The 288358-nt window shown below is 40.6% G+C and overlaps 2 protein-coding genes across 6 annotated transcripts in view; both read right to left on the bottom strand.

The window, feature by feature from the left end:
• POC1B (POC1 centriolar protein B) overlaps window positions 1-101136 on the bottom strand; it is a 121166-nt gene extending 20030 nt beyond the window's left edge. Inside the window, exons 1-10 of the mRNA XM_063447114.1 lie at window positions 101038-101136; window positions 95906-95990; window positions 91564-91735; window positions 84272-84451; window positions 75585-75692; window positions 74086-74201; window positions 69957-70090; window positions 69372-69440; window positions 68482-68634; window positions 60600-60686 (exon numbers count right to left, since the gene is read on the bottom strand). Of these exons, the coding sequence (XP_063303184.1) occupies window positions 60600-60686; window positions 68482-68634; window positions 69372-69440; window positions 69957-70090; window positions 74086-74201; window positions 75585-75692; window positions 84272-84451; window positions 91564-91735; window positions 95906-95990; window positions 101038-101052 (1119 nt within the window). The 5' untranslated portion in view covers window positions 101053-101136. The remainder of the gene's footprint in view (window positions 1-60599; window positions 60687-68481; window positions 68635-69371; window positions 69441-69956; window positions 70091-74085; window positions 74202-75584; window positions 75693-84271; window positions 84452-91563; window positions 91736-95905; window positions 95991-101037) is intronic.
• A 6452-nt stretch (window positions 101137-107588) lies between these two features.
• Window positions 107589-243012, bottom strand: ATP2B1 (ATPase plasma membrane Ca2+ transporting 1). 5 transcript variants are annotated; one of them, XM_063447108.1, is made up of 22 exons: window positions 242839-243010; window positions 192642-193079; window positions 166579-166776; window positions 163393-163647; window positions 163167-163292; window positions 162038-162169; window positions 158997-159035; window positions 158620-158775; window positions 151772-151986; window positions 150240-150482; window positions 149433-149674; window positions 134832-135069; window positions 134290-134469; window positions 134093-134180; window positions 133096-133202; window positions 126901-127092; window positions 122039-122252; window positions 121181-121392; window positions 120356-120463; window positions 119449-119631; window positions 119028-119186; window positions 107589-109055 (listed from the first exon to the last, which is right to left on the bottom strand). In XM_063447108.1, exons 2-22 carry the CDS (start codon window positions 192838-192840, stop codon window positions 108744-108746), a joined length of 3798 nt encoding a protein of 1265 aa, XP_063303178.1. In that variant the 5' UTR covers window positions 192841-193079; window positions 242839-243010; the 3' UTR covers window positions 107589-108743. The 5 variants fall into 5 exon arrangements, with proteins under 5 accessions (XP_063303178.1, XP_063303179.1, XP_063303181.1 ...); XM_063447109.1 differs by having other exon boundaries at window positions 119028-119114; window positions 242839-243008; XM_063447112.1 differs by having other exon boundaries at window positions 108929-109055; window positions 118961-119186; window positions 242839-243012.
• Between the last annotated feature and the right edge of the window lie 45346 nt (window positions 243013-288358).

Below are 288358 nucleotides of genomic sequence, written 5' to 3'. Positions count from 1 at the left end.
GTAATCTTATAATACGGTTGAGCATATAAATAGGGGTTCTGTAACCAAAGGTACCATCCTCAGCCCACGTGGCTGGCCCATAATAATCTATGATACGCTGGGGAGGCCATTCATCATCTTCCCAGGCGCCTATCTCTATGGGTCCCCTTTTCTTCCTATGATTCACATCATACACTTTAACACCTAAAGTCTCACCTGTTTCAATCGGTAACAAGAAGAAGGATGGTTTGAGCATACCCAACACACATGCCCCTTCCCAGTCCTGTGGCAACTCCGAATAGGCTTTCTTACCACAGATCCAGTACAAATTTGCTGGGGCTCTCCAGGTAGATGTGATGGATAAATCAAACCACACATCCTTTAAATTGGCGTATCTAGCAAACGGGTTAGATGGTTCTGAGACATTTGAAGCCGACCACCAAGTTGTATTCTTTGTATCATCATCATAAGCTTTTTGCCCTAGACAAGTTAATTCTCCTACAGAAGTATTATACATTATTCCTTTCCTTGCTATGCAAACATAACCTATGATGGAGGTCTTTAATCTCCACTCAGATTTACCTCTAACACTCATATGATAATCGGCTTGTGTAGATATTAATTGGTCAACTGCCTCAGAACCGGACATTACCTCCTTTGCTTCCCAAGGCCATTGGTCTCCCATGTTAGTACCTCCACACACATAGCAGTTGGTAACATTAAGACTACCAGCAATACTTTTGGCTAAATCAATAAACAGGTTTTTAGCATTATGGGGGATCTTATTATCTATACTCATCTCTTCATAAAAGGAATGGTATACTTGATGAGTTTGGGAGGATACCGTATCAGTCTCTATCCCTATAAACAATACTGTCCCAGGATCTAAACCCGTCCCGTATATCTGAAACCCAAATAAATTGCCATATTTGTCTAAGAACTTATCGGGGTTATTTATAAGTATATGGATGGGATTACATTCCATAGACTTACAATATGGGCTGGTAGGCAACTTAGTCACTATCATGTCTTTGTCTACTGTCTGTCCCCAAGTCGCCCACCCCACACAAGACCAATATGGGCAAAAGTTATAGTCTTTATTTGGGCATCTAGGACTCACATATTTATTTTTACTACTGGGACAAATATATTTATCATTAGACCCATACGTCCTCTCCCATCTAAGATCCCCACATACATTCCACGGCTTTCTACCACTTGATATCGCCTTACACGCATCAAATAGCAGAACACCCGAAGAATGTACGGATTCTAACACCGTCTTATTAATTAGGGTCCCCTGAGGATCTCCATTCCTGAGAGTCAACCAAATTGTACGGGGTTGATACTCCGGACTGAAGCACTTAGGTTCTCCTACTCCTAAATGGCACACACTATAATCTATATTTAAGTATCTACATCTCGATACATCTCCTTTACACTCGTATTGTGAATGCCAAATTAGGGTTTGGGAAATATGGTTACCTGTTCTCGTAGTCTTAATGCATACCTCACAGCTAGGAGTGTCGGTACCTCTACCTTCCTGAATATAAAAACACACATAAATAAACACTATCAAAAACACATCTTTCGCCGTCATCCTCAGTCTTCGTCCGTGCGAAGGCACCTCAGCTTCCAGGATGTAAGGGCTGCAAGGAATGGAGTTCTGCTCGTCTTCACAGGAGTCCCTTCGAGACTTTCCCTGGCTTATAAACTATATGTCGGTAAGCGGACAGGCTTTATTATGGCCGTCTAAAAACACTCACTTCACCAAATCCCTGTAACAACAAAATTTGTAATCCACAATAGTTCCTCGTTACTCCGACTGAGTAGTGCGTTTTAACCGGATCTTGCAGGGATTCTCTGGATCTGCTGTAACTTGCCAAGAATCGACTGCTGCTGGTTTAACCCTGGAGTGATGTATCCACGGAGTCACTTCGGCTACTTTTATCGCTGTAGGGGTAGACAAAAGAACAACATAAGGACCTCTCCACTTGGGCCCTAATGGTACATTATTCCACTCTTTAATCCACACTTGATCTCCTGGATGATAACTATGAACAGGGGGATAAATATTCACAGGTAATCTATCTTGTACCCATTTCTGTACCTCCTCCATAGTCTTACCCAACTCTACAACCTGCTGCCGGGTAATTCCTTCTCCCAACTGACTCAAATCCCCCCTTAAGTTACCAAGTACGGGAGGTGGTCGCCCATACATGATTTCAAAAGGAGAGAGGCCCATCCTTCTGGTAGGGGTACTGCGGATTCGCAATAGAGCTATGGGTAAGAGAACGTTCCACTTAAGTTGGGTTTCCTGACACATTTTAGCCAACTGGTTCTTAATAGTTCTATTCATTCTCTCTACCTTACCAGAGCTCTGGGGTCTATATGCAGTATGAAGCCTCCACTTTATACCAAGAATATGAGTCAGTTGTTGTAGGCACTGATGAACAAAAGCTGGACCATTGTCCGATCCTATAGAACAGGGTAGTCCATATCGGGGTATTATTTCTCGTAGCAGGAATCTCACAACTTCTCCTGCTTTCTCTGTACGAGTAGGACATGCTTCTACCCAGCCTGAATAGGTGCACACAATTACCAGCAGGTAACGATGTCCACCCGATTTAGGCATCACTGTAAAGTCTATTTGTAGATCGGACATGGGGAGTCCCCCCATAAACTGGACTCCTGGTGGCTTTACTGGTCCTTGTCTTGCATTATTTTTAGCACACGTTACACATCTTCGTACAATGGCCTGAGTCAAGTTGGACAATCTTGGTATGTAGAAATGTTTCCTGAGAGATTCCTCTGTACTGTCTCTCCCAGAATGTGTCCCGTTATGATAATTTTGGACAATTTCTACCGCTAGTGATGCTGGTATGACTATTCTTCCATCTTCTAGCTGATACCACTTGTTCTCCAAATACTTTCCCGGTTCAGTCTTTAACCACTCCTCTTCTTGAGCTGTATAAACTGGAGTCCATTGAGACAGTGGAGTTGGTATAAGAGCAGCTATATGCCCCACATACTCCTGTCTTCCTGATTCAGCAGCACGCTTAGCTGCACTATCTGCCATCCGATTTCCCTTGGTTACATCACCATCTCCTCTCAGATGCGCTCGACAATGTATGATACCGACTTCTTTCGGCTCCCACACTGCTTCCAATAGTTGTAGGATTTCAGCTGCGTATTTGATTTCTTTGCCTTCTGAATTCAGTAGTCCTCTTTCTTTATACAAAGCTCCGTGGGCATGAGTGGTTAAAAACGCATATTTGGAGTCCGTGTAGATGTTCACTCTTAAACCTTCAGCCAATTGTAACGCTCGTGTCAGTGCTATCAATTCTGCCTTTTGTGCTGATGTTCCTTTCGCCAGTGGCCGAGCTTCTATCACCTTGTCTATTGTTGTTACTGCATATCCTGCATAGCGGATCCCTTCTTTCACATAACTACTGCCGTCGGTATAATATTGAACATCGGGGTTCTGGATGGGAAAATCACAAAGATCTGGTCTACTTGAGAATACTTCATCCATTACTTCCAAACAATCATGTTGACTTTCAGTAGGTTGTGGCAAAAGGGTAGCTGGATTTAAGGTATTTACAGTCTCTAAATGCACTCTGGGGTTTTCACACAACATTGCTTGATACTTGGTCATACGGCTGTTACTAAACCAATGATTTCCTTTGTAATCCAACAACGTCTGTACTGCATGTGGGACTCGTACATAAAGTTCTTGACCCAGAGTGAGTTTATCGGCTTCAGCTACTAGCAGGGCGGCTGCAGCTACGGCTCTTAGACAAGGTGGAAGTCCGCTGGCCACTGCATCCAATTGCTTAGACATGTAGGCAACAGGTCTTTGCCATGATCCCAAGTACTGTGTCAATACTCCCACAGCCATTCTTCTTTGCTCGTGTACATATAAGTAGAATGGTCGTGTGTGATCAGGTAGACCTAATGCTGGGGCACTCATCAAAGCCTTCTTCACATCTTCAAATGCCGTTTGCTGTTCTTGAGTCCATAAGAAGGGGTCGTGCTCTGTACCTTTGATAGCTGCATACAGAGGTTTTGCCAGTATCGCGTAGCTGGGAATCCATATCCTACAGAAGCCTGCTGCCCCCAAGAATTCTCGCACTTGTCTTCTATTCTTGGGTATTGGTATTTGGCAGACAGCTTCTTTTCTCTCTGGCCCCATAATTCTTTGACCTTCAGAGATATGGAATCCCAGATATTTGACAGTTGGCAAACACAACTGAGCCTTCTTTCTAGACACCTTGTATCCTGCCTTCCAGAGAATGTGTAGTAGATCGTGCGTTGCTTGCTGACAGATTTCTTTTGTAACTGCTGCTATCAACAAGTCATCTACATATTGTAACAATACACACTCTCCTGGGATGGACTCGAAATCCAGTAGATCTTGACTTAGGGCTGAACCAAATAGGGTAGGTGAATTTTTAAACCCTTGGGGCAGTCTTGTCCAAGTCATTTGGCGTTTTGAGCCCGTTACAGCGTTCTCCCATTGGAAAGCGAAAATACATTGACTTTCTGCGGCAATTCGGAGGCAAAAGAAGGCATCTTTGAGGTCTAAGACTGTAAAGTAAGTAGCCCCGCCCGGAATTAAAGCAAGCAGGTTATATGGATTGGGTACAACTGGATGTATACTAACAACCGCATCATTGACTGCTCTCAAGTCCTGCACAGGTCGATACTAATCTGTACCGGGCTTTTGAACAGGCAGCAATGGGGTGTTCCAGGGGGAAGTACAGAATTTTAGGATACCATACCGTATGAACTTATCCAGATAGGATTGGATGTTCTTCTTAGCCTTCTGCGGGATGTAGTATTGTCTTAGGCTCACTGAATAAACCCCAAGTTTTAGTTCAATTTTTATAGGTGGAATATTGCGGGCCAGTCCTGGTGGGTTGTTCTCTGCCCAAACTCCTGGTATGTTAAATAATGTCTCATCACTCCTAGGGTTTTGGCTAGTCAACGCTGTATAAAGTCGCCACTCTTCTTCCTTTGGTACGGATAATGTCATGATACCTGAAGGTCCATTAAACTTTAAGGATGTTGTTCCATTTGGTAGGAACGTAATCTGCGCTTGTAATTTTGATAGCATATCACGTCCCAGCAATTGGACTGGACATTCAGGCATATAAAGGAATTGATGTTTTACTACGTGGCCTCCCAATGTACAGAGTCGACTTTTAAGAACCGGTTTTTCAGCACTTCTTCCAGTTGCTCCTATCACAGTAATAGTCCTTCCAGATGGAGGAGCAACTAGATTAGTCACCACTGAATGTTCAGCACCAGTGTCGATCATGAACGCACTCCTTTTTCCCCCTATTGATACATCGACCATAGGCTCCGCTCGACCAAGGGGGATGGAGCCCGGTCGGTATCAATAGTCCTCCATGACCGTGTCAGCCAATCCCACAAAGTCCCTACCTTCTCTATCGCGGGACCTTTGCGCTGCTGGAAAATACCTGTCTTCCCTAACACTTCCTCTGTTCCCATTACTCCCTCTATTACCATTACTCCCTCCGGGGCCTCCTCTACCTCTCGCTCTGCCTCTAAAGTTTCCATAACCTATCCTAGGTCTGTCTTTCTCACACTGTTCTCTTCGAGGACACTCATTTCTCCAATGCCCTTCTTCCCTACAGTATGCACACTGATTTCTACTTAGAGGTTCCTCATTCCATCTACTATCGCCTCTATCTGGGCCCCGTCTATCTACGCCTGCGATCGCTACCGCTAGCATGTCTGCCTTTCTACGCATCTTGCGCTCTTCCTCTTTCTTACTTTCTGTTTCCCTATTCATGTATACCTTATTCGCTACCTCCATTAGTTGGGTGATGGACATACCTGCAAACCCTTCTAACTTTTGTAGCTTGCGCTTAATATCTCCGTAAGCTTGGCTGACAAAGGCGGAGTTCACCATTCGGGAATTGTCTGCGTCTTCCGGATTAAAGGGGGTATACAAGCGGTATGCCTCCAATAATCGGTCATAAAAGACACTGGGCGCTTCATCACTTTTCTGAATCACCTCAACTGTCTTCGACATGTTAATGGCTTTCTTTCCTCCGGCTTTCATGCCAGCAATTATAGCGTCTCTATAGGCTCTGAGTTGAACCATATCAGCACCATTTACATTCCAATCGGGATCGGTGTTGGGATAATGTGTTGCGGCCCATGCTGATGGATTGGCTTGGTTTAAAGTACGGGCTTTATCCTCTAGTGCTTTAATGGCCGCTTGATTAATTCTTGTCCTTTCCTCATTGTTGAATAAAGTCATTAATAACTGCTGGCAATCAGCCCATGTCGGGTTATGTGTCTGTACTATTGAGGTGAACAGATCAGTCATAGCTTGTGGTTTCTCAGTATACGAGGAATTGTGGGTCTTCCAATTTAAGAGATCGGTTGTCGTGAATGGGACATATACAAAGACTGGGTCAGCATGTGCCATTTGGCCTGCGGCATCGATATAGGCTGGCCCAGGATTCAGACCAAGAGGCATCTGATAGTGTTTTAATTGTTGGGCACCGGTCAACTGTCGGGTCTGTATGGGGCTACGTGGAGGGGCGTCAGTCATAGGTTCCAGTCGGGGAGAAATAGGGTATGGGGATGTGGGAGCTTGGTTTTGGGAAAAGGTTGTAAATAAAACACTTCGAGCCGAGCTAGATGAAGCTTGACCGGAAGTCTGAAGTGGCGCCAAATCAGGATATTCGTTTTTAATGGGGGTTGGTTCTGATTCCGGAAGGGGAGATTTAGTACGAGGGGGGGTGGATCCTGTACTGGAGGAGGAAGCGGAAGTGGATGAGGGCAATGAGGGGAGGGGTGCAGGACTTCCTGCATTTGCGTCACTTCCTCTTTTAACGGAAAGTAAGGGGGCGGCAAAGGGATCTCGGACTCAGGGGGCGTGTCCAAAATGGGCCTAACACCAGTCCTAGTGGACAAACAAGTCCTAGCTACCATGAGGCGACACTGCTCCTCGTGGCATGTCTGGAGCCATTTTGGCGAGTCATTTACGGCCTGTCTCCAACAATCAATATAAGGAAACTGGCCGTAAAGTTCAGGCCTACCCGATACAGCCACGTGTAAGCGCTGTACCAGAGTTGGATCCAAACTGCCACGTGGCGGCCATGCCGCAACCAAAGTAGGCCACTCCCTAGTACACAAAGTGACCAAACGTACAGGAGACATTTTAACCCCAAAATCACAAGTTTTGAATCCCTTTTTAAAATTCTTCACCATACAACCTAAGGGATCCGGAATCGTTGACTGCGACGCACCCATACTTAACAATGGAACGTCGTCGACAACGAATACTATACACACGTACTATTCAACAGTCACACCCGTTTCCTCTGGCAACAGCACCACGTGGTACGGTTACCAAGTGAAACGTACACAATAACAATAAACACTCAGGGAATTCCCGTACACACACAGCTGTTACACCAGTCACTAAATAATCAATATTATGCCCTTTGGCGTAACTATACAGTCACCCACGCTATAATTCTCTATATACGAATTACCCGTCTATAACACACCCCAGTAACATCGTCTTTTACAAATAGCGGTTACAGTACGGTTAGCATAGGTCAAAGCACAAGTTAAGGTCACAATACAATTATTAGTGGTTATGGTGTTAAACATGCAATGGACGACAATGATTAGTACTTATATACAGTGTCAGTAAATATACAGGGTTATGGTACCGTGCACTATGATACAGCAACACACTATTAACACTCTCGCTAGACGGCTGAGCTCGCGCTATCTAACAAGATATACACTTTACTAAACAATCTTTATCACATTTACAATTCCCAACTAAACTATTGGCCAGTACCTTGAATGGACTACCTAAAAACAATCTACATACGTTTTGGTTAGCCACACTGCCCAATCACCATATATAGCGTGCTAGAGGACCGAATTTACACAGACGCCTCTATCAAAAGTCTAGTGGGTTCCAAATTTACACGCCTTCCCACTTAGCCCAGATAGGTTGAGAGCTAGCGAACCGAATTTACACAGACGCCGCTTAGTCTCCCGGTCCCTCCGACCTAGCGAACAAAATATACACCCTAGAACGCTAGTCTAGACAAGACACCGGTGTCCGGCTAGGGCTATTTACACCAGAGCCCCGCCTGACTAACAGAATCAAACGGTCTGACTAAAGAGCGTTCGATCGAGCGGTGCGCCTTCGCTCCTTCCCTCCGACAGAGGGGGCAGATACACAGATTCAAACCCCTTTGGGCCTACCGCACAATCGGTATACCCCTAGTGGGTTCTGCCGTCTAAAACAGCAGTTGTCTTACCTCCTCGTTCCTAAACCTGAGTTCACACTCATCGACGGGGACACCCCAGCACTTCTCACGTAGAGGCCGATGATCTCCTGGACAACAGACCAGTGGCGCCGAGACGAAGGGAGGTCCACGCAGAAGTTCAGGGGTGCAGCCGTAGAGAACGTGGGCAAAGATAGACCGTCTCACGCCTCTGCCTCTCAGCTACCGTTGAACGATGAGCTTCCCGGCCAATGCACCAAATGATACCGGAGAAACTGACGGAAGCGAAGCACAGAGAGATGGACACAGGTTTCTTCAGGAAGGAAGAGATTCTTTATTGGATCACCGATCGGGACTCAGAGGGACTAGCGTCACCAAAATACAGCAAGTTCTGAGCCCCGGACAATAGTGCAGGCTCCTTATATAGGCACATAACTCCTCCCATATTAAGCTCCACCCGCACATTCTCTTGACCAATCAATACAAATAAGAATTAACTTCCTGCTTGACCGCATGGCCTGTCCAGCACAATGGAGGAGGGGGAATACTACATCCTGTATTCTTGCACATGCTCCGTACACTACTGATCGTATCTTGCCTCGTGCAACCAACTGATCGATACGTCAGCATATGCACGTACACATGCCACGTGGTAATCTCGGCCTACTAAATTTATTTTTACCGAGATTCCACCACAGTAGTGATGTCCTGTTTTTTTATAAAACGAATAGTAACGAATTAGCAACTGACATCAGAATCTAGTTCAGTCCAGGCACAGCCAAGGCACTCCACTTACTATGTTCCTCCCTGGCCTCTCACTATCTACAGCTCCACAAAGACAAATGTGGACCAAAATGACAACATGCATGTCATGTGAAAAGCATTTAATGTAAAACTGTCCATGTGGGGAACACCACTAAAACCAACAAAAGACTGTATCACTCCCTTGGCCCACTGTTCCTCCTCCCTTCCATAGGAGTCCAGCAGATGCCTGTTCGCAAACTATTCCCTAAGCCGGGAATAGCGAGACTTATCCATGTTCGCCCCGGAGCTATGGACTTGTAGCGGTTATCTTGCCTCTTAGTGCTTACCCCTTTTCCAATAACCAAGGAGAGGGCTCTTTGGAAGGGAGTTACAATACCTATGAAGGATCAATTGCTACCTATGAGCCAGGGGAGCCCCCTTCCACAATTGTCCAGAGATCTCGTTTAAGTCCCGGCAAATAACTATCCGCCTGGAACTAATTTCAGAAGCAGACCACGCTGGCGGTTGGTCTAAACTTTAACAGGCTGGCATTTCTTCACACCTCCACAGATCAGAGAGGTATTTGCCAAATTGGGTACTCCACCGAGAGCTATCCAGCGATATTAGACTTGTGGGGATTCATAACCATTTTTTATGTGATTTCGTGCTTTTTAAAAAAAAATTATTCAGTTCTCTGTATCTGGGAGATAATTAAAGGATCACTATAGGGTCAGGAACACAAACATGTATTCCTGACCCTATAGGGTTAAAACCACCATCTAGCCTCCCTGGGCCCCTCATGCCTCCATAAATATAGCAAAATCTTACTGTATTCAAGCCAGAAGCGGTAACTCTGCATGCTGTTTGCCTAAAAAAAACCAAAAAACAAGCAGTCTGCTGACATTATCAGAAATGGTAGCCTGATCCAATCACAATGCTTCCCCAAAGGATTGGCTGAGACTGACAAAGAGGCAGATCAGGGGCAGAGCCAGCATGATTCCAACACAGCCCTGGCCAATCAGCATCTCCTCATAGAGGTGAATTGAATCAATGAATCTCTATGAGGAAAGGTCAGTGTCTGCATGCAGAGGGAGGAGATACTGAATATTTGGATGCACTTTCTCTGAAAATACAGTGTTTACAGCAAAAAGCCTGAAGGTAATGATTCTACTCACCAGAACAAATACAATAAGCTTATCTCCCGGACACAGAGGTGCCTGGGCAGGATCTGTGTGTAAAGAATGGAGACCCCATGCTGGGGGTATGTGCATTAAAGGCTGCATTCTGAGCAATAAAATGAGATTACTCCAAGAACTCTCTCTCATCTGGTTGCTGCAGGGAACAGAGCTATATTTACCAATTATTATCGCCACCATTTATATAGCGCCAACATATTCTGTAGCGCTTTACAATATTATAAGAGGGGGGATTTAACTAAAAATAGGACAATTACAAGAAAACTTACAGAAATGGTTCAAGAGAACCCTGCTCAAATGAGCTTACAGTCTATAGATGGTTCCAGTATGGCTAAGAGGAGAGTTTAGCGGAGGTAACCAGTTCGGTTACCGGTGGTCCACGTATATCATACCAGTTAAGTATGTTAACATTTTATCTCCCCTGGAATACTGATGATTTAAAGCTCCCATGTGTCCCTATTTAGGAGGTAAAAAACTGAATAAGGGTTGCACTCGAAAAACGAAAAAACAGGGTGCTCACTGAGTTAGGGTCAGCACTCCCCACATGCATATAATATGAAGAAAAAATGCTCATGCACTCACAGTTTTAAGTTTCAAGTAGATTTTAATGGAACATTCAGGTGCACAGCAATGTTTCGACCTGTACACAGGTATTTGTCAAGCTAGATTTAGGAGGGCCCAATTCCCTCGGTCTTTCTTATTCTATCCTAGTCTCCATCTATTCTAAGAGCTCCATATTGTTGGTGGGTCTGAGTGCATAACAGAGCTCCACAGCAATATTACTCACAGTAATGTTTCTATGATAATGTTAAAGGACCACTCTAGTGCCAGGAAAACATACTCGTTTTCCTGGCACTAGAGTGCCCTGAGGGTGCCCCCACCCTCAGGGACCCCCTCCCGCCCGGCTCTGGAAAGGGGAAAGGGGTAAAAACGTACCTTTTTCCAGCGGTGGGCGGAGAGCTCTCCTCCTCCGATCCTCCTCTTCTCCTCCCCGTCGGCTGAATGCGCACGCGCGGCAAGAGCTGCGCGCGCATTCAGCCGGTCACATAGGAAAGCATTCATAATGCTTTCCTATGGACGCTTGCGTGCTCTCACTGTGATTTTCACAGTGAGAATCACGCAAGCGCCTCTAGCGGCTGTCAGTGAGACAGCCACTAGAGGAAATAGGGGAAGGCTTAACCCATTCACAAACATAGCAGTTTCTCTGAAACTGCTATGTTTATGAAAAAATGGGTTAACCCTAGAAGGACCTGGCACCCAGACCACTTCATTAAGCTGAAGTGGTCTGGGTGCCTAGAGTGGTCCTTTAAACCACAATAAATGTGTTTAGAAATCAGTCTGTGTAAATAAGATACATTGATCTTGTTCTAAATTAAAATTTAGCTGCATAAATTGTCATAAATTAGTCACCTTAAATTTCTCGGAACAGCCCCACCCCTGACCACACCCAAACTCACTCTCATAAAATTAAAGTGTCCCTCTTTGTCCATTAGAAATGTTGAGTGGTAGGAGGGCATAACCTTTCAAAACCAGCACACCAAATAAATTAATTATATGTGATTTATACAAGATTGACAGAGAACAGATATCGACTAATAATATAACAGTTGCTTCAGCTAAATCTGAAGTCGTCTTGAGTGTTAACATATCGTGCCTTGAGAAGTGGTCATAACAAAAGATCTGCTTTACAGTAACACCTTGAAAAATAGGCTTTCAGTTCTTATTTGCAACCACAATACTGCATCTGTTTTAACAGGAAATGCTTTAGGAACATGATGACACCGAAGATGATTAGCGACCATCTCAATGATGCTTACATTAAACATGTTTCACTTATTACAAAAGAGCAGAACTGAAAGGAAAAGCAATTCAACCAAACTGCTGATATTAATGAAGGTATTCTTTATTTCTCTAAACTACTGTGTATGCGGCAGCATAGGTTAGAAGCTACTGGGCAAGCATCAAAGGAACAGGGACAGAAAGGTGTATTAACGGTCCCGAGAGGCTGTTTTTAACATAATGTCTCCATGGAGAACAAAATAGAATGTTCTGTAAAGAAGCTGTTGTAGTGCAGTAAAGTCAACAAGGTCTCTATGAACCATAAAAGGTCCACAAATAGAAGATTGACCGAGTTTGTACCAGCATGAATGTGTTAGAGTTAACTGGTCCATTTGTAAGCATTTCTCACCATCTCCTACAAGAGATATGTTCCTGGTCATGAATCCTGGACTTGTTCCACTGGATCTCCATACTTGTCCTCTTTAATTAAGTAAATACAAGTGTGAGGAGGCACACGTGATTCACGCACACCAGTTCACTACAACCTTTCTGAGCTTGCCAAGATTTACCAACGAAGATGCACTCCATCATTCGTGTAGGCGTTCTATATCAAACGCCTACACGCTACATGCTCCAGGTAGTAGCTGTCTGGTGCTGTGGTCATCCTTCTATATGTCATACTGACCAATTCAGTCCCTTGCCAGCATAGGACAACAATTACTGTTATACAGTTTTTCTTTAATGATAGCAGGGCATTTAGCTTTGTTCCGGAGTAAGTTCGGATATGGATCAAATACCAAAAAGCGTATTAAAATAAAAAATAAATTAAAAAAAGGGGGAGAACAGATAAAGCTATATAGGTTTCTGTAGATGCTATTATATATGCTAATACTGAAGTATTAATAAATCTATTTAAAAAATTGTTACTTTGTTAAGGATTAATTTTTTACTTAAAATGTCTCAGGGCTAACTATTAGCTATGTAGGCTCCAGGACACTTCACACAAGGTAAACTTGTAGACGGACTATTTAGCCAATTACCTACACACACACACACACACACATACATATATATATATATATATATATATATGTATATATATATATATATATATATATATATATATATATAAAAATTGCAATACATTTAGAATGATCTTGCTAAATAGGCACCAAAATACTTCTATTCACTGTTATGTGAAAAGAAAAATCACACAGTGATGGTAATCAGATCAGTTACTCACACATGCCATCTCCCTTAGCTGCTTCCAGGGGTCAAATGGAAGCTATTATAAGTAAGATTAGCTATAAGAACAATAACGGCTATTGTATCACCAAAAATATATCAAAACAATATATAGAAACATAAAATGTGACGGCAGATAAGAACCATTCGGCCCATCTAGTCTGCCCAATTTTCTAAATACTTTCATTAGTCCCTGGCCTTATAGTTAAAATAGCCTTATGCCTACGCCACGCATGTTAACCTCTACCACTTCAGCTGGAAGGCTATTCCATGCATCCACTCCCCCCTCTCAGTAAAGTAATACTTCCGGATATTATTTTTAAACATTTGCCCCTCTTATTTAACACTGTCCTCTTGTTGTGGTAGTTTTTCTTCTTTTAAATATAGTCTCCTCCTTTACTGTGTTGATTCCCTTTATGTATTTAAATGTGACTATCAAATATTCTGTACTCTGCCCTTGGGTTTTTATGTCCAAAATGCATTATCTTGCACTTATCCACATTAAATGTCAGTTGCCACAACTCTTACCATATTTCTAGTTTACCTAAATCATTTGCCATTTGTCTTATCCCTCCTGGAACATCAACCCTGTTACATATCTTAGTATCATCAGCAAAAATACATACCTTACCATCAAGACCTTCTGCAATATCACTAATAAAATATTAAAGAGAATGGGTCCAAGTACAGATCCCTGAGGTACCCCACTGGTGACAAGCCCATGCTTTGAATATACTCCATTGACTACAACCCTCAGTTGCCTGCCACTGAGCCACTGCTTTACCCATTCAACAATATTGGAATCCAAACTTAAAGATTGCAGTTTATTGATAAGCCTTCTATGTGCAACAGTGTCAAAAGCCTTACTGAAATCTAGGTAAGCAATGTCTACTGCACCACCCTAAACGATTATTTTAGTTACCCTACTCTTCACCTACTGTTCCAATATGTCAAACATGTTTTGTTTATAAACCCATACAAATTCAAGCTGGTATTCATCACAGACTTTCCTCACGCTTTCTGTGTTGCCAAAAATATTTTCATTTCATTTCAAGTTAGCTGTTTCTTTGACATATTCTGCTATGTTATATATTGCCTTGGGGTAGACAGAAAGAGTTGGGTAGGGTCGGTATAGTATTCGGTTACTCGTTAATCTCTGTTGTATCTCAAGTTTGAGTTACCGGACATGTCTGGGTCACCTAGCTCCGAGATCCCTTATCACAGAGGTTACATGACCAGTTCAAATATGGGTCACAGGTTACATAGTCAAAGCTTCTTTTCCCACACATTATGTGTTTATTTTAGATACGGGTTAAAAGCCGTTTGGCCCCGAGCTTTTTTTTATCGCTATAGAGGTCACGTGCTCAGTTCAGTAATTGATCATGAGCCATTTAGCCCCCACTATTTTTTTTTTTTTTTTTAATTCTTTATTTTATTTGTGCATAAAATAACAGTAAGCAGGCAGAGCCACGACAGCTGCTGCAAGCGTTTTCATAGCATTACACGGTATGGCAGGTTAAACAGCACATTTTTTTTTTTTTTTAAAACATGAAAATAACATGAAATTTACAGACTAGGAAAGCATTTCCAGAGACAGTATATTGTTGTATGTAATCAGGTCTGCACTTTTTAAACATTCATGCTTACTACACTATCCCTATTAACAGATTAAGACCGTTAGATTATACCGTGGTATTCATGCTAGGTCTACTTGGTTAGTTAGTCACATGTAGGCTACAGCAGTACAATAGGTAAGGCAGATGAGAACACATTAAACGCTTACAGATTAGCAAGAACAGGCTGATATCGATGCTTATAGAAGTTACTGTTTGCCTTTGAGCTGTTTAAACTAAGATTGGGACCCACCCTGTGATCCCCTGTGCAAGTCTGCTTGGCAACATAAACTAAGGATGAAAAATTAAGTCATCTGATTAAGTGGTTGCGGGGAGTTCATGTAAGGCATGTTGAGAGCGGGTAACAGTGCACACCTTGCCTGGCATGAGGTAGCCCAACCCGACAGGCGAACCGGTGGGGCGAAAGGCCCGGAGAAATGCAAGCATCAAGACGGCGAACAAGGCACGGCCGCAGCCTACGGCAGGCGAACCCAGCGCAACAAGCAGCATGGCAAGCACTTCACTCACCGACCGCTAGACCGCCGCAAGACACAAGAGCTCAGGGTCCATACTCACACGGGAGAAGGCACCGGCTGCGAGAAAGCATCCAGCCCAGACAAGGCATTGGCTGACACTATAGCCCCCACTATTTTATACGGAACATGCTCAATTTAAATTGGTCTTATATCAACCAACACCAAACTTCCTCTATTGCAGAGGTTACGCACTCAATTCAAAATGTATCCTTTGTTCATTCTACCCCAATATTACACCATTGGAATGTTATTAAGAACTATGTTATTAAGAAAGTTTTCTATTTAACACGCATCTTTTTATATATACTTATAATTACGCTGCCGACGCACTATTTTTAAATTTTCTGTTGTTTTTTTGCTAGTATACTGGACAACAGGCCTGATCCAACTTAAATCAAATTCATGGGGATTTCATCTCCGATTAGGACATATGCATGGGGAAAATGTATTTATAAAATATTTTACTAGGAAGGATACATTGAGATTTCTCTCGTTTTCAAGTATGTCCTGGGCCCACTAACACTGCACCGCAACAAAAGGGTAAAATATAATATTACAAATACAAAATAATATTGATACACAAGATATATAAATTTAACAAAGAACTGGTAAGAAATATAATCAACCATGATTAGTGGTGCATTCTATTTTGAGATATGTAGAGCGGAATCTCTTAAAGGATTTTAAATTGTGGGTATATTTGAAAAGGTCCATTGTATCCTCAAATATAGTTATGAGGTTTGTCTAAATTAGGAAACTGTCCAAAAAAGTAGCAGTATACACAATGAATTATATGGTTTCACGTATCAAGACAATCATCTGTTCATTAGCAGGTCTAAATATAAGGTAAATACAACCTCATGACTTTATCAGTCTCTTACATCGTTTTGGAGGAATTACTGCCCACTCTTCTTTACTACGTTGCTTCAGTTAATTGAGGTTTGCTGGCATTTGTTTATGCACAGCTTTCTTAGGGTCCCACCACAGCATTTCAATGTGAAAGAACTCACAATCACTGGACTTCAAGGTCTGGACTTTGACTGGGCAATTGCAACACCTTGATTCTTTTATTTTTCTGTTGTATATTTGCTGGTGTGCATGGGATCATTGTCCTGTTGCATGACCCAATTTCAGCTAAGCTTTAGCCGTCTGACAGATTGCCTCGCATGTGGCTCTACAATACATTGGTATACAGAGGGGTTAATGGTTGACTCAACGAATTCCAGGACCTGTTGCTGCAAAACGAGAATAACTATACCTCAACCCACCGCGCTTGACAGTCGGTATGAGGTGTTTGCACTGATATGCTGTGTTTGATTTTTGACAAATGTGGCGCTGTGCATTATGGCCAAACATCTCGACTGATCTCATCTGTGTACAGGACATTGTTCCAGAAGTCTTGTGGTTTGTTCAGATGCAACTTTGCAAACCTATGATGTGCTGCCATGTTCTTTTTAGAAAGAAGAGACATTCTCCTGGCAACCTTTCCTAACAAACCGTACTTGTTCAGTCATTTTCTAATTGTACCATCATGAACTTTAACATGCATGAGTCTTAGATGTAACATTTGGGGTTTTGGCAATTTCTCTGAGCATTGCAAGGTCTTACCTTGGGGTGAATTTGCTATTCATCCACTCCTGGGAAGATTGGCAGCGGATCTTGAATGTTTTCTATTTTTGAATAATCTTTCTCACTGTAGAATGATGGACTTTGTTTGGAAATGGCCTTATAACCCTCCCTAGTTTGGTGGGCAGCAACAATTGCTTTTCTAAAATCATTACTGATGTATTTCCTCCTTGGCATTGTTTTAACACACACATGAATGCTCCAGACCAGCTAACTGCTAAAACTTTTGCTTTTATAGAGGTGGTCACACTTGTTGGTGATCAATTAATCAAGGGCATTTGATTATCAACACTTGTCTGCTACTTAGCCTCTTAACCCCTTCAGGACGGAGTCAATAGTACACGTTCTGATCAAAACAAAACGTAAACAAAAACTGGAATTTGCGCTATATGTCTGTTCACCCGTAGTTCCCCTCTTTCATATTAAATGCACCCAGGGCCGGCGCTACCTGTAAGGCGGACTAGGCAGCCGCCTAGGGCGCCCCTTGGGAAGGGGCGCCGCCAGGAGCGCCGGCCCCCCTAATGCTGCAGCCGCCCGAGCTCAGCGCTTCCTCCTGTCACTCCCTCTCTGTAGCGTGACCGAGCGCAGTATAGTCCGCCGGTACAGGGAGCATCTGTCTCCTGTACTCGGACGGACTAACAGGAAGTGAACACTGGTGTTCACTTCCTGTTAGTCCGCCGGGTACAGGAAACAAAAGCTCCCTGTACCCGCGGACCATGATACAGAGCTCGGCCACGCTACTATAGAGGTAGGGGAGGGTGGGGGGAATAAATAGAGAGGGGGGGGGGAGATAAATACATGGAGAGGGAGGGGAGGAGGAGAAATCAATGAAGAGGGGGGGGGGGAGAAATAAATGGAGAGGGGGGGAGGAGAAATAAATGGAGAGGGAGGGGAGGAGGAGAAATCAATGAAGGGGGGGGGGAGAAATAAATGGACAGGGAGGGGAGGAGGAGAAATCAATGAAGAGGGAGGGGGGGGGAGAAATAAATGGACAGGGAGGGGGGAGAAATAAATGGACAGGGAGGGGGGGGGATAAATGGACAGGGAGGGGGGGAAATAAATGGACAGGGGGGATAAATGGACAGGGAGGGGGGAGGACAGGGAGGGGGAATAAATGGACAGGCAGGGTGGGGGGAATAAATGGACAGACAGGGAGGGGGGAATAAATGGACAGACAGGGAAGGGGGAATAAATGGACAGGGGGGGATAAATGGACAGGGAGGGGGGGGAAATAAATGGACAGGGAGGGGGTAAATAAATGGACAGGGAGGGGGAGGGAATAAATGGACAGGAGGGGGAGGGAATAAATGGACAGGGAGGGGGAGGGAATAAATGGACAGGGAGGGGGGGGGATAAATGGACGGGGGGGGAAATGGACAGGCAGGGTGGGGGAATAAATGGACAGGCAGGGTGGAGGGAATAAATTGAAAGGGGGGGGGATAAATTGACAGGGAGGGGAATTGACGGGATTAGGAGGGGGAATGAGAGTGGGGAGGGGAGAAGAGAGTGACAACGGGGGAGACGAGAGTGACAAGGGAGGGGGAGAAGAGAGGGACACGCAGGGGAGAAGAGAGTGACAAGAGGGGGGAGAAGAGAGGGACATGGGGGGGAGAAGAGAGGGACAAGGGGGGTTGAGAAGAGAGTGACGAGGGAGGGAGAGGGGGAGAAGAGAGTGACAAGGGAGGGGGGAGAGATTGACATCCATCACACACACACAATGCACCCCTTGCACACAGAAAAACACACAATGCATTACACACAGACACACACACACACAAGCAATTCAACCCTTACACACAATGCATCCCTTACACACACAGAAACACACAATGCATTCCTTACACACACAGAAACACACAATGCATTCCTTACACACACTCAATGCACCCCTTACAGACGCACACACTGCATCCCGTACATACACAGAAACACTCATTGCAACCCTTACACATACAAACACAGATTCACACAATACATTCCTTACACACATATCAGGACATCCCCTACTCCTGTGAACAAACTAATTGGTGGAACATGAAGGTGGACCCTGGGGCCCAGACCTTGAGCTGTGCAAAGGGCCTTAAAAAAAATGGAGCCTTCTTCCTGTTCTCCCAGAACACAAACAGCCTCCAGAGAGCCTGTTCTACACCAGACCAGTGGAGCCAGACTGCAGGTAGAGCCCATCACCATCCTCATCTGATTGTAAGTAGGCAATCTAGTATATTATTCGTGGCACTAATCTCTAATTTACCTCACATTAAAGGGACACTTTAGTCCCCAGAACCACTGCAGCTTAATGTAGTGGTTCTGGTGTCTATAGCCTGTCCCTGCAGGCCTTTTAATGTAAACACGGTGGCACTGCAGCACTTGCGTTAGTTAACATGGGGCATTGTGATGTCATATCGGGGGGGGGATGGGGGGCGGCAAACTTTACTTTTGCCTAGGGCGGCAAAAATCCTTGCACCGGCCCTGAATGCACCCACACTTATTATATATCATTTTGTTCAGGAGAAACAGGGCTTTCATTTCATATAAAATATTTGTATTTGAAACAATTTATTATGAATAAAATTAAAAAAAACTGTGAGAAATTTGAATTTTTTTTTTAAATTTGTAGTTCCGCCTCACATTTTAGCTGTAAATGTCATAATACTGTTAGGTTTTACGGCAACAAAATGCACATATTTGTAATCAGCGATGTCTCACGAGTACAACAGTACCCCCCATTAACAGGTTTTATGGTGTTTTGGAAAGTTACAGGGTCAAATATAGAACGTTCCATTTTCAAATTGAAATTTGCCAGATTAGTAATGTTACCTTTGAGACGGTGTGGTAGCCCAGGAATGAGAATTACCCCCATAATGGCATACCATTTGAAAAAGTAGACAACCCAAGGTATTGAACGTGGGGTATGTTTAGTTTTTTTTAGTAGCCACTTAGTCACAAACACTGGCCAAAGTTAGCGTTCATATTTGTTTTTGTGTGAAAAAAGCAAAAAACTAATATTTGGCCAGTGTTTGTGACTAAGTGGCTACTAAAAATGACTGGACATACCCCATTTGCAATACCTTGGGTTGTCTACTTTTGCAAATGGTATGCCATCATGGGGGTAATTCTTATTCCTGGGCTACCATACGGTCTCAAAGGCAACATAACTAATCTGGCAAATTTCAATGTCAAAAAAATGAAATGCAAGCCTTATATGTGACTCTCTAACTTTCCAAAACACCATAAAACCTGTACATGTGGGGTACTGTTATTCTCGGGAGATTTCACTAAACACAAATATTAGTGTTTTAAAACAGTAAAACATATTACAACAATAATATAGTCCATAAAAGTGCCGTTTGTTTGTAAAAAATGCAAAAAACGTCACTTTTACTTAAAATATCATCGTTGTAATACAATTTACCAGTTTTAAACACTAATATTTGAGTTCAGCGAAGTCTCCCGAGTAAAACAGTACCCCCTATGTACAGGTTTTATGGTGTCTTGGAGAGTTACAGGGTCTAATATAGTGCATGCAAATTAAATTCTCTGCACTTTCTCCCTGTGTTGTCAGGCATGTCAATCAAATTTTAATTAATCAAATGACATAATTATGTTAAAAAATTACTTAAATATACACGTAGAATTTTAATATATATGCATTTATAGGTATATAAATTCTACGTGTATACTAATGTAATCTTTTATGTAATTATATGTATTTATCTCTCTATATATATTTGCGGTTATTTGTATTTTATATATAGATAGATATATATAGAATGTCATTCTAAGTGTATTCTGTTTCCAATATATATATATATTAATAACAAAATACAGTTAGAATGAAATTACATATGAATATATAATTTATTTTATATTTTGTTTCAATATTTTATTTATTTATTTAATTATTTTATTTATTTATTATTGTAATTATGCGTATATATATATAATATATATATGTAGATCTATTATATATATAATATATATACATATTATATATATGTAACGTCATTCTAAGTGTATTTTAATATTAATATATATACTAATATTAATATTAAAATACATTACGTATGACGTTACATATATATAATATGTATATATATTATATATATAATATATATACATATTATATATATATAAAAAGGCATTTAATTTATTTTATAACATTTTAATATTTATTTTTTTACACTACCTACCAGCAGGGGGACTGTCTAATATTTTAAACAGTCCCCCTGCTGGCAGATCCATAGCCAGCTATAGGGGGCCATGTGATCGCTCTTTGAGAGCGATCACATGGCCCCCGGGGGCCTCATTTGCCGGAGGGGGGCTGCCTGGGCTCTCAGACAGCCCCCCAGAAGAGGATCGCGGCGGAGGTGAGTACACCTCTGCTCCTGGGGCTGCAAGCCGTTACGGCGTTCTATGCCGCCGCAACGGCTTTAAAGCCCTTTAAAGCCGCGACGGCATAGAACGCCGTAACGGCGTTAAGGGGTTAATTACTATGCAAGCAGTAAAGGTGTATATAGCTTTTCCCACATGGATTCTCCATTTTGGCTTTATTTTTGTTAAATAAATCATGACACTGTGTAATATGTCATGTGTGGTTCATCTTAGGTTGTATTTACCTCATTTAAAGACCAGCTAAGGGACATATTATTGTTAGTATGTCCTGATATGTAAAACCAAAGAATTCAAAGAGGGTATACTTTATTTTGCCCATGACTGTATTTTCTAAGATTACGGCTAAAATTCCTGAAGCAGCTGTATTTGCACAGGTAGGACAACCCTCTTTGGTGCCAGTCTTATAGAAAGAAACCACTAAAACAGCCATACATTCCAAGTGTCTTGTATTTGGTGGAGATGGTGCTGGAGTTACACTTGCAGGATCCATTTTAAGCTTACAAACCCCATTTAAATTTATCTCTTCCATCCCTCAACCCAGTCTAACTTTTACTGATCACAAACTCTGAATCCTCTCTCATCAAGACTTGTCTAATCCTATTCTTCCCTTCTTACTAACAGGCAGAATCTGTCTCCTGCTATCACTTTTGAAAATATATATTCATACAAAATAGCATCTTTTTATTAAAGGAGAACTATAGGGTAAGGAACACAAACATGTATTCCTGACCCTATAGGGTTAAAACCACCATCTAGCCACCCTGTCACCCTCATGCCTCCCAAAAAATAGTAAAATCTTACTTGTATGCAAGCCTGAAGCTGTAACTCTGCATGCTGGTTGCCCCAGAAAAACAAGCTGTTTGCTGACATCATCAGAAGTGGCAGCCTGATCCAATCACAGTGCTTCCCCATATGATTGGCTGAGAGTGACAAAGAGGCAGATCAGGGGCAGGCAGAGCCAGCACAATTCAAACACAGCCCTGGCCAATCAGCATCTCCTCATAGAGATGAATTGAATCAATGAATCTCTATGAGGAAGGTTCAGTGTCTGCATGCAGAGGGAGGAGATACTGAATGTTTGGATGCATTTTAGGCAGCCATGACCCAGGAAGGATCTCTAACAGCCATCTGAGGAGTGGCCAGTGAAGTTATCGCTAGGCTGTAATGTAAACACTGCATTTTCTCTGAAAAGACAGTGTTTACAGCAAAAAGCCTGAAGGTAATGATTCTGCTCACCAGAACAAATTCAATAAGCTGTAGTTGTTCTGGTGACTATAGTGTCCCTTTAAAGATACAGAAGCTGCAGATTTGCAGAAACATACAAACAAGTGCCGTAATTTAGTTTTTTCATTCAAACTTTAACCCCTTAAGGGCACATGACATGTGTGACAAGTCATGATTCCCTTTTATTCAAAAAGTTTGGTCCTTAAGGGGTTAAATGCATACATTTCATAAAATGCATACATAGAATATGGGTCAGCTCCAACCTGGAACACCCTTTTTATAAAAAGGGTTAAAGCAGTACTCTTTAAAGGAACATTATAAGGTCAGGAACACAAACATGTATTCCTGACCCTATAGTGTTTAACCCACCATTTAGGTGGCGTGCCACCCCCCCTCCCCTCCCCCCCATAAAAGTTTAAAACCTTATTTCCAGCGCCGCGCGGGTCCGCCGGGACTGGCTCTGGTCCCGATGTGACATCAAAATGGCAGAGTTTAGGCCAATCCAATGCTTGCATTGGATTGGCTAAAATCAGCACGGGGCGGGACCAAATGCAGTGCAATCAGGACCTCCTCATAGAGATGTATTGAATCAATGCATCTCTATGAGGAAAGTTCAGTGTCTCCATGCAGAGCGTGGGGACGCTGAACGGCTGGGCTGCTTACTGTGCAGCCCTGAGTCAGGAAGCCCCTCCAGTGGCCATCTAAAGAGTGCCCACTTGGAGGTGTCCCTAGGGGCAATGTAAACACTCCCTTTTCTCTGAAAAGGCAGTGTTTGCATGAAAATGCCTGAAGGGAGCTATTATACTCACCAGAACAACTACATTAAGCTGTAGTTGTTCTGGTAACTATAGTGTCCCTTTAACAATCTCTTCAAATCAAATTGTAATCTTTTTATTAAATGGTTAAAATGGACACAGTAGGCACTATAACTGCTTCACCTCATTGAACTGGTTATAGCACGATGAAGTCCCCTGGCACTGCTCTTTCATTCATTATTAAACCATTTTTAATGTTTTTCTGCTAAGCATTAAACCTAATGCTTGACCTATTGAGGAAGCATTAGCCTGAGCAACAATGGGCAGATGTAACAGGCTAAAAATGTATCCACTGCTGGTATGAATCGGTACGGCTAGAAGGAAGTGTATAATCTCTATCTTAGCCATACCTCAATGGGGCGGGGCTATGGAAAGCCAGGCATACATATTCAGTGTTAAACTGCTTGAATATGGTTTGACACTAAATAGAGAGACAGTGCAAGGGTCTCCAGACATAATAACCAGTTATTTTATTATTTATATAGCGCCTTCCGATTCCATAGCGCTGTACAATGGGTGGACTAACAGACATGTACTTGTAACCAGACAACTGGACGTACAGGAACAGAGAGGTGGAGGGCCCTGCTCAATAAGATGAAATGGTTTTAGTGCATACAGTGTCCCTTTAACATCTGCAATGCAATGCATGCATTTATTTGTCTCTTGTGTTGTTTTAGGAAAATTGAATGATGGCAGACATTACGATTTCTGAGATGGTTGTCTATGTATCAAATGTATTAAGAGATGAACTAATCAGGGTGGATCAATATGACTACAAAAGGTTAACAGGACATAATGTGCAAATGTCAGTTGCAGCCAATTTGAGTCTTCCTGGAGGTAATTTCCATGTGAATGAAGATATAATAGGAGACATTGCTACAGAACACAATACAAAAACAGTGTGGCGTGTTTGAAATGCACTGGTAACAAAGAAGTTATTTATGAGTGAACATGGGAACATCATTACACAACACCACATCCTGGATGTGCAAAAGTGTCATCCCCAACCACATCCTCTTAAAAGGGGTTAGCTAAACCACAGTGATAACACTGTGCTTCCTCGGTGCAAAATACAAACCATGAACTACCGTTATGTAAAAACACAGAGCAAACATGTAAATATAATGTGTAGCATCCTCAAAATGACAAATAGTCTGACACTCAAGCATTTAGCCCTTTTTAATGCCGGAGGGGCTTGTACACACTTCTTAATTAGGTAGAAACATGTTCATGGAACAGAGATTCTCACAATATGCATGTATAATCTGGGTAATCTGAGTTAATAATGTGCTTCTGCAGATATATATCTTATTTAGGATGACGGTTAACAGAATTTTTATTTATCCCTTAATATCCGTATGTTTAGCCATCACTTTGCAGATGATATGAGAGTGAGCTTCATAAAAAAAAAAAAAAAAAATGCAAAAACACAAAATCTGGTGTATTCACAGATTATTCACAAACCTGTCTGAATATAAAAAAAATAAAATAAAAAAAAGACAGGCAAAACCCAAAAACTTTTAACATGTATTTTGCAACACAGGATATGGTTTTATAAATCTTAGCCCGTGAGCCGCGTTGTCTGAGTAACTCGCCGTTGCTATTGTTATTAGTTTTAAGTAGTTTGTAAAGTAAAAACATATTTCTCCAAGTCAATATAAATAATTGTGAAGAACAAATTGAAACTCACTATAATTAAAATAAGAGAAAGACCCATTAGAGGTTATAATTAACATATATGCAAACGACAATACATACAGGTACATTATGACAGGTGTGGGTTAGCCAAACCTGGTAAAGTAGAAAGAAAGAAAAAACAAACAAACAAACACACAATAAACTATGCATACAAATTGTAAAAAGCAGATGACGACTAGAGTTGAGAAGGGAAACTTCCTAATCCAAAAAAACAAACACACCAAGCTCAATATTAATGTAAAGGTATGGAGGGACAATCGCTCCAAGCCCCTGAAATCTTTCTTCATGTAGAATAAAGATTATCCCAATGCCAGTCTTGCAAATTGCGATGCTCCAGGCCTCTCACTGTACATACACATGCAGATACTTAAAAACACACAATGACAGTCAATCATAGACACACACAATGACAGTCAATCATAGACACACACAGATGCGCCCTAACAGTCCTACACTAACATGCATACACACTACGTCATGTAGTGTACGCAGTACGCAGTACTGGAGACCGTATCTTCAGAAGGATATTGATACCTTAAAGAGAGTTCAGAGAAGGGCTACTAAACTGGTTTATGGATTGCAGGATAAAACTTACCAGGAAAGGTTAAAGGATCTTAACATGTATAGCTTGGAGGAAAGATGAGACAGGGGGGATATGATAGAAACATTTAAATACATAAAGGGAATCAACACAGTAAAGGAGGAGACTATATTTAAAAGAAGAAAAACTGCCACAACAAGAGGACATAGTCTTAAATTAGAGGGACAAAGGTTTAAAAATAATATCAGGAAGTATTACTTTACTGAGAGGGTAGTGGATGCATGGAATAGCCTTCCAGCTGCAGTGGTAGAGGTTAACACAGTAAAGGAGTTTAAGCATGTGTGGGATAGGCATAAGGCTATCCTAACTATAAGATAAGGCCAGAGACTAATGAAAGTATTAAGAAAATTGGGCAGACTAGATGGGCCGAATGGTTCTTATCTGCCGTCACATTCTGTGTTTCTATGTTTCTATATTATCCCTCTCTCCCCTGCTGTTCACTAGCTGCCATGGGAGAAGGGAGGAGAGGGGCTCCGGACTGCTCTACCTGGTAATCAATACAGGTGACCCTCCTGCTCCTCTTCAGTGACTGCATGTCTGGAATCGGAGGGATATGGCAACACATCCTTCAATTTGTAGGTGCCATGACTCACATCTTGGCTCTCTGGATATCGTATGAAAGCTGCACAACTGTGCAGGGCCACCACCAATAACAAAGGGACAGGGCCCCAATAGATTAGGCCTTCTAATTGATCAGCTATATAATTGGCCCCTGCATTTCACCACTTACCTATTTTGGAAACGTGTGAAAAGCCACAAATTTTATACAATTAAGAAAGAGGTTTCACAATTAATTGGGTACCAAAACAGTGAGTGGGATAACATTGTCAAGAATACAACTCTTTAGTGTTCCTTTAATAATAAACAAATGGCCCTCAGTATTCTAGAGCAGGGGGGAGTATAATAATAATAATAACAATAATACGTATAAAGAGGGCCCGAATAAAGTTTGCACTGAATAAGAGCTTGAAAAAAACCTGAGAAGAAAATGTTTTTTTTTTTTTTTTTTTTTTCTTGAAGAGTGACTCCAAGCACCATGATCAGTGATTTACAGTGGTCATCGTGCCAGGAGTTTACTGCCTCTCTCAGCCAAGAATAGCCAGCTCTCTAAAATTCAAATGTTGTCTGGTTGCCTGTTTTCAGCCAACAGGAGAGAACCATCTGCATCCAATGTGACCCAGGTAAGAGGACAAACTGTTGCAAAACAGTTTGCTCTATTGCTAGGGAATGGAGCCAGGGGTACTTGGTGTATCCCTTTAAATTAAAATTAAAACCCTATATTGCCAGGGATGAATGGACTATAGGGACACACAAAGTACCATAACTACAATGTGGGGCAACTAGCTTCCCTGATTTCATCTTTTTAAGAATGTCAAGTAGTTTCATTCGTGGCTTTGCATGAATGAAACTACATATAGGTGCTGCGCTACAAATCCAATGGAGTCATTCTGAGCAAATGTTTGTGGGTTAATGAGCAGGTTACCTACTAAAAAAAAAAATAATAATTGGGAGGAAGGTGTTGCACTTTAATGTATTAAAAGTGGGGGTTTAACCTTGCCTTGGGATATCTTTTTTATTGTACTATAGCTTTTATCAATTTAGTGAGCTGAACTCAGTGCAGCTATCTACGCATCAAATTCCGCCACTCCGCTCCCTCTACTCATGGGAGCTGTTGGTGTGGTATGCAGGCTCTGCATGCAAAACTAAAAGGGCTGTAGCATTTTTTTTATTTTATTTTTTTTACTAATTGTTTCAGTTTTAACCTGCTCTTTGTGTACAATTAAGCAAATTAAAAAAATAGTATTCCCTGCTATTAAAACTGCCATTTAGCTTCGAATAAATCACACCACACATGAATTGAAAACTTTCTCTGGAGATCTACTTCTTTTAAGCGCTATTGAAATAATATTTGACTTTCCGGACGACTGATAACAGTACAGCAATAATTTACCATAAAGGATAAGAATGACAAGGAAAACAAGCAGTGGAAAAACTGTAACTACATATGCATGATGAATAAGGACAGTAAGCTAAACGATTTGCTTACATTTTTATAACCTTGGACGTGTATGGCCTTGCCACAAAGTAAACGAGTGACAAACAAAACAACACCTTATGTTATTATAGATAATCTTCCGCTGTCATCCATTGCACTTAATATTTTTCATGCACAAACTGATTCGATTTTCTTTCATAAGTATATTACTATAGAGTAAAGCCATTTGAGCTGGGTGAAGTAATTGAAAGCCTGCAGATCTCTAAAAGGTGAGAAATTCCCTAACAGACAGCCAAGTCTAAATTTAACAACCCAGGAAGGATAACAGTCCAACACTTACATATATTACAGAAATACTGAAGCACACACTAGGTGCTAAAAATAACAAAGTGAGGAGTGTGGAACTAAGTAGCGAAGCAATGCAAAGGAGACAGATCTTTAAATTATCTCCTAACAGAAGCAGCAGGAAGCTCATAAAAAGGACAAATAGCACGGCGACAGCAGCAAATATCATAAAATGAGAAAATAATACAATTAATAGGACCTCCTACAAATATTCACTAAAGAGGATCAAAGCTCATACATATGGATGTCCCCTAAAACAAGCAGAGTTCAACACACAATAGTATCTCCAATGCAGTAGCACGCGGCACACTGCACATATAACTGAAGTCTCCATTTTATATATATATATATATATATATATATATATATATATATATATATATATATATATATATAAACAGAGGGCTGCTCTCTGCTTAACATGCATATATGGGGTGCTGCTGGGGTCAATTCATACAATACACAAGATCCATCGCTCTCACTCCCACTAAACAGCAACTTCAAAGCTCACAGATTTTTTATAATCAAGCCAAAAATAATGGAGGCTTAGTTACAGTATACGATCATACATTGCATAAGCCTGCCACAACATCAATGTACCCCATTCTTGGTAGGTCCTACTCTAACCTAATGTGTGCTAATGAACAAAGAGAAACGCAGAGTGTTTGAGGGGGCACAAAGAGGGTCTGGGAGGAAGAGACACACAGAGGGCTGAGGGGGCACATAAGACACACAGAGTGGCTAAGGGGGTGCAAAGAGACACAGAGGGGCTAAGGGGGTGCAAAGAGACACAGAGGGGCTAAGGGGGGCACAAAGAGACAAACACAGGGGCTGAAAGGGCACAAAGACACAGAGGGGCCGGGGGAAGAGACACACAGAGGGTCTGAGGGGGCACAAAAAGACACAGAGGGGCGGAGAGGGCAAAAAAAACACACAGAGGGCCTGAGTGGGCACAAAGAGACAAACAGGTGGGCTAAAGGGACACAGAAAGCCTGGAGTGGACAAAGATACACAGAAGAGCTTGGGGTTGACAAAGACACACAGAAGGGCTAGGGGGGACAAAGACACACAGAAGGGCTAAGGGGACAAAGACACACAGAAGGGCTAAGGGGACAAAGACACACAGAAGGGCTAAGGGGACAAAGACACACAGAAGGGCTAAGGGGACAAAGACACACAGAAGGGCTAAGGGGGAAGAGACACGCAATTGGGAAAAAAGAGACATGCGGAGGGGAAGTGGATAAAGATACGCACAAAGGAGCGGGTGGAAGAAAGAGGTACCTTTTTCCAGCATCAAGGTTTTCTTGGCGCTGCTCACCTCTGTGCCTCCCACAACGTCATTGAGAAGGCATGGCCTCATCCTTGATGGCCCAATCCAATGCTCCTCACAGAATAGTGCATGTAGAAAAATAATAGTTTTTCAAACAGCACTGTGTTAAAATTGGATTTAGTAATTTTATACTTAATAACTCTTGCACATGTAATATATGCATGCTCTTAAATTTATTGATCCAGTTTTTGCTCTGTTTAGCCCAGCCTTTCAGACAGCACACAAGTCTGAACAGTTAGCTCCTAGTATCCAGTTCGGAAAGGGAGTTGAAGCAAGATAAGAGTAGTTAAGAATTATTCTCCCAATGTTTATTGTCTAAATCCACTGATTGTATCTGTTTCCACCAATGTCTAGCACAGGGGTAGGCAACCTTTCAGTAGTACTGTGCCAACTGCAGATTTTGAAGTCCCTTGGCGTGCCGGCACTAGATTTTTTTTAAATCGAAGTGTGTATGTTGCTGTATTCTGCCTGTGTTATTTGTGGGTGCTGCAGTTGCTTTGTAGCGTTGGTATGGTTGTGTTGCTTTGTATGGTTATATATGATACTTATCAATGAGGACTGTGTATGGGGGCTGCTTGTGGAATAGTGTGTGGTTGATATGTCACATTGTGTTTTTGTGTGTATATGTGTAATTGTGCATGCATGTGGATAGTCTGTAGTGTTGGGTTTGTGGGAACTGTGTGTTTGCTAGCCAGGTGCAGGTCAAGGGCAGAAGCTGCAATAGCTGCTGGAAGTTCCTCTACTCCAGTGGGGGGGCTCTCTAGTTGTCTTGAGTGCCGTACAAAGACACCCTGAGTGCCACGCATGGTACGCGTGGAGTTCGTTGCTGACCCCTGATTTAGTGCATGTTCACAACCATGGCAGATCTGTAATGCTAAGTGCAGCCATACCATGGGAATAAGACTATATTGCTACTTGCAAAAACCAAATTATGTAAAAGTTCTTCACTCATGATGCCTAAAAGACCAGGTTCCCTTACACATTCCTGAACAAATTCAAGAATAATGTAAAAATGCTTCCTTTATGATGAACCCATATTCCTGAATGACCAGGTTCCCCTTACACATTGCTGAACAAATTTAAGAACACCATGAGGAAGTCAAACAGGCCAGCTTACTTTGAACCCCCAGGGAGCCGTTTCCATTATGCTGATAGAATGGAAAAGATTGGTAAAGTTTCCAGGAATAATGGCGTATAAGCACAGGATTGCACTTTATACACAGAGGCATAATTCCTTCCAGGCTGCAGCATGTTACTATGGGAAAAGTTTGTTTTCAAGATAAATGGTATAAATTCAGCTACAATTCAACAACTGCTTTCCTATCGATTTCAGCTTTGCTTTGCAAGATAGTTTAAAATTTAATAAGTATGGATTTTAATGCAACAACAATTCTTACATGAGGATTAGACACTGTGGGTATCTATCTATAAAGCACTAAACTAAAAAGCTTAGCTTTAAAACCGCTTGTGATTGTTAAAAGATGAATAACAGCAAACAATATTTCATATTTACTTTAATGATCCTTACTTTGATTATGATCTTTCTAAGCTGAATAAATGCAAAGGTGAAAATGGGCAGTTCCACAGCATACATTGTGCCCACATCATTAGCTATGTATTGCATTTATGTGAACCTTTCAAATGGACTAAGAGGAACACATGTGACTATAGAGGTGTCTACAATGGGGTTATTTTAGAACACTTCAACTGATCATAATCTACTTAGGGCAAATTATGCAGGTAAATAAATAATTTAGAACAAAAACGAAACAAAAATATCTTTGTTACACAACAACAGTTAAGACTTACTTTAATTTAAATGCGAAAAATCCAAGTATCACTGTGGTGCCTATGGTGCCAGGAATGCACATTGCAAGATATCAAACTGTTGTAGTATGGGTTAGACAACTTACTTGGGTCCCACCAGGTTTTTTTGTCTCAGCAGGAGAAGCCGGATTGCTCTACAGAGCAAAGCAGGTCATGCAGGACATTGACAGTGTAAGCTGACCTCAGCAGGACCCAAGTAAATTATCAAACCATACTAGAAAGATTTTATATATCACTGCGAGATGGCTCTAGGACACTCCTGACACCATAACCACTACAGAGCGATGAAGTGGATAAGTCCTTTAAAGTGGATTTATCATCTACATAATGTATAAACAACAAAGTCACCTTTCAAAAGATACACATTTAGTCTATCTACTGTGCTGGTAAGTGCTTTGAATAAAATACCTCCTCTTAGTCCAAGTTTGTCACTAGAAATGGACAAAATGGCTACACTCTTGGAAATAATCCTCCAATCCTAAGCAAGAAACTAAAACTAAACACCTGGAATTGTGAGATGCCAAGGAGGTAAATAATTGGTAATAACATAAATATATATTTGTTAGTAACTTGGCTATCACAACTACTAAAATTAAAGGGAAACTATTGTGCCAGGAAAACAAACTTGTTTTCCTGGCACTATAGCTTCCCCCTCTGTCAAGCCCCTCCCCCCCCCCATGGTGCAGAAGGGTTTAATAACCCCTTCTGTCACTTACCCAGGTCCAGCACCAATGTCCCTCTGGGATGGCTCGGCACCGCCCACACTCCTTCCCCAACAACGTCAGTCGGCGGGGGAGACTTAATGCGCATGCAATGGCTGCACTCGCATTAGTACTTCCTCATAGGAAAGCATTATTCAATGGTACACAGTCACTAGAGGAGGAGTTAACCCTTGCAGGTAATTATTGCAGTTTATAAAAACAGCAATAATTACATGCTCAAGGTTAAGGCGATGGGACATTGAACCCAGTCCACTACAATGAGCTGAATTTACCTCTCTGGCGACCACCAGATGGCAATAAAAGAACTTTCAACAATGGAATGAAATGGAACACACGGCCATATTTACTTTAAAGAAGAGGTGGAACGCACGGAAGTGCGTCATAGAAAGAAGACGCCCATCCACACATGAAGCATGTCATCAAAGACGGACGCCTGAAAAACGCTGCGAAAAAAACGGAACAACAACTAGAACAGCTGAGACAACTGATGGAGGTAATTTACCGATGGACAAGGAGTCCAATAGAAGAGGAATATGAGAGCACGCCCACTACACCACCAATGGACTTCCAGCACTTATTGTATTTAAAGGGAGGGAAGCAACAGGCTTACAGATACACATGTTAGCATTTGTAGTGTATGAATTATATGTATTTTAATTTTGGTCCCTGAGGAAGTTTCCTAAAGGGAACGAAACGCGTAGGACCATTTTTTAATTTATTTATTTTATTATATGCCAATAAATCAACTGCTTTCTACATTCAACCATTGGGAGAGTGTGAACTTCTTGGTCTCCAGATTGGCGTTACTCCAACCAGTAGGATATACCCCCCTATTCACAAGGGTGGCAACCTGAAGGCTCATTATGTACAACAAATCTGTGAGTGTAACCTTAAACTATTGGGCAAGCAATAAGACTGCAACAATATTACGCAATGTTGTATTTTTTATTTGTGTTTTAGTGATACAACCTGGATCCCTATTCTATATGTACCATACAATGAGCTGAATTTGTCTAGGTGCCTACAGTGTCCCTTTAATGTAACTGCCTTAAAGGTAGCACCAGATTTTTTTTAATTTTAAATAACTGGTTCATTATTGTTAATTGTGTTTCTATAGTTCTTGGTCATACAAAAATTCAGAGCTCATAGAAAGTAAGGGTCATTATTATAAAAGCAAAGTACAGAGTGACATTTGGAAGGTATGTTGTTGGTAAATCAGCCAATGTGGCATCTGTAGGTTTTGTATGTGGCCGTGGTCATGTTTGTAGTCAGCAAACAGCTTTTAATTGACATGGTATACAGTGAAGGGGCTGTATGTCAGGATTACTGTTTGATCCAGCACGTAGAACTGTATAGCACGGATGACAAATAAGTAACGTATTACCGGTCCTTAGAATGGCCGGATTTAACGTACATAGAATAGTCAAAATACTAGCCGAGGTCAGGGAACACAGAAAGGGACGCAGCAATGAGGAAAGCCAGGAGTCAGGATACCAGAATATAGAGAAGTCAATAAACAAAGCCAAAGTCAAAAAACAGGTAGAAAACTAATAACAGGAATGCGCTCTCGGACAACCACAAGGGAAACCACAACAGGGCACTGAGCAGGATGAGAACTGGGCCTAAATACCCCTCCTTTAGTTCTGATTGGCTGTAACCGGCCTTTGACCCCAAAGTCAGTTACCAGGTTTCATTTGCATAATTGCTGCTCAGCATTAACCCTTCTGTGGATTAGGTTGCTGCTCGGCACAACTTTTCATGTGTGGACAGTAAATGTAATTAACCACATTTCTATAAGCGGATGAATACGTGACACTGTATCAGTGAGCAATCACCATGACAATTAATTAATCCACTTATCACATAGGAAATTAAGAAATAAGGTGCATAATCATCACGCATTATTGGCCTGTAGCAACAACCATGTTTTTGCTTTGCACCAGTCATAAAAACAGGACAGACAAAATGCAGACATGATTCAAATGCTGTCTTATGTCTTATGGCTCATTGTGAATCAATTGAGGTATACGTGTGTGTGAGCCTGACCTACATAATACTGACACAAAAAATAAAAAAATAAACCACTTCCAGTATTTTTTCAGCCATTCTTGTAAACGAGACCAGCCTTGTAAGACTTAGTCCCTTTGCTCAACTGATTACTGTCAGCAGACCTCCTTTTTACCAAAATTATTTCACAACACAGCCCAAGTGCATTGAGTAATCAGTTAAAAGGTTCAGAAACAAGAATAAAAAAAAAAAAAAAAAGAAAAAGATTTTGGGTGAGAGTACTTGTAATAAAATAAATGATCAAATCACCTTTGGATCTTTTTCTTGCATGATCTGAATACAAATGAATAAATAATTTGCTAATAATAGAACACACAGAACAGGCTGGCATAACTCTCACAGATGTGTGAAAATGGTAAAAAGCCACAGTGGAAGAATGGATAGAAAAGGGGTGTGTCAGGTTGGTGGGAAGCTCTGCAAAGGCAGCCAATCAGGCTAATAATATATAACAGTGCAGTTGTTAGGAACTGGATGTGCCTATGGATAATACTCAATGCTGTATTCTTGCGCATGCATTAGATTACAGCAGTGACGTTGGCTCCTGTTGAAGCAGAGCAGATAGAGATGGGGGATTGGCCATTGGACCCGCAGTTTTCGGCAAGTTCGGCAAAGTCCCCAGATGGTGACATTGTCATTTTACCATGGCCGGCTGTTACTATAGGCGACTTAGGCAGGAATGCCGGCCCCCTCATGCTGCAGCCGCCTGAGCGCCTCAGGCAGCTGCAGCACTGCCCGGCGCGTCCATGAGGGCGCACCGGCTCGGGGGCGCAAGATATGAGGGATCAGCAGGAGGGAAGCACACAGCGCTCCCTCCTGCCAGTCCCTCAGTGTAGTGTGGCCGAGCTCCGGTCCGCGGTACAGGGGGGAGAGACCACTGAGGGAGGGCGAGTGACCACCATAGAAGGAGGAGGGGGGAGGGGGGGTGGTGGTGGAGAAAAGACCTCTATGGGAGGGAGTGAGGAGATACCACAATGGAGGGGGGGAGAATTTTTCTTTTGCCTAGGGTGGCAAAAATCATTGCACCGGCCCTGCATTTTACGCAAACTATTCTAATAATGCATAGACCATATGTTAGACCATGGTAGCACATACATGTATACAGTATTACCATAATTTCCTAAATGAATACAACCACGTCACATTAAACAGAAACTAAAGCAGGGTATATGCAGAATATCCGTGAATCATAAATCCAATCGATACAATGTACAGTGGGGCATAATGTAAGGAAATATGACTTTGAAGAATGTCTTCCAGTGAAAAGTAAAACTTCTAACAGTGTAAGGGATTACAAGAATGCTTGGTATGCAAATAATGAACAGAACAAATAATCCAAATCAGTCTGAGATTTAGATGGGCAGACTACATAAACTAAGTTATACTCACAAAACTACGTAACTAAATTGTGGTCTATGACAAAATAAGTAAAATATGGATCATGATTTTTGTGGGTTCAATCTACATCGATTATGCATACAGATGTTTTCAGGTGGCACATTCTTATACAAAACCGATAAAACTACATTTAGTGCCAAATATTTATACTTGGACTGAAAAGTGTCGTAACGAGAGAGTGAAGAGAATTGCTGCTAATGCAGATTTATAAGTTGGACAAACTTTAAGTAATGTATGATAGGATCCATGCATGGTCTAGTTCTCTGGTGCCTTCCCCAATTTAAATAGTCAAACCATAGTAAAGGTTGTGTCTCTTTACCTGGTTTCTGCCAAGGGTTGCTCCTTGCCTCCAATGCAGCTTCCTGGCCAGTTGGAAGCTCTTGGTCTATAAGAGGCTGACTTTCAGCAAATGAGCTTGCCCTGCACTGGAGAGCTTTGTTCAGGAGCGATACATGAAGCTTGTAGGAGCTATCCTGGTAGCTGAGAGGAGCTGGGGAGAGGATCCAGTGGACCCCGAGTAAAAAGTGAAACCGTTCTAAAATGTAGGTGGCTTAAGTTACCAAAAATTTAAGACAAAAGTATTATACAATTACACACATACAGTTCCCTCATAATTATCAGGAATGTACAAAAAGAAAGGAGTATTTATCTAAAAAGGAGGAAAAAAGTTATATGCATAGTTATAACATCTTTGAAATGCTGACATAAGAAATGCTAATTTACTTTGAATAATTGCTTTAAACATTAAATCCACCTGCCAAATCCATCTCCTCTTGTGCTGCCAAAACAACTCAATTGCATCGAGGCATGGACTCCACAAGATCTCTGAACGTGTCCTGTGGTATCTGGTACCAAGACATTAGCAAGTTACACAGTGTCCTGCAAGTTGCATGGTGGGGCCTTCAAGGATCGAATTTGTTGTTCCAGCACATCCCACAGAAGCTCAAGCGGATTGAGATCTGAGCAATTTAAAGGTCAAGGCAACACCTTGAACTCTATGTCGTGTTCTTCAAACTAGTCCTGAACATTTTTTTCATTGTGTCAGAGTGAATTATCCTGCTGAAAGAGGCCACTGCCATCAGAGAACACCGTTGTCATGAAGGGGTGTACATGGCCTGCAACAATCTCTAAGTAGATGGTGTGTGTCAAAGTAACATCCACATGAATGCCAGGACCCAAGGTTTCCCAGAAGAACAATGCCCATAGCATAACACTGCCCACACCAGCCTGTCTCTTCCCCAAGTAAACAACATACATGCACCCGGCCAACCATATGGTCTAAAAGTAAACGTGATTCATCAGACCAGGCAGCCTTCTTCCATTGCGCCATGGTCCGCTTCTGATGCTCACATCCCCATTGGAGGTGCTTTCATAGAAACATAGAATGTGACGGCAGATAAGAACCGTTTGGTCCATTTAGTCTGCCCAATGTTCTAAATACTTTCATTGGTCCCTGGCCTACATATGCTTAAACTCCTTCACTGTGTTAACCTCTACCACTTTAATTGTAAGGCTATTCCATGCATCCACTACCCTCTCTGTAAAGTAATACTTCCTGAAATTATTTTTAAATCTTTATCCCTCTAATTTAAGACTATGTCCTCGTGTTGTTCACCTTTGTGATGTGTACAGTGGTCATTATGGGCACTCTGACCAGTCTGCGACTATGCAGCCCCATGCACTTCATAGCCGTGATGCACTGTGTGTTCTGATACCTTTCTATTATGGCCAGCATTACGTTTTTCAGTAATTTGAGCTAATGAAGCTCTTCTGTGTGTTTGGACCAGACGGGTTAGCCTCTGCTCCCCAGGTGCATCAATGAGCCTTGGGCTCCCAAGACCCTGATGCCAGTTCACCGGTAATCCGTCCTTGCACCACATTTGGTAGGTACTGACCAATGCATATAGGGTACACCTTACAAGAGTTGCCGGTTTGGAGATACTTTGACCTAGACGACAAGCCATCACTATTTGGCCTTTGACAAAGTCACTCGGATATTTTTACTTGCCCATTTTTCTTACTTCTAACACATGAAATCCAAGAGCTGACTGTTCACTAGATGCCTTATATATCCCACCCGGTGATAATGTTATTCACGACAGATGTCAGTGGTTATAAATGTTGTAGCGGATCAGTGAATATAGAAAAGACATTTATATAAAATAAAATAAAAAAACAACAACAAAAACAAATTACGTTTGCTTTAGCTCACACCAATTAAGTAAAATGATGTGTTTTAACAAAGTTAGTTTGAGCAGGGTCATCGTCGCCTATTCTTCTATGCCTTAAATGGTGATTTATTAAAAACACAACACCATATACTTTACTTAAATTGGTCATTCCATACACCATAACTACAACTTACTGCAAAAAGTCCTTAAATCTTTCAGCATCATTAAAGTAACATAAGGAGCTTGTGTCCATTCAGTTAAGCAGAAGGGTTAGAATCTATTACTATGATTTGTGTGTGTCTGGATGTGGGTGTTTGAAATCGTGTTTATAAAACATTCCTTAACAAAGACAGTCTCCATTAAACATAGCTAATGTCTGAAGATTAACAAGCATACAGTAATGTTCAGCATTAAAGAGGGAGGAAACAAGTACAGTTCTTTCTCCAGTTACACTGACAGCGATGGGTGTTAATTTGTTAAATCTACAAGATCTGTTTTTATCTTCACAGAAAGAAAGGCCCACAATGTGGATCTTGGTCTTTGCCAAGCATAGATGATGCTGAAATAAGTATTTACGTGAAAGTGTAGTGCACTGCACCTAGTCGACCTTCCCCGCATGTTCTAAGGAGTGTCTATTAATCAAATGACCGTTTAGGAAGTGTAATATTAAGTGTAAATAACATGTGGTTGCTAAACTTACCATAAACAAACTGCCTATAGCTGCAGTCTGTTAAAAGCATGTGTTTGGTGTTCTATCTATACTATAGCAACATTCTATGTGAGAATACATGGAGGAAGTATGTGTGACCCACAACACTGTGGGGGGAAAAAAAAAATCGAAAAAGTTCTACCAAGCTCAAATTACATTGGTGACTGGAAGTAATCTAATTCTAGCAAAGATATTCCAATAAAGGTTAAATATGTCATGACAACATAAATGTTAAAGTATGGAATATTTAGTTGGCAATACAATTAAATAAATTCTTTAAAAACAAAAACAAAAAAGGATGACAGGTAGATGGAATTACATTACAGCACAATGGACATGGGTAATATTGTAAAACATGAAGAATGCTCAGAGTGTAAAGTGATAGTTGAGACTTTTTTTTTTTTAAATTGTAAATAATTAAAACAGTCTTAAAAACTACTTTTACCGAAGAAAAAAAATAAACAAGGGATTAAAAAAGGGCACACAGCCTACTTTCTATGCAGTGTTTTTATTCTTTTAAGTAAAGTTTGCCCTTGTCTGGACTATTTTGAGCTGTATTATGGAAATGCATAGAGAAAGATTTTTGCGAAAGATGCGTGTAATACCAGTTTTATTCTCGTTTGCTATATTGAAATACTTATACCATTTTGTATGTTAACACGGCTAGTTATATGTTCTTTTATTTACTGTAACCAAACACCTCTTTTAGCAAATATCCACTATTCACATAAATGTACTAAAGCTCGCCTTAACTGACCTCTCTCTCTATATTGTTCGTTTTTAAGTTTATTGACAGCAAATGATTACTACTGTGTAGTATAGATCCAGGAAGCTCAGTTGTTGAACAATATAGCATATAATCTGTGCAAATATACTGGCCGATTTACAAAACACATACATGTACACCACTAAATAAATAAATAAAATGTAGTATTTTTGAATAAAAAAAATTATTGCCGTTCTGAGTTTAGAAAGGAGGAAATTCCATTCAGAGGAGATGGGGGGATTAAAAGTGAGAACTGAGAATGCAAAATGAAACTATAAGCATTGCTGACTTGGAGAATTTTTACAGATTGGCTACTCTGAGCTCAAAATGAAAATTTACTTTGAATCCCCGACAATTCACTTTAATGAATTATCCTGCTGGTACAGTCAATGGCAAAACTGACAGAGGGGTGTGAGACGGGGAGGGGGAGAGGGAATGTATCTGGAGGCATGATATCATTCTAATTATCGTTTATATAGCACCAACATATTCCACAGTGCTTTATGTTGATTCGAAAAGGTTCACGAAAGGTCAAGCTGATCTGAAAGTTGTAAGGGGGTTTGAGAGGGATCTTGTTGCTGGAAGAGAGTTTGCATTTTTCTTTATACTGTGTTATAAGCACTAAACACATCTTGCATGAACGGTGCTAACTAAAGAAACATTTTAACCCCTTAAGGACCAAACTTCTGGAATAAAAGGGAATCATGACATGTCACACGCCATGTGTCCTTAAGGGGTTAAAATGATATTGACAGACCATCCGGCAGAATCTCCAGGTTCTCAATGGACTTGTTTCCAAAAAAGACATATCTAGTATTTATTTTACATAATGATCACATGAACTCTTTCGCCTATGTAATTCTTTTATTCACTAAAATGAGAATTGTCGGGAGTTCTAAATTAATTTCAAAATTAAGGCCAAAGGAGCTAAACTGGAAGCAAAGCGAACTTTGAAGAAGATTCCAGTTTGGATCTTTTGGCCTCAAATTTTAATTTCTCTTTAAATTTCCAACAATCCTGTTTAAATTCTTACATACGCTGCGTGTTCTTCAAGTTTTGTAATTAGGGAACCTGATGCTGGTGGTTTAATGTTTAACTATTGGGTACTGGATGTACGATATTGGAACAGGGTTTTATGGTACCATCTGTTGTTTCTATTAGAAACTATATATAGTGGCTGACCTTGCCTATATAACAGGATTTAGTACCCGTGACAAGAAAGGGTGCACATTCTATTTCATTCCTAAACTAGCCATCACAGAGATTGCACAGGGATGCAATATCATGTGCTCTACTGAAATGTTCCTTTTGTAAACAAGTTTGATTAAAGTTTTATTGCGATGTTCGCTCTCGTAGGCTGTTCATTATATACACATAATGCATACATGTCGGACGTGGAATATCATTGTAAGCGTATAATGTATTTCACAGCTGAGCTTTTTGTATCTGAATAATTCAGGCATCAGCTGACTAAAATCATTAAAAACTTAACTGCTTTTACCAGCACAAACAACTGGCAGAAGTTACACAACAGACTGGTTACATATTTACGAAAGCACTGACAACAAACTCTGGTATTTTCCGTGGCACTTTAACCGTCAGGCTCCTCCATGTTGTGGGTCAGCAGCAAGCTCATTAAGGGCTGACAGTCCTTGCTACAGAAGCACTTTTGAGCAAGTGGCACATGAATAATTTCCTGTGTGAAAACCCTCCTGTTACAGCTGCATTCCTCAGGGTAGATTTCGCTCTAAAGAGGATGTTAGTCTTCCACAGGAAGAGAGGAAGGAACCAGTTGTTGCTAGATGTGTGGGTTGATAGCTGTCGGGCATATTTTGCATGCCTCAGTATCAGCTGTGAGAATGATGGCTTGCGCTCAAATTCCCAGTCCAGTGAAGGGGGGAATAAAACGAGGGCTTGTAAAGCCATGGGTCACGGTTTACAAGTACAGTGATCTCAGGAAGCTAACAGACAGAAATAACACCTGGAACATCTAAACCTTGCAACCGCCAGGAAATTGCTCATTTAATCTAAGACTTAGCAAAGAGAAATAAATCATGCTGACACAGATATTACTTAAGCCCTTTACAGACTTTGAATGCTTTGTTGCTTTGCTACCCACGTTAAATAAGAAAATAACAGCCATTCAATAGGAGTACAGGGCGTCTGTGCATATACCTAGTAATTTACACATCCCTAGCATGTTGCTGGCTATATAAAGCAACACAAGGCCTGATGACAATAGCTAATGTGAGTGACCTTTCGACATCTATTTATTGATGGCTATTAACCCTTGAAATGCCTGAGGGATGTGCACGGCTTGTTCACCCTGGAATGAGAATTAAGAGCAATATACTATACAATATAAAAATTAACTTAATCATGTAAACTATGGGACATCTGCCCGGCAATTCACAAGGTCACACGTATGCATAGATACGTGTTAAGAATGGTATCAGTTAGTGTATTTTTAATTTGTTGGGGTGATAAATGCACCACGCTCACCTCTGTGTGTTGCGGCTTGTGGTTTTAATTAGGCACTGGCCGTTATTGAAATAATGGAGGAATGCACAGTTATCAAGTTTGCAAAGTGAAGCTTATTTGTAATTGAAATGAGAATAAATGCTCCTACAGCAGCAAGGTTAATCATTTCCAGTATTAGCAAGATGCCTCAATAATACGTTAACAGGTCTTTAAAAGGCAATCGCAGCAGAATTTAGTTTCATAGTCACTTTGGGGTATAAAAATAAATGTTGTGGGCACACTCTCTTCCTACACATTGCTTAAATGTCACAATTCTCACTTTTCAATACACCATATTTTTGAGTAAAAGATAAACTTAAAAATAGATCCCCTAATCTTTACAATGCATAAAAAAAAATAGAATATGACAACCATTTGGAATAATGGATGAAATAGATATATAGTGTATAAGATCCATAGGAAACAAAAACTAAATGATGGTGGTTTGCTAAAGCACACCTGTTATGGGTACAACAACGTGGACCACTTTCATCTAGACAATATGGCAGTAAAATTGTGAATTATAAAAAGCACATCTTGTTAGTGAACATTTCACATTTTGTGTCACTGCAAACTGACATTACTGTTTAATTTCTTTTTAGAATTCCTGATTTATAAAGCATGTCACACTTTCCTGGATGCTTTGTCTGGTAGAGAGGCACAATCGTGCTCTTGAAAACATGTAATATATATTACCTGTAATATAGGAGTTTCCATCTAACAAGAAGTTCTTACACACAATTTATGCAAGTATAGATATATTAAAGTGGTCTACATGTGTTCATTTTTAAAAGCCTGAAGAAAAGGTAATCCTTTCTTAATCTTACAACAGACCCTTCACAAAAAATAAAATATAGATTATGCTGAAAAATAGTCACTTTTAGACAACATAAATGTATTTGTTATTTAATCTATATAATTAGATGTGTATATACACCAGCAGTATAGAAACATTGCAAATATTTGACCTACATATGCTAAATGTTCTTTTAATAGGACTGTGAATTCCTGTGGTCCAGTGAATTTTTTTTAATTATCTGACTGCGAATAAACATTGGCTGAAGTTTTTAGAAAAGTGTTTTGAGATATTTTTAGTGGAGAAAGGCCCAGGCTCGTTCAGGAACGTTCTAATAGAATCTCATTCTGGATGCTCACGGTTTACTCGCCAAGACATTTGTTGCTTAATCAGCAATGCAAGATGTTCTTGGGTTTAGTTTTGCTAATGTGCCCCCCCTCCCCCCCCGCTACATTGCAAGCAGATTCCCTTTCCCCAGTGACTTGACAGGGGAAATGCCAAAACAGGCTAAAAGTTCACAGACTTGCAAAGCAAGTACTTCAATATTTTACTTTCAATATCACAAGCAATTTCCAAAGATCTGTACAAAAGGAAGTAGAAACAAAAAAGTGGGAAATGATCATATATATATAATGTAAGTCCAAAGATATTTACGGATTACAATTATTATTATTATTTATATAGCGCCAACAAATTCCAAAGCGATGTACAATCTGGGAAAAAAGGTGAACAAATGGCAGATCCCCACCTGTTGGAAAAGTGTGCCTAGAATTGATCTCCTGGTTGGTCTGGAGTGATTAAACAACTTGTTTGCTTGCTTCTGTTTTCAGTAGTGGTCATGGAGAGTTTAAAAAGTGTGATACCAATTCAAGATGGCCACCTGCCTAACATAATACTTACAGATATTCAAGTGGTATTTCATGGTAAACGTACTATAACTTGATAAGATAAACAAAATATTTATCTTACCAAGATCTTGTGTATTGTTTATTGTATAATATGGCCCCCAGCAGCACCCCATTTAAACATGTTCAGGTGAGTGCAACCATCCCCCATGTTTCATATAAACAAAATATTAGCCTGTTTGCATTATATTTTTAAACCGATTAATTGAAATATATTTTTGGTGACAGTGCTGTTTTAAGGTTAAGGTCCTAACTTCTAAAGGAATCTGTGAAGACCTGATATACCATACATGCAGCCTTCGACAAACTCCTTTTTTTGTTATCCTTGACTATGAAAATTTAGACACCGCTTGTCAAGGAGGAAATACATAAAGGACAGGAAATCGATATTACATACAAAAGAAATTGTTCACACCAAGCAAAAGCCAATATGTCTTTGTAAAATGGTCAATTACCACTCAAAGATCATTAACCCCTTAAGGACACAACTTCTGGAATAAAAGGGAATCATGACTGAATATTTCCGTCATGTGTCCTTAAAGGACCACTCTAGTGCCAGGAAAACATACTTGTTTTCCTGGCACTAGAGTGGCCTGAGGGTGCCCCCACCCTCAGGGTCCCCCTCCCGCCCGGCTCTGGAAAGGGGAAAAGGGGTAAAACTTACCTTTTTCCAGTGCTGAGCGGGGAGATCTCTGCCTCCGATCCTCCTCCGTTCCGCCCCGTCGGCTGAATGCACACGCCCGGCAAGAGCTGCGCGCGCATTCAGCCGGTCGCATTTACAATGCTTTCCTATGGACGCTTGCGTGCTCTCACTGCGATTTTCACAGTGAGAATCACGCAAGCGCCTCTAGCGGCTGTCAATGAGACAGCCACTAGAGGATTTGGGGGAAGGCTTAACCCATTAAAAAAACATAGCAGTTTCTCTGAAACTGCTATGTTTATAAAAAAAAATGGGTTAACCCTAGCTGGACCTGGCACCCAGACCACTTCATTAAGCTGAAGTGGTCTGGGTGCCTAGAGTGGTCCTTTAAGGGGTTTTAAAGGGCAGTGCCCCAATTAAAGATTTTTGTTACCAACCAAGATTTCAAAACTACTATGGAATCTACTTAAGAATGTGTATACACACGTCTCTCTGTATCTACTTCGATATATAATATAAGATATACATATTTAAACATGCATTTAAGGCAAGGTTTCATGGGCAATACATGGGTTTCTCATACAAATCCAGATATTACAATTAAAAGAAGAATATTACAAATTAGGTGTGTTGACCCTAACTTGAGGAACTGCATCCCTACGAATGCCTTCCTTGGGGTACAAATAGTATCCGGAATATACTTGAATGAGTTTATGGTATCTAGCCAGGGATTAATATTTCACAAGAGCATTCTTGCGGATGTTGTAATTGGATTAAATGCCTAAATGCAAAAGGATATCAAGTCATCATCAAATAAATCTACAGCTCAGGGTCAGCAACACAGATTTCTAAATGTTCACATGAGGATTAATCTGATATCCAAGCGCATTCTAATAGTCACCTATTAAAAGAAAACAAAAAAACGTTCTGCTCAGGTGAATCAAACATCCGATAAGGCTAATTTGCAAGTCACACAAATACACAATGTTGGAAAGTTGTAATACAACAGGAAATGGTTTATTGATTAATAGTATCAAAGAGATACAAGGGTTTATTTAGGAGCAATTAAAGTGCAAAGTTTAGCAAGTTGAGCAATGACAATGTAAGCCAAAGTTGCTGAACGTTTAGAACTTTGCCCAAGAAAAAAAAATGGCAGAAATGCCAAGGCACTGGCTCTGCAATGTCTTGTTTGTAATGATAGCCACAAAGAGTTTTAGTAACTAGCAAAAAATAAATAAATAAAAAATAACCAAAAACCAACATATAACACACAAGTATTTATATTTGTGTCTGTGTTTTCACAACATTTCAATAGCACTTGAACAGAACACTTGGGCCTGCAAGATGAGGGGCAAAATCTTATTAATAGAAATAGTTTTAGTGACATCATATATAACTTTTATAATTGCTATACCTTACAATAACATATAAATAACAATAATAAAAGTATTTCCACAAGAAAGATACATTTAGCATTTATTCTTTTGCAAGGACAATGTGTGATATCATACCTCCCAACTGTCACTATTTAGAGTCCAAGTCCCTCTTTTCTATAAGCTCCATATTGTCTAAGTGTATAACAGAGTTCCATGCAATACAGCTCTCAGTAATGTCTTTACACTACAATAAATGTGTTTACAAAACAGTCTGTGTAAATAAGATACACTGTTCTTGATCGAAGTTACATTTCAGTTCCATAAATGTTACGAGCAAGTCGCCTAAAAGGTCTCAGAAGAGCCTGCCCCTGGCCACATCAGCACATCCCCAGTCACACCACTAAAATTAAAGTGTCCCTCTTTGTCTATTTAACTTGTTGGGAGGTATGTGACATGGAGCCATATTCTTCCCAGAATTCTGTGCCAGCATTCTTAGAGTGACGTGTAGGTAGATATGAATGATTATTTCATGACATTATCGCTGCCACGTATGTGGTGGGAATACGACTCCTTATCTGCTACTGATGCACTAAAAATAGGAACTCTTCTAGAGCACTATTTTAGATATAAGAAAAGGATTGTTTGTTTAAAAAAACAAACAAAAAAACAACAGTTAAACTAATGCTGAAGAAGGAAATGTGTTTCTTGTTTGCATGTTAAAAGAAACACGTCAGCGGACCTTAGATGGAGCCATTTCTTTTTAATACATGTTTACACACACCAGGTCAGCAGACTTGAGATCTACCAAGGGTTCAACTGATTGTAGGATGCTGTTACATACAGCAGCTAATAAGATTTAGCATCCACTGCCCTAGATTGCACACAGCACAACAGATGGGCTGAAGAGTGAAACTGGGATTTGTTATGTGAAAAGGCTGTTGAGCTAAACACAAGAGCTAGAGCTATTTCTCTGCTACTGCATTTTGTATTTGATTCCCCTCTTATTTGTATTATATAGCTCATGCAAAAGAAAAAAAAAAAAAAAGATCCATAACTATAAAATTGACTTTGATGACCAGCAGAGGTTTAGGTAATACATAGACTATACCTAAAAGCAGTTCCATACATCACATAAGGGAACAATTCTGAAAAACTGATAACAATCATGGTTCACCCATACACTGACTCAATGTTTATTTTAAAGGTACACTATAGTCACCAAAACAACAACAGCTTATTGAATTTGTTCTGGTGAGTAGAATCATTACCTTCAGGCTTTTTGCTGTAAACACTGTCTTTTCAGAGAAAATGCAGTGTTTACATTACAGCCTAGTGATAACTTCACTGGCCACTCCTCATATGGCTTAGATATCCTTCTTGGGTCATGGCTGCCTAAAATGCATCCAAACATTCAGTATCTCCTCCCTCTGCATGCAGACACTGAACTTTCCTCATAGAGATCCATTGATTCAATTCATCTCTATGAGGAGATGCTGATTGGCCAGGGCTGTGTTTGAATCATGCTGGCTCTGCCCCTGATCTGCCTCTTTGTCAGTCTCAGCCAATCCTACGGGGAAGCATTGTGATTGGATCATGCTACCACTTCTGATGATGTCAGCAGACTGCTTGTTTTTCTGAGTCTAACAGCATGCAGAGTTACAGCTCCTGGCTTGAATACAGTAAGATTTTTACTATATTTATGGAGGCATGAGGGGCCCAGGGAGACTAGATGGTGGTTTTAAGACTATAGGACAGCAATACATGTTTGTGTTCCTGACCCTATAGTGATCCTTTAACCAACCTATGCTCAGTCTACAGCTTCCTGAGCGACAGGAGCAGGAGGTGGAGTTACACTCTAGTAAAAGGCTATAAGTATCTTGGAACTTCTGAATATTTCTGACAGAAATATGGCACAAATCAGGTTATTTAGACCAGCACGCTGAATTGGTGATGGTACTTAGAGTAACTCTTTAAAGGATGTCATATTATTTTGATATCTATTCTGTGCAATACAATGTTTTCAAGAAACCTATACGTAAACACACAAACACAAGTTTATCTTATGGGAAAAAGAGGTAGTAATAGTCCTGGTTAAGAGCTTTAAATCTAAAGGATCCTTCACCTTTCCATTTTTCTGATAAAGTGTCCAACCACAGCTGCACATATGCATAGCGTCTAATAGCTCAGAGAGACTTGATTGCGGAGGCTTTTTCCTGGTGTTAGAGTTGGTGCAGAGTATTAGCAAAAGCTACAGTAGTTTGAACTAACATTTTATTTTTATTTTTTAATAAAATTAATTTTAGTTGCACCTATATAGTGCATTAAAAAAATTATAGTCATGTTAAGGCTAAAGTGGCAGTTCATCAGTATAAAAACACCACTCTATGTGTGTGCACAAACTAGCACAAAATCGGCCAATGAGAGAAACAAATCTACACTATCTATAGCTAAATTTAAAAATAATATTTTTTCTTTAGTGAGACCAGAAGTTATTTTACAATGGAGGTTTTTATGGACTGTTAAATTCTTTTTTGTTGAACTAACAAAAAAAAAAAAAAAAACACTTTAGAATGGACAGTCCCTATTGTTGGCCCCAAACAAAACCACATCATGTCCAAATCTTTTGTTTAATACAGGACTTCAGAGCTTAGAAATAAAACAAGTAAATAAAAATAAATGTATGACCGACAACGTGTCAAAGGATTTATCTGTACATAAACCTATAATATTTTTATAGTCCTAATCAACTCATGAAAATGCATCTAAGTGTACCACAGCTATCTGCACAACCGTAATAAAATAAATAAATAAATGGACAAAACTGTAACCAAGACAGTAATTCTTCCTGGAGTACCTTTTGAACAAATTGATCCTCAGTTGAACAGGACACTCCACTGCCCAAATACCAAGTAAATAAAATCCCTGTGTAGTAGATTTAATTATGCATTTAATAATTATTTTTTTTTTATTGGAGTTAGATCTATAAACAACTTGCAAAACCTGCAGATCTCTTGTCTGTTGCCTTTGCAAGTCCTCCTCTTCTAACCCCGCTCAGACTTTTTCTGTTCAATCACAGACTTCCAATGCAGCTCAATGAGGAGTCTTTGCAAGGCAGGTGCTCTGAGCAATCGCTGCCTCTTGAGTTAAGTGCAAATAAGCTAACCAAACCAGGAAGTAACAGGACCTGTTGTCTACTTGAAAAGTCAGGGGGTGTAACCAGTATAATTTATCAAACTGTCAATTTCTATTCAAATCTGCACTATTTCCAAAATGAAAAAAAAAAGAGGACACACTCTTCACAGTGCTTTAGGGGTCTGGATGTTTCTTTCAAATTAAGACTAGGAACTCTGAATTTGGTAAAAATATGCAGAAAGTACCAGTTAGAAGACTATGCAGATCAGGCAGAGCAAGGTTAGTCATCAATACTATACTCCCATAGCTCTCAAGGAATGAGCCTGAAGTCAGGCTCTACACATATTCTTTAAAGAGATATTAATAAATAAATATGTTTTTTATCAGTGAAGACAACAGACATAGTAATAGCTTTATGAACAGTAAAACTTCAAAATTACATCAACCCATCTAAGCACAATGGAAATCTTCAGAAATACTCAGAGTGGACATCATGTCAAACTCTGCCCTCCAGATGTTGCTGAACTACAACATGACTCTGGCCATCTACTGCAGTCAAACAGTTCTGGGAGTTGCAAGCCATTTACATCTGTGGGTATAGTTTGAGATCTTTATGCAACAAATGCATAATCTTTAAGCAACAAATACACTAAAACCTCAGAAGAGAACCTAGAAACATCTGAAATTGAATTCTCTGCTCTCAGATGCCTGGGCAAAATCCAAAGTCATTGTATTACAGACTCATTCTGATCTGGTTTAGGAGAGACATTATGGGACAACATGATAAACTTAGCAAATTTACTCAATCAGCTAGATCTGAACCAAAGCAAAATTTGATTAAACTAATTACTCCAGGTCACCTCTCTGGTGAAGGTGCAGAACATGTCACAACACAACAGGTGAGTCTCATCTACCGACTCCAGTATATGAAAGTGCCAAACTATAGATAATACATTAGACGACTTGATGGCAGGGGGAATTAGAAGTAAAAAAAAATAAAAGAAATTTAAAATAAAACCATCACAACAATATGCTAACTAAACGTATGTAGCTAGGCTACTTTTAGTCATCAAGATTTGTGTAAATGAATATGGTCAGGTCCCTAAACTAATGACAGATAATACAAATAATAATGCTACAATATATTGTCATGAATTGAAAAACCTGCCTTACACGAACTGCGCAAAGCCATACTTAATTATATAGCATTCCATTCAGAGGGTATAGACCAGGATTAATATATTACTACAGCAGGTTGTCAAACACATCTGGGATTTGAACTGCGCCAGCCGAACTATTTTTCCAGAAATACACTCTCTAAATTAATCTCTAAAAGACAAGCCTTCACCATGACAGTTTCCCATGAGAGAAATGTCTTGCTTCTGATGACAGTAACGATGTCACTTTGAACAGAGCTATTTTGGGCCTGAGATAACTAGTGGGGAATAACTGTAAGAAAACCAATACTAGCGTCGCGGCTATTAATAACAGCACTGCAGTGTAGGGTATTATACATCTTTCATACAGGGCTGGAACATGCAAGAACCACGCAGGCACAAGACGGTCTGATAATCCTTTTTAACGCTTTATGAGTTGGGTGGGTACGCAACAACTATTCATATAAAAATAAAAAATAAATAGACTGCATGTATTCTAAATCATTCTTTTCTTTTTCTGTTTTACAAAAAAATATTTAAAATTGCAATAAAAATCTTATACCGACCGGTTTTGCAATAAGTGATTTAGCGTGGACACTGACCTGGATTAGAGCAGATAATATGTTTTGAGTGTAAATAGTGAAATATAAACATTGCGTGTGTGTGTGTAAGTAGGTCTTTCCAAATGTCTGCTTGTGTAAACAGCAGACTTTTTCTGATGCCCGGGCTGAGCCAGTCAGAAACCGTACTGTTATGGCATAAAGCATGTGAATGGTTACACAATATATAATAGAAAGAAGTGCTGAAGTTTTTGAAATAAATTATCGGAACCAATGGTCAAGAATAGTTGTGCCCACGAGACCTGGCAATCTAGTGTCATAATTGACATTTGTAGATTATGCATACAGAATGTGGGTATTCAATCAGTTATCGATTATTTGCTAAACCTTGTCTTCGAGTCAGTTTTAATTCCAGTTTGGTTATCTTGGCATTAAACTTACAATTCATTGGTTAATGGAACACTCCAAGCACCATAACCAATATCTCTGTGATGGTTATGGTGGGGGGGGGGGGGGGGGTTAAACCGTTTTAGAACAATTTGACTTCTTACCTGGGATCTACCCTATTCTGCTTCCACTACTAAGCACGGAGATTCTGTTCGCTCTCTTCAGTGAAGCCAAGGCAATCCTGGCACCATATCCACCGCAGCGTGTTATAGTAGTTATAGTGCGTGGATGCTCCTTTATTTCCTGACAACTCACAGTTTAGCGCATAAGCTGGATTGTCATATACACACTTTTGGTGTGGATGAGGATGGGTGAAAAACCCTTCACGTGAAAAGTTATTTTGCACAAATCGTTATTCACCAAGTCAATTTTCCACAATTACTAATTAAATGAATGACCCTATTAATCTGTTGCAAGCCAGCTGTAGTGGTGATGGTGCCAGGCGGGCCTTGCGCTGTCCCAGTGTAATCTGTCAAACATTTTTAGCACAATTTGACACTTACCGTGCCTCTACAGTGCACCTGTGCTGCTTACGGTCTACTCTAGGGGAGAAGCTGGATGCCAATATAGTTATTAATTAATTGGCCAATGAACAAGTCGTAAGTTGTTGTATTGAACATACTGGCATCTAGCTGCCCTAGCTCTGAGAAGATGGAGGTTTTCCAGGCGGAACTTAAGTAAGTGTCAAACCATGTAAACCAAACCGCACCAGGGCACTCCTGGCACCATAACAACTACAATGGAGAATAGTGGTTATGGCACTTGGAGTGTTCCTTTAAATCAGGCATCTCAAAAGCCAGCACTTCTGGGAATTGCAGGCCATCAACATCTGTGTTGCCAGAGTTAGAGATCCCTGCTTTAAATTCAAGATGGATGCCTGGAGCTAAAGATCATTAAAAGCAGCCATTTTGTTTTTGTAGCTTACCATACTGGAGTAGCTTGAGTGGGAATAGTGTAATCTGATTGGCACATGGGCTAATGCAAGGGATAGACAATCCAGGCTATAAAGGACAGTTTTTTTTTTCTGGACTGTTTTTTGATTTGCGTTTAAAGGTTAATATTAGAACAGTGGCAACATGGCTATATGTGGTATTTAAATAGGCTTCTTCATAGTTATTGGGGGAACAAATTAATTTCTCCATTGCACAACAAAGCATAACTACATCCACTAGATATTAACCTCACATGGTGCTATTCTAGTCGGTCAGTAACCTTAATAATTAAGGGGTACTGAGTCTTTTTTTTTACCTCTCTGCTTGCTAGATTTAATTCCTAAGCTGTTCAACTAGGAAACGTTTTGGCAGAACTTGCCTTATTTATTTTCTATTTGGCTTCAGGTGTCCGATAAACCGAAGGCAGCAAATTCAGCTTTAGTTAACAATAACTGCAAATTACTACCTTTGTATGTGCCACCTCTCTACATAATTCACCTAGGGGTGTGTGGAGACAGTCGTTGACTGGCAACATGAAGCAATGCTAAAAACCTCTCCTTGTTAGAACTAGTTTAGTTTTTACAACTCATCTTATTATGGAGACGTATTACTTTTTCCAATACCTACATTTAATGATCCCATAACACATTTATGTCTCACCTGTGCAGTATTTCCTTTTGTTTTACCTGTGCTGTTACACACCTCTTTACATTAATGCTACCATCAAACTTGGGCAAGCTCTGACAAACATCAGCACGCCATACTTATGAATAAGGGACCTGATGTCTGACGTGTTATGCAATATCTTTTTTCCCTTTCCTTCCATGAACTGTGTCTGAGAAGACTATTCACGATGAATTGTAATGTATGTGTATTACATGCTTTTATGCATTCATCTTTACACCCTTATTAACCAACAACAAAATATTCAGTGTTACAATTTTGGCAAACTGCCTCCTCTACTTCACAGTTCTAAGACAATAAATTAAAGGAACACTATAGGGACAGGAACACAAACATGTATTCCTGACCCTATAGTGTTTAACCCACCATTTAGGTGGCTTGCCCCCTCTTAGACCCCCTATAAAAGTTTAAAACTCACCTTTATTTGCAGTGTCGCGCGGGTCTGCCGGCGCTGGCTCTGCCCCCTCTGTGACATCAAAATGGCAGATTTTTTTAACCAGTCAAATGCTTTTCCACAGGGAAAGCATTGGATTGGCTAAAATCAGCACGGGGGTGGGGCCAAATGCCGTTTTGGGCAATCAGGCCCTCCTCATAAAGATGCATTGAATCAATGCATCTCTATAAGGAAAATTCAGCGTCTCCATGGAGAGCGTGGGGACGCTGAACGTCAGGCCTGCTTTTTCAGCAGCACTGACCCAGGAAGCACCTCCAGTGGCCATCTAAGGAGTGGCCACTTGGAAATGTCCCCAGAGGCAATGTAAACACTGCCTTTTCTCTGAAACTATTATACTCACCAGAACAACTTTTTAAGCTGTAGTTGTTCTGGTGACTATAGTGTCCCTTTAAGGAGAAAAAAAAGACTGACAAGGCTGAATATGTGCTTAAATAAGTATGCGTATGTTCTCCTTCAGAGAGATCTAGTTTCAGAAAGTGGAGAACCCTTTAGTTACGTATGAAGAAAGAAAAAAAAAAAAAAAAAAAAAAACCATGACATGATCACAATGGAATGGAGAGATTAAAGGAAAGGGATTCCTTTGGGTTATCAGTATACCAGTGGCCCTGGAATCGGAATGATGTTATTAGGCAGCCATGACAAAAGAGGACACAGGAAGTAGCATGGGTGACAGGGGCGTACAGTGGGGTTCGCCAGACCAGCTCCCGCCGGGGTCGCACAAATCACTTGTCAGACTGACAAGTGATTTTGTGCCCCCTCGGCGTGCGGCTCCATAAGGCACTGTATACTGGGAGGGGTAGGAGCGCCGAGTGTCACGTGACTACCAAGCGCTCAGTGTAACTCAGCGCACCGCCGCCAGTGTCCAGGATCAAGAGGCCCCCCTCCTGCTATGACAGGTAAAATGGCAGGGAGGGGGGGCTAACAATGTGTAGGGGGGCAGAGCCGGCGCTACCATCATCTCAGGTGGTGACTTTGTGGGAAAACCAGATGCCTGCTTGAGCAGGAGGAGGGAGCTAAGAATGGAAGGTGTAGGAGGGAGCTCAAAATGGAAGGGATGGAAAGGGGGGGGGTCTCAGAATGGAAGGGGTGGGGGAGTTCAAAATGGAAGGAATAGGAGGGAGCTTAGAATGGAAGGGTGACTCAGAAAGGAAGGGGTTGGGGCGGTGCTCAGAATGGAAGGGATGGAAAGGGGGGACTCAGGATGGAAGGGGTGAGGAGAGTTTAAAATGGAAGGAGGGCTCAGAATGGAAGGGGTAGGTAAATAAATTATATACCCCACTGGACAACCAGGGATTAATAAACCCCTGGATAACCTAAGATTTAGAATTTCTGCTGGACCACCAGGAATCCTAGCCCCCTCCCTGCAAAAAAACCCAAAATTTTTACATTTATTTGCATTTATTTTCAGAAATGCAAAATGAAATGGAGAGGCTGGAGTCTCAACATACAAACACAATCACCTCACCAATATCTCACGGAAACCACACTCCGGAATCACACACAGCTGTCACACACAGCACACACGAATCACACACACACTACACTCAAGAATCACACACACCACATACCCACATACATATTACACTCAGGAATAAAACAAAACACATGCAGCGACCACACATATTACACTCGGAAAACACACACATTTAACCACACACAGCACACTCAGACACCGCACACCCACATACATACACCCTGTTCCAAATTATTATGCAAATTCTATTTAAGTGTCACAAAGATTAAATATTTAGTTTTTCAGTTTAACTCATGGATGGCATTGTGTCTCAGGGCTCTTTTGATCACTGAAAACAATCTCGGACACCTGTGATAATTAGATTGCCAGGTGAGCCCAATTTTAAGGAAAAAACTACTAAAGGAGATGTGTTCCACATTATTAAGCAGAGCACCATTTTCATGCAATATGGGGGGAAAAAGGATCTCTCTGCTGCCGAAAAGAGTGAAATAGTTCAGTGCCTTGGACGAGGTATGAAAACATTAGATATTTCACGAAAACATAAGCGTGATCATCGCACGATGAAGAGATTTGTGGCTAATTCAGAGCACAGACGGGTTTGTGCAGATAAAGGCACATTGAGGAAGATTTCTGCCAGACCCATGCATCGGATCAAGAGAGCAGCTGCTAAAATACCACTACATAGGAGCAAACAGATATTTGAAGCTGCTGGTGCCTCTGGAGTCCCACAGACATCAAGGTATAGAGTCCTCCAGAGTCTTGCAACTGTGCATTAACCTTCTATTCGGCCACCACTAACCAATGCTAACAAGCAGAAAAATACATGAAGACTAATTTTCAAACAGTCTTGTTCACTGATGAGTGCCGTGCAACCCTGGATGGTCCAGATGGATGGAGTAGTGGATGGTTGGTGGACGGCCACCCTGTTCCAACTAGGCTGCGACGTCAGTCATGTTTTGGGCTGGAATCATGGGAAGAGAGCTGGTTTCTGACTGACCACTTTCTTCCCTGGTACAGAAGGAAGAACTATGCTTTCCGTAATAAAATCATCTTCATGCATGACAATGCACCATCTCATGCTGCAAAGAATACCGCTGCATCAATGGCTGCTATGGGGATAAAAGGAGAGAAAGTCATGGTGGGGCCTCCATCCTCCCCTGACCTCAATCCTATTGAGAACCTTTGGAGAATCCTCAAGGAAAAGCTCTATGAGGGTGGGAGGCAGTTTACATCCAAACAGCAGCTCTGGGAGGCTATTCTGACATCTTGCAAACAAATTCAAGCAGAAACTGTCCAAAAACTCACAAGTTCAATGGATGCAAGACCTGTGAAGCTGCTATCAAATAAGGGGTCCTATGTTAAAATGTAATGTGACCTGTTAAAATGTTTAAAAAGTTAAAATGTTGTTATAAGTTTGATTGAAATAGCTTTTGATTTCAGTAAATATGCTGCAAACACAACAAATGACAATTTTCAGTTCTTTACAACCTATAAAGTGTTTTGAAACTTACTGTGTGTAATAATTTGGAACAGTGCATTGTAAGTTTTTTATGTTTAAAAAAAAAATACGGTTATCATTAGGAGGTTTGTTCAATAAAGTTTGAATTGTACTCTTAATAGTTGATAACATGAGAATTATGCTGACTGTTATTTACATCAATTATTTAGGTAAATGAGAAAAATATAATTTGCATAATAATTTGGAACAGGGTGTATAACACTCCAGAATCACAGAGCTCCCACACAACACACACATGGCCTTACGGTCATTATGGGAAAAGTCAATCCATAAAAAATTACAATGGTCATACATTTAACGTAAAAGTATAGACATTTTGTGGTGTTTTGTTTTTGTTAGCTATTCCACCTGCTGTAAATGCACATTTTCCTTTAAATAAGTTATTTGTGGATCTGTAATTTGTAATAGAATCATTGTGCACATTCCTTTAAGTTGTTTTGCTGCAGTAACTGAGCTATGTGTAACATAGTTTGAGTTTTAATGCAATGAGGCCAGTAATCTACTCACACCCACCAGACATTACTGTGGAGCTATAATACATTCATCTACTATACACATTACTGTAAGTCTCATTGCTGTGGATCTCTGTTATAAAAATGTATACACACTGCACATTATTTTATTACTGTAGAGCTCTGTGGTACACTGCACATTACTGTGAGCTTTAGTGTGGTGGAGCTCTGTGATATACTCATACACACTGTGCATTTTAGTGTGGTGAAGAGGTGCTTCCTGGGTCATTGCCTCCACGCTCTGCATCGAGACCTCTGAATTGAGGTTGAGAACACAGATTATCATTGGCATATTGGGATAGCATTTTATACGGAGCTTTGCTATTCCATGTGCACTAGCAGATGGAAGGATTTGTAGGAGTTCTCCTTGCAATGATTTCAATAGGGGGAGGGGGGATGGGAGGGTGTGTGTGCTTTGGATGACTGACAGGACTGTTCATAGGAAACCTCAGGAACGTATAATTCCTTTTTATTTTTTATGGGACAGGGAGAATTAAGAAACAAAATATAATGCTAGATCCGTTTACACGGTGGAGGACTTATACAAAAAAGTAAACATTTCTGATGGAACTCCTTTTCCTTTTTATAGGTGCCGTTGAACCTTAAGGGCGCTAGAGACCCTCGGTACGCCTCTCATGGGTGAAGGGTTGCCAGAAAAGAAGATGGCGAAAGAGTAATTGATTAAGTAAGAAACAGGACAAAATAGTGTTGAAATTGAGGTTATGATGTGTGAGAGGATATAATTGTGCTACAGCATCCAAAAAAGTAGTAAGGTCAAACTTGGACAGCAGTGATGTCTGTATTTAGAGCTAAATCATAGGATATGTTTATGTAAGGACCAATACCAGGGAACAACCCGTAAACTGTTTCTTAGAAGCATTTTTCCAGGCTAGCCAATGAAGCCCCAATGACACTGCCAGAGGTGGAATCATATTAATGGGACACTATAGTCACCTGAACAACTTTAGCTTAATGAAGCAGTTTTGATGTATAGAACATGCCCCTGCAGCCTCACTGCTCAATCCTCTGCCATTTAGGAGTTAAATCCCTTTGTTTATGAACCCTAGTCACACCTCCCTGCATGTGACTTGCACAGCCTTCCATAAACACTTCCTGTAAAGAGAGCCCTATTTAGGCTTTCTTTATTGCAAGTTCTGTTTAATTAAGATTTTCTTATCCCCTATGTTAATAGCTTGCTAGACCCTACAAGAGCCTCCTGTATGTGATTAAAGTTCAATTTAGAGATTGAGATACAATTATTTAAGGTAAATTACATCTGTTTGAAAGTGAAACCAGTTTTTTTCCCATGCAGGCTCTGTCAATCATAGCCAGGGGAGGAGTGGCTAGGGCTGCATAAGCAGAAACAAAGTGATTTAACTCCTAAATGACAGTGAACTGAGCAGTGAAATTGCAGGGAAAAGATCTATACACTAAAACTGCTTTATTTAGCTAAAGTAATTTAGGTGACTATAGTGTTCCTTTAAAAATCTATGAGAGAGCGAAAAGAAAGGCAGGATCGGAGGTAGATCATTTCTCATATCTCTCGACCTAAACCTTCGAAGTACAGAAGCAACCCATAGAAAAATAGTAGAATAAAGTAAAATAAAACATAACCTTTAATTAACAACTATTATTTAAAAATATATTGTGGCTACCAGTGCTATATGCAAGTGGAGGGGAGGGGTAATTGGCTAGAAAGTACAAAAATATATAGTACCTGGGAACACGGAGGGGAATACACTAGTAATCTGAAAAGATGCAAGAATCCAAAGAGGTGCCTGCAAGTGCATCCTCACATAGTGATATCCAAATCCCCAAAAAGTCTCCAATCCCCAACTCCCAATACCGAAAACTAAAGGAGTCAGACCCCTCCCCCTCGCCTAAATAGCTAGCCGTTACCAACTAATAGCTGGATATCACTGACCGATACCAGCTAGAAGAGCAATATCACTGGATTAGTATCACTTAGTTAAAAACATAGCGTGGTGGCTAATCATAGAGATGTATATTGAAGCTGCAGCATCATCCCTTATCTAACAATGCCACCCACTGCTCTAAACTGTCCCGACGCGCGTTTTGCCGAATACTGGCTCTTCCAGGGGAACCGAGTCTAAGTATAACGGTAGTTTAAATATCATACCCTCAGCACAAATTGGATAATGGTTCCACCAACAGGACTGGAGGGCAAAATGACATAAATCATGACTATTAACCATTTACAATAAGGGTAATCATGAAAGAAAACAGATAATTATATTAAGTCCTGTTAATTCAATAGAAGGAAATAACAAAAAGCAAAGAAAATAAGCTAGATAATATTTAGCCAGAGACCGAATGTAAAGTAAATGTATATATTTCTCTTAAGGAATATCAGTGTACACTGGGCACCATTTCCTATATATCTCAACTTACGATAAGAAATCATATGTCAATTTCGTAGAATTGAAACGCCACTTGCAACATAAATTACTATGGGGCTATTTGTACATAACATATGCCGTTGTCTATAGCTAACTGTGTGTACTGGGACATTGCAACAGATTTGTATCTAAAAGCCTCTTAATATCAGTGATGAGGCTACCCTGCAGTGGGGGAAGGTTATATACACATGGCTTGAAATAGCCTTGGCCAGAGTGGTATTGTCCTATTTACTGTGTTAGTGGGGATCAATTTGTACAGGTACTAGTTCCTACCATCAAATCAGAGTCACTGAAAACAAATGCACTAAAATAAAAAAATAAAAATAGACCTACCGTTGTCAAACTGAGTGGTCATATTAATTATAGATGTAATAAATTAATGAAAAAATAATAATGAGTAATAAATGTATATACATGTTATTGTATTGTATACACATATTTTATTATTGGAAGTTGCCTTCATGAAAAAAACCTGAGAAAGACCACAATCACTGAAAACAAATAAACTAAGATAGACAAACCATTGTCAAGCTGAGTGGTCTAATTCATACAGTAATCAGATGCTATAATGAAGGGAAGACAGTCTGTGGGCAGTTCTAGTCTGGTCCCCCCAAAAAACCTAAATGAGCTAGCCATATTCCGTCTCATAGAATGACATTTAAAAAAAATATATGTATGTGTACTAGTGATGGTAATAACACGCCTGCACACACAGACTCAAAACACCATGACCAACTGAAATCACAGCAGTAGTCATGGTGCTTGGAAAAAGATAATAGCATAAAGAGAAGAGGAGGATTACCTAGATGATGAAGAGAACACAGACGCCAGTAACTTAGAAAGAGTGCAGATTAGGGGTGACTAGAGGGAGGAAAAAAAGGGGTGAGCATAGCTTTAGTATGAAGATGGTGTTAAATGTATGAAAGGATCACAAGACAAGGTAAATGGAAAAAAGATTGCCTGTCATTAGATAGGTCCAAGAAGCATTAGTGTAGCATAAACTTAACGTACAATTCAGATGTAAAGCAAGATTTCCACTAGCTAAGTCCAGCTGCCCTGAATCAAGATGGGAGGTAGGGTCAGTTGTGTGTTGGATTGGAATTTTGTCTGCAGATAGAAGCTATTTTTTGAGCTTCCGGAGATCTTTCTGTCTCTCTATACATACAGAAAGTAACTATACAAACATAATAAACAAATGAATGCATTTAGTTCCCACTGGTTCATATTTTTCACCATTGTTCTCCATCTGCTAAGAGTACAGATATGGCTTTATAAGCTTCTGCATCAGTCTGGCATTTGAGTCTTGCAATATCTATTAGTTCATGTAATTATCCCCGCAGAATTTCTTGGAAGTGTAGATAGAAATTCTAATAATTCTTGCATGAAGCCAAGTCTTGTACTTTCATGGCGATCCCACTCTTTGCGAATAGGACAAAAGACAGTGGAACTATAAGTAATAAAGATCGCCTGCAACAAGTTGGCGTACTGGTTGCCTAGTAGCTAGGAACTGTAGCAAACTCACAGTTGTACAGGAAACTAACAGACAGAACTGAGGACGAGAGTCATGCGACAGCATTAGATCTGCTTAGTTATTAACCTGGACAAATCATTTTACCAAGATGGCACATGTAGTGAGAGGAATAAGAGAATTGATGGCCCATTCTATATTTCATTTAACCCTTTATTTAGGATGGTGTGCAAAGCAAGGGTTAATCAATTTGCAATTCCCATTACCTGCAGCCAAACTAGAAGGGTATAAAGATGGCAGTTTTATTCTAATGCTAAGTGCGCTCTGTCCTTCACTATCGCAAACTATTAAAGGCACAAATGAGAATTGCAATTTGTATTTAATTTATAATGTGTGTATATATATTTGCAAATAACTGTATAGCATTATGCAGATTTTAACACATTGCGTACTTCTCTACACTGGAGATGGTTTATGTTGGGACATGGAGTTTTGCTATTTCACCACAGTGAGGGGATATATTAATTTACCTTTCTGGTGGAAGAAACGTCAGATTCAACGTCTATAACAGCTGGGTCAAAGGTCTGTGTATCCGCAACTTCAAACATAGGATTAATCTGCAAAGCAAAATTGTAGCAGACATTAAAATACAATCTGGGCACATGGATTCTACAGAACAGACACAAGAAAAGGTTCTGCTCCATGTGCTCATTGGATAATTTTTTTTTTTTTTTTTTTTAAACAGCACGTATTGTTTTATATGACTAATTTAACTGTCTGCTTTTCAACTCAGTTTTACTTGTCTCTTCTTATGGTTCTGTTTAATCCCCATCCTTTTTTCCCCCCAGCTGTTGTGTCCCATAGATAAACTTACTGTGAAATTTAGATATCCCCACCTGGTCAACAGGAGGGTGACTTCATAATTTTACATTTTTTTATTATTTCTAAATTACAAATCTGTATTCCTATCACTATAGTCCCAGTCCCTAGTCAAGTGCCCCCCACCATAAAATTATAGGGATACTATAATGTCAGGAAATATAGTTGTAAAATTGCTGTTTAGGTACCCCCCCCCCCCCCCCAATACTCCTGTTAAAAACTTGATATCACTCTCTTTCTCTCCAATACCATGCCGGTCATGCACAGCTGGTCCCTCCCCACTCTGCCTACTTGACGGAGATCATCAATCAATTTCAGCCAACCTACCACTTTCCCACAGAAAAGCATTGGGAGGCTACTGAACATGCATGGCAAAATGCAGCATTGCGCCAATCAGCAACTATAGTCCCAGTCCCTAGTTAAGTGCCCCCCCCCCCCCCCCCTAAAATTATAGGGATACTATAATGTCAGGAAATATAGTTGTAAAATTGCTGTTTAGGTTCAATGAATATCCAGACAAGATGCTTTTTTTAGAATAGTCATTTTAATAGCCCACAGGATGGGGATGACATAACGTCCAATGAGAGCGGAGTGAAAAGCTGGATATTTTATCTAATATCACAGCATTGCTCTGTCCCCATTATTATAAAAAGCTAACAAACTTTATTAACACATGAACAAATACGTTTTAAGAATGGCAGATGCTGTAAAGGGTGACAGTTTTACAAAATCTTACTATATTAGCATAGCGAATTATTGTTTTCAGATTCGTCGAAAAACTATTTTAAATAAATAAAATATATACAGATAAGCACTGCATTACAAGTTTCAAATGGCAAATGAGGATAACTAAAAAAACACATATGTTCACGGAAAAGCAATAGTACCACCTAGTGTTTAGAAACTAATATAGCAAGAGACAGTGAATGAACCTGCTTCATAAAGTGTCAGTTTTCCTGGTTAGAAAAAAGGGGGGATGGGGGGAGGGGAGAGGGGAGAGGGAAGGGGGGAGAAAGCACTCCACATAACCTCAATCTGCCCAAGGAAGTGTTAAATCAGACCTATGTTTCTTGCTCAGTGATATTATGATTCAATGTCTAGTTAGTTCAGGTTGCTTTAAACAGTTTTTGCCAATTTAATTATTGTCCATTTCTAGCCTCATTGTCATTTCTAGCCCCTTGGTTATTGAATCGCCCTGGCTTGCCTTGCCATGAGTTAAGCGGTTGCCCTGCAGCCTTAGATTGTGTGGGACTAAAGTAGCCAGTATGGTTACTATATGGACTACCCTCTCGGATCTTCCTTCTGCTCCTCCGTTGGGATCTGCCTCTGGTTCCCATTCCTGCCTGCCTCCTCGGATCAACCCTTTAAGCCAACTACTCTTCAGGACTCAGACCTCGTCATACCTACTGCTAATCGCTCTGGTTATCCCTGTGCCATGTTTCACCCCCGATACAAGACGTCAGAGTACCATCCAAAATCACTCACTTGGATCATCCTTTCAGCCACTGTATTCCTGTTAAACACATCTCTGCCAAGTAAGATTGTAAGACACCATTGTTCTGATATTCTCACTCATTTCAAAAAACTCAGTTGCCAAGCCATTGCTAATCTATTAAAATAGATTCTATATTATTGTGCAAACATCTCAATTGCCTAATGAGGTTATATCATTGTATAAATTGTAAGCATCTGCCACTATTTTTCTGTTTATCATTGTTGTTACTAAGTTAACTCCGTTGTGAATGGGCTCAAGTGTCACAATATATGCCAACATGCATGCTTAAACTTTTTTCTGCTCCAATTATTCCTCAATATTTCACTAACATTACCAGGAATCGTAAGACTAACATAAAAACTTTACACAAAATGTGTCCGTGTGTTGACTGTCCCTTTAAGCACTCTTCAGTATTTAGTAAACAAAGCCCCTAGTCTTTGTAACAAATTGCAGCATGGCTTTATTAGATGAATATGCATCTTGATTGATACATATGGACAATTTACAATAAATATAACTGAAAAGACCAAACATACATATTTTTCATTTTTGGTTTTATTTCTTAAAAAATTCCACCGAATGTTGAAGGAAGAGGCACTGTAGTATTTTCGTAGTTTTCCATACATCACCGTCTGGCACAGGTTAAAAAAAAAAAAAGGAAATTCAGTCTCTGCAGCAATTCCACTCGAAACGAACTAGCAGGGCCGGACTGGGGATACAAAGCAGCCCTGGGAAAAAAAATCTATGCCAGCCCCATAAGTCATTGCGCCATATATTGTCGCATGTAATATGTAAGGCTATGTCTTGCCACCCCAGATGATTGAGTAATTATATATATATATATATATATATATATATATATATATATATATATATATATATATATATATATATATATATATATATATATATATATATATATAGCTTTTTCTAATATAATATATTGGTCCTTTCAGAGTAAAACATTTAATTATACAGTAAGCATACTCACATGCAGACACAGACAATCTCACTGACACACACAAGCTCATTGATACACAGCCTCATAGACAAACAATTTCACTAATATACATAAGCTCATTGACATAAAAATACAAGCTCACTCACTAGCAGACACACACACACATGCAAGCAAGCGAACTCACTAGCAGGCGCACACACACACACAGGGCCGGCCTTAGGGGTGTGCGAGCTGTGCGGCCGCACAGGGCGCCATGTAGCAGGGGGCGCCGTGCGGCCGCACAGCCGTTTAAAAAAAAAAAAAAAAAAAATTATTATTATTTTTTTTTTAAATTTGCAGCGGGGGCGGAGCTTACCGTGCGGCGGGGGCGGAGCTAAAAGCGCCGGAAAACTGCTGCAGGGGAAGCAGGAAGGATTCCCTGCTTCCCCACCAAACAGTCACCAGGAGCTGCACTGCCTCCACAATGAACTCCACAGGTAACTGTGTGATTGTCAGGTGAGTGTGACTCTCTGCCTATGTGTATGTTACTGTCTGTGTGTGTGTGTGTGTGTGTATGACTGTCTGCCTCTGTGTGTCTGTGTGTATGACTGTCTGCCTCTGTGTGTGTCTGTGTGTATGACTGTCTGCCTCTGTGTGTATGACTGTCTGCCTCTGTGTGTGACTATCTGCCTGTGTGTGTGTGTGTATGACTGTCTGCGTGTGTGTGTGTGTGTGTGTGTGTGTGTGTATATGACTGTCTGCCACTGTGTGTCTGTGTGTATTACTGTCTGCCTCTGTGTGTTTGTCTGTGTGTATTACTGTCTGCCTCTGTGTGTTTGTCTGTGTATTACTGTCTGCCTCTGTGTGTGTGACTGTGTATGACTGCCTCTGTGTGTGTGACTATCTGCCTGTGTGTTTGTCTGTGTGTGTATGACTGTCTGCGTGTGTGTGTATGACTGTCTGCGTGCGTGTGTGTGTGTGTGTGTATGACTGCGTGTGTGTGTGTGTGTATATGACTGTCTGCCACGGTGTGTCTGTGTGTATTACTGTCTGCCTCTGTGTGTTTGTCTGTGTATTACTGTCTGCCTCTGTGTGTGACTGTGTATGACTGCCTCTGTGTGTGTGACTATCTGCCTGTGTGTTTGTCTGTGTGTGTGTGTGTGTGTATATGACTGTCTGCGGGTGTGTATATGACTGTCTGCGGGTGTGTGTATGACTGTCTGCGTGTGTGTGTATGACTGTCTGCGTGCGTGTGTGTGTGTGTGTATGACTGCGTGTGTGTGTGTGTGTGTATATGACTGTCTGCCACGGTGTGTCTGTGTGTATTACTGTCTGCCTCTGTGTGTTTGTCTGTGTGTATTACTGTCTGCCTCTGTGTGTGTGACTGTGTATGACTGCCTCTGTGTGTATGACTGTCTGCCTCTGTGTGTATGACTGTCTGCCTCTGTGTGTATGACTGTCTGCCTCTGTGTGTATGACTGTCTGCCTCTGTGTGTATGACTGTCTGCCTCTGTGTGTATGACTGTCTGCCTCTGTGTGTATGACTGTCTGCCTCTGTGTGTATGACGGTCTGCCTCTGTGTGTCTGTGTGTATGACTGTCTGCCTGTGTGTGTGTGTGTGTGTGTGTGACTGTCTGCCTCTGTGTGTATGACTGTGTGTGTGTCTGTGTGTATTACTGTCTGCCTCTGTGTGTGTCTGTGTGTATTACTGTCTGTGTGTATGACTGTCTGCCTGTGTTTGTCTGTGTGTGTCTGTGTGTATGACTGTCTGCCTTTGTGTGTCTGTGTGTGTGTGTATGACTGTCTGCCTGTGTGTGTGTGTATGACTGTCTGCTTGTGTGTGTGTGGATGTCTTCCTGTGTGTGTATGGCCGTCTGACTCTGTGTGTGTGTGTGTCACATACAACCAATACACGCATATCACACACTGTTAATATACCCATTACAAATATCACACATAGCATACATATCACACACAGTCATCACACGTACTATTACATACACAGACAACACAAACATAACAGCATACATGGATGACGGGGGGGGGGGGGGCGCTGTGAAGATTTTTCGCACAGGGCGTCTAAATGCCTAAGGCCGGCCCTGCACACACACAGCTTAATGTAGTGGTTCTGGTGTCTATAGCCTGTCCCTGCAGGCTTTTGAATGTAAACACTGACTTTTCAGAGAAAAGGCAGTGTTTACATTGCTTCCTAGTGACACCTCTAGTGACAGACACTCAGACGGTCACTAGAGGTGCTTCCTGTGTCAGTGCGGATTGGCTGAGATCATCAAGCTTGATGATCTCAGTCATAGAGGCAGAGACCAGCATGACGTTGGAAAAAAAAAAGTGAGTAAAACACTATTTTTACAAACACACACAGACACTACGACTGACACACACACACCATGACAGACATACACACACCATGACACAGACAGACACACACACACACCATGATACAGACACACACACACACACAGCATGACACACACAGCATGACACAGACACACACACAGCATGACACAGACACAGCATGACACAGACACAGCATGACACACACACACACACACAGCATGACACAGAAACACACACAGCGTGACACAGACAGACACACACACAGCATGACACAGAAACACACACAGCGTGACACAGACAGACACACACACAGCATGACACAGACACAGCATTACACACACACACACACAGCATGACACAGAAACACACAGCATGACACAGACAGACACACTCCCACTGACATACATACTTGTTGCTACCTGTGTGGGTGGGTGGGCAGACTGATAGGTGCCCCCCTCCCCTTTTGTGCCCTCTTTTGCCCCCTGTGTGCTTTTTAGCCCCTTCCCCTCCTGTGCCCTTATGTAGCACCCTCCCTTCCTGTGCCCTCTTTAGCCCCCTCCCGTGCCCTCTTTAGCCACCTCCCTTCCTGTGCCCTCTTTAGCCCCATCCCGTGCCCTCTTTAGCCCCCCTTCCAAATTGTACCCTCTTCAGCCCCTTTTGTGCTCATCTTTTGGCCCCTCTCCCCTTCCTGTGACCTCTTAGCCCCCTCCCCTCCTGTGCCCTTTGTTACCCCCCCTCCCCTCCTGTGACCTCTTAGCCCCCTCCCCTCCTGTGCCCTTTGTTACCCCCTCCCCTCCTGTGACCTCTTAGCCCCCTCCCCTCCTGTGCCCTTTGTTACCCCCCCTCCCCTTCCTGTGACCTCTTAGCCCCCTCCCCTCCTGTGCCCTTTGTTACCCCCCCTCCCCTCCTGTGCCCTTTGTTACCCCCCACCCTCCCCTTCCTGTGACCTCTTAGCCCCCTCCCCTCCTGTGCCCTTTGTTACCCCCCCTCCCCTCCTGTGCCCTTTGTTACCCCCTCCCCTCCTGTGCCCTTTGTTACCCCCCCTCCCCTCCTGTGCCCTTTGTTACCCCCCCCACCCTCCCCTTCCTGTGACCTCTTAGCCCCCTCCCCTCCTGTGCCATTTGTTACCCCCCCTCCCCTCCTGTGCCATTTGTTACCCCCCCTCCCCTCCTGTGCCATTTGTTACCCCCCCACCCCTCATGTGCCCTTTGTTACCCCCCCTCCCCTCCTGTGCTCTTTGTTACCCCCCCTCCCCTCCTGTGCTCTTTGTTACCCCCCCTCCCCTCCTGTGCTCTTTGTTACCCCCCACCCTCCCCTTCCTGTGACCTTTGTTACTTCCCCCCCCCCCACCCTTCCTGTGCTCACCTTCCAGCCCAGCCAGCCTTCCTGAAGCTCTTCTTGCGGCCGCAGGGGAAGCTCTTCTGGCGGCCGCTGGGGGAGCAGGCTGTTCTGTCTCTGCTCCCCCTCCCTCGCGCGCAGCTTAATGAGACCGGGGCCGGAATATGACGTCATATTCCGGCGCCGGTCTCTTTCTAGCGCGCGAGGGAGGGGGAGCAGAGACAGAACAGCCTGCTCCCCCAGCGGCCGCCAGAAGAGCTTCCCCTGCGGCCGCCATCCAAGCTCTCCATGCGGCCGCAGGACATCCACATGTCTCCCCGGCCCCAGGTGCCGACGGCCCACCGGGAAATTTCCCGGTATCCCGGTGGGCCAGTCCGGCCCTGCGAACTAGTAAATAAACTGATAGCGGCCAAACCACAACTGCAAAAATCTTATTGACAGCCCCATTCTTTTTTTGTGAAAACGGTTGTGCAGAACATTATATTATTAAAATAATTCATAAGGGAAAAGGCGCGAATAGTATAATTGTAGACACACTTGGAAAATGGCTGCTACCACAAATGTATGCTTCACACCTCTGATTAAGTGTTACAAACAATAGTGAATAAAACATTACAAACCAGAGAGCTGGGTTATAAAAAGGTTACAACTAAGTGCTCCACTGTGGTTTGTAGAGTTTTATTCACTATTTGCTATGTTGTTTGTGTAGAAAATTAGCCAACTGAGCATACGCAGGAAATACAAATATTTCAGGTAGATAAGGGCTGGTCCTATAACTGGAAAAATAAAAAGGAAATAGATGTGTATAAAAATACTAATCTACGTAAATAGTGTCCTAGAAATAGAAAATAGTTTATAGGCAGCAAAAAATAGTTTGTGTACCGTACAAACACTAGAGAACAAATGAGGGGAAAAAAAAACAGATGAAATACAGAAGCACCTGGTGTATCTGGATATTGATGCCACAAAGGGGGAAGGAATAAAAATAAAAAAAACCTACAGATATTTTCTTTACAGTCCTTGTATCAGTATTGCAGATACCTACAGTTCTCGTGTGATGTCATATAATAAGCAATACTGCACATTGAATGTTTTTCTGTTGTATGCATCTGTGTGGGATATACTTCATCTGATACTTGGAAAAATGTTTCTCAACCAGTTTTGTGATATGGAGAGCTACTTACAAGCTGACAACATCATTCCAATAAATTTGCTATGTTGCCGACAGTGTTCCTTTAAGTATTGACAAATCACTAAAACAAAAAAGTTTTTCTATAATGTTTCTTCTCCCTCTTTGTGAAGTCAAAATCCAGAAACATTTGGCGCTCTTGTATTTCACGTTCTCTCGTGTTGTTTTTTTTTTTTTTAAATCTTTGTGATCTGACACAGCAAAAGTGGATTGTACCTCAATGGAGGGTCCCCTGCTTGTGTGGAGATGAGGAGAGCGTGGATAGATGTCATTTACATGAGGTGGTGCTTCAGGGTGTGCTCTCTTAAGTTGAAGCTTCACAACTTCCGTACTGGTAAATTTGTCAAAATTCGTCTTCCATACCAACACCTAAATTAAGATTGGTGTGAAATTTAAAAAAAATCATAATCATGTTATACTACAAATAAAAGAAGGGGGAAAAAAGTGTCCAATACATCTGACATACGGGAGCAGTGGATAAAGAGGGAAAACATGCTTACGATCTAAAAGATGAGGGGAAAATACACAAAAGGGAAGTGATTGAATCAAGTGATCTGGATATACCTGAAAGGATGGGCGAGTTTGAGAGGAGAGAGTGCATTAGTTGAGAGACAACAGAGGAAGCTTGTAAGGAATGAGGAGTTATGGGGCGAGCTGATAGGCCTCTCTAAAGAATTGTTTTTAAAGATGTTTTTTTGAAGGACTGCAGAGATGGGGAGAGTCGAATGTGGCGAGGGAAGGGATTCCATATTGAGAGTTCCTGCAGGTGAGACTATGGGGTCATATTACAAGAAAGAGATAGTAACATGTCGTTCGTTGAAACATTTCTTCTAATGAAGGACATATAAGCAGGGGAAGTTACGGAGAGCTCTGCAGGAAAGTTCTGAACTGAATCCTAAATGAAACAGGAAGCCTATGTAGAGAGGGGTAAAGATTTAGAGTTGCAAGACATATTTAAATTGAATATTTAAATAATTTTTGTGGATGTCCAAGGGCAAATGGATGGCTGGTTGAGATAAGGGTGCCTAGATTGGATTGGGGTCATGAACTCACTGTGTGGGAAGTTACAAGTTGCAGACATAAAAATATCTAACAATTTTACAAACCTGGGCATCAGTACCTCCTGTTGCAAACTGCTCTCCATGCCTGGAAAAAGCCACAGAAAGGACAGGACCCTGGGGTGAAACAAAAACATGCCTTCCATTCAAAACAATAATAGTTTAAACAATGATGAGGTAAGTTGTCATAATAAGCAGTGATCTTTAACTTACATTACTACTTAAACCTGTACTTTACCATTGAGGAGAGTACATATACATATATACTGTAAGTACACAGACATATTATAAATTATATATACATTGTATCTACACACATATTACATCCTCCTCTTGATCAAATCACTTTTTTCCTGTGATAATGTTAACATTTGACATAAAGAGCCTTACTAAAAAGTATCGGAAGCCAATAAAATGCTTGAAGGTAAACGTGCAGATTGTAGAAATTTACTGAAAGTGAAAATGGAGAAAACTGCACATACATAAATGAATCCCACTTTATACAAGTTATAAATATTTTTCTATCAAATGTACCCATAATGTTTTGGGCTCAAGCCCCAGGTTTTTCTGGACGCTAGTAACGACTCTGCAATCTAGTGCTTCCCTTTCCAGATGCAGTAATACAGGACCTACCTCGTGGCCATGAAGAGTGTAGAGAAGTCTTCCCTCAAGAAGGTCTAGCACTTTAACCGTACCATCACTAGATGCAGTAATGAGGTAGTTTCCCGATGGGTGGAATGACAAACAATTAACTCCAGCACTGTGAACTAGAGTAAAGAAAATGAATATTTAGCTTTTCAGATTGTGATAAAAAATAGAAAATGTGGTGAGCACTGAAAAACAGTCAAACATGGGTGAGGTAAATGAGCACCTACATAAATTGTAATTTATTATATTAAAATAAGTGTATCTTCAGACACGTTGAGTTATTGGTGGTATGTATGTGAATATTGTTTTTATTCTTATTTTTCAAACATTCAGAGACACAGTGAAATCACAGTGGAAGTCCGGAAAAAAAAAAACCTCTAGCAGCATTCCAAGCATTTTAGTCAGTCTGAATATAATCTATTGATTGTTTAAAAGGGACACTGCACTGCCCAAATAAAAAATAAACAAATCAAAGCAATTTAGCAGATAAGCAAGCCATCTAATAACAGCTTGCAAAAGATGCAGACCTCTGGTCTGAAGCATTTGCAAGCCACCCCCTTCTAACTCAGACTTTCTGAGACTGACCAATTACAGACTTTTCAATACAGCTCCATGAAGATCCTTTGCAAGACAGGTGCTCTGGAAAACTAATGTGAGCTAAGCAATGAGGAAGTAACAGGACCAATTGTCTGATAGATAGCCATGAGGGTGTAACAAGGCTAATTTATTAAAAGGGTCAGTTTCTGTTGAAATCTGCACTGTTTGTACAGTAAAAAAAATAATAATAATAAAAAAAAAGACATTTCTACACACATAGCAAGCTAAAGTGCTTTAGGGGTCTGGAGTTTCCCTTTAAGTAAATATTTGAAATCAGGGATTTTTATCCTTTAAAAGTAATATATAATTAGGAGTTCGGCCCTACGCCAGTCACTTAACACCCCTCCTTGTCACAGGTACCTCATTCCAGGTCCCATTTACGGTAACCTTGCCCTGCAGAGAGTTCAAGGAGGAAGGATTAATCTCATAAGAGCAGGCTAGGATAGGACCTGCCTTGAATGGAGTTGTGGTAGAGTTATGCATTGCATAATTACATACTGTAACTAAATCCTTATTATTTTTGCCCATTAAGTAAGGTGTTAAAAAAAAAAAACAATTTAATTCGTTGAGGTTGGGGTTTAGTGAGTGTATTGGATCTTGTTTGTTATATATACACATCCAGGGGAGGGGGAACCGGGGCAATTTCCCCTCCCGAGAAAATAGTGCAGCTGCCATAGGTGGAACTACCTCATCAGGAACCCGGTCGGATGATGCAGCCGTTTCGCAGACTGGGCCGCTTTAATGTTGCAGAGAGTGCTTGGAGGTAGTGATTGTTACTTCCTTCTAGCATACAGACCGCGTGACACAGGATGCAACTAAGAGATCAGGAGGAAGAGTTCGGCAGCTTCAGACTCCCATCAAGATCAACCAGCCCCAGGAAGTCACCTCCCTGCAACCAAAAGGTATGGAAGCAGGGGGGTGGTTAACATTATGATAACTGCAATTTGTATGTGTGCCAGTGTGTATGTTTAGGCAAGTGTTGTCATAGATAAAGGTAAATAAAGAGTTACATTTGCCCTAGTTAAGTCCTTCCACGTCTGACGGGGTTAAAAGTTGAATTCTTCACTCCTGCTTCTGTCAACATTTTCTGCAGCACATTCATGAAATGTTACTTTTTGTTTGGTATTCTAACATAGCTTATATAAGACGTTCTCAAGTAAGCAACTGTCCCTTGTTTTCACGCACAAATGCGCAGTAAAACTTAATTGTTGCTTCTTTTTATGTACACATGCGCAGTAGACCAATGCCATTTTATATATGCAATGCTCTCCCAATTAAAAGATGAGATGATATCTGAACTACAACGAAGTCTGTGGTTTTATTATCGGTTCTCCCGAACGCTCGTACATCCAATTAGGAGCCTCTTGTTATCTCTTGGATGATTTAACCATCGTAAATTTCTATATCATTGTCAGTGTGTATCTGTGATTATGTGTGTGTATCTGATTGTGTCAGTGAGTATCTGTATGTATGTGTGTGCCAGTGTGTATCTGTGTGTGTATATCTGTGAGTGTCAGTGTTTACCTGTGTGTAGGTATGTGTATCTGAGTTTCAGGGGCTCAAATGTCATTGGACAATTCAACACAGTCATAATAAAATGTTATTTTTTAATACTTTGTCGAGAATCCTTTGCAGGCAACTGAAGTCTGGAACACATGGACAATCCCAAACGGGTGGGTCTCCTCCTTTGTGATGTTTTACCAGGCCTTTACTGAAGCGATCTTCAATTGTGGTTTGTCGTGGGTCTTATTGTCTTAAGCACAATGCTCGATCTGGTTGAGATCAGGTGATTGACCTGGCCATTGCAGAAGATTAAAAACTCCTGGGTTGTTTTCATAGTATTTTTGGTTAATTGTCTATCTTTAACCCCTTAAGGACCAAACTTCTGAAATAAAAGGGAATCATGACATGTCACACATGTCATGTGTCCTTAAGGGGTTAAAGGGAAGCGCCATCCAATCAACTTCGCTGAATTAGGCTGAATTTGAGCAGACAATATATCCCTGTACACTTCAGAATTCATCTGGTTACTTCTGTCTTCTTTCACATCATCAATAAAAAACTAGTGACTCAGTGCCATTGGAAAACATGAATGCCCATGCCATCACACTGCCTCCACCATGTTTTACAGGTGATGTGGAATACGCCAGATCATGAGCCGTTCCAAGCCTTCTCCATACTTTTTTTTTCCATCATTCTAGTACAGATTTCATCTGTCCAAAAACTGCCCATATGGGTGGGACCAGACTGATATGCTTCAGATATGTTCTCTCTGTAATGGCACAAGTTGAGCTAAAACCAGCTTCAGATCTGAGCAGGGACCCACCAAAGGGCAGGCTAATTGAGCTATTGTGCGTTCTCACCTCTCTTGCTACTTATTTTTCTCTCCAAAGAATGCGGTTCCAGAAATGGATAGTTTTTTTCGATGCGTTTTGGCAAAGTCTAATCTGACTTTCTATTCTTGAGCTATGAATGTTTGGCACCTTATGGTGAACCCTCTGTGCTGGTACCATAAAGTCTTCTCTTTTTGGTAGACTTCGATAAGGACATGCCTACCTCCTGGAGAGTGTACTTCCCTTGACTGGATGTTGTGAAGGGGTTTCTCTTTACCATGGAAAGGATTCCATGATCATCCACCACTGTTGTCTTCCGTGGACGTCCATTCCTTTTTGTGGTGCAGAGCTCACCAATGTTTTTTTTTCATCAGAATGTACCAATCTGTTGATTTGGCCACTCCTGATGTTGCTATTATCTCACTGATGGATTTTTATGCGGCCTAAGGATGGCCTGTTACAAATGCATTGAGAGCTCTTTAGACCGCATGTTGTGAGCTCACTGCAAAAGCTTCCAAATGTGAATGCTACACTTGGAATCAATTCCAGACCTGTTACGTGCATAACTGATGAAGATATACCGAAGGAATAGCCCACACCTGTCCATGAAACAGCTTTTGAGTCAATTGTCCCATTACATTTTGTCCATTGAAAAAAAAAAAAAGGTGGCTACATATTAAAGAGCTGCAATTCCTAACCCCTTCTCCAGTTTGGATGTGAATACCCTCAAATTAAAGTTGAGAGACTGCACTTTAAGCCCATATTCATTATTTAACTGTACCTTGTAACTTTTATTGTGTGATCTTAAATGTGATACTCCAAGAGCTTGCTGTAGTGGTTATAGTGTCAAGTGTGCCTTGGTGCCCTCCCCATTGTAAGGAGTTTGATCTCTTACCTGGTGACTGTCGCTTACAGCTCCCTGTCTCCACTACCATTTCCCAAAAGCCGAAAGTTCCCCAGCATCAAAGCCCTCAAAAACTACTACATTCCTTACAATGGCTGTGGGGGCAGTGCCAGTGCACCAGGTCACACCTGGCACCTAACTTGGAGTACTCCTACTCTAATCTGAGTCTGATGAAGAGTTAATAAAGCTGTTCATGTGGAACATGAAAACTTTGACAAAGCCTAAAAATAACTAAAAGTTCACAAAACAGAGTCAACTAGATCCAATGTTTGATTCTTACCTTGATAGTGTTGCAGCAGTTTGTTCATTCGAATATCCCAGACTTTGACCGTACTGTCAGAGCCAGCAGATGCTACACATGTTCCTGTGGGGTTAAAACCTACATAGTTGGAATGCCTGAAAGAAATAAGTCACTGATGAAATCTAAGCTTACTGCAAGAGAATAAAAGTTAGGACTTAGAAGGCTTACTAGAGCCATGTTGACAATTGACAAGCAAAATGTAAACTAAAAACAGTGCAGAGTTTGCCATTTTAAGCAGGGGGGAACAATAACGACAACAAACAAACTTTGAAGTAAACGATCAGAAGAATGATGAAAGATAGGTAGATTCATGCATATAGAGGTATTAGGATGGAAGCTAAAGCATATCTGTAGATCCAGGGCCTTGCCTTTCTTCTGTCTAGGGAGCTAAATAGGTATGTGCATGCCTCTATGTATGTTGGTGAAGGATTAGGGTAATGATGTGACAGTATCCAGATAGTGGTTATGGTATGAGGTTCTTAATTTCCTTGTTGCATACAGGTTTACTAACAGGAACTGAGCCCCAAATATCGACAAAAATGGAGATTCAATGTTAAATCTATTATAAGCAAATCCCTGGAAATGCTGTATAGTCAGAGCTGTCCACATAATTAAACATAGGCTGAGTAGAAATATGTAACACATGTACTTCAGTCCGGGTACTGAGCAGCATTTTGCAGTCTCCACGAGGCCATGCGTTTAGACTGGAAGAAAGAAGATTTCGTCTAAGGCAAAGGAAAGGTTTTTTTACTGTAAGAACAATCAGGATGTGGAATTCTCTGCCTGAAGAAGTGGTTTTATCAGAGTCCATACAGATGTTCAAACAGCTACTAGATGCATACTTGCAAAGACAGAATATTCAAGGATATAATCTTTCAATGTAGGGTAATAACTGCTTGATTCAAGGATAAATCTGACTGCCATTCTGGGGTCAAGAAGGAATTTTTTGTCCTAGCTTGTTGCAAAATTGTGCTTCAAACTGGGTTTTTTTTGTTTTTTGTTTTTTTTTGCCTTTTGGATCAACAGCAAAAAACAGGTGTGAGGAAGGCTGAACTTGATGGACGCAAGTCTCTTTTCAGCTATCTAACTATGTAACTATGTAACTATGTACAACTTTGGAGGTGCACAACAAGGTTGGAATTTACTGAAATCCTGTTGAAAGCTTGTGAAAACATAAGACCAAGGAGCAGGTCTGTCACAAAGAGTAGGCCAAGGTTGGAGTTTTCAATCTCATTGAATAGAATAACTTTGTGGAGTTTTCAGAGTCCAGTATGTCATTGTTTAGTAAGTGTGTAAAAGGTAACTGAAACATCATCAAGGCGCACATAAAAGTGTGATAATTCAGTGAAGAGAAAACAACAACAACAAAAAAACACGTAAAAAAAAAAAAGAAAATTTAGGTACACATGAGCATAACTCTTACAAGGAAGATAACACAAACGTAATTTAGTGACGATAAATCCATAATAAGAAATTACCCTTTGTAGTCCATGAATGTATTAATGCAAAGTCTATTGGTCGAGTCCCAGATTCTGACAGTTTTATCATCACTGCAAGAAGTGATCAAGCGACCATCGGGGGAAAATCTGGGTAAAAAAAATAAATCAAGATTTCAAAGCCATGGAGAAAACTAAATACGTTAATTCAAACACCTGGAGAGTAAAAGTAATATGTGAATTCCAAAACACACTCATGTACATAGAAGGAGGTAAGAAATGGTTTTCGTGAAAGACGGAGAGATTTCCTTTGATAGAGTCTATTTACCTGCTTAAAATCGACAGGGCTGAACACTAAACCAAAACATTCTTATTCATGGTGTTAACAACAGAAAATGTAATTTCTGTCAGTCAACCTTTAACCACGGATAATACAAAACATACAGAAAAAAAATATTGGGGTTTAGAAACCGCGTTTTAAAGATACAATGGTTCTGTTTCCAAAAGAAAAACTGGAAGAGTTTAACAGTCGCCGCAGACCATAAAATAAAAACATGATAACAAGAAAATGAGTTGAACAAATAAATGAACACTCTAAACAGTATCTCGAGAAATGTAAATGATAACTGTCCTAGACCTCGATTTAATAATCCTTGCAAATGATTCAATACTATTTGAAAAAAGTTCAAACTACAAAAATTCTTATAGACTTTAACGGTGACTGCTGTAGACATATCACTTGAAAACATTTCTAACAATATTAAAGCATTTTGGAAAACGTATTAAAATCGAGGCCACGATGTCTTGAAACCTAAACAAAAAATGTAAAACATTACACATCTGTTTACCTCCATTTCTCTCTATCATTAGCCTATAGAGGTCGCCATATTTCTAAATTGCACAGTTGGAATATAGCAAACTAAAAGAGCAAGAACAACCATCTACAGGTGCCAACTGCTGGACACCGACATCCAACGCACATGTGCACTTTGTTGATCCTCTTGTGCTAATGTTGCTCCATCTATACAATCACACAAATGGATCAAATTATTTGGGGAATAAATAAAAGTGACATTTGCAGTCAGAGGCATAGCTAGTGTCATCTGCGCCAGGGGACATGACACAAAGTCTGCGCCCCTTCTCGGACCGACAGCGTCTGGGGGCTCAGTTTGAGCCCCTAAGAAAATTTTGAAATTTTACGGTTTATATGGTTCATTTTCGAAGCATCTGGTATTTTAATGAAATAGAATACAGACTAATAATTCTCTATACGATTGTAAACAATGTATTTGAAAAAAAATATATATACTCTACTAATTATACATGACTGGAATAGACATATAGACACAATAGACAAATTGATCCTCCTTGATTTGACTGTCGCAAACTCGTCAATCACGTTGTCAAAATTAATATTCTCAAGTGTTTCTCTTTCGATGCTAAGGAGTGCAAGATCACTCAGACGATCTTGTCCCATTGAGCACGTAAATAAGACAAAATAAGCTTCAATTTGCTGAAGGACCGCTCACAGCTTGCAATTGAAACAGCAATTGTTAGAAGTATTTGCAGTGAAATGCGCAGATTCGGAAATACGTCATCTCCATATGAAACAATAAAACCAAGAAGATCCAAAGGAGTTTCCGGTAGAACTTCAGTCCGGGTACTGAGCAGCATTTTGCAGTCTCCAATTTCTGTGCACAATTCGTGACCATTGACGTCAGTGTCGTAGAAATTTCCAAAATCTAAGCAATTTTGACGAAGTGTATCGACATTTGTCTCAGCAAGAAGAGTTTTGACATCTAGTAAAAATCCAAATTTGGTGTTTAGCTTTTTTAGACGTAAAAAACATATTGATATCTCCTGTTGGAGTCTATCAATTACGCTGTTCATAACACGTGCAATTTCTTCTTCTGCAGAAAGTCCTGCATCTCTTGCTAATTCTCCAGGCATCCTCCGATGTCGTCTAATCCTTCTGTCAACCTCGATTCCCCAAGTTGTGCATCTTGTTTTTCCATTGTCTACCGCAACCTGGCTCAAATTATCACGAATGTTGACAAGTTCTTGCTCCAGCGATTCAAGATCAGATGCTGCTTCCTTGAAATTCATAGTAGGATCCTGCAACCGTTTCTGGACACGATCAATTTTCCCAAGTATGATGTTCCAGAAATGTAACAAAACTAGGAAGTTAAAGTTTAATATACCTGCCAGCAAAGTTTCTGCATCACTTCTGGTGTCAGGCGTCATAGTTGCATCTTCTGATAATTTTTCCAACAGCCCTACTAGTTCATCTAGTCCTTCATAAATAGCTGTCACGTTTACATAGATTGAGATGGAGCACAACTGCAGATTTCTTAGGATTTAAATTGATGATTAGAAAATTAGAGAATAAAATAGGAATTGTCTATTCAATATAGGAAAATACAGGTACTGTATCTTTAAATACTCCGCTGTTGGTAAGCAGCTTCCTATATACATGCAATCTAGCACATTTGGTGTTTGCAAGTTTTAGGTTAATGAAGAAAGCTATAATGAAGTTGTAACAGCAGAGATTCGTTTTAGGTTTAAAGTTAGCAGGTTAGGGAGCAGCTGGTGCCTGAATGCTTAACGGGCTTGAGAGCAGGCTGTAGCAGAAATGATTGGAGAACTTGAGAGCAGACTATGGAAGGAATGCTCAGCAGTCTTGAGAGAAAGAAGTTCGTATCACAGATGAAACGATTAACTTAGCTTCCAGAGGGTGGAATTCAGGTTCCGGAGTTCTCCTCCGGGGAGGTTCTTTATGAGACAGGATGAGAGAAGTCCAGATACTAGCCGTGGTCGAGGAGAGGAGAAGGAGGTTAGTTTGAGTTCCAGTCCGGTTCGGTACACAGGTAGGTTTGCAGAGAAAACTTTCAGCCGGGTTGATATCGCGGTAACGCTGTTCATTAATCCAGCGTCTTGTATCTGGCACGGTCGCATTATGTAGCGTGGAGAGACCGCGTCAGAGAGGGGGTGTGGCTAAACTCCGTCAACCCGGAAGAGACAGGGAATTACCGGTAGCTGGGGCATGACAATAGCTTTGACAGCTTCTGATCGTGCACTCCAGCGTGTTTCAGACTCCCTCTTCACTGTGATTGGCACAACTCTTTTTAATTCTTCCCAACGAGTTGTTGAACAAGTGAAAAACAAATATATACTTTCAACTGTTCCAAAAAATGTGATAACAACTGGATCCTGTTTAGCTGAGCGTACTCCTGCCAAGTTTAAGCTGTGGTTGTCACAGTTGACGAACAATGCTCTGTGATTTCTGGCACATATTCGCTGTTGAAGGCCGGATATATGCCCAGTCATTACAGCAGCATTGTCATAACATTGTGACCGACAGTCGGCTAGAGGTATGTTATCAGATTCCAGTTTCTCTACGATAACTCTTTCAAGGCTTGCTGCGTCTTTGGAATGTACCTGAACAAATCCTAAAAATGATTCTTTGATGGTTACTTTTTTAGTTTGAAAATCCACATCCACAAATCTGATGACTTGAGAAAGCTGTTCCCGGTGTCCTAGATCGGGTGTTGAGTCAAGTAAGATACCGTAGTACTTGGTATAGGCAATTGAATAACATAGTTGGGTATGCATAAGCTTATAATAATGTATGTGGGTTACTTGTTGATGTACATTAGAGTAAATGAGCTTTTAGTGCTTTGACAGGCTGATCTAATAAGAAAGTAAGATTATAGTGTGATACAGTATGCTTTTGAGTTCACTGCAGGATGAAATTAAATAAATACCAATAACAAATAATGAGTTATGCAACAACAAAATGAATAATCAGTGTACTGATTACAGACTGGCAAGGCATATACTGGAAAACTGCAGTATTGAGGCAGAAATGGGGAAAAGCACATCGATAGGGAGAAACAGATCAATAAATGAAAATGAATGTAATGAATGCAAACTGAGCTCAGCTGCAGTTATCATAGTCCTTGCTGCTGCAAACCTTCACCCGATGCCACTGACATGCTGGAACAAATAGTTCATTCTTTGGCCAGGTATGGTGTCCCTTTGTACCCTCTTGCTGGGCTGCGGCAGGTTCCGGTCCTCGCAAGGTTCAGGCTTGGTCCGATGTAATATCTCCTGACGGTGAGGCGAACTGTGGCTGTCTGGGATCTGGGCAGGTGATCGTGTTCCTCGCTCAATCAGACCTTTGGTGTCGGGGAGCCTTCGATATTTAGCTTCCGCCGCTCTCGGCTTGGGCAGGCGGCGTGCACTAGGTCTCATAGCTGTATGTGTCGGGGGGCGAGTGGGTGTACCCCTCTGTGTGATTCTGGCAGCAGGCACCCTCACTTGTCGTTGCCAGGCTTCCCTCTCCCCTTGCTTGTTGGCAACGGTGGTGGTGGAGAGTCTGTGCTGCAGTTTCAGCCAGAACTTCCTGGAGGGAAAGACCCTGCCGGCACGCTGCCTGGGTGGGCTAAGTTTGTACGGCTTAAGTGCTCGTGAGTGAACACGCCCGGCTGGGCCTCTTGCACCCCAACTCGTGTGTGCCTCCGATTGCCCCTCTGACTCCCTTCCTTTCCATTAGCACGTACCTCCAGCTTCTGCCATAGCTTGGCAAAGAACTCGTCCAGGTGCTGTAGCATGAGGTCTACCGTTGCGCACCCGTCTCGTTCGCCGCATGGGAGAGTGCGTCCGCCATTTTGAGGGATGGAGTTACTCCTCTGCCTTGTGCGGTATCAGCAGCCGGTTGTCAGCAGGGTGAGTTAGGCAGCTATATGTGGACCCTGGGGGGGGGGGGGGGGTGTCACCGGGGTCCCAGTCTTTGCTGATGTGCCTGGAGAGCGGCCGTCTCTCCGTGGCTGAATCTAAGGTAGGCCGCAAGCCTCGGTGGGTCCGGGCAGTTGCATAGAGGCTCGAGAGAGGCACCGGACGACGCAGCAGCTTTTCCCGGTTACCGGTATTGTGGTCTGCGGCTTGTGGGTGTCTATGGCTGGGTGTGATACCCCGTTTTTAGTGCCCAGACGTGGGAGCTCGCGCTGGACACGTCTGGGCTGCTCGGCTGCTTGGCTCCGCCCCCCAGTACTTGTTTTTTCTGATTTCACTCAATAGCTGATTCCTTACTGCCTCTATGCTGAAAGGGTATAGATCCGAGAGTTATCAATTCATCACGAAGAGGCTGTGGTATTATCGATAGCTTTGTTAGGTACACACAAATTATTAGGTACAACGGTAATCTTTAATTACATAATTGTTGTAGAATTATTGGGCCTCATATAAAAATTGTCTTTAGGCCTCATAAAAATTGTCTTAAAGAATGCTGTGTCAGGAGGAAGAGTGCGTCAGTTGAACAATGAGTTTCTGTTTAATGAAACATTGTTCCAACTGAGCTACATTTTGGTCCTAATAAAATATGTGTCAGCTGAATCATAAAATGTATGTTTACTAAAAGAACCTTGAAAACTAACTTTGAAACTAATAATGCCAACTACTCAAAATTGCTGCCAAAGCCCCCCCCCCCCCCCCCCATCAAGGGACACCTCGTGCTAACGGGATGACACTTACACCTTGTGTCCACTCTCGTGACAAGGATGTCACCACCTCTTGATGGGAGGGCATTTAACTAACCACTTAACACCTAAACCAATTAATAATATTGTAAAGCGCTACGGAATCTGTTGGCGCTATATAAATGGCAATAATAAATAAATAAATAATAATGCATAAATCAATGTTATCTCTGACAATGCTTATGATGTAATTGTGCTTTATAAGGGTCTGCGCACCCACTTTTTAACAGATGCCATTACATTTTCTCGAAGTTCTTTCATTTAACCTGAACCTCGTGTCTCAGTGTGAATTTACTTCAGCGTGCACGCAACTTTATTATTTTTAATTTGGACAGGAACAGATAGTCATTCAAACTTATTGGTTTGCATAAAATAATCTACTACATAATTAACAATGAACATAATTGTGAAGATAATTATTGACAATTTTTTATAGACATTATGAGAACAGTTAAATATATCAGGCGAGTTTTCAATTTTATTTAGTGCATTTAAGCTTAAAGATATCCTGAATTGTACGCCGAGTTCGTTTTATTAAAAGGTAAGGATAGAAAATCACTCTAATAAAGTAGGATGGAACTCTTATATTGAATTGTTTTAATTGATCAGAGCAATCGATTTTGTTATTAAATAATTTCCAGGCAAAATTTATGTCAAGAAAAATCCAAATTATATATAATTACAAATTGTACAATATTAGCGAAATTGCATATAGCTGACATATAGTTATATTACTCAAGTTTAAAAATTATCAATTTATTTATCATAAAAATATCATAACAAACCTTTTCTTTTCTTGTTGTTGTTCAACTAAAAAATATTTCAGAATTGGTACCTTGGACACTGGACTGTCAGTTTTGGTATTCCCCACACTTGTAGCATCAATACACGTGCTGTGCATTCTGTCTGTTAGAAGACACTCACTAAAGCAACCTCATACCGAGATTTTACGCATGCGTTAAATTTGAAGGTAATGCAGTCGCTTTTGCGGTAAAAAATTTTAACGAGTACGTAAATAAAATACATGAATTAAAATACATTATTTATTGAACTTCAAATATATTAAATAAAAAACTGTCCCCTGTCTTTGTTTCACTAAGTTCCACTAACATCGAATATAGCGTCTGAGAAAAGGATGGGAGATACTGTTTTATTCTGGTGGAAGTGAGAGAAAGCTACAGATTATATTCAACGAGACGAATACTTGTTATCTATCTTTCTCTTTTCAACTAATGTGAAGTATTATTCTATCTTCCTTGCACTCACGTAAAATCCTATATTCGACTCGAAATTATCCAACCTGTATAATTGTTAAAACCAGATGCCAGTGCCACTTTCAGTATATGAAGAATAATATTTGAACCCAAACTGATCTTTGTTTTAAAAAAAAAACACCATCGGCAATCCTACATTGTGGATGTCTGTGTCATTTGTTTATGAGTAGAATGGCGCCCCTTAATGCTCAATGGGGGCGCCAACATCATGCTTGCCAACTGGTTTGTAATGAAGATATTTGTGGAGCTCCAAAATTCAATCTTGCCAACGTATTTGGGATACATTAGTTTACATCAAAATAAAATAATTCGTTTTAATACTCATTTTGGCGCCCCCTAACGTGGCGCCCGGGGACATATGTCCCCCCCTACCCCTCCCTAGCTACGCCACAGTTTGCAGTTGAGGCTGAAGCTCAATTTCAGAATATGCGCTTAGTACTCTCCGTGATCGTGCAGGTTTTGTAATCTGCCCCATATGGAAAACATTCACAGGGTTATTAAAGGATCACTTTAGGGTCAGGAACACAAACATGTATTCCTGACAAGTGGTGTATCCTGGTTTTGTGGTAGACGAACCTTGTGTAATATTTACATTAATTTGGTGATACACCACACTAGGCAGGACAAAACTCAGGCGCCCCCCCCCCCCCTCCCCCCGCGCCACCCCCACCCAACCTTTCCCCCCGCCCCGCATTCTAAATACACACACACACACACACACACACAGATTCACTGACAGATACGCATACACTAGCTAACAGAAACACACACTCGCTAACACACTAACAGACACACACTAACAGACACACACTAACAGACACACACTAACAGACACACACTAACAGACACACACTAACAGACACACACTAACAGACACACACTAACAGACACACACTAACAGACACACACTAACAGACACACACTAACAGACACACACTAACAGACACACACTAACAGACACACACTAACAGACACACTCACTCACTAGCAGACACAAACTAGCAGACACACACACTCACTAACATACACACACACACACAGTCAGACACACACAGTCAGACACACACAGTCAGACACACACAGTCAGACACACACAGTCAGACACACACAGTCAGACACACACACACACTAACAGACACACACTCACTCACTAGCAGACACAAACTAGCAGACACACACACTCACTAACATACACACACACACACAGTCAGACACACACAGTCAGACACACACACACAGACACAGACAGAAACCCTAACAGACACACACACTAACAGACACACACACACACTAACAGGCACACACACACACTAACAGGCACACACACACCCACCCACATTAACACATTTTTTTAAAATTTATTTTTAACACTTTTTTTAATTTATTTTTAACACTTTTTTTTTATTTTTTTTTTTAAACACATTTTTTTTTAATTTAACACCCCTGCCCCCCCAGCCCCCAAGTATTACTTAATAAAGTGAGAATTCAAAGTGAATTACACAATTACGGCCAGAGTATCCAAACTGGAAGCATAGCTGACTTGGAGATGTTTTTTCCATTTTGACATTAAATTTGACATTAACTTTGAATTCTCACTTCAGAAAATACATTTGTGAATTTCATATTTTTGGCAAAAACAGACAAACTAGGCAAATTCTCCAAGTAAGCTATGTTTTTAGATTGGCCACTTTGACCTAAAGTTAGAAATATTTTTAAATTCTAATCAATTCCCACTTTAGTTATTAACCCTTAGGAACATAACATCATTGAGAAGTTCTATGGAAAATCAGATGGATCTATATGTATATATTCCACACCGGCATACATGACAACGAACAAAAATCAGTGGAGAGAGAGAGAAAGCACATGTATTAAAATATATACAAAACCTTTCCATGTTGGATTCAAACTCACTGACCTTACGCATCGTACCCAGTTTGTGTGCTGTGTGAGAGAATAGAGGAAGCGCTGTCTATGCACACTCCACGCTTTGATTGATTTATCATCAGATGCAGTAAGAAGGGACTGGCCGTCGCTTGAGAAGTCAACACTCCGAACAGCAGCATTGTGGGCTTTAAATAACGTGGACTCCCCTCTACTGTACAAGACAAAACAAAATAAATAAAAGTATATTGGTAGAGATTATCCTAAGAGCTGCTCCTGGTGCTTTGCAGTGTTTGAAAGCAATGTGATAGCTTTATTTATGGCTTGTCATGAATGTATATTACATATCTCAAACCCATTCTGGAAAGTTATTTGTAGGCTACGCATAGAGCTCCACTGAATGTTATTAGGAAGATAAGGACATGTTAAAATGGAGATATTTGTGTTCTCCACAAAAGCTGCATATTTGGAGCAGAGCATTCAGTGCTTAATGTATAGATTTTTTTCCAATTTACTTTTTTGTTTCAGTTTGCAAACATGCCATTTTTAAATAAAAGTAAAAACAAATAAATGAAACTATTATAATTATACTATATATGTACCTTTTCATTCCTTTTTGTGAAAGGGGATACTGATACTCAGAAGAGCAATTGGAGGTGTGTGGAGTTTTACCTCCTACTTCATCCACTAGAACCGGTAACCCCTTCCCAAGAGAAGTGTACGTGTCTGCATTTGGTTTATTGCCAGTGCACCATAGATTTAGCATGCAGTGGCCAAGCATATCAGCTTGCTCTATGGTTTCCCAATGTGACGTGGCACTGAAAATTCCTCTTTCCTGATTTGCTACTGCATCATATGTATCCCCAGAGTCTTCCCATGCCAGAGGGATTCTATTCCAGGGGTTAAATAACGTTGAGATTATAAATTGCATAAATCATTATAAGTTGCATTTCTTTTTTAATTACCACCATAGCAACGCACAATCGAGACAACGACCACACTCAGCGTATACAACGCGGGGATGGGCCCAAATTTAAGCTGAGGCCTGCTCGGACGGCGCACGGAAGGCGGTCGCTCCCTCCACCGGCAGCGATGCCTCTCACTGAAGGTTCCCCTGATGACACATGTCCTCCTCCCCCCCGCCGGTGAGGGATATCCCGGCAACAAAAGCCTGCAACCCTGAACTAAGATGCCAAACTCAACATGCGGACACAATTGAAATGGCGGATGCCTCGTGTTCACGGGGCCAGCAACTCGACTTGGAGTCCAGACTGGACAGACTCTTCACGGCATTCTGGGCCAAGCTGACCAACAGAATGCAGACCACCACGCTGGAACTGCCTACCGCAACGGTGTCTCACCGCCCACAACCTCCGGCGGCAACACGAAAGAACCTGCCAATGAGGCCCAGAAAAGGCCCAAAGCGGAACCGGAGACCCGGGCAAAACACCAAGATCCCCATTACCATGCGGTATTCCAAGAAATGCAGGTCTGGGTCCGATCATCGGCCTGACAACGCCGGCCACATCTCCACCCACACACACGGCACATCGAGTCAACCCGGGACTTACCCGTACAGACCAACCCAAATGGAGACAAGGTGCTGGAGAGTGCTGGCGTACCATCACGACCGGAGACATATGGGACCCAGGATGCCGTGCTGGACTATGCATTCCCCCTGCAAGGGGTATTGTGACTATACACTATAAACTCTCAGACGGGCACCAGCTTCTAATGTATGCCCCATGTACCCGTAAGAGACTTGTGGATCCTCTGTGGCACGTATACTACACCACACTCCTCGTCTTACCCATCGCTCTACTTTATCTATGCATGTTAGTTAATTAATCTATCACCAACTGAGGCAACTGCTATCTGTTTTGTATCTGATGGCTAGGTAACCCAGAATAGCCTGCAACACTAGCTTAAAGTACTATTTACAATTGTGACCTAGGGCAGTTTACCTAGCTTGATGAGACCGCCTGTTGAAAATGGTGATAATCAATCATATGCATCTCAGGGAGCAAAGTGTTTATTTAACTTGTGAGCAGCTTACTGTCTACCCATGTGTTACCAAATGTCTGACTATAATAATTTAGCATGTTACCAACCGGATCTTATGATCCATAGCTTGTATTTTCAAACTAAAGTTTAACAACAAAAATTTTAAAAATGAGGCATCGCAATTCTGTAACTTAATCTTGCTGATTGGTGTATCAACCCTATACTGTAAATCACTCGTACATTTCCCCCAATTTCTCTTCTGTACCTCATCTTATATGCCTTAAATAAAAGAAAGATTGACAAAAAAAAATTAAAAATTAAAAAACATCAATTTCGATTGCCTGGTAGCCCACACCACCCCAACACTCAAATTCTTTTAACTAACTAAGTCACCCCCAGAATAAGCAAGGATGGTGTGACGGGTTGGTATTACAACAAGGTAGTAGTATCTTAAGCTCAATCCCTGCATCAGAATTTAATGAAACATATCTTAACCTTGCCTAATATGACATAAAATAAAAGATATGCCGGGAAAAAAATAGAAATAAACACTAGAGCCCCACAGAGTGCAAAGCCTCAAGACACCATGCGACCCAGCATATGATTGCAGAGAGCTTGTGATTATATGAATGCCCCTCATCTCCCTCCAACTTCCAGCAAGTCTGTTTTGACTAATGGCAAAGTCCCAGCATGTCAACGAGCACGCTTCTTTCACCCTTGGATCCGGTCCTTTAGTGAGTCGTAGTCGATTTTCCCGAATTGGCTTAGTGGCGTTCCCGTTGTCGGCGGATAACCCTCCTGAGTGTAGAAAACAGGAAGAATAGGCGCTCACTATATGGTGAAACAGGCTGCGGTATACAATACAAGGACTCCCAAAACCTTGTGTGGTGGAATAGACAAGATAAAAAAATAGCGTATACTGCGCCTTAAAATTTATACATACATAAACCTTCGATGCAAAGTAATAGACCTCAGGGAAAAAAAGGGAAAAAACAAATAATAGTGCAATACAATTAGATACAGTAGTAATACAATAAATAATATAGGAAAACCACTCACATACGCTAGAGCTTAATAGAGCTCTGCTGTATAACGCGTGGACGGTACAATCCCCGTCTAAGGATGTGTGGTGGTCAGAATGGTGGTTGGAATGTTCATAGTCCTCCGAATCTCGGTAGAAAAAACAGAGAGGGGACTCCAATGGTGCAGTAAATACTGGTATATATTAGTAAATAAGTAGAAAGGAATGTACTTACATTTCCCAGAGCAGAACCTGCTCTAGTTAAAACAGCATGGGTGGTATAATCCCCACCTCGGGATATAGATGGTATCAGGAATCAAGCCGAAAAAAGGAATGAGTAAATAGTACTAAAAAGTAACTATTTATTGAAAAAGGGGGAAAATATTAACAAACAAGATTAAAATCTCAATAAAAGTCCCACTTGTAAATGTCCCACTTGACGCGTTTCGCCCGTTCAGAGGGCTTTTTCAAAAGTGTGGGGGACGTCATCTTCATGTTCCTTCTTTATAGGGCTGGCTTGATCTGAAAAATCTTCCGGGTTTACTTCGTTTCCGGTTTGCCGGGTCGCGCCGGAAATGACACGGTCGATCAGCGTCTGTGAATTAACTTGTGTGCCACTGTGGAACGCACGCGTCACACTAGGAAGTGACGCAGCGCAATTGGATTGTTAGTGGCTGCAATGTATCGTGGGATATCTGTATGGAACGCACGTCACGCTAAAAAAATGGCGTGCGTGCGTTCCAAAAAACGATTGTATATACTCTACAGTATATTAAAATATATAAATAAGATATTTGTAAGACTATAAGATAAGGAACTTAGTCCAAAGGGTTATATTGGCAAACCATGGATACAGAATAAAAGGGTAAAAAATTAATGGTTGGTAGTGGAATGATTAATATATATATATATATATATATATATATGTTGGAATAATAAAAAAATAATTAAAAAAAATTGGATATTATGTATCATAAACAATCGATAATAAAAAGCAAAAAATAGAATATATATAATAGGATAAATATTAGAGGTAGATGCTATAAACATGCAGACATATATATATATATATATATATATATATATATATATATATATATATATATATATATATATATATATATATATATATATATATACACAAAACCAAAAAAGGACCAGCACTCACAGGATTTGCAAAAAATAGAAAAATATTACTTTACTCCGTAGTCAACGTTTCAGCACCACTTGTGTGCTTTCATCAGGACAGCATACAAAATATAAATGAAAATACATTGCTTAAATAAGAACATCAATTAGATTGGGACTCACCATTCAGGTCTGACGCCAGCTAATTCGTAATGGGTTTCAGCCTCTAGCTGCCAAAACGCCGGGAAACATCTCCTTCCGGCTAATGCTTGCACTGTCACATGATCCGAATGACCACGTGACCGATCACTATGGGGATCAAGACGCTGTTTGCGTCTAATGATCCACCCTCCAGTTACTTCCTGGTAGATCGTGTGTCCCATCACTATGGGAACGTACTGCGCATGCGCACTAGGTCTGCCATTCCGAAATCCGGATGCATTCTCGTAATAAATACGAGTAGCTAACTGTTAAGGTATTAGGCTTTAAACATAGGCAAAGCCAAGAGAATATATACAAAGGGGTGCATATGGACTTCTAGCTACCCCAATAGAATCAAAAGATAGACATATCCTCCCGTGACAATAAAAATATTTAAAGATATAGTGGGCTCTAAAGACACTATATACAGGTCTTCTATAGAGCAGTGCTCAAATCATATAAAGGTATAGTGGATTTAAAGACATTTCGTACAAGTCTTCTATAAAGCATCACTCAATGCTATTACTATGTGATAAGCTATCCCAATTGCGATGGACAAAGTTATTAAAGGGCAATATCACCCCCCATCTTGAGGGTATTACCTAAGTGTCATAATAAACAAGATAAAGTGATACCTGCTATTTAAACGTGTATGATAAACATCATGATAGATGTAATCTCTATATATAGTGATATCAATTGCTAATATGCAACATTGCTGTTATATGTGAGTGCTAATTTACGCATAAGGTGCATAATGCTGCAATATAAATAAAAATACAAACGTGGACTGAAAAACCAATTCAAATAAAAACTAAAAAAATACTTAAACAAGTATTTACACTGCAGTGAGCAGCAGAAAAAATAACCTTCCATCCTTCCTAAAGAGTGAATAAGGGTAGTCCCACACTCCCAAGCGAGAGGGCTAACTCCTCCCATGCGAATACCTATATTGAGACCAATGTGAAGAAAGTTATAATTTGGCAGCCAGATACCCAAATGGGGTTTCCCAATCCAAGAGATAAAGTGAGCATAATATTAAACATTAAATCATAATTAATATGAATTAAAAATAGAGGAAAACTTAAACTCATCATAAGGGGGGGTCCTTACACAGCTGGATACCAAACCCCATTCCATAGATTACCATAACGTGGTTTCTAAGGCCCTTACTCTTGTAAATATTATTACAAGAAGGCTATAAATGACAATTTTTCATTTAGTCCATGTGGGGCTAATGTTCCCAACTTTTTGATCCACCAATTTATTGGGGATAACCTTTGTGTAATTTTTTGTGATATGCATCTTTAAATTAGGTGCACCTCTAAAGATTATTCTTGGTTTGTCAGGTATGAGCTTCCCTAGTATATCATCCTCTATTAGAAGGTGCCAATTTTTGTTAAGGATACTTCTAAGTTGTTTATTTTTATTATTAAAATCTATCACAATAGGCAATGTAAAGTCTTGTTTGTGTTCTATTTTGGTTTTCTTTATTAGATCCTTTCTGTTCAGCGTTAAGGTTTGTTTGATAGTATTTTCTACATTTGTAGTCTTATATCCTTTTTGAATAAATCTATTTTTTAACTCTTGTGTCTGTTTTTTGAAAATTGGGGTTTCAGAGCAATTTCTTCTTAATCGTAACATTTGGCTCTTTGGTATGCTCTCCAGCCATACTTTATTATGGCAACTGTCAGTATTAATGTAGTTATTTACATGCACGTCCTTGAAGTGTGTTCTAGTGTGTATTTTTCCATCTTTAATGTATATATCTAAATCTAAGTAAGTTACCATTGTGGCACTAGCATTTGCTGTTAGAACTATTCCTTCATTATTGTTGTTTAGAAAAGATATAAAATCTTGTGAAGAGGAGATAGGGCCTTTCCATATAAACAAGAGGTCGTCAATATAGCGGACATAGGACACCAGGCTTCCCACCCAGTCATGTCCCCTCCAGACCGCATGATCCTCCCAATCGGCCATGTAGAGGTTGGCATAACTGGGTGCGAACCTGGTGCCCATAGCTGTACCTGTGTTTTGAATATAGAAGCTATCCTTGAACCAGAAGAAATTATTGTTTAAAATTAGATATATCCCCTCTATGATGAAGTCTATCTGTTCCTGAGTGTAGGGCTGCTGAGAAATTTCTCTCTGCAGGGCTCGATGTCTGGGTAAGCAGCTGCGAGGCCAATCTCGGATGCTGGGTGGCAGGTGATCCCTTCACGTTACGGCCATCCTGCAGGCTGAACATTGTTGCTGGACCTGGAGGAGCCTCTGCGGCAGTCATCTTAGGTTTGGGTCGCTGGTGCACTCACAGCAGGCCGAGTATCGGTTGCTGGACTGACTCTGGGCCATCAAGTGGTGACCGGGATAACCCACACTGGTCCAAAGGAGGGAGGGGGAACGGGACCAGCAAGATGGTAGAAGCCGATATGCAGCAGGAAGGCAGATGAGTAAAGCAGCGGCCGTCCACTTCCCTCCCTGCCCCTGTAGGCCGCAGTCTCGATTCCCCCTTGGGGGCCATAAAACTCCCGATCTTGGGCCGTAAAGCAGCCCCAGTAGCTGCCTACATCATAGACTTCAGAATTCCGGCTCAAGGTAAATGGAGCATTGGGATAGTTGTCGAGTAGAAGCCAGAACCTTCAGGAGCACTTCTGACATGCGGCCATCAGTCTTGGCGGCCTGGCTCTGCCCTTATAAGTTGCATTTTAAGTTGAATTTTGGAGAAAACAATTCGTAGTGCTGAGCTATTTCAATTGCTTGTGTTTGATTTGTTCAATGCAAACAGCTGAAAGTCTATACATTTTGAGAATAAACCTTATTTTTGATACGATTGAATAATTTTATTACAACTGTATATATTTATTTATTTTAATATACACACATACACCCATTCACATACAAACAGAAGGGGGCAAACAAAAACAAATGAGCACCATTAACGGCCACATTTGCCAAAGATGTGAAATACTCACATATTTGGGACCCAAAGTCTAACTGTTCTGTCTCTAGAAGATGAAGCCACCAGCTGTCCATTAGGAGAAAACTGCACACATGTGACAGCTTCTTTGTGTCCAAGGAACCTGTAGGCACGTGACTGAGCTTTTAAGTTCCATATCATGACACATGCATCTGTTGAAGATGAGGCTGAAAAATTAAACACACACATATTAACTAACATACCAAGGAATAAAAGCATGAATATATCAATTACTCAAATGGCAAGAACATGGTCAAATTTACCTATAGACTAGTAGCCAGCTAACCAAAGACACCTACTTACAATATGTATGTTTCTCATTTTTAAATATATTTCCCAATACTTTTTCATTTGGCACTTCTTTTTTGGGTGATGAGAGAGTCTTAACACCTCTTACTGATATATCGTGTTTTTTTTTTTTGTTTTGTTTTTTTGGTAGAGAGATTGGAGCGCCTTTGCCCCAGACAAAGGCGCAATTTTGGCACCAAAACACGTGTCGGGCTCTTTTGCCCACTAGATTGGTTGCTGATGGGGTAACTCCTTGGGAAAAAATTAAGGGAGGTTGGAGAGTCATCCCGATTAATAATCACACTGTCCCAGAGAGAAAGGGTGAATGGAACTTGCTGGGCAGACTAACTAAACAACTTTCTGGTCACTCTTACTTATCCTCATATCTGGAGTATTCGTTAATCAAATATCGTTGTAGCAGATTCTCAAAATGGTCTTTTTAGTGTTATGCCTAATAATTGATTTCTGGACATCTAGTCTTATATCAGGCAGGATTTATTTTAAACAATTTTGGGGACATATCTAAATGTCTGTTGGGGCCTGGTTTCCATCTCCTTAGTGGAGAATCGGCTCTTCTAAATATCATATTGGTTATAAATTGCACACAAGTGGGTTGTTGTTCTATATATATTTTTTCACTCCACCATTTTCACCTTGTATATCACCAGAAGAGTAGTCTCTAGTGGTAGTTTTTTCAAATAAGTTTAAAATCCATTTTTGGGAGACCTTTTGTCTAGCTCTGTGTGGTATCAGGGGATATCCTTGTCTAAGACCCTGGTGAATTGCTCCTTCTTTGAAATGGTTGGTTTATATGTACCTTTTTAAATGTAAACCTAGTGTTTAACCCCCATCATGCACCACTGCCCCGTGGCTTTTTAATGTGTCTCTTACTCTAATTTTTCTAATTGTTGCATATTCTAATAAAGTTGTTCTACCATTACTTTAGTTATAGGAGTGATCTCCATCTTTGGACTCATATGCTCTTTTTGGGCCTATTTGTCTATTTTGTAATCTAAATACAAAAAGAAAAGTCCTGCGCTCACTCCCATCACTCCTGGGAGGCAGCAATGACTACAGTACACATCAGCTAATACATATAGTACAAACCAATAAAAAAAAAAAAAAAAAAAAAAAAAAAAAAAAAAAAGTTACCTGCGCTCTCTCCTTAATCCCTATGTATATTTAAACAAATGTGATCTAATTGAATTATTGTGGGTTACCCCCACTTGGAGCCTCTCAGGCACGATTATTTGGTTCTCTAGTGGCACCTTTTTGTTATTTTCTTATCATTTCTCTCTCAATCTCAGGCGGAGAATGAAACTGGAAAATGTGACTTTTTTTTTTAGAACCTCATTTGAGGCTCCAGCCCGGGTCAACCTCACTAATAACATCCCTGCCATTCACCATTGTTTTACTTTTAACTGTGCATATAGAAGCAGAGCTTATTTACTGTATGAGACAGATAGGCAGAGAAATTAAGGGAGACAGACAAGTGTCACTGTACTATTCATGTGTAGCTTTTATCTAGTTACTGGCATACTACATCACCACTCTAATCATGTCTGTTTAAGTATCTGTCAAACTACTGATGCATGACTGATCAAGCTTTTGGACTTCTCATTGTTACATTTTATCTGGATTATCCTTTAGGAACCCTTTTGCTTTTTTTCAGACATTCAATTATCATTCAGAGTTTAAAATGCACACAGAAGTTGTCAGGTTGGACAAGAAGATGTGTACACTGTGTCACTTCCATTTTCTTTATGGCTCTTTATATTACAAAACAAAAAGCATCTGAGAACATTGTGTCACCAAACGAAAACCTCTATGTCTGATGTACCCGTAAGGACTGCCAGTAAACCCATTATCTGCTGAGATAGCAGTGCAAGGCACTTCATTATCTAATATTCTAAATGCATGGAGGTACAAACATCCTTACAGGAGAACTGCTGACATGAAAAGCCAATTAGTAGAAACAATTTATAAAACGTATCAAGATTTTCATTTTCTCTAAGAAAATATATAGAGTTTAGCAAATAAAGGCAACAAAAAAAGGACACCGCGTATTAAACCTTAAAGAGACATTACAGGCATAAGAACCACTGAAGCTTAATGTAGCAGTTCTGGGGCAAAGAGCCCTCTGAGAAAAGGCAGTGTTAACAATGCGGTCTAAAGCCCCCCTCTTGTGGCTGTCACTCAGCCACTAGAGGGCCTTCCTGGTCGAGGTCCTGCAAAGTTCAGCTTCACCACACTCTGCATAAAGATGACGATTGCTCCCCAGATGCAATGAGTCAATGTATCTCTATGAGGAGATGCCGATTGGCAGACTGCAGCGATTTGCTGAGCATGCATACTAGCCTCCCAATGCTTACAGAAAGCATTGGATTGGCTAAAATCATCAGTACTGATGATCTAAGCCAGCAAAGGCAGGGAAATTAGATCAATGCGTCACAACAAGTGCAGCTAAAAAACAAATAAGATGAGTAATGTTATAATTATTTGGGGGCAGAGGAGCAATAATCTAACTAGTTAAAAAACAGCCCCGTGTTGGGAATACATTTCAAAGTCGTAATCTCCATAAACCATATTTTGCAAAGATTTTGCATTAAAATCATAATTTACACCTTGTACTTTAGCTGCATTTGTTTTGGAGAAATTATTAAACGTTAAAGTAAGAACATTTTTGTTCCATTTTATTCATATTTAATGTTGTGCTGGGTGTACATTTAAGGTATTCAAAGAAAGCCCTCTCTCTAAAAAAAATGTATATAATATGTATGGGTGTACTTAACCAGAATTGGTAATATTGTGGTAGAATAAGCACAAAAGTGCAAAAAAAAAAAAAAAAAAAAAAGAAAAAAGCCCTTAGTCACCAATGTACATCTCAAATAAGCCCTGGTCCTTCAGGAGTTAAACAGTAAGTTTTGCCGGCGGCTTGTATTGGGATACTTTGACAGTAGCGATGGACTTGAACATGTTTTGGCCAATTGCTGTGACTAAATCCCCATATTTATTTGCTGAAACAAGTCATTTTAACTAGACATGTAAGAGGAAAAAAAAAAAAAAAGTATATACACGTATATATATTTTTTTTATTATTGGAGATTAAAGGACCACTATAGTGCCAGGAAAACCCTTGTTTTCCTGGCACTATAGTGCCCTGAGGGTGCCCCCACCCTCAGGTTCCCCCTCCCGCCGGGCTCTAGGGGGTGGAAGGGGTTAAACTTACCTCTTTCTCCTGCGCCGGGCGGGGAACTCTCCTCCTCCTCGGCTGAATGCGCATGCGCGGCAAGAGCCGCGCGCGCATTCAGCCAGTCATTCACAATGCTTTCCTATGGACGCTGGCGTTTTCTCACTGTAAAAATCACAGTGAGAAGTGCGGAAGTGCTGTCAATGAGACAGCCACTAGAGGCTGGATTAAACCTATTCTAAACATAGCAGTTTCTCTGCACATACATACACATATATATATATATCTGGTTGAGCTTATACTGTAGTGGCACCCATTCATTAATCTCCAAGATATTACTGTATACATTTTCTTGAAGAATCTATGTATTTCAACATATTCCAATGCACAAATTTAGGCCTCTGTGCTAATTCGACGAGATTCAGAGAGGAAGAAAAAAAGAAAAAAACCTGCACTAATAGTGACGTTGCAAACCACTGTGAACTACATGATTTTTTTTTTTTAAACCTTGTTTGTATAGTCCATAGCAAAGATCGGGACAGTTGGTGTTTTTTAAATCTGTTTATTGTCAGAAGGTGATAGCACTTGGTGGAAAACAAAGGCTATTAGATATACTTATCTACACAAAGAATGAGATTAGGGATGCTTTGCTGAGAATCTATGACTAGATGGAATTTCTTGTTCAACAACTGCCTTTATCTTTCCTAAGATTACTGTGTGATATATTCTGTGTGAATTCGGCAAGATACAAATACTGGATATTAAAGCAGTAGATCTGTAAACCAGGATCGATATACAGTCATCTAGCAGTATAGAGAAGTTACTGTGTCTATGTGAATATATAGATATGTGTACTCACCAATTTGTTTATTGTCTGGACTGAAGTCAACACATGAGACAGCATCTTTGTGTCCTCTGAAATGACGCTGCAAAGCAGGATCCTCCTGTGGAAAGAATATGTTCAGTCAAGAGAATTTATCAACAGAAACAAAACATTCCAATAAAAGCACTTTAGCTTCTGAAAAGATTTATGTGTGAAGAGTGTGTCCTATTTTTTACCTTTCATTTTGCAAATTGACAAATAGAAATGTACACATTTATATTTTGTTTGTGTACACTTTTATAAATTAACCTGGTTACACCCTCCTGGCTTTCAAGCAGAGAACTCCCAACGCTCATTCAGTGTCTCCTTTTCTAATGATACCTCCTCCCCTCGCCCTGTCTCGGTTGGAGTCCCCCAAGGCTCCGTCCTTGGTCCCCTTCTATTTTCTCTTTACACTGCCTCTCTTGGCAAACTTATTACCTCTTTTGGATTCCACTACCACCTGTACGCTGATGACACCTAGCTATATTTCTCCTCCCCGGACCTCTCCCCTGCCGTCCTGCAACGTGTCACTGCTTGCCTTTCTTCCATCTCTGACTGGATGTCCTCCTGCTTTCTGAAACTCAATCTCTCAAAAACTGAGCTCCTTGTCTATCCTCCTATTTCGCTCTACCTTCAAGTTTGTGGTACCAACATCAGTCCATCCTTGCAAGCGCGCTGTCTTGGCGTCATACTTGACTCTGGTCTCACCTTTGAGCCTCACATCCAGCATGTTGCCAAATCCTGTAGATTCCATCTTAAAAACATATCCCGCATCCGCCCCTTTCTTGCACCAGATACTACCAAGGAGCTTGTCCATGCTCTAGTAATTTCCCGCATGGATTATTGTAACCCTCTCCTGATTGGTCTTCCCAATAGCCGTACTGCACCCCTACAGTCCGTAATGAACGCTGCTGCTAGATTGATTTTCCTCTCTAGTCGTTTCTCTCACACCTCACCCCTCTGCCAGTCCTTACATTGGCTTCCTGTATGCTATAGGAGTCAATTCAAGGTACTAACTCACACCTATAAAGCACTGAACAACTCTAGCCCCTCTTATATCTCCTCACAGATCCATAGGTATGTCCCTTCTCTGTCTCTCCGCTCTGCCCGTGACCGCCTCCTGTCCGTTGTCCGCACTCGTACGGCCAACTCGCGCTTGCAGGACTTCTCGCGGGCGGCTCCCTTCCTATGGAATAGCCTGCCTACCGCCATCAGACTCTCCCCTAGTCTTGCATCTTTTAAGAAGTGCCTTAAAACCCATCTCTTTAGGAAAGCTTATGGCCTCCAAGACTAACCCCTACCTCACATACCTGTCTCTTGCCCTCTCCTAAAGGGCAGCCCAACTTATTTGATTGCAAATTCCTGTCCTATTGTGTTTTACACCCCACCTCCTATAGAATGTAAGCTCGATTGAGCAGGGTCCTCTTTAACCTATTGTTCCTGTAAGTTTATTTGTAATTGTCCTATTTATAGTTAAATCCCCTCTCCTAATATTGTAAAGCGCTACAGAATCTGTTGGCGCTATATAAATGGCAATAATAATAATAATAATAACAGGTCCTGATTTGTTTAGCTCAGTGGAGTTTAACTCCAGAGACAAGCAACTGCCCAGAGCTCCTGTCTTGCAAAAGCATGTCATTGAGCTGTTATGGGAAGTCTGTGATTGGACAGCCACAGAAAGTCTTGGCGGGGTTAGAAGGGGAGAGTTTGCAAAGGCTTCAGAGAAGAGAACTGCAGCTTTTGCAAACTGTTTTTAGATTTGCCACCAATGGAAAACAATGCATAATGAAATGCATGCAAGTTTTCTTGTAATGTATATCTAAACAGTGATTCTTATTTATTTTAAATTTAGGTAGTGGAGTATTACTTTTCAGTAATACTTCAAGCACAGCAAATACTGTAGTTATTGTAGTGTCAGGGGGGCCTGGAGCCATCCTTCCATAATCTGTTCAACTGTTTTAGCACAATCTGACACTTACCTAAATATCTGTGCTGCTGCCTTGACAGTATCTGCTGGACGCTGCCAGTCAATGAATGAATTCCTGTTTTCAACAAATTGACATATGACTTCTCCAGCGCAAGGCGATCGGAAGCATCGTTGATGAGCGGTGGGCCCAGGTAAGAGTCAAACTGTGCTATATCAATTTGACATAAAGCACTGGGACAGCACCAATGCACTCTTGGCACTGTAACCGCTACAGTTGGCTGGAGTGGTTATGGTGCTTAGGCTGTTAAATTAAGTAACAGTAACTAGTCTAAACAAGGTGTATGGATCCATCATCCACAAATAGGTGCTTCCAAAAAGGAAAAAAAAGTAACTGCAAAAATGGCAGCAAATACATACTGAATGTTACACTTATATTGTGTGTGTCAGAAAAGGCAATGTTGGGCCTGGAGAGAAGTTTTGGGCTCTGTATTTACAATATCTGTAAGCCATTCATCCAGCAAAATGTATTGACCATATCTTTTTGCAGGTTAAGAAGGGGCTTGGACAAGGAGGATATATATGAGAGAGAAACATTATGTATCTTTCCAGTAAAAGTTTAAGAAGAGAAAAAAATAAATATCATGCTGCTTCCGTTCACACAGTTTCCTTTCTTTAGCTTTATATTTTCTAGCAATTTGGCACTATGCTGTTGTCGACCATGTTAAATTCAAAAGCACAAAAAATGTACAAATGTATTTATTCATCTTGCACAACTGTCAATTTCTTCAAAAGATATATTTAATGCGGTCTTCCATTGAATGGAGGAGCTGAATGTTCCCCATAGAGATGCATTGTTTCGATGAGGAGATGCTGGCTGGTTGGTGCAGCGCGGCATTTAGCCGCACATGCTCATTAGCCTTCCAATACTTTCCTATGGGGAAGCATTGGATTGGCTGAGCATTTTCCCATTGTGAAGCATTAGATTGTCAATTCTGATGATCTCACCCAAGGGGGTGGAGCTAGCGACAGCAGACCTGAGCTTTATACCTTTTTAAGGGGGCGGGGGGCATTTTTTTGCTTTACATATCCCCCCCCACTTCTTATAGATTTAAATAAGGTAGATTGTTTATTAGAAGCCATGTGGAATTTTTGGTTTGAGATGTAGTGTGAAGGCACACAAGTATGTTTTGTGGACTTTATAGCCTTCAATAGACAGATTATCTACTTTAATAGGTTGTTATACACAAAGTTTAGTCTCATTTTACTCAATCATTTAGCAGGTGTCTTTTTGAATATTATAGTGCCATCTAGTGGTGTCTTTGGTTATTTCTCTACTTCAATAATATCAAAAAGTTTTCTCAGTACAAACTGTCGTACATCTTTATAAACATGAATTCAGGATTCTAAAGGACTGCAAAAAATGATAACTTGAGAGGACACGTTTCAGCCTATGTAACAAGCACGACTTAAGTGTAAGCTGAAACACTGAATTTCTGTAGAATTCTGAAACAATAATTGTGTCGCATTCATTCTTGAATTTACTTATGACCCTTAGAGGATTGGAGATTTAAAAAGGCAATCTACGCAACATAACCACTACAACCACTGAATGACTGAGAGCACTGGGCTAACCCAACCGAATCATTCTCAGCCAATCACTGTCATCCAGGTATGGACATTGATAATGAAAAAGTGTTAAGTTTGCATTACCAATGCAGCCGAGGGGAGGACAGCGTCAGCGAGCAGTAGGAGGTATTTGCTTAGAGTGACCCTCTGCAAAGTTGAATAAAATGCATGTCCACTATGATATCATCAATGCAAAGAATTAACGGATTTGCCCACCTCTGCTACAAGTGAAACTTTGTGTTTAGATTTGTATTGGGGTTTGGTATCTGACTCGGGCTTAGAGCAGCAGATCACTTACATAACTGGAAACTGTCCAGACCGCTGTACATTTAAAAAGGCTAACTCACAATGGTGCATGCGTTTAAAAAGATGAAAACAGCTGAAAGCACTGTTTGTAAGTGCACTCTCTCAATACGGGGCTGCTGGCACAATACTAAATTAACAAGTTAACTTCAACCTTCTGCACTCCAGATGTTGTGTACAATATTTCCCCTCCAGCATTATGGCTGTAAAAGCATTGAAAGGATTCTATAGTGTTAGGAATCCCCCCCAGTGACACAAAGGGTTAAAAACCTTTAATTTACTCACCCGATTCCAGCACCGATGTCTCCAGGCACTGGGTCGTCACATTATCCCATCCGGATAGGAAAGCATTGACTCAATGCTTTCCTAAGGGGATTTCATGGACACTGGATGTCCTCATGCAGAGTGTGAGGATCTCCAGCGTCATTTAGGGGGACCCAGAGTCTGGTAAAACTCCCGGAAGTGCCTCTAGTGTCTCTTTTAGTTTTTGGAAAACTGCAGTGTTTGACGTTGCAGGACTAAGAGGTGACAGGAACATTGCGCGCAGACCACTTCAATGACCTGAAGTGATCTGGGTGCCTATAAGCAGGGATAAGCAAACTCCGGCACTCCAGATGTTGTGGACTACATCCCCCATAATGCTCTTACACATATAATGCTGGTAAAGCGTCATGGGAGGTGTAGTCAAAAACATATGGGGTGCCGAAGGTTGCCTACGCCTGGCCTATAGTGTCCCTTTAAGCGAGATGCAATAACATCTGGATCGACAAAAGGTTGCCTACCTGCGGGATTAGGGAATAACCCTAAATGAGGCCTAGTACCACCTATATCAAGGGGAAAAAAAAGATTTGTCTAGTGTAATATAAATGTAATAAGATAAAACACATTAATAAGAGGGTTATTCTCTAGGCTAGAGCGATAATTCAAAGTGAATTTCAAACTTCAGATCAATGTAGCCAAATCTGGAAGCCACGGTGACTTAATGTTTACATTTGAAATTCCCTTTAAATTCTCACTTTTTCAAAATTTAATTTTTAATATATATATTAGCTCTGTAAGTCTACAAACTCATTGTGACTAGAATTAATGGGTCTAAAATAGAAAGTTCTCTCTGATTTTAGGACCTAAACCAGGAGGGGGACACTGACTAAATAGTAATAATAATTAACATTAAAATAAAAGGCCACAGACAATCATTAGGTTCCTTTAAAACAAAGCCTCCAGCTGCAGGTGAAGCTATTGCTCCCCATTTACATTAACACCCTCTCACCAGCACAGAAGCCATGGCCGAATGACGTCACCAAGCTGACTGACAAGCCAGGGATCCCCAGCAGTTGAGCGCGAATGATTCGTCCTGTGTTCTTCCGCCTTAATCAGGATCACTTGGGGGTGGGCGGGGCCTCATTTAAAAAAAAAAGCTGAAAACCAATCCGCCTTCCTCAACTGCAGAGCTGTAAACACGGGACTCAAAGCTCGCTCACCTCGGCTTCACTGGCGACGTAAACTCTTTTATTTGAACTCCGTGTTTAGAACTCTAAGTGTAACGTCATCAAATCGCGCACAAACCGGGCGGCAGAACAGCGTGATAAGCTAGAATGCATGGTTTCCATTTTTGTTTTGGGCAACGTTTATATCTATACAGTGGGCACTTGGCCACCAAATCGGTTTTCAGTGGCCAAATATCATTAGTAGAGATGGGTTTTGATTTCTGTGTACACACTGAGAAATAGTCCCTGACTTCTTTATAGGAGCCATCATTGTTATTTGGATATCTCCCAAGTAACTTTATTTACAACACTGTGTGTGAGAGGGTATAAAAGAGGTCAACAGCAATAATCCTCACAGTCATGTGGCTTTAAACTACAATAAATGTGTATAATTTACACAGATTGTTTTTTTAGATACATTGTTATTGTTCTAAATTACATCTAAATTGGATAATTTGATTACAGTAAATCACTTGAAATTACTCATAATGGCCAAACCGTCCCTCTTTGCCCATTTGAATTGTTGTGAGATATATATTTGGTACTATATTCCGCAGCACTTAGCAACACAGGGAATACAGACAAATAATGAAAACGTATTGATACAAAAGAAGGGTGACCAGATTTTGAAAAACAAAAACCGGGACACCCAAAATAAAAATAATAAAAACTCAGAGAAATACGTACACATTGGTATCTCCAACAAATATAACACATACACACAGAGACTGCTAAACACACACACACACACACACACACACACACAGACAGACTGTTGAATACACAACCACACATACTGCTAAAAAACATACACACAGACTGCAGTGAGGGGTGCAGTGTGTGTATGGTGTGAGTATGGAGGGGGTGCTGTGTGTATGTGTGTAATGTGAGTAAGGGTTCAATGAGTGTGTGGAAGGGGTGCTGTGTGCGTAGGGGGTGAAGAGTGTGTGTGTGTGTAGGGGTTCAGTGTGTGAGGGGGGTGTAGTGTGGGTAGGGGTTCAGTGTGTGTGGTGGGGGGATACTGGAGCAAAGTCAGTAGAGGCTGGATTAACCCTGCAGTGTAAACATATCAGTTTCTCTAAATCTGCTAGGTTTTCAGCTGCAGGGTTAAAACTAGGGGGACCTGGCACCCAGACCACTTCTGACCATTGAGCTGAAATGGTCCTGGTGCCTATAGTGGTCCTTTAAGGTGTTCTAACGATTAGTTTCCCTTTAATGGTCATATCTACCTTATGATATTGGTTAATTCAATTACTGAAGACCAAAAAGTAAATAAGCAGTCCATTCTATCCACATATAACACTTCCCATGTGGCAAGGGGATACAGGGGGGTTTGTTCTGCTGGGCTCATCCTGGTTAAATGAGGTCCTGGAGACTTTCCATTAATTGTTTCCTCTGGTCATCTCTCTCCCTGTTCTTGTTTAGATCCTCGTAGTGGGGAGGGGGGTTGTTTTACTCTTACACATGAAGCAGGAGGACAAGGGGGGCTATGGAGATGGACAGCCATGCTTGTGAAAGAACATTACCCACAATACTGAGTCAGGAGCTAGATAATTGGCTCTGGTTTATGTAGAGGAAAGCATTTTGCTAGAACAAAAATTAAATCCGCATATATACAAAGAAACACTTCACAAATTCTGTGTAAAATACGGTGGAAGACACTCTAATAAAGGGCACTCAGGGGGGAAGGTGCCATCATTTCTGAGTCACAAAAAGGTATAACATCTGACCCAGATTACCTGGAATTTTATAGAGAAATAACTCAAGTCTGAAGTTGCTCTTGTTGAATGCAAGGCTGACAAAAAAAATCCCTTATTAACAAAAAAATCCAATGAAGAGAATCCAAAAGAGGGACTATTAAATATACACATAAGTCAATTTAAATCTCGGGGGGGGGGGGGGGGGGGGTGGAGGGGAAAGATCTCAGTGGGGTCCTAAAAACACTTAGAAAAACACAAAGCAAAACACCCACACAAGAGCAAAAAACGTTGGATTCTCAGTGATTAGGTCATAGGCTGTTTTGAATATCGATAGTACTGAAAAAAAAACAGACACTATATTCTATATCTTACGTACATTAGAACAACAGATTAAATACTTTGTATTTATATAGCACTAACTTATTCTGCAATAATTTACAATACTATAAAGGAGGAATTTAACAAATGAGACAAACTATTTCAAATTGTGACAGTTACAATAGGTTGATGAGGACCCTGCTCAAACTATCTAGACTACAATCTAGATGAAAACATGCATTGATAAAGAATCAGAAAACCAATTATTCTCTAAACATTGGCACTGAAGAGTCCAACTGGCAAAACCAATGTTGGAAAGTTGAGTCATTGATGTACCGGTAATAGATTTTTTAAATTGCTAGCTGCAAAGGATGGTCTGCAGCCATAACCACAGGGTTCTAAATAGCAGTTACAAGAACTCAGAAAAAGGTAAAATGTTTGACAGATAAAACTTCCATATCAAAATCAAGAAATGTACAAATTGGGCCGGTGTCCTGGTTCCTAGGATGTGGTACAGCCGAGAAGCCAGGCAGATGCTGAACTGTTCACCTCCTTCTGATGAGGCATAAATATTTTTTCCTAAAGAAATCACGTTCTCCACCATGAATATAATCAAGATCTTCTGTCATTTTCTCCCACTGAAAAATCAATGATGCTCCTTAAGACCTTGGGGTACAATCTCTCCATGCGGCTCTTGTAAAAGATATCCTTGGTGTTAAGGATCTAGACATCACCCTACAGTCAATCGTATACAGTCCTTGAGACATATTGGTTTCCAGCAGTGGATATTCTTCTCCCCCCCCCTTTGCATTTTTATAATCGTTGATTTGATATTACTGAACAAATATTTTTCTTACTGGGCTTTCATTTAAATATAAATGGGGGATATAATGGTTTAAATTAATCACTCCTATTGGTTCGTTAGATTGATTTTTTACCAAGATTGTGCAATGGGCAAAACCAATAAGAAAATATTAGGCCTACCTCAAAAATGCTAGTTGATGCCTCTTTGAATTGTTCATCTTGTATTAAAACCAATAAATGAAATAGTTGATGCAAGAGAATCAACTTTTTAAATAAAACACTACAGTGAGATGGGGTGTAAAACACAATAGGACCAAAAATAGCAATCAAATAAGGTGGGAGTGAATCAGAGCTGGAGAGAGTAGAAGGCTGCCCTTTAGGAGAGAGCAAGAGACAGGTATGTGAGTTAGAGGTTACTCTGGGAGGCCTTAAGCTTTTCTAAAGAGATGGGTTTTAAGGCACTTCTTAAATAATTGAAGACTAGGGGAGAGTCTGATGGCGGTAGGCAGGCTATTCCAAAGGAAGAGAACCGTCCACGAGAAGTCCTGCAAGCAGCAGACAGGAGGTGGTCACGGGCAGAGCGGAGAGACCGGGAAGGGGCATACCTATGGATCTGTGAAGAGACATAAGAGGGGCTAGAATTGGTAAATGCTTTATAGGTATGGGTTAGCACTTTGAATGACGCCTATAGGATACAGGAGCCAATGTAAGGATTGACAGAGGGGTGAGGTGTGAGAGGACTGACTAGAGAGGACAATCAGTCTGGCGGCAGCAATCATTACAGACTGTAGCGGGGCAGTACGGTTTTTGGGAAGACCAGTTAGGAAAGGGTTACAATAATCCATGCAGGAAATTACTACAGCATAGACAAGCTTCTTCGTAGCATCTTGCGTAAGAAAGGGGTGGATGCAGGCTATGTTTTTAAGATGGAATCTACAGCACTTGGTAACATGCTGGATGTGAGAATCAAGTATGACACCAAGACAGCGCACTTGCAAGGATGGACTGATGTGGATACTACTAACTTGAAGGTGGAGCGAAATAGGAGGATCAGTAGTAGGAGGAGGAAAGACAAGGAGCTCAGTTTTAGAGAGATTTCGTTTCAGAAAGCGGGAGGACACCCAGTCAGAGATAGAAGAAAGGCAAGCCGTGACACACGTTGAAGAATGGCAGGGGAGAGGTCTGGGGAGGAGAGATATATCTGGGTGTCATCAGCGTACAGGTGGTAGTGGAATCCAAATGAGATAATAAGTTTGCCAAGAGAGGCAGTATAAAGAGAAAATAGAATAGGTATCATTAGAAAAGGAGACACTGAATGAGCGTTGGGAGAGGTAAGAGGAAAACCACGAGAGGACAGAGTAACAGAGACCGAATGGTTGAAGAGTTTGAAGTAGAGCATGGTCAATGGTGTCAAAGGCAGCAGAGGTCAAGAAGAATTAGTATGGAGTAGTGGCCTTTGGATTTAGCTGCGATTAGGTCGTTCGTAACTTTGATAAGAGCAGTCTCAGTAGCGTGGAGAGGGCGGAAGTCAGATTGAAGAGGGTCAAAGAGATTTGGAATTGAGAATGCGAGACATATGGGTAAAAACAAGCCTTTCCAGAAGCTTTGAGGAAAAAGGGAGCAGGGATATGGGACAATAGTTAGAGGGAGAGGACAGGTCGAGAGATGTTTTTTTTTTTAGGATAGGTACTGCAGTCGCATGTTTAAGGTCAGCAGGGACAATGCCAGAAGAGAGAGAGAGCAGTTGAAGATGTGTGTTAAGGAAGGCACAAGACGAGGGGAGAGAGATCTGATAAGGTGAGATGGGACAGAATCAAGCTTATGACAAATTTATGGGTGCAGTCTACCAGGATATTGTTCAATTTTGTTATCTTCAGGTTCTTCTAAGACTTTGCTACTATTTGTCGGCTTTAGCAGTTGATTAACAAAATGAAACTTTGAGAATTACTAAAAAACATATCCAAATAATTTTTTGTTAGAATACATGCGACAATAGTTTAGGTAGGTATGATGGATGCTTGCTAGAAGAATAAGAGAACGACCAGAAAAGAACATTTATTTAAAATACTTTTATAATTGTGTATATAACAGGCTGAGGAATTAATGCATTCCTCTGCTGACCATTTCTATACATTTGAAGCAAAAAAAAAATGCTAGTTAAAAGCTGGACTATAGAAACGATAACTTTAGCACTGAAGTTTGCCTTCAAACCCTGCCATTTAATTCAGAAGAAGACACTCTCCCCAAATTTTTTTTAAAAAAATCGTATTGAGTTCAACTTTAAAATGTATTGAAAAACATGAAAATAAAGTTTAAAACAATAATGGGTTCCGTGGTAGTATTTACATAATATAATTTCACTGTAGATAAATCCTCACATGGTGGACACTTTAGTACGATTGTGAACAGCTTAAACAGGACAGTCTTGCATTAAAGGGAAGTAATTATTTGCAGATAGATTATCTATTCCTCAGTTTAATAGGACGGACTTGTGTTAAATGGAAGCACTTATGTGCACATAGATTATCTACTCTTCCTCCAAGAAACTGAAAACTGTCACATCTTTATATTTAATGTATTATATAGTGTGTATTTATCCCAGAAAAGTTTGATTGATGTGTACGGCCTGCATGTATGTAAATAGCAACTTACCTCTGCTTATAGTATCTGGTTGTGTTCTTACAATTAAAAACAAAAACAAACAAAAAAAAAAAAAGCTATAAATGTTTTTGTTACAAAAATACTTTTCCCCGTAAGCCTTCAGTTCTTGAAAGTTATGCCAGTGTGAGAAGAGGAACCCAATATCGCTGCAAGAAGTACTTCAAAACGAAGATACACGCATTCCAGCCTCTTTGTGTATACTAGCTTACATTTGCTTTATGCAATCTGCCATTATCGAGTCTGATTTGGTAGGAAGCAAGGATGACCATTGAGGTAACGGGACACTTCAAACCTGCTCATGGCTTCGGCTACTGAAAATGAACATGCCCCTTGTTTGTAGAGGCCACTTAGATAGTGACCGAAGAGGACGGTTATCACAGAACAAGTCAGAAGATGCGCTCAAAATATATAATTTATTTACGTGTAGATATGCTTATATTACAAAATCATACACAAAAAGTCTATACTACATTTCTGAAAATAAATAAATAAAATGTATAATTTATATATATATATAAATATCCAGAAAATATGATTACATGTAGTATACACTTTTTGTATATGTGTATTTTGAACATTCAGGTGGAAACTAAAGTTATATTGAAGAAACAAAAAAATTGCTACTTTTCTGGAATCAAAAACACTGCTTTCAAATCTACCCGATTCACATTACATATAAATTTTGTTTGTCTGACTACACTGCAGCCACCTTTTATTATTTTACACTGATAATCAACACAAAATTTCACGGGGCTGTTACCATCTTGAAACGTACAAATAGTTTAGTTCTTCAGTTTCTACTGTATTTTACGCCAAATAATTTATCTTTTTTGCAAAGAAACATTACTGCATTTTTTTTAATAAAAGGGCATGTTTATTGTGTTTACAAACAAGTTTCAAAAACAAAAAAGGAAAACATGTATAACTACTACTTTCTCGTAGTAACTTTTTTTTTTCAAAATGCCAACAGCCCTCATGCTGTATGAAGGTCACCTAAAGATTTATTAGAAAAAATCAACACTGTTCCACTCACAGTTCACCAAGACAGTTCTAAAACTAACATGTTTAGACAAACATAAAAAAAAGAAGAAAAAAAAAAAAAGACTAATTTTTGATGTATTTTGATTTTATATATTTTTGACGGAGAAAGCAAAAGTATTTCAAGCAAGATCCGTCACACATTGATGTCCTGCATTATACAATATTCCTTTGAGCTTTAGATCAAAGTTCTTTTAACATTTCTTTAGACATTGGAAAAAAAAAAAAATGAAAACCATTAAGTAGTAAATGTTTTTTTCTTTTTTTTTTTAAAGAAACTAAGGACAGAGGCCATCATTTTTTCGTTCGAACACTGCTGCTTGATTTTTTTTTTAAATTTTTTTTACAAAGCATTAGTGTTTACTATTTGGCTATTAGTCTTAGCAATTTATCTACAATATTAAACAAGTAAATTGCAGGCAAAAAAAAAAAAAAAAGTAGTTCTGGTTCAATAGAAACACCCCTTTTTTTGTGAAAGTACAGCAGTGTTTTAAAGGGCTTTTTTTGTTTATCAGGAAGCTTCCCTTCTATTAACCGGAACAAAAATATCTAGAAACCTTGTAAACAGATCTGTATCATTTATAACATAAATAATGAAATCAACGACCCAGGGCCCAATAGGGAAAAAAATGAGGATCAATATAAACTAGAGCATTGCTAACACATTGTCCAGGTCAATCAACTTTTAGTATAACAGATGTTCTGCAGGTCACTTTTGAGGAGTTTATTGTTCTGTCAAGAGTTCATCTCACAAAGTCCACCCCATCCCTTTTCCTTCCCAAGAAAAGCACCCTCAGGCTGGCAGAAAGCTTTTTTTAAAAAAATAAATCTACATTCATACAAGTGTGTCTTCATTAGAAGTCCAAAGGCAGGACCAATTCTCCTGCCCACCACAATGTGTGAAAGGACCCAGTTTCATATTTGTTTCTTCTTGCAAATCAGCTAGTACGTTAACATTCATCTTACAATCAGAGTGACGTTTCCAGACTATGTAGCGGACTGCCTGGGGACGAAGAGGTAGCTGATTTGTTCGGTTCTATTGTAAGATGTATTCCACTATCAACGGCATTGTTATTTTTGTTGGGAGAGGGTGGTGGAGTAGAATGACGCTTTGTTGGGGCTTCATCTTCCGCATCTGTGTCATCAATGAGCGGAATATGAGGTTCAGAGTCTTCTATTCTAAACTCTGGGTGTGTCATGAAATTGTGGATGGAACTTCTGGACTCTGGCTTTTCTAAACCTTCATATAAGGAACTACGAAATGCATTCACCACTCGGATCTGTATGGATCAGAAAGAATAGAGGAAAAAGAAAAGAAAACAAAAAACATTTTTGAGTGGGTGGAATAAGAGAACAATGAAAATGGTAAATGACTGAAATCACAAATACTAAAACAATGAATTAAAATTGTGCAGTGCAATTGCAGTAAACTGTAAACTAAAAATAAAATAAAAAAAATAAAACAACATTATAGTTAAACAATGTACTTTGCAAGTTCCATTTTTATTTAAGTGGATAAAGGATATTAAGTTATCACACTAGTTACCAAGATATATTTTACAAAAAAACAAAAACTAAACAAAAACAAAAAAAAAAAACACTTTGATTAAATAAAAACATGTTAGCCAATATTTTCATGAATATTTATTTTTAAATATATAATTCATAAAAAAACATAACAGGTAAACCAATTCACATGCCAGGAATTAGGATACCACTTACTATGAAGCCAAGCATATTTAAGCTGGATGACACAATGAACTGAGATCTGCAGAAAGCCATGCACACAAAAATGTCCTATGTCTCATAACTGTAAATATTCGAGTATATACCAAAATATTGGCCGAACAAAAGAAAAAATAAATTGTATATGTCACAGCACATTTAACAAATACTTTGAAGGCTGGTAGAAAGTTTCTTTCAAAAAGGTGGAAATCAATGCATATGAGAAATGACAATAGCCATGCCCTTCGCAAACCTTAATCAATAGGTTAGATATTTATTGCAGTATAAAAATGCTTCAAAGTATCCAATGCATTGAGACCAGAAAGAAATAAGTCTTAACCTGTTCAAAAAACGTGTTGAGCAATCTTTACTGCTACTATTAATCGTACTTTTTACTAGGGAACACAAAATCCCCCCCACCCCAAATTTTTATCTACCCATTTTTGGAAGTAAACCCCCACCGCGCGTCCCCCCCCCCAAAAAAATAAAAAAAATTAAAAACATGTCCAAGTGGGCAACCGCATCATCGTCATTTAGTGCAAACACAAAATGCAGTTAGGTAATCCACAGAAAAAGAATATATTTTACTGAAATATAAAGTCATTAAATATTGGCTATTACATTTAACTTTTTACAAAATAGCCAAATATTGTAAACACATAATTCTTTAGTGAACAGGTACTTTAAATAGATCTACATGTCTTGAAGGTATATACTATTTCACAATTCTCAAAAACGCATTTATGGAAGGCTGAATGCTGGTTTGCAAAAAATAGATTTTATAACAAGACACGGAGGCTCATATTGCATATCCCTTTCTTTACTGTTGACAAATAGCAGCAAAGGAAACATACAGAATGAAAAAAGAATGAACATGTGATAACGTAGGCCCCTCCCCCTCAGGTCCCAGTATAACAGGCAGCACTTCCCTTCCATTTCCCTCTTTCTTTGCTGCTCTGACACAAAGATAAGTACATGCCATATTTTCTCTTTTATACTATTCATTGATAATTTAATGGATTTTTTATTTAATTTGTATTTATTTAGTCTTTATTTCGAAGGTTAGTAATTGTGTCGTTATACACTAGCCTCAGGGCCCAGACCTCTGCGCACTTCTTCTTGTTTCATTATTCCTCCGCGTAGCTTGCGGGTGCCGCGAATCCCGCGAGATTCCCGGCGGCCATTTTCTGTCATTCTGTCCCTACCTCTTAGTGTGTCGCTGGTCTGGGCCCTGGTGAGAGCGTTTTTCCTTTGCTTAGATTGTTTGGGTGACTAACCCATACGTCCTTGATCATGCCTAAACCCAGACTATCTACTGGGTCCGCTCACTCTGGGGAGTCGGATTCCCCAGCAATCAGAACTGAGGCCCCTGTCACCTCAGATATTTCGCCTTCTATGGCGGATGGGACTACCCAACCCGATGGACCACAGTTTCTGGCGCTACAGCGCTCGGTGACAGACGCCATTATGGCTGCTATGGGGTCTATGTCCTCCACCCTCTCCCACACCATTTCACAAGCCCTCTTGCCCCGTCCTTCAGACGAGCAACTCTCGGGCACCTCGACACCCCAGGGAGAGGTATCTAAAGGGGACTTCAAAAAGGCTGCCCGTAAATCTAAACACTCCTCTGCCTCCAGAAACACCATGACTGGCGTACCTTCGGTCGCCCCAGAAAGCGTGTCCCATCCACGCAAAAGAGCCTTTCCGCGCCAGGCAGAACGGGCGCGGCTTTGGAAATGTGCTAGAGCACAGATTGAGAGCGGCACCGACTCAGAAATCGGGTCAAATGAGGAGGCTATGAACGAGTCAGATTCCGACTCTGATGCGGATTCCGCCGATGGCGCTCTCGACCTCCTTTCCTCTGCTCAGGCAGAGATGCCCGGAGGCGAGACGGGGACCAGGAACCCTGCGGCTGCGGGGCCATCCCTCGTGGATCCTTCGGGGGTCCCACTCTTCGACCCGGATGACCTGCATCATCCGAGGTCGGCGGAGTGGCTCCCAGCCGACCACGTTGCCACATATCTGGAAAATTGGGTCAGAAAACCCTTAAGCAAGGCGGCCCGCAACAAATTGAGGGCGGAGTGTCCTAGGCCTCTGGTGCCTAACAAGGTGTGTGACACCCCAGAGGTTGATCCAAAAATGACCCAGTTCCTCACTAAACTGGGCTGGAACCCCCGTAAAGGACTAGAGTCCGCTTTGAAGTCCTGCCAGGACAAGCACCTGGACATATTCGGGCCTTTGGCCAAATTATTTGACTTGGCGGAAGACGCCAGAGCGGAGAACCGCATGGTCGACCCTGAAGACCTTAGAGGTTGGGTCCAGAGAGCAATTTGTATTGCTGGGAGCGTAAATACCTCCCTGTCTATTGAAAGGCGTAAAGCCATATTGTTCAAAATTGAGCCAAAACTAGCCAACCTCGCCCTTACGGAGGCGGGCAAAGACGCCCAAGGACTCCTCTTCGGAGACTCCTTCATCAAAGACTTGGGGCGTTTTGTGGGGGCATTCACGGCTCTAGACAAGGCCCAGGCCTCCATGAGGCGAGTATTCCAGGGGCGGGTCTCTACCAGGGCCGGCAGAAGCAGGAGCCGTCTGTCCGGCCGCAACTATCCCCAATCCCGTGGCACGGGAAGAGGCTCCTTTCAACAGTATCACCAATACCAGGAGACCTCCCGCCCCATGTTTTTTCCATCCCGTGGACGTCAATGGCGATCCAGAGGCCTTCGGAGTAACCCAAACTCCAGACGACCATACGGTGAGTTGCCTTCTACCACACATTTCTTCTCCGGGTTACATAGGGGGCAGACTCCAAAATTTTTTCCCAGCCTGGTCACAAATCACTTCAGATCCATGGGTACTGGCCACTATTCAGGGCTTCCATATAGAACTCACCTGCCGCCCTACACACATTCCCCCTCCTCGACCGATCCGCTTTTCCATCCAGGATCGCGGTCGGATCGACGAAGAACTTTCATCCCTCCAGTTCAAAGGGGCTATCGAACTAGCACCCCCCAGCCCTGCGGGCGTAATAAGCAATATCTTCCTAGTGGAAAAGAAAGGCGGCCAATCGAGGCCAGTCATAAATTTGCGCCCCCTCAATGCCGTAGTCAGGTACCGCCATTTCAAGATGGAGGGTATTCACCTGCTAAGGGATCTCCTCCTCCACGGAGACTGGCTAGCGAAACTAGACCTAAAGGACGCGTACCTGACAGTGCCAATAGCGGAGGCCTCTCGGGACCTCCTACGCTTTTACTGGCGACACGAAATATGGCGATTCACCTGTCTGCCCTTTGGCCTATCCTCAGCCCCGTGGTGTTTCACAAAACTTCTACGGCCCGTTATGGCCTGGCTACGCAGTCGAGGAGTTCGACTAATCGTCTACCTAGACGATATTCTACTCATGGCTCAGGAGCGCTCCACCCTCCTCTCACACCTACGACTAGCCATAAACCTCCTGTCACGCTTAGGTTTCATAATCAACTGGGAGAAGTCATGCCTGACCCCCGCCACCCGCTTGGAATTCCTAGGTTTCCAAGTGGATTCGGGGGCAGCGACGCTGAGTCTCCCGATATCCAAGATTCGTTCCATCCGCAAAGAATTGCGCAGGGCCCTTATCCGACCCCAGCTCACCTTACGCCAATTGGCACGCCTCATAGGCCTACTGGCCTCTTCAATCCAGGCCGTGTTCCCAGGCCCACTCCACTACCGAGCGCTACAGCGCCTAAAAATCGCTCACCTAAGAGCCGGGGCATCCTACGCAGACCTAGTCTCCCTGGACAACGAGACGAAAGACGAGTTGCGATGGTGGATTCTCAACCTGTCTGCGTGGAATGGCAAAGCCATCTTCGGCTTAACGCCGGAATTCACGATCGACTCGGATGCGAGTCTACACGGTTGGGGAGCCCACTGCGAGGGCATCTCAACTGGGGGCCGGTGGTCGGAGTCCGAAACCCGACTACATATCAATGCCCTGGAGCTTCTGGCAGGCTCCTTCGCCATCCGCAGCTTCGCCAAGGACCGTGCCCTATCATGTATTCGGCTCCGCATGGACAATGTTTCGGCGGTGAGATATGTCAACCACCTGGGTGGTACACAGTCGGCGGTCCTGGCCAGGTTGGCGAAAGATTTTTGGGAATTCTGCCTGGAACGGAACCTGATGGTCTACGCAGAGTACTTACCTGGCCTGCACAACGTCCAAGCGGACTGGGGTTCACGTTATCTTTCAGACACCAGCGACTGGAGATTAGCCAGGAAGGTGTTCTCCAACATATCATCTCTTTGGGGGCCATTTACCATAGACCTTTTCGCCTCCCGGCTCAATACTCAACTCCCACGCTTCTTCAGCTGGAGGCCGGACCCAATGGCGGAGGCAGTGGATGCCTTCCTACAAGAGTGGAAGGGAGGCCTCCTCTATGCCTTTCCCCCATTTTCCATGATCCCTCGCTCACTCCTGCAGACCCGCAAACACCGGGCGGAGCTAGTCATGGTCACCCCATTCTGGGAGACGCAGTCTTGGTTTCCCCAAATGCTCGAGATGACGTTGGACTACCCTCGACTCCTGCCGGATCGCCACGACCTGCTACAAGACCCGACGGGTCGCTATCATCCCCTCCGGCTGGAGGGCTCTCTCCCACTTCTGGCGTGGCGAATCTCCGGGGACCCTGGGAAATCCAAGGAGTTTCGGACGCAACTAGACTCTTATTGGCGGCAGCATGGGCTCCCGGCACTAGACGGGCATATGGGTCAGCTTGGCGAGCTTGGGCTAGCTGGTGCATGGCTCGGAACGAGGATCCCGTTTCGGCCCCTGTAACAACGATCCTGCAGTTCCTGACGTCTCTCTTCGAAGCCGGTAAGGCTTACAGGACCATTAACCTTTACCGTTCCGCTATCTCGGCGATTCACCAAGGCTTCGAGGGCCGCCCCGCGGGACAACACCCTCTAGTGTGCCGACTCGTCAAGGGCTCTAGATTTTCAAGGCCACCCAGGCCCCGCTACTCCACGACCTGGGATGTTTCAGTTGTATTGACTTTCCTCTCATCCTGGCCCGCTAACGCAGGACTCTCCCTCAAACAGCTGTCGGCCAAATTGGTGTGCCTGCTCTGTCTCATCTCATGCAAGAGAGTCTCGGATGTCAGTGCACTGGATGTCGATGCCAAGTCATACACCCCGGACGGGGTAACTTTTAACATCAGCAGACGCACTAAGACTTCCATCAAGGCGGTATCCTACCCTAGTTTCCCTGCCTCTCCTTCGCTATGCCCAGTGACCTGCCTTCGTGAATACGAATCTCGCACCGAACCACACCGATCTACTGCCTCCCGTCAGTTGTTCTTATCTTTCCGCCCCCCTTTTCACCCAGTTTCCAGCACTACCTTATCACGCTGGGTGAAATGGCTGCTGGCCCAAGCGGGCATTGACACTACAGTGTTCGGCGCCCACTCAGTACGAGGGGCTTCGGCCTCTTCTATGATGTCTGCGGGCGCCCGCCTAGAAGACATTATGAGAACAGCTGATTGGTCTAGGGAATCTACCTTCCGAGAATTCTACTTTCGGCCGGCCCCACACACATTCGCTGTAATAATGGATCAGCTTTAAACTTGCAATATGAGCCTCCGTGTCTTGTTATAAAATTGCATGATTTTGCTATTACATGACGAAAAGTCATGATTTTATTAAAGACACGGAGGCGAGTATTGCCCCACCCTTTTGTTACTCTCACGCTGGTAAGTATATATCTCCCCACCCATATTACTCATACCACGATACACCACAGGTTATAGTTTGGGACGGTAAGTGGGGCCGTCCTTATACTTGTTGTTTTCAATATTACTGGATATGTTAACATTGATTGTTTTGTGGGATTGTATATACAAGGGTCTTTGTTCTCACTGGCGTAACCTTGTACTAGTTACAAGTATCGACTTTAACCTGTTGGCTCCTGTCCTTTATATCTTCACAGCTTAATCCGGCAAGACGTCTAGCAATGGTCCGGTTTATTGGTCTCCTCCCGCTGTCCTCCATCGGTCCTATGAATTCTACGGCCACACTTCCCAGTTTGTGATGTTATACCTCCTCGGTTTTTTCTGTTATTACCTTGGGACTTTATTCTCGCATTACTCTAGTTATGGACATTGTTCTTTGGTCGCATCTGCAGAAAGAGGGAAATGGAAGGGAAGTGCTGCCTGTTATACTGGGACCTGAGGGGGAGGGGCCTACGTTATCACATGTTCATTCTTTTTTCATTCTGTATGTTTCCTTTGCTGCTATTTGTCAACAGTAAAGAAAGGGATATGCAATACTCGCCTCCGTGTCTTTAATAAAATCATGACTTTTCGTCATGTAATAGCAAAATCATGCAATTTATAGCTAAAGGAATGTAAAGCTAATTTGCTCCAAATGATTATAGTGTGCAATTTTAATTCCACATTCTATAAAAATGACTAAAGTAATGCTATAGAGTCCCTGTCCCCGTGCCATAAAAAATAAATAAAATAAAAACCGCGCATGGCCTCCTCCGCAATGGTCCAAATCCAATGTGCTACTGATAGAGAAGCATTGGGGACCTGATGTGCATGTACAGCAAGTGATGCGTGCATTCAAGCTTCCCCACAGAAAAGCATTGTATTCAATGCTTTCCCAAGGGCTTCCGTGTCATGTGACAGTTTTACACAGTCAGTGAGAAGTGCCTCTTGCGGCTGACAGCCACTAGACTTGGATTCTACCCTGGTTTACATTGCAGGGTTAAAAAGGCAGAGCAACAGCACCCACACCACTTCACTGAGATGAAGTGGTCTAGGTGATTTTAATACCCCTTTATATCACTGTCTTCACTTGTTCCTCACAAAGCAATCATTAAGGCAAAGTAATAATTTTATGAGTAAGCTGCCTTAAAGGAAAATTGCCATATTGTTTTTAAAATGTGTGTATAATAGCATTTGAATTGATGGATTTATAATGCATACACACAATCTCCTGGTTTACTCTTGCCTCATAGGGTAGCCATCTTTGAATCTTTTTTGGTCAGATGCAATACTTATAGGACCACGGAATATGCAAGTAGCACAGCGCTAATGTGAGAGTACAAATCCTAATGCCATATCCAAACACCAGGCAACTCAACAATGTATTCTAAACTAGTTCTGGCCATTCAACTCACATAAAGTCTATGTACAATAAGATATATTGGTGCTTCTGACCAAAGCGTTTTTTAAAATTGCATTTTAGATTTAAATGACAATCAAAATAGGCATTTACTTATATGTAGGTTTACCATATCCAGCATGTCTTCAGAGACAGATAATGTTGTCATATTTATGAAAAATCAATGAAAATGGTTGCCCTGCAGTATGTATAATGCATATTCTGCAGGATTCATCATTTTACATACTACAGGGCTACCCTTTTCATGTGCTGCCCATCAATATGTATACGTGTCCCTGAACACATGGTGGATCTGGTAACCACACTTATATGCATGCATAATAAGTAGAGGCTATAATTTGGAGGACAAGGCAACACGTTGAACTCTTTGTCAAGTTTCTCAAGCTATTCCTGAACAATTTTTATAGTGTGACCGGGTAATTTATCCGGGTGAAAGAGGCCACTGCCATCAGGGAACACCACTGAGATTAACCGGTGTACGTGGTCTGCAATAAACAATAATAAAGTAGGTGGCACTTGTCAAAGTAACATCCATATGAATGCCAGGACCCAAGGTTTCGCAGCAGAATATTGCCAAGAGCATAACACTGCATTGCATCCTGCTGCCATCTATTCCCCAGGTAAACCGCACATACGCACCCAGCCATCAACCTGATCTAAAAGAAAACGTGACACATCAGACAATGCCATCTTCCATTGCTCTATGGTCTAGTTCTGATGCTCATGTCCCCACTGCAGTCACTTTCGGAGGTAGACAAAGGTCATCATGGGAACTCTGACCTGTCTGTACTACGCAGCACCATACACAACAAACCGCAATGTGCAGTGTGTTCTGACACCTTTCTATGATGGCCAGAATTAAGTGTGATAAGACCATACGGTCTAGCCTTTGCTTCCCACGGGCATCAATAAGCCTTGGGCACTCATGACACTGATGCAGGTTTGACTTTTCCTTTCAGGCCCCACTTTTGTTAGGTACTATCCACGGCATACAGGGAACAGGAAATTTCGAGAACGGACTGTTCACTTACGGTCTAATATATTCCACCCCTTAACAGATACTATTGTAACAATATAATCAATGTTAATTCACTTCACCAGTCAGTGGTTTTAATGTTGTGACTGATCAGTGTAGTTTGCAAGCTATTCTAGATATTTCAGGTCCAGGAAATGAGAGATCCAGTTCTAGAGGCAGTAATGTGATCTATTACTTGATACACTTTTCCCTCTATGACCCAGCTGTGATGTTAGGATGTCAAACGTGATGATTGGAAAACCGCCAAAAAAAGATGAAATAGGAAATTTAAAAGGATCTGCTATTTCAACAGCAAATTCCTAAAAAAAAAAAAAAAAAAAACACCCCACTACTAAGCATTTATGGTGGGGGAGTACACACACATACCACTGCAGCACTTCCAGGTTCTGCTACGAATATGTCCCCGTGATGCATATGGCACACACGTGCACTTTGGTGTCTGCTTACAAAATTATATAAAAAAAAAGTTTTTTAAAAGATGCACATGTGTGCCTTACATTGCCCACAGGCAATGCACAAGTGGTGGAGGGGGCAAGGTAATTTGCATTGAATGCCCAGGCTGTGCCTTGACAAACAGCTTGGAATATGATACAAGCTGGAAGAAAACATATAGCACCTTTAACTAATGTTTACTTAGCTAAGTTGGGACACATCTTTACATGACAGGTTCTAAATAAACATGAAATTAAAAATAAACAGTTTTGAAAAACTAAGTTATTACACAGTTTTACAAGTGACCTTTCCTCTTACGAAGGTTTTACATTTAATAATAAAAAGACAACTGCCAAAGGTTATCATGATACCATGATATCTACATAATATTACACTTAAATAATACAAACTCCTAGAACATTTCAAGAATTTCCTAGCCCAACTATTTTTAAAAATGCATGTGACACCAGGCATATACTCGAAAGTTTACAATTGATTTTTCATTTTCCATTAAAAAAAAACAAAAAAAAAACGACATCTTAAAAAAATATATATATATAAAAAAAACAGAAAAATTACGTGCAGGGTTGCAGCTGTTATTTAAAAAAAAAAAAAAAAAATATAGCATTTGCGCTCATTCCAACATTCCATCCAGTTTATTAGCCCTCAAAACAAAATAAAACCAAATACAAAACACACGTGTATTATCCTTGTGAAGGGAAAGCATTATGAGCAGCCTGAACAATGATATTGATTACTGAGGAGAAAATGAGTAACGTTAGGTGTGTGTGAATTTGGATGTGTTAATTCATGCACTTAGAAACACACACTCACACCCCACAGTAGTAGAAGCGGTAGAGGAGGAAAACACTACATGTGTAGGGGTAGAAATATTTGTTACATCATGATGCTGGCTGGCGATGGAGGGTTGCCGCCTTAAAGCCCCCTGAATGGAACTTCCACTTTGGAAAGCATTCACTACATCCATCTGCAAGGAATCAGAGATTGTGACAGCTTGCTCAGCAAGAGAGAGAGAGAACAAGAGAAAGGACCATCCCATCTACAACAAATAAAAAGCAAAGAGAAAAGGCACTTTTATAGAGCAGCTAACAAAAGGGAATCAAAGAAAGATAAGGAAGACTGTGCGGAACTTTAGAAAGAAAAAAAAATCCTTTCAAGCGTATTGAGGGTAATACAGGCACTGTAGAATCTTCACACACGCACGCACCAATCACATCAGCTTCTATGTAGTACTGAATGAGCAGCGGGCCTTAAATGTACCCTTGTCCCCTTCATGGTTTTAGTGCCTTTCAAGACCATACCTGAGTTTGTATTCTGTTCAGTCCCCTAAACCATAAGATCTGACCACGACGCAATTCTCGCTCTGCATGATCTATTTCTTCAGCATCTTCGTTGAGCTCTTCTTCAGGATATTCATCTTTTTGTGTTCCATGGCCTGCTTCTTTAAGGAACTTCAAACGACTGGTTGGTATTGATGTTACAAGCTAAATATAAACAAGAATACACAAAAAAACGTTGTTAAGCCTGTCTACTATAGACAAGTGGTATTAGCCAAATATTAAAACATTTTGTCACTAAATTGGGAGAACTCATTCATTATACAGAGTTTGTCCTTGTCCTACCATTTGTAGTTTTTCTTATTTTGTAAGTGTTGATAACCCTTAAGTGCATGACATTCGAAGTCGCTAGCACCACCCTACTAAACTAAAATTTAAATAGCACTACCATTTTTAGGGTTCTAAATATTAAAAAAATTATTTGATATCTAAAAATATATTAACGTTTATACATCCGAGTGCAATGCACATTTCATTAAATATACTTTGTATGGCATTTAAGATACATACATTATTTACTGGTCTCTCATTGTATATTAACGCATTTGCAAATTGCCTACTTTGTTTTTATAAGTCTGTGGACTTGGAAGGCCAACATATTTCCAGCAATATGCAATAAGCTCAAATAACTATAAGAACATTTCTGTACGTTTGCAGTACATATGAGTGTAACTCTAAATATATTAGGATCGTCATATACAGAATTTCAGGAATGTCGCTTACAAAAAATAAATATATATATATATATATATCCATCTATATATCTATATCACTGCATCGAGTTTGTCTTTATTTGCAAAAACATTTTTATATTTTGCAATACATTTGATAAATTGTAAATATAAATACTTTTGTATAGATTTAAAATTACCTGGCCCCAAAGTAATGTTCCCATACCAAGGAAAACAGACCACAACCACTGATCTACAGTCAGTTCAGTGCAACTAAAAGGCTTTCCACCAAACTGTACAATAACAATCTAGGAAAGAAATTCAAATATGCAATTAGCCAAATAAAAACTGACAACTAGTTTGAAAAAGATAAAAAAAACAAAACAAAAAAAAAACATTAAAAATAATACATCAATTTAAAAATAAACAAAAAATGCAAAATATCAGTCTTTAAATTCTTTAGAGAATGACTTTTTTAAAAAAAAGTGCCTCAAATCAAAAAAAAAAAAAAGCTATAAAAAGGAAAAAAAAAAAAAAGGAAAATATCAACTGAAAACTGAATAAGTTCCTGGATGCTTTCATCTGGTAAGGAAATGACCATGGCTACGTTACCTGCTTCTACACATTTTTGTAGTGTTATAACTGAAGAGAAAATTCTTCTGTAATCAGACAAAGAAAGTAGAAAGCTACCGTAATGCTTAATAGGAAGATGGGAGTCTAGAAAAGACTACGCAAGTCACTTTGGAAAGATGTAGCAGCAGGCATTTACGTACGAAAGCTAATGCAAGGGTTCTATAAGTGCTGTGCAGAAAGGTTTCAACAAAACCACCTGGTGTGACCGAAATGTCACAGTCATTTAATGCCATGACTACTAATGGTGAGATCAGTTTTGATGGAGGAATGACGATTTCTCACATCTTGGAGAGATGTAAAAATACCTAACTTCAGCTATTCGGTTCTTTTTCCAAGGGTCTGGAGGAAGACTACAGAGGCGAACAAATGGTCACACACAAGCATCTACTTACCTGTATTATAAAAGTACCCAATACAATGCTGCAGAAGATTACATTGTTAAATATCCCTTCAAAAACATTTCTTTCTCCATGGATCTTCCTTGCATTAATCTCATTAAACAGCTGCATCATCACAAATGTATTAAAGACAATAGTGTAATGTTGAGAAGGAGGGGCGTTAAGAGGGGCATTTCGCCCACTATCAATATCAAAAAGTTTTTCACCTGTGGAAGACATAAAAAAAAAACAATTTAAAGCCAGCTATTTAAAATGCAAATTTTGTGCAATTTATTATTTTTTTTAATTAATTATGGGGACAATTCATGTAAAAATATACAAATTACATAGCAGAATAAGAAAACACTCACCTCTGAGCTTCAGTCTGTTCAGAGGTCTCCGCTAATCTAGGTTCACCCAGTAGTCTTAATTAATAGCACTATGTATTTGCCATAAACGCCAACCAAATAGCGGTTTATGCACTATGTAGTTCAGTAGTCCCATGAAGAAAAGAGATTAACAAACAATTCGGCAAGCTAATTGATGATGCATTGCGGTTTCAACCAGCTTGTCGAATAACTACATTCACTTTTTTTTTGTAAATTAAACTATTGGATGATCGCATGTTCTTCTGAAATACTTTACATCATCAAATTATTCAAATGCTATCAAATAACCCATTAAAAATTACAATAAATTTTTCATAATTATTCCAACAGCAAAGTGAATTTTAGCAACAGCTTAATCGAACTGTATTTAGGTTTCCTACAGTTATCTAGGTATTCTTCCTTGGGAGTATACTCTGGAAATTAATTGTTTTTGAAAAGATTATGCAACACAAGCTTAAAATTATAAATGTATAAAAACACTTACCAACAAACAAAAGTGTAAAGACTACAACAAGCTGGTAGACTGCGTGACCTAAAATGTTCTTCATCATTGTGCGCGATATGAGAGGTTTGTTTCTACCATAGGGTTTCCTTAACAAAAGTGACTCCGTTGGTGGCTCAGTTGCCAACGCAAGTGAAGCAAACGTGTCCATTATAAGATTTACCCACAACATTTGAACAGCTTTAAGTGGAGAGTCCTGTTACATTGAAAAACACAAATCAAATGCCAGTTAGGTTAGCACATCACAAATAAGCGAACAAAGACATTAGATGCGTGTATTAGGCGCCATTGCATAAAGATAATTGGCACTTGAACACTTGAATTTACAACCCCCACAAAAACTCTTTTGCATCTGTGATTTGAGTGTGAAAAAGTAAAATCAATATATAACCAGGATAATCCTTAACAATGTTTGTAATGTTCACGGTGGAAGTGTTTAGCATGGCTACAGCAACTTTGAAGAAAAAGAACTTACATTATTTAGAAGACCCTTATGCAAAGTGGTTAATGCATATTTTTTCGACTACTGCATCGTATGCAGAATGAAAAAACAAAGTGTAGTGGGTGGGACAGCCATGATAGCCAGACGCCATCGTGAGCAGCTTCGGTGTAATGACAGAGTTTTGGGCAAATAACCGGAATCTCGCTAACCGTTATTGCCAGAGTGAATAAGTCTCCAGAAGGTTTTAGCTGCCGATTGATTTTTTTTTGTACCAACCAACTGACCAGCAGAAACTCAAGAGGAGAGGGACCTATGGTGGCCTGTAGCCACAGGCAGGACAAACCTCACTTGTTAAGTTTTTCTCCCAACTTACCCGACACTGATAGGGCTTGGCAACTCGCCTGAATAACAGTCATGACTTCCTGGTTCACCGATCAGGCACCACCTATGTTTCTGATGTCATCAATCCAGTGTTAAAAGAAAGCAGCAGGTGATCTCAGGTGCTCAATCAATTTGCCACTTTGATACTTGCTACTTTGTTGCTAACTGCTGAGAGAGCTCCTTCTATTGATCACCCGTGTACCAGACCTCTTTTTCCGGATCCTGACTTCCCCACTCCCAGACTCTGAACAGACTTTACTATGAATTTCTCTATTCCTCCATATACTACAGGGAACCATAATCCGCACTATTCTGTAAAGGACTTCAATGGTAATACACCTGCCTGCCCTCTTAAATTCAGCTACTCTTCAGCTAATTATACTTTCCTAATTTAATTCAGTTTCTGCCAGAATCTAAAAGACTTACCGTATATACTCGAGTATAAGCCGACCCGAATATAAGCCGAGGCCCCTAATTTTATCCCAAAAAACTGGGAAAACTTATTGACTCGAGTATAAGACTAGGGTGGGAAATGCAGCAGCTACTGGTAAATTTCTAAATAAAATTAGATCCTAAAAAAAATATATTAATTGAATATTTATTTACATAGTGGTCCATATACCCCCCCCCTCCCTCCCATAATGGTCCTTATACCCCCCCTCCCTCCCATAGTGGTCCTTATCCCACCCCCTCCCATAGTGGTCCTTATACCCCCCCTCCCTCCCATAGTGGTCCTTATACCCCCCCTCCCTCCCATAGTGGTCCTTATACCCCCCCTCCCTCCCATAGTGGTCCTTATACCCCCCTCCCTCCAATAGTGGTCCTTATCCCCCCTCCCTCCCTCCCACAGTGGTCCTTATACCCCCCTCCCTCCCATAGTGGTCCTTATACCCCCCCTCCCTCCCATAGTGGTCCTTATACCCCCCCTCCCTCCCATAGTGGTCCTTATACCCCCCTCCCTCCCATAGTGGTCCTTATACCCCCCCTCCCTCCCATAGTGGTCCTTATACCCCCCTCCCTCCCATAGTGGTCCTTATACCCCCCTCCCTCCCATAGTGGTCCTTATACCCCCCCCTCCCTCCCATAGTTGTCCTTACCCCCCCCCCTCTCCCATAGTGGTCCTTATACCCCCCCTCCCTCCCATAGCGGTCCTTATACCCCCCTCCCTCCCATAGTGGTCCTTATACCCCCCCCTCCCTCCCATAGTTGTCCTTACCCCCCCCCCCTCTCCCATAGTGGTCCTTAACCCACCCCCTCCCTCCCATAGTGGTCCTTATACCCCCCCCCCCCCTCCCATAGTGGTCCTTATACCCCTTTTTTTTTTATTATTAATTTTTTTTTTTATTATTTTATTTCTTCTTTTTTTTTTTTTTCGTCCCCCCTCCCTGCTTGATATATGGCAGGGAGGGGGGCTCTCCTTCCCTGGTGGTCCAGTGGCAGTTCAGTGGGGGGGAGAGGGGGGCTGGCAGAGCTGTACTTACCTTTCCTGCAGCTCCTGTCAGCTCTCTCCTCCTCTGCGCCGTCCGTTCTGCTCTTCTGTCAGCTCACAGTGTAAGTCTCGCGAGAGCCGCGGCTCTCGCGAGATTTACACTGGGAGCTGACCGAGGTGCTGAACGGACCGGCAGAGGAGGAGAGAGCTGACAGGAGCTGCAGGAAACGTAAGTACAGCTCTGCCAGACCCCCTCTCCCCCCAGTCTGTATTATGGCAATGCAAATTGCCATAATACAGACTCTGACTCGAGTATAAGCCGAGTTGGGGTTTTTCAGCCCAAAAAATGGGCTGAAAAACTCGGCTTATACTCGAGTATATACGGTATATTTTTCTAAAGAAGAATTGCCTTTCTCCAATTCCTTAATTGAAGTCTAATGGACTGTGTCACAATTTCTAATTAAGGAGTTACCTTGTTTATTTAGGTCTTCTGAATGCTCTCTCTGTTAAAGCAATTCCAAGCAGGCTTTAACTTTGCTTAATTTTAAAAATCACATTGTTACAGAAGATTACTGAAGTTAAAATATGTTATTTTAATAAATTAGATTTTCTTAAAGTGACAGTATCAAATTCATTCACCTGCGGTTGAATTACAAATTAAGTTTTCCCCTAAAGTATTACACACACCGATCATGGTTTGGCACTCACAGAAAACTGTGGCAGGTTCTCATGCAGACTTCTGAGATAATGGGACTTTATTGCAATGTCAACCACTGCCAAAACAGCCTATGCCCTCTGCAGAGTGATTATATATCTCATCCTCTGAGGAAAGCTTACTAGATACACTGTATACAGTACCTACTACCCTGGCAGACATCCAAAACAAGCACTCTGAAATAAAGTCTCTAATGGAAGAGGATGCACCAATGCTGGATCAAGAAATTGCCAATCTTCACGAATCACAATCCCAACTTCTTACACAGCAACAAGAGCTGGCCTTTTGTTTGGACTCTAGTTGACAAAGGCATACGATGTCCCATCAACTCTCCTTTTTTAATGATCTCGCCAGGTCCACTTTGCAATGGTGGAAATCCATGACCACAGCTACTCTACAACTCCGTAATGTTAGACTGCCTTACCGTTTGTCAGCTCCAAGAGCATTGACTAAACAAAAATGGGATATTCAACAAGTTCACTTCTGTAGCCAAACCAGTGTTTTTTGCCATGTTGACCAGCGCTGAGATGCCTCTATCCTCTGCAGGACCATCCGGTTTCTGGGACCCCCAAAATGAGGTTCCCTGCGTCCCAAGGTAGGGTCAAGACATTGGCTTAAGGCTTTCTTTACCTACAGGCCTATTCAATATTTGTTCCTTTATAGTTTGTTTTTTTGCTTTTTTTTTTACATTTACTAGTTATTAAAGTTTATTTTAACAAGTTAGTATAATGCTCCTAGGCAATATCTAGGTTCTCATGGCCTCTTATAGGCCATTTGGTAAGGGGCTCTCTTGACTAATTGAGCCTAAATCCTATGTGGGTTTTTCCATTATGTCACCTACTAGGTCATAGAAACTTCACATTAGGCTCACCTCAACTTTGTCACTCTGCATGTATTCCTTTAATATTTTAATTTTCTATAATGCACAACCTCATAATATTATACACCATGCAGTTTGACTACTACCCTCATTTGCAGATCAACTCTGCACTACTTTTAAGTGATATAAAAAGAGAAAATAATTGTATGACAGATATTAAATTGTCCCATTGAATGGTACTCAGGATTGCAGTTTCACATTTATGATTTCTTCTATGTACCTACTTTTCAATATTATAATGGGGCATTTGCACACAAAGCCGACCTTTTATTACATTACCAGTATACACGAGAAGTATTGTTCAACTTACTCTGTTCCACAATGTACATGACAAGATCTACTGGAAAAGACTACAATATATAAGAATAGACTGTACACAACGCCAGGCCATTATGCATCTTAGTCGGTAAAAAAGAAAAGCAAAAAAAAAAAAATTATATAAACATATGAAATAAAAATAGACACAAAACGTACCTTTACCGCCGAACTTAAGTCTGTACTAACATTAGAATATGCAAAATACAAGCGGCATGGGAATTAAAAAGCTATGGGTGCAATGGCCATGTCATTTTAACCCTGCAATGTAAAACATCGCAGTTTAAAAAAAAATTAAATAAAAAAATAAACTATAGCAATGTTTACATTGCAGGGTTAAATCCTCCTCTGATAGCAGCATTAAATTGGAGGAGCGTGGTATTTTGACGTGCATATCTAGTTTCAATCAATTGCATCTCTGTGAGACATCGCCGAAAGAGGAGCTGGAGGCTGTAGTGGAGGAATCTCAATGCAGGAAGCAAGACGAGTAATCTTTATTAAACTTACAATTTTTTTTTTCCAATAATTTAGCAAAAGGGGCAGACCAAATGATAGTGGACAGATGGGAACCTAAAGTCCCAAAATAACTATTGTTATTTTCAGGACTATAGTTTACCTTTAAGAGCTCTTATATACAATCCTAGATTTATCGCGGTACACAAACCAGGGATAAAGAACTTACTTGTGTGATGCATGCTCCTGTAAAAGCTACAATGACAGCTACTACATTGACAGTGAGCTGAAACTGAAGAAATTTTGAGATGCTGTCGTAGACGTTCCTTCCCCACATCACAGCTTTAACAATGCTAGAGAAGTTGTCATCGGTAAGGATAATATCAGATGCTTCCTTTGCTACATCTGTTCCAGCAATACCCTAGGAGAAGAAAGGAAAGTTTAAATAGGACACATGCAATCTTCAAAGCAACATTGCGGATGGTGATAAAAATGTGTTTTTTTTAATTTTTTTATTCTGAAAGTAATTTACGGTTTTCCAGAATATTTTCGCATTTGAGGTTCCTTGTCTTTGATGGTATGAGATTGTCCAGCAGTCTACAGCAAACTCGGAGATCTTAACTTATCATTAGTAACATGAAAAACTTGGGCTCCAAATGAAATGGACACTCCAGGCTGGAGAACAAATCAGTGAGATAATTTGGCTACTGACAGCAGTGTCCCTTAAAAGCAGGGGTGAGAAACATTCGGCCCTCCAGATGTTTTGGACTACATTTCCCATAATGCTCTTACAGCCATATTGCTTGAAAAGCATCAAGGGAGATGTAGTCCAAAACATCTGGAGGGCCGAAGGTTCCCCAGTCCTGCTTTAAAGACTTATCAATTGCCAAAAATAGATGTGGAATAATAAAGACTTTTAAATTCCTCCTTCTGACAGGGCATCAAAGGAGGAAGGGAAATATCCAAACTACATCTGTGCTACGTGTACTGCATGCATATGTTTCAGCAAGGCACAAAACTGTTTTAAATGTTATGGGGACACAATACTCACCAGAACAACTACAGCTTATTGAATTTGTTCAGGTGTGTAGAATCATTACCTTCAGGCTTTTTGCTGTAAACACTGTCTCTTCAGAGAAAATGCAGTGTTTACATTACAGCCTAGTGATAACTTCACTGGCCACTCCTCAGATAGCTGTTAGAGATCCTTCCTGGGTCAGGGCTGCCTAAAATGCATCACAACATTCAGTATCTACTCCCTCTGAATGCAGACACTGGACTTTCCTCATAGAGATTCATTGAATCAATTCATCTCTATGAGGAGATGCTGATTGGCCAGGGCTGTGTTTGAATCATGCTGGCTCTGCCCCTGATCTGCCTCTTGGTCAGTATCAGCCAATCCTATGGGGAAGCATTGTGATTGGATCAGGCCACCCCTCTGATGATGTCAGCAGACTGTTTTTCTGAGTCTAACAGCACGCAGAGTTACAGCTTCAGGCTTGAATACAGTAAGATTTTTTACTATATTTATGGAGGTATGAGGGGCCCAGAGGGGCTAGATGGTGGTTTTAAAACTATAGGGTCAGGAATACATGTTTGTGTTCCTGACCCTATAGTGATCCTTTTAAGCATCAACCACTTAGGCAAATTAATCACAGTTTCCATTGGAATCTCACAATAACCTGCAACCTATTGGAAAACTGAAATTTGAAAAAAAAAAAGCCCAAAACTATGTGAACAAGTGATCTTTGCATAAAAAAATTGCATATAATACTTACATAATATATAATAATTTTAAGACAGTAAATTCAAGAAAACAGGAAAGCTCACTTTCTTAAACTCACACTAGGTGGCAGACTTTTTCATCATCAGTCAACTGAAAACAACTGAGCAAAGCCTGACGACAATAACCTGTACTTTCAACTATGGCAAAGTCTCAGTATTAACTGTAAGAGAAACATTAAATACGTAACATAGCATATTATCCATGGAACCACTAAAATAAGTATTAATAGATTTTGCAAAAAGGTAATGCATGTGTTAATTACTTAGCTCTTAAAGCAAACCTACAGAGCGGGGCACAAGCATTTAAACAGTTTTAATGAATGCCGTTTTACTGGTCACACAGGCATGTAGCTAAGCAGAAACAAATGCACGAGATAGCGAAGCACCAGATCTAGTTTGACAACTGCTAATTTACCTCCTTAAGAACCAGATCAATTATGGCATTGATGCATTTGCTCAGAACTAATGTACATAATTTCTTGCATCTAGGCAGTTTACATATTGTGCTGTAAAAAGGCCAAATGGGGTTTGTTTTTGAGATGCTAAAACCTACTTAAAAGCCATCTGACCTAGATGGATGTATTGTCCTCTTGGCAGCTGCCCACAGAACAGTGTTATGGCATCGAGAAAAAGATAATTTTGAAGGGCAATATGCAATTAACATCAGCTTTTAAAATGGTTTAATTTTATTCTGCAACAACATAATTTTAGCGTCCGTTTCAGGCTTCCCTGTTCTCATTAAGGATTTTTATCTTGTTACGGAGTAAAGAGGAGAGTTATAATTGGTTGAAATTTTTTTTTTAAAAAGAATGCTACAGGTTGGATTTATGTTCTTTTTTGACATACAGGGAAAAAAAATAAAAAAATCTAGCATACCAATGTCAAAGGACAAATGAGGAGTAAGCCGACTTGCCTTCAGAACGGTTTCAATCCTCGGAAAGCTATAGTACAAGTCAATTGTGTGCAGAAGTATATTGCAGTTTGCCAAAATGAAAAATGTGCAGTTCTAAAACGGAACTCCCCACACCCTTGTATATTATCCCATAAAGGTTAACTGAAGATTAGATCCGTTAATTGCAGAGGCCACGGAAGGACAATTCTTTTCTTCATTTGTGAGACTATTCTTATATTAGTTTAAAGCCGCTCCGTCACCAAACAACTATGCGCATTTCATAAAAATAAAACTCTTGATTGTGGTGGAATTTCAATTAAACAGAGGCAGGGCTTTAATGTTTTAAAGCTGTAAAGTTTTTTCACTAGTGACGGTTGTGGGAATCGGACACTACCTTGCTCATCACAAGACTTTTTATTGAAGTAATGCTTTACTACGGGGAGGGCCTAAGGTGCTCGCGACGCAGGTGCATTAGCCCCCCACCCGTGGGATGATGTTGAAGGAGTGCCAATTCATCGGTGCTGGAATCGGGTAAGGGGCTAAAGGTTTTTTAACCCATTAGCTACCAGGGATAAGGAGGGACCAGAGGGCACTATAGTGTTAGGAATGCAAATCTGTATTAGAATCCCTTTAATTTATATCAAAGAAACACTTGACAAATAGATCTCATTCTCAGCTAACACTCTCAGCCAGGAAGCAGGGGTAAGCTCAGGGGAGCATTTACTAGGGTACCCCTGCTACCCCCTAAGCGACTGTACCCCAAGTTTATGTGATCATTGGGGACTTTTCAAAATAGGGGACTGCTATTTATGTCCCTCTCTGGTGGAAGGGGAAAGTGAGAGATAAGCTTTGTATCTGAAAAGAGAAATGCGTGAGGCAAAAAGCTGTATAAAAAAAAACTGCAGTTAAATATATACAAAACCCCCTCCATGCAAATGTCAAATGCAACAATAAAATGTTTGAACCCCAAAAAAGAATAGACATCTCACATTCTGAACAACCAGTTTACTGAAATGCCCAAAAATACAGTGACTGTAAAGCAACTGCCTGTACAATTACATAGTTTATGTTAATACAGCTCATCTCAAAGAAGTGTCTGCTGTAAAAAGAAATGTGTGTGGGTGTTAAATGCTTAAAACAATAGTTTATATATACATTGTACACTACAAAACTACAAAAGGTTTGAAATCAGGATATCATTGAGTAGTGGACACAATGACTCTTGCCATGCAAAGATCTCCTTGAAAGCGATACTGTGCAACACAATTCTGAGGCTGAAATGACATCTCTTGTGTGATAACGGCACCATGTGAATATCCATGTGAAATGCACGCATGTTTAACCCCTTAAGGACACATGACATGTGTGACACGTCATGATTCCCTTTTATTCCAGAAGTTTGGTCCTTAAGGGGTTAAAGTGATCTCGGTGAACATTGCATAGATACAAATTAAACCTTGCCCTTATTTAAAACATGAAACAGACGTAAAGTAATTAGTACTTGCATAGTTACCGTATTTATCGGCGTATAACACGCACCTCATTTTAAGAAGGAAATTCCCCCCCCCTTGCCATAGTATTCTCTCCCCCCCTCCCATAGTGTTCCCCCCCTCATCCCATAGTGTCCCCCCCCTCCCCTTGTCCCATAATTACTTACCTGTCTTGAAGCGTGGGCCGGCTTCACAGCGCGCACCGCGGTACAGGAACTTACATTTCAGGTTCCGGTTTCCGGCGGGACTGAAAGGAAGTGTGCACACTGAGTGCGCACTTCCTTTCAGTCCCGCCGGAAACCGGAACCTGAAATTGAAGTTCCAGTACCGCGGTGCGCGCTGAACACCGGCCCACGCTTCAAGACAGGTAAGTAAACCTACACATTCGCTCCATAAGACGCACAGACATTTCCCCTCACTTTTGAGGGGGAAAAAAGTGCGTCTTATGGAGCACACATCATTTGCCCCCTATTTTCAGGGAGAAAAAGTGCGTGTTATACGCCAATAAATACGGTATTTCTTGTATAAAAACTGCTTTACCCTGTATGAACCAAGTATTAAAAGATCACTGTGCAGGTGTGCAGCAGGTACACATTAGCTAACGTTTTCTAATTTTTTTATTATGGATTTCAGTGTAGCAAGACATACCACTTTGAAGTTACCACTGTATGCACTGCAGAACTTTTATTGGCCCATGCTTATTTTTGTTCTTGTACAGTAGGGTCTGGAAAGTAAAAAGACCCCAAATTTCTTGTTTTCAAGCATAAGAAGCCTGTTTTACTAAAGGCATCAGGTAGGGCTTAAAGGGACGCTCCAGACCCCTAAAGCACTTTAGTTTGCTGAAAAACTTTGTGTGTGAATGACATGCCATCCCATTTCTGCATTTTGGAAAAATGTTCAGATTACACCCCCCTGGTGTTTTAAGCAGACAACATGTCCTGTTACTTCCTGGTTTGCTTAGCTTATTTTCGCTGAACTCAAGAGGGAGCAATTGCCCAGAGTACCTTTCTTGCAAAGACTTCTCATTGAGTTGCATTGGGAAGACTGTGATTGGACAGCCACATAAAATCTGGGTAGGGTTAGAAGAGGAGGACTTGCAAAGGCAGCAGACAAGAGCTCTGCAGTTTTTGCAAGCCGTTTTTAAATATAACTCCAATAAAAAAATCATAATTAAATGCATGCAAGTTTTCATTTTGAGTATATCGGTTAAACAGCGAATTCTAATTATTTTGTATTTGAGCAGTGGAGTGTCCCTTTAATATTCAGCATCCACTCAGCATAAAACAGTCAGCAACAGAGCAAAGAAAAGGTTCAATAGGGAAAGGGTCACAAGAGATACTGAGCGATCCAAGATTATTATTCTTTTAATTCGGAAAAAAGACAAATTACAACTAGATACAAGTTTGAATATTTTCTGGCAACTTTAAATAGAAAAATTTTACTGCCCATCATTTTTAATATCATTTTTACATATCCCTACTTTTAACAAATGTTATTTTAAGGGATGAAGCAGTCAGCATTGTAAATGCATACAGGGAGGCGCTAGGTTGAAGTGACTTCCTTTCAGTCCGGCCGGGTACAGGAAACATAAGTTCCTATACCGCGGTGCGCACTGCTCCGCTCGGCCACGCTACAATAAAGGTGGGTGGGGAGATAGGTGCACTAAGGGATGGGGGGATGGTAATGAAAACTATGGCATGGAGAGGAGGGTGGGGGAAAGAACACTATGGGACAGGGGATGATGGGGGAAGGAACGCTACGAGGGAGGGGGAAAGAACACTATGGGGAGGGAACACTAAAATAGAGGGAGGGGAGAGGAACATTAAGGGGGAGGTACAAAGGTACAGAAGAGGGAAGGGAAAAGGATCACTAAAAGAGAAGGGAGAGGAACATTAAGGGAAATGGGGGGGCACTAAGAGACAGATAAGGGGGGGAGAAGAGGAACACTAACTGACATAGAGGGGAGAGTGGCACACGGGGGCCTGAGTTATGATATAATTTACTAAATTTAAAAGAAAACAGTATTTCACAAAAAGCTTAACACAAGTTATAGGAGATATTCTATACTTAATACAATGGTGTAAATTCCAGAGAAGTAGAGAAAGTTCTCCTTTAACCCCTTAAGGACACATGACATGTGTGACATGTCAGGATTCCCTTTTATTCCAGAAGTTTGGTCCTTAAGGGGTTAAAGATGATAATTAAGGATTTGGAAATCAGGATTATCTATACATCTACATTTCAATGAGTAACTTACCATAGCAAAACCAACATCAGCTTTCTTCAACGCAGGGCCATCATTTGTCCCGTCACCTGTCACCGCAACAACTTGCCTTTGCTCACAGACTGTGCTATCAATGATACCTGAAGTGGGGGAGACAATTTACAGCTCAGCATACACAATACACTGATGGAAGACTGCTTTCCAGTAAATGTTGATACACGCACCTAGAATTAATCTACATACCCATTTGTTGGGGATGGATTTGGAACCAACATATCTTATCATCCAAACCCCCACATTCTAAATGATTTGTACTCCTAACCTACAGGGTAGATGTGGAATGACCTAGAGAGTTTCAGTGCCTGCTGATATTCCAGAAATTCACATCTGATAGGAAGTATTTATATTAGGAGAGCATGTTAAATAAAATGTTGATAGTTTAGGTACTTTGCAAAAGAATTGCTGGGAGTATATTTATTTAAAAAAAAAAAAAAAAAAAGGGGATGGAGGGATATAGCAGTGTTTCTGGTTTGTTTTCATACCAAGTCTAAATATCTGCAACCCTTGTACAATGTTAAGGCAAATTTTTCACAAAGCTTGCCCTCAACCAAGTATCCCCAAAAAACTGCTCATTTAATAATGACACCAGATATTAACTTTTCACATCAAAAAATGTCAATAGTCAAACTGAGTTCACATACCCATCGATTGAAAATAAATTGCCAGGCTTTTAACTTTTATAAATTAAATCCGACTTCCAATTGTGTATTGAACTGCATAGTGCTATCACACAAAAAGGAAAAATAAACTGATTTTTTTTTATGTACTATTAAAGCATTTTTGAGATTTGGTAAAAAATTTAAAAAAAATAAAATACATGTAAAGATACCCGAATCTAAAAGTTCCTTTTTTTACCAAAATCTGTTCCTACTACAGACATGAAATAAACAAATTATCAACCAATGATAGCCCTTTTACAAAACTGTTAGGGAGTTCTGTACTAGCTCACACAAGACATCCAAAGTCTTACCTTTAACTAACGTATGTTTATCTGTTGGAGATGATCTTGCAAGAACACGGAGCTTAGGCCAAAGTTTGTCTATCCTTTCTTGCTCAATCTGAAACCAAACAAAATCAAATTTGAAAAAAACCAAACAAAAGCAAATTTGAAAAATTTAAATAAAACCATTTAACATTTTTGCATAACGCATATATCAGTATCCATACCTCTCCCTTTTCATTCCTAATGCGTCTATTGAATTCTTTGCCTTCCACACAAATAAAGTCTTCCCCTGGGTGAAGAATGCCACACTTCGTGGCAATAGCTCGTGCCGTACTTATGTTGTCACCTGTGACCATTCGTACGGTAATACCTGCACGCTGACATTTTCTAATTGCATCAGGTACCTTGATGGATATGGGAGAAGGAGACAATGTTGTACAAAATGTAATGAATAAATGAACAATCTTAAAATAAAACTTCAGTGAATCACACAGTTATTCACGACTTCCGTCAGTAAAGGCTTTTAGCATTATTTCAGTCAATGCAGATACAACTAGTATTTATTTAAAAACTAGCTTTGACACTAGTACATTGAAATAAAAGGGGAATAAAAAGCACTTAAAAATGATTTGTTTTATAGCTACCAAAAAGAGCTACAGTGCTGAAGTTCCGTTTAATTTTGAAAGATAGATTACAGATGCAACTTTGCTGCCAGTTTATCATAAAAAAAACAATGTACTTTTCATTTCCTTTAAAACTTGCTGACCTCTGGTCTGACCGGATCTTCAATTCCTACAACAGCAATACAGGTTAGCCTGCTGAGTATCTCATTTTCATTTTCCCAGTCAGGCTCCTCCTCTCCAGCAGGAAAGTCTCTGTAAGCCAGACATATTGTCCGCAGCCCTTCAGAAGCCATGGGCTCAATCACACGCTTGATCATGTCCTCTCGATCACTTGGTCGGAATATTTGTGCTTCACCATTTACACGAAGGATTTTGTAGCACCTAATTGTATGAAGTGAGAAAACACAATGAAACACTAAAACACAATTTCATTAGCAGATTCCTTAAACTAAGTTTTAAACACAATATATATCTCTATCTCTATCTATCTGGTATGGAGGTAATATATTGGTGATTAAAGGGATTCTATAGTGCCAGGAAAAAAAAAAAAAAAAAAAACTTGTTTTCCGGGCACTATAGATTTCCCCTTTGTCAAGGCCCTCTCCCGTGGTACAGAAGTGGTTAATAAACCTTTTAGTCACTTAAATGGGTCCAGTGCCAGTGTCCCTCGGCGCTGGCTCAGCTCCGCCCACGCTTCTCCCCCGCTGACCTCCAAAGCCAACATAAGGATGGAAGAAGGCAAGATATTGAAGTTTCTCATCTTGAGCAAACTTGTCAAGCTTTGAATGTTTGTCATGGAAGATTTGTGAGCCGTTGAACCCAACTTGCCATATAATAAGTAACTGTATGAAGGAGGTTATGAGTGTTTATTTGTTCATGCTTCTGGACAAGCATATTCTTGTTCTTAGTGCTTATGTAATTTAAGAAGTATAACCAAAATCTAAAAAAAACAATGCTATGGTGAAATGGATCCCATGGTAACTACATGGGACTTTTAAATCTAAAGGCAGATTTTAAGGGCCACCCATATGCTGCTTGCGAAAGTAATTTCTTTATATAATAAAAATAAAAAAAATGATATAAGCATATATAGTTGGGACGTTATAATTTTGATGTCTTAAGGTAACCCATCCACACACCCGTTAGTCGATATCAAAGGCCTTGGAATCCTTAAGAGCAGTGATTCATATAATGAAAGAGTTACTGCTCTCCATACTACACCGGAATAGTATTGTCCACCAAGGGTTTTCCTTCTGGAAATTAAAACTTGTATTCCCATGTGGAATGCTGCAATCCCACCGGTGTTCTTTCTCCAAGAGGTGTGGAGCCGGACAATAGTGGTCTTGTTAGAGGTCCTTCCTACTGCTCACAGAGACAGGAGACGTATTTGTAATATTGGTAAGCGAGCAAAGCAGGAAGGGGAGTTGGATGTACTTGTCCATCTAGGGACAAATGACTTGGCTTGCAATGCGGTTTCAGAGGTAAAGGAAGTTTGTGTTTTTGCCAATGATATACGGCAGGTTGCTTCCACACTGTCACTCTCTGAAGTTCTGCCTGTGCATAACACTTAAAACATCAGGCGCATTCGTATTAAAGCCTTTAACTTGTGGCTTGGTGAATGGTGTCGGGAGCAAGGATTTGGCTTCATTTCTCATGGTAGCTCTGTTTGGAATGGAAATATACTGTACAAAAAAAGATGGTTTGCATCTTTCTCAAAGGGGAACAAATGTTCTCAGTGAGCAGTTCAGAGGTTTTGCTAGGATGTATTTAAACTAGGAGGGAGGAGGGGGGCAAAAGGGTGATAAAACATCAATCCATTATCCCCCCCAAACAAGGACAGAAGGTGCCTGTAGCAAGTCTGTTAAAAAATAATAAGCTTAGTCATGTCTGCAAATGCTCGCAATTTAGGGGATAAGATCCATGAACTAAATGTAGATTTAGTCGCTGTTACTGAGACATGGTATAATGCAGGGCCAGACTGGGGATACGAAGCAGCCCTGGAACAAAATCTATGCCAGCCCCATAAGTCATTGTGCTTTGTAAGGCGTATATATATATAGGCAATTCAAATAGTTGGCTGCACTCTCGGATTTCCTTAAAACGTAACTTTTATTGAAATATTTAAGAGAAGATCAACGTTTAATCCCCTCTGTGGACTTTCATCAGGATCATGATGAAAGTCCACAAGAGGGACTGAAACGTTGATCTTCTCTTAAATATTTCAATAAAAGTTTTGTTTTAAGGAAATTTGAGAGTGCAGTCAACTGTTTCAATTGCCTGGATACTGGAGACCTGGTGATGCACCCGGTCACACAACTTTGAAACCTGAGTGCAAGGTACAACAGCTTTTAATATTAATATTAATATATATATATATATATATATATATATATATATATATATATATTGATACATTTCTTCTTCTAATTCCAAATATTAGTTCTTTCAGGGTAATTAAATTATACAGTAAAGCATACGCACATGCAGACACAGACAATCTTACTGATGCACACAAATAGGCTCATTGACAGACACTCTCAATGACACACACAGACAAGGTTACTGGCACACACACAAATTTAGTACAGACAAACTCTGATACACACACACTCTCCCTACAGACAAGCCCATTGACACACACATGCTCCCTACAGACAAGCTCACTGACACACAAACTCACTAGCAGGCGCGCACACACACACACACACACACACACACACACACACACAGAGGCTCCCTCACTAGCAGATGCACGCGCGCACACACACAGATGCTCGCTCACTCACTAGCAGATACACACACACACACACAAAGGCAGACAGTCACTGACACCGAGGCAAACATCCACACATACAGAGACAGACAGACAGTCACTGACACCGAGGCAAACATCCACACATACAGAGACAGACAGACAGTCACTGACACCGAGGCAAACATCCACACATACAGAGACAGACAGACAGTCACTGACACCGAGGCAAACATCCACACATACAGAGACAGACAGACAGTCACTGACACCGAGGCAAACATCCACACATACAGAGACAGACAGACAGTCACTGACACCGAGGCAAACATCCACACACACAGGCAGACAGTCACACACACGCAGGCAGTCAGTCGCAGGCAGGCAGTCACACACACGCAGGCAGACAGTCGCAGGCAGGCAGGCAGTCACACACACGCAGGCAGACAGTCGCAGGCAGGCAGGCAGTCACACACACGCAGGCAGACAGTCGCAGGCAGGCAGGCAGTCACACACACGCAGGCAGACAGTCGCAGGCAGGCAGGCAGTCACACACACGCAGGCAGACAGTCGCAGGCAGGCAGGCAGTCACACACACGCAGGCAGACAGTCGCAGGCAGGCAGGCAGTCACACACACGCAGGCAGACAGTCGCAGGCAGACAGTCGCAGGCAGGCAGTCGCAGGCAGGCAGTCACACACGCAGGCAGGCAGTCACACACACGCAGGCAGACAGTCACACACGCAGGCAGACAGTCACACACGCAGGCAGACAGTCACACACGCAGGCAGACAGTCACACACGCAGGCAGACAGTCACACACGCAGGCAGACAGTCACACACGCAGGCAGACAGTCACACACGCAGGCAGACAGTCACACACGCAGTAAGTACAATACTTTTATTCCAATATTCTGGTTTATAGTACTTACTACACTATCAGAGTGCTTCTCTCTTTTATTTACATTTGCATCTGGAGGACCAATACCACCCCTACCATCCTGTATCCATAGACTGGGATTATACCGTCCACGCTGAACAAAGCAGAGCTCTTATATAGCTCTACTCTATGTGAGTGGTTTTCCTACACACAGACACACAGAACAAAGCAGAGCTCTTATATAGCTCTACTCTATGTGAGTGGTTTTCCTACAGTTATCCAGCACAAATTTTGCACTTTAATATACTGTATTGCACTATTATTGTTTTTTTCTGTTTTATTACTTTGAGGTACCTACCAACTCTCCCTCCCTGAGGTGTATGTACGTATTACCTTTGGGTATATTTTTTTTCTCTGTTTAAGGAAAACCAAAATAGCTGCTTGTGCCAGGAGCGCACATATTCTAAACTCCCTACTGGGATTGTCTCTAAAACAAGTAGTTGAGGAGCAAACTCGTAAAGAGGCCATACTAGATTTAGTGTTAACAAATGGAGATTTGGTATCAGATATTACTGTAAGTGAAAGTTTAGGATCCAGTGATTATCAGTCAGTGTGGTTTAATATAAGAACAGTGACACCACACAAAAACAAAAAGTTTTAGACATTTATAAAAATCAGACTTTTCTAAAATTAGAATATGTGTAAAGAAGTCATTATCAGACTGGAACAATTTAAATGGAGTCCAAGAGAAATGGGATTATTTAAAAGTTGCACTGCTGAAGGCAACAGAAAATTGCATTAGGCTGATCAGTAAAAGAAAAAAAAAATTCAAGAAACCACTGTGGTACTCCACAGATGTGGCAAAAATAGTAAAAAACAAAAAGTTAGCATTAAATAATTATATTATATATATATATATATATATATATATATATATATATATATATATATATATTTATTTATTTAAAAAAAAAACAGAGTGAGGAAGATAGACAGATCTATAAGATTAGGCAGAAAGAGGCTAATCAAGTTATAAGAGCTTCCAAATCACACAGAGAAGAGAAAATAGCACAGTCAATGAAAAAAAAGGGTGGGGGGGGGGGGGGAGAACAAAACATTTTTAGATACATAAATGAGAAAAGGAAAGTAAAACAAGGATTAGTTAGATTAAAAACAAAAGGAGGAAGGTATGTAGAAGAGGATAAAGGTCTAGCTGACTGCCTCAGTGAATATTTCTGTTCAGTATTTACAGATGAAAATGAAAGAAAGGAGCCTCAGTTAGGAAAAAGGACAAAATTAGTCATTTGTTACCTGTGCGTTTACAGAGGAAGAGGTTCTATTTCAACTGCCAAAAGTAAAGACAAAAGTCAATGGGACCTGATGGAATACACTCAAAGCTATTAAAAGAGCTTAGTGGTGTACTAGCAAAACCATTAACAGATTTATTTAACCAATCATTGTTAACAGGAGTAGTCCCAGAAGATTGAAAGTTAGCGAATGTTGTGCCCATTCACAAGAAAGGTAGTAGGGAGGAGTCGGGCAACTATAGGCCATGTGGGGGGAAAGTGATGGAAACCATGTTAAAGGATAGGATTGTTGAACATCTAAAATCACATGGATTTCAAGATCAGAGACAACATGGGTTTACTTCAGGGAGATCATGCCAAAAAGTAATCTTACTTTTGATTGGGTAACTAAAATAATAGATCACAGTGGTGCAGTAAACATTGCTTACCTAGATTTCAGTAAGGCTTTTTGACACTGTTGCACATAGAAGGCTAATCAATAAACTGCAGTCTTTAAGTTTGGATTCCAATATTGTTGAACGGGTAAGGCAGTGGCTGAGTGACAGGCAACAGAGGGTTGTAGTCAATGGAGTATATTCGAAGCATGGGCTTGTCATCAGTGGGGGACCTCAAGGATCTGTACTTTAATATTTTTATTAGTGATATTGCAGAAGGTCTCGATGGTAAGGTATGTCTTTTTGCGGATGATACAAAGCTATGTAACAGGGTTGATGCTCCAGGAGGGATAAGCCAAATGGCAAATGATTTAGGTAAACTAGAAAAGTGGTCAGAGTTGTGGCAACTGACATTTAATGTGAATAAGTGCAAGATAATGCATCTTGAATGTAAAAACCCAAGGGCAGAGTACAGGATATTTGATAGAGACCTAACCTCAACATCTGAGGAAAGGGATTTAGGGGTAATTATTTCTGATGACTTAAAGGTAGGCAGACAATGTAATAGAGCAGCAGGAAATGCTAGCAGAATGCTTGGTTGTATAGGGAGGGGTATTAGCAGTAGAAAGAGGGAAGTGCTCATGCCATTGTACAGAACACCCGTGAGAACTCATCTGGACTATTGTACACAGTACTGGAGACTGTATCTCCAGAAGGATATTGATACTTTAGAGAGAATTAAGAGAAAGGCTATTAAACTGGTTCACGGATTGCAGGATAAAACTTACCAGGAAAGGTTAAAGGATCTTAACATGTATAGCTTGGAGGAAAGACGAGACAGGGGGAATATGATAGAAACATTTAAATACATAAAGGGAATCAACACAGTAAAGGAGACTATATTTAAGAGAAGAAAAACTACCACAACAAGAGGACAGTCTTAAATTAGAGGGGCAGAGGTTTAAAAATAATATCAGGAAGTATTACTTTACTGAGAGGGTAGTGGATGCATGGAATTGCCTTCCAGCTGGTAGAGGTTAACACAGTGAAGGATTTTAGGCATGCGTGGGATAGGCAGAAGGCTATCCTAACTATAAGATAAGGCCAGGGACTAATGAAAGTATTTATAAAATTGGGCAGACTAGATGGACCGAATGGTTCTTATCTGCCGTCACATTCTATGTAATCCAATCTCCAACACAAGCTTGGATACACCTCACTGTCTGTACTTGAGATAGGTTTGATAGTTTTCACTGTGCCTATAGTACACATTTTGAAAATACTATCATACAATGTATGGGAAGTTAAAAATCTCAAACCAGACATTATGTGCGTACAGGAAACACATTTTTCACGATCTCAAAAGAACCAGATGCAGCAAATAGAGTACCCTTACCAATATAACTCAAGAGCAGAGAATAAGTCAAGGGGTGTATCAATCTTCCTTAGTAGACATATTACTTTCGCACTTGACTCTAGAATGTCAGATTCCAATGGCTGATTCTTGTTCCTAATCTGTAAAATTAGTGTTGCGCTTTATACGTTGGTTAACACTTATGCTCCAAATATAGACCAGTCTACTTTTTGATATGATCTTGACAAAGTTGATGCAGATTCAACTGCCATCACTTATCACGTGTGGAGATCTTAAATTTTATTTTGGACTCCCAATTAGAATGGTCCTGCCCACCATGCAGCATACATACACTTACACACAGTAAATTTGCCGTGTAAACACTTAACTTGTCCATAAGCTTACATGAGGTGTGGAGAACGCTCTATCCACAAACTTAAGACTATTCTTACCTCTCACCACCTCATAATACACTTCGGCATTTGACTGCCTACATTGGAGTTTCTTGGAGACTGCCATGAGTAAGCATGGGTTCCTTTCCTAGCAGTCAATCACTATACAATGGTCCAACAGCTTGCATCTGGTCATCAGGTTTTTTTGTCAAACCCCTAGGACACCCAATGGTACTAGTCAGGGATACCCACCCTCCTCTTTACTATATGTTCTGGCATTAGAACTTTGCACTGATCCCAACATACACGGTATGAACACAAAATCAATTTGTTTGCCTAATATCTCTACCAAACCTTTGTGCAATTATTACTGAATACAGAAATTATTCATACTACAAACTAAACATATGGAAAAACCTAGGTTTTCTTGTTGAATCTGGATAAATATACGGTAACAATTATAAAGACTAGATTCTCCTTTGATTGGCGAAAAACATATTGAAATCAACATTTCCAAGAATCCCAAGCATTTGTTTAAACTAAACTACCAAAAACCTGGAAAGGAAATTTGTAGTGCAATCTATGCATGGAAAGACAAACACATCTCCTGGCTGGGGAGAATAGCAGCTGTGAAAATGCTACTTCCCAGATTTCAATATCTGTTTAGAGTTCTACCAAACCGAGTGCCCAAATTTTTTTGGGGGATAAAATGCAATCAGCTACTGAAAGATTTATAAGAAAGGGAATAAGAGTTGGAGTATGTAGGGCAGTAATCACAGATAAGGTAATGGAGGGAGGACTGGGGATCCCCATTATAAAACATTACTACTACGCAGCCAACATATGCCAAATCATTAACTGGGCTAAAAAAAGTGGAACCCCGGTTTGAATACAAATCGAATTTGATTAGGCAATGCCAGAGGTTTTATACATAGAACTCTGGGTACCAAAACACAAACGACCAGCAGCAGTGCGACTATTACCTACATCTGTTCTCACAATAGTGATTTGGAATGAATATAGACAAACTATGTAACTTGCATCCGCTTTCACAATCCACCATTCCCAAAACGGTACAGCTCCTAATTGACAAAAAAAAAAAAAAAGACCTGGGAAACAATTCAAAACGTGTGAATTATGGGAATGTTATTTGAATGCTAATTGCTAGAACAGCGAGATCTTGTGCAACCAAAGAGAGTAGTTACAAAAGAGGGAAGATATTGGATAATTTAGAAACATGCATGCTCCAAATAAGACTACCCTGGGTTTGTCGATTTTGTTTAAAATGTGTTTATGTGATTATTTATCAAATACTGATTTAGTCTTATATAGTTGTAGTAGATAAATGTCAAGATTATTGGAACAAGGCTCTGTTACCAGTACAGCCAATGTATCTACATGTAACACGATAAATTAGGCTACACTAACTAATGTTAATTAAATAGTAACATGATCAACAACATTTATTGACGGCCAAAAATGTACGGTAAGTTGGCAAAATTACAATGACTGAATATACGGCAAACAAAGCCACAATCCAACGCACAGAATCTTGGCAAAGTCACAGCCATGGGTTAAATTGTTTTTTTTTTTTTCACTACTTCAAGTTAAACTGTGCCTCAAGGGAGTGCAGATCTATAAACTGAAAATAAAGCCCTTGTTCATTACAAATATGTACCCTGTAGTGGGAAATTAAACAATATTAGTATTTTAACTTCAAGAAATACTGTGATATTCCTCATTAGAAAGATTCTATTTTCTGCAGAGTAGACAGGATATGTCCTGAATGCAGAATATATGTTATAGTCTATGTTCTATGGACTTTAAATAATCATGTGATATCCTGCACTGTCCACAAGGACATTATTTACTAGCCTTACACTGTTGCAAGAAAGGAAACTATGTCACTGATAAGAATGCTTTAAAAGTTCGTCAGTGTGTTGGATGATGTGTAATTAGGCCAGGGCTCTCACAAAACCATACTTTTAAAGCATAGAAAGGAAGAGAGAGTTGCATATTGTTACAAACACGTGGCAGAATCAAAGTACACATACAGACAAGTTTGTAGGTTTCACTTGCATATTAATATCTCTTTAATGACTAACCCTTTAATTAACATAAAAGATTATGGGAGAGAATAGACTTGTTATAAAGAACTGATTTTATTTGTATCAAAAAGCAGCATTGCATGTTCAGAAAAACCCAGAGTTCCACATACATTTTTTCTCATTTCTCTTTAAAGACTCAACCACATCCCTGCAAATATAACCTCAAGTTGATGTCTAACTTCCTGTTTTCCGATGTGTTTCGCCTAAGATTTGCATTCACTTACATTCTTAGTTTACAATGTGTTTATCCGCTTAACAGTGAATTGCAAAGAGGAGAATCAGCTTCTAAAATATAGACTATATTGGAACTTATCGCAGAGAACCTAAAGTGCTTTTTGCACCCACTGGTGCAACAACGCACCCAATTTGTAAATTTAGATTAATGTGAATATAAAACAATTAGGATTTTATGCCAAAACAATTTTTAACGTAATGTGCTATAGAAAGCTTAGATCTGGAAGTGGTGCTAGAAACTTCTGATACAATGCAATCCGTGTACACAAGGAGCAACAAATCTTACTATATGTTACATAAACACTTGAAATGCACAGATCGCTAATAACGCACATTGCTAAGATTCACAGACTATATTTTAGTTAGAGCAGAATTACATTGCAGAAAATCATTGTCACATTTTTGTTTATTCTTGGTTATGTGACAAAACACACATTGCGGTTCACCTACTTTATACATTCTTGCCTCTCCTGCTCACCAAGCGCTGGCCCTGATTTTACACTGTATTTAGTGGGGCACACACTGTAGTGGTTATGGTGCCAGTATCCACCTAGTACTTTCTTCTACTTACACATCCACATTAGCAATATCAATTAAGTTCATAGAAGGTAGGAAACAACCGAATATCAGTTGGCCGATATTTAGCATTATGGCAAATATCGGTATCGGCCTATAATGATACCAATAATGCCAATAATGCGGGCGGCATAAGCCTAGCGCTTGCCATCTTCAGCTCTTCTTTCCAGAGTAGGAGAGAGGACGGAAGCAGAAGATAGCGTGCTCTGGCTCATAGCAGCCCCCAATTCAATGTGAAACCCCTGGCACCCTCCACAAAGCCATTGGACTACCAGGGAGAATAATATCCCCCTCCTTGGCCACAGGTAAGAGGGGGGAAAATATTAGTGCCAGTTATCATCCTAAAAGGTCACAGATTACTGGTATCGGCCCTAAAAATTAATATTGGTCGATCCCTAATACATGGACATCATTCACTGGATGAATGCATCAGAGGAAATGCTCAGTGAATGCATGCCATCTACGTTTGGGCAAAATTGAACAGTAATTTGGAAATGTAACTTTCACATAAACAATACAGACCGCTGCACTAAACTGTAGTGATGATGGCAGAGTGTCTTTTCAGGTAGGTATAACTATTCTAAGCAAATATACAGTAAAAGTCTCAATTAAAAATTATACCCCAGTTTGGATAGTACAATATATAGATGAAATTTTATTCACCATTAAGTGACACCAATCAAGTTCACAATCACAGACAGTTTAAAGACTACCACTTAGGAACACACATAAGTTCAGTTCTGCATAAGTTCCTGGTTTTACTGTATACTGCTCAATCAGCAACCAATTAATGTCTTTGACTTTCAGCACCTTATTTAACCTGACCGTGTTTAGAGATTCTAACTTGCCACCTGTCTATTGTTCTGTGTCAGTGATTGTCTTTACTTGCTGACTGCCTGCTTTCTGAAGCTCATTCTTCTCAAAACCAAACCTCTTTACACTTCCAAGCAGTAACACGATTTGTCCTTCCTTCAGGTCAACAATGCTCTACTATATACTACCCTACAACATTGCAATCTCTCCATCCTTTTTGGCTCCAATCGCCCTCCGATAAATTTATAAACCACGCTAATATAATCTTTGAACAACTCACACTCAGCCCAATATAAACAATGGGCTTGTCTTTACATGCTCAAAACTAATATTGCTGAAAATATTAGGTCATACTCCCACGTTACCCCACTCACAGTCTATAACAAACACAGCTGACAGGTTAATTCGCCATGAGCACTGTCCAACAACTCAGTCTATCCTTATACTGGTTTGCAGTGTACTTTAAAATTGTAAAACAGTTGTGGAATATTTTGAATTAAACATGAATTTGAAATTATTATGCATTGAACTCACTTGATCAGGAGGAAGAGAATTTGTTTACGTAAACAGTAGGGTGCAGTGGGTAGATAAACCTCTAAGGATGTTCCGTTCATACCAACATGGACTTTACCAATTTGTAGCGTTCCTTCAGAAACATAAATACTCCATTCTTCTGGGCTGGTTAAATCTTTTCCCTACAATAATGTTCTTTGGCCTCACCTCACAAAACTAGCCCTCTCAAAAGCTTATCCTAATCCCTTTTGTATTCTGATACAATACAGCAACGGTGTCCCACATAATGTTTAAAACAAATTTTGTATAATTTTATTACTTCTACTTCCAGATAGCTTCTATTCATTATATAAATATACCTAAAGGCAATCATTGGTTAAATCAGGAAAAAGGCAGTTCAAACCATACAGACCTCCCAAAAGACAGAACCAATTAGGCATAGAAAAAGGTTTTGGATAGTTTTAATTTTCCATCATTCAAACAATTCAAGCTAAATTACTTTTAACTATGAAATAAACAATTCTCAAACTCTAGCTTCCAGTTAACATCAAAGGGGAAAACACAAAAGTGAACACAGTTTCAAGAGCACATTTTGTAACATTGTATCTATGTAGACCATCAATCTGCTAAATAGCACAAGTGGACAAGGACATTCTAAAGGGGATAAAAGTTTAAACAGAAAGTACCTATTTTCAGCCAAGAGTCATAAGAATACCCTTTGCCAGTGAAACAAAGACCTAATCTGTCTTCAGTACAGAAGGTTGGTGCAGTTGTAGCAGGCTTGAAACTGATCACCTTGAAACCTTCTGTGAGTTCATACTGAAACCAGAGATGAGTAGACGGACTTCATGCCAAGAGCTTTAGTTCTGAACACTACTCCTAGACACATCTATGCAGACACTGTAAATATCTAACGTTTTCTTAAAACTTTCATGGTAGGCAGTGGCACAATACCGTACCAATAAACGGTAAACTAGAGGACAACATCACTGAATTATAAATTTAGTACTGTGCAGTTTCACTTACATAGTTCTGTCATATGATCAAGCAGGGTGGATAAAAAATATGATAAAATATATGTATAAAAATAATCATCCCCCTCCACTCCCCTGAAACTAAAGATTTTTTTCCATTTAAAATATATTCTAGTCCAAAGGTTAGTCAGCATGCAATATTACACTATAATGTAGCATGGGGCTGTATATTCATGCAATATTTACATTATTGGTTAAGGAATTCTATTAATACAAGTAAATGCACTTTTTTTTCAGCACAGATCTTATAAAATAAACATGCAATGTAGGGAAAAATACATTAGTCCCATTGTTACTTTGTAATTGTTCTCAATTCATGAATGAATAAAAGTTTACTCCAAGCACCATAACCAATTCAGTGTTTTGAAGCGCTCATGGTGTTTGCAGCTCTGCAGATGAACATTACTTAAAAGGACAAAAGACTGAGCCTTAAGGGCCCAGGTAAGAGCTGGCCTTTGCAAAACAGTTTGCCCCATTACTGGGGAACGACGCCAGGGTACTAACTCACATCATAACCACAACTACAAGCAAGCTGTACTGACCTGGAGTAGCCTATTAACATATTTTACTGGAGATAGTTCACCTTGCAACAATTTCAACATTATCTACGTGTGGTATTTGACAAAATCACTTTTGTCAAAGTGAGCTGAAATGTTATTCTAAATATGAAATCTTCATTTGGTTGCAAATATTAACCAGCAAGCAGGAGTGTCTACATTTTTTACATCATGATTTAAAATAGACTTGACTTAAGTCTATTTCACCCTGTGGTCAACTTACTCCCCTCCCCCCCCCCCCCCATGAAACGTCACATTTGTATTGTACCTGTATTTATTTTTGGGTGTTAATGGAGGACAATAAATGCCCTTATATAATGTGCTGCAAACCTGAAATGCAGCCGGTATTTATTTCCTTTCCTTAATTATGATAAATATATTTAGCTCTATGACCTTGAAAAGCCACATCTCGGACTAATTCTTTAGCAAGTAGTTCAATAAAAGTTGTCAATTTAAAAGTAAACTTGTTTTCTTGGCAAAGCAGAGCAGATATTCAAAAGCAGAGTTAAATTCTGAGCAATTTTTATATTTTATGCCTGGCTGTAAACTTAATTGAACAAAGTTCAGTCTGCCAATCTTTGGTTAGGCGCACACTTTGCTTACTATAAGATCTGATAAAATAAGTGTCATGCACAATCCATGTACAGGAAGAAAAAAATGACAATGTGGTTCACATGCTATATGCACAGTTTGTAAGGATCTTGGGTGGCAAAGAAGGAAGTAGGGAAGGAAGAAGTGTGTGATTTTGCCATCTGAGGCACACGGTATGAGACAATGGCAATGGAACTCTTTCCACCTTAACATCTGAATGAAAATTATACAAAACATGTTAAATAATGTGCTCTCCTTTGGACAAAAGGTTTCCGGAGTCTAAAATATTTATGTTTTATTTTACAACTAAAATATGTTTTACATATGTTTCTGCAGAATTAAAAAGTGATTTTGCTATAGTGCCTGCCTACAGAAATGGTATTTAATGCCAGTGTCGATGCTGGCAGACATTTTACATAATTTTCTCTCAAATATTCTTGGCACCCTAGATATATTTAGGAATCCATGTGAATATACAGCACAGACATGGAAGGCAGTGTAACATTTTGATATCTAAGAAAGCTTGGTCACGTACAGTAGTCTAGTAAAAAAGAAATCTTTAAAGGACCACTATAGACTCCCAGACCACTTCAGCTCAATGAAGTGGTCTGGGTGCCAGGTCCATCTAGGGTTAACCCTGCAGCTGGAAACATAGCAGTTTCAGAGAAACTGCTATGTTTACAATAGGGTTAATCCAGCCTCTAGTGGCTGTCTCAATGACAGCCGCTAGAAGCGCTTCCGTGCTTCTCACTGTGATTTTCACAGTGAGAAGACGCAAGCGTCCATAGGAAAGCAGTGAGAAAAAGCTTTCCTATAGACTGACTAAATGCACGCGCGGCTCTTGCCGCGCATGCGCATTTGGCGTAAGAGGGAGGAGAGTCCCCAGCGCCGAGGGAGCCTGGCGCTGGAGAAAGGTAAGCCTTTAACCCCTTCCTCCCCCTAGAGTCTGGTGGAAGGGACCTATTAACACTATAGTGCCAGGAAAACAAGTTTGTTTTCCTGGCACTATAGTGGTTCTTTAACCAGGTACTAAAAAAAATTAAAATAAAAAAAAACAATGGGTCTATCACTAGTTCGTGGAGTAAAATGATCAAGTGGTCATTTAATAATATATCTAAAAGATTGTATGCTACACAAAATCTGGAGAAAAAAAAAACAATTCAATGAAGTTAAAGGAATATAATCTAATGTCTTATGTAACTTTGCAAAACTAAATAAGGAAACAAAAAAAGTATCATGTAGCTACAACTTGGTACTTACTTTTTAAGGACTATCTCGGAAGCACCCTTGCTGAACATTCGGTAACTGCCATCATTATTTTTCAGCACTGTGCTCATGGACTTTCTGACAGAATTAAAGGTGTACACTTTGAATAAGGTTTCTTCAGGGATCTCATTCCTTACGTCTTGGTAATCTCTTTTTAGATCCAGAAGAAAACCCAGCAAGGCACATTCAGTTTTGTTACCAACATGGCGCGGTAGCCCACCTTCCTTTTCAGGAGGCTGAAAGTCAGAGAAACAGAGAAGCTTGAAATATGCCCTCAATGGGATCTAGATTTCTGAATAGTGTTCTACAAATCAAACAGTGGAAAGCAAATATAAAAAAATAACTATATCCTCTACGTAATAGGAAGTGTTTTTAACCAAAGTTCACTTGAATATTCAACAAACAACAGCCCAAGAACGACCGCTATGGGGTAATTAGGGAATAGTAAATTGTGGCAAACTGATTTTCAAACTGCAATATCAAGGCAAAAAAACAGAACATGTGAAAACGGGGACACAATTTTTTAGTTTTATTGACAATTCATACATTCATTTACTTTCCAAAAATCTGAATGAATCCCTGAGTGTTTAAATGTGTACAAAACTTCTAATTTTAAAATATATTGCAGATCCTAGGATTAATGTAAACTTTTACACAACTAATGCACCATTTTAATACATATACTTAAAATATCTTTATATATCTATCTAAAAATGATCTGTGCTAAAATTCTGTGGAGGAGAGAACAAGATACTTTAAAGGCTACAATGTGTGCATTTATTAATGAATTCACGATCATACCAAAATTTTTGATGTATAAGCACAGTTCACCGAAATACCCGACACAAGGAGATCCAAAACGTTCTCAGGCAGAGACTCGGCATCAGGAATCTTCCGATAGTGTTTTTCAGCAAGAAACGCCTGGACAACAGTCATCCTGTTCATGGTCAAAGTTCCGGTTTTATCAGAACAGATTGCAGTGGCATTACCCATGGTTTCACAGGCATCTAAATGCCTTACTAAATTGTTATCTTTCATCATTTTCTAAAAAGAGAAACAGAAAATTAGTCAGTAAAATAAGTGATTTTCATTTAATTCTGTACATTCATTCATAATCAAAAAATAAACAAAATTAAACTATTCTATAGACTTGTACATTTAGTTTTGTCTGAACTGCAATTCACTTGAATTTTGGGCGATCAGCCGATTGTGCAATATCCATATCTCCAAAGTGCCATAGGGACGTATAATAAAGCAAACTGCTCACGCAATGGACAAGCATGTTTGTTGGCTTCAGGATTTGGAGCTCCAAAAATGATGGTTGATGGTTAGGAGACAGCCAGTAAATGATTCTATTTACAGATCAAGTGAAAAGTGAGTAAGGAAGGGGGGGGAAATGAGGATCAAGAAACCCCCCCCCCACCCCCCAAATTTTACTGCTTCGCCTCTTTCTCCCTCCCCCCCACTATTGGTTACTTTTTCTCAATTGATCTGTGAACCAAATGGTGCGCAAATGCGCCTATCCGCATACTGCAAAATATATTCATACTATTTATATTATGTATATATTTTGCAGCACATGGAATGGCCCATTTTTGCACCATTTTAATTTGTCCTAATTATTTTCTTGAATATTTTGATATTCGGATGAGCCGAACAGTCGTATGAACTAGTATTGGAGGTCCCAAATTAGATTTTAAGTTCGGGCGAATAAAATAGCCAATAGAATTTCGAAAATTAAATGATATTTTCTTTTAAATTAGAACATGCACATTTTGTTTGCTGGTGGTTTCCAAGATTATCCTGTGGTTTAGATGTTTTTTCACAATTTCAAAATTGGTACTTACATCACTTCCTTTGAACCAAACCTGTGGTTCTGAAGCGCATGGCCTGTCTACTGAGCCATCAAAATATCATCGTCATAATTTACCAATAATAAAATTATAATTTATTCTATTGGGGGAGGGGAATACCTCTACAAAGCATGTACTCAGAATTACAAAATTTCAGATGCATACTTTTTTTTATATTTAAAACAGGAAAACAAATTCACCTGCAGAATGCAAAATATAAGGCTAAATGATTTTAAGTCACAAAATTTGCACAAACAGGCATTTTTTGTACTTTATTTACTGAAGTAGACAGTGGCTTCTGGTTCATAAAGCTGCCAAGACCATTAACAAGGACATAAGGATGTATTATGTAAGTCAATGTTGATGTCTGTACATTGTGTAATCAAACAGAATAGCTTTAATAGACCGTCCAAGTTTCAGAGTAGTAATAAACGAGGATAAAAAATTGGAAGAATAATTTGTGACTAAATTAATGCCTACCTTTACTGAGTAAGCCAGGGAAATGGTAACTGCAAGTGGAAGACCTTCTGGAACCGCTACAACCAAAACTGTAACTCCAATGATGAAAAACTTGACAAAATACTGAACATAAATTGGTGTACATTCAGCGAGCCAGGGACGCTGCTGAATCCAGAAGGTATTGATGACAAAATACAGCACGAGAATTATGACTGTAATCGCAGACATCACCAAACCTTTAAAAGAACAAAAGTAAGAGAAATGCAGAATTTTGATCAAGCTGTCATTTTACACCAACATCTTATTAGATTTCTCAATGGATATTAATAAAGTTTACACATTTTCGAATTAGTACTAGAACATTCAATTTCAATCTGCTGGCAATTTGATGAGAGGAGAGCAATACAACTTCATGTTCACACAGAGATTGAAAACTGGAACTTTAAAAGGTCCACTTGAAGATTACCCGAGACAGACTATTGAACTAGCTCTAAATTTCCCCCGCTGAGGGAACCTATGAAGTGACTGGCTATGCCCATGAGCCTTCACCCAACTTATCAGGCTAAAGGAAAACTTTTCCAGTTTTCTTTACTTTGCTAGTTTTAAGTAGTCGACTGCCAAGATATTTGTAGAATTAAATCAGTATCTGAATAAAGCCAGCAAAAAGTACATGCCTAGCCTGTGGTGGGGCATATGCTAGGCATATGTACCTTTTGCTGGATTTTTTCAGCATATTACATCTTAGGTCAGTAGGGGAGGGGAATCAAAGGTAGGGTTAAGGTATTTAGTTCTCTAACATTTTGTTAGTATGCACCTGTTCAGCAGTGGGGATGGATGAGCCAGGTACAGAAGCTGTGCATTTGAAAAATAAATAAAGTAACACAAACTATACAGCGCACTGAAGTCAGATTGCTGCACCAAACCTGTTCAGGAAAGTTAAAATTTTACTTACCGTACATTTCAACCAGGAAAGGTGGAGTAGAGGCCAAGGCCTGAAGTTCCCTTAGACATTTTGCAGAAGTTATTGCAACCAAGAACATTGATTTTAAAGATAGAATCTTCAGACTTGACGGAATCCAAGGGTTCAAAAGGAGGTTCACACAAAGCAGACAAGACAATATTTAAATCCTAAGTAGAAACTAGTTTCCGGATGGTAGGAAGTAGCCTTGAAACTGCTCTAAAGAACCTGGATATGAGGGCATCTGAAGCAAAGTCTCTAATACTAAAAAAACTAAGAGAGATTTGGAGTTTAAGAGTAGCCGGATGGAGGCCTTTAGCAAACCCTAGCTGAAGGAACTTCCAAACCTGAGGAACTGAGGCAGAAAGAGGATCAACCTTCATACCCAGACACCAGGAGCAGATTTTTTTTCCAGATTTTGGAGTAAACCGCAGAAATGGATTCATTCTTCGCCACCAATAGGATATCGATAATTTCAGGACTCCGTCCTCTTGAACTCAGGATCTGGCGTTCAGATACCAGGCTGTTCGTTGGCACATCTGAAGGGTTTTTAGAGGGACCAGATTGTGCTCCAGAATGTGTTCTGACATAGGCAGTTTCCAAATAACATTTTTGGAGAGGTTCAACAGGATGGAAAACCAACTTCTCGGCCAGAAGGGGAGAATTGCAATAACCCTTGCTCTGTCCCTGAAGATCTTTTGAAGAATACGAGGGACGAAGATAACTGGAGGGAAGATGTATGCCAGAGAAAATTCCCACTGAATTGACAAAGCATCCAGGAAGTCGGGATCGTCTGCTGAACTGATGGATGCAAAACTGTCCATCTTTTTGTTCATTCCTGGGCCATTACATCTATCACTGGCTTTCCAAATCTTTTTACCACTTTCTGAAAAATTAGAGCAGAAAGAGACCAATCTCCCTGTTTCAGATGGTTTCTGCTGAGTGCATCTGCCAGAACATTCTTTAGTCCCTTGATGTGGACCGCAGAAATAGACAACAGGTGGAGTTCCGACTACCTCATGATGTTGGTGCATAGGTGTTCCAGAGGAATTGAACGTCTCCCTCCTTGACTGTTTACATTGGAGCTTGTTTTCGCTCTCTCTTTGGAGCTTGTTTTCAGGATGAAGTAGGTATATGTGAAAAAAGCAAAATAGGAAATCCAATGGTATTGCTGGAGGAAACTATCCTACTTACGTCACCTAGAGCAATGTCCTGCTCTGGTATGAAGAACTTGAGGTAATCCCCACCTAGAGATAGATGCTGGAACTGGAAGGATGATGAGGGCTGTATGAAGGATGTATTCCACAGGTGATCATGTATAAAATAGTAGGTTTATTAAATGAAAAGCTGGAAACAGCTATACAAGTAAATACAAATAAACTGTGGATAAAATAAGTGCTCACTTAACGCGTTTCCCCAAAGGCTTTCTCAAAAGGCTTTTTTCACATATACCTACTTCATCCTGAAAACAAGCTCCAAAGACCCTCAACTTATATCCATAGACTGGGATTAGTCCGTCCAGGCCTTCATAATAGAGCTGAGACAGCTCTAAAAAGTGTGAGTGTGCACTTTTGCCCATTTGTACTCCCTTCACAAACATCTACTGTACCATAATCTGTTTCTTGCTTTGTACTTATAGATCCATATACTAAGAACACCATCTGTATCGTATGTGTATATAATTTTAAGCGCTGATCACCTCCTGTCTGCCTATCTTTAGCTACTGAGGTGCCTGAAGTATCTGCTCTTCTATCCATTGCATCGTGGAGACCGCTCGAATCTCCAATAGGAAGAGTGTTTTTTTTTTTCCCCAGTTGGGCAATAGGAACATCCACCTTAGGTAAAACCTCTAGTTGTGCCTTAGGGTCTTCTTTAACCGTAAAAATGGATTTTAAATGCTTTTAGATGAATGCCTTTTTTGCAGGAAATTTCCATTCCCTTAACATAAGCTGGTGAATGGAAGGATGGATCGGAAAGGATTTAAGTTTACGATTTTCCTGTTTTTTGGAAGAAGATTCTTCCAAATCCATAAGGCAGCAAACTTCTCTAATGAGTTTAGGCAGATACTGCTCCTGAAAGCAACTATCCTCGTCAGAGGAATCGCTAGCTTCTTCGGAAGAACAGGAATTAGAAGAGGATTCAGAACTCATATGTGGAACCTCCAAACGGACACTCCTACTTTTATAAGGGAATAGAACTAGGTTGAACTGAAGACTGAGCTGATAGCAGCGCAGCCTCCCTTAAATCCACAAAGGTCTGTTTGTAAACTGCTCTGGAACCAAGTCATAAATGACGAGACTTCCCCTTTTTTTGGCTTTGACCAAAGCTTCTTTGGCACACACACCACAGGTTCTCTTTTTATACCTGTCTGGTAAAGGTTGTGAACAGGAGGAACACATCAAATGCCTTGTCTTCACAATGCATTTTTCTCCAGGCTTATCTGTCTGCTCAAGGTTAGAGATATTAGAGGAAGATATGAGAAGAGAAAAAATAAAAAATGTAATCTTCTTGCTGGAGAAAAAGGTTTTGAATTAAGGAAGAGACCATTAAGGTATCAACTAAAAGTCTTACCTTAATGGCCTCAATGTACTGGAGGGCCGGTGAGAGCACACTACAACAGATACTGCAGGCACCTGGCATGCAGGAAGTTGCTGTTGGGTTAAAAATAGTGTTCCCAGGTCCTAGTTTGCGAACAGGAACAGAGAAAAAAAATGGCTCAGGAACAAGTAGTAAATCCAATAGAGTAGAAGGCACAATCAGCAATATAATCCAAGAATATCCCATCACCTTTCCCAATAACTGGACGACACACAGTATCAGGAGCAGAACGGATCTTTAATCACACAACCCCTGCTTTTATGCAATCCTCCCATGCAAGGGAGACACCCACAATAATTAGTACAGTAACCAATTAGGTATAAGGTACAACCCACACATCTCCTCCCCTCAGATTATCAGTTAACATAATTAAAAGGTACACAATTTCCCCCACATTCTGGATGTACCCCAAATACCTAGGGTACACCAGGGGTTCAGGAGTTATGGAGGGATAGAGTTTTGACCGACCGCACAGGCAACAGTAGCCGAAAACAGTTCCATAAGTTTTGGCCTTGCGGTCGGTCTCTGTTCGCGCTTTAAAAGACCCAAACTAAATGCCACCCAGAGCTGGGCGGGCATTCGGATGAATCCCTGTGTTCATGGGATTCATCCTACCGAACGGTGGGCCGTTCGGAGGTTTCTATCAGTCTTTTAAGTAGCTCTGGAGATCTCAGCGGTGTTTGCTTAGTCGAGTGTCCTATTTGGGTTCCAGACACTCGACGATCAAACACCGCTGTTCGGGAGTTTAAGATGGCCGCCGCCACGTGTTCGGCTCCCAAAATGGCGGCCACCCAGGGACTGCAACAAAGCGTTCTTGAGTTTTAAGTGAGATGAAATAGCACGAACAGGGAGTTAGATTGAAGCCACACTTCGCATCAGGTGGTCCGGTGATTCGGTAGTTTTAGATTGTATGCCGAATGGAGTGGTTCAACACAGTCTATGGGGAATAATTAGACGAATGCTTTAAATCCACACAAACATTTCTGGTGTCACCTAACAAATAAACAGTGAATATGCTGGACAGCCAGAGAGTCTCTGCTACAACCGATAATACATGACAAGTGCAAACATAGTCCTAAACTGTGCAAAATGACAAAAAATAAATAATATGATAAGAGTGTCAGTCTGCTACACGTACACAATACAACCCAGGGGGGAAAGTGTGGAACGGTCAGCTGTATCCTACTTGCCTTTGATCTAATCAGGCTGGGTACAGTCAGATAAGAATGTGTCTTGTATCTTGAAAAAGTACATGTGGAATTCATAACATTTTTGGGACATCTCAGAATATCTATTGCTTCCATAATAAAAAAAACGTTATTTTATGGTTCAAAGGTCAATTGGTTCTTTGAGTTTCAAACTTAAGTACAACAGGAAATACTATGAAAATAACGAATTTGGAAACCTCAACTAATTGCTTAATAAAAAAAAAAAAAAAGAAATGAGTAGCAGGTATCCTTGAAAGAGATTATAACATTGCATGCCTCAGATTCAGCTGTAATCCTGTCAGCACAGCTATATTGCTAATATTTAGCACATTTTAATAAAACAACTTCAAAAGGAAGTCTAGGTTTCAACAAAGGGTAATTTAGAAATCCGGCTTTTCAACAGCAACAAGCAAAGTGGAAAAAAAAACAAATAAAGGGTAAATGAGAAGCAAAATGTTAAACTACTTTTCACTTAAACTCCCCCCCCCCCCCCCCCCCCCTCTCATATATTGGTCAAAGGTTGAAAATATTAAAAGATTAGGATTTAGAATGCAAAGATAGGAGTTTGAGATTAAAATAAGCACTCTTATTAAGGGTCTTCTCCTATGGCTACTAAAGCTTACTGCAGTGGTTACAGTGTACCACAACCAGTACCCAAAGGCTACCACTGCCATAAATCACAGCCTGTCATCACAGACCAAGTTGCATTATAGCCTCTGTGACTGATTGATAAATCGATGGGTGCTAGAAGAGCCCCTTCTATTTGTCAAAGTGCTAAAGATTAAAAAAAACAAAAAAAACAGAATGGCACCCAAAGACACCCCTTGCATCATATCCACTACAATTAACTGTAGTAGATGTGCTTACATTGTCCCCACAAATGCCCCCCACACAAAAACAAAAAAACACACATTAGGGGTTTATTCATTAATCTGTGAATTGTTGGAAATTTGAAGCGGATGTAAAGCCAATTTCCAAACTTAGCCCAAAACACAAATTCAAAATATACTCTAAGTAAGCTACGTTTTCAGTTTAGCTACAAGGGTCTAAAATAAAAAAAATTCTCTCTGCAAATTTTAGGGACTCCTCTTGTAAATAACACAGATAATGGAAAATAATGCTCTCAATTCATACTTCCTAAACAATCCAGAAAAAAATAATTGCAGAGTTCTATTTATGATTTAGACGAGGTAATCTGTAAATAAAAGTCTGCCCTGAAACTATACCATATATCTCATTACATTAAAAAAAATGCCAATTTTAAGGAAAAAAATGACTTCATGGTGTAGGTTTTCAAAATTCTGTCCTCTTTTTTTTTTTTTTTTTTTTACTGCAGTAGCACTACCTTCCCCAGCACAGACACTTTAGACTTTGAGATTAGCCTAATCAAGTGTTTTTGCATAGTTTACAATTACATCATATAACAATTAAAGAATGGGTTCATGGAGTTAATTTTACAATTGAATAATATGCTGCCAAGACAATGCTATGCATACATTTTAGAACAGTTTGACATCTTACATGGAGTCTGCAGAGCACCAATCCCTCACTACAGCCAACACAGGACTTCGCTCATTAGTTCTTAATCAGTGACACAGTCTTCAGGAAAGAATAGGAGCTCCTAAGCAGGAGCTTCAAGTTCTCGGTCGGCTGTAGTGAATGTGGGTAGGTGCATCCAATGTAACCCAGGTAAGAAGTTAAACTATTCTAAAAATGATTGGACTTCTTACGATAGATAAGGGAAGGGACCAAGTACTCCCAACACCATAACCACTATAGCGTGGTTGCAGTTTTCTTTAAAATAGCCAACCACTGTGTAATAGTACAATCCTAGTTCAGAGAGTAGAACAGAAAAGTGCAAACAAAACAATTGGACGTGTTTAAAATATTGTAAAAAAAACACTTAACTTTACTTTTAATTTAAAACTAATAATTTTAGCACAAAATAACAGGAAAAATTATAAACTAATGGAAGCTTACATACTTTTTTTTTTCCCCTAAAACAAACAAACAATCTAAAAATAAATAAATACATTTTTAAAAATGCATCGACATTAAGTGCCTTTGAACAGTTTTAATGTGCTTGCAAGTTGCACCGATCGTACCTGCTTTGCCAATCTGAACTGCCAGTTTAGTAAGTTTTCCCTGCAGGACAGATTTTTCCTTTTTCGTTACATTTGATTTCTTTTTATCCTCTCCATCGATCCCTTCTTCACTCTTCAATGGCTGCATTTCCATTGCTGCACCATCTTGTGCTTTTGCTTTCGGAAGAGGAAAAAATAAATAAAAATACATTTCATAAATTGATAATGAACTACTACATAAATGTTTGAAGTTGTGCGGTAATATTAACAAACTACTCTGTGCTAAATTATTACACAAAACACCACTGCTTTGATTAAATGATGCTAACCACTCAATTCTATATATAATTTTTTTCAATCAAAATAGCAAATTTAATATAGAATGTCAAAGTCTATACCTTTGTTTCGATTTTCAATAGTTCCGTCTTGCTTTTTGCCTGTAAACAAAAAGTATATATTCAATAAACTAGTTCAAGGATATTCTTTATGCAAAAACTACTGTGTAAACATTAAATGAATTGTGAGCGTCTGGATTCAATGGTATTCTAAACTACAGAAAAAAAATAAAATAAAAAAAAATGACAGACAAGATACTGATCTCTAATTTTCACTCTTAATGAACACTAATCATGATGAATGTTGAAAACAAGCATCAACATTTTACAGGGGAAAATAAGAGTCAATGAAGTGCCAGCAGGACTTGACAACATGATCATGCAGCTACTCAACGACACCTGTAATTCAAAGAACATGCTTGATTCAGCACACCAGGACCACTTCTATCAAAGCTGCGAAAAGGGTTGAACTTGAAAATACTGCTTTAATATCTCCAGACTGCAAATTAAAAGGTAATTATAAAAGCAGTTATTTTAACATGAAATAAAAGAATGATAAGCCACTGGAATCCTTCTACTAGCCAAGGCTAATTGTATGGCCCCTCTCACGTTTATTGCCTTACATACCTTACAAATTAACCCCCCCTATACTGCAAGCTATGCCCAATATGAATCACACATGAAGCCAAATATGTTACAAAAACCAATAGTATAAATGCTATACGTCTGTCATTAATCCCTCACAATGCCGTATTATCCTTGCACCCAAATCACTAACCCCAAAATAGTGGTAAAACACAACACATATTTTATCACTTGTGTTCTTTCTAGTGGTTTATTGTGGCCCACTAGGGTGATTGTAGCACCAGAGTGCAGATTATTTTTTCACCGTATACTTTTGTATTTTATAACCCCAAAATAGTAGCTACTGGGAGGATTAGATTTAAATAATTATAAATCGGCATTTTTGGTGACGCAATGGCGCATTCTTGCTGGGGGTTATATTTAATAGTTCACTTTGATCATGATCATTTCATCATTTCCTATCCAATTCTACAGGTACATGGCAAAATCAGTTCTGACTGAACTGTTTAACTAATCTGAAAACATTCTAAATACGAAAGCTTCATCTGGTTGCAAATATCTCCAGTTTAATAGACAAGTCACTAAGAGTTTGGAGACCAACTTATAACAATGGGATAAAACCTTTTTTGTTCCCCATGTTTATTTTATATTGTTTTTGAAAAATAGTATGCCATCTCTGCAGACACAAGTTAAAGCTGCACTGTAAAATCCTCCCATCCGTAATAGGAGTATTTCATAAATATAAAATCTTTATCAAATACTCATATTCAATGTGCTGGAATATCACTGAAATTTAAATCCAGTCAAAAGATATACTGACAGACAAAGTAGGGAATACTTTGTTTCGGTAATTTTCCTATGCCTGAGACTTCTAGACACCGGTAGCTCCACCCAGTGTCTAGAAGTGTCAATTCACCAGCCAACAACAGTGGATTGGCTCGACCTTATCTCAATGCTGTACTTTTACACATCAAGAGGCTCAGCTGAAAGAAGATGGTGGCGTGCGCAAGTGACAGGTTTAGGAATTTATTTTGGATTTCTGTTTTGTTGCCCTACATGTGTAATATAAGAAAAAACTATTAACACATTTTTGTATTTTATTTTTTTAACTATATTTTAAGGGGTGTCAAAAGAAGGCCCCTACCACTTACAAAAATAATAAAATGTGGGAAATACTGAAGGGTTAACAACACAAACACAAAAATAAAAAATAAAAAAACATTCTCCATGGATTAGAAATTCAGCACACAAATACTACATTAGATGCTTGAAAATGATAATGGAATTAATTTAATTGCCTCAAAAACAAGTTCACCATTTTAATAAACAAAAAACAATATTTGAAATGTTATACAATGCAGAACATAGAGAAAAAAAAATGTTTTTATTGCTCGCAGGGACTTTGTTGTAGAGACATTTGAGATTTTTCACATAAGTACACTAGCACACAATTTTTTCTTAACGTGATCTGTAGATTCAGGAACATAATGCAGTGCAAGCATCTGTCATCTGATGCTCTCAATTTTAAGTCACTTATCACCATAGCAACATTCCACTGCCAAAAGGACACTCTGTATGACTTGAAATTGAATGTCAACCTTCCTTGTATGCTGTTGACAGGAGACCTTTCATGGGAAAATTGCTCCAAAAACAGGCAATCCATGCAGATGAGCCTGGCACTTGGAAACTGCTGTCTGGCAGACATCTGCTTAGCTCTCTTGTTTTGATGTGTATATTTTCAATTCTAAATAGCCATTTACATATTGTACGGAAGCCATAAACGGCATTTTGCACTGTAGGAATCACTCTACAGTCCTATATCAGACTCTTTACACAATTAATGTAAATATAACTGGCAGATTAAAGCATTGTGATTAACGTCAATAAATTAACTAAAAAAACAATTCTGCTCCGTTTAACAGAAAATAAAATGGGGTGGGATTATTGGCTACCAATACACCACAGTTAGCGCAATATTTGTGGGTTCTACGCCAATTTTAACGTGGAAGACAATCGTGCTAGGTCATGTGATTTTAAGGAACTTGTAAGATGTAAAAAAATGTATTTGTGTTTGCACTGGTCCTTAATCTGTATTTTGTGTTTTGGACTCTACGGCAGCACCATTGCTTTAATTTTTTTTTTTTTTAAATGCATGTTCCAAGTGTGCCCCAAATTCTCTTTTGTCAAACCTCGCAGAATTAAACATTGAGCAATGCAAAATGTTTTGTGTGCTTAAGTGTTTCTATTGCTTTGCTAGAGAGTAGGAGAACTGCCTGTAGGCGCTCCCCTGTCATTCTGTGGATGTGGTCCAAGATAGCAGGAGATCTTGGATGGCAGCTAAACAGACACTGGGATTTTTTTTTAGCATGGGTGTTATAAAATATGATTAAAGTAAAACTGCCACTCCTCTGATAAAATACGTAAAGGTGTTGGAGAGCCATCTTATGATTGAGATCCAGTAAATTGTCATAGAACACTCACAAATCTAAATTAAACACTTTTACCCATTTATTACTTACTTTTTTTGTCCTTTTTTTCTTTTTCTTCCTCATTTTCTCCAGCTCCAAGTAAAGTGAATATAATTCCAGTTTGTGAATTTATACCTATAGCAGTAACAACCATTTTCCCTGACCCTTCCATAACGTGAGTCCCTATAACACAAAAGGTAAAGTTGTAGAGTGAGGGAGAGGCACAAAGGGGAGAAAGAAATTAAAAACCAAACAAAAAAAGATAGCTCATTGATTCTTAAATCTTTATTTAAATGGGCCCCAAATCTAGGACACAACATTAGCCTGGTGATCTGTTCTTTAATAGAAAAGTAAGAATGCATCACACCACCACATTTTGCAACACCATCTTACAGGAACACTGCAATCACCATAACCAGGACAGTCCCCTGAATTGCCTTGGCACCATCTCACAGTAAGGATGGCACAGTTTTAAGCAGTGTGCCTACTTAACTGGTTCACACCAGGCAACGCCACCACATCTAGTCTACTTAAGCAGGAAACGCAAGATATCTCCACAGAACAAAGCACAGTGATGCAGGACCACACTCATTAGTTGAGAGAGCACTCACCTGACTTATGTCAATGAACATGGCCCTGCTATGTTCTATAGGAGCAATCCAGCTTGTCTTGCTGGAGAAGACCAGGTGGAGTGTTCCTTTAATTACACCGGAGAAAGCAATATCTTGTGGCCATGGATTACAATTTGACTGTTCCTACCAATGGGACCCAACAAAGTACAGCTTGCCCATGGTATATTAGGTTATGATTTTTTTTTTCCAGATATATAGTTAGGGTCTTACAATTAACTATATTACAATTTCCATAAAAATTTTGTAATCTAAAAGAAATGTTTTTTAACTTCTATTGAAAAAGGAAATTGAGGCATTTTGATGGTTAAATGCAAAATTACATTCTAGATTATTAAAATTAAATACCAACCAAACATGCAGAAATTAATTACACTATGGTGCTAAACACCTTGCAGCTACAGTGCATTTCGAAGTCTTTCAGATCTTGCCCAAAAGCTTATCAGCACCATTTATCTCGCCACACGAACATATGACATTATCAGCCATGCCCCATTCGCATTAGTCATTTTATGATGATGAAATACAAGGAACGTGACAAGAATACAAACCAGAAAGCAGCAAAGGATCCTTCTCCAGTGTTTTTTTAACATGATCAGATTCTCCAGTTAACGAGCTTTCATCAATTTTAAGATCGTTTCCTTGTATAAGTACTCCATCAGCAGGTAACAAATCACCTAAAAACACACCAAAAATGTTTTTATTATTTTTTTTTAAACTAGTCGGACCACAGTGGATGCAAACATAAAAAAGGTACTTTTAAGACTAAATAATTACCATATTTAATTTGAGCAATGTCCCCAACAACAATGTCGGCCACAGGTATTTGAATGACTTGGCTTCCTCGAACAACTGTAAATTTCTGTTCTTGTTCGATCCGATTCTGCAAGCCCCTAAACTGTTTTTCTTTACTCCAGTCATTGAAAGCCGTTACTAACACCACACATACAACAGATACAAGGATAGCGCCCCCTTCAATCCAGCCTGCTTCACTTTCCTCCTCCTCGGCAGCACCACTGACTTCTCCACACACTAAACGTAAAAAATACACACACAAAAGTATATGTAATTGTTGCCAAAAATGTCCCTGTTTTATACCATTTTAATTAATACGATATTAGCCATACAGGATAGTACAATAACACCACAATTGTAAAATTGATACATAAACACATAGTTTAGGTGCCATTATCTTTACAAAATACTTAACATGCAATTTTATTCCCAAAAAGAAATAAAAAATACATACTTGGATTGCTTCTAACAAGCAATAATAGCATTTGAGATTGCTATGTAGGACAGAAAATGAGAATTCAGTAACTAGAAGCAGGGAGTACAAAACCTTTGTACAGAAGTAGGTTTCCTATAACGTGTATTTCAAAAAAATAATATAAAAATAAAAAAATAAACAATCTAGGCCAGTGAAGATTTAACATACCACAGCTGTGGTATTAATCTAGAGCAGTGGTTCTAAACCAATTATCAAGGCATACCAGCATTCCAGGTTGTGTCAGTATCTTACTCATTCATTGGAAGTGACCAAATTATAAACTGCTAGGGCACCTGGGCTGGAGACTATTGGCCTATAGTATTACTACACAAATGCATACGAGGGATAGAAGAAAATTAAATTAATGGAATTTGTTGCTGCAACAATGCAACATATTTATACGTATTTAATAGAATACTGACAGTTAGGTCAGCACTCCGACTTCTGTTGGCACCAAAAATCAATGAATTAAAAAAAATAAAAACAAACAAACACAACTACAGATAGCCAGCTGTACTCCATACAATAAAAAGTGCAATGCAGTGAGAAACAACAACCAAATCACAAGTGGATCTCAATCAGAGCAGAAGTACATGCTTTAGTCTTGCATTTACACAGAAGCAAAACGTTGCTATTTCTGAATGCATGCAATAAAGTTCAAAATTAATTTTGAGAAGCAGTTGTGCATTGGATTGTTAATATTTCTTAAATACAAAACAAATTTTTTTTCACACAAACACTTTATACATTTTACATTAGAAGACCCACTTGAAGTTAAAGATATACGGCCATACTCATCAAAAACGGGGAGCAATTTAATATGTAGAAATGGTTCTATTGGTTCCTGTGGCAATTACTACTTATTTAGAACTTTGCCCCATATTTGCTCTCTAAAGGGTATAGTTAAAGAAATGCCGGTGTAAATCTGGAATCTGAGGGCAAAGTGTTAGCTTTGATGCACTCAGAAGAGACACTGCAAAGCTCATAATTTAAAGTTAATCCGAGAATTTTAAGCAATGTCTGCATAGGGCACATTGATTGCATGCAATGACCCCTGCTTTAAAAATATATTTTTTTTTAATATATATATTTCTGTTAAAACTAGATTCTAGACAGATCTCAGAGAAGCAATGTTAAAGGGAAACTCCAGTGCCAGGAAAACAATCTGTTTTCCTGGCACTGCAGGTCCCCTCTCCCTCCCACCTCCCATCCCCGGTCGCTGAAGGGGTGAAAACCCCTTTAGTCACTTACCAGAGGCAGCGACATGTCCCTCGTCGCTGCTTCTTGGTCTGCCGCCGCTCCTCCCCTTCACGTCAACCGGCGGGGGAGACTGATCACGCCCGCCGGCTGGAGAGACCTAATGTGCATGCGTGGCAATGCCGCGCACACGCATTAGACCTCTCCATAGGAAAGCATTGAAAATGCTTTTCAATGCTTTCCTATGGGGATTTTTGCAACGCTGGTGGTCCTCACACAGCGCGAGGACGTCCAGCGACACTATAGCACAGAAAACCTGTGTTTTGGACCCAGAAGTGCCCTCTAGTAGCTGTCTAGTAGACAGCCACTAGAGGAGGAGTTAACCCTACAAGGTTATTATTGCAGTTTATGAACTGGGTAGTGGGAGTTGGCACCCAGACCACTCCAATGGGCAGAAGTGGTCTGGGTGCCTGGAGTGTCCCTTTAAGTGTTTCAGTGCTAGTACTATGTATTATTTCATTCTTATCTTTTTCAACAAGGTAAAAGACAGATAATGTGGTGGGCCAGTTAGAAGAATTACCTTTTAGAGCAGTCAATATATATATATATATATATATATATATATATATATATATATATATATATATATACATAGCATGACAAACAAATTAAGTGGTGATGTGCTCCTTACAGCAAACAGATTGTTTACGTATCATGCAAATATTGGTCAACTGTGCTCTCACAATGTACATATTTATAAAAAAAAAAACACAAAATATAACGGTTTTAAACTTACTAGCATCACCTCTATTGTGGAACCAGCCAAGCTGTTACTCTAAGAATTATTTGAATGTGAGGTTTGCTAAATGTTGCTGGGGCTTAAAGGGAAATGGAAAAGTCCAAGCACAATAACCTCTACAGCTAAATGTCGAGGATATGGTGTCAGGAATGCCCTGACATTTTAGTATAGGTTGATAACTTACTCTGGTTCCCCAGCTACCCGCGCCACATGCAGTCTACTCCTGCAGTGGTAACCAGATTTTTCTGTAGGGCAAAACGTAGCTATGTTCACTGGCCAAAAGTGCTCAGCTGATACAATAAGATGAGTACAGTCTTCCATGACCCAGTTTTGCTCTATAAAGCAATCCATATTCTCCTGTGGGAGGGGAGCATATATAGAGTACATGGCTGGGGCACGAGGTTGGACCCAGATAAACTGTCAAACCGTACTACTAAATGGTTTGACTGCTAACCGTGGGAAAGTGCCGGTGCAGTACTGTCATCATAACCACCACAGCAGGCTGAAGAAGTCACAGTGCTTGGAATGATCCTTTGAAACCCGATTTGTGAGGAATACTGATCGCTTACAGATTATTATACATGTTTACATTATTCTCCCGTCACTGTCCATAAAACTTTTCTAAATGAGGTTAGTATTAAGAGAGGGAATAAACATTAGATTAAATAAAATGCTCTCAAAGATCCTTATTACTTACATTCATTATGACCACCTGGAGGTCGATAAAAAGAAAGGCCTAAAGAAATTATGGCTGCTACTTCTAATATAATTAATGTTACATCCTGTAGTGCTTCCCATACTAACTGAAGAAATGTTTTTGGCTTTTTAGGAGGTATAAGATTCTTCCCGAATACTTCTTGCCTCCTCTCCAGATCTGCCGGATTTCCACTTAAACCTGAAATATGGAGAGAAAAAAAAAATATATATATATTTAAAGAATGCATACATCTCATTTAGTTGATAATATCAGGAGAGAGTAAAAATCTGGGAAGTACAAAAATAAATAGAATTACACATTTTATACAATTCACAGTGAAGGGGGAGAGGCAGACGTGCACTAGCCCAACACCTCCGTTATCTCTGCTGAGCCAACGAAAGTAAGTAAATCATTCGTGCTTTCGAAGCAAGAGCCAAAAGGGTGTTTCTGCACAAGTTATAAACGGGACAATCCCGTTAAAGTACCTTTAAAAACTGCTCGAAAAAATGACAGTCTCTGGGTACACAATGCACTTCTGCAAGTTGAAGGGCTTTATGACCTGAACTGATCCTTCAAAAACATTTTTTTAAATTACATTTTGGGAACAGCAGGGAAATATCACAAATTGTGTTCCACTCATATAGAATTACAATGGTTTATTCACTAAATTGAGAATTGCAGAAACTAAAAAAAGAAATAGCAAACACTTGGACAAGGCACCTTTTTGCTGTTCCCCTCTTCCCACGCTAAAATGCTCTGCAAGTTCGAGCCAACGACTCTCAAATTGCAGAATGTAGTGAGGGGCAGCCCCCTTATTAATGGCAGTGCTGGGAGGAAGTGACATCAGATCACTTCTCCCCGCGCTCGTGAAGCTGAAAATGCAACCAGCAGTAACAGGTGCAGTCTTAGCCCTCTACTTCACCTGCTTGGTCCCATAGAAGTCACCCTCCTGCACATAAATGGTAAGCAAAAGGATGGTGACTAAAATAATGTCAATGTCTATGTTTGCACAGCAATAGATGTGTCTAGTAGTATGTGTGCGTGCCTACCATTTTATATGTTATATGTAGCGGTATGTGCCTGACCGTATGCATTATTGCACTGTGTCCGAAAGTGTAAATGTGGGTGTGTGAATCCAATGAGTGTGCCTGAAATGCATATGTGTGTGTGTCTTTGGTGTCCATCTAGAAGCACGTGTGAGACATACACACATACAGCTTCACAGAGAAGCCTCACAGATACAACAAAACTGCCCACATGAAAATACACACACACACACACACACACAACCCCTAAAAAAAAGCAGCCCTCCATACATACATACATGCATGCATACTAACATACAGCCCTATTTTCACCTGTATAATGAAGCTGCAAGGAATGCAAAGAGTTACCAATTGTGAAACACAAAATGAAACATTGTAACAAAATGTGTAATGGTTTAAAAAAAAAAAAAAAGTAATATTTTATCGGAGGTTCAGTTTTTGTTTTTTTATGACTATTTCATTCTGATGCACTCATTGCATTTCCCAGCAGATAAATCCTCCCTCCTCCCCCTACATGCCATGCCACAAGTAGTGGTATGTATACTAAACAGCGAGAAACCAGTTGTAAAAAAAATAAAACGGCAAGTGCATGGACAGGTATTCCTGCCCAGTAACAAATACAATAAAGGGAGACCTATTACTCCCATGGTGGAGAACTTAATAAATTAATTAATTGGGATGGGGGTGACATAATGTCACCCCACCCCATATCCATTGGCAGCAGTCAGGGGCCCTAAATATTAATGGGGGTTGGACCCATTGCGACTTTCCATGATGCCACTCCGCCTCTTTGGCTGACAACATTAGTGCAGATCATCTCAGCCACTCCATTCATTCTACATAGATGCTAGTGTGCATGCGTGGCAAAATGCTGCACTGCGCCAATCAAATGGTCTTTATGAGACCATCTGATTGAATAATAGATCTAATTGTGCTATTGGGCGGAAGTGCCTCTAGTAGCTGTCTGGAAGACTGCCACTATAGGCATGTTAAACTTGCAATATAAACAACTGCTATGGTTTGTAAATAGTAAGCCCTGCAGGCGAGTGAGTGAGTGAGTGTGCGCGCACACACACACACACACACTATTACAAGTAATGTTAGTTTAAATAAATTAAGAGTTATACTTTACAAGTAGATTTACATCCTCCAACTTCAAAATAGAAGGTATTAGAAGAGAAAGGTAAAAACAAAATTATTTACAGATTAAGGAGAATATTGATAGTTCTTCTCCCTTTGCATAATTCTGTGATGTTCAGTAAACTATGAAACGTGAATTTCAGAATTTAAAAGGAGCTCTGCTAATAAATAGTAAGGATTTTGTGCCCAGCTTACATTAGGAAAATAAAATAATGCTAAAGGTACGAGTCAACATTGCCAAGAACTTGGAATTGCAAGTAGACCTGTGCGGATTCCTAAATTTGATGTATATTCTAAAAACGTTCCATATAATTAGATACTGCAACGAAAAGAAAATGTGTCTTCAAAGGGACAAGTTCTCAATTCTTTCTTCTATTCGATCTATTCTACATGCCTCCACATCGATATTTCCCCACTCTGATATATCATTTTTGAGGGTGTCCCTAAAATTAAACTGTTGTGCATCAATGAATGTTCCCGATTAAACTTGCATACTAGTGGGGTTGTTATGTCCACAAGAAAGCGTTCAAAAACGCTATTCTTCTACCAATATCTGCATTAATTTTCAATAAATTTGTCCACTGGATGTTTACCTCAGTTTTTCATTAAGCTCTATCAAAGTACTTCTTACTAAGGAATGACAGTAGATACATTTTAGCTTGTGACAGAGAACCAAAGAAAACTGCAATATTGAAGCCCAAGATCTATAGATTAGTCAGCCAAGTACATTTCTGCTGACCTTACCAATTCCTGTGGAGACCCATTGCACACGCAAACAGTGTTGGTTTTAAACAGAAGTTACTTTGGGAAGCAATTGGTCTTGAACTGCTAAGGGTTCATGAAATATGGCTAAAATGTTACTCTACTGAAAATGTCTACAATAACAAATTAATATATTATGCAATCTGATTAGTGTTATTAGGAAAACTAAGAATTTTTTTTTTAAAAAATGTTTTGGGCATTGTAGCTAAAGATATCACTAATCATCTGAGTATTTGCATATTGCTCATACTAAACAAGAATTGTATCGGGGCAGTGCAGCTACTGATGTCACAGAAAGCATATTACAAATTAATCATCTAACAATTTAAAGGACCACTCTAGTGCCAGGAAAACATACTCGTTTTCCTGGCACTAGAGTGCCCTGAGGGTGCCCCCACCCTCAGGGACCCCCTCCCGCCCGGCTCTGGAAAGGGGAAAGGGGTTAAATCTTACCTTTTTCCAGCGCTGGGCGGAGAGATCTCCTCCTGCTCTCCTCCTCCGATCCTCCTCTTCTCCTCCCCGTCGGCTGAATGCGCACGCGCGGCAAGAGCTGCGCGCGCATTCAGCCGGTCACATAGGAAAGCATTCATAATGCTTTCCTATGGACGCTTGCGTGCTCTCACTGTGAAAATCACAGTGAGAATCACGCAAGCGCCTCTAGCGGCTGTCAATGAGACAGCCACTAGAGGACATAGGGGGAAGGCTTAACCCATTCATAAACATAGCAGTTTCTCTGAAACTGCTATGTTTATGAAAAAATGGGTTAACCCTAGAAGGACCTGGCACCCAGACCACCTCATTAAGCTGAAGTGGTCTGGGTGCCTAGAGTAGTCCTTTAAGTACATTTACACTATAGCAGGAATGTATTTTGAAAATGGAAGATTACTAAAACAGAATTAGGACTCTGAAGCAAACCGGAAAGGTACAAGAGAACACTGCACTCTAATTAACCTTGTGCATTTTAAATTAATATTGCTAAGCATCAAAGTGAGATCCCCATTTGCCATGGAAGTGTGTGACATGTGGAAGAATCCTATGTATTATGCTTTTGTGTTCATCACTGAGGGAGGCTCACATATGCCCTAGGGTGGTTGGGGTGAAAAGAGTATTTAACAGGTGGGTGGTAATTTTTCCGAGCATGGAACAAACTCCATTTGGAAAATGTATTGTGTTTTAGGCATACAAGTATCAAGACAATCCATTTAAGCAGCACAGTGACATCACAGAATTCTTAAAATGTTATTTATATTTGTGGAAGGACTTCCACCTACACAAAGGAAGTTTAAACAAACAAAAAGGGGGGGGGAGGGGGAGGGGGAAATTAGATGTCTTTATACTTTTACAGCACAACTGTTAAACGTGTACAGTGAAACAACTTTTGATGGGAGAAATCACTCAATTTGACAACCTTTAAAAAATGAACAAAATATTTACTGAAAAAACAAAACAAAACAACCCCATGTTGCAGGGTGGTAGGAAAATAATAAAAATAAATAAATGAAAGCACATGCTACACTATTGGCATGTACTACACTGAAGCAGAGATAAGTGTTGTATCACTAATACAAAGGAAGCACATGTTATCAGACAGACACAGTTCGACATTGTGCAGGCCCCTTTCAAATAACGCCTAGCAGCACAGAGAGATATCTGCATGACAAAGTGCCTTGGCTAAAAATTTATCAGAGTACAGATATGCTTTTAAGATGATGACTTGTTGCGCAAGACGTGTTCTACTAGCTCTGCACATTCAAAACGGCTGCTGCCCTAGTCAAACTGATAAGACATAAAACCTTTACTTAAGCAGACAAAGTGGTCAGTGTAAGTAGGAAGAAGAGCAAAAAGAATGACCATTAGAGCACCTGAAGTTGGTGAAGAGGCGAAAACTATTACCTTCAGCTGTTTCAGAGCTAAATGCGGCTCTCCCAACCGCACAGTTAACAAAGTTTAGCGTGAGAGAATATTTTATTATTTTATTGATTTATCGAAGGCAGTAACATTCTTGCAGAACTTGCTACTTACTGAATAATTATTTCTATAAATTTCACTATTTTGTGATTAAATACCAATTACTGAGTGAATTAAAAAAAAAAACTCTTTAGTCTGTATAGAGAAGTTCTATGCAATGTACTTGATATGTAGTCCGTATCGTGATCGAGTGTGCTTTTGCAAGGTCCAAGAAGATAAGATAATCCGTGTCTTGGGAGGAAAACACAGCGAAGCATGGCATGCTGAGATGGCAATAATGGTTAGTTACACTATTGACACTGGGTGTGTGCGGTTTAAAAGAAAGAAAAAAATTACTACATTTGCTCTCACAGATTAACATGTTAAATGTCAAAAAGCATAAAACATTTCAGTGGAGTGTTACCAGTATGTTAAAATTAAAGAAGCAAATAGGTTCAGGTGAACATTTCTGCCAGTCTATGCATAAATTAGGTAGCACCCTTCTTCTTACTCTAGATAAATATGTACACCCACAATCAAATAGTAACAAAACAAATAGTAAAATTAAAAGCACATGACAGATAAGGAAGTCTTTATTAGCATCTCAAAAGTGGCAGGAAATGTGGCTTATGTTACAAAGCACACAGGGGGCCAGTTATTTCATTGTTTGGTTACTGAATCCTAACAACCTTTTAGATAAGATAAGATTAAAAAGAAAAAAAAAAAAAACACTACAGTTTAAAATAGATCAGTTTTTTTGCTGGGGGAATGTTAGGCTATGACAATAAGTATGAGAACAGGAAAGCTCTATACGTTTCACAGGCATATTTGTACACATCAATTGTGTAAAATGAAAGCAGCTCTATTACATCACCAAAAATCGACTATTTAATAAGAATATAAATAATATTTACTTGATCATGTTGGAATTTCATTGATAATCCAACACATACTAAAGAGAATGTAGGGACTACTTTGTGTTCTGATAAAGCCGGAGGTTGACAAAAGATGCAGCTTCTGCCATTAAATTTTGACAATTGCTCTAGCCGTCGCGAGCAACAGCTGTGGGATTCTGACTTCTTTTTGCAGATCATGAGACAGTCTATGGAGGCTCCAGTGGTCTTGTGGGATCCTCACTAGTTGTAGTGCTGTACTCTCACATATGGGGGTGCTTAGAGCAACGACAGGTCCTGGCAGCCTTTGACAGCTTACCTGGGGTCCACCAGTCGATTACCACCTTTTCTGTAGCCCAGAAACTCAATGCTAAGCAGTCCAGTGAGGTGCAAAACTGACACTCAGACAATGAGCTACAGTTAAGGGAAGATAATGGAAGCTCCTTGCAGAAGCTTCCATGCTCCAGAGGAGGTGGTGACCAGCAGCCCTTGGGTAAGTTGTCAAGCTATTCTTAAATGGTTTGACTGCCTACACAGAAAAAGGTGCCAGCCAACTGCTGGCACTAGCGCATGGAGTTTTTCTTTAAAGGCATTTCTGACCTTTTAATGCTAGTTTGAAAAAGAAGTAAAATGCCCTTTGAAGAGGTACTTCTTGTTCTATGTATAGAAGAAAATATCAGAAGTTTGCACAAATAAAGCACTCTTTTTATACATGTGATTTCACGTTCAAAGCTTAAAAACGGCACTTCTATAATCATAAGAGTAAAAATGATCTACCACGTTTTGAGAAAAGATTGCATACATAAGTGACATCACAATTATTTTAGGTAGATGTATAAAGATTATTTCCAAGATACAATGATAACGCCATAATACCGTATTAGTGTGAAAGCTGTAGTCACAGAGCTGATGTTCTCATCCAATTAGTCAACAGCGGAAACAAATGATAAAAAAAAACCATCTACTTTAGCTATTTTAAAGAGGGAAACGTGAAACTATTTAAAAGGGAGAGGGACTCTTCATTGAATTTAATTTTGTTTAATCTATTGAACAGTATGTGTTTTTCGGATTTTCAGACACATTACACCATTAGTAGTATAAGTGTTCTGTTTTTAGGACCAATAAAGTCATCGAGACCACTTTATCTCAGTGGTCCTGCCATTTTATCCTTGCAATGCAAAACATTACAGTTTTGGAAAAAAACTCCAATGTTAATGAAACATGCGTCACTTATTTATTTTTATTTATTTTTTGCAGCAAACACTTAATAAAATATGCAAATCAAAACTATGCAAGACAAATGTTGAAAGTTATATAGTAAACATTCATAAACTTACTAAAAACTTGGTCAGATTGCAATTTTGGGCACGCCTCTCAGCTAGGGTTTCTTTAGCTTCCCGTTCCCCTTAGCCACCCATATCAGTTTCAGACTAATCCACTAATACCAGAAACAGGGCACCATTGTGCAGCAGGAGAGAGAAACCCAACACCAGAGCCTACTCTGCGTGATCATACTGAATAGACTCCCATCTCTTCTTTCCCTGTCTTAATGCCTGAAATAGAGCGTTCTAACGACGGCACCTATATAAATCGGTCAGGCATGCCCAATGCACATCTCTAGCATTCCTAGGAATAGGACATGGATTGGTTAAATCAGTGACCCCTCCCCCCCCCCCCCCTCGAGTGGGTGTGGAAAGCATAAGAAAGGAGGTAAACACTAAAAATTAAATAAATAATTTAGCTGGGGATGGGATGGCGACTTCAGCCTGTATAGTGAGGCAACCATCTCATTTGTCCCAAAGTGATGCATGTCCCTTTAACACTGAAGGGTTCACTATACCTCTAATGACTGTCTTCCTGATCTCTACTTGAGGAGCTTCCTTCTCCAGAACCAAGTGATAGTTGATAGCATTTGATTAGAGGAGCGTGATATTTGGCTGCTCTTGCCTATTTCCAATCCATTGGAAGCAGGCATGCTGACATCTTTAAAGGCGGAGCAGATGGCTGAAGCATAGGAGTGCTAGCAGTAGAAACTAGGTATGTAATCACTTAAAACGTTATTTTTAGAAACCAAAGGGGGATGTACAGAAGTGATCCTATAGCACCAACCCCACCCCCCCCCCCCCCCCCCGACAAACAGCAACATTTGTAGAAACTATACTCTAAAAAGATATTGATGTATTGTCTATCAAAGGTCAAATGTCTGGATTTGATACTGGTGTTCCGGTTAACACCATTTCCAGAATTCTCCAAACAATATAATAATATTTCTGAAGAAGATGCAGCACAATATAGATACAGACAAATCATCTACTAGAACAATGGGTTCATACTTTTTTCAGAACCGAGGAACACTTCATTGATACAAATATTTCCAAGACACTACCCTAAAGTAGACTTTTTATAACAGCTCCTAAGGGAGGAAATATTTCAATTACCATAAAAATAGATAATTACACATTTGCGTTGAAAGCTATAAATTGTACTCACCTACCCCTCGATCAAGCGCCACTCTTGGAGGGTGTGTGGGAGTTACACTACTATAACCACACCCTCCGGTCCCACCTCTGTGCTGCCCTCAACATTCCCAATCATTCTAATTTTCTGCTAATAATCAAATAATCTATACAAACTTAATTTTGATGGGATGATTTTCAACGCATACCAATTGTTAACACTTCAAAATTTATTTTAAAAATTTATTTTAAAATTTAATTTTTTGCCAGTAATATGAAAGTAAACGTCACAAATGTAAATACTTCAGAGTTAAAGGGACCTAAGGAAACATTCATACAAGGAAACAAGTAGCATTCTTTTTATATACAGATGCAACTAAAAGCAAGTTTGCAATGGCACAGGCACCTTAAAGGACCACTCTAGTGCCAGGAAAGCATACTCGTTTTCCTGGCACTAGAGTGCCCTGAGGGTGCCCCCACCCTCAGGGACCCCCTCCCGCCCGGCTCTGGAAAGGGGAAAGGGGTTAAATCTTACCTTTTTCCAGCGCTGGGCGGAGAGCTCTCCTCCTGCTCTCCTCCTCCGATCCTCCTCGTCGGCTGAATGCGCACGCGCGGCAAGAGCTGCGCGCGCATTCAGCCGGTCACATAGGAAAGCATTCATAATGCTTTCCTATGGACGCTTGCGTGCTCTCACTGTGATTTTCACAGTGAGAATCACGCAAGCGCCTCTAGCGGCTGTCAGTGAGACAGCCACTAGAGGAAATAGGGGAAGGCTTAACCCATTCACAAACATAGCAGTTTCTCTGAAACTGCTATGTTTATGAAAAAATGGGTTAACCCTAGAAGGACCTGGCACCCAGACCACTTCATTAAGCTGAAGTGGTCTGGGTGCCTAGAGTGGTCCTTTAATGAATTATTCCTCATTAAACCGACATTGCAAACGTGTGCTTTCTAAATACAACTGAAAAAGGTAGCACTATATTTGGCAAGTGAATAAAGTGAAAAAAACAGCTGGCCACAGTGGATGAACAGATAAATATTTCAAAAGCCCTTAAGAGTAAAGAGCATATATACAATGCTGATGACACCATCAGCATTGAGAGTCCAAAAAAAAAAAAAGACCAAAAAAAAAATAAAAAAAAAAGTATAGCATACTCGATAACCTCTTACCATCTAATCTGTGTCAGAACCTAAAATGTGAGCCATTAAATTGTCAGCGAGTTCCCAACGGATGGATTAAGCACATTCCTTTATCACATCCAAGCTAACAGCACTTCCTTACCAATTGCAACGGAGACCCTTCTGATACTGGGGGAAGTCTAATTAAGGTGTTTTGCAGAATTAATTTTGTAATATATTTACTAACCTGTCAAATATAATTATTTTTTTATTTTTTTTAAATATAGGTCGCAAGAATAAGGTATTCTGTAATTTAGTGCCCGATCACAAAAAAACTAAACAAAAAAAAGTTAAAAACTTGCATTAATCACTAGATTTCTACTTCAAGATTCTACACAAACAAATCTAACAATGATACACGTTTTGACCACAAGTGACATGTAGTGTTAGTCTGAAGAAAAAGCTTTATGTATAATTGTGAAATTACAGCCCATAATGTATGCAGCTGTCAGGCGCACTTTCCACACCTTTGTCCGTGTTAACACCAGAATCCTATAAAGTTTAGCATTCAATCTAAAACCCTGATCACTGCATACAAATCAATTCATAACACTGCCCCACCTAGCTATCTTCACTGATAAAATTAGTATGCTCGCTTCAAAGCCCTCCCACTATGCAAAATACCCTCTGCTAATATAACACCCAAGATTCCATTCCTTCGCAGAAAAATGAAATCATATCAGTTATCAGTTATATAAATTAAGCCGCTAACATCCTTCCTTCTCCCTCCCTCCTCACACCTCTTTAACCAACTTCACTTCCTTTCCTTCAACTGTATCATAACATTTAAGATGTAATTTTATTGTAAACTCTTCTAGTACACAATTTGTTCCTTAACATTCACCTTGACTTGTTCCAACTACTTGTTTGTTAGTTTACAGTTCGTTTATGGTAGTATGGTCATATCATGTAATACATTACACATAAGAGAATGAAAAGGAAATTCAAATCATTAAAACCACTTTAGTTTATTGTAGTGGTTAAGATGCAATGATCCATGTATGTCAGTGTACCCCATAATTTCTGACGTAAACAAACTGCCACTTCTGCAATGCATCTCATTCATGTGAATAAAATAATAAAGTGAGCAATCATGGGTTTGAGTTGAAATAAAAACGGTAATGTCGCCAATAAAATGCCATTTGTGGATTTGTAGCCTGGAATGTCGCTGTAAATAGAGTTTTGGTATTGGAACGCTGCTACCCATATAAAAGTATGTATTATTTCAAGGTACATAACTAAAATGATTTCAAACTTTAATAGCAAGTCTTTGACGCTGGCTCTCTGCGTTTTTCTTCCAAAGAAAGAGCTAGTCAGATTTTGTTATAAACACAGTAGTTCTATGTGAACGAGAAAATATTTCAATATTTACACACGGTTGTCTAACGAATGCATCCCCGTAACAAGGCGGCTATTTAATTTGGAACACTGCAGCTTTAAAAAAAAGGTACTAGCTAGCCCAGACACCAGACTGCCCCCCTCCTAAGCAGACGGACATAGACTTATATTTACGTGACATTGACTTGCCTTCCCTCAACCCAGACGAATGTCAAGCTTTAACTCAACCCTTCTCAGAGAAGGAAATACTAACAATCCTCGACAATTTGCCGAAACACAAGTCTCCTGGCCCGGATGGCTTTACGAACATGTATTACCACACGTTTCGAGATACGCTGGTACCATACATGAAGACACTCTTTAACCGCTGCTTCCAAACTGGTTCCATGCCCAAAGCGATGTTACAGGCCCATATCTCAACCCTACCAAAACCCGGGAAATCACCGACTCAATGCTCAAATTTTCGACCTATATCTCTACTGAACTGCGACACCAAAATTTATGCTAAATTGATAGCCAACAGGTTGAGCCCAATACTGACACGTATCATTCACAACGATCAAACAGGCTTCGTTAGGGGTAGGCAAGGTTCTGACAACACTAGGAAAATCCTAAATATCCTCTCATACATTGTAGATCAAAAAACCGAAAGCCTACTATTGGCTTTAGATGCAGAAAAAGCCTTTGATAGGCTAAATTGGGCTTATATGATATCAGTTCTCAACAAATATGGTTTCCCGCAAGAGATGACCCGGGGAATCTTGGCATTATATGAATGCCCAACCGCACAAGTTTATAGTTCAGGCTTTACCTCACGCCCGTTCGCCCTTTCCAACGGCACTAGGCAAGGCTGCCCGTTGTCCCCTCTTCTTTTCATTCTCGCCCTAGAACCTTTAGCACACAAAATTAGAAATGACCCATCTATATCAGGCATAGACATTGGCCCCTCAACCTTCAAATTATCAATGTTTGCAGATGATATTCTATTATCTATCAGTAACCCAATAACAACGATCCCCCGCCTCATCTCACTACTGCAGGAGTATGGTAGGATATCTTACTACAAACTAAATAACGCAAAAACCCAAGCATTACCCCTCCACATACCTGCAACACGAGTAGACTTGCTTCGACAATCCTTCCAGTTTGACTGGAGACAACACTATATCACCTACTTAGGGGTGAAGCTAGCATTGCACACCCACAAAACGCTGACACTAAATTACGGACCGATCACACAGACTTGTAAATCGCTGTGTCATCAATGGAGAAACGTACATTTATCATGGCTAGGACGGATTAACACTGTCAAAATGGTGCTGTTACCAAAAATCCTCTATATCTTTAGGATGCTGCCAATACAGGTACCTCCACATCTCCTCAAGACCATCCAAACTATCATTTCCAGATTCATCTGGAACAAACGTAAACCACGCTTACAAATATCTATACTACAGCAAACCCGAGCTAGGGGTGGCCTGGGGGCGCCAAAATTAATCACATATTATGAGGCAGCCGCTTTAGACTTTGCCATTCGATACCATGCTCCCAAACATACGTTCCAATGGGCCGATATGGAATCTGATAGATCTAAACCGCATTCTTTACTCCACATTATGTGGTCTCCGAAGATACACAGGCCACCAAAACTATCCCTTTATCCCACTTCCATATTGATGCTCAAATATTGGGACAGATTGATGGCCACAGTGACAGAGAAGGGGAAATTCTGCGTAGCTGCTCCTCTCGAAGCCTTAACGAGATTGTCGCCTTGGCTGTCCTTAAAACCCTGGTCCAGACATGGTGTGAAGGTTATCAAAGATATATGTACACAACAGGGACTCAAGCCATTCCCGGTATTACAATCCCAATTTAATGTTCCTAATTCATGTATTTTCCAGTACTTGCAACTAAAAAGCGTTATCTCCACCCATGTAGCCCTAAACCCCCAGATCCAACCTTATCGACTGCAGGACACAATGGAGATTTTAGCTAGATGCCAAAACTCACCACAAAAACCCAAATCCCTTTCGTTATGTTACCGAGTCTTGCTTGATTACAATACCCCCCGTTCTTTCAACTTTGTACAAAAATGGGAAAAGGAGGGCATACCAATACTTACAGATACGCAATGGCTATCAGCGCTGACTGCTCTTTCGGGCCTTACCTCCTGCTTTTCGCACGTGGAAGCGCATAAAAAAGTGTTATATAGATGGTATTTGACACCGCAAAGACTCCACCAAATATATCCTAGTACCAGCCCACGTTGCTGGAGATGTTGCGAGAGCATAGGTGACATGATGCACATATGGTGGGGATGTAAAGGGATAGAAACGCTTTGGACACAAGTTCACTCACTCCTGAAACAATTACTCCAACATAAAGAACCCTTGACACCAATACTGACACTCTTACTGATCTTCCCTTCTCACTGGAAGAAAGCAGATAAAAAGTTAGCCTCCATCATAATCCTGGCAGCACGGCACCTCTTAGCACAAAATTGGAAGACCACTAGGTGTCCCTCCAAAAAAGAACTACTAGACAGGATATTTCAATACTACAAATATGAACTTTTAGCCTCCACCTCACACATATGCAGAGAAAGTGCTGTAAACATCTGGAAACCCTTTTTGGAATTAACACACTATACTACACCCTCTGTAGACACACCTGTAGCCAAAACCCCAATAACACCACGGGCTTAGCGACACGGTCACCTCTACATACAAGACTAGGTAGAGGCGCCCTTGACCCATGAACAGGGTTACCCGCTATTAACAGAGCTCAAAGGATATAACCCAAAGATACAAACCAAACGATACAGGATTACTTGTGTGTGTGCAGGGTATATTCAAGAACGCAGATGCGTGGCCGCCCTGCCGTGTTATTATGTTATTATTTGTTATTATGTGCTGTGTTCTTAAGTGTTACGGTGATATTATGTGTTACTCTGTTTTATTCTATAACACTTGTAACAATAGTGAAAGTAAGCTTCCAACACTGTTAAAACCGACTGCCTTGAATGTATTATTTCCCTTCCCCACCCCCTCTTTATTCTGTACCCTTATACCCCTCCCCTTTTGTGTAACATTAAAATACTCGAATTTTTGCGATTCGAGAAATAAAAATTTTCAATGAAAAAAAAAAAAGGTACTAGCTGAGATCCAGAAGATATTCAACCGGATTTCTTTCATTCTGTTACTAGATTGTTACTTTCCTAGAATGATGCTACCATTGTTATCTATAGTGTACTACTGTAATATTTTGTACTTGCTATTACATGTAGTTAAAGGATAACTTTAGTGTCAAGAAAACAAAACTGTTTTCCTGACACTATAGTGCCCTGTGGGTGCCCCCACCCTCAGGGTCCCCCTTCAGCAGCTTACCTTATTCCAGCGCCAGGCTCCCTTGGCGCTAGTGACCTCTCCTCCCCCGCCATCGTCAGCAGAGGCGAATGCGCAGCAAGTGCTGCGTGCGCATTCAAAGTGTCCATAGGAAAGCATTTCTCAATGCTTTCCTATGGGAGCTCTGCGCGATGGAGGCATATGCCTCCAGTGTCGCAGATGCACCTCTAGTGGCTGTCCAGAGGGTGGCTTAACTTGGTCAAAGTTTTTGTTGTTATTAAAATGCATGAATTTCATAAGAAGAAGGCTGGCTTAACCCCAAATGTAAACTGAAACTGCTATGTTTGCATCTGAAGGGTTAAAACCTGAGGGACCTGGCACCCAGACCACTTCATTGAGCTGAAGTGGTCTGGGTGACTATAGTGTCCCTTTAATAATCTGGCTGATTTTTGGTTACATAGCTGAAAAGAGAATTGAGTCTATCAAGTTCAGCCTTCACCACATTTGTTTTTTGCTGTGGGTCCAAAAGAAGGCAAAAAAACCCAGTTTGAAGCACTTCCAATTTTGCAACAAACTAGGAAAAAAAATCCTTCTTGACCCCAGAATGGCAGTCAGATTTATCCTTGGATCAAGGAGGAGTGGAACAGTTTAATAAGCTTCTAGTAGCCATACTGTAGCAACTATCCAAGTGTGCTCATAGTTGTAAACAGTGCTGTACACAGCATTGCCCAAAGCTGCCAAAAGGTATACAAGTGCAGCCACAGCTCACAAAACAGAATGATTTTAAACAGTAAGTATAATTCACTCTTTTAAACTATAGGTTTAATTTGCTATGTGCAGGGACAAAACAACAGGGGGCGCTCCATGAAACATAATTTATGTAATAAGCAAAGGTTATAGTGCTCAGAGCTTCCCTAAGTATGTGTTACTTATTAACCTCTGAATTCTCTGGCCTTACATTTGTCCATAGATGCCTAAATTTATGGAAACTTGTCGTGGACGGATCTCCATTCATACTTTAGTCAGCACATTCTGAAATGCCCATCAGAGAATTATATTAGATAAATGCACAACTGGTATTTAAAGTGCACACCCAGGTGCTACCATATTTATTTGAAGGACAACATACAAGTTGCAAATGTTTCGGGCTGTGGCCCTTTGTCAATGCTAATGTCCTTAACTGAAGCATGAATACAATCATAAAAATAATGGCACAGTACTACTAAAAGGTCGCCTACCAATGTTCTAGCCTGTGTTATGGCTTGTTTAACTTACACAATTGACGCATGCATTATTCAATGCTTTTCTATGGGGAAATTCTGACGCTGGAGGTCCCGTGAGTATGTCCAGCGTCAGATAACCAAAGGTTGGTTTAGATTCCAGAAGCACCCCAAGGCCAAGTGGCTGTCTGTTAGACAGCCACAGAGGGCACACTTAGAGCTTTTACATTGCAGCACTAGGTGCAAAAGGGTCACAGCACCTAGAATGCTTCAATTAGCTGAAGTGGTCTGGGTGCCTACAGTGTCCCTTTAAACCATGAGAGGTGTTTCATACAGTTTGATGAAGATGAGGGGGATTAGATAAGTGCACATTGCGGACTGTTTTTGTTATTCACAAACTAGAAAATGTCATCTCGTACTAAGCAAGTGACACAGCATTAGCTGATGCAGATTTAAAAAAAGGAAATACCCACCTGGTAGGAAGATGGTTAACCATCAAAACTTTACAAGATGAAGATAACATTTGTACTACTAAAAAGCATTTGAGGGGTGGGGAGGTAGTAATTTGTCATCAAAAACAGTCAACATTGACTTGCGATTCCAGAGAGTAAAAAGGAACTGCACACTGCATAGATTAGATTCCTAATAGTTACAAGGTTGATGGTTATTCTACACAAAACAAAGCATGTATAAGAAGCAAATTAAAGCAAAGCTCTAAATTAAGAGAAACTCAGAGAATTTTTTTTATGATTTGCAATCATCTGAGACATCTCATGCTGAATATGAGAACACAAACTTTGTGATTAATTGAGGGGCCATCGTTTCACCATTTTCTTTCAAATAGATCGTGTGCGAGTCCCCTTAATGCTATTCATTTATGGAGGAATTGAAAATATGTGAGCTGCTAGAAACAACCCAAAAATACTTCACTTGGTCACATTTTGTGAAAGAAAAGATAAAAAAGGCAAAAGGTATGCAAAGGCGGTCCATCACGTATTTAGAAGATATAGCCGATTAGTGACGTATCAAAATAGCACACATCAGGTTTACTAGAAAGACAGAAAAAAAAAAGTGCATGTATATAAAAATAAATAAATAATACAAATGGCTGTACAAGAAGCATCAACGCCTGATGTACATTATGCATTAACATGCAAAATCAGATACCATACAATGTGGTAATCTTAATTGTCAAACTGCTTAATAGCTCCTAATTGAGAATAGGCCCATCAAACCTATTTATCAAATGCTAAATGTAGGAATTGAAATATTCAAGTCTCTTGGCACTATAACTTCACAAGGCATGTATATAGGGTATTTTACTCCGACCATTCAGCCGTGCATAATATAAGGAGTATAATTATAGTGGCACATAGGACTTTTACAAAATGAAAAGTGTAGGTAAAAGAGACCAACAGGTTTTGTTTTTTTAACCCCTTAAGGACCAAACTTCTGGAATAAAAGGGAATCATGACATGTCACACACGTCATGTGTCCTTAAGGGGTTAAACAAACTGACACAAATTAGTGATAAAACTGGTCGCATGTAAGGCACAATATACACCATACAATATGATAATCTGAGCAGTCAAACTGCTACAATGCTCCAAAATTAGGCCACTCACTATTTTACTACACATTTTAGCAGTTAAATGGCTACGTAAAAAAATACCCTTTGTTAAATACCCTGGTTTGGTCTACTTTATATAAATATATTCTTTTGAGTGTCAATTTCGTTTTCTCTGATGGCTATTAAACTTAAAAGACAAACAACACAATCTAAAACTGTTCCACACAGATTGAATTTAAAAATAATTTTTAAAATATATAATTTTTTTAAAGTATTTTTTTAAAAATAATTATAATTATTACAACAGTTCATCAGCATATTGATATGACAGTCCCTCATTTGTCAGGATAGTCCCAATTTGCTTGACGCTAGGCTGACAGGCCTATTCTGTGGGTGGGCCTGAGCATTTTGTTGGGGGTCCGTAAAGGGTGTAACCAGTGACATATTGGGAAGTATGAAGCATGGCAAAGCCTCTTGGCGACCTAAATACGCTGTGACAGATATATTACTCAAACTTCCTATTAAAGGTGTTGACTACCAAAAAAATTTATTGAGATCCTAGGCATATGAGGTACTCTGTATATCATGACAAATATATTGATACTAAATATGTACACATTATTATTGCCAAACTTTCTTTTTTTAACAGAATAAATTGGAATGTATGTATGTGCATGTGACATCAAATTTAAGCCTTTTTTGGTCTTTAAAAAAAAAAAAAAAAAAGAAAGGTATACAATAGGTTTGTGCAATAAGATAAAGATGTTTGTGCCCCTAAGGACACACCTTCAGTTTGTTTGTTTTGTTCTTAAGGGGTTAAGGGAACACATAGAATCAGTTTATGACTATATATTAGAATGTTACTTACCTTTTTTTTTTTTTTTTTTAAATAGAATGAAGATCATTGCCAGACACAAGGCTTCAGTAAGATCCCACAGTAAATATAACATTACTTTCCTATCTTTAATATCCTTTTTTTGTTAACTTCCTCAAAGTACTTTGAGAGGTGGCATAAAATGTCTTTAAAGGGACACTCCAGGCACCTAGACCACTTCTGCCCATTGGAGAGGTCTGGGTGCCAACTCCCACCACCCTTTTTATAAACTGCAATAATTACCTTGCAGGGTTAAGTCCTTATCTAGAGGCTGTCTCCCAGACAGCCACTAGAGGGACTTCTGTGTTCTAAGAACACGAACAGGCTTTAAACTACGCTGGACGTCCTCACGCTATGCATGAGGACCTCCAGCGTAGCCGGAATCCCCATAGGAAAGCATTAAATAATGCTTTCCTATGGGGAAGTCTAATTTTTATTATTATTATTTACATGGCGCCAACAAATTCCGCAGTGCTTTACAACAAACATGTAGTTTTAACCAGACAAATTGGACACACAGGAACAGAGGGGTTGAGGGCCCTGCTCAATGAGCTTACATGCTAGAGGGAGTGGGGTATATTGACACAAAAGGTAAGGATAGTATTAGACATAATGACAGTTGCAGAAGAGGAATCAGTCGGGAGCTATTAACAGTTTAATTGATTCGCTTTCATGAAGAAGTGGGTTTTTAACGATTTTTTGAAGGAGTAGAGACTGGGTGAGCATCTAACAGAGGAGGGAAGTGAGTTCCACAGGAACAGTGCAGCCCTCGAGAAATCTTGAAGGCGAACATCAGAGGTGGGCGAACGGACAGAAGATAGACGTAAGTCTTCAGCAGAGCGTAAGGGCCTAGACGGGACATACTTGTGTATTAGGAAGGATAAATAGGTGGGAGCAGCATTATGTAGAGATTTGAAAGCAAGAACCAGAATTTTAAATTGAGCCCTATATCTTATAGGAAGCCAATGTAGGGACTGACAGAATGGTGAGGCGTGGGAGGTGCGGGTGGACAGGAAGATGAGCCTAACCGCCGCATTCATCATGGACTGTAACAGTGCAAATTGGGAGCACGTAAGGCCACTGAGAAGTGGGTATAGAAGGGGTCACTTAGAGAATTGTACCATGAAGAGTAATTTTGCAATGTTGGAGTAGCTGTTAAAAGGAGACCAAAAAGAACCCCACCTGAGTGTGTTGGGTGCAGGTTAGCAAAAAAAAAACAAAAAAAACACACTACACAGTCTGCTATTAGGTAGACACCAAATTATTATTGGTATTTATATAGCACCAACTAATTCCACAGCGCTTTACAATATTATAAGGGTGGGGTGGGGGGAATTAACAATAAATAAGACAATTACACAGTGACATAGGAACAATAGGTTCCTAACAATAGGTTCCTGCTCAAATGAGTTTACAGTCTAGATCAGATGGGGTACAAATACACAACAGGGCAGCAAGGGTGATAGCCACCAAACAAGGTGGAAAAGTAGCAGAGCTGGAGGGGAGTATGGCTCTTTAGAAGAGCAAGAGACAGATTTCGATATGTATAGATAAAAGTTACTCTGGGAGTCTATAAGCATTCCTGAACAGATGTGTTTTGAGGGACATCTTAAACAATTGAAGACTAGGGGAGAATCTGATTGGGGACGGCAGGCTGTTCCAAAAGAAGGGAGCCGACCGCGAGAAGTCCTGCAAGCCCGAGTTAGCAGTAAGGGTGCGAGCAGCGGCCAGGAGAAGGTCACTGGCAGAGTGGAGAGACCGAGAAAGGGCATACCTATGAATCAGAGAAGAAGTGTAAGCCAATTCAATCCAATATTCCATACGTGGAGTAGACATCCGGGGTTTACAACTTAAATAATTTAACAAGAATGTATTTGAGTCTACACAGGGCCTATCAAGACCGGGAGCATCCAATAAGAAACATCCACAATTTACAGGTGTGCTTACATCTCTGTACAATCTTGGTCTAAACCATCTTTTCCCAATTTGTGTTCCGCCGTGAATTGCCACATCCAAGATGGAGGCTGCTCCTTGCTGTTCCCGGAAGGTCAGAAACAGCAGAGATTGCACGACCGCGAGCTTATTAAGAGATCGTAAGACTGTGCAGTTATGCATGCCTGGTGACGTAATCAGCCCCCTCCATTAGCCATTTCATATCCACTCCATGATAGAGAGTGGAAGCATTCAGGCAGGCACTCAGCTCACATTATTGGCCTCAGGAAAAAGGATTTATTTTACTGCCTTTATAGATAACTGCCCTTTAGTGTAGTGCCCATTGTGGCAGATGGGGATAGGTTTTTTTTTTTTTTTTTTATTTAATTTTTTGGGGGAGATTGTGTCAAAAGTTTGCAGCTAAATACAAAATTACTTGGGTTGGGTTTCTCATTTTTTTGTTGGTTAAACTTATTTACATATAGTGTTTTTTTCTGCTTACTATAGAAATCAGTCATATACCAAAAAAAATATTTCTTTCTAAGAGCTGTTAAAACCGCATACTTTGCAGTCAGGTAGTGAAATATGTAATAAAATGTTTTTTTACACTCCAAGACTGACTCAAAATACTGCTTATGGTTAAGTTCTAAGTGCTTCATAAAACATCCTTTTCAGTCAGGTAGTGAGATCTGTTTTATAGTGTGCTAATCTTTTTGCGCCAAGACGCACTCAAAATCCTGCTTACATTAAGTTCTTTGTAAGCGCTTGATAAGAAACGGCATCCATTGCAGTCAGGTAGTGAAATCTGATTATTTTTTTCAGGTTAGAGAAGGGTTTTGTTTATTCTACCAACCAACAACCATGAATTTGGACATCTGGTTAAAACGAGGAAAGATCCAGCGAAAGAGTATTACTACTTCTAACTGTTTGTCACTTTTAGAAACCAAGAAGAAAAAAAAAAGATTCAACAAGAAATCAGGTCCCAAATACCGTATATACTCGAGTATAAGCCGACCCGAATATAAGCCGAGGCCCCTAATTTTACCCCAAAAAACTGGGAAAACTTATTGACTCGAGTATAAGACTAGGGTGGGAAATGCAGCAGCTACTGGTAAATTTCTAAATAAAATTAGATCCTAAAAAAAATTATATTAACTGAATATTTATTTACAGTGTGTGTATATAATTAATGCAGTGTGTGTGTGTGAGTGCTGTGTGTGTGTATGCAGTGTGTGTATGCAGTGTGTATGAGTGCAGTGTGTATATAATGAATGGAGTGCAGTGTGTGTGTGTATGAGTGCAGTGTGTGTATAATGAATGCAGTGCAGTGTGTATGCATGAGTGCAGTGTGTGTGCAGTGTGTGTGCATGAGTGCAGTGTGTGTGTGCATGAGTGCAGTGTGTATGAATGCAGTGTGTGTGTATGAATGCAGTGTGTGTGTGTGTGAATGCAGTGTGTGTGTGTATGAATGCAGTGTGTGTATGAGTGCAGTGTGTGTATGAGTGCAGTGTGTGTATAATGAATGCAGTGCAGTGTGTATATGAGTGCAGTATGTATGAGTGCAGTGTGTATGCAGTGTGTGTATAATGAATGCAGTGCAGTGTGTGTATATGAGTGCAGTGTGTATATGAGTGCAGTGTGTGTGTGTATGAATGCAGTGTGTATATAATGAATGCAGTGCAGTGTGTGTATGAGTGCAGTGTGTGTGTATGAGTGCAGTGTGTATGCAGTGTGTGTATAATGAATGCAGTGCAGTGTGTGTATATGAGTGCAGTGTGTGTGAGTGCAGTGTGTATGAATGCAGTGTGTTTATAATGAATGCAGTGCAGTGTGTGTATGTGCAGTGTGTGTGTGTATGAGTGCAGAGCATTGGTGGGGGGGTGGGCATTTTATTAATTATTATTTAATTATTATTTTAATATTTTTTTTAAATGTTATTTTTTTTTAGGTAACTATTTTTTTTAATTTTATTATTATTTGTATTATTATTTTTATGTTATTATTTTAATTATTTTTTGTTTTATTATTAATATTTGTATTTTTTCGTCCCCCCTCCCTGCTTGTTAGCTGGCCAGGGAGGGGGGCTCTCACTCCCTGGTGGTCCAGTGGATGGGCTGTAGGAGGGGGCTGTCAGGAAGCTGTTACTTACCTTCACCGCAGCTCCTGTCAGCTCCCTTCTCTCTTCTCCGGTGCGTGCAGCTCCCAGGTCAGCTCCCTCTGCAACTCTCGCGGCCGCGCGGAGCGTTGCCACGGTAACCCGTGGCAACGCTCTGACCCCGCGGCTCTCGCGAGAGTTGCAGAGGGAGCTGACCTGGGAGCTGCACGCACCGGAGAAGAGAGAAGGGAGCTGACAGGAGCTGCGGTGAAGGTAAGTAACAGCTTCCTGACAGCCCCCGGTCCATGTCTGTATTATGGCAATGTAAATTGCCATAATACAGACAACTGACTCGAGTATAAGACGAGTTAGTGTTTTTCAGCACAAAAAATGTGCTGAAAAACTCGTCTTATACTCGAGTATATACGGTAGTTGAATCTACTGTTCCTCAAATAGCAGAGACAAGTCAAAGTTAAAAAGAAAAGCACACAATGCTACCCAATCTTCTTCTCAAACAAAGAAAAGAAAAAGAAAATATAATGATCAGGCAGCTACTTATCATTTGGATTCACAAGTGCCAGAAATAACAATTTTCCTCAAGCACAGTGCTTACTTTGCAAGAAAATATTGCCAAACAGTTCGTTAGCACCTGCTAAATTATGTCGTCATTTTGAGCGAAACCACCCAGAGTACAAAGATAAAGACATTTCCTGTTTTAAGCGAAAGCTTCAGGAGTATCATAAGACTAAACAGTTTATGAGCAAAATTTCCACAAAAAAAAAAAGAAAAAATTAAAAAGGTTGCAAAATTTTTTCAGGGGTTCCATGATTCTGGTATACTGTGTCAAATGGTTCCACAGGAAAAATTAATTTGGAACCCCTGGTCTAAACTAAAAAAGTAACAAAATAGGTCATGTTATTGTTGCAACCCACACTGAGATACAAGTGCTTCTTACATCAGTATGAGCATGTTCTTGTTAACTGTTTTACTGAATGATAAAGATCTTCCATTAATAAAAGCATATTCATTTGTCAATCCTGATCTCTGATATTTACACTCCCAAACCGGTGGCACAGATCTGTATCTTGGTATTTCAGTTGGAATTTTAGAACAACTGTTCCCACCAGTGCTAAATGTCCATAGTCCCAAAAAAAGATTTTATTTCCCGCAAGTAGAAATTCAGGAAGCACTAGCTGACAGGGACTCAGGCCAAATATGATGTCCTAATTTTAACTGTGATAAGGGCCAACATCCAGAGAACTTGCTGTGGCTGTCACTTGTGTACAAAGTTCCACATGGAGTTTGTAGTTTTTCCCCTTGGCAAGATAATTGAATTTTGCAAGTTCAACAAGAAAGTCTTTGGCAACAAAATTTACATTAGGCATCTCAAAAACTAGCTAATATTTTGCATTTATTTTTATAGATTCACATTCGGATTGCACCTCAATTGCAGTGTTATTTTTGTCAACTAACAATTTTATTCACCTTTTTGTCTAATTTTTTAGATTTAGTCGACTAACAAAATTCAGGTGACTAAAATGGCTTTTTATAGTCAAAAGACTGACTAAAACTAAATTGAAATTTGCCGTCAAATTTAACACTGCTCAATTGTAATCCTTTTTGTGAAACAAATACCATAATTTGTCAAACTGTATTTAAAGGTACTCTATAGTATTAGGAATACAAAGCTGCATTTCTAATACTATTGAGTCACTCTGCCCAGTCTCCCATTCCTATTAAGGGGATAAAAAAAAAAAAAAAACACGTTTTCACTTATTTTATTCTAGCATAGATGTCCTCGGCACTGGATCCATCTCCGCCTTCTCTGTCGTCATTGCGTAGGGGAACCAAATGAGTATGTGCGGCACCAACGTAAGGCCTTCTCTATAGGAAAGCAACGAATCAATGCAAAGCGTGAGGACACCCAGTGTCGTTTCACAGAGACAAACTATGTGAAACACCAGGAAACACCCCTAGTTGCGGTCTTCTCTAAAACTGCAATGTTTTCAGATGCAGAGTTAAAAGGAACAGACTGTGCACCTAGACCACTTCAATGAGATGAAGTGGTTTGGGTCCCTTTAAACCTGTGTATGTTATTTATTTGCCATTATTTAATTTTTCTACATTATTTTAAAGCTGCTTAAAAAGTTTTCTTTTTCATTCCAGAAACTGTACTATCCGTTTTGCTTTTATGCAGTATATTTGGTGTGCTACTTACATAAACATGTGCTTTTAAATTCTTACTGCAAAAGAGTGGGGAGTCCCCTACACGAAGAGGAGGATCGATGAACATCTAAAAGTGGCCACAAATACTTTGCATGTCAAGATATATTTAGAGAACAAAACAGACTACAAAACGTATACTCCTCGTCACTCAAACATGAAGGTCTGTGAGAGTCAGATACTTTAAGTGCCGGTTCGTGAATGCACATATGCCTTTTAAAAAGTAACCGCACACATCTTCTATCCTTGTTCATCATCTTCAAATTAGTGTGGAAAGGCAGATTATTATTATTACTATTATTATTATTACTTTAATAATTTTTGGGGCATTTTTAAAACCTAAATTGCAGGTTTGTGAGGGGGGGGGGTTTGAGGGTGATTTTTTTTTTTTAATGCATTCCCAGTATGCCAAAACCACCTGCTCAAGAAAAACTAGACTAGTAGCCATTACGAACTAGTTGACTGCAGGCTATATTTGTCAACGGAGCTATATTTGGTTGCCGAATCATACCGATATTACGTTTACAATGTGTTCTCTTTACAACTGAAAAAATCCAAATCTCCTCAACTGTCTTAAGTGTCTTCGTTTATTTTCATTTTACCAACAACGTCAATCCTTTTTAAGGCGCATGTTTAAAGGCAGTGAAATCTTTTGCAGAATTTTGGCTGCAATTTATTTAAGATCATTTTGTAAAACCATATCCGTGAACCGTGAAAACCATATCTTTGAAGAAGAAAAGAAAAAAACAACCCTGATCTTGGGGTGTACTTTGCAGCAATTAAAAAACAAAACAATATTCCAGTAAATGTGACTACACCGGATAGAGCTGTTCCCCAGCTCTGGCAACACAATTTTAAAACAATTCCTCTACTGCAAAACACATTTGGGAATGTATAATTCCTCACATAACATTTACCAAATGTTATCTCTGGGTGGGAGGAAAAAAAAAAAAAAACAAGAAAATAAAAATAAAATTGAGGGACTTTATACTAGTAGCAAAAAATAAACAATGCATGGAAGAAATACACAAATTTAGGGTTTTATTTAGGTTGCTTTTAAGTATAATTTTTATATTTTTAAAAACAAAAAACAAACGTGGACTGCATATGCACTTGCCTTAATAATTTGGATGACCCTGGAGCAGTACATGATGCATCCACTGCATTCTGGGAACCAACTCAGTACATTTTAATTAGCTTCTGTATAGACCAGAAGTTCTTGAAGGGCGTACTGTACTGTAGTACTATGGTGCCAAGAGTAACCTGTCAAACTATTTACGAATTGTTTGATATTTACTTTGTTGCGTTTGTGCCAGTGGTCCGTCCAGTGTTATTCTGGTAAAGTGGAATTCAATATTCTTTGACGGAGTGTGTTCACTAATCGCTCTCAGCCAATAGTCTGTTATGAGATGGCATGATCGTGCTGAAGCATGGACTTCTACTCCAACAAATAAGCTCAAACTGGAAAGACCCTAACCACTGGACACAGCAATGAAACCATTTGTAAACGGTCATTATAAAATGAACATTAAGACATCGTTCAATTGTAACATAATATACAAATATATATTTAGAAAAATCAAGTTCAATAGTTTGCTCAGAAGTTCAAAAAGGAGTCAGGAGTAGGTTGTACCTCTACAGTAATGCATTGGTTTGTTCAGTCAATGAACAAACAGAATTCACATGTGGCTTCTGCAGGAGGTTCAGTGCCTGGTAGGTCCCAGGTAAGAGGAAAACCATTAAGTTATACCTTTTTAAAAAATAAAAAACATCCTGTGGATGTTTTTTCCATGTAGACATTTTATATACATAAATCAAAATCCTCCAATGTCTGGATTAATATTTATTTACTCTAACTTTCCATCTGTGTTAGCACACAACAGGCTTAAGACATTAACAGCAAAATGGAATTTCGGTTACATCCCCTGAACATAAAAGAGAGGAGATTCCCTTATTTTAGTATAATTTGTGAAAAAGTACACATCATAAATATTTTAACTAAACAGAGTGAGAATGCAGGTCAACAATAATTCAGGTTTCTTACCTTCGTGCGGTGAAGTTTTCAACCTGCTACAAACTCCAAAAACATCGCTATAGCATTCCTTTATTTTTTGTAATGCATCCGTTGATCTCAGTTCCATAAGGTCTCGAAGTTCATCAAGCGTGATCCCAAAATCTCCCCCGTGATTTGCTTCATTTATAGAGTTTTTTACACCACTGTACGCAACTGAATTGTTAGCCATCTTGACCACAGACAATCCCTTGATGTAGTCAAATTAAATCTAGCCGTCAAAGACTCAACTCCAGTTGGAAGTTATACTCCCAAAAATTAAAATACAACCTGGTTGAGAACAAGTCAGTTTCTATGCCAAGTTCATGTTAAAGGATTACTGGACTGCTCAAAGCGGACTCCCAGAGCCAAGTCTTAAATACTGTTCCATGATGTACCCCTGCATTCTTTCAGGAAACTTCAGATGGGTACCTAAAAAAGAAAGAAAAAAAATATAAAGGTAAATTATTGTAACATTTAATCAGGACATTAAAGCAAACATTCTAATTTAAACAGATCCCACTGAGGGATAGGCACTACTAGCTACCTTGGGCCTCCCCAACCAGACCACAACCGCTACAGGCCCTCCGCGCATAGAATATCGATGGGGTAACACCTTTTGTACCTCGAGGAGTTAGAGGCACAGTGACTTAGCGGAGAACACAAGTTCTGCACACTGTTTTTATTTAGGTTTTGTTTTTCATATCTTTAGTTAGGATTTTGCTCACAATATGGTCCAGTAGTGTATATACCATAGCTCACTTTACTAGGCCCACAAAGCCTATGGGCGCAGGAGACATCTTACATGCTGCAACATAAATGGTTTACTCCACAGCATACCTTTACGGATACCGTGACCAGCAAATTTATCATTGCTCCCAAACCATATCTAAGGCAACGGCCATCTATCCCTTCATTTAACATTACTCAAATATGAGGCCCTTCGCACCTCAATAATAAACACTTCCCTAACCAGTCCCAAACAGCAGAGTGTCTCTTGCCATGACCGGAAGCATTCTAAGTTATCACATAATATTTGTTCTTTGTTAGCATATTTGCACCTTCTTAAAATATAAAACAAGGCAGGAATGCTCAGGAGTATTGCTTCGATGTACATTTGATATGCCAGTTTGACATGTGATTCAAATGTGTAGCTCCACTCTTATTTCTGTACTGTCTCTTTCAATGCCTCAATAAAAGAATGGAAAAAAAAAAAACCAAAACAAACAAACAAACAAACATTCTCATTTAGAACTTTAAAGCTCATTAGAATCAAATGTGGTACGTATTTGAAGGACTATCCTCCCATTTTTTGTCAAACAGTGTTTCAGTAGTTTGACAGATTGTGAAGGTCCTTCAGAAAGCTTACCAACTAAGTCGGAAGTGAAATTCAACTTTTTTATAGTGAGAACAGGCTGAAAGAGCCTGGAACCAGCCCATCATTACCACACAAAGTTGCACAGTGAAATGTGGAATTTCAATTCCAGATTTGCCAGGCAGCAGTTAATTAGTCCTGGCTAGAGGTGCAGGGAGAGCGATTGTGCCAATGTTTTGAAACAACCCACAGACTTTTTGAAACATAACCACTTTAATAAGCTGCAGTGGTTAAGGTATGGAAAAAACAATGGATCTACAATACAATAATAACAGGAACAAACATAGCGTAATACTGTAAACTTATAAAGGAGAGTGGAAGTGTATATAGTAATTCACACTCACAAACCAAAGTTGATTGTAGGCATATCTTATGGAACGATGAATGTCTCAGGATAAGTAAGCCATCATATGGTACATAGAAGGGAATAAGAAAGCAAAATAGTGCAGAGTATCTTGGTAAAAAGTTATACTTTAATAATAAGGCACACTTACAGTGTTGTAGTGGCAAATAGGCATATACAATCAACCGGTCTCAGGATCACAGGATAGTTTGCAGGATCAACTTTAACCCAGTCGAAATAATAAAAACGAAATAAAATAAAAACTTCCACTCTCCTTTATAAGTTTACAGTATTACGCTATGTTTGTTCCTGTTATTATTGTATTGTAGATCCATTGTTTTTTCCATATCTATTGAGGACCTGGAGGAGTCCTTATCTACTGTACATTTAGTGCAAGGGTAATTGTTTTCACTGTCCACTATTACCCACTAAGAGTGTGTTCTATCCACTAGGAGGTGAATCTACATTTTCTATAGCAGTGGTTAAGGTGCCTAGTGCCCCTTTAAGTAAGAGTGGCCTGTTTATTAAACCAAATGAGTATGGAACGGATTAACATTGTGTCTACATGTGTCAAGTAAAGAAATTAAAAGAGCAAGAGGTGAGATAGAATGTACTTTAAGGTACACACTGGACCACTAAGGAACCTCAGCTTGCTGAAGTGTTTTATGTGTGAATAGTGTGCCCCCCCCCCCCCCCTTTTTCTCACATTTTACAAAAAAGTGCAGATTTCAAGAAAAAAAATTAAAATTTTCATAAATTAATTTTGTTACGCTCACTGGCTGTCAATCAGACAACCAGTACGGTTACTTACTGCTTGCTTAGCTAAACTCAGGCTAAACTAACAAGACAGGAAATTGCTCAGAGCAACTACCTTGCAAAGACTTCTCATTGAACTGGATTAGGAAGTTTGCAATTGGACAGCCAGGAGGGTTCGCAAAGGCTTCAGACAAGAGAACTTCAGTTTTTGCAAACTATTTTTAGATTGGAGCTACCCAATAAAAAATAATAATAATAAATAAATAAAAGCATAATTAAATGCATGCATGTTATCATTGGGTATATAGCTACTAAACAGTGATTTTGTTTTTTATTTGACAGTGCAGTGTCTCTAAGATTTTATCCTACACTGGAGACTTTTGTGCTTTTAACAGAAATATGCTATGCAACTGACCAATAGTTATTTAAATCTTGCAAACGTTACTGTGTAAAGGGTGAAGAGAGGATAGATACCATTTAAAGTTCTACTGCACATACATAGGAACACAATTGTATCTTGACAGAGAAATGTGTTCCTCTGAAGTGTTGATGAGAGTGGCTTAAATAATTATTAATGGTGGGAATATTACATGTGTATATTATTCCAGCACATAATCTATATCTAACTTATAATTGGCCTGTTACAAAGCAATGAGTTCAAAAATATATGAGGATTTCCTAAACAGATACATATTTAAGAGCCAAATTTACTTCTTATGGAGTAAAGGGGTGAGGCACTGATACAAAGATGCTTCAAACATACTCAAACATGTTAGGAACTACTAGCCATGTGGTTTGTTGAGCACAGATATAAAAACCATTGCATGCCTTAAACATATCTTTACCACTTGATTTTTCCCAGCCAACACTTAAAAGGATCACTATAGGGTCAGGAACACAAACATGTATTCCTGACCCTATAGTGCTAAACTCACCATATAGGTGGCTTGCCCACCTATAAAATTTTAACACTCACCTTATTTCAGGCGCAGCGCAGGTCTGCCGGTGCTGGCCCCGCCCCTTTTGTGACCATCAAAATGGCCGATTTTTAGCCATTCTAATGCTTTCCCATATGTAAGGCATTGGATTGGCTGAAATCGCGACAGGGTGGGGCCAAATGCCATTTTGGCCATTCAGGACCTCCTCATAGAGATGCACTGAATCAATGCATCTCTATGAGGAATATTTAGTGTCCCCATGAATGGCAGGGCTGCTTACTGTGCAGGCCTGAGCCAGGAAGCCACCCGAGTGGACATCTGAGGAGTGGCCACTTGGAGGTGTCCCTTGCAAAACAGTTACAAATACAGAACTACACAACCATTGTATTTTCTATGAACTAGCTACACACTGAAGCAAATAATTTAACAAATACTTTTAAAATAGTCATGGCCGCAGTGGCTGATTTTCCAAGTTCCGGACTCTCAAGAAAGACCACCACCTCACTGAATGTAGTACTTTTCATGACAAGCTTTCTAAATATCCACCCTACGTTGTCAGGCACAGCTCAAAATAGATACACACAAAGACACCAAAGGTCTGTCTGTATCTGAACCTTGCGACAATGATGTAAGGAGAGAGGCTAGAGGTTCCCATGAAGAATCTCCCAATTTATCCCAGTATCACTTTACACCAGGAAATAAACACTTGCCCTATGAGAAGCATGGAAGCAAACACAAACCTCATGCACAATCCAATCTCTGCACATTTATTCTCAGAGCATTTAAAGACGGACATTTATTTTGAACACACACCACTGCATTTATAAAAAATAGAAACTCAGAAAGCTCAGATTCACATGAATCTTTAAAAGCCAATGGTTAAGTAATTTTAAACCACTGCCTGACTGAGATTAAGCCTCGGCTGCTGCTATTCTCTGCTAAGCATTTGACCTTCAACTGCACATTATCAGCAGCCGAGCTCTAGCATAAGAAATGGCTCCCTAAATGATTATCTAAGGAAAGCTTCTTGCCTAATCTAATTAGTTCATCCAAGGCCTTAAAAACTGCTGTACCGTGGTGTTAACATTGAGAAAAATGGAAGGTGTACGTTTTTAGTCATTAAAAGGCATTGTTTTGCAGGCCAAAGTCAACGGTCCTAAACAATTTTGGCTAACAAATTAATTCAAATGTGGCCATATTTATTTTTTTCAAACTGAATACAAATAGAAGTTGGAATTTTACAAGTAAATGATCTATTCCAGCAAAGATGAACACAGATCACACAAAGACTTTCTGCAGAGCCACAGTGGACACCTCCCCCCCCCCCCCCCCCCCGAAGGTACATGCCCTAGTCTGGTCGTAAACTGGTAAACACCAGGGAGTTAGGTGCTAGTTGCCAGAAGTGATGAGTACTAGAAGGTATTTCTACACTTCTACACTTGTCGATCACCATTTGTGAAAAATGTATCAATTTTAAATCATGTAACTAACCTCCCATGCAGAGAGCTCTTATGGGAAGAATTTTATCAAGTGCATTAAAAAAAAAAAAAAAAAAAAAATTATAAACACAGAGTGTAATAGACGGCAGATAGTTGGCCAAAATCTAAATTAGAGACGGGTATGGAAACTGAACCAGATATGACACTTGTACATGTTGCTTTCTTGCTGGACATGCAGTGCAATATTCAGTTGTGTGTGTTAACCCTTTCCCCAATATGCATGTCTGGTTAGTTTGCTATACTAGTTTGCAGTGGTGTGCAATACAGAGGCTGCAGATTACCATTTAAAGGGACACTATAGTCACCAGAACCACAACAGCCTAATGTAGTGGTTCTGGTGTCTACAGCATGCCCCTGCAGGCTGAACAATGTAAGCACTGTGCTTCCATTACTGCCTAGTAACACCTCTAGTGGCAGTCATTTAGATGGAAACTAAAAGTGCTTCCTGAGTCAGTGCTGTACTATGTGCATCACCTACATTCAGCAACTCCAGGCTGTGCATGAATGCTTTCCCATATAGTTGCATTGAGCCAATGCATCTCTATGAGGAGATGCCGATTGGTGCATCAATGTGTTTTGCCTTGCATGCTATGGGAAAGCATTGATTGGATGACATTGTCAAGACTGAAGATCTCAGCCATGGAGGCGAGACCAGCACAGCGATGGAGAAACGTTAATAAGCCACCTATGTACTCTATTTTATGGGGGCCGGGGACCTAAAGAGGTAGTCCATCAATATAGCGTTAGGAACATGTTTGTAACACTATAGACGTGTTTTCTAACACTATAGTGTTCCTTTAAGGGAATATTATGGGGTAATAACGACCACCTATTTTTATACGTTATAAAGGGTTACATCATCCATCCCCAGTAAAGGGACAATCCGTTTAAAACTCTAGTTCGGGGCTGGCTGATGATATCCAATGACGCTGCTGGATGTGCAGCATTTTATAGTGACAGACTCCAAGCGTCATAAACTCTTCAAATCACTAAAGTGGTCATAGTGCTTGGATAACGAAGTACATTATCAGATAAAAAAAAAAAAGAAAAAAGCTGTCTCACTCATGACAAAGGTTGCGGCTGATATCAGTTTACCAACACTGTTCGTTTAACTGGGCATTATGCAATGATCAGTGTACCGTTGTACAGCACTGAGGAATTTATTGGCACTATATAAATAATAATTGTAAAAAGTGGAGCCACAGACCCCTCACAAGTTGGCCAAAGCTCGGCTCCTTCATGCAAAAAGCCTTGGGGAAAAAAATGTGTTAGACAGCCCAAATAGCGATTGCCTGGCTCACAGCTGCAGTGAGTTTTTATGAATTGCTGCCGTTTTAAGTCAATCTCACCGATTACAGTGAATGCAGAGTCCTCTGTACACTATCAAATCACGAACCATGCAAAGTGACTAAATGTCTGTTAAACCAACAACATTATTAAAGGAGGTTAGTACATGTATTGGTTGGAATCATAATATGCATTTTATGGCTGAAAACCAATTAAGCATAATAATGTGACAAACACTATGCATGGTTTGAGCAATATAACAGTACAATCTTTAAAATAAAAAAATTTTAAGTAATAAAAGCATCCAAAACTGCCAGAAGGAAAGAGGTGCTCACTGAAGTTTCATGTAGATTCCTAAAGGAAAGGCCTAATGGATCGCCACGTATGTGGTTCTACCCCCAAGGTCTGACTTCTGAGAAGTAAAAGGAGCCTGACCAAGTGGCGCTGGAATACAGAAGGTGTTTCTCTTTGCATGGGCGGGGGAAGAGGGACACTATAGCATTAAGCAATTCAGCTATGTATTCTTAACACTATAGTGTTCCTTTAATTTGGAAATTAAACGTTGCTTCTCCTACCAGTAGATGTCTCATTCAAAACTAGGGAGGGTGTATTGCATAAAATCCACCGTTTCACTTTTATCCAGTTTCTAAAAACTGGAGATCGGTGACCGGCTAGATTTTATTGTCCTCAAGGGCACACTGACATTATTACAAGTAACAGGAAGCAGAGCCAGCCATCTGCAGAGCTTACTAATGAAGATTAGATTGCAAATATATTTGGCCAGTTTATAAAGTTCTTTTTTGGGTTTACCTGTTTTATGGTGAGTAAAGTAAATACAAATATTAATAAGCATACTATTTTAATGTTCTACTCTAAACCATGACACTATTAAAAGGGAAATTAAATACATTTTAAATAAATATACTCACTTTTTTTTATTCATATGTTTATTTTACTAGAAAGACAGAATGAGTAGGAGATACAAAAGTGAAGTGCGTGAAAATAATGCCATAAACCACAAAACACACGGAGAGAAGAGCGAGTGGTTTATAAAGAACCCCAAGATGGCATTTCTCCCCAATACATGGTTTGGCGTGATCAATCCTTTATGTTAACTTATATATTTAGGTTAGGGATAGTGTATGTGTTTAGGCATTGTATGGGTTGATGGTTAGTGTAGAGGTAAAAAGATAAGGTGTATGGCATGGAGTATGGAATAAGGAAATACATTTACTGTAAAAGACTACAACCAAGAGGTTTTAATTCTTGAAATTGCAATATGGTGCCTTTTTCTTTCCCCAACACATCACAATAGACTCTACATTTAGATTTGGTTCCTCTTTCTAGAACCGCACATTTTAAAAAGTAAGGTTTAATAATTATTCTGTAAAGCAAACTCACAAATCCGGTATTTTCAATCAGGCAGTTGCAGAGATTTAACTGTAGATACACCCTATTATGCAAAGAGCCAGTGCCCAGAATACAAAACAGTTATTTTTAGCAAATGCAAGGTAATCAATACCATAACTAGAGCCACCAAGTTTAGATTAACAGACTGAAATCAATGAAACTACAGTTCAGCTATAGCCTATGTAGCTTTTCATTTGCTGTGAAACTACAACTCATGTCAAGCACGTCTTTTTAGGATAATTTGAGCAAAACTTCGGGCACCAAAATCCTTTTGGTTCTAGGTTTGTAATGATTTTCGTACAAAATATCAGATTTTTTTGAGAAATTACCAGGATGGATTTGTTTTAACGACCTGACAGCAAGACTTTATTTAAATCCTTTTTTTTTTTTAATCATAAAGACTAATTCTTGAGGGTTCTTATCTTTAATATTTGCAACCAGATAAAGAGCTCAAATTTAGAATAGCGTTTCAGATTTAACAGCTATATGAGAACTAATTTTGTTATATTCCATTAGAAATACATAGAATCCATAGAACATACAATTCATAAATTATTGCAAGGTGAACCATTTCCAGTTGAATAGATTAATCACTAATCACTCAAAAATAAGTAAATTAACCCCTTAGTGATCAATTTTCTTACCATTAAGTACCAGGGATGTTTTTACATTTCTGTGGCGTTTGTGTTTAGCTGTAATTTTCCTCTAACTCATTTACTGTACCCACATATATTATACAGGTGGTCCTCGTTTTGCAACCTACCTGTATTACGACGGCTCGACCAGTAGTAAGTGGGAGCGGTCATGCGGATTCCCTGCTCTGATGCGTTAGTCTATGTTCGGAGAAACTTCCCCGAACACAGACTAACGCATCAGAGCAGGGAATCCCTCTAGTATATCTTCAGGGAAATTTAAAACTAATTGGTCGGTAAGTGAGGAGTTAAGGGATTCCCTACTCTGGTGCGCATGTCTATGTTCGGGGAAACATCCCCGAACATAGACAAACGCACCAGAGCAGGGAATCCATTAACTCCTCACTTACCGACCAATTCGTTCTACGACCAGGTCATAGGAATGGAACCCGGTCGGTAAGTGAGGAGTGTCTGTATACAGTTTTTCTTATCATTAAATGGTCTTTCTAAAGATACAATTATTATCATATATAATTTACTATATATAAAAATAAAAAAATAAATAAAACACGCATTTTTTCGAACTTTGACCCCAAAATCTGTTACGCATCTACAACTGCCAAAAAACACCCGTGCTAAACAGTTTCTAAATTTTGTCCTGAGTTTAGAAATAACCAATGTTAACATGTCCTTAGCTTTTTTTTTTTTACATGTTATAGAGCAATAGGTGCAAGTAGGACATTGCGGTTTCAAAATATATATTTTTAAAATGTATAAATAGTGACATTTGTAACATTGTTATCTGTCATAAATCTCTGAATCACACCTCATATGTACATATTTTTTAAAGTAGACAACCCAGGGTATTCAACATGGGGTATGTCCAGTCTTTAGTACTCAGTCACAAACACTGGCCAAAGTTAACAATTATATTTGTGTGTTAAAAATGCAAAAAAACTATTACGAACGCTAACTTTGGCAAGTGTTTGTGACTAAGTGGCTACTGTTCTTTTGCAAATGGTACGCCCTCATGGTTGTTATTCTAATTCCTGGGCTACCATACGCTCTCAAAAGGCAACATAAGCAATCTGGCAAATTTCAATGTGAAAAAACTGAAAATCACGCCTTATATTTGACCCTGTAACTTTCAAAAACACTATAAAACCTGTACACAGGGATACAGTTATACTCGGGAGACTTCACTGAACACAAATATTAGTGTTTCAAATCAGTAAAACGTATCACAACAATGATATCATCAGTGAAAGTGTTGTTTGTGTGTGAAAAATGCAAAAAAAACCTTCATTTTCACTGACAATATCATCGTGGTGATATGTTTTACATGTTTACTCCCGAGTAGAACAGTACCCCGATGTACAGGTTTTAGGGTGTCTTGGAAAGTTACAGGGTTAAATATAGTGCTAGCAAATTGAATTATCTGGACTCTCTGCCTGGGTTATCAGGCAGGTCCCCCAAATTGCAATCAATAAAATGACTTAATTATGTAAAAATATCACATAAATATGCATGTAGAATTTAAATATACATACACATTTATATATTTGAAGTCTATATGTATATTTAAGAAATTATTTATGTAATTGTGTTAAAGGACATGTGTATTTGACATTTATATATATTTCAAAGTGAATGTTGAGATATATACATACACACACGTATATATATATATATATATATATATATATATATATATATATATATATATATATATATATATATATATATAAACATATATATATATATATATAAACAAGTTCGAAATCTGGCACTCTACCTGGACGATAAGTTTCTCAAATAATGCCTCGGTGCTGCAGAGCGTGGATATGTAGAAAAAATAATGAGACAGAGCACTCCAAAGGACTTGGAGAAAAATTATTTATCTGTGTGCAGAGGAATCGACGTTTCGACCCGCAGGTCTTTATCAAGATACTTAAGTATAAGTATCTTGATAAAGACCTGCGGGTCGAAACGTCGATTCCTCTGCACACAGATAAATAATTTTTCACCAAGTCCTTTGGAGTGCTCTGTCTCATCATTTTTTATTTATTTTATTTATATATATATATACTGCCGGTCAGTTCAGGCAGTCCTCCTGTAGGCAACATTATGGACGCCTATTGCGGCCATGTGACTGCTCTTTTTTATAGTGGCCAGAGCTTAAAATTTGAAGTCCTGTGCTACTAGCCAGGCCTTGAACGCTGCTCGCCACTGCAACCCCAAAGAGTCCATTGGATACTTACAAGGGGTAAATTTACACTCGCCAGGGCCTCATGCTCCAATTCCGCACCACATTGTAATTATCATCCAGTACACCCTCACTACTCCCGGTTTCTATTGATTTAAACTGCTTAGAGACACTACCCCAAACAGGGCAAGCCTCCACCATGACACACCTACGCAATTGTTGGCATGCCGGCAAATGAATGGGTTGACGTCAATCATTCTGTTATTATACTCCCTAGTCTGCACTAGCAGTGTCGGGTAGAGTTTCCATAGCAACCACAACGCATGTAATGGGGATGCTATGCATGGAGAAAAGAGTCTATGCCGCAGAATTGAGAGAGTATTTGTAGCATAATGTAGACATGAAATTTGATGCTCTTTAAGAAGAGCAAAAGTGGTTTTGGCCACGACAGGGCCCTTTAATTTGTACTCTCCAATGACTAGTGTAAATTTTGAGCACTGGTTGCAGCAGAGGAATTTGCTTTTAGCTGTATGTCTTTAAAGAAAAATCTCGGGTGACGAGTCGTGTAAAATGACTGCACCTCTTAAGCTACAGGGAAATACTTCAGAACTCTGACAGATTCTGACCTCAAGGCACTTGACAACTGAAAAGATTACAATACAAATGATTTTAAAAAATAAAATAAACAAAGTAAACATCACATTTTTAGCTTTTTGTTCCCATAAAACAAAATTGTGGTGAATGACTAAAATCGATCATAAGAGGGCTACCTTCTTTTAGATTTAAACCAGTCAAATTAGGCTATTTAACAGCATAACCTATAGTCGGAAAAATAAAACAGCCAATGCAAAAATGTGACTAAAAAGATTGCATATAAATATTACTAAACATGAACATTGCCAATTTTACTGAATTGAGATCTAAAGCAATAAATTAGATATACAGGATCTGGAAATTCCATAATATGGTAGACATTGTGATTACTACGTCCACACATGCTAATGTTAATTTACAGGTGACCATCATTTAACATTCCTTGTGACCAAACCGTCACACATGATGGGATGTAAAAGAGGTGGGACCGATATCTGTATTACAAGAGGTTGTTAAAGCCCATATAGCGCAGAATGGTAAATGTAGATAAAAGAGGAGCAACGATCTGTAAACAGCCCATATTTGCCTTGAGAGGGCTTTTTATCCATTTCTCCCTTTTCATCATACTGAGCTCTAAAATGCTGACCTTTCAGAATGCTGTGCATTGATATTCAGGGATACATTCATGATGTGATGTACATGTAATAGGTGATTACCCGTGCCTGTCACAGGTACAGCCATTATGCAACTCCAGTAACAAGTTTTTTTTTTTTTTTTTTTTTTTTAGAATACAAAAATATTCGTAACCATGCCCCATCTATTATTCTGTTAGGGAAGGGCATAGCAGAGAATCACTGATTGCCACCCATCAGTCAGCAAGCTTTGTATCATTATTACAAGACATCAATGGCCTGTATCTTTAAATATATACAGCCCGACAGTTCCAGGTGTGGCAAGATGGTCCCACATTGTGAGCCTTAACCAGCTTTATTTCTTGGTAGTCATGCTACTGGGAACACCAGAGAAAATGCCTCACAAATATGAACGCACAGTTGCACAAGACCATTACAGGGCATTTATACAAATGAAGAAGCACTTAGAGCAGAATTTTGCTCTATTTCTTTATCCCAACATGGACACTGGAAATACCAGATTTTTGTATAACCAACATGGATCTCTCTGTAAACAGAACACTGGTATTACGAGCTGTACCTAATCTCAAACACTAAGCACTATCTTGCCCCATTTACCACTGCACTAGCAGGTGTCATTAAAATCAGCATGATGGGGAAAGTCTTAGAATAATAGTGTCGTTATGAATGCAGCCCTCTTCGTGCAAGTGTATAAAGCAGGGCTTGACAAATTTGCTTGGCATCTAGGAGTCACTTAAAGTGACTCCAGGTTTTTTAACGTCAAAAATGCAATTCTTAAAGGGACACTATAGTCACCTTAAAGGTACACTATAGCATTAGGAATACAAATATGTATTCCTAATGCTATAGAGCACTAGTCACCTAAATGGTGACTAGGGCCCCGTTCCACGGCTAATACATCATTATTTGTTTACCTTGATCCAGCGCCGGGCTCCCTCGGCACTGGTGACCTCCCTCTCCTCCATACTCAGTTTCTGAGTGGAGCTGAATGTGCATGTGTAGCCAGCGGCACGCACTCCAACCCGCCCATAGAAAAGCATTACTCAATACTTTTTTATTGGGATCTTTTTTGACGCTGGAGGTCAAATAAGTGAGATTTACTCAGTAAATCGCGGAAGTGCCTCTAGTGGCTGTCGAAGAACAAAAAAAAGACAGCCACTAGGGGCTGGATTAACCGCGCAATGTAAACATAGTTTCTCTGAAACTGCTATGTTTTCAGCTGCAGGGTTAAAACTGGGAGATCTGGCACCCAGACCACTTCATTGAGCTGAAGTGGTCTGGGTGCCTATAGTGGTCCTTTAATGTATTTGTTCGGGTGTCTATAGTCTATAGGCTTTTCAATGTAAACACTGTCTTTACAGACAAAATGCAGTGTTTACATTGCTGCCTAGTAATAGCCACTGAGACGACTTCTACAGGTGCTTCCTGGGTCAGCACCTACGTTCAGCATCTCCATTCTGCATTTAGGCACTGAATTTATTCAATGCATCTCTATGAGGAGATGTTGATTGGCGCAGTATGTCTTGCATGTGCAAGAGTCTCCCAATGCTTTCCTATACGGGGAAAGCATTGGATTGGCTGAGATCTCTCAACTGTAGAGGTGGGGCTAGCCACGCAGAGACCAGCACGGCGTAGGAAAAAAAGATGGCAAAAACCTTTACCATGTGATTGGAGGGGGGCAGGTAACCTAAACACACACACATTCACAAAAAGACACACCCTTCACCCATGCTCTGTCTCCTTGGCAGAGATACTGTGCCAATCAGTATCTCCTCATAGAGATGCATTGAATCAATGCATCTCTATGAGGAACATTCAGCACACATTGTACAACACCCAGGAAGTTCTCTAGTGGCCGTCTGAGATTCTGTCATTAGAGGGTGTTTTCGTAAAAAAAAAAACAAAAAAAAAAAAAAACTGTAGGGACCGGCTATATTCACCAAAACAACTACATGAATGTGGCTGTTCTGGTGACTATAGTGTACCTTTAAAAGCATACCCATGTTACTTTATGAATGGTTTTAAGAGTTTAAAATACTTTGTAGAACTGCTAGACATCGGACATTTTTGTAAGCCTGTTTCCTCCTGTTTTGTGAAGAAAAAAAAATGGAAATTATTGGAAACATTGGATAATAAATAAATTGAAAAATGGATCACTCCTATAAAAAAAAATAAAAAAATAAAATAAACAGCATAAAATACAGTGTGAATAGCAGTAGCATGCTTGATAAAAGTACCATGTATTTAATACATCAAATAAAGTAGCTTCTTCAATTTTTGATACTTGAGCTACAAGGTCTGGATATGTCTGGTACATGACATCAGGTAGTCTCAATTTTTAAAAACGTCATAAAGTACATTATTTTTTCTCTTTTAATCATCCTGCTTTTTTTTTTATAGTAATAAAAAAAGCATTTATTCCCATTAAATAGATACTCCAGACCCCTTAAGCACTTGCTTGCTAAAGTGCTTTAGGGATTGTTTAAGAGTTTGCCCTTACTTTTGTTTAATTAAAGTGCCTATTTCATAAGAGGACATTGTATTAGGACAGAATGGTAATGTCCCCATAGCTGCCAAAGGCTTCGTCTCTCAATTATAATTAATGACATTTATACAATGTCAACAAATTCCGTAGTGCTTTACAATATTATTGGATTTAACACTAAATGAGACAATTTCAAAAACTTCTCAAAACAAGAGAACTATAGCCCCAGTACTCCGCAGTAATTTCTTATTGATCAGCATTGGCCATCAGTTACTTTTGAGAATTTTTTTTTTTATTTTAAATAAACTTTATTTTAATTTTATTTTTTTAAATGTCTTTAGGGCACCTCTGACATCCAATGACGTGTTTTGAGAGCCTCATTGCATGTAGAAAAGCATATTTGACAGGGTTTGTAAATTGCAGGTTTTCTTAGAAGACATTGCACTGTTTAAATATTTCCAAATGCTGGTCTCACTATTTTAAGGAGAGGATTAAAATAAATACATTTAGAGGTAAGACTACAGATAAACACTAACCGGCTTATTTGCTAAAAGGGTTATTAATATTTATACTATTTTCAAATAATACGTTTTTATAGAAGAAGTTTTACTTACCTTTATCCATCGCCGTGCAAAAACTTATTTCAAAGCCCCCATCTGACATCAGCATCAGCCGCGAGTAGGCAAAAATCACAGGTTTCTCAAAAAGAAGACTATTTAGTCGCTTCAGAGCACATGCTCTGTTCCAGCCAGGGGAATAGAGAGGATGTGGGGAGGGTGAAAAAAAAAATTGCATAAAGGAAATAGGGAGGTGGGAGTGCATGCTGTATGGAGGGGACACACAAGACTCCCCTTGCACAGAATTGGCATTTGCAGACGGAGTTCTGGACTGCCAATGTCACTTGTGCTAGGGTTGCAACAAGCTGAAACAGTGCCAATCCATACTCCTACAACCATGACCACTTCACAGAGCGAAATGAGAGTTCTAAGTGAATTTTAAATTTAAAGGGACACTCCAGGCACCCAGACCACTTCTGCCCATTGGAGTGGTCTGGGTGCCAACTCCCACTACTCCTAACCCTGCAGTTTTTTTATAAACTGCAATAATTACATTGCAGGGTTAACTCCACCTCTAGTGGCTGTCTACTAGACAGCCACTAGAGGGAACTTCCTGATTTATAGCAAAGATTTTCTTTGCTAGAGCGTCGCTGGACGTCCTCACGCTGTGTGAGGACCACCAGCGTCGCTCATTTCCCCATAGGAAAGCATTGAAATTAATTTTCAATGCTTTACTATGGGGGGCGCTAATGCGCATGCGCGGCATTGGCGCGCATCCGCATTAGGTCTCCTCGGCCGGTGGGCGGGATAAATCTCGCCCACCGGCCAACGGAATCAGTAGGAGGAGCAGCGCGGAGGAGGAGACAACGACGAGTGAAATCGTCGCTGCCTCAGGTAAGTGATTGAAGGAGTTTGGGGGGTGGGAGGGAGAGGGAACCTGCAGTGCCAGGAAAACTGATTGTTTTCCTGACACTGGAGTTTCCCTTTAAGATCAAAATAGAAAAATAAAAATTCTGAAGTTCGCTTTGTTCAGCAACTCAAGCCCTAAATCTGAAATTCTCCCTTTAGTGAATAACTTTGTATGCTGTGAAGGGGAAAGGGTTGCATCAAAGATAATATCAGTAATAATCAAGTCATCATTTAGACAAAGGTTATAAAAATAAACCAATGCAGTTAGAATGTAGTTACACATAACCTTTTTCCCCCTGCAGTTCCCATAGGCCTAGAGAAATAATGCTTGTTGTTACTCTTATTTGAGAATTGCATCCTCTGTATTGTCTTGGTATTTGAATTGTATTCCAGGAATTGCCTTTCTTCAAGGTACAGTAATTACATAAAGTTTTTCATAACGGTCTGCATGTTATATAGTTTGGAGAAATATTGACAGTTTAAATATTTAAACACCATTCCATGTTTTTTTTTTTCCCCCTTCTCCCCAATTTTCTGGCAAAAAAAAAAAAAAAAGCTTTAAAAATAAATAAAAGTAGACCCAATTTTTCAGACTTGAAACACAGCACATGCAGAGATATTGTACATCTGTTGTCAGCATGCGGTGAACGCTGGCAGGTGTAAAAATCTTCCCATAGCTCCCCCATTTTATGCTTTCTGTGGGTGCTCCCTCCTTCACGTCGCTGGCCAAGAGCGCGTGCATGTGCTCTGAGCTGGCAATGGGTCACAGGCTACTCTTTGAGAAGCACGTCATATCAAAGTAGGCGCATGGAGCTTTGCCGAGTGCTTTTAAAATGTATTTATTTATTTATTTTTTAAATACAGGTTTTACTGTAAACAGAGGAAAGACTCTCAGACCTAACAGGGGGGGGGCAAACAAAAAAAAAACAAAAAAAAAAACACACACACACACACACACCACATCGGTCACTGACTTTATTTTACAAAAGAACTAACCACAGTTTTTCAAGATAAAAAGTAAAATGTAGAAAAGCCATTTTGAAAGTTTAGTTGTATTTTAAGCACATGGATTGTTGAAGCAAGTATACAACTCAACTGAAAGAAAAAAAAAAATGTAAAAAATGTAAATGTTTTTCCTGAGTCTTCACTCCTTACCCAGAGGCTGAAATTACAAATGGAATTGTTTTGTGGCCATTTATTACGGACAGGTTTTTGTTGCCATAATTCGGCTTATTTTTCCATTGCTCCTAAACTACACTGACAAAACTCATGTCTCTCAGAGACAAAACTGAAACAATGTATTTATTGCTTTTTATATACTGTGCACAGGTAGAACAGTTTATACAAGAAAGGGTTCCTTTAAGGGCTTATGTTATTATGTCATTGCATAGATAATTCTTCCAAAACCATACATCCCTCTTTTTGTATTAGCATGGTTTATGACATCCGTGCTAGGAAACTTGAATTTCTAAACTGTCTCAAGAGATCAAACAAAAGCAATTTAAAAACAAATAAATTGTACACGTTTTGTTTAGTTCAGGGTTCAATGAGTATATTGTTTTAATCCCACATAGTAAACATCTAACGTTAAACAGTAAAAAAAAAATCAACAAAAACTCGGTCAGACACACACACTTTATATATATGATATCATATGTTCCACTCGCCATTGGCTAGTGAAAATTTAATATCCCCTGGTGTGTATGCTATGGAAAATATATATATATATATATATATATATATATATATATATATATATATATATATATATATATATATATATATATATATATATATATATATATATATATATATATGTATGTATATATATAATTTTATTTTTTTGATTTTTTGATTTATTTATCTTTTCTTTAAACATACACACTTTTACTAGAAATATATAGTGAAAGGCTGCAGGAGAAGTAGAACGGTGAACTGCGTGTTATACGAAAATAATACCACAAAATATCTGGAACTATTAAATTGTTTTGCCACTAAGCCAACATAACGGTCTTTTTTGTTTTTTGGATAATTGCCAAGTCTTTTCATACATACACAAAAACACACGTGTGAAGGAGAACATATTCCTTAGTAAACAAAATTATTACATTTCCCAAATGTGGGCAGCTGCATTTAAGAGCGAAAAAAAAAAAATGGTTATTATATTCCCCTTCAATCTGCATGTCAGCTCTCTAGGAGTTAAAATTGGCTGCAGTCATGTCAAAAGCACTAGAAAAAGGTCAGTGGGAATCCCCAGACACTGACCTTTGAACCAAGTCAGTAGCTTGCCAGATACCAAGTCATATCTTTAGAAGTAGCAGTTTCCCAGGGGCTGGAGTAGTAGTCTTTTGCCAACTAATGAAAACCCCTTAACAAGCGTGTTCTCTCTACGGATCCTTTAACTGTCAGTATTCTAAGGCATTTTCCCCTCCCCACGGATGCAGCCCTGAAACACTGGTTGATGACATCAAATATAAAAGTTAATTTTCAGTCGAATTACAACTTTCCAGATTTGGCAACATTGTAATACAAACCACATAACCACTGAATTGTTAGTTATATATTAAGTGGATGTGAAGTACATGGCGGTATGTTGACAAAATGCCTAAACTCCACACTCTACAATATGTTATGGATATCTCTCCTCTCACAAATGATGAAGAATTCATATATCACACTAAATGTATTGCATTTTCCTTGGGATTCATATATCCTTAACTTTTAAGGACCTGCACATTTACCTAAAACGGCAATCCGTTCCATATACAATTTGTATATGGAGCTAGTTGGCACTGGAGTTCCAAGCTTCCTGGTGTCAATTCTGTGCAAAAATGTAATCTGTGGTCAGCGTGCATTGTGAGCTCGGGACAGACGTAATCAGCATCAACCTTTGCAGGCAGCACTGGGAATCTTTCAACAGCACTTCCTAAAGTATAATCTACTTGGCATCAGGGTATTTTTTAGCTTCGAATTAAAATAGCATTGGTGCATCATTGTATGCATTTATGCCATGTGTTTTAGATGAACAGCCAACCAGCAGCCCATAAGCAATGGCATATTTAGGTTTTGGGCAGCACTGTCAAGGTTATGTGCTCACTCGACATATATTTTATTACATTCATGTGTATCTTTCAGGAGAAGATAAGGGCTGCAGTTATGCCGGATAGTACCTGGTGTGCAGTGGTGGGGAAATAAGGGAGCTGTAAATCTTGCCCTCGAATTAGTGTTCCCGGGTCCAGGCCAAAATACTTTCCTGTCCAGGAGTATGCCTTTCTCTGCATCTATAACGAGGGCAGGCAATGGCTGTCCTCGTGTTAGAACACATCCTAAATTGCAGTATACAACATTAGGATTCCAAACCAATATATACATAACCGCATGAGAATGCTGAATTACTGCAATTCGGAGTCTGGGCAAATAAATATATATATATATATATACACACACACACACATACATACATACATACATACATACATACATATATATATATATACACACACACACACACACACACACACACACACACACACACACACACAAATATTGCTATAGGAGGACCAAGCACAAACTAAGAATAACCCCGCCAATAAAAAGAATAGGTGGGGCAAGTAGAAGTCCGTTTACAATAATCAATAAATAATTTGGCATGCAAAAATCAGCAGTGCCGTCCAACAGGGACATTATAGTCACCCAGACCTCTTCAGCTCAATGAAGTGGTCTGGGTGCCAGGTCCCTCAGGTTTTAACCCTTCAGATGTAACCATAGCAGTTTCAGAGAAACTGGCTTGGGGGTTAAGCCAACCTCTAGTGGCTGTCTTCCTGACAGCCGCTAGAGGCGCAACTGCGACGCTGGATGCGAATTTCGCATCCATCGCGCAGAGCGTCCATAGGAAAGCATTGAGAAATGCTTTCCAATGGACTGTTTGAATGAGCGCGAGGCACTTGCCGCGCATGCGCATTCCGCTCCACACAGGCGCTGACGTCGGCGGGGGAGGAGAGGTCACCAATGCCGAGGGAGCCCAGGGCTGGAATAAGGTAAGTGGCTGAAGGGGTTTTAATCCCTTCAGCGCCACGGGAGGGGGACCCTGAGGGTGGGGGCACCCTCAGGGCACTATAGTGTCAGGAAAACCGCTTTGTTTTCCTGACACTATAGTGATCTTTTAATATTGTTGGGTAAGCATTTCAAATTATTTAATATTTTTGGATAAACTTTTCAAATTATTTTTTTCAACATATTAAAATATCAAAACCACTCAACAAAAATTGCCCAAAACTTAAATGCAGCACAATTAGCTGTGGTTTTTAGCTGAGCAAACACTTCATGCTTTGCAAAAATCAGCCTTAAGGTAGCATATTTATCTATTTTTGCACTTCTGTAGACATGTTTTGTCAGTGTATCCTTTATCCAAGTATCTTTGGAACTACTTTTTGAGAAGAACAAAAAAAAAAAAAAAAATTAAAAACCTTAGGTAGCACTCTGGAATGGTCAACTCCTAATTTAAAAAAAAAAAAAAAATTAAAGAAGGTAGGAAATGAAGGCATGCATGGTTTATTCACTATATAAAAGCAATATGCACATAACAGGGTTATTTAGAAAAGTGAGAATTGAGGAATTCAACAAAAATGTCAAGTTTATAGCCGAAATAGTTTAGTAGGAAAAATTGTCTGTTATGTCTCCAGTTAGTTATATTAATCTAAAATTTTAAAAAACTCAGTTTACATTCCTGACCATTTGTTGTGTTGCATTGCCCACAATGAAACACAATAAATAATAGATACATAAAAATATAGGTTGTCTAATCTGAAGCAGCAATGGATCCGTGGACACTGGTACTTCAGTAATAAGCTCATCGTTGCTCGCAATTAATGAAAGCCTTGACTTATGCAGCTATATCACTTCTACTTATTTCGTGAAGATACAGTTTCATTGACTGGGTTGGTATTTCATTGGAGCTTGACAAAGCCAGTGTTTAGTGTTGGAACATTCCCAAGTTATCCACTTGGATGTTTTGAATAAATCCACTTAGTAGTGTTCCTGAGTTTTCAGGGTATCCTCGTTGGAAGAAGGCATTCAACTATGACATTAGCATGTAAATTAATTATATATATATATATATCAAAAAAAATAAAAACACACACTTTTGGACTACTGTAATATACTACTTGACCATAACAGAAACAAACGTGTTATTTGAAACTAAAATTACTCATTAAATTGTGGTCTGAAGATGGAAACCGCAGTGTTAATGCGGCACTGCCACCACTATTTTTTTTTTTTACTATGCTTGACAAAAGGTAGAGCTACCGCTGCCAAGCTCGTAATTTCCCACAGCTGTCACTAGTGACAGCTGTAGAAAAATTAAGCACTTTTCTATGGAGGATCCCGCAATCTCGCGGTACCCACGCAGGTGTGAGTACAAAGCAGTTGTTGGCTCCGGGCAACAGAAGCGCCAGAAGTTGAAGAGAATGCAGCGGAACAACAACAATACATTTCATTATTTATATAAAAATACTAATAAAAGACAAAACCAAGAGTAAACATTCTATGTGTTTAGTAGTAGCTCAGTAGTATGTTCTGTATGGTGCTGGCAACGTGTGAAGCTGGGGTCTGCATAAAATGTAGTTTAGCTTCAGTTTTCCTGGGCCATTTAAAATAAAATTGATTGGACTGCACTGTAACTACAGTGAACTAATTCTGCCACAGTAATGTAACTAAATATTAACACTCTGCTGTTGCCTCCCAGCTTTAAAACAAAAAGGTACAACGGTGTGGAAGAACCCGCAGCTACTGATTAAACATTTATTCTATAGTTAGATTTGTGTAAGCAACATAGATTCAATTATAGATTCCAGTTTATCTAAAAGCAGCAATAAACACACAAGTAAAGCTGACCGCAAGAATTTTCTTTAAGCATTTGAATTACATTACAAACTACATGCATTTCATTAGAGCTGCAGAACAAGAATTCTACATTTTCCCTAATGGCATCTCTTAATACACCAAACTCCCAGAGAGACGGCAAGTAACTACAGTGGCTGCGTCACTTGGAAGCGCGTATGCCGAACTGGAAAATAATATTTTGTCTGCAGCACATAGAACAGCCTGCTGACCTGTAACATTAAAGTGTACCGGTCATGGTTAAAAAAATAAATTAATTTTTTTTTAAAAAAAGCCACACATTGTGCTGGCAAGAGGAAATAGGCCTCTCTCACCTGTCTACGCCGAAGGACGGACTGAAGGGAGAAATAAAAGCGATTTCCATTAATATATTATTTATATAGCACCAACAAATTCCGCAGTGCTGTACAATGGGTGGACTAACAAGACAAGTTGGACGCACAGGAACAGAGGGGTTGAGGGCCCTGCTCAGTGAGCTTACATGCTAGAGGGAGTGGGGTAAAGGTAAAGAGACAAAAGGTAAGAGTAGGGGTGGAAGAGTAAGCTGGTAGAATAGTATTCACTGAAAACTAAGTGTGTTTTTTTTTTTTTTTTTTTTTAACATCACTCTGATTAGACACCAACATGTTGGCAATAAAGTGAGCAAATCAGAGTCACTAGGAAGGGGTGCCATTCTGGTGGAAGAGTTCCAAAGTAAGCCAATCCAACAGCCGGGGACGGCTTTATACTATTTAGCAGCCCACAAACCCAAGCATGATTCCAGCAGACAAATAGTTGATAAATTCAGAAAGTAATGTAACAATTGATAGGTTCACGTAAAAAGCTTCTTAAATATGGAGAACCCAACAACCAAAAAAACATTTATCCTCCTTTCCTGGCCATCTCCAGAAAAAGAAAAAGTAGATGGACTGCGAAGAGGAATATGATACCACCCATATTGTGAACATTTAATAATAAATACATTTAAAAAAAAAAAAATATATATATATATATATATATATATATATATACACACACACACACACACACACATATACACACATATATATACATACACACACACACACACACACACACACACAAGTTTAGATTTTAAATGAGGATATTCGTTCATAATGGCTACCCAAAAGATATCTATAGATTGTTTTGTAAAAATTACAAAAACGTAAACAATTAAACTCTGCGTTCATTTCAAACCTAGCATTCTATTTTGTCAAAAGCTTTCACATAAACAGAGACTTGCTCCAACACATGTATTCTGAATAGCTCATCTTCAATTAAAAACAGGACAAAAGACAAATATCTTCCAGGAGGCGCCTTCATAATGCTAGAAGAGTTTACATTCTTTGTCCACTTTACTGTACCAAGCCCTCATGTATTAATAGATTTGGTACAGAGAGCACATTATTTTTTCCTGAGTAGGGTCAGTCTGGCTCCTACATTCAACAAACATCTGTCAACCCTTCATCTATGTGGGTAACAAAGAGGAAGAAACTTTGGGTTGTACAGGAATTGGCTTTCCACTCAGATTTTCCAAACTAAAAACTATGGGAAAATTAGTTTGTAATGTAGTTTGCAATAGGCCGGTTTTAGCAGTCTGGCAGCCTGGTTTAAGGGCTTAGATTTACAGAATTGTTTCAGTTAAATAATACACATTATTGCAATTTCAAGGTCCTATGAACAAGTAATTAGTTACCCATCAGAGGTCTATGCTCACTATGGAAAGCAGGAGATCCCTCCACAAGTGGTTCTCCTGCTTTTCATCACGCCAACTACAGATCATGCAGGTTACAATCTAATTATGTGTCCCATGCTTGGTCAGAGGAATACAGGAATGGAGAGAGACCTCGCACTATTTTGCCACCGAGATGCCAATGAAATCAGATTCAGCATGAAGACGCACAAGTTGGTGAGGTGGAGGTATTAAACCTAAAAATGATTGTGGTTGCTATAGCAGTCGTAAGTTCACACACATACAAACGTAGCTCAAAATTACCACTTGCCACTACTCATTGGCAAGTGAAAATGTACCCTGGCATGTTACAATTCAATGGCTTGCATTGCAAGTAACTTTTACGGCCTGGCTAGTAGCAAAAGTTAAGAAATTCACACATAGGGCCTTATATTTGAAATGCTACTAGCAAGAGCTTAATAGCTATTTACTATTGCAAGTCTTTGCATACACACCGGGGTGTATTTGAAACCGCCAGGATTATATTTTCACTCGCAATGGCTTGTAGAAATTCTATATTATATACACATAGAAAGCTCAAAATTTCCACTCTCCACAAGCCTTTGGCAAGGGAAAATGTATCCCTGGTGAGTAGAAATTTACCCCAGGTAAGTGTGCTTAACTTACACATTGCAACCCAACTAATGTGGGTGCACTGAATTCCACTTTGAGAGAGATTGAAATAAACAAAAATATAAATACATCTTATTTATTTAAATAAAAACAACCCAACCCAACCCTTTAAAAAATAATTAATAAAACAAATAAAAGAAATCACACAATAGGTACAGAAAACTAGGTTTTAAATTGTACAATTAAATAAAAATTAAAATGACAAAAAAATAGGATTTGGTACAAATAGCATTTTCTACCCATCTGCTCTACTAGTATGTGTGATGATGACTCAAATGGTGTTCGCTGCTGGCAGAAGCATTGCATTTTCTACCATCTGTCAAGATGATACTGTTCATTTCCAAATTACTGTTCATTTCCAAATGTGTTAATGCTTTTTCCTTTGAGACGCTACAAGAAAGAGTACTGGTTTATCATTAACTTAGCTCATTGGTTGTAGTAAAGGTGTTGTATTGCAGCCAAGAGCAGCAACATTTTGTATAGTGTGGGGCAAAGAATATTAAAATGTTATCTTGGAAACTAGACTAATAAATATGAACAACAACGTATAAAACAGGAATGATAGCCGACTAGGAAAGATAAAGCCATAACGCAAGTACCACCACCATATGGCGATTTCAAACTATTATTTTAGGTTTCTTTATTTCTAATCGGCTGTTTCAATCTGGCAATGTGAGCGTTTAAGTCACTGGGGGATTAAAAATTTATGTCTTTCCAGAGTCCGGTCTAATCTTTGGTTACCATGGGTGAACTTCTACATGTTGGAAGCTTTACACTGATAGTCTAAGCACCTCAGGTGCATGAAAATGTGGAATTCCAATAAGGAACCTTGCGCGGTAGGTACATCCCTTGAAGGCCTTTCCACTCCTGTGCCAATTAAGTGATTTTACTGGCAGAAGATGCTTCGATATATGTGAAGGCAGTCAGTCCTCATTGGAGACCTCTATGCTTTTGATATGTGATGCTAGATTGTTAACTGTTAAAATACAATAATATCACAGTGCACTGGCCTATATATACTACATGTAATGTTCATGTGAAAAATTATATAATCGCTCCAAATATTGGCAAATGTCTAAACAAAAACACCCTTTATTGTCCACTCCAGGGTAGCCGGAACATAACCCTGAATAGTCAGAACGGAGTCCTCGGATGATAATGCTATTACAGCTAACAGCTCAAGATATATTGGAGCTTCTCCATTTTTATAAAAGAAGACTACATTTTTCAAGAAAGTATAGAGTAACATGCTACCGCTTACAATAACCTGGTTGACAAACTCAAAGAGATGAAGTTCCATATATATGTGCACACCAATAAGATTGTGGACTTTGAAGACCAGTGTAGAAAAAATAATATTTCCATAACAGAATTCGTCTCAACCACAATTTGTTTGGTGTACCTTCAAAATTAGCTTTTATGTCACCTGAAGGAATCCCTCGGGACCTACTCATCAATAAAACTAATTGCTTAACCACTTCACAACTTTAAGACGTGTCATTACCAACGATACTGGGCTTTAACACCACTAGGACATACTGACATGTCATAAAAATTTGGTGTTGGCAGTGTTAAATACCTGCTCACACCAGGGAAGACCAGGTATCAAATGAGTATCCCCTCTGTCAGCTGACCAATTAGTTGTATGCTTGTTAGCACTTGAAATGGGATTTAAAACAATATTGACTGCAATGTGGTGTAAGACTGGGTTTCCCTTCTGTCAATTGGAGTTACATTTACTGGACCCAGGCTGACTAATCAGCTGTATGCAGCACTCAAAAGAAGCGCTCCATGTAACCTCATAAATTCATTAAGAACACGACGGCAGAGTCTCGAGGCATGACCCTATGACTACTGTGATTGGTGCTGGGCTTTGCATGCTGCCAAACACCATTTACAGTGTAATCGGCATACCTGATTTTCAGCATTACAGGTATAATAACTTAGTCATGTTTAAAACTGGAGAGAGTGGTATGCTGCCACTGTCTGTTTTCACTAGGGAGTCCATCTATTAGCACTGATATTTTTGTAATACAAAAGGAGCACACCCAACAAGAAAAATCAACAATTTAGAAATTTAAACAACTTTCTGTATTCAATACACATCAAAGATTTATTAAACATAAAGACTCAAGTCCCCGGACTCTGCATGAATATATAGATCAAACTGAGAAATTTAAAGCATTTATATTTAGTTAAGGGCAATCTCCATTATATGTGACACATACAATGGTATAAACAGTGCGATACCTGCATCATAAAATAAACTACATTCCAAAAAAAAACAAAAAACAAAAAAAAACATCTATACCAATCAACAACAAGAATAATACATACCGGGGGGCGGAGCCTGACCGCGAGACGGGCTAGACGCCATTTCTGAGAGCTCCTTCCCGGCTAGCGAAATCCGCTGTATATCAACCGCAAACAGCCCAATCCAGACTTGAAAGCAGCGGGTACGGATCGGGGACACCCCGCGGCACCGACTGATGCCTTTTCAATATGCCCCGAGGCAGACCAAACCGAAGAAAAAGACCGGGGCCTACTACCCGCAAACACTTGCCGACCTCGAGGCACTATTTAGCAGAGCGGGCGCACATGAGGCAGCTGAGACACCTGCTTACCCGGCAACAACTCACCACAGTCCTGCGCCAGCAATGGGGAGACGATCACAGAGACCTCAAACTTCCCAGGCAACGGACCAACAGGACATAGGGACTCTCCTACAACGGCAGGTACCATCCAAAATGGCGGCCGCTAACGGCCCTAATCCCCATGCAACCCCTGACATGCCAAACCAGACCCACACACCAGCAACGCAGGGGGACCCACACTCCTTGACTGGGGACATCCCTGGAGGCACAGCCCCTGCCACTAAGCAGGATCTCCACAATATGCAAAATACCCTGCTGGAAATACAGAGGCTCTTAACTGCAGACATGACCTCCTTAAAATCTAATATGCAGCAGCTCAGTGACAGGACAACCCACACTGGAGGGGACATTGGGAAACTTCAAAATGAAGTAGCTGAACTGAAAACCGCAATGGTCCAGTTAAAAACTACACAACAGGCAATGTCAATTCAAATGACGGCACAAGAAGATAGACATCGCCGCAATAACCTAAAAATCTGCGGGGTACCCCCTGAGATCGACGCAGAGGAACTGCCTAACTACCAAGAAGACTGATTGCTTCACTGTTACCGCCAGCGCAGGCCAAAAAATTCACTATCAATGGACTGTATAGACTGCCCACCATCACTAAGACGGCAGCCCCAATCACTGGTGACGTCATCCTCCGATGCAATACACCACATGATAAGGGCCAGATCATGGCAGCAGTGAGGGGTAAAATCCCGTTACCATTTGAAGGATCGCACCTAACCCTCTACCAGGACCTCACTAAATCTACACTTCAATGGCGTAAATCGCTGCAGTCACTCACCGGCCGCCTGCGCTCCGCGGGGGTAACATACAGATGGGGCACACCAAGATCCCTACTAATAACACACAACGGGACGACCCACAAGCTCACAACTGAATCGGAGGCACCTGCAATGCTCTACACACTGGGCCTCGCCGAAACACAAGCCGCAACCTCTGCTTCCCAAGTCGAACACACCTGGAACCCTGAATCAACGATCCCATTCGTACCAAGAACCGCACCTCCTACCTGACTGATCAAGAAAAGGGCGCAACTATCCCACATCGAGGAACGAACTTTAACAGACCTCCAAGAATATTGGTTTATATTATGCGTTATACTAAACTCTGTTCAGATTTCTCTTACCTTACTGGTTACCCCACTCATACCCGTTCTATATACTAACAGGCCCAGAGTGTCAGGATCGGGACAGGGATCCAACACGCAAAGTACAAACAGGTACAGGGTACGTATACCGGTCCTTAGAATGGCCGGGCTAACGTACAGAGAGTATAGAGAATGGTCAGAGACAAGCCGAGGTCGAGGGAACGAGAAGACAGGTAAGCGAGGAACAAGCCGGGTCAAGGATAACGGAGGTAAACAGAGTAAGGAAACAAGCCGGGTCGAAACCAAAAGGATAACTGAGAAACACCAGAGCACTGTGTGACTAGACAGGCTAGAACCACGACAGGGCAATGAGCAACAGGGCGAAGTATGTTTAAATACCCTGGCTAGAGAGGATAGACACGCCTCCGACGAAACCTGATTAGTCTGTCTCGGACTGAGTGACAGGTCGTTCCGGATTGGCGTGATGACGTCGGCCTCCGGGCACCATGCTACAAAAGGAAGAGACTCCCTCGCGGCCGGCGTTTGTGTGACCGGGTCGACCGCGAGGAACAGAGGAAACATGGCGTCCGGACGGATGAACGTCTAAGTCTCTACCTCTCTCGGAGGTAGAGACTTCAGGTACCCTGACAGTACCCCCCCCCTCAGATACGCCCACCGGGCGGAAAGAACCGGGACGAGATGGAAAGCGAGAGTGATACGCCCTGCGGAGACGAGGAGCATGAACATCCTCCTGAGGTACCCAACTCCTCTCCTCAGGACCGTATCCCTTCCAATCGACCAGATATTGTACTTTCCCCCGGGAGATACGAGAATCAATAATAGAGTTAACCTCATACTCCTCCTGACCCTCCACCTGAACAGGACAAGGAGGGGCTGTTGTGGAGGAGAACCTGTTACAAATAAGAGGTTTCAGCAACGACACATGAAACGAGTTAGGGATGCGTAAGGTATCAGGAAGAGCTAGACGATACGCAACTGGATTGATACGAGACAACACCCTGTAAGGTCCAATATAACGGGGAGCGAACTTCATGGAGGGCACCTTTAAACGGATGTTCCTCGTGCTCAACCATACCCTATCACCCGGAACAAAGAGCGGAGCCGCCCTTCTACGTTTATCAGCATGTTTCTTAACCAGCATAGAATTGTGCGTAAGGATTTGCCGAGTTTGATCCCACAACTTCCTCAAATTAGCAACATGAACATCAACCGACGGCACCCCCTGGGAAGGAGAAGCCGAAGGAAGAATAGACGGGTGAAAGCCATAATTCATGAAGAAGGGGCTTGAACGAGTAGAATCGCAAACGAGATTGTTGTGTGCAAACTCTGCCCAAGGAATCAAACCGACCCAATCATCCTGGTGTTCGGAAACAAAACATCGCAAATATTGTTCAATTTTCTGGTTGGTACGTTCAGCAGCTCCATTAGACTGAGGGTGATAGGCAGAAGAAAAGTTCAATTTGATACCAAGTTGCGAACAGAAGGACCTCCAAAAACGGGAAATAAATTGGGAACCTCTGTCAGACACAATTTGAGAGGGTATCCCATGTAGGCGAAAAATCTCCCTAGCGAATATCTCGGCCAATTCGGGAGAAGATGGAAGTTTAGGCAGAGGAATGAAGTGTGCCATCTTAGTGAATCTGTCAACCACGGTGAGGATAACAGTCTGTTTTTTAGAGATAGGTAGATCGACAATAAAGTCCATGGCCAAGCAGGACCACGGCTTCTCTGGAACTTCTAAGGGGTGCAGGAATCCACAAGGAAGCGTATGAGGTTGTTTGGTCTTAGTACAAACCTCACATGCAGCGATGAAATCTTTAGTATCCCTACGTAAAGCAGGCCACCAGAAATCCTTAGAGATCAACGCAAAAGTCTTGCGAATACCAGGATGTCCCGCCATCTTGCTGTTATGGAAACACTGCAACAGTTCCAGTTGAAGAGCAGGAGGAACGAAATGTCGACCCACAGGAGTCTGTCTAGGTGCTAAATGTTGTAGCTTAACGATCTCGGCCAGTAACGGAGAATGAATCCTGAGATTCGTATTAGCAACAATATTGCATTTCGGAACTATAGAGGAAAGGACCGGCTCAGGTACAGTAGAAGGTTCATACTGGCGAGATAAGGCATCGGCTTTAGAATTTTTTGAACCAGGTCTATAAGTCAGCACATAGTTGAAGTGAGTCAGGAATAAGGACCAACGAGCCTGCCTAGAGGACAGGCGCTTAGCCTCCCCAATGTAGGACAAGTTCTTGTGGTCCGTCAGGATAGTAATAGGGTGTAAGGTTCCCTCTAATAAATGTCTCCATTCCTTTAAGGCTTTAATGACTGCTAAGAGTTCTCTGTCGCCGATGTCATATCTGCTCTCAGGGCCCGAAAGTTTCTTAGAAAAAAAACCACATGGGTGCAATGGTTTATCTACCCCCAATCTTTGTGACAGAACCGCCCCTACTCCTGTCTCAGAGGCATCGACCTCGAGCAGGAACGGTAAGGTCGTATCCGGATGGACTAGTATTGGAGCAGAAGCAAAAAGTTCTTTGAGACTCTTGAAAGCAGCTAGAGCATCAGTAGACCATGTCTTAGTATCCGCCCCTTGTTTGGTCATATTGGTGATGGGCGCAATAATAGACGAGTAGCCCTTAATGAAGCGTCTATAATAATTAGAGAAGCCAATAAATCTCTGAATAGCTTTGAGTCCCTGAGGCAATGGCCAATCTAAAATAGACTGGAGTTTGTCAGGATCCATCTTAAAGCCCTCCCCAGAAATCACGTATCCAAGAAAGTCTATCTGGGTCTGGTCAAAACTGCATTTCTCAAGTTTACAGTACAAACCATGTTGTAAAAGTTTGTGTAATACCTGTCTGACTTGTCGATGGTGGGTCTCAATCTCTTTAGAGTGTATGAGTATGTCATCCAGGTAGACAATAACACAATCATGTTGAAATTCCCTAAGAACTTCGTTAATCAAATCTTGGAAAACAGCAGGTGCGTTACAGAGACCAAAAGGCATGACCGTATACTCATAATGACCATAGCGGGTATTAAACGCTGTCTTCCACTCATGGCCTTGCTGAATTCTCACCAAGTTGTAAGCCCCTCTGAGGTCCAACTTGGTGAAAATCTTAGAGCCCTTTAACCGATCAAAGAGTTCTGTAATCAAGGGGATAGGATAGGCATTCCTGATGGTTATTTTATTCAACCCTCGATAATCGATACAAGGTCTGAGTGACCCATCCTTCTTCTTAACAAAAAAGAACCCAGCCCCGGCAGGAGATGAGGATCTCCTGATAAATCCCTTGTCTAAATTCTCCTGAATATACTCCTCTAAAACAGCATTCTCTTTAGTGGATAGAGGGTATACATTGCCCCTAGGAGGCATGGTACCAGGTAATAGGTTAATTTTACAATCAAAGGACCTGTGTGGAGGTAGAGTATCAGCGTTCTTTTTATCGAATACTGCCTTTAAGTCCATGTACAAAGGAGGTATCTGTCTCTCTTTAGGCTGGGTAGTAGTGTCAGGTGTGTAAATTACAGCCAAAGGGGATACCTTCTGTAAACACCTCTCCTGACAACCCTGACCCCACGAGAGTATCTCCCCTAACTCCCAATCGATAGTAGGGTTATGTCTCTTTAACCATGGATACCCCAGGACTATGGGAACGGAAGGGGACGAAATAAGCATAAGAGATATACTCTCCTCGTGTAAGATACCAACAGACAGGCTCATGGATATAGTCTCACGAGTAATAACAGGCTCGAGTAGTGGTCTACCATCAATGGCCTCAACGGCCAAGGGGGTCTCTCTTAACTGGGAAGGAATAGTGTGCTTAGTGGCAAAGGCTTGATCGATAAAATTCTCAGCAGCGCCGGAATCTATCAATGCCACGGTCTTAAGTACTTCCTTCTTCCATGTTAAAGAAACTGGTAGTAAAAGCCTGTGATTTTTGTAATTATGCGTAGAGGACAAAATAGAAACACCCAAGGCCTGTCCTCTAGAGAAACTTAGGTGCGGGCGTTTCCCGAGCGAACAGGACAATTCAGGCGTAAATGACCTCTGACTCCACAATACATACACAATCCCTCCCTTCTCCTGTACAGTCTCTCCTCTTCTGAGAGATGAGTATTGCCTATCTGCATAGGTTCAGGAATTAGTGAGGTATTGGACTCAGGACTTAGAAATGCAGGTGCTAATTTAAAGGCAGGTCTTAGGTTCCTCTCTCGAGTGTTCTGTCTTTCTCTTATACGTTCATCAATACGAGAAATGAACGAAATTAAGTCCTCTAAATTCTCTGGTAGCTCCCTAGTAGCAATTTCGTCAAGGATAACATCTGATAACCCGTTCAAGAATACATCCATATAAGCCTGTTCATTCCACTTAACTTCTGACGCCAGAGACCTGAACTCTAGTGCATAATCCACTAATGTTCGGTTCTCCTGTCTCAGGCGCAACAGTAATCTGGCTGCATTGACCTTTCTACCAGGGGGGTCAAAAGTTCTTCTAAAAGCAGCTACAAAGGCAGTATAATTGTATACCAACGGGTTATCGTTCTCCCATAATGGGTTAGCCCATCTCAGAGCTTTCTCAATGAGTAAGGTGATAATAAACCCAACCTTTGCCCTATCGGTAGGATAGGAGCGAGGTTGCAATTCAAAGTGAATGCTGATCTGGTTTAAAAAACCACGACACTTCTCAGGTGACCCACCATAACGTACAGGTGGAGTAACACGGGAAGAGGCACCTACAGTAGCTACCTCTAGGCCTGAACCTACAGAGGAAATAGGAGTAGGACGCGTCTCCTCTGGAGGATTATTAGCACGAGACAACAATGCCTGTAGTGCTAAGGCCATTTGGTCCATTCTGTGTTCCATGGCGTCAAACCTGGAATCAGAGGAACCAACCTGACTGTTTGTACCTGCAGGATCCATTGGCCCTGTCGTAATGTCAGGATCGGGACAGGGATCCAACACGCAAAGTACAAACAGGTACAGGGTACGTATACCGGTCCTTAGAATGGCCGGGCTAACGTACAGAGAGTATAGAGAATGGTCAGAGACAAGCCGAGGTCGAGGGAACGAGAAGACAGGTAAGCGAGGAACAAGCCGGGTCAAGGATAACGGAGGTAAACAGAGTAAGGAAACAAGCCGGGTCGAAACCAAAAGGATAACTGAGAAACACCAGAGCACTGTGTGACTAGACAGGCTAGAACCACGACAGGGCAATGAGCAACAGGGCGAAGTATGTTTAAATACCCTGGCTAGAGAGGATAGACACGCCTCCGACGAAACCTGATTAGTCTGTCTCGGACTGAGTGACAGGTCGTTCCGGATTGGCGTGATGACGTCGGCCTCCGGGCACCATGCTACAAAAGGAAGAGACTCCCTCGCGGCCGGCGTTTGTGTGACCGGGTCGACCGCGAGGAACAGAGGAAACATGGCGTCCGGACGGATGAACGTCTAAGTCTCTACCTCTCTCGGAGGTAGAGACTTCAGGTACCCTGACACAGAGATGGGCAGTATCAGAAGCACCTCGCATAAACATACGATATATTCATTACCGCTAACCGGTATACATACTAAACAGACACAGGGAAAGGCAGTCTCAGACCCGTCTCGCATACATACACACACTAGATACACCCACGAGAGGTGTACAACTCCCCCCCCCCCCCCCCCGATGCCCCCTTGGTTAGGGGTACTCACCTACTAGGGTAACCGAAACAAGCCTCAGGTCATCTCCACAAATACCTTGGTTACCCACACGCTTCCCTCATCCACATACTCATGACTTAACACAATGCTACAACAAAACCTACTAGTACTCTCATGTAAAAACAAAATGTGCGAATGTTTACTAAGATGTCTTGTTCACTAACTCATTACCAAACCTTGTTACCCTGCATGACAGTTACGGTACCCGTCCTGGCTGTTGGGGCCGGACGTGGTTGTGTAAAGATTAACACGCACCAAAAATAAAGAATTAAAAAAAAAAAAAAAAGAATAATACATACCAAATCAAAAATAGAAACCCCCAACATTTTGGTGGATAGCCTTAGTTAAGGGAGCACCGGTACTGATATTAGAGTTATTTCCCTAGACTTAAGGTTAAAGTTAGGAAGAGGTAAGTGGAGCCCCTGACTGTTAAGTGACTCCCCATTCATAAAACTAGTTTGGAAACCGTAAGTTTGTTTCACACTAGTTTTATGAATGGGGAGTCACTGACCAGTCAGCGGTGCCACTTACCTTATCTTAACCTGGGGAGTCACGGATCGGATAAGAGCTGAAATTTCAGAAACTGGATGTCTCTTGGGGGATAGTTGAGACCAGCACTGGAGGATTACTTTGGGGTTAAACCATTTAACAATGGTTTAACCCTTTGAGGTAAGAGTGCACCTGGTGACCTCCTGTTCCTTTAATGCAGTTTTAAGGTTATGAATAGTGTAGGATTATGGCAAGGCTAGGACATGTATTTAGTTAGAGTTGTTGTAAACTTGGGGCTAGGGGTATGGTTGGTATAGTAATAGGGGGTGGTTGGTAAAATGCTAGCTTTAAAAGGAAGTCTATAGCTATCCAGACCCCCTTCATTTCAATTTGTCTGGGTTAGACAATATAGCCAACACAATTTCCACTCAAATTTACAATTTTTGATACTTTCCTTAGATGCGGAGAATGCATTTGATAGCATTCATTTAGGCCTTTGTCAAGTCCCTTTAAAGGATACCACAGAGCGAAGGGGGATGCTTAGATATTAAAAACTCACATCAAAATGAACACTCAATCCATTAGGGTCCAAATCACTACAGTTAAGCTATACGAGTAACTACACCTGCTTTATCCACAAAGTTTAATAAATGATACAATGTGAGGAAGAGTTTTCTTTCTTCCTCTGTAGGAATGCTCCAATCTGCGGAGGGCTCTGAAAGCACTAATGACATTGAGATACACTTAATTATAATGCTCCAATGGTACCTGGTTCAGAATAAACTATCCCACATACATACCAATTATTTCCTCCACCAATTGGAAAGTATGAACTGGAGAGAGACACAATTGGTACATGTTTGGTGGCAATCCGGGATTTCTAGGGAATGTGGAATCATTTATCAAGGCCATGATATGATTGGCTTAGCTATCGCGCGATCGCCAGGAATAGTTCCGTTTAAAGAATTCCCACCGGCTTTATCTAAGCATTATAAAATGATTAACATGAATTTTAATTGCAACTCCCCCCCCTGACAGCAAGAAGCTGGGAGACCAGAGAATGCTCGATTTTAGACATTACTAAAATTAGTAACAAGTAAACTATACGAACAAACTGTCAACTACTGGGGCAAGATCATCTAAGGACAAAGACAAGATGTGGTATGAATGGGGTAGTTCATTGTAACATAGGTATAGGACGTGGTATTCCAAAAGAGATATAAATTCTATTTCTGAAGCCTATTACAAAATTACAACGTGGTTTTTGTTTTGAGGGGCAGGGGGGGGGGAACAGGGATATGGGGGGAGGGGACTAGGGATAACAAACCCCACATATAGTGTAATTATCGTCAGAATATGCTTTTCTAATGCATGTATAATGGTTATGTGCAGAGCAGTTTATGAAATACAATCTGCCAATTGAAATAAGGAGCAAATCATGGGTTATATACATTACGTGTGGGAAAATTTACCTTAAAGTGTAAGGAGGAAACAAACGGAGATAAATTATTATGCATTACTTTGTGCTTTCAATCAATAACTGGATTTGATATGTTAATAGTAAATCATAAAACCAATATTTTTATTAACAGGTTGCCCAGAGTCTCATAGCAAGTGTACTGCAAAACTGCGGTTTTACAGTAGGAAATTGATAGTTGAAGTTTATTCCTGCTGCAAATCCCATGACACATATAACATGCCATTTGAGATGGCTCCATTTATATCAAGGGATGGGAATGTACACTAATATATTTGGGAATGCAATACTTAAAAAGAAAACAACTTAGATTTCAGCAGAGGACTAATTTCCAAGTTAATGTACTCCTGGCACTGGATTTTGACTATCATCCAATATGCTCTCCAACCAACAAAGAATAATGCAGGGATTTTTCCCAAGCAATAAGCAGGACACGATATTGGATGGAGTATATAAGGACGGAAAGAGACAAGAAACAAGTGTGGGTGAGAGTGATGAGTTCACACTAACAGTAATTTCATTTCTAAAGATCAGTCAATAAACTTCCTTAAACTAAACTTGACCAAAACTGAAATTCTGGTCTTTCCTCCCTCAAGTGTTGTTACTCCTGTGTCTGTCTCCCGCCAAGTCAATGGTGCTACCATCAGCTCCACCACGCAGGCTCACTGCCTAGGTGTTCTCTTTGACTCCGACCTCTCCTTCAAGCCTCATGTTCAATCTATCGCCAAATCCTGTAATTTCCTTTTAAAAAACATTGCGCGCATCTGGCCCTACTTTACGCCAGATGAGACTAAGGTGTTGGTCCATTCCACTGTCCTTTCTCGCCTTGACTACTGTAATCCGCTTCTCAGGGGTCTTACGTGCTCCCAACTTGCGCCGTTACAGTCCATAATGAATGCGGCAGCGAGGCTTATCTTCCTGTCCGCCCGTACCTCCCATACCTCACCCTACTCTCAGTCCCTACATTGGCTTCCTATAAAATATAGAGCTCAATTTAAAATTCTGGTTCTTGCTTTCAAACCTCTACATAATGCTGCTCCCAACTATGTATCCTCCCTTATACACAAGTATGTCCCGTCTATCTTCTGTCCGTACTCCCACCTCTGATGCTCGCCTTCAAGATTTCTCGAGGGCTGCACCGTTCCTGTGGAACTCTCTTCCCTCCTCCGTTAGATGCTCACTCAGTCTCCACTCCTTCAAAATATCGTTAAAAACCCACTTCTTTATAAAAGCGTATCAATTAAACTCTTAATAGCTCCCAACTGATTCCTCTTCTGCAACTGTCACTAGTCTAATACTATCCTTACCTTTTTGTGTCATTTTCCCCCACTCCCTCTAGCATGTAAGCTCATTGAGCAGGGCCCTCAACCCCTCTGTTACTGTGTGTCCAACTTGTCTGGTTACAACTACATGTCTGTTCGTCCACCCATTGTAAAGCGCTGCGGAATTTGACGGCGCTCTATACATATAATAATAATAAATAATAATAATAATAATAATAATAAACAAGTTCCTGATCTAATAGTGAATACAACCTAGCGTTTATTTAAAAAAAATAGTAGATTATTTTAAAATAATAATGATAAAGGGGTAGTCAGCACAGCAACTACAACACATTGCAGTGGTCATGGTGTTAGCTGGCTGCTGACACCGTGCTTTGGTTCACTACCAATATTTTGAACGTGGGGCCTCGCTATTGGCTGCTAGTGGATCACTGGTTTGCGTCAAACCATTTGACACAGAACAGGAAAATAGGTCAGTAGCCTGCTGGAACAATAACATGGGCTTTTGGAGTTATGGTGCATAGACTGCTCTATAAAAAAACAGTGAGACGTTTAAAAAAATAAAATTAAAAAACAAAAGTGTGTGACCACCTGTGGCGTTCAACAACTAAATTGGACTGAGGGCTTTATGAGATTTTCTTTTAGCTATGCTCGGTTATCAGTACTGACATTTCAAAGAATGGAATCAGCAAGAAGCATCTGATTTTGTGGACTACCACGCATGCCCAAGTAGGTCCCCCGAATGCTTCTCTACTGAACAAACGATAATCCAGACTGACTATCTCCGTCAAGGAGCAACTGTTCAAACAAGACTACACAGTGCTAGAAAAAAGCAAGCAAAAAAGGGATCATAATCTAAAAGGAAGGAACACCTACAGCAAAAAGAGATTTTTAAAGGACCACTATAGGCACCCAGACCACTTCAGCTCAATTAAGTGGTCTGGATGCCAGATCTCTCTAGTTTTAACCCTGCAGCTGATAACATAGTTTCAGAGAACTGCGATGTTTCACCGAGGGTTAATCCAGCCTCTAGTGGCTCTCACTGTGAAAATCACTGGACGTCCATAGGAAAGCATTGAGTAATGGGCTGTTTTCCTATGGGCTGTTTGAATGCGCGCGCAGATCTGACGTCGGCAGGGGGTGGAGAGTTCCCCAGCACAGAGGGAACCCGGTGCTGGAGAAAGGTAAGTGGCTGAAGTGGTTTTAACCCCTTCAGCCCAGCGGGAGGGGGGGGGACCTAATGACCCTATAGTGCCAGGAAAACAAGTTTGTTTTCCTTGCACTATAGTGCTCCTTTAATGTTTGAGTGCAATTTTAAGCACACGTGGACCAGTGTTCATTATGATGCAGTAAAAGCTTTAATTTACCTAATAATTGAGTTTTAACCCATGGATAAAGGGGAGGGGGAAACCACAACTCAAGTTGAAGACTACATGTACGTTAGAATGTTCCAGTATGACAATCATGTTTAGTTGTCCTGTTGTACAGCGCTGCAAAATATATAAATATACATTTAAAACGTACAAACAGATGATCCTCTAAACTAATCTATAAGCGCTATATGCATACATTTCCTTGTTAAATTTGGTGAAAAAAGCAGCGATGAAATAATTGTGTGGGAATACCCCCTCCCCACACCTGAATAACAATATACAAAAGTGTTATATAGGTTATTAGCCTGTATGTAAAGTAGAGCACTTAATCCATAAGAATGAAATAAGCATGCCTGAGTAGCTTACCCCTCTTTAGTATAATAAAGCTGGAGGGAGGTATACCAGAGAATGGAACATAAAATACAAAAACACAAAAAGAGAAACAATAGTGCAGACGGTAGTGGATCATTAGGTTTTGTGAATGATAATTGTAACAACTCACATAGTCATGAGCCTATAAGGAACTGGCTCAGTAGGTAATGCCTTTTATGCTCTTAATGGCAACATTATACCTCTCCCTGGATTAGGACAGAAGTACTCCAAATATGAGGGGAAAAGAAAGACACACAATAGTGTAGATTGTCTGGGGCTTATTCACTTTATAAATAACTAGATGTTAAGCTCACATTTGACAGAGCCTACAATCCTGGCTCTGAGGTAGGAAAGCTTAGTGTCACTTTATGGGGTGACACATCCCATGTAGATACATATAGAAGCTGCAGGACCAAACTGGACACCACATAAATCCAAATAAAACTAATTTATTCAATAAAACAAAATGTTATAAAATACAAGGATAATATTTACTCAGTCCCAGTTGGTATAGTTCCTTTGACTTGCCAAAATGCTTTTGCTTGAGGAAGCTTGGGGAATAACATTGTATGGTTTTATTGAATTAATTTGTTTTATTTGCATGTATCTGGTGTCCAGTTTGGCCTTGCAGCTTCTATATGCATCTACCTACCATCTGCACTATTGTTTCTCTTTTTGTGTTTTTTGATGTTCCATTCTCTTGTATACCTCCAGTTTTATTACACTAAAGAGGGGTAAGCTACTCAGGCATGCTTGCATGCTTATTTCATTCTTATACGTGCTCCATTTTCCATATAGGCTAATAACCTATATAACAGTTTTGTATATAATTAAAATGTAATTATCAATGAAGAAAAAAAAACACCTTTTTATTTATAATTTATATGACTCTCTGAAGAAAAACATGAGGGGGGCACTGATAATTATCTATAATTTATATCAAACCTTTTGTTTTTTGTGGTTCTGTTATGTCTTAAAATGTAGATTTACTATTGGGCAGTTGATATCACAACACAGTTCAGTAGTACCACAGCCGGGGCACTGGATAAGGAAAACAGAAACATTGGAAGAAATATATCAAAGTACGTGTTCTAAAAACTGGTACAAAGTACTAAAAGTGAGTCAATCACCATGGAAACTAGCGAAGCATGCAGGCACATTCCACTGGCAAGTCCTCTCCTTTGAGATCTCATCATTTTGTTTCATAGAAACATAGAATGTGACGGCAGATAAGAACCATTCGGCCCATCTAGTCTGCCCAATTTTCTAAATACTTTCATTAGTCCCTGGCCTGATCTTATAGTTAGGATAGCCTTATACCTATCCCACGCATGCTTAAACTCCTTCACTGTGTTAACCTCTACCGCTTTCTCCTCTCGCTATGCTGACTGGCAAGTGCAGAAAGCCCAGTTTATAGCAATGATTGACAGATAGCCAAGATGGCTCTCCGTCCCAGAATACAGGTAAATACAGCAATGTAGATGTCTACATTTAAAAGGTGTACCAGGTTCCAGGAGATTCTGGGGCAGTCTAATTTAAGGAGTTCAAAAATATTCAAAAAAAGTTTGAAACAAAACTGGGACACTCCATACACTTTCTGAGGTCCAGTCGCTCTTCACATATGCTGTGAAAGGGGAAGTTCCTATTTCAACATTTCTACTCTAGCAATACCAATATCATCCAGATGTTTGTTTCACTTTAGCTAGATCTGTGAAGAGGATTCAAAGCATGAGCACCTATAGGACTGTCAAAAACTTTGGGAAATGGTTGGACTCTTAAAAGTGGGAGAGCACCATGTTAGGTGCTGGTCCATGCTCTTGCCTAGACTACTGCAATACTCTTCTCAGTGGTCTTAAGTGTTCCCAGATTGCACCACTGTAATCTATAATGAATGCGGCACCGAGGCTCATTTTCCTGTCTGCCCGCACCTCTCACGCCTCCATGCTCTGTCAGTCCCTGCATTGGCTTCCAGTTAGATATAGGGCTCAATTTAAAATTCTGGTGCTTGCTTACAAGTCCCTACATAATGCTGCTCAAACCTACCTATCCTCCCTAATCGAGGCCCCTACACTCTGCCAAAGACCTACGTATATCCTCTGTCCGTACTCCCACCTCTAACGCTCGCCTCCAAGACTTTTCCAGGGCTGCACGTCTTCTGTGGAACTCCTTTCCCTTCTCCGTAAAAATTTCACCCAGTCTCCATTCATTCAAAAAAAAAAAAATCATTGAAAACTCACTTCTTCACAAAAGCATATCAATTAAACTGTTAGCAGGTTTTGATCCCCCACCCTCCATGACTCCTCTCCTGCAACTGTCAAAAAATACCTACTAAGCCCTCAATTAATACTTTTCTAACAAACTACTTCGTACCCCTACTTTTACCCTCTGTGTCACTATACCCCACTCCCTCTAGAACAGGGGTAGGCAACCTTCGGCTCTACAGATGTTTTGGACTACATCTCCCATAATGCTTTTACAGCCATATTGCTGGCAAAGCATCAAGGGAGATGTAGTCCACAACATCTGTAGAGCCGAAGGTTGCCTACCCCTGCTCTAGAATGTAAGCTCATGGAGCAGGGCCCTCCACCCCTCTGTTCCTGTACGTCCAGTTGTCTGGTTACAATTACATGTATGTTAGTCCACCCATTGTACAGCGCTACGGAATTTGATGGCGCTATATAAATAATAAAATAATAATAATGTAACCCCTGTCACCTTATCTACTACAACATGCTGTGTCCCTTTAAATTTTATATTTCTGACCTCTCAAAAAAAAAAAAAAAGACACGATAGAACTAAACAAAATGCTATCAAAATCTATTTTAAGATCCTTTCATTTTAAAATTACAGTATTTGATCATATCTTATTCGCTAAAAGTTGAAGAAAGAAATGGAAAAAAATAACTAAAAATATTCCAATGCCATTTCTACCTTTCATCTGAATATGAGAAATGGACTTATATGGGTTCAAAGTTCTAAACAGGCAAAACACTATAAACAAGTCATTGTTTGGTTTATCTAGCAGACAGATAAGTGTGTGCTCTGTACACAAAAGGCAAATAATATCTTTATAATTAGAACAATCCTTGATCATTAAAATATTGAAATAGTGTAACAGGTCCTTCAGAAGATAGCAATGAAGCAGCCAACTGTGTAATCAAAATTACAAGTAAAAAAGTTAAGAAATAAAAAAAAAATTTATAGGGCTCCTCCACATGGTCTGACCAAAAACTAGTAATATTGAACATGTGCATAATCTGATGCCTTTGTAAAATAGATAGCAAAACAGGTTTCTATCATAAGAGCATATTAAATTAAAAAAAGATGGGTCTGGTCTAGGATACAGTTTACAGACACTGTGGAATGCAAAATAAAATACATTAAATATTAACCATGGAAAGACCATCACCTAAATTTGGAAGAAAGTTTGATCTAATGATAAGTAAGCGCAACATTTAAAAGGTACACTCCGAGCACCATAACATAGTGATGTAGTGGTTATGGTTCCAGGAGTACCCTTATTCCCACAATGTAAGCAGTCAAAGCGTTTTCCAACCGTTTAACTGCTCATCTGAGATCCACCGGGCGCCACTCCACAAGGTCTCTTCACATCACTAACACTTAGCTCACCAACAGAGTAATCAGCAGACGCTCTCAGCCAGTGAGCTGGCCCTCTATAGCAGAGTTTAGCTCAGAATAGCTAACCAAAAGTACTAGATGTCACTCACGCAAATATATATTTTAAGCAATTTGTCTGAAGTATAAATGCAGTTTCTTTCTAACAAACTTTTTCAGCACGTTTAGATTTCTGTGACAGATCAGCAGCTTTAATTTTTCGTTTAATGAACAAAAAAAATAAAAATTCCTTAAAATTGTAAATACGCCTTTTTTCCCCAATAACAACAATAATAATACTCACATCTCAGTTTGTGAATGTAATCTTTAGTGAAAAAGGTAAAGCAAAAAAAAATAATAAAAAAAGCCAAAGAGGAATAAAAGTGGTGAACTACAGATAAGGGGGAATGCACTAGATATATAAAGGATGAAGTAATTGCTTTACAAATAAGAAAATGGTACATGCACACAAATCTGGTCAGAACATGAAAGACTTTTTATGGACTCGGATGTGCTTTGGTGTGAAAATGGAAATATGAATTGTCATACTCTCTCATTAAATGTGAAGAAAACATATACATATACACATATATATATATCTTACTAAACAGTCACTGGACTTCTAAAAACATTGCATAGTCTGGGGATAACATTCCATGTTTTTAAAGAAACATACTATTTATTCTACGCAGTGCTTGGTTGCTAACTACAGTGCTGCATGAAGAGAGTGACTTAAATATTGCATTCCAATATGGACCCTGGCACGAATTTAACAAACACATGGTTTTTTTTTTTGCAGATATTGTCCACCTTCAGCCTAATCAACTGTGAGGTAGCAGTCAGTGGTGTTTTGCATCACACATGAAACATTTTGGCTGTGGCTTCTCTTGAAACAGCTAAAAGTCAAAGGTTTAATGTCAAGTCGAAAAGTGAAAATATTTTGACATGATGTATCCTGCATTCTGCCTTTAAACTTACATCAATGTTTTTTTCATGTCTCAGTATGCCAAAACAGAAGCCCCTGCACTGAATTTATTTGGGTTTCAAATACTAGCACCCTTCCATCCTGGAATTTGAACTGCTGAATTAACCATATGAACACTGATGTGATAAAAGACTCGCTGTGCATAGAAGCATTGAGGAACCACCTTATTTTTCCAACAAGTAGCAGAGCCAGGCATCATATTTTGAGTGTAATAATGAAACCTTCTTTCCGATGTGAATAGTGCAAGTACCAAAACAGTACTCCTTGTTCCCCAAATTGGCAGGGATTTACTGCACGCATAACTGGTTGATACACCGATTTCATGGAGTCTAAGAGAGTGAGGAGAGATAGGAGCATTGCTATTTGAGATATAGCACAAGAGAGGCAATGGACAGAGTTTTCATTTTATATTTTTTTGTCTAAACAGCATATCCCTATGCAGAATTTACAGATAATTAATCATCGTCTGCTAGGGCAATGTGTGAGAAGCAAGGTCTGCTGACTTGCTAAATACATACATATATATACACACACACATCTGACAATGCTCTCAGCATTTAATATACAACATCCACAGAGTTGTATACAGGTGGGCACAACTAGTAGAAATGAAAAGGGGAAAAAACAACCTCTGATGTTGGAATTGGATCAACCTCAATGTACAATTTGAGTACAACCATTGTTTGTATATGCCACCTTGTCCCCACAGGTTATGTGTTTACCCCAAGTATACTTGCTTTTAATAAATTGTTAAATGTATAGGCATATTATTTTCTTTATAAAATTTAAGTTGTATCAGTCACTGTAACTGATAACAGCATTCAGCAGGTAGTATGCACATACAGTTTTTGACTTGACAAAATATAAGACTTAATTTGACAGTACTATGTACAGTACTCACGATGTTCAATTACCATGTTATTTATTCAATAGCAAAACAAACTGTTGCCTTATGTAACCATGGCAATGTTTATGCTCTATACATGGCTAACTTGAACACAATGCAAACATATCTGCTTGGTTTCTAGACACATGATACTATCCAATGAAATGAAGTGTGTGGAACAATAGATGGGGAACGTACACTGCGGCTCAGCTGTCACAGTGAAGCTTCCAAGTGCGAAACACAAAAACCCGTAATAGTACTTGGAAGCATCCTTGAGTTGATTAGGAGAGAAGGGAAGAGGAAAAAACACAAGTATGGAAAGTGTAATAAAAAAAACAAAATAGGTGATTGAAGGTGTATTTTAGCCACAAATGTTCTGAAACTTTGGGAAGAAACCCATAGTTTTATTTAACATGCAAGAAAATGCACTGTTTTCACAATTATCTAATATTTTATACAGGAGAATATCAATGTTAAAAAAGTTGGAAATTATAGCCAAGTCATAGCTACCCAACTCCTAGGATACATCTGACACTGTGGATAGGATACATGTCAAATGCATCTAAAATATTTTGTGCTTTAAAACTTTGCATTTCGGCATGGATATGCTTGGCTTTTTTTTTTTACTATTTTCTCTGTTCTTCTAATTGTTTGCCATTTCAGTTATTTTCCAATAATCATTTCCTCTTTTGTTTGTGTGTTAAGGGCAAAGTTTGATAGACACAAAGAGCTAAATATTTCTGTGGCAGAGGCACCTAATATTATTTTGTGGACATCGCATACACCTGTTCAATATCTCCTTAAAAATCAATAGGCTGGCTCATAAATGTTAAAAGCCTGGAGAGTTTTTTACAACCAATAGACTTGATTATTATCTATCCAAGAATTAACACAAGCAATCAGTCTATACAGTTCACAAGCTGGAAATGAAAGCAGGGTTAATTTGTATTTTATTTTAATCAATTATATTTTTTAAGTTTTTAACACTTTAGACACAACAGGGTACTAGCTAACCTGGACTCGTAGGGTGTTCTTGAGAACCCCTGACTTATATGATGAAAAGAAATGCATCAGTAGGCATCATATGTACTTCACATTTCTTGGTTAAAGCGGAACTGCCACGGTCTGGCTTTAGCGCCAGTAGCAGATGTCACTGGTGACGTCTTGGGGAGGGATTGACACGTCTAGACGGCGGTAGCTCCAACCATTGTCTAGCAGTATCGGGCATAGGAAATATATGGAGAAAAAGTAGTCCTCACTTTGTCGCAGGTTATCTTTTGACTGGGTTGGAATGTCAGTGAAATTCCAACACAGTCAATATGAGTATTTCATAAAGATTATATCAGGGAGGGGGGTGACAGTGCCGCTTTAAATGGTAATACCAATATCCTCTATGTGAAAGACTGTTGCCCCTTTTGCAGGATGTTGACTTTCACTTCCTTAAGGTCAATGCAAAAGCAGTTATATTTGACGCATTACATAGTCCTAGGAGATAAAGCTACCGAAATTACTACAGCTGGTTCCTGAATATTGTATCTTGACTATCGATGTGCAAATATCTTAGTTTAAATAAAAATAAATTTTAAAAATGCCGTTTTTAGGAGTGTTGTCTAGATTTTAACATTTTACAATCTTGACGTAATTGCTGCCAAGCTGATGTGAAACGAATACAGGAGCAAGTAATAAACAGGTGATTAAAAAAAAAAAATATATATATATATATATATATATATATATATATATATATATATATATATATATATATATATATATATATATATATATATATTAAATGACCACCTTACTTGGGGGGCCCACATATGTTTCTATAGGAATGCACATTTTGCATTTTCAAAAAACTTTAGGGGGACATATTCGATCTACTTAACATCTAAAGACCCAATGTTGTTAAATTATGGAAGTATCCACTTTAATCTGGTTCTGTTGAATGATATTTTGTGACCCAACAGTATATAAATGGATATACACGACAAATAAACACCTGGTAGCCAGAGTAATTTTGTTTCATTATTTTAGATTACTAGCAAGCATTTATTTATTTTTAAATTTCATGTTTGATGACCCAGTTTAAAGAACATGTAATGCTTAGAATTTAAAAATGCTTTAAATAAATAATAAAATAAAAAGTATTCTCACATTTAGGTATAGATTATGCACAATCTGGAACATCTATAAACGCATGCAAACAATGAAAAGCTAAAATAAAGCTTCAAATATACATTAGTGTCTTCTCTAACGACCTCAGCACTATTTCTATTTCTGTCACACGCCTGATGTCACAAGCTCTCAGCAATCAGGCAATATGATACAAGCAAACCAAGCTGTTCTGAAACAAAGGATAAAGTGAAAAAGGGAAAAAATATATATTATACATATGTACAAAGAGTAACTACACTACTAAACAATATAAGTGCAACACAGCACACAAGTTGGAGTGAATATTGAAAATACACAAGGTTATACACTAAAATGTGAGCTGTAAGGAGTTTAAATGTGACCTGAAATCAAAATTAACTTTGAATTTTAAGCTATTTCGGCATAAAATTTATAATTAATTTTTAAATTCCCAGGACTTCACACTTCAGTGTATAACCCTGGCAGTACAACCTACATTCACATAAAGCCCTCAGGGGCCTCTGCAAATTTCAATGAATACATAGATTGGGGGTGGAGGGCCGGTTTTTCCATTTCTGAAAAGAATGCCACAAATGTTGTGGAAGTAACGTTATGCCCCAGGACAAGAGTCTTCCTGATCGTTTCTAAAAGCAGTCACTGAACTGGGAAGTATTATTTGGGGGGGGTGAGAATCTAAAATGTGTCATCATGACCCTGGTACAATATACAAAATCGGTAGATTTCCTAAAATTGTAAGCAGAACAGAAAGAGTCAAGACTAACTGCTCAATATTTCATTTCCTACGTTATAAGATCAGAACTTTGTCATATCCATGCATGACCAATTTATGTGACATTTCTGTATCTTGTGATGTACTGAACCCCCCCCCCCCCACACACTCCACCCCCAAATCTTTGCAAGTGCAGTTTCAATGACTCATAAATTTGCAATATTTATTTCTAAGCAAATACCATTCTACATAAATACAAAATATATACAGTTATTTAGACTAAAATCTATTTTCACACATTAAGATGCAGCAAGCAATGTTTTTCCAATTTGTCTCAAAAGTTACCGTTCAAACATGCCTATGAAACAGATACATCCTCACTAGATTTACTACTAGAGAAAAATCAGGCAAAATATTAAAAGCGAACAGGCCACACACATCCCCTAGTTCAGTTTAAAAATGGTTTTAGATAAACCTAGGAGAAGCCAAATGAAAATTGAGCATAACCATTTATGGTTAAAGTTGTTGACTTACTGATATCTTGGAATTTTGTGGTTTATGACTTACCCAAAAATATTTGTTTTTCAGAACAATTGCTAAACACTATTTATGCACTAACAAAAGGATTATGTTGATGGGCAAGGCTAGGCTACAAGATGATAGATGGCCGTGGTTTGCACCTTAAAACCCCAGGTATATTAACCTTTGTTGACAGACAACTGTTAACACACTTTGAATGTTAACTGTATGGTCAACTTACAAACGGATGAGAATAAAGCCAATCAAAAAAAACAAAAAACAGTTACATGCCAATCATTAAAAAGGTAGTTTATTTTAAACAAGAGTCACCTTTCATATGCAATGAGCAGGTCAACACCATCCTTATACTCTACAACCGTAGCATTCTAACATTGGTTTGGAACCCAGAACTGTGTCATCAGACCTAACAGACAAATAATTTTGGCTCTCTTTCTTTACTGCAGTGCCTCCCCAATGCAATGCAGATCATTTTGACACTGGGGGCGGGGAGGGGAGTCCAAAAGTTAAGAGCCATTGTTGAGGAGGTTATACAGTATTAGCCAATTAGAAGATGTAAAAAAGTGTTTTATCTCTTGGCTAGTAACTTTTTTTACTGAATGATCGGTATTGCTTTAGCACTGATATCAAACAACCCCTCCCTGGTTCAAGCAATTGAAGGGCATGCAATTACCCCTCCAAAACAATGCTAATGGCAAAAGTGAAATTATATATATCTAATGCTGAAATTCAGATCTTTCTTCGATTTAAAGAAATACATGGTGAGAGACAGACAGAAGTATATTATTTGCCAAAATGTTTAACAGGAAGCAATTCCCTATATAATATAATTCAAAAGGCGACAAAAAAAAAAAAAGGGGGGGGGGGAATAAATACTATATATTCAATGTTTTACAATTAAAGGAAAAAAATTTAATGAGCTCTTGGTGAACAATTTGCTTGGCAACACAAACAATAGTTGTCAAGCTGTTAACAAAAAAGGAAAGAAATAAAAATATATATACCTATCTATGTGACAAAAAAGGGACAATAAAGAAAAACATCCAAAGCAACCTGACACACAGACCAGACCTACTGAAAGCCTGACACTACATAGAGTGCAATCAGGAGGATATAGATCAAAGCTCAGGAACATCTGATCAACTGAGGAATTAGCAGCTCACTCAAAGACACTGAATATAACGATTCACGTGTCTTATGGCTGATTATTCATTTAGTAAGGGAAGAATAATCCTTCAAAGGACTAAATTCTAGAATGCCTGAAGCTATACCGGTCACATTTTAGACAATAATAAACTATAGAATTTATATTATTTTAATTTATAGTAACATTCATTTAAATCACATTTTGTTGATGCGTATGGCAATACTAAAATGTTGCACTTGTAAGCAATCCACAAAAAAAATAAATCTGTAAATAAACCTTTTAACAGGAAAGCTGTGCGTTTAACATTCTATTCACAGGAACTCATACCGCATATTATTCATGTGTAAAACAAGTGCCTATGTGTATAGGAAACCAGACACAGGCAGAAAAGCAATTACTCTATTTTAAACAGTAAATTCAACAACCGCACACAATGAGGAGAAGGCAAACACATATTTCATAAAAAGCTGCGGACTGAAACAAGATATTGGCAACATACCATTGATGTGACAAATGCTCATATTTACCATCAAAGAAAAAAAAAAAAAAAGTGTCATAAAACCTGTAGCTGTCAAGTACCAGATTACTGCAGTGTCCCCTGCATAAAGCACTCAGGAAGGCTAACCAGCAGAAACAGTAAGCAGGCAGAAGACTAATCCCAGCTACTTAATCCGACCAGTACACGCAAAAAGGTTCAGAAGTAGATTCATCTACCACCATCCATTGCACGTTTCGTTTGGCAGTCAATGCATCATCGCCATGTTATTCAGTACTACCAATGCAAGCACTATATATAAAGTGCCCGATAAGCATTTCATTGGCTCCCTTAGCATAAAAAAATGACGTATTAAAAGAGCATGTCTAGAGATATGTGAAGGAACACCAGACCAAAAATCTGTTGCTTTGCACTCAAATCATGTAGCTCATAAGCACAGCTGCCTTTAGCACAGCTGACAGCTTGCAAGGTGCATGAAGAAGCTCTATCCCCTGCAATGCCTACCATCCTTATGTGGGTACACCAGCCAGTCATTATCAATGAAACCAGATGATAAAGCTGAAAGAGACCTAGATAGCCCCATTTACTGTCACTGTAAAATGATTTAATTCAAAACTGGATGTGAGTCACAGCTGAGACCTCCATGTACAACAGACTCAAGGTCAAAGCAAGGAACCCTTTTATTTTGGTGAATGAAATAAAGAAGGGGGGGGGGAGCAGAGAGAGAGAGAGAGAACAGATTGTCAACTAATGTGCACCCTCCCCACCATCAGATTGCCAGTGCCCAATAAAAATGAATGGCAGTAAAAAAAAAAAAAATGTCCTGAAGGCCATGGTGATGGTGCCCAATCTCTTGCCATGACACCAGCATATTACAATACTACAATTCCCATGTAATCCAGCCACCCATCCCATCAACACTATCATCATCATCAGATGCATTGGCAGCCAAGGATCCCAGTGGTGGCCTGCACTTCTATAACCATTTAGCCACCATCGCCCCCCCTGTGACAGACAAGGACAGAGAGAAGGGAGCAACAGGGTAAATAAAATATAAAAATCCTACCATGGGGAGCAAGCAGTGACAGGGAGCCAGAGCCAGGATAGCACAGCCTAAAGTACAAAGGGCACAGGCGGCAGCCCCATCACCTGACAGGGAGAAGACAAGGACAGAGCAGTATAGCTAGAAGGAGGGGGCTGCAGCCTGGCAATGGGGGGGCATATTGGGGGGCTTGCATTACCCCCTCCCCGGTAGCGCTCAGATAACGGGCTGCTTACCTGCAGGAGGAGGAGGAGGCTGCAGGTGTGGTCCTGGAAGGGCTCCTGGGGACCGGCTAGTGGTGGCCCCCCGCTCACACTCACTGGATGGGATCCTCTCGCCCTGAGCTGGTGAAGCCGGAGTGAGGATGGGGGGGGGAGGGAGGAGATGGTGCTGGGGGGGGTGGTGGTGACAGGAGGAGGGGGAGGGAATAGGAGGAGGAGGAGGGGAGCCCCGGTGACTGCAATGACACACACAGACACACACAGCGGAGATAGAGAGAGAGCCGGCACTCAGTGACTCCGGGGACACACACCCAGCACGGGGCTATTTAATGGCTGTACCCGCCCGGGGAGGAGGGCAGAGCCGCACTCCTAGACCGTGAACCCCCCCGGTCACCGTATCCATCCCCCCGCCCGCCTCCCTTGTCCTCACAGCCCAGGCTCCACACCCGCCCGCTCACCGGTGTGGGGGGGGGGGGGTGACTGCAGTGACGTCACAGACCTCAGCGGCAGCTCCAGCGGCTCTCCTCGGACGTTGGCCGGCGGCGCCCCGGTGCAGGCATTGCACAGTGTGCTCCCGCCCTCCCTCACTCACTCTGCCTGGCCGCTAGCCACGCCCGCCGAGCAGATAGCCACGCCCACAGCCGCTCTTCCCGTTGGCTAATTGGTTCTGACGTACTTCTTTCCATGACGTCTCCCTCCCGCCCCCCTCCCCTCCTGGAACATTGTGGCCATGCATTGCATGGATAGAGTGAGTGGGTCTATGTGCCCGCCTGGGCTGGCAGGGTCTGCCCTGAGCTCCCCCTGGGCCATGGACAGGGCATGAAAAGTGCTGCCCTGCAGCCAAAACAGAGCCCACTGTCAGCACTCAGTGTATCAGAGAAAGAGCCAGCCCGCAGGAATTGCCTTCATTGGGGAAATTTCCACCTGCAGAATGAATGGCACATACTGCTGGCACATGATAAAACGACCTATAGGCTCCCCATCAGGACATACCTCCCAAGTGACCCTTTTTACGAGGGACAGTCCCTATATGGGGCCCAAATCCCTCTGTCCTTATTTTTTAGAAGGGGACCTACTAAATGGAATGACAGAATGGAATGCCCATAGACAGTCAGAATGGAATACTCATAGACTTTCAGTCAGAATGGAATACCCATAGACTTTAACAGTCAGGATGGAATGCCCATAGACTTTAACAGTCAGAATGGAATACCCGTAGACTTTAACAGTCAGAATGGAATACCCATAGACTTTAACAGTCAGAATGGAATACCCATAGACTTTAACAGTCAGAATGGAATACCCATAGACTTTTAACAGTCAGAATGGAATACCCATAGACTTTAACAGTCAGAATGGAATACCCATAGACTTTAACAGTCAGAATGGAATACCCATAGACTTTAACAGTCAGAATGGAATACCCATAGACTTTCAGTCAGAATGGAATACCCATAGACTTTCAGTCAGAATGGAATGCCCATAGACTTTAACAGTCAGAATGGAATACCCATAGACTTTAAGTCAGAATGGAATACCCATAGACTTTCAGTCAGAATGGAATGCCCATAGACTTTCAGTCAGAATGGAATGCCCATAGACTTTCAGTCAGAATGGAATGCCCATAGACTTTCAGTGAGAATGGAATACCCATAGACTTTCAGTCAGAATGGAATACCCATAGACTTTAACAGTCAGAATGGAATACCCATAGACTTTAACAGTCAGAATGGAATACCCATAGACGTTCAGTCAGAATGGAATGGAATTAATAGGGCAGTGGAATTCCATTCTGACATTCGGTTTAGTATATCCCTTCTAGGAGCTCCATACTGTTGGGGTGTCTGAGTGTATAACAGAGCTCCGCACCAATGATACTCACAGTAAAGTGTCTTTAAAATACAATAATTGTGTTTCGAAATCAGTCTGTGCAAATATGTTCTTGTTCTAAATTACACTTTAGCTGCATAAATTGTTATTATTAGGTCACCTAAGATTTCTCTGAACTGCCCCGCCCTTGGCGATGCCTCCACTCACACCCCTAAAATTAAAGTGTTCTTCTTTGTCCATTATAATGTTGGTAGGTATACTTGAGTATGGATAAGTGACGTGTCCAGGAGTTCATGGTAGGTCTGGTAAATTAAGGCTTGAGTGTGTAAGCGAGGGAATATACCCAGCAAAGGCCTGCACAAAAGTTGGTGGAGGCTCTGGCTCATGCTCAAGTTTTCCTGGAATACCTAATTATATTGCTTATGTGCAGACCATGAAAGTAGCTATCCTATAGTATGTTAAATTGGCATATTGCAATAAAGAATACAATAATCAATACATTAATCAAGGGGGTACTGATTTGAATCACTAACAAATGCAAAGTTGCCCAGCCTTTTATTAATAGAAATTCACTAACAATCGAATTGTAGTGAATCTAATCCAAATATAACTAGTAAAATTGGGATTATTTATTTTTTGTTTTAATCTGCTAGTTTTGCCTACATTTTATCATTCCAATTTTAATTTGATACAATTTGGACTTAAGTGAATCACTAACTAATAACAGATTTCCAGCCAATTGCCACACTACCGATAACCTTTCTGTAACCATTGAGAGTCAGTATTCTACCCATACTCCCTGGCACTATTATAACCCAATTCAACATTGTCGGTTTAAATATAATTAAATTCTAAAATTAAACTGCTCGCAAAAGAGGAACTACTACTTTCTCTTGACAATTCCTCTTTTATTCACTCCTGTAAACCCCATTGCAATTATTATTGGGTTGCTGTGCATCAGAGTTTTATAGTGAGAAAAAAAACATGCATCTACTAGCTATAAAGCAAAGTATTCTGTATAAAAGATCACAGGGGGCAGAGCCTTCTTTACCTTTTATATTGGTCGGTTTATTTTGTACTGTCTATTTTTTTTTCAAATTGTACAGTGCTGAGGAATATGTTGGTGCTTTAAAAATGCCATCAATAAATAAATATGATAAAACAAGCAAGCTGGGTAAATTAATCACGCTTGAGGTGGGACTCATCTTACCTTGTTCTAAGTTCCAACAGTGCTCTACTTCTGTTTGAAAGAATTCTGTTTAACTCAGCTGTAGTACAAGAAACTTCTAACCCCCTTCATCGTTTGTGTTCATTTATAGGCTCCCAACCATAGTGTCAACATAATAATCTCTGACCTTTTCGAGACCTAAGTCTGGTTTTTCTAATAGGCAGAGAAGACAGTTGCCTACCAGCACCTCTCTAGTAGGGTCACCTACCATGAGCGCAAACATACATTTATTGACTTTTAAAAAGTATTATTTCATATACCTTTTTACTTTGCTAAATGGTCATTGCATTTTTTTAATTAGAAGATAGAGTAAGTTAGATATGTACTTTTTAACTCTGTAGCAAGCTAAAGAGAAGTGGATTTTTTGATGAGAGCTTGGGGTACCTGGGCTGTTTGCACCTACAGATATGTGAGATGTAAATTCAGCACTTCCCAGATTCATTTGATCAAGTATAATAAGGCATAAAGAAATGCTGGGCACTTAGATTTGGTGACCCCATTAAAAAAGCATATATTTTAAATATGTGCTCCATACATGTATCCCAGTTGCTTCAGTTTAGGAGCTCTAGTGTTTATAACAAAACAAAAATCCTGTGAATTTCTGTGTAATCTATATGAATATTATTCTCATATCCTATTATCTGTGCGTTACCTGCAGAATGTGAAAAAAAATATATCACATGGTAAACAGTTCCTGCTTAGAGAGATGATTTGTATCCTGACTGCATTCTGTAGCAAATGAAGTGGTTTGGTTGGATACCTAATATTAAACATGAAGTTGACTTTTCCAAATTAAGTAAAATAGTAATTCTCTTTTGGCAGAAACTCGCATGTCTTTATTTACAAAGCTTTATTACATACCTTTAGAAAGCATAATATCCTCCAGTGTACACTGCTGAGTCTGAGTAATTAATTTAGTATTACGGGGACATACCTAGAACCCATTATTTCACAGGACTGCTTAATCCTATCTGTAAACAATATATTACATTTGAATAACTAAGAGTGAAGATTGAATTGTTAGTACAAAAGGTCAGTAAAGCACCCAACTGGAAGGTTTTTTTGTTTTTTTTTATTCATTAAAACTAAGTGAAGTGAAAGGTAGCAACGGGATGAGATTTTAAAGTGGGATACTATTACTGCCAATTATAATTTATATAGACATTTTCTCCTAGTTAGAGTCAAAACATTTCACATTTCTGTATCAAAGTAAACATTGTAATTACAGTTAACCCGGCCATGTCACAGTTGTTTTTTTGTTGTTGTTCTTTTCATTATGCCGTCAGTATTATGATGATAATCCTCCCTTGCCACTTGCTTTTCTTTATATATATTATCTATTTTTCCTTGTGCCAAATCTCAGTATATGGGTGCTGCCATTTTGTTCTCCTGGACTGATTTTACTGATGGATTGTGGGTGAATATGATCGACAACTAAAACAGAACGTGCTAAACCTGCGCCCACTGTCAAGTTTTGTCAAAAATACATGAATAGTGATGTCCCGGACGGTTCGCCGGTGAATAGTTCCCGGCGAACATAGCGTGTTCACGTTCGCGGCGGCGGGCGAACATATGCAATGTTCGGTCCGCCCCCTGTTCGTCATCATTGAGTAAACTGATTTTTTTTCAGTGCATATAAATGTTACAAGCAGATACTCCCCCCAGACACTCTGTATTACTGCAGATACTCCCCCCAGACACTCTGTGTTACTGCAGATACTCCCTCCAGACACTCTGTGTTACTGCAGATACTCCCTCCAGACACTCTGTGTTACTGCAGATACTCCCTCCAGACACTCTGTGTTACTGCAGATACTCCCCCCAGACACTCTGTGTTACTGCAGATACTCCCCCCAGACATGCTGTGTTACTGCAGATACTCCCCCAGACACTCTGTGTTACTGCAGATACTCCCCCCAGACACTCTGTGTTACTGCAGATTCTCCCTCCAGACACTCTGTATTACTGCAGATACTCAATCCAGACACTCTGTGTTACTGCAGATACTCCCTCCAGACACTCTGTGTTACTGCAGATACTCCCTCCAGACACTCTGTATTACTGCAGATACTCCATCCAGACACTCTGTGTTACTGCAGATACTCCCTCCAGACACTCTGTGTTACTGCAGAAACTCCCCCCAGACACTCTGTGTTACTGCAGATACTCCCCCCAGACACTCTGTGTTACTGCAGATAGTCCCTCCAGAGACTCTGTGTTACTGCAGATACTCCCTCCAGACACTCTGTGTTACTGCAGATACTCCCCCCAGACACTCTGTGTTACTGCAGATACTCCCTCCAGACACTCTGTGTTACTGCAGATACTCCCTTCAGACACTATGTGTTACTGCAGATACTCCCCCCAGACACTCTGTGTTACTGCAGATACTCCCTCCAGACACTCTGTGTTACTGCAGATACTCCCTCCAGACACTCTGTGTTACTGCAGATACTCCCCCCCTACTGTCTTCCCCCCCGGCCCCCACCCCTGCGCGGTGGGGGGCATAAATCACAATGGGGGGGAGAAATCAGAATACTCTGTGTCATTTTACACAGCGTGGGAAAGTTCTTTGGCATTTTCCCACGCTGTGTAAAATGACAAAGAGCACTCAGATTGGTGGGCTTGGAATCTAACCAATCAGAGTGCTCTGTGTCATTTTACACAGCGTGGGAAAGTTCTTTAGAATTTTCCCATGCTGTGTAAAATGACAAAGAGCACTCTGATATGCTTAAACCAGCCAATCAGAGTGTTCTTAGCCTAATTGCAGGGCGTGGCAAGGCTTTATAAGCCTTCCCCCGCCCTGCAGAGCTCAGTCTGCGCGGAGCCCTCCATGGGTGAAGATGGATTTTTTTTTTGCGCTTGTTTTTTTTAAAAAATTGCGTCGGTTCTTATTGCTTTTTATTTGGCCTTTTTTGGGGCTGAAAAAAGAAGATTTTAGAAAAAAGAAGACGTCAAATGGTAAGTTGAATTTTTCTTTACAGGTTAGTTATTTTATTCCCCCCCTCACAATTTTTTAGGGTGAGGGGGGTAGGTAGGGGGTAACTTCTTTTGGGGTGGGGGGGTGGGTGACTAGGGGCTTGGGGACCCCTAGTCACCTTTGATTGGGGGGGGATTTTTATTTAGGGCCCCACCCACCACTCAGGGGTGGGGGCTGGAGGAGGACAGTAGGTCCCCCCCTTATTGTTTTTTTTAGGGCCCCCACCCACCGCTCAGGGGTGGGGGCCAGGGGAGAGGACAGTAGGTTTCCCCCCTCATTATTTTTATGGCCCCCACCCACCGCGCAGGGGTGGGGGCCAGGGGGTGAGGACAGTAGGTCCCCCCCTCATTATTTTTATGGCCCCACCCACCGCGCAGGGGTGGGGGCCGGGCAGAGGACAGTAGGTCCCCCCCCTCATTATTTTCATGATCCCCACCCACCGTGCAGGGGTGGGGGCAGGGGGAGGACAGTAGGTCCCCCCTATTGTGATTTATGGCCCCCACCCACCGCGTAGGGGAGGGGGCGGGGGAGAGGACAGTAGGTCCCCCCCACATTATTTTTATGGCCCCCACCCACCGCGCAGGGGTGGGGGCCGGGCAGAGGACAGTAGGTCCCCCCCCTCATTATTATCATGATCCCCACCCACCGTGCAGGGGTGGGGGTGGGGGGAGGACAGTAGGTCCCCCCCTATTGTGATTTATGGCCCCCACCCACCGCGTAGGGGTGGGGGCGGGGGAGAGGACAGTAGGTCCCCCCTCATTATTTTTATGGCCCCCACCCACCGTGCAGGGGTGGGGGCGTGGGGGAGGACAGTAGGTCCCCCCCAGTGTGTATCAGGGTCCCTGAGGCAGGGCCGGACTGGCCCACCGGGATACCGGGAAATTTCCCGGTGGGCCGCGGCACCTGGGGGGCTGGAGAGTGAGAGGGAGCCCTACTGTCTAATAAAATCGCGGCCGCCGGCCGCATGTCAGTGCCGCCGGGTGGCCGGTCCGGCGGCACACTCTGAGGTGATTACTCACCTTGCGGCCGGCAGCCCCATCTCCTGTGCTGACAGCTATGCTGCTGTCAGTATCAGTGAGTGTGCCGGGCGGCCGCCTAAGCGATCCAGCAGCACACTCACTGATACTGACAGCAGCATAGCTGTCAGCACAGGAGGACTGAGGGAGGGGGCGGAGCTAACTACCAAGCTCCCTCGCGGTTCCCATGATTCCCAGCATCTACAGATCATAGAGTAGGGATTACTCTATGATCTGTAGATGCTGGGAATTATGGGAACCGGGAGGGAGCATGGTAGTTAGCTCCGCCCCCTCCCTCAGTCCTCCTGTAGCAGCAGCAGGTACAGAGAAAAATAGGGGAAGGGGAAGGGGACAAAAAGAGGGGAAGGGGGGGACAAATAGAGGGGAAGGGGGACAAATAGAGGGGTAATAGAAACACTGGGGAAAGGGGGACACAGAGACTGAGGGGTAATAGAGAGACAGGGGATGGGGGGGACAAAGAGAGGGGTAATAGAGAGACACCAGGGAAGGGGGGGGGACAAAGAGACAGAAGGGTAATAGAGAGACAGGGGATGGGGGGACAAAGAGAGGGGTAATAGAGAGACACCAGGGAAGGGGGGGGGACAAAGAGACAGAGGGGTAATAGAGAGACAGGGGATGGGGAAATAAAGAGAGGGGTAATAGTGAGACACCAGGGAAGGGGGGGGACAAAGAGACAGAGGGGTAATAGAGAGACATAGGAGAAGGGGGGACACAGAGACAGAGGGGTAATAGAGAGACACCAGGGAAGGGGGACAAAGAGGCAGAGGGGTAATAGAGAGACACATGGGATGGGGGTACAAAGAGACAGAGGGGTAAGAGAGAGACACAGGGAGGAGATGGGGAAGAGAGACTCAGGGAGGAGAGGGGGAAGAGAGACTCAGGGAGGAGAGGGGGAAGAGACACAGAAGGTTTGTTGGCTGGGGCTAAGAACAACACAAAAGGGGCTAGGGAAAGAGAAATACAGAGGCTGGAGAAGGGTAAAAAGAAACACACAGGGACTGGGATGAAGTAAAAGAAACACAAGGGTCGCTGTAAGAGAAAAAAAGGAGACAATTGGAGACAAGATACACTAAACGAGGTAAAGGTAATAGACGTAAATTGATGTGATCCTGACAGTAATACACACACACACACATATATATATATATATATACATTGATGTGTGTATTAGTAACATATATTTATGCCTATAATATTTACACATATAGTAATATACATTTATATATGCATAATACACACATAAATGTCATTAATATATATATATTAATGACATTTATATATATATATATATATATGTGTGTGTGTGTGTGTGTAATGAGCACGTATTGGCCCAGTCTTGTTGCTAGTTGCATACTCATGCATGCACCATAACATATTTAAAGTGAAGAGCGCACCCATAGAACTTCAAAATAAACAAGCTAACTTCATTTTTGTTTAGTTGTGCAATTGCAGACATTCAGCATTTCAGTCCCATTACTAAAATGTCCTTAATAGGCCAAAGTAGTTGTACTGGAACATTGATTACATGCAAATGTACGTCTACTTAAAATATAGGCACTCTTTTGTTTATTTTGAAGCCCTATATGCGTTCTTTCGTTGGAGTAAGAGTTTTCAATTTCAAGTTATTTTTTCACCCTCTATATCAGCACACTATGCTGGCGCGACGCATTATTGGGCTGGTATAGAATTTTTTTCCAGGGCTGCTTTTAGTTTCCAGTCCGGCCCTGCCCTGAGGACAGGTGTCAATCCATATCTGCCAAGTGACCCTATGTAGGGTGAACAGTCCCTATTCTGCTCTGTGTCAGTTTGTATCATGATCTCTGAGGACAGGTGTCAATCCATATCTGCCAAGTGACCCTATGTAGGGTGAACAGTCCCTATTCTGCTCTGTGTCAGTGTGTATCAGGGTCTCTGAGGACAGGTGTCAATCCATATGTCAAGGTGTCAATATGTCATATGTCAGGTGTCAATCCATATCCATTGTGATTTAGGAATGTTAGGTGATTTATGCCCTTTATGGATTAAAACCAGACTCTGCATCAACTGTGTAATTTTCCATGGGAGTTTTGCCATGGATCTCCCTCCGGCATGCCACAGTCCAGGTGTTAGTCCCCTTGAAACAACTTTTCCATCACTATTGTGGCCAGAAAGAGTTCCTGTGGGTTTTAAAATTCGCCTGCCCATTGAAGTCTATGGCAGTTCGCCCGGTTCGCCGGTTCACGAACAATTGCGGAAGTTCGCGTTCGCCGTTCGTGAACCGAAAATTTTATGTTCGCAACATCACTATACATGAATTATCAAATTATACATGAGGAAACACAGTCCCTACTTTTCTTTATGCGTTATATGAAAATGAAAGCATTCAGGAAAGAAATAAAACAAAATTAAGACACAGGGAGCTATATGGAAGCAGATTAAATAAACTGTATTTTTTGTAACAGGTATACTTTAAAAAGTGTAAGTGTTCTTTAAAGCTTTAGACATTGATAGGGGCCATGAAACTTTATAAAAAAAAATAACTGCACTAAGAAGCATCTTGCAAAGTGTGAGGGGGAGAGTTCTGCAGAGAAACATGTCAGAAATCTTGGGTTCTTGATACCAATAGTCATCAATAATTTGGTGGTTTCAAGGAGCAACCAGGAATGTACAGTACCAAGAACCCATACAGCAGGGTCCCTGTTTCTACAGAGCTCTGACTACTAGCAAGAACACTTGGCAATGTATTCATTGTTTTATTGGCAGCCTGCAATCATCATGTTTTTGGTGGCTGTAGCTGTCCTTTGCTTTTGGGCATTTTTTGTTGTTCCTCAAACATTATCATGACCTAGGTTCTTTACATCCTATGTATGAAAGTTGTGGTCCTGGGCAAACCATAACTCCCAATAGTTTTGAATTCTGGGGTTAGTCCCACTTTGGGACTCTTGTCCCTCCATCATGGGTCTGATCTCATGTGTCCTATATATTATTATCTTCTGGGCAAACAAACCTCGGATCTCTGGCGCATGCTTCATCAATGGCTTGCACATGGGCTGCTCAAAGTTATGAATCACAAATGGATGTGCGTCATATATCTTTGTTCTGAGTATTAGACTGATCTGTAAAAAGAAAGGTAGTCCTAGAACAGATCTCGGGTCATTAGAATAAAATATGCCCTAAGGGTTCTTCCATTTTAAAATGTTTTTTTAGGTGTTAAACATTGTAAAAAATATGGTGACATTTTTTGAATGACGTTTTGTTGCCGTGGTAAGTGTGTTTTATCAGAGGGTCTTTAAGGTTCAAATCATTGTTTTCTTTATCGCTCAAGAAATTTGAATTCTATGCAGTCTACCTATTGAGTTATTGTCCTTCTTTCACAAACATTGCAGGTGCACATGTGTGCAGATATAACAGTACACTGGATGTGTGTGCTTTCAGTATATTTCCTATGAGAGTTGGTTTCAGGACTGAATTCAAGCTGTAGACACTTCGTACATGTGGCATGGAAAATTGTTAAAGTATCTCTGGAGCAGTTATGGCTAATCATGGTACAACAGAACAGATGTATGTGAATTGCACTTCTGTAGACCCTGGTTGTGTATCATTGGCAATATAGCTATAATGTTCAACTTACTATAAATAAAATTACTTTTTTTTTTGTATTCATAAAACAACAAAAAAATATTTACAAAGCACAAAATCACAAAATAGTGGTGGCCAGGCTTTGCCAAATTAAAAATTTAACAGTAAGTCTGTAACTTAAGAAAGGGATAGTATGCCTAAACGTTGGCGATATAAAATGGCTTTTTAGTCAAGAGACTATGACGAAAACTAAATTGAAATTTGCCACTAAAATGAACACTGATCAGTAGCACGTGTCTATCTATCTGGTAGGCTTAATGTTGAATTTGTTATTGCTGGAATTTTGATGGAGCCTGGTCACTATTTTGTTGTTACTTTGTACTCAGGTAATAGGTTTACATTTTTTGCTGAATAAATGAAAGTGATTTTTATTTTAGTAAGTTGAAGTGGGGTGCATACTTATACATTGTATTTGTGTTTTTTTGGATGGTGTTTCAAGGAGTACGTCATAGGGTTCACATTTGTATTAATGCTTGATCTTAATCACACGCATGCTCATTCCTAAACTCTTCCCTTATCAACATGTTTGTTGCTCTAATGCCTTGGGGAAGGAAATAAATGGTCCTAGGTGAAAGAGGAAAATCCCTCACACATTACACATACATATGGCCCCCTGGTGAATTATTTATTTATTTTTTAAATGTGTAATATAGATAGACCGACAGATAGATAGATAGATTTGTTTGTTTTGTTTAACACCCTGAATGGCAGCAGTACTGGCATCATGTAAGTTAATGCATGTTCCATCATCCATCACAAAATGGGGGAAAGGGCACGATATGGCATTGGAATCTGATTGAAGTTCTGCTCTTGTCCACTTTTTAACCTAAAAACCATCACTTACATTTGATATAGCAGTCCATTCATCGTCTCTTGTATATCGTATGTTGTGTTGGAATTTCATAAAGCAGTGCCGCTTTAATAAATATCTCCTAATGCAATAAAATGCATAATTTATCTTTGTGATAAGAGTGTATATATATTGCTTCAGAAGATGTTATCACTTACAGTGACCCTGTCATAACAGGTTCTGTTTAAGTATGTCTGTCTTCTTATCAGCTTTATTTTTTAAAGTCAATGGAATTATTTTTGTAGTACATGCACATAAATGGACTAAATATTGAAGAGATAATAATAATAAAAAGACATCAACAAAGCATTAATCACCCGATTAAAAAAGAGGCTATACATGCCTTTAGAAGGAATGCTGGATTATAGTGAAAACGTGACTTCTCTAGAGGTGCTAGTTTCTCATTCCATTGTACAGCGCTATGGAATCTGATGGCGCTATATGAATAATATAATAATAATAATAATTCCTCTTTCCCTAGTAAAAGCTATTGAAGTTTTTATTTGGGTAAATAATGCAGCTGTGGTAATTGCACGTCCATGTTAAAAGGACGCTCCAAGCACTATAGCCAGTACTCTGGTGTTCCCCAATGTAAGTAGTCAAACCATGCTCTCTGTAGCCAGAAGTGAGAGTCAGAAGTTCCTACTAGGAGCTTCCATTAGCTATCATGAGCCTGGTTCTAGAGTGCAGGACCAGCTCGTTGGCTGAGAGTGTCAGCTAATTATTATTATTATTATTATTTTGTTATTTATATTGCGCCATCACATTCCGTAGAGCTGCTAATCACTCTCAGCCAATGAGTTAAGCCCTACACCACGGGCTTAGCTTAGATAGAGAGTGTATGGCACCAGAAAGGCAGAGAATGCCCCAGGTATATTAGGGGGCAGCAAGGTTCTCCGAACCCCATAACATCTACAACACACTTTCATAGTTATGTGGTTATGGTGCTTGGGGTGTTCCTTCAAGGGTGACATTGCTAAGTACCTGAACAGGCAAGCAGACCATGAAAATTAAAAGTTAAAACTAATTTTATTTTTCAAATACTACATAGCACAACTCAAAGCTAACCTACAGCTTGTAAATACATCTGAAGTGGCAGTTCCCCTTTAAGTACTTAAGAAAGCCATTATTCTGGCAAAACCCATCATACTTGTGATGTCAGTGGGAGGACACTGCACATGTCTGGATAAAATAGCCAAGTAGAAAACAGGTGAGCGGGAGATTTTCTTTTTAGAATTCACCTATTTTGACCTAAAATGGGCATGTCCTTAGTCAGTTATAACACTGTTCTGTAAAACAGCCTTATCAATATAATTCACTAAACTGTGAATTGCTGAGGTGGCAAAACTAAAATTCTAATTATTAGTCAAAATATTTAAATAGGTAAAAGAAAAAAAGAAAATTTTAATTTTGAATGCACAAAGATTAAAATTATAATAGGAAAATTCTACCGGGATGTATAACAAAGGATTAATCTTCTATTTCACCAAAAATGACATATCTGAATATGTTGCAAACACTGTACACACAAACAAAATTTAAACATAAGTTAAGAACATTCAAGACAGATTAGTATATGTTTTATATTTGAAACGTTTGTATGTTAACTTTTCATTCTGTGTTGATTAATTCCTATTTTGTAAATCATTTATTTTTTTTAAATATGGTGTTTACCTTTATTTAGGTGAATAACCAATGATTAGCTAAGCACCAAACTATAGTGACTGAGAATTAAAAAAAGAAAACACACAAAAAAGGCTTAAATATCTTAGCTGCAGTTGAAGCTAAAATTGAATTTTTTTTTTCAAAACTGGTTATCTTTGTCAAAGTTTTACGATTAAGTTTTAATTTCTCTACAATTCTGTGTATAGTGAATAAGACGGTAAATTGTACTGTGATCGTATTGACAAATGCTGTTTATGTTTGACTGAAACTGCATTTTCGATTTACTTGACTTCTTTGAATGGAAAGTCGTTAGAATGTGGAGTAGACATCAATTAAAATAAATGAACAGCCCTGAGATTTGCATGGACTTTGATAAATGAATCTAACACTGCTTTGTAGTCAATAACCTGAAAACAAGCTCATACACTTACATATCAATTCCATCATGTCAAACCGTACAATAAACCTAGATAAGGTATTCTCCTGCTTGCAAAGCTATTACTGCACTCTTAAGTCAACACATATTTAATTCATTAGGTTTTTGTATTCATAGTTGTAGAAAATGTAATGCGGTTTGGTTTTATGAGGTTTATTACGATTACAACAAAGTGTGAACCAAATCTAGAGAAAATATTTAAAACTGTTTTTTTTTTTAAAAGCAGAATATTTACACATGTTGTAATCAAAGGAGTGCATTAAATGTGCAGTTTGAGTACCATAACCACTGGTTGCTGTTGTAGTGGTAATGGCAATATTCAGCTGCACGTGATGCTTCTGCAGTTCGATATTTTAGCACTTTGACCAATTATTCAAGATAATTGAATAGAAAGAATTAAAGTGCTATGCACTTGGGCATTTAGATGTGAAAAGTGTTAAAAGAAACCAAGGGAGCAATTGCCCTGCCCACTTGACACGTGGACATCACTAATCAATAAGGGAGTTCTCCTCAAACAGGCAAGCTTTTAATTGCATAAATCTTGTATATCAAGTCAGTGAGCAGTCAAGGCCAACACTTGGTATATCATGCCAACGAGCATTAAATGCATAAATCTTGTATATCATGCCAATGAGCAGTAAATGCATAAACCTTGTATATCATGCCAAAGAGCAATACATTCATAAAATTTGTAAATCATGCCAATGAGCCAAATGTTCCTCCTAAAATCATGCCAGCACTGTCTGTGCCCCCAAACAACCTGCCAGTGCCATCTCTCAGCTCCCAGACTGCCTGTGCCATCTCTCTGTCCCCAGCCTCGCTGTGCCATTTCTCTGCCCCTATCATATCTGTGCCATCTCTCTGCCCCAAGCACCTGCCCAGGCACCCTGGTAGCATCCCCAGCACTTGCTCTGTACCCAGATGGCATTCCCTGCACTTCCTCGTCTGCACCCAGATGCCTGGCATCCCCTGAACGTACCTCAGAGCCCATAAGGCATCCACAGCACTTACAGCACCAAGATGACATCCTCTGTACTTTCCCAGGAACCATATGGCATCATCTACGTTTATCCTAGCATCCAGATGTCATCCCCTAAACTTACCCCACCACTTACAGCACCAAGATGACATCCCATCTCATGCACTTTCCCAGGACCCAGGTGGCCTCCTCAGGACCTCTCTGGTGTCTAGTGGCCGGCACTTGTTGGATTACCGGTCACCTGGCTTGTCTGGCTAAAATTTTAGGTTCGCCCACCCATGCTCAAAAATCTTTTGTTTTGGTCAAGCTGCTAAAAAATAATTTTACCCAAAACTGGGGGTAGGTGCCCACAGTCTAATATCACCATAACCTCTTTAATGACATGTAGTGGTTATGTGGTGAGAGCGTAATAAACGTGTATACTTTTCACTTAAGTAAAATATAATTCATATTTGATGTGTGAAAATATGCAACAGAGAAGGTAGATAGTGCAAGCTAACTTAACAATTTATAAAAAAAAAATATCCATCAGATATGAAGTTGCTTAAAATAGAAGACAGAGAACATCTACAAATCCCCCCACTTTGGAATTTACCATCCAAGGATGACATCCCTGTCACCTAGCTGTCACCCTGTCACCTATTTTCTGGACTGTGGTTAGCTCCTACCAGTTCCTTCAGTGACATTGTAACCAGAACGTTTTTTACATCCAAGTACTGCTTCTTCAATTGTTCTAAATTACCAGCTCACAGCAGATCAAATGACTCTTGTCTATACAATATCTCAAAAAGTACAGGGAATTGTGCTATGAAACCAAATTTTCTAAATTATATTACAATATTCTGAATCTGAACAAGTCTCTAACTCACCTCTATTCTTTCATTTAAATGTAGCTATAAATACACATGATGATTTATTGGGCACACCAATGGAATTGTATGTTAGGGCCAAAGCAAACGCTGAACTTAAAGAAAGGACACACAATAAGTTAAAGTTGTCCACTTAGCATAATATTCTTTCCACTTCCTGTTTTTATTACAGTCACATGAGCAAATTATGCAGTTGTTGACTAATGTTGGCTGCTGACATCAGCAAATGTTTTAGTGATAATAACTATATGTACTATGTACAGGATGTACTAATTCCACCAATAAGTCAATAAGTCTTGCTGGTGTTGCTACTTAGCTTGTTCCTACACTAAACTTGAGAAGCGCTGAAGCTATGCCTCAGAGGTCTATGAGTTTAAGTCCTGAAGGAGAAATGTAGAAATGGCAATAATTCAAAATAATTAGAACATTAACCTGAAATTCTGCCTTTATTTAAGTCTATATTTGGTAGATTTGAATTAGATATTTTCTAAATCTCTTCTTCTGGAGAAAGCACTTTCAGATGGACCCATGAAGCCAGAAGATTTATTGATTATTGTTAAATGCCTCCTGGGGCATCTTCTAGCTTGCAGTCTAGCTGGACAGAACCCTCTTCACCATCTACTCTGGTTAACACAAGTGTGTCTCTTATTTGCTATTTATATCCCACTTTGAATTGTAAAGATCTGTGGCAAAAGCTGGTGCATTATTAACTATTAACTCGCTGCCTAGGTGTTCTCTTTGACTCCGACCTCTCCTTCATGCCTCATGTTCAGTCTATTGCCAAATCCTGCCGCTTCCATCTCAAAAGCATTGCGTGCATTCGACCCTACTTACGCCAAATGCTACTAAGGTGTTGGTCCATTCCACTGTCCTCTCTCGCCTTGACTACTGTAATCCACTTCTCAGTGGTCTTATGTGCTCCCTACTTGCGCCGTTACAGTCCATAATGAATGCGGCGGCGAGGCTCATCTTCCTGTACGCCTGCACCTGCCACACCTCACCCTTCTGTCAGTCCCTACATTGGCGTCCTGTAAGATATAGGGCTTAAGTTAAAATTCTGGTTGTTACTTTTAATTCTCTACATAATACTGTTCCCACCTATCTATCCTCCCTAATACACAAGTATGTCCCATATAGGCCCTTACGCTCTGCTGAAGACTTACGTCGATCTTCTGTCCGTACTCCCACCTCTGATGCTCGCCTTCAAGACTTCTCAAGTGCTGCACCGTTCCTGTGGAACTCACTTCCCTCCTCTGTTAGATGCTCACCCAGTCTCCACTCCTTCAAAAAAATCATAAAAAACCCACTTCTTCATAAAAGCGTATCAATTAAACTGTTAATAGCTCCCGACTGATTCCTCTCTTGCGACTGTCATTAGTTTAATACTACCCTTACCTTTTGTGTCACTTTACCCCACTCCCTCTAGCATGTAAGCTCATTGAGCAGAGACCTCAATATCAGCCACTTCCTAAATTTATGTCTAAATTGTTGTTTTTTACAACATGTCCGTGAGATTGCATAGTTTGTCAATGAAATAGTGTAAAATTTGTTGACTATCCGAGTCAAAACACCCATGCAATTAAAAATGGGTAAAAGTAAAATTCCAAAATATAATGAGATCAGTTATGCAACTTGATATATATACATAGATTTTAAAAAAACATAAAGAATTTTGTCTCCTCTCCGAATTTCCTTATTCCGTTCTGCAACTCTCTTCCCACTTGTCCCTGACAAGTTTTCCTTTATTTAAATGCTTACACAAACCAACATAACCAGCATATTTCCTCTAAAATGGAAAACAGGTTTTGCAATCAATAGCATATTCACTTATACACTCACTGTATTTCTAAGATGCCTTCTTGTCAAACCACTATATTTGATAGATTCACACGCTTGCATCCATGGTGTTATGGCCAGTTGTCATCCATTCATCTGGAAAGGTTTTTTTTTTGTGTCAGATCTATATCACACAACATAACTTTCATGCATTTGCACTGTACGACTATGTCTTGTGAATTCCTTACAGAAAATTCTTTTGTTTCGAACCTTTCTATGACACCAGAAATTTCACAATACCAGTGTCACCTTGGGACAAGAGGGTGACAGTCAGGAAAAACCTGAAAGCTGTCTGGTTCTGTCATTGTAAGAAAATTACTAGACTCTTTTTTATTTTTTTTTTAACTGATCTTGAGAAGCTGAAACCACAGTTTAATGATATTACTACATATTACATAAGGGAGACTTCACCCTGTAGATATATGGCTGTTAGGTTTGCATGATATCTTGTGATTCTTTGTGATATACACAGTTACACATTTATAACTTAGAAACATAGAATGTTACGGCAGATAATAACCGTTCGGGCAATCTAGTTTGCCCAATTATCTAAATACTTTCATTAGTCCCTGGCCTTATCTTATAGTTAGGATCGCCCTATGCCTATCCTACGAAAGCTTAAACTTCTTCACTGTGTTAACCTCTACCACTTCAGCTGGACGGCTATTACGTGCGTCCACTACCCTCTCTGTAAAATAATACTTCCTGATTTTATTTTTAAGCCTTTGCCCCTCTAATTTAAGACAATGTCCTCTTGTTATTGTAGTTTTTCTTCTTTTAAATATAGTCTCCTCCTTTATGTTAGTGAGTGTGTGTGTGTGTGTCTGTTAGTGTGTGTGTTTTGCTTGGGGCCCCCAAATTTCTTCAAACGGCCCTGTTTGTCTATCTATCTTTTATCTATCTATCTATCTATCTATCTATCTATCTATCTATCTATCTATCTCTGTCTGTCTGTCTGTCTATCTATCTATCTATCTATCTATCTGTCTGTCTGTCTGTCTGTCTGTCTGTCTATATATCTGTCCGTCTGTCTGTCTGTCTGTCTCTCATCCATTAGCATTGATTTATTATAAGCTGTAAAATTAACATTAAATAAAATACATTTAGATAATGTTTTTCTCTGTACTTTTTCCCCTCACATTTTAGTGGAAATTTCATGTATTTGCTCTTTTTTCTCCAAGTAAAAAGAAGAAACCAAGGAGTAATTTTTAATGAGTGATTGGGAAGTGAGATTTTCTATTTGCTCTTAGTTTATATTTGAATTGTCTTTGTCTCTGTGAGGAAACACCAAACTAAATAAAACCTTTCTTTGTGTGGAGTTCCTTAAAAGTTTAGTAAATACTTGCAATACAACCATTCTTGTTGGTTGGGGAAACCCATCATTGTGAGGTTTTGTATGATTGTGTACTATTGTCTATTGTGTGTCTCTAGGAAGTTTGCTCTTGGTGATGTTAAAACAAATAAATAAACATGGTTTGAAATGAAGTCACTTATTGTTTCCGAACAAATAATAGTGTATTTGAATCTTTGGATTTACCTTATCATTTGTCCTAAGCAAACATTTTCAGTTTCTATTTGTAGTGTCGGTCAACAAACAATATAATTTACTGTAGTGTCATTTAGGCAAGTTTTTTTTTTAGTAATTCTGTAGTAAACATATTTAAATTATTTTGTAAAAATCTTTTTCATATGCTTAAGAAACACATTGTTTTTACTCTACAGACACATCTATATGTGCTGTCTTGTAGTAGTAACTGCAGAGATACTAAAGATTAGATCTCAGATTGTATCTTTTAATTCCGGTTTCAACCATCCCTGCCCTCAAGCCTGATAATAATGAGATCTTAGACCGGTTTTATTGGCCCTTCATCATGAAGGAATGTAAAGCATAATATGTACAACATGAACATTTGTTGGTGATATTACTCAATGATAAAAATAGTAAAAAATGGATTTGTTTAATCATTTTTTTTTATTACATAACCATTTACCAATGTTTGATCACATCTTCACTGTATCCACAGCAAACAATTTCCGTTTACGATGGCTGTTGTGTTTTGTCTCAGCAGATAGACAGTGCAGAGGACACTATACTCACATTTTACTATTTCTAAACTCAGAGATAGCATCAACATTTCACAGACTCACTCCCTTGCAGGGCCGGACTGGGGATACAAAGCAGCCCTGGAAAAAAAAATCTATGCCAACCCCATAAGTCATTGCGCCATATATTGTCGCATGTAATATGTAGGGCTATGTCTTGCCACCCCAGATGATTGAGTAATATATATATATATATATATATATATATATATATATATATATATATATATATATATATATATATATATATATTGCTTTTTCTAATATAAAATATTGGTCCTTTCAGAGTAAAACATTTAATTATACAGTAAGCATACTCACATGCAGACACAGACAATCTCACTGACACACACAAGCTCATTGATACACAGCCTCATAGACAAACAATTTCCCTAATATACATGACCTCATTGACATAAAAACACAATCTCACTCACTAGCAGGCACACACACACATGCAAGCAAGCTCACTCACTAGCAGGCGCACACACACACAGCTTAATGTAGTCGTTCTGGTGTCTATAGCCTGTCCCTGCAGGCTTGAATGTAAACACTGACTTTTCAGAGAAAAGGCAGTGTTTACATTGCTTCCTAGTGACACCTCTAGTGACAGATACTCAGACGGTCACTAGAGGCGCTTCCTGTGTCAGTGCAGATTGGCTGAGATCATCAAGCTTGATGATCTCAGTCATAGAGGCAGAGACCAGCACGACGTTGGGAAAAAAAAAGGTGAGTAAAACACTATTTTTAAAAACACACTCAGACACCACGACTGACACACACACACCATGACAGACACACACACACCATGACAGACACACCATGACACAGACAGACACACACACACACCGTGACACAGACAGACACACACACACCATGATACAGACACACTGTGACACAGACACACACACGACACAGACACACACCATGACACAGACAGACACACACATCATGACACAGACAGACACAGACACACACACACCATGACACAGACAGACACAGACACACACACCATGACACAGACAGACACACAGCATGACACAGACAGACACACACAGCATGACACACACACCGTGACACAGACACACACACCATGACAGACAGACACACACAGCATGACACAGACAGACACACACACCATGACAGACAGACACACACAGCATGACACAGACAGACACACACAGCATGTCACAGACAGACACACACAGCATGACACACACACCGTGACACAGACACAGCCACCATGACAGACAGACACACACAGCATGACACAGACAGACACACACAGCATGACACAGGCAGACACACACAGCATGACACACACACCGTGACACAGACACACACACCATGACAGACACACACACACCATGACAGACACACCATGACACAGACAGACACACACACACACCATGACAGACACACACACACACCATGACAGACACACACACACACACCGTGACACAGACAGACACACACACACCATTATACAGACACACTGTGACACAGACACACACACGACACAGACACACACCATGACCCAGACAGACACACACAGCATGACACAGACACACACACACACCATGACACAGACAGACACACAGCATGACACAAACACACTCCCACTGACATACATACTTTTTGGTACCTGTGTGGGCAGACTGATAGCTGTGCTGGCGGCCGCATGAAGTGCTTGGATGTCGGCCGCAGGGGAAGCTCTTCTTGCGGCCGCTGGGGGAGCAGGCTGTTCTGTCTCTGCTCCCCCTCCCTCGCGTGCAGCTTAATGAGACCGGGGCCGGAATATGATGTCATATTCCGGCCCCGGTCTCATTAAGCTGCACGCGAGGGAGGGGGAGCAGAGACAGAACAGCCTGCTACCCCAGCGGCCGCAAGAAGAGCTTCCCCTGCGGCCGACATCCAAGCTCTCCATGCGGCCGCAGGACACCCACATGTCTCCCCGGCCCCAGGTGCCGATGGCCCACCGGGAAATTTCCCGGTATCCCGGTGGGCCAGTTCGGCCCTGCTCCCTTGCAATTTAATGATCATTATCCCACATATAATATAATAAACAAAATAAAATAATACATTTTAAAAATAATAATAATAGATTTTCTCACCCCTCTTGATTATTACTCTTTCTCTGGTCCTCTACCAGAGGCCTGGGAGTATAAGGGTTCTGCACAGTATCTTAGCTGTTCCTAGAACTGCACTCTTCTGGACAACAATCTCAGATGTCCCACCTGGAATCTGTTGACGCCATTCCCCCAACTTGGGAGTCGTAGCCCCGAGTGCTCCTATCACAACTGGGACTACTACTGCCTTCACTTCCGACATCCTTTTTAGCTCTTATTTCAGTCCTTGGTATTTATCCACATTCTCATGTTCCTTCTTCCTAAAGTTATAGTCACTGGGTATTGCCACATCCACCACGACTGCAGTCTTCTGTTCCTTGTCTACCACCATGAAGTCGCAGTGCCATCTTAACAACATTATGGACCCCCGGGCAAAGCAGTGCACAGGGGCCCTGCCTACACAACAATAAAAATGTAAATTATGGATAAAATTAAGCTTATATTTATTAGTACCTCCAACAAGTGCAACACATACATACAATAAATACACAAAGACTGCTGAACACATTCACACACCGACTGCTGAATACATACACACACACCAAGTGCTGAATACACGCACACAGACTGCTGAATACACGCACACAGAATGTTAAATACACACACAAACAGCTAAATGCACACACAGACAGACTGCAGAGTGCACACAGACAGACTGCTGAATACATACACACAGTCCGCTGAATACACACACACAGACTGCTGAATACACACAGACTGCTAAATACAAACACAGACTGCTGACTACATACAAACTGCTGGATACATACACACATACTGCATTGAGGGGTGCAGTGTATGTGTTTGTGTGTACAAGTGCTGTGTGTGTGTGTGAGGAGTGCTGTGTGTGTGTGAGAGGTTGAGAGGTGCTGCCTGTGTGTGTGAGGAGTGCTGTGTGTGTGTTGCACAGTTTAAAGGGTGCAGGTAGCAAATGTGTTTTTTTAAATAATACTATACATTAATAAAATCTTCATTCCCCCCCCCCCCCCACCCTTCTTCTTAACTTTGGTGAAGGAGAGGGGTACACAGCTCGCCCTGGTGGTCCGGTGGTGGTGAGTTCTGTATAGCCTGCAGGCAGTCTCCTGTCCTCCCGCGCACAGAATGCTGTGTGGAGCGTTGCCATGGTAACGCATGTCAACGCTCCACACAGCCTGCACGGGGGAGGAACTATACAGCCTGCAGGAACGAACTGACTATACTCACCAGAGCAACTACATTAAGGTAGTAACCAGCCAATCAGGATGCTCTAATAAGCTGTTTTCTATAAACCTTTATACGACCCCTGCGACTGCGTTAGTTCCGCCAGTGTGTGTGTGTATGTATTCAGCAGTCAGTGTGTGAATGTGTTCAGCAGTCTGTGACTGTATTCAGCAGTCTGTGTGTATGTATTGTATGTATGTATTTTAACTATAATTTAAATTTGTATTCCTGTGAGTTGTTGTTTAGGCAAGGCCCCTGTGCACTGCTGTGCCCGGGGATCCATCATTTTGTTAAGATGGCACTGGGTAGAATTAAAATGAACCTGTTGTTGGCACAGCCCCCCATGATGATGGTGATGTGCTGGCTTACTTGCAGGGCATGCACAAAAGTACAGCAGTGATGTTGGCAACTGGCCCTGAGACAAAATGGCTGTGCCCGTGAGGGACAGGTTCAGGTAAGTAAATCCTTTACCTGCCCCCATTTACCGGACCCCACACACAAACTGCACCCCCATACCAGTGGCGGATCCAGAACCAAATCTCGGGAGGGGCACTGGTGGTGGGCTAGAGCGGGGTGAAAAGGGCTGCAGCGGAGGAATAGGGGACTTTTGTTTAGGGGATAGGAGTCTGTACACATATGTGGCAACACAGTGATATGGAAACACAATAACACACTGGCACATACACACAGATACAAACATATACCATCACACACATACACTGGCACACCCACAGATACAAACCTATACCTACACAGGCACACACAGATACCTACATACAGAGATACACATACCTACACATATACACACACTGGCACACAAATACACACACATACCTGCACACACACACACTGGCACATAGATACACACATACCTACACATGCACACTGGTGCACACACACACATCCCTACATATACACAAAATGACACACATACCTTCACATACACACACACAGATACAAGGCAATAGAGGCAAAACTCCAGGTACTGAAGATTAGTGATGTACCGAACAGTTAGCTGGCGAATAGTTCCTGGCGAACCTAGCGTGTACGCGTTCGCCACGGCGGGCAAACATATGCGCGGTTCAATCCGCCCCCTATTCATCATCATTGAGTAAACATTGACCCTGTGCCTCACAGTCAGCAGACACATTCCAGCCAATTAGCAGCAGACCCTCCCTTCCAGACCCTCCCACCTCCTGTACAGCATCCATTTTAGATTCATTCTGAAGCTGCATTCTTAGTGAGAGGAGGGACAGTGTAGCTGCTGCTGATTTGATAGGGAAATGGATAGCTAGGCTAGTGTATTCAGTGTCCACTACAGTCCTGAAGGACTCATCTGATCTCTGCTGTAAGGACAGCACCCCAAAAAAGCCCTTTTTAGGGCTAGAACATCAGTCTGCTTTTTTTTCCCTGTGTAATCTAATTGCAGTTGCCTGCCTGCCAGCTTTTGTGTCAGGCTCACAGTGGATACTGTGCCCACTTGCCAAGTGCCACCACTCATATCTGGTGTCACAATAGCTTGCATTTAAAAACAATTTTTTTTTTTTCACTGCAATAGATTGAATAGCAGTTAGTTGTCTGAAAGTGTCTGTGTGTCAGGCCTAGAGCGTGTACTCTGCCAACCTCTGCCAGTGCACTTTGCCACTCATATCTGGTGTCACAATAGCGTGCATTTAAAAACAAAAAAAGTTTTTGACTGTAATCTAATAGCAGTCAGTGTCCTTCAAGCGGGTGTCAGGCCTTCAGCGTGTACTCTGCCAACCTCTGCCACTGCACTTTGCCACTCATATCTGGTGTCACAATAGCGTGCATTTAAAAACAAAATATTTTTTTCACTGTTATAGATTGAATAGCAGTTAGTTGTCTTCAAGCGGGTGTGTCAGGCCTTCAGCGTGTACTCTGCCACTGCACTTTGCCACTCATATCTGTTGTCACAATAGCGTGCATTTAAAAAAAAAAAAAGGTTTTTGACTGTAATCTAATAGCAGTCAGTGTCCTTCAAGCGGGTGTCAGGACTTCAGCGTGTATTCTGCCAACCTCTGCCACTGCACTTTGCCACTCATTTCTGGTGTCACAATAGCGTGCATTTAAAAACCAAAAAGGTTTTTGACTGTAATCTAATAGCAATCAGTGTCCTTCAAGCGGGTGTCAGGCCTACAGCGTGTACTCTGCGAACCTCTGCCAGTGCACATTGCCACTCATATCTGGTGTCACAATAGCGTGCATTTAAAAACAAAAAAAGTTTTTGACTGTAATCTAATAGCAGTCAGTGTCCTTCAAGCAGGTGTCAGGCCTTCAGCGTGTACTCTGCCACTGCACTTTGCCACTCATATCTGGTTTCACAATAGCTTGCATTTAAAAACAAAAACATTTTTTTCACTGTAATAGATTGAATAGCAGTTAGTTGTCTGCAAGCGTCTGAGTGTCAGGCCTACAGCGTGTACTCTGCCAACCTCTGCCACTGCACTTTGCCACTCATATCTGTTGTCACAATAGCGTGCATTTAAAAACAAAATATTTTTTTCACTGTTATAGATTGAATAGCAGTTAGTTGTCTTCAAGTGGTGTGTCAGGCCTTCAGCGTGTACTCTGCCAACCTCTGCCACTGCACTTTGCCACTCATATCTGGTGTCACAATAGCGTGCATTTAAAAACAAAATATTTTTTTCACTGTTATAGATTGAATAGCAGTTAGTTGTCTTCAAGCGGGTGTGTCAGGCCTTCAGCGTGTACTCTGCCAACCTCTGCCACTGCACTTTGCCACTCATATCTGGTGTCACAATAGCGTGCATTAAAAAAAAAAAGGTTTTTGACTGTAATCTAATAGCAGTCAGTGTCCTTCAAGCGGGTGTCAGGCCTTCAGCGTGTACTCTGCCAACCTCTGCCACTGCACTTTGCCACTCATATCTGGTGTCACAATAGCGTGCATTTAAAAACAAAATATTTTTTTCACTGTTATAGATTGAATAGCAGTTAGTTGTCTTCAAGCGGGTGTGTCAGGCCTTCAGCGTGTACTCTGCCAACCTTTGCCACTGCACTTTGCCACTCATATCTGTTGTCACAATAGCATGCATTTAAAAAAAAGTTTTTGACAGTAATCTAATAGCAGTCAGTGTCCTTCAAGCGGGTGTCAGGCCTTCAGCGTGTACTCTGCCAACCTCTGCCACTGAACTTTGCCACTCATATCTGGTGTCACAATAGCGTGCATTTAAAAACAAAAAAAGTTTTTGACTGTAATCTAATAGCAGTCAGTGTCCTTCAAGCGGGTGTCAGGCCTTCAGCGTGTACTCTGCCAACCTCTGCCACTGCAATTTGCCACTCATATCTGGTGTCACAATAGCGTGCATTTAAAAACAAAAAAAGTTTTTGACTGTAATCTAATAGCAGTCAGTGTCCTTCAAGCGGGTGTCAGGCCTTCAGCGTGTACTCTGCCAACCTCTGCCACTGCACTTTGTCACTCATATCTGGTGTCACAATAGCGTGCATTTAAAAACAAAATATTTTTTTCACTGTTATAGATTGAATAGCAGTTAGTTGTCTTCAAGCGGGTGTGTCAGGCCTTCAGCGTGTACTCTGCCAACCTCTGCCACTGAACTTTGCCACTCATATCTGGTGTCACAATAGCGTGCATTTAAAAACAAAAAAAAGTTTTTGACTGTAATCTAATAGCAGTCAGTGTCCTTCAAGCGGGTGTCAGGCCTTCAGCGTGTACTCTGCCAACCTCTGCCACTGCAATTTGCCGCTCATATCTGGTGTCACAATAGCGTGCATTTAAAAACAAAAAAAGTTTTTGACTGTAATCTAATAGCAGTCAGTGTCCTTCAAGCGGGTGTCAGGCCTACAGCGTGTACTCTGACAACCTCTGCCACTGCACTTTGCCACTCATATCTGGTTTCACAATAGCTTGCATTTAAAAAAAACACATTTTTTTCACTGTAATAGATTGAATAGCAGTTAGTTGTCTGCACGCGTCTGTGTGTCAGGCCTACAGCGTGTACTCTGCCAACCTCTGCCACTGCACTTTGCCACTCACATCTGGTGTCACAATAGCGTGCATTTAAAAACAAAATATTTTTTTCACTGTTATAGATTGAATAGCAGTTAGTTGTCTTCAAGCGGGTGTGTCAGGCCTTCAGCGTGTACTCTGCCAACCTCTGCCACTGCACTTTGCCACTCATATCTGTTGTCACAATAGCGTGCATTTTTAAAAAAAGTTTTTGACAGTAATCTAATAGCAGTCAGTGTCCTTCAAGCGGGTGGCAGACCTTCAGCGTGTACTCTGCCAACCTCTGCCACTGAACTTTGCCACTCATATCTGGTGTCACAATAGCGTGCATTTAAAAACAAAAAAGTTTTTGACTGTAATCTAATAGCAGTCAGTGTCCTTCAAGCGGGTGTCAGGCCTACAGCGTGTACTCTGCCAACCTCTGCCACTGCACTTTGCCACTCATATCTGGTTTCACAATAGCTTGCATTTAAAAACTAAATATTTTTTTCACTGTAATAGATTGAATAGCAGTTAGTTGTCTGCACGCGTCTGTGTGTCAGGCCTACAGCGTGTACTCTGCCAACCTCTGCCACTGCACTTTGCCACTCATATCTGGTGTCACAATAGCGTGCATTTAAAAACTAAATATTTTTTTCACTGTTATAGATTGAATAGCAGTTAGTTGTCTTCAAGCGGGTGTGTCAGGCCTTCAGCGTGTACTCTGCCAACCTCTGCCACTGCACTTTGCCACTCATATCTGTTGTCACAATAGCGTGCATTTTTAAAAAAAGTTTTTGACAGTAATCTAATAGCAGTCAGTGTCCTTCAAGCGGGTGGCAGGCCTTCAGCGTGTACTCTGCCAACCTCTGCCACTGAACTTTGCCACTCATATCTGGTGTCACAATAGCGTGCATTTAAAAACAAAAAAAGTTTTTGACTGTAATCTAATAGCAGTCAGTGTCCTTCAAGCGGGTGTCAGGCCTTCAGCGTGTACTGTGCCAACCTCTGCCACTGCACTTTGCCACTCATATCTGGTGTCACAATAGCGTGCATTTAAAAACAAAAAAAGTTTTGACTGTAATCTAATAGCAGTCAGTGTCCTTCAAGCGAGTGTCAGGCCTACAGCGTGTACTCTGCCAACCTCTGCCAGTGCACATTGCCACTCATATCTGGTGTCACAATAGCGTGCATTTAAAAACAAAACATTTTTTGACTGTAATCTAATAGCAGTCAGTTTCCTTCAAACGGGTGTCAGGCCTTCAGCGTGTACTCTGCCAACCTCTGCCACTGCACTTTGCCACTCTTATCTGGTGTCACAATAGCTTGCATTTAAAAACAAATTTTTTTTTCACTGTAATAGATTGAATAGCAGTTAGTTGTCTGCAAGCGGGTGTCAGGCCTACAGCGTGTACTCTGCCAACCTCTGCCACTGCACAGTGCCACTCTTATCTGGTGTCACAATAGATTGCATTTAAAAATCCAAAAACTTTTTTCACTGTTATACATTGAATAGCAGTTAATCGTCTGCAAGCGTCAGAAAGTCAACCCCTTGCCCGGCGTCTGACAGCTGGCTTGTCTGAACTATTAGCCCGCCAGCTTTTACCATACAAGCTGGTGGAGTTGAGGCGTTCAAAAAATTTGTAGCTATTGGGACACCGCAGTGGAAGGTACCCGGACAAAATTTCTTTGCACAAAAGGCAATCCCCAACCTGTACTCGATTGTGCAAAAGGAAGTAATGGCATGTCTGGCACACAGTGTTGGGGCAAGGGTCCATCTGACCACTGATACCTGGTCTGCAAAGCATGGTCAGGTTAGGTATATCACCTACACTGCGCATTAGGTAAACCTGCTGACTGCTGCCAAGCATGGAATGCGTTGGTGTTGGTGACACCGCTACGACTTGCAGGCAGGCCTGCTGCCACCTCCTCTACTCCTCCTACTCCATCCTCTTCCATAATCTCCTCGGCTGAGTCCTCTTCTGCTGCTGTGTCTTGCTCCACATCAACGGCACCCCCCTGATCCCCAGGTACTATTCCACATCACAGATACGGCAGTGTCACGCCGTCTTGGAGTTGACTTGCCTGAAAGCAGAGAGTCCCACCGGACCAGCACTCCTGTCCGCCCTGAACGCACAGGTGGAAAAGTGGCTGACTCCGCACCAACTGGAGATCGGCAAAGTGGTTTGTGACAACGGAAGAAATTTGTTGGCGGCATTGAATTTGGGCAAGTTGACACATGTGCTGTGCATGGCACATGTGTGTAATCTGATCGTACAACGCTTTGTGCATAAGTACCCAGGCTTACAGGACGTCCTGTAGCAGGCCAGGATTGGCTTGGGGATGTCCGGAGGAGTACTCACAGATAACTGCTCAAGGTCTGTTTGTCTGGATAACCCGTCAGCATTTCCATTTTGCTTCCCAGGGCGATAGTGAATTGTAAAGTCAAAAGGCTGTAGCGCCAAACTCCAGCACAACAGCCTGGCATTGTCTCCTGACACCCTGTTCAGCCACACCAACGGGTTGGGATCTGTGAGTAAGGTAAATGGTTGTCCATACAAGTAAGGTTGCAGCTTTTTAAGGGCCCACACCACCGCCAGGCACTCCTTTTCAATGGCAGTGTATCTACTTCCCTTGGTAAAAGTTTCCGGCTTAGATAAGCCCCGGGTTGCTCGCCGCCATCTGCTCCGACTTGGCTCAGTACTGCTCCCAATCCAAACATAGAAGCATCTGTATGGACGAGAAAGCATTTAGTTGGATCAGGAGCAGAAAGTACAGGTGATTTAATGAGCGCCGTCTTGAGCTGTTGGAAGGTCTGTTCACACTCTGGGGCCCATACTACTATCTTGGGGAGGTTTTTACATGTTAGATCCATGAGAGGTTTAGCTAGGGTGCTGTAATTAGCTGCGAATTTCCTGTAGTACCCTGCAGTACCCAGGAATGCGAGGACCTGGGTATTAGTGCAGGGGGTTGGCCACTTGGCGACTGCCTCTATTTTAGCGGGTTCTGGTTTCTGTAGCAGGCTCCCGACTCTGTGCCCTAAGTATTGAACTTCTGCCATTCCTATATGGCACTTACTGGGCATTAGGGTCAGTCCGGCCTCCCTAATCCGGTCTAGTCCGGCTCCTATGTGGGTCAGGTGTTCGGCCCAGGAGCAGCTAAAAATGGCTATATCATCCAAGTAGGCGCAGGCATACTCCTGAAACCCATCCAGTAGCCGATCTTCATTCTTCGTCCCGAATGGCATGACCTTAAACTGATAAAGGCCAAATGGGGTGACAAATGCCGACTTGGGGATGGCGTCCTCGGCTAATGGAATTTGCCAGTACCCCTTGCACAGATCTATTGTGGTGAGGTACTGGCCTCTGGCCATTTTGTCTAGGATCTCGTCTATCCGGGGCATAGGGTAGGCGTCTGAGGTTGTTTTATCGTTTAGCCTCCGGTAGTCCACACCGAAATGGGTCGTGCCATCCCGTTTCGGTACTAGTACTACCGGGGAGGCCCAGGGGCTGTCAGAGTGTTCTATCACCCCGAACTGCAGCATTTCCTCAATTTCTTTCCGCATATTTTCTTTAACTGCTTCGGGTATGCGATAGGCGGTTTGGCGAAGGGGGGTCTGGTCTAGGGTTTCAACTTTGTGAGTGATTAACGAAGTGTACCCAGGTAGGTTGGGAAACGTGGCCCCCTTGTCCTGGATTAGTCTTTGGACCTGGGTTCACTCCTGGGGGTCTAAGAGTTCTCCTAACTGTACTTCTCCCAGGTCTCCGTTCTGGTCCTCTTGGTCTAGGAGATCTGGGAGTGGCAAATTATCATAATCTTCAGTGGCAGGTGCACAGATCGCAGTTACCTCTTCCGTGCACTTGTGGTATGGCTTGAGTATGTTCACATGGAGCATGCGCTTGCCTCCCGTGCCTGTGACTGGACCGATCACAAAAGTGGTATCACAAACCTGCTCTACCACCTTGTATGGGCCCTGCCAGGAAGCCTGCAGCTTGTCCCTGTGGACGGGTCACCAAATTAGCACCTTTTGCCCCACCTTAAAGCTGCGGTCCCTGGCTCCCTTATCATACCATATGCGCTTCCTGTGTTGGGCCGCCTGGAGGTTGTCGCGTACGTTCTGGGTCAGCATCTCCAGGCGGACCCTAAACTCTAGCACATAGGGTACGATGGGGGTGCCGCTAACAGTCTTGTCTCCCTCCCAGTGTTCCCTAATTAAATCTAGGGGGCCCCTCACTCTCCTCCCAAATAATAGTTCGAAAGGAGAGAACCCGGTGGATTCCTGAGGTGCTTCCCTATAGGCAAACATCAAGTGGGGTAGGAAGCTTTCCAAGTCTGAGTGTCTATGAACGTATGGATCATCTGTTTTAAGTGTTCCATTAAACCATTCACAGAGCCCATTGGACTGGGGGTGATAAGCGGAGTTCAGTATTTGCTGAACCCCACATATCTTCCAGAGTTGTTGTGCGACTTTGGCGGTAAACTGGGTGCCCCTATCCGAAATAATTTCCTTGGGAAAGCCCACCCGGGAAAATATTCGCATCAGGGCATCCGCTACCGTCTCTGTGTGCACATTAGTCAAAGCTATTGCTTCTGGGTACCTGGTGGCATAGTCCACCTAGGTCAGTACATATTTCTTGCCGGAGGGTCTGGGCTTGGAAAGGGGCCCTATAATATCTACCGCTACCCTACTGAACGGTTCCTCAATTATGGGAAGAGAACGGAGCCGGGCTTTGTATCAGTCTCCCCTCTTCCCTACCCTCTGGCAGGTATCACAGGTCTGGCAGTATCACCTGACATCCTGTGAGATACCTAGCCAGAAGAAGTTCTGGGTCAGCCTGTGCTTAGTACGGCTGATCCTTAAGTGCCCAGACAGGGGAATGTCGTGGGCAATGCGTAATAACTCCAGTCTGTATTTTCTCGGCACTATCAATTGCTTTATGGGTAAGGGAATGGATCCGGACACTATTCTTTCTGCGTGCCGGTACAGCAGCCCCTTGTCCCAGGTGTACCTTTCCCCTTCTAATCCTGCCTGGTCTTTATTAATACGATCTTTGTAGATCTGCAGGGAGGGATCTAGGGCCACTTCAGAACCGAATTCTAGGGGGGATGTCCAGGGCGTGACATTGGGCATGGGGGGTACATTGCTTACCTGAGCCTCAGAGTGGTTAGGCACAGCTGTGGTGCGGGCCTGCTGCCGGGTCACAACCCGATACGCCTCTTGTACTGCGGTTTGAGGAACAAAAGCTGAAGTCAGCTCCCCCAAGTCGTTGCCCAAAATAACGTCAGCAGGTAGGTCCTGCCTGCATCATCCCCACCTCCACGTTTCCGTGACCCGCTCCACAATTCAAATGTACCTTGGCAGTGGGTACTTCATAAATGGCTCCCCCTGCCACCCGTACAGCAATACAGTCTCCAGTTACGAGGACCGACCAATCATCTTTTTCCATCTCATGGTTCCTAAAATCGATGCCATATACACATCCCCTGATAGGGGACACAACAGGGATTAAACTGATAAGAATAGTACTACTTAACACACCTTATAATAACGCAGAGAGAGGCAATGCAGAGAGAGGAGTCTGAAGAAGAGGAGTCAGAGGGGGAAGGTGGCTTTGAGTAGGTGGAAGACCAAACACAGCAGGCGTCCCAGGGGGCTTGTTGTCACCTTTCGGGGACCCTTGGTGTTGTACGTGGCTGGGTGGAGGAAGAGACCTTCAATGACATCAATGAGGACAAGGAACAGGACATGGCTAGCTTGGTATCCAACCTTGTGCAAATGGGGAATTTGCGGTTGTGCAAATGGACTGTTTGCGGTTGTTTGCGATGCGTTAAACGGGGAGTTTGGTCTGTCACTGTGAAGCGGGCGTAACCCTTACACTACCTGATCGATACAACATCATACTATAGGTCCCCCCCCTCATTATTTTTATGGCCCCCACCCACCGCTCTCGGGTGGGGGCGGGGGGGAGGACAGTAGGTCCCCCCCATTGTGATTTATGGCCCCCACCCACTGCGCAGGGGTGAGGGCCGGGGGGGAGGACAGTAGGTCCCCCCCCCCTTATCCTTATTTACTGAATATTCCCCTGTATAACAATGTTTGGCATTTAGTGAATATTCCCTATTCTGCTCTGTCAGTGTGTATAAGGGACCCTGAGGACAGGTGTCAATCCAAATCTGCCAAGTGACCCTATGTAGGGGGAACAGTCCCTATTCTGCTCTGTGTCAGTGTGTATCAGGGTCCCTGAGGACAGGTGTCAATCCATATCTGCCAAGTGACCCTATGTAGGGGGAACAGAATCTATTCTGCTCTGTGTCAGTGTGTATCTGGGTGCCTGAGGACAGGTGTCAATCCATATGTGCCAAGTGAGCCTATGTAGGGGGAACATTCCCTATTCTGCTCTGTGTCAGTGTGTATCAGGGTCTCTGAGGACAGGTGTCAATTCAAATCTGCCAAGTGACCCTATGTAGGGGGAACAGTCCCTATTCTGTTCTGCTTCAGTGTGTATCAGGGATCCTTAGGACAGGTGTCAATCCATATCTGCCAAGTGACCCTATGTAGGGGGAACAGTCCCTATTCTGCTCTGTGTCAGTGTGTATCAGGGTCTCTGAGGACAGGTGTCAATCCAAATCTGCCAAGTGACCCTATGTAGGGGGAACAGTCCCTATTCTGCTCTGTGTCAGTGTGTATCAGGGTCTCTGAGGACAGGTGTTAATCCATATGTCAAGGTGTCAATCCATATGCATTGTGATTTAGGAATGTTAGGTGATTTATGCCCTTTATGGATTAAAACCAGACTCTGCATCAACTGTGTAATTTTCCATGGGAGTTTTGCCATGGATCCCCCACCGGCATGCCACAGTCAAGGTGTTAGTCCCCTTGAAACAACTTTTCCATTACTATTGTGGCCAGAAAGAGTCCCTGTGGGTTTTAAAATTCGCCCGCCCATTGAAGTCTATGTTGTTTTATGTTCGCGACATCACTACTGAAGATGTATTTATTGGAGTATAGAACACCTTAAAAGTGCAAACGTGCAACGTTTCGGCCCTAGAGGGCCTTAATCATGTTTAAGTGCGTCTAGGGCTGAAAAGTTGCACTTTTACACTTTTATGTGGTGTTCTACCCTTCAATAAATACACCTTCAGTACCCGGAGTGTTGCCTGTATATTCTATTACCTTGTATTGTTGGACAGATTAGCAGTGTCTGTCTAATGCAGAACACCTCTGAGGCTGTGGGCCAGAGTGAAAAGCGGAACCTGAGTGCAGTGGTACACACAGATACACATACATACTCACAGATACACACTAACACACAAACATACTCACTGACACCCACAGATACACACTGACACTCACAGATAGTCACAGATACACACTGACACTCAGTGGCGTACTATGGGGGGCGGTCCGCCCCGGATGCCACAAGGGTGGGGGGTGCTATGACCCTGGTCTGGGGGCTGTGTGAGCTGTGGCCGCACAGTGCCCCATGGCAGTTAGGATGCCGTGCGGCCAGAACAGCCCACACACGCTAAGAGCAGCTGAACTGGCCGCACGGAGGTAAAGTGGTGGCGGAGCTAAGCAAAATGGGGCGGAGCCAAACCGACAGCGGGGGCGGGGCTTAATATGGCCCTTATCCACTGCTGTTACTGCTGCACATGGAGGTGCAGCAAGAAGGAAATCCACTCCTCCTCCAGCTCCTGTCTGTAGTTTCCAAATTTGTTCAATACATAAAAAAAAAAAACGGAAAACATTTTAAAAATGTTACAGGTTTTTTTTTTTTTGGGGGGGGGGGAAGGGGGTGGAGAGAGATGGGGGTTGAGGGGTGCCAAGCCCAGGATCCGCCCCGGGTGGCAAAAGCTCTAGGAACCCCCCTGCTGACACTCACATATACACACTGACACAGATACTCACAGATACACACTGACACACTGACACTCACAGATACACACTGACACTCACATATACACGCTGACACTCACAGATACACACACATACACACACTGACACACCCAGATGCACACACAAACTCACATACACACTGACACTCACAGATACACACAGATGTACACATAAAACATACACACTGGCACACACACAATTTGCAGCTTTCATAATGTTAACCACCCACCCTGCTTCCATACTTCCTTTTGGTTGCAGGGAGGTGACTTTCTGGGGCTGGCTGATCCTGGTGGGAGTCTGAAGCTGCAGAGCTCTCTCTCTCTCCTCCTTCCTCCCTCCTCCTTCTCTCTCAGCTGCCTGGAGCCTGTGTCTTCTCTCTCAGCTGCCTGCATTTTCTCAGCCCGCGCGGTCTGTATGCTGGAGGAAGTAACAGTCACTTCCTCCCAGCAGGGTGGGGTGGGGAGGAGGGGGCAATTGCCCCGTTGCCCCCCCGCCCCCGGATCCGCCACTGACCCATACACACAGTGCTTCCCCACACAAACACTGCACCCCCATACATACAATTTCCCAACTACACTCCCATGCACACACTACACCCCTCACACAAACACACACTGCCCCTCCTACACACAGTGCTCCCACTGCACCCACATACACACACTGTCCCACATGCACTGACTCCCGTACACAAACACACACACACACACACACTCTGCACCCCTCACACACTGCCTCCCATACCCACCCTGCATCCCTCACACACTCAGTGCCTCCCATACAGACACACACACACACACACACTACTAGAGGCCCTATCCCCTACTACAGCCCCTATCCTGGCAGACCCCAGGTAAATTGTCAGACTGTTCTTAAACAGATTGACTATTTACTCTGGGAGGGCGCCACGACACTCCAGGCACCATAACCACTACAGAGAGCTGTAGTGGTTATTGTGCCTGGATTGTTTCTTTAAATAATCTATGAGTGCCCCTCCCGAGATAAGACTCTGGATCCGCCAATGATACAAATGAAGTATCGCACATAGGTGTGCATCTTCTGTTGTGGGGGGGAACACATGCCCTGTTACCCCTCCCTCCCAGATCTACTCCACCTCTGGATCCATTTATCAAGTTAAAAACTAAACAAATATATTACACAATTTAACTTTTCTATGTATCCCTGAACAGAACTCTATACCACAATTACTGTTTTAAAAAAAAATATATATATATTTATGTGATAGCTATGTTTCCCTTATTTTAAATAAATGCTATCCTGATTTAATTTTTTTTTTTTTTTTTTAACAAATACAACTTTATACTGAAGAGGTAAGCAACACCTTATCTAAGAGGACATTTCTTAGGATCACAATCTTTGAAAAACAGCCCTATGTAATCTGCTGAGTAATTCCTGCAAGACAAGAGCCTTTATATTTAAAGTTGGCAAGTTTTGTGGAAAAAAATAAATAAACCACAACAAAAAGACGTACTGTCCTGTTTATAAAAATGACTGCTCATTTGACAATCTAACTGTATTGGAAAGCAAGTAAGGAAAATAACCTGATTCACTTCACATAGTATGTGTTTAAAGATCAATTAACTTAGTGACCTGAAAAATTCAAACTGTTATTGCAATAATAAACTTGCAAAATAAAAAGTACTCACTCAAATTTAATACAGATTCGCTCCGAGGGTCACATGCAATACACTTTTTTTTAATAAGAATTTACTAGATTTAATTTACGCATAGAGTCTGCTAAAATTCCTGGAAGGTAATTAGACATTGCAATAAGAGAGCTGTTTCATTTATTGTCAAAGATTTGTGCAATGAAACCCTTTCAAAGTGTCACGTTGTGTGCACTATTTATACCCAGTTTATTAAACCAGCGTTGTAGTTAAAACCTGCTGACTAAAAGTTTTTCCTTAACTGTTTTTTTAAAAACTGCGGCTCAAATATAATTTTTTTTTTATATGAGCAGTCTCAAGCAAAGAATCGAAATTTTGTTTAAACATCTGTGATTTCACGAGTTGTAAAACGTTAAAATAGGTATTGTAATCACTGTGGAAAAAATGTAGGCAATATAACCCGGCAATATATTATACTGCGTTATATATAGTTATATAGCTCATTGTAATACAGATTTTCCATGAATGTATGGAACTGTTTAAAATCACAATTTAAACATTCTTTATAATCACACTGAGAATTTTCCTGTCTGTGGCTTATACGTCTCTCAATAATATTTCATAAATTCTGCTTTTTCTATTTTTTTTTTTATTATTCTAGGGACACTTCTTTCTCATGAACTGCATGGGTCTTATGATTGAATGCAGAAAGGTATTGGTACAACAGACCTTCCTCTGGTTTGGTTAATATATTATGTTTATTATAGAAATGTGTTTTGTTTTTTTTATGCGTTTATTACAGAGCGGTGAGAAGTCATGGGAGTGCTTACTTATCTTAACTGGTTACTTTACTGTCATTTTTTCCCAAAACAACAATTTTCCACAGGATGTCATTTAGTGATGGTGTAAACACACGACTCCAGTCCAATGATGATAAAAAACATGAATAAACCCAAGGTCACCTGGTCGCAAAACTGTGTCAATGAACCACAATGCAGCTTCAGCTTCGAGAGGTGAGAAGACTTAAAAAGAGAAAGGAGACTAAATGGGTAAATTGCGAATAATATCAATAGATGTAACGCAGATGAGATATTATGGGGAATGTAATGTGACGTAATGAAGCGTGGGAGGATTATGGCATTAAAAGAACACTGCATTATTAGAAAGAAATACATTCATTTCCCAAGTTGGAGAGTTACTTCCCTGCATTCCCTGTATCCAGAGGCCTTCCTGAGTTCCCTGTATCCAGAGATCTTCCTGCTTTCCCTATATCCAGAGGCCTTCCTGAGTTCCCTGTATCCAGAGGCCTTACCTGCGTTCCCTGTATCCAGATGCTTTCCTGAGTTCCCTGTATCCAGAGGCCTTCCTGAGTTCCCTGTATCCAGAGGCCTTCCTGAGTTCCCTGTATCCAGAGGCCTTACCTGAGTTCCCTTTATTCAGAGGCCTTCCTGCTTTCCCTATATCCAGAGGCCTTCCTGAGTTCCCTGTATCCAGAGGCCTTCCTGAGATCCCTGTATCCAGAGGCCTTACCTGCGTTCCCTGTAGCCAGAGGCTTTCCTGAGTTCCCTGTATCCAGAGGCCTTACCTGAGTTCCCTGTATCCAGAGGCCTTACCTGAGTTCCCTGTATCCAGAGGCCTTCCCGAGTTCCCTGTATCCAGAGGCCTTACTGCTTTCCCTATATCCAGAGGCCTTCCTGAGTTCCCTGTATCCAGAGGCCTTCCTGAGTTACCTGTATCCAGAGGCCTTACCTGAGTTCCCTGTATCCAGAGGCCTTCCTGAGTTCCCTGTATCCAGAGGCCTTACCTGAGTTCCCTGTATCCAGAGGCCTTCCTGCATTCCCTATATCCAGAGGCCTTCCTGAGTTCCCTGTATCCAGAGGCCTTCCTTATTACCCTGTATCCTGAGGCCTTTTCTGTGTTCCCTGTATCCAGAAGCCTTACCTGAGTTCCCTGTATCCAGAGGCCTTACCTGAGTTCCCTGTATCCAGAGGCCTGTCCTGCGTTCCCTGTATCCAGAGGCCTGTCCTGCGTTCCCTGTATCCAGAGGCCTGTCCTGCGTTTCCTGTATCCAGAGGCCTTCCTGAGTTCCCTGTATCCAGAGGCCTTCCTGAGTTCCCTGTATCCAGAGCCCTTCCTTCGTACCCTGTATCCAGAGGCCCTACCTGAGTTCCCTGTATCCAGAGGCCTTCCTGCGTTCCCTGTATCCAGAGGCCTTCCTGCATTCCCTGTATCCAGAGGCCTTCCTGAATTCCCTGTATCCAGAGGCCTTCCTGCGTACCCTGTATCCAGAGGCCTGTCCTGAGTTCCCTGTATCCAGAGGCCTTCCTGCGTACCCTGTATCCAGAGGCCTTCCCGAGTTCCCTGTATCCAGAGGCCTTCCTGCGTACCCTGTATCCAGAGGCCTTACCTGAGTTCCCTGTATCCAGAGGCCTGTCCTGCGTTCCCTGTATCCAGAGGCCTGTCCTGCGTTCCCTGTATCCAGAGGCCTGTCCTGCGTTTCCTGTATCCAGAGGCCTTCCTGAGTTCCCTGTATCCAGAGGCCTTCCTGAGTTCCCTGTATCCAGAGCCCTTCCTTCGTACCCTGTATCCAGAGGCCCTACCTGAGTTCCCTGTATCCAGAGGCCTTCCTGCGTTCCCTGTATCCAGAGGCCTTCCTGCATTCCCTGTATCCAGAGGCCTTCCTGAATTCCCTGTATCCAGAGGCCTTCCTGCGTACCCTGTATCCAGAGGCCTGTCCTGAGTTCCCTGTATCCAGAGGCCTTCCTGCGTACCCTGTATCCAGAGGCCTTCCCGAGTTCCCTGTATCCAGAGGCCTTCCCGAGTTCCCTGTATCCAGAGGCCTTCCCGAGTTCCCTGTATCCAAAGGCCTTCCTGCGTACCCTGTATCCAGAGACCTTACCTGAGTTCCCTGTATCCAGAGGCCTGTCCTGCATTCCCTGTATCCAGAGGCCTTCCTGAATTCCCTGTATCCAGAGACCTTCCTGAGTACCCTGTATCCAGAGGCCTTCTGAGTTCCCTGTATCCAGAGGCCTTCCTGAATTCCCTGTATCCAGAGGCCTTCCTGAATTCCCTGTATCCAGAGGCCTTCCTGAGTTCCCTGTATCCAGAGGCCTTCCTGAGTTCCCTGTATCCAGAGGCCTTCCTGCGTACCCTGTATCCAGAGGCCTTCCTGCGTACCCTGTATCCAGATGCCTTACCTGAGTTCCCTGTATCCAGAGGCCTTCCTGCATTCCCTGTATCCAAAGGCCTGTCCTGCGTTCCCTGTATTCAGAGGCCTTCCTGAATTCCCTGTATCCAGAGACCTTTCTGCGTACCCTGTATCCAGAGGCCTGTCCTGAGTTCCCTTTATCCAGAGGCTTTCCTGAATTCCCTGTATCCGGAGACCTTCCTGCGTACCCTGTATCCAGAGGCCTGTCCTGCGTTCACTGTATCCAGAGGCCTTCCTGAATTTCCTGTATCCAGAGGCCTTCCTACGTACCCTGTATCCAGAGGCCTGTCCTGAGTTCCCTGTATCTAGAGGCCTTACCTGAGTTCCTGATACCGGAGAAACTGACGGAAGCCAAGCACAGAGAGATGGACACAGGTTTCTTCAGGAAGGAAGAGATTCTTTATTCGATTCACCGACCGGGACTCAGAGGGACTAATGTCACCAAAAAACAGTCTGAGTCCTGATCATACAGTGTAGGTCCATTATATAGGCATGTAGCTCCTCCCATAATCAGTTCAACCTACTCTTATCTAATCAACCGAATAGAGACTAAATTCCTGTTTGACCACATGGCTTGCCCAGCACAATGGAGGAGGGGAAATACTCGTATATCCTGTATTCCTACATATGCTCCTTACACTACTGATTGTATCTTAGCTACGTGTAACTGACTAACTGATGCATCAACATATGCAAGTGCACATACCACGTGGCAATCTTGTCCTAGTAAATTTATTTTTACTGAGATTCCACCACATTCCCCCCTTTAATGCTTCTGATATTTCACAATTCCAGATGCATCACTTAACCATAGTTTGCTTACACCTCAAGTTGCCATGAACCAGACCAGACTTTGCGACTTCTTAAAGATACGAATCCCTCAACATTCCTCTTCCTGTACTAATTCTCCCTGATTTAGAGCCTCATACCTATATATAGCCATTATCTGTGCAGCAGCCTTTCTCTCTGCTATATTCTCTATAATGCTCTGCACAGACCTAACTACCAAAGGAATCAGACATGGTAGGAGAAGGCACAGCATCAAAATTAGCATGACTCCACCTACCAATGCCTTAAGTCCTCCAAACTGCTCATACCAATTACCAAACCAACTACTTGGATTATACCCTTTCCATACCTGGGTAGGCACATGCGCTAGTTTAACCATATGGCTAGTAAGCTCAGCTATTGCTTGCCCTTCATCATCTATTTGAAGACAACAATTGCTTAGGTTAAACTTCCCACATACACCTCCCTCTACTGCCAATAGGTAATTCAAGGCTAATCTATTTTGGTAAACGGCTGTCCTCATCCTAGTATTATGTTTCGCTAGGAGATTGAGCGCTTGCGATGTTTCATTGGTAATTCTCTCAACCACTGCTTGTAACCTTATAATACGGTTGAGCATATATATTGGGGTTCTATATCCAAAAGTACCATCCTCTGCCCACGTAGCTGGCCCATAATAATCTATAATACGCTGGGGAGGCCACTCATTATCTTCCCAGGTACCTATCTCTAGGGGTCCCCTTTTCTTTCTATGATTCACATCATATACCTTAACTCCCAAAGTCTCTCCTGTTTCAATAGGCAACAAGAAGAAGGATGGTTTGAGCATACCTAACACACATGCCCCTTCCCAGTCCTGTGGTAACTCCGAATAGGCTTTCTTACCACAGATCCAGTACAAATTTGCTGGGGCTTTCCAACTAGATGTAGCAGATAGGTCAAACCACACATCCTTTAAATTGGTATAACTTGCAAACGGGTTAGGTGGTTCTGAGACATTTGAAGCTGACCACCAAGTTGTATTCTTTGTATTATCATCATAAGCTTTTTGCCCTAGACAAGTCAATTCTCCTACAGATGTATTAAACATTATTCCTTTCCTTGCTATGCAAACATAACCTATAATGGAGGTCTTTAATCACCACTCAGATTTACCTCTAACACTGATTTGATAATCAGCTTGAGAAGATGTTATCTGTTCAATTGTCTCAGAACCGGAATAAATTACCTCCTTTGCTTCCCAGGGCCATTGGTCTCCCATATTAGTACCTCCACACACATAGCAGTTGGTTACATTAAGACTACCAGCAATACTCTCGGCTAGATCAATAAACAAGTTCTTAGCATTATGGGGGATCTTATTCTCTACACTCATCTCCTCGTAGAAAGAATGGAAAACCTGATGAGTCTGGGCTGCCACAGTATCGTTCTCTATCCCTATAAATAATATTGTCCCAGGATCCAAACCTGTCCCATATATCTGGAACCCAAATAAGTTTCCGAACCTATCTATAAACTGTTCAGGATTATTAATAAGTATATGGACTGGGTTACACTCCATAGACTTACAATATGGTTTGGTAGGCAACTTAGTAACAATCATATCCTTATCTACTGTCTGTCCCCAAGTTGCCCACCCTACACAAGACCAATATGGACAATAATTATAATTCTTATTTGGGCATTTTGGATCTATATACTTGTTCTTACTACTGGGGCAAATATACTTATCATTAGACCCATACGTTCTTTCCCATTTAAGATCCCGCATACATTCCACGGTTTTCTACCACTTGATATCGCCTTACATGCATCAAATAGCAGAACACACGAAGAATGTATGGTTTCTAGTATTGTCTTATTTATTAGGGTCCCCTGTGAGTCTCCATTCCGAAGGGTCAACCAAATTGTACGGGGTTGATACTCTGGACTAGAACACTTAGGTTCTCCTACTCCTAAATGGCATACACTATAATCTATACCTAAGTATCTACACTTAGATACATATCCTTTACACTCATATTGTGAATGCCAAATAAGGGTCTGGGAAATATGATTACCTGTTTTTGTAGTCTTAATGCAAACCTCACAGCCAGGTGTGTCGGTACCTCTACCTTCCTGAATAATTAAAAATACAAATATACACATTATCAAATGCATTTCTCCTGACATCTTTATCCTAATTCTTCGTCCGTGTGATGGCACCTCAGCTTCCAGGATGTAAGGGCTGCAAGGAATGGAGTCCTTCAAGTCCTCTCTTCCCTTCACAGAGGTCCCTTCAAGACACTCTGGCTATGTAACGTGGGTAGGTGGTCAGGCTTTATTATGGCCGTCAAAACACCCACTTGCTGATCTCTTTGATTACTCTAGAAGTCCCAATATCTCCTCGTCACTCCGACTGAGTTACACGCTTTAACCGGATCTTGCAGGGATTCTCTGGATCTGGTGTAGCTTGCCAAGAATCTACTGCTGCTGGTTTAACCCTGGAGTGATGAATCCAGGGAGTCACTTCAGCCACCTTTATAGCTGTAGGGGTAGACAAAAGAACAACATAAGGACCCCTCCACTTTGGCCCCAACTCCTTTATCCAAACTTGATCTCCTGGATGATAACAATGGACAGGTGGATAAATATTCACAGGTAATCTATCTTGTACCCATTTCTGTACCTCCTCCATAGTTTTACTCAACTCTACAACCTGCTGCCGGGTAATTCCTTCTCCCAACTGACTTAAATCCCCCCTTAAGTTACCAAGTACAGGAGGTGGACGCCCATACATAATTTCAAAAGGTGAGAGACCCATCCTTCTGGTAGGTGTACTACGAATGCGTAACAGAGCTATTGGCAAAAGAACATTCCATTTAAGTTGAGTTTCTTGACACATCTTTGCCAATTGGTTCTTAATAGTTCTGTTCATCCTTTCCACTTTCCCAGCACTCTGAGGTCTATATGCCGTATGAAGCTTCCACTTAATACCAAGTATATGAGTCAGTTGTTGTAGGCACTGGTGAACGAAGGCTGGACCATTATCCGATCCTATAGAACATGGTAGTCCATATCGGGGTATTATTTCTCGCAACAGAAATCGCATAACTTCTCCTGCTTTCTCTGTACGAGTAGGACATGCTTCTACCCATCCTGAGTAGGTACACACAACTACTAGTAGGTAGCGATGTCCGCCGGATTTAGGCATTACCGTATAGTCTATTTGGAGATCGGACATAGGGAGTCCTCCCATATACTGGACTCCCGGTGGTTTCACTGGACCTTGCCTTGCGTTGTTCTTGGCAAATATCACACATCTTCGTACAATGGCTTGAGTCAAGTTGGACAATCTTGGTATGTAGAAATGCTTCCTAAGAGATTCTTCCATACTATCTCTCCCGGAATGTGTCACATTATGATAATTCTGGACAATTTCTACAGCTAGCGATGCTGGAATAACTATTCTTCCATCTTCTAACTGATACCAATTGTTCTCCAGGTACTTCCCAGTTTCGGTCTTTAACCACTCTTCTTCTTGAGCTGGATAAACTGGAGTCCATTGAGACAGAGGGGTCGGTATGTGAGCAGCTATACGTTCCACATACTCCTGTTTTCCTGATTCAGCGGCACGCTTGGCTGCATTATCTGCCATCCGATTTCCTTTTGTTACATCACCATCACCTTTCAGATGCGCTCGACAATGTATGATACCAACTTCTTTCGGTTCCCACACGGCTTCCAGTAGTTGTAATATCTCAGCTGCGTACTTGATTTCTTTACCCTCTGAGTTCAGTAGTCCTCTTTCTTTATACAAAGCTCCATGGGCATGAGTGGTTAAAATGCATACTTGGAGTCCGTGTAGATGTTCACCCTCAAACCTTCAGCCAATTGTAACGCTCGTGTGAGTGCGATTAGTTCTGCCTTCTGTGCCGATCTTCCTTTTGACAATGGCCGAGCTTCTATCACCTTGTCTATGGTTGTCACTGCATATCCTGCATAGCGAATCCCTTCTTTCACATAACTACTGCCGTCCGTATAGTACTGGACATCAGGGTTCTGGATGGGAAAATCACGAAGGTCCAGTCTACTTGAAAACACTTCATCCATCACCTCCAGGCAATCATGTTGACTCTCAGTAGGTTGTGGCAAAAGGGTAGCTGGATTCAAGGCGTTAACAGTCTCTAGATGCACTCTCGGGTTTTCACATAACATAGCTTGATACTTAGTCATGCGGCTATTGCTAAACCAATGATTGCCTTTATAGTCTAGCAACGTCTGTACTGCGTGCGGGACTCACACGTAGAGTTCCTGACCCAGAGTGAGCTTATCAGCTTCGGCTACCAGCAGGGCGGCGGCAGCTACAGCTCTTAGACTAGGTGGAAGACCACTGGCCACTGCATCCAGTTGTTTGGACATATATGCAACAGGTCGTTGCCATGATCCCAAGTACTGTGTCAATACTCCCACAGCCATTCTTCTTTGCTCGTGTACATATAAGTAGAATGGGCGTGTATGATCAGGTAGACCTAATGCTGGGGCGCTCATCAATGCCTTCTTCACATCTTCAAATGCCTTCTGCTGTTCGGGGGTCCACAGGAAGGGATCGTGTTCTGTACCTTTTATAGCCACATAAAGAGGTTTTGCCAATATCACATAACTGGGAATCCATATCCTACAGAAGCCTGCTGCCCCCAAGAACTCTCACACTTGTCTTCTATTCTTGGGTATTGGTATTTGGCATACAGCTTCTTTTCTCTCTGGCCCCATTATCCTTTGACCTTCAGAGATATGGAATCTCAGATACTTGACAGTTGGCTGACACAACTGGGCTTTCTTCCTGGACACCTTGTATCCTGCCTTCCAAAGAATGTGCAGTAGATCATGTGTTGCTTGCTGACATATCTCTCTTGTAACTGCCGCTATTAACAAATCATCTACGTTTTGTAATAGTACACATTCTCCTTGACTTAAAGCTGATCCAAATAGGGTAGGTGAATTCTTAAACCCTTGGGGCAATCTTGTCCAAGTCATCTGGCGTTTCGAGCCCGTTACAGCATTTTCCCATTGGAATGCAAAGATACACTGACTTTCTGCAGCAATTCGTAGGCAAAAGAAGGCATCTTTGAGATCCAAAACTGTGAAGTAGGTAGCCCCGCCCGGAATTAAAGCAAGCAGGTTATATGGATTGGGTACAACTGGATGTATACTCACTACCGCATCATTGACTGCTCTCAAGTCCTGCACAGGTCGATACTCATCTGTACCGGGCTTTTGAACAGGCAGCAA

The sequence above is a fragment of the Pelobates fuscus genome, chromosome 3, assembly GCF_036172605.1.
Source record: "Pelobates fuscus isolate aPelFus1 chromosome 3, aPelFus1.pri, whole genome shotgun sequence".
Classification (NCBI taxonomy): domain Eukaryota; kingdom Metazoa; phylum Chordata; class Amphibia; order Anura; family Pelobatidae; genus Pelobates; species Pelobates fuscus.
Note: the sequence above shows the minus strand (reverse complement) of the source record. Positions and strands in the feature narration are given on the sequence as shown.

Bases quoted from the DNA above. Each gene is read 5' to 3' on its own strand.
- ATP2B1 (XM_063447108.1), bottom strand. From the start codon at position 192,840: ATGGCTAACAATTCAGTTGCGTACAGTGGTGTAAAAAACTCTATAAAT. The intron at 135,070-149,432 runs GTAAGTACCAAG...TCATACAATTAG, and splicing joins TCCGAGATAGTCCTTAAAAA to GTGCTACAAAATCCTTCGTG. The intron at 134,470-134,831 runs GTCAGCAAGTTT...ATATCCATCAAG, and splicing joins AAGATCCGGTCAGACCAGAG to GTACCTGATGCAATTAGAAA.